This window comes from Papio anubis, chromosome 1 (genome assembly GCF_008728515.1).
Source record: "Papio anubis isolate 15944 chromosome 1, Panubis1.0, whole genome shotgun sequence".
Lineage (NCBI taxonomy): Eukaryota > Metazoa > Chordata > Mammalia > Primates > Cercopithecidae > Papio > Papio anubis.
This window is the reverse complement of record NC_044976.1, coordinates 190,601,825-190,882,301: the sequence shown is the minus strand read 5'-3', so window position 1 is coordinate 190,882,301 and position 280,477 is coordinate 190,601,825. Positions and strand designations below refer to the sequence as shown.

Here is a 280,477-nt window from a genome sequence, read left to right as displayed (position 1 = left end):
TGATGCCATTTGGGGACTTCTTGTGTTGATGATGGCTGAGCATCAGAGACTCTGGGATTGGTGAAGGGGATGATTGACCAGCCTGCTGGCTTTTGGCATGAACTATGAAATGGTATGAAAGTGTCAACAACCCCATTGCTTTCGCCATCTGTTCAGTTTTAGGATATATGCATTTGCTTTGTGTGTACTATTTGGAAATACATTTCTACATATGCATTTATGTAAGAGCGTTAGCAGTAACAGCCACAAAAAGTTCCAAGAAGTAGTGACTGGAAGGGAAGGAGAGGCCACCAAACCATCACTAAAGCCAAGATGCAGGAAGAGGATGAAGTGCTTTTTCAAAATAATGAATAATAACAATAATGGTAATAATAACCAGCTACTACATCAAGAAGCAAAGGGTTAAGTGTTGTTGTTCATTGTCACATGATTCTGGGAAAGAGCTGAGCAGGAACCTCAGGGATCCAGGGATCGGGAGGAGGCACATCTTGCTTGCACATGTGGCCTCTACCACAAACACTTCAAAGTGCCTCCTCAGACCGACATAACATTCTGACGCCGACTGTAAATGCCCTTGACACGCAGAGTGGAAAATATCAAACACTCCAACAGTCCCCCAAATGCAGTGTCTCTGCACTGGGAAAGGCCTTAATGAGCCTGCAGTGACGGGAGGGAGGGGGGTTTGAGGGTAGGGCTCAGAGCCAGAGAGAGGGGAGGAGGTGTAACGGGTGGTTCTGATTTAAAGCTTGTACTGATACATGCCGGCGTGTGCAACTAGGCTCAAGCCGCTGTGAATCTAAATGCCCTAGGACCTTGCAGAACAGCCCAAGCATCAATTCCAGGCCTTGCTGAGTCAAGACCCTACTGAGACTGTTTCCCCTTGCACATTCCAGAGCATATGACTCTTAAGTGGAAGAATTTCCCGGCCCATGGAGCTGTACTTTTTCTGCAAAGGAATCTTTGCACCTAATTTTCTCTAGCATTGTCCCCCTCTATTCTTATTGATAACACTTTGTGATGCTGCCCTCTCTTTGGTAAATTTTAATGACAGAAAACTTAAGAAGCTCTTTCATCTCATGAAGGCCCACTTGCATTTCTGTAAACAGGGAGTCTTTCCATGGGGGTCTCTTTGTATCATCTCCCAGAAAACTCTCTACAAACTGAGTCAGTAGGTTAGTCCAGACAATGTGGAAGCAAAGGGCGGGTCCCTTCTTAATGTCTCATCTTCTTCCCCATCCATCATTGGGCCCTTCTGCTGGGTTGGTTCATTCATTCATTCTTTAATTCACTCACTACTTTTGAAACACTGGGGCACATAACGTTCATAAAACATGTTTCTTATCTTTTGAAGATACCATGATATAATGGGGACAGGGACAAATAAAAATTAATTGCAAACTAGTGTGTACAGTGCTACAGTAGAGGCCTGTTACAAAGTGCCAGGATCACAGGGGAGAAAGTGACTATGTCAGTTTTAGGCACTGGGAATCCTTCCCTTAGGAGACTGTATTTAAGTGGGGCTTTGACAAATGGGTGGGATTTCACCAGGCAAAAGAAGCAGCCAACACAAAGACATTGGAGAGAACAAATCATGGTGAATTTGGGGAAGGATGAGTTTTGCGTGGTTGAGGTGGAGGATATGATAGCAACGGCGATAGACAAAGCTGGAAAGGCACAAAGTTAAGGGCATATGTGCCAGGCTAGTGCCTTCATTACAAAGTCTAAAGAGTGTAATGTAGAGCTCTTATTCAACCATAGCTGTGTTTTAGAAGGGCACATTGAGTTTCTGAGTGAAAGATGATCAGGAAAAGGGAAAGGCAGGAAGCTTGCTGCATGTGACAGGCTCTGTAAGTCTGAAGAACATCATTTGCACACCGGAAGAGGAATTAATTTCTATTTTTTCCCAGGTCTGCTAAACTGTCTTGGTACTGCTGCTCTCAACTCCTTAAAGACGTAGCATCTAAATTAATAGTGTTCTAAAGGCATTCCTTTGGCCTCTGTTTTAGTCTTTCCAGTTCATGCATTCTAGGAGAGAGAACTTCGGGAAGTCATCAAAGCCACTGGTCCATTATAGAGCTACACTCCAAGGGGAGTATGGAGGATGAAGTCCAGCCCCAGGAGAGCGTGAACGCATTTGTACATAAACATAGAGCAAATGGGAAATTTTAGCCAGAAAAATGTACTGACTTAAAATGCATTCTGTTACTAAGCTTATATCAAATAGGCCCAAGGGGACCTGTCAGAAACTTTCTTGCAAATTATGTTTATGTGTTTTTAGATGGTGTGTGAGTGGTTACAGTTCTTCTAGTATAGTAACCTGGGAACAGTAGATAAATGACTAATAAAAAATGGTAATGGAATCCCTTGTGTTAGGTTCTAAAGTTTTTACCTCTTCAGGGAATAAAGAGGAATTAACCCATGATCAGGAAGTGTTCTGGAAGAAAAGAAGCAGTTGTCAGGGTTGTTGTTTAGTTAGTTTGTTTGTTTTCTACAAAATTTTAATTGTCACTGCTGGAGAAAAGACCCCAGAATGAAAGGATTAATTTGCTTGATGAACCCCAGTAGATTTTACATAATTTAAAAATAACTAGTGGGACCTGCTCTAAAAATATCGTATCTTGTTTCTCCCCACAGAAAGACTGTAGATAGTCGAAAGTCATTGCTTCATCTGGAATATTGGCTCTGATTAAAAGTCTTTAGACAGGACTTGGTTATTTGTTACTGGAAACTTACATAGCTTGGCCTCCACGCACTGACCATATTGAACATGCACTTTTGATCTATCCATCTCTCTAACCACGCCTACCATTTATAGAATACCAAGCAGTGTGCTGAGGTCTTCATATGCATTGTGTTGTATTAGCCAGTCTTACAACAACCACATAAGATCAGTACTACTATTAGCCCTATTTTACATGTGATGAAATTGAAGGCTCAGGAGGATTAACTTGCACCAAGTTAACTTGAAGCAACCAAGGAGTAGACATGAGATCCCAATCCAGATCTGACTCCATTAGATAACACACTGATATTTCTAAAGAAGGACACTAAAAGCTGTTACTTGAGTATGAGGGCAGAGAAAGGGGATTGGATTTGGTTTACCAGAATTAAGTAGCTTGGGTGATTGAGGGGTAGAATCAAAAACATCTCCCTTGTCTTTGGTCTGGGCTTTGCTTTTGACCCTCTAGAATGTAGGAAGCAGGAGACTGTTATCCCCGGGCCTGGAGTTGAGTCTCCGGGTCACCCTGCAGAGCTGGACACAATCACCACTGCAGCAAGCTCAAGGTCTGAAAGCAATTATGCTAGGCCTAAAAATAAATGAGCTGCAAGTAAAACAATTTAATAATGTCTAATTTATAAATTCCCCCTGCTTTTACAAAGACACCCAGCTCTTACATGTGGAAGTTCTGTGTTTTAGTGAAGGGAAGTGAATTACAAGGATCTTATTCCTCAAAGAAGCTGCCCCTGCCAGACAACCTTTCTGTGAGCTCATTGCACAGGCAGTCTGCCCTTGTGCACTTGGCACCTTGCTCGTCTCTTAATTTAAATGGTCCAAGTGGGCAAGCAGAGCTCCTTGAGGTCCTCCTTGCTCTCTGCCACTGAGGCAAGAGAACAGCCTTTACTGCAGTTCCCCTCTCTCAGCTCCCACTCCTGACAAGATAAGAGGAAAAAATAAAAGCATAAATTTGGCTTTGGTGAGTGTCTTCATGTGGCAACCAGCCTTGCAAGGAGACTGAGCAAATGTTCTGCTTCCTCCTGCACATGAGCTAACAGGCTTCAAAGCCAGGAAGAAATAATTTCCCAGGTTGCAGGAAAACAGTAGGGTAACAGGTGATCTTGTTCCTCATTTGGTTCCAATGGAGATCCTGAATCCAGCCAAAACATTTGAAGTCTTTGTCACCCTTTGAATGGAAGCCGCAAGTCCCTTGCAATGGCATAATATCAATGTTTCAGGTTGAAATAGAAAATTGAGATGAAAGAGGATATGACTATTTGGATGTGCTAAAGGCACCTCATCATTTCCCTGTAAAAATATTCCCTGCCCACATGTCTTTTATCAGTGAATGGGTCCATCACATACCTAGGCACCCACATTGGACTCCTACATTTTTCTTTTCAACCTCATCTTCCTGTAAGTCCTGTTGTTTTTCTCCTGAATGTCTCTTTTCTCTATCTTCTTTTCACGTTGTCAATTGTCCAAATCCTCTTAATTAATCTCCCCATCCCCACCCATCCTTCACACTGCTACCAGAGTGTAATCAAGGAATAATAATTCTCATTATAGCTAACATTTTGTATGGAAATATACAGAATTTCTACATGGGCCAAGGAACTCACTAGGTGCCGGGTGCTGTGCTAATAACTTTGCCTCTATCCTTTTACTTACTTTGGTAACATCACATCCTGCTCTGCAGTTTTTAATGATTCCTTTTACCAGAAGAATAAAATTGTGTTCTTTAATACAGTGTCATGATCTGGTCCACTCCTTACCATGATTCACTTCCTACCACTGTCACCCTTTCACTTGGCACATGATCAGGCACTACTCACAGCTCACTTCACACACTCTCATTTTCTGTGCTTTTAGACATGCTGGCCCTTGTCCTCTACCTGCACATCCCCATACCCCAACTTTTAACCTCTGGTGCCTCGTTAACAGGATCACTTTCTTAGATGAGACAGTTTCACCATAGCACATCTTGGAGAATAGTAAGATGAATATTCTGGAACTTTACTACTAAACTTCATTGCCACAAATTGGTGCCCTCAACAGACTATGAATTCTATATTCAAACAATCTATGTCAAAAGGAAGGCTTTCGACCACCATTACAAAACCCAAATCACAATGTTTGCCAACAATCAATATTTAACTAGCTAATCTGGTGATTGGGCTTGTGAAAACACAGTCCTTAAGTGGCAAAGTTTGCAACCAGATTCTCTTGAGGACAGGGCTCTTTGCGTGTTTTGTTTCATGCTTTCTTCCCACTTTCTAGGACTAAACCTGGCATATTTTAGGCACTTGAATATTTGTTTTGTTGATACAAAGAGACACTTTTATGACTATAACAAACATTTGGATATGTACACATTTTCCCCATGTTTTATTTTTCATTTTCAATGATGATGAGAGTGTAAACATTTCTTAAAAAAGCAATTTATCAATATGTATCAAGACCCTAAAATAATGTATATCATTTGTGGCAGAGACTGCAAACTGCCTACCAATATCTATTTCCCTCTTCTTTACTAAGAGAAAGAAGTACTACAGAAATCCTTTATTATTGAGATGAAAGGGTGTCCAGCTAGACTTCTACATTTCCCAGCCTCCTTGCACCTAGGTGTGGCCATGTAACTAAGTTTTTATGGCTAGCGAGATGTAAGTGAAATTCCTGTGAGAGGCTTCCAGGAAGTCTCCTTAGAAGGTGGACAGAACACTGATGAAATCCCCTTTGTTTCCTTGTCCTTCCTGAAGTCTAAAACTAAGGTTAGACTGCAGAATCTTCTGCAGCCATCTTAGACTCATTGAGTCAAAAAGGGTTTATTACAGGCTGTTGGAAATACACAGAATTTCTAAATGGGTCAAGGAACTTACCAAGCTGAGGAGTACTGGCCAAGGACAGCATCCCTCTGCCATGACTTGGTTGCTCACCACTTGGCACTTGTGACAGGAGAATGTCAGCTCATCTTAAAGAATCCAGGCTCCTCCTCCTCAATACCATCCTTTCCAGAGGATCTAGCCTTTCTCTACTTAACCACCACCTCCCCGTGCTCCCTTCTGCCTCCAAGTCTTGCAGCAGTGTGTGTGCATGGAGGAAATCAAATCCCTTTAGAACCTGGAGCTACCAGGAGACCTGGAAAGCATCATTCTCCTTTCTTCTTTTCCAGTCTCTGAAGTACAGGCAGACACATGCAAAGAGGACTGGAGCAGGTGTTGAGAGAGCCAGTATAAGGTACTTGCCACTCTCAACTCAGCATCACCTGCAGTTCTTTGTGTCAGGGCTGTCATTGTTCAGAATCAGCAGGGATATCCAGCAGTGGGAATAAATAGTGAGGTTTGTTTCATGCATGTTATGCTGAGGGAGAAAAAGTTATAGAGCCCAGGAAAGAGACGCTATAGAATCACACTTGGCATTTAGAAGACCTCAAAAATGACAGGAAATACCAACTACCAGCTAGGCATACTCAATTCAATAATTCTGATGAATCACAACAGCCTCCTAGGTGGGCTCCTGCTCTGACTACTGTTCCCTTCTCTGCACAATAATCAAAGTGATTGGGATAAAACTCAAGGCACATTAAATTTCTCTTCTGCTCAAAAATCCCCAAAGTCATCCCTTCTCAGGCAGAGAGAAGCCATAATCTGCACTCTCCTCGCTCCCTCCTGGACCTCATCTCCCACTTCCTCCCAATGCGCTTCCTCTTGGCCACTCCAGCCTTTGTTTCTCCACTGTTCCAAGCACATTCCTCCTCCGGCCTTTGCTTTGCCACTTTGCCTGGAATACTCTCCCCAGGTATCTGTGTGGGCTTTTCCTAAGTGATACTTTTTAGAGAGGCCTTCACTGGCTACCCATCCCTTATTTAAGCCTCCCCTATCCACCAACTTTCTACCTCAGTTCCTCTTTAGTTTTCTCTTTGCACTTATTGCCCCCAATGTACCATATTTTTCAGACATTTGTCTTATTTACAGATCATCTCTTCCCATCTCCTAGAATATAAGCCCAATGCAGGTAGAGATCCCTGTCTCCTGTCTTCATCATTTTTTCCAAAGGAACTAGAGCAGTGCCTGGCACATGATAAGTGCTTCATAGATACTTGTTGAATGGATGAATAAATGAATGTACTGGTTAAATTAAAAAGCCATCAGACTGATGAGAAAATAAAAGAAAATTTTTCCATAGAGGGATCTAATGTAAGTGGGGTTTCTAAGGAGACAGAAAAGGAAATTTTCTAACTCTCTGTTCCTTCCAGAGCTCCTTGGGGTCAGGACTGTGGAGGGGCTGTCTGCCAGCCACCTTCTGTAGAGAAACCCTGGAGCCAACATTGTTGTGGCCGGGAAAGAACATTGGCCGAGAAGCCAGGAGAGCAGACTGCAGCCTTGCCTCTACCCTTCCCACTCATGTGGCCCCTGATTTTACTGATGGAGAAACTGAGCTTCTGTGGGCTCCTACCTCCTTCCATGGTGTATTGGCACTGAAGGAATGATTTACTGATAAGGACTTATACTCCACAGGTGTAACTCCAATGCCCAGGGGCTACGTTTTTAGCCTTTGAATTTCCTCCAGAAAGGCTCATGGCAGTAAAATTCCTTCTTTCCACCCCATGGAGTGGGGCCACATCCCCCAGGCTGTGACCTTCTGCAGACTTACACTGACACTCAGGGTCCATGGGGTTGGCCATGGCCTGCCTCTTTAGGATACCCCATCCCATCTGCTGCCGCAATCTTGCTGTCCAGCTTCCATTTCTTCCCTAAATACACAAGCTTTCCCTGCACCTTTCACATGAGTGTCTTGAAGGAATCCAGAATCATTTTTCTTTAACCTGCCTGAAATTTGTTTTGGCAGAAGTTCTGAAGGCTGAAGTCTTGAGAGATTTGGGCTCTGTTAAATTACAGACTTAAGTTCCATGAGGTAAATAAATAGCTCAGGCAAAAATTGGAGTACCCTCACTGTTATTTCTGTGTTTGAAACGAAACTCTACCCATTCTGCAAACCCGACTCTAGAGCTGTCTCATCCACGAAGCCTTCTCAGGTCACCAGAAGGAAGGGCATCCTACTCTCCCAGTGGCTGGGTGGCAGCACAGCATGGACAAGGAGCCAGGCTGATCAGATCCCAGGTCCTGTTAGTGGGTAGCTTCAACCAAGTTCTCCAACTTCCCTGAGCCTCAGATTTCTCAATTTTAAGTAATGATAGTGACAATATATTGCATACTTGAAAATTGCTAAGACTATAGATTTTAAATGTTCTCACCCCCAAAAATAAGTATGTGAGTTCATGGATATGTTAATTAGTTTGATCTAACCATTCTACAATGTGTACATATATCAAAACATCATGTTGTGTGCCATAAATAGACACAAATTTTGTCAATTAAAAACAATTTAAAAATAGTAATAGTGAAAATAATAGCACCTAACATTTATCAAGAGCTTAAGCCAAGCACTGTGCTACATACATTACATTATCTGTTTTAATCAATCATCTTTAACAACCCTGTGAGAAAAGGTATTTTATTATCCCCTCTTTACGTATGAGGAAACTGAATGTAAATGGGATGATAATTTATACCTCACTGGGTGTTTAAAAATACATGCATCCTATCATGCAGAAAGCACTCAATAAATGTAAGTTCCTTCTCCATCATACCCACTAAACCAACTTGTAGGTGTTATTCTCAACACTTACCATATATTGTCTTATATAGTGATGTACAGTACTGTACAGTCCTGGGTAGGGCATATAGGACAGGAGACAAGAGTTAGAGACTCGAGAGTGAGCCAGGCCTGGGCTCCTGCACTCAGACATGTTACTTAATCTTTATGCACCTCAGTCTCTTTCACTGTAAAATGGGAGAAAGATTGTTAACTGTAAGGACTCATTGAAATAATATATGAATATAATCTAGAAGAATGCCTGGCATATAGTAGGTATTATTACCGCTATTATTTTCATTAATGTTAAAGTACATATCACTATTTGTTCAATGTTTTCCGAATAATAAGACAAGTCTGTTCCGTGTTTGTTAATCTGTTTGGGGCTTCATCCTGTGCCTGAGATGCTACAAAATTGTTTCTCAAAGTGCATCCAAAGGGCCATCTGCATCAGAATGTCCTGAAAGTTTGTTAAAAGGAAACATCTTGAGTATCTCCCCAAAGCAAATGAATCATGATCTCTGACAGTGACCCAAAATTTTGTATTTAAACAATCTCTTCAGGTGAGTCCCATGGACACTGAAGTGTGAAGACCATTCTGCTAGGAGCACCAAATATCTGTGAATGAAATAAGCAAATAGGCATATTATTAAGCTAGTGCTAATAACTTTAGGTTACAATGACCCTGGTTTTGCTCCTGTCATAGAATTTTTTACTTCAGTTGCTCATTTGGCTTTTCCTTGTTCCAAATCCTCCTTCAGTCTATTTCCTTGGTTAGGTGGAATAGCTTTCTATTTAGGCACAGGTCTTCCTTAGGCTCTGAAAAATTCCTGAGAGTTGGTATACCCCAGCTGATTCATCAAAAACATGTGCATAGACGTATGCACACTCTGGCTTCTGGCTCTGAGTATCATCATGAAGCTCTATTAAGACAAGTTATATTGATGAAGGCTATAAGAAAGCAAATACCTCAAAACTTTCAAAATACTATAATAATAATTTTAATTGGCATATAAATCTTTTTGACCTGAACATTTTAGCAAAAGGAAGAACAAAAACTTGAGTCACATGAAACATATGAATTAAATACATAGGTATTCTGGATTTATTTTTACACCAACTAGATGTTTTTAAAAGACATTTTTTAAAGCATCACTAAAGTAAACGATTATTGTTCTATAAAGACATGTCATACCAACATTTCAGTAGAACACTACCCCTTTAAAAATAGAAGGGAGGAAAGACAGAATAGTGATGTGGTCAGCAGAGTAATAAATTAAATTCACCTGGCAGAGTTCATGCTTCAGGTCTGAGGAATGTAAAAGAACACATTTCTAGTGAATGAAAAAAAAAATCCACAGAAAAAGAGACCGGTTTCAAAACATGAAAGGAGAGGTTACAGTCTCAAAACCCTGACTCCAGCGCAAACAGCATGTCCAGGTTAAGAGTCATACTCCCTGGGTCATTTCTATACCAAATATGCAACATTTTACACAAGCCAAACAAAAGCTGTCAAGTCCAACAAACCCCAAGCTAGTTTAATTTCTCCCACAAAAGGAAGACAATAACAATCTAGGATTGAACACTGTTTTTTTGTTTTTTTTTTTTTTTTTTTAAATTAATGGTGCCTATATTTGAGGTTTTTAGTTGAGTTGGATGGTAAAAAACCACACACTGACTTCCTCCAGAAGGTAGTAGTTGTCATATGCTAAAAAGCTCAGCCTAAAGTTCTATAGCATTTGCATGGTCTCAGCTCTAGCAAATTTCTCGCCCATTTCTGCTTCAATTTCTTCATCTGCAAAATTAGAAAAAGAATTGTGCCTATTTCAAAGGGTGGTTGTGAGGGTTCTATGTTATAATGCCTGTAGAGCTCTTAACACAGTTCATTGCATTCTGTAAGACCTTAGTCAAAGCTAGTTTTTATAATCATACAAGATTTAGCTTGGAGACAAAGATGTCCACCTGTATTGGAATGAATAATCCATGCTCATGACCCTAATAATAAAAATAATGAGATACGATGTTGTGTAGCCCTAGCAGGGAAGCTAAAGGTCACATGGAAACTGAAGAACATCAGGTAAATCCAATTATCTGAGCACTGAGCAGCAGGAGATGTTTGATGTGCATTAGTTGGACATAGCAAGCTGTAAAGGAGATGGTACTTTTAAACAGGCCTTATGTCATCAAGAAGTTTCTATGCCAACCATAATTCATCATAAATTTAGGAAACAGTGCCAAATGCAACCCCAGATTATCTGAGTTGTAATTTCTACGGATAATGGCTGTTAACTCCTTTTGCTCTGAGATATATAAAACCCTGAATATGAATTTGTATGTTTTCACAAGTTACAGTGTAACAGTGAGGGAGTGGGTAATATTTCTGTTTTCTGTCGGAAAGAAAGAGGTCTAAGAAGATAAAGCTGCTTTCATAAAGTCAGTCAATTGAAATAGAAACTCCATCTCTTAACACCAAATTTCAACTTCAGTTCTGTAAAACTCACCGCCTTCACATGGGCTTAGAGTGCACGGTAGCTCTGATTTCCTTTGGTTTCATTTTCAAGAGTAATAACTTAAAAATTTAAACCAATTCAATGGTTTTTCCTCTCACTGTCTCTCTGGATATGGTTGAGGGTGTTTTTCTTTGCAGCTTCTGAGTAAATGTGATGCAGGTGTGAGTCTCGTGCTGGGAAGGATTAGAAGGCAGTGCAGTCATGGAGGCTCTGGGGACCCACACCTTTGGTTTTTCATTACAAGCAGGTGCACCAAACTGGGATCAAATACGAGATCTGAGAGAGAAGAGTTTGCATTCCAGGAAGCCGCCTTGGCTTCCAAGCAGGATGCAGCAAGGTAGTTGGGTGAAACTTGAGGATCAGAGAGATGGCTGTCCTGAAAGGAGCAGGACTATGAGAAAGTTTTATATACGGAAAATGGGTATCAGAGTTTGAGATAATGACCAGTCAAGATAACAGAGGTGTGGTAGAAGAATCTGCTATAATAGAAGCTGAGAGGTCATTGGCATCATGCCTATTATTTTAAAACAAATGGACAACAAAGACAAATAGAACCTGTAAAGAAATGATGGTTCTATAACTGACAAGAGGAAAGCAAATGAAATAACAGAAAAGTAAGCTTTTTGGCACCAGTGTTGGTTATCATTCGTTATTCTCAGAAATAACAAATACCTATGCCTAGAAATATACACCTTAGGAAAAAACATCAGAAATACAGCAAACACTTCTGCAAGAAGATGTTCATCACTGTGTTGCTCAGATTAATAAAATAATGGAAGCAGATTTCATGTTCAACAATGAGAGGATTCTAAATAATGTAGCACATGTTAATACAAGTAAATATTGGATGCCCATTAAATAAGCTTTTAAAGACTGTTTTATGACATGAAAATGTTTACAATATTGTATTTAGTGAAAAAGCGAGACGTAAAACATGTATGCAATGTGATTTTCTGCAAAAGAAACACAAGAACATAAAAGAAACAAAAACACTGGAGGTAAATGCCATAAAGGAAACAATGATACCCTGTAATTAGGTGATGAATTTGTGAGAGATTTTTGTATTCTTTTTTGTTTGAATTTTTAGAAATACTGAAAAATACAACTAGCTTTCAATGATAAGGAGAAGTACTATTTGAATAAAGATTATGCAATAAACCTATACAGAAAGATGGCCAATGTGCCTGGAAACCATTTTTTTTTTTTTCCTACTAAAAGCTACTGAGCATATTAAACCTGGAGAAAGACAGTTCCAAATTAACCTTACGCAGCACCAACCCCATAGCTACCTTGATTCAAACATACCAGAATTCACCAAGACCACACTACTCAGCTGGCCTCAGGAATGCACATGTCTGAGCCACTTCCCTTCAGCCATGTGGGGAACATCATTCCCATATATTCCCAGAGTTGTAAGCAGTCCAAGTTCTGTCATTTTCAGTGGGTAGAGGGAGGAAGAGGACTACGTGATGGCATGCATAGAATCACATATCATCTCTTGTGCCATTATATCTTACCAGCTTTCTTCAGGCACAAACCCTCCAACATGCTGTTTATTTTTTTCAAGAATTTGTCCAAAATTTGATATGTGTAAAAGATGTCTGTTTAGCCTTCCTTCCTTCAGCGTTTTCACCATTCATTCAAATGTGTGGTAGGAAAAGAAAACTATCTGATTGACTTTAAAACTTTTATCTGTCTGCATTGAATTCTATTTATTTTTTATTTTTTTTAGATGGAGTCTCACTCTGTTGCCAAGGCTGGAGTGCAGTGGCGCAATCTCAGCTCACTGCAACCTCCGCCTCCAGGGTTCAAGCAATTCTCCTGCCTCAGCTTCCCAAGTAGCTGGGACTACAGGCATGTGCCACCACACCCGGCTAATTTTTTGTATTTTTAGTAGGGACAAGGTTTCACCATGTTAGCCAGGATGGTCTCAATCTCCTGACCTCATGATCTGCCCACCTCGGCCTCCCAAAGGTTTATTTGGTTTTTAAATGTTCTCCTCTTCGAAAATGAGCATTTTCATATGCTGCAAGTAGGAATATGAACTGATACAACATTTTTAAAAGATCTTTTAGTGATTAAAAACACATATATAGTATGTTATATAAAAATATATAGTATATATTAAAAACACATATATACGTTAGTAAGTTTACCTACTCGAAAGTATGTATACCCTTTCACCCTAAATGCCACTGCAAGGGGTTTATTCTAGGTAAATAATCAGCAATATTTATAAACAAAGGTTTTGTTTCTGCTGTCTTTCCTAGTTTTATTTGAGTTTCAAGTGGTACATATGCAGGTTTATTACATGGGTAAATTGAGTGTCGCCAGGGTTTGGCGTACAGACAATTTTGTCACCTAGGTAATCCACATAATACCTGATACATAGTTTTTCAATTCTTATCCTCCTCCCACCTTCCACCCTCAAATAGGCCCAGTGTCTATTGTTCCCTTCTTTGTGTCTATGTGTACCTAATGTTTCACTCCCACTTAAAAGTGAGAACATTCAGTATTTGGTTTTCTGTTCCTGCATTAATTTTCTTAGGATAATGGCCTCCAGCTCCATCCATGTTGCTGCAAAGGACATGATTTCATTTTTTTATAGCTGCACAGCATTCCATGGTATATATGTACTACATTTTCTTTATCACTTCACCATTGATGGGCAACTAGATTGCTTCTATGTCTTTGCTATTGTGAATAGTGTTGCAATGAATATACATATGTGTGTCTTTATGGTAGAATGATTTATACTCCTTCGGGTAATATACCCAGTAATGAAATTGCTGGGTCTAGTGGTAGTTCTATTTTAAGTTCTTTGAGAAATATCTAGACTGTTTCCACAGTAGCCAAATTTACATTCCCACCAGCAGTGTATAAATGTTCCCCTTATTCCACAACCTTGCCAGCATCTACCATTTTTGACTTTTTAATAATAGCCATTCTCATTGGTGTGAGACGGTATCTCATTATGGTTTTGATTTGCATTTCTCTAATGATTAGTGATATTGAGCATTTTTTTGTTTGTTGGTCACACGTATGTCTTCTTTTAAGGAGTGTCTTTTAATGTCCTTAGCTCATTTTTTAATGGAATTGTTTGGTTTTTGCTTGTTGATTTTTTTGAGTTCCTTATAGATTCTGGATATTAGACCTTTGTTGGATGCATAGTTTGCAAATGTTTTCTCCCGTTCTGTAGGGTGTCCATTTACTCTGTTGATATCTTCTTTTGCTGTGCAAAAGTTCTTTAGTTTAATTAGGCCCAACTTGGCAATTTTTGTATTTGTTGCAATTGCTTTTGGAGTCTTTGTCATGAAGTCTTTGCTTATATCCAGAATGGTATGTCCTAGATTTTCTTCTAGGGTCTTCATAGTTTTAGGTTTTACTTTTAAGCCTTTAATACATGTTGAGTTGATTTTTGTATATGGTGAAAGGTAGGGGACAGTTTCAATCTTCTGTTTATGGCTAGTCAGTTTTCCCAGCACTATTTGTTGAATAGGGAATCTTTTTCCCATTGTATGTTTTTTGTCAAAAATCAGATGGTTGTACATGCGTGGCTTTATTTCTGGGCTCTCTATTCTTTTCTATTGGTCTATATGTCTGTTTTTGTATCAGTACCATGCTGTTTTAGTTACTGTAGCCTTGTAGTATAGTTTGAAGTCAGACAGTATGATGCCTCCAACTTTGTTCTTTTGTCTTAGGATTGCTTTGGCTATTTGGACTCTATTTGTTTCCATGTGAATTTTAGAATGGTTTTTTCCAATTCTGTGAAAAATGTCATTGGTAGTTTGGTAGGAATAGCATTAAATCTGTAAATTGTTTGGGGCAGTATGGCCATTTTAATGATATTAATTCATCCTATCCATGAGCATGGAATTTTTTTTCATTGTTTGCATCATCTCTGATTTATTTGAGCAGTTTTAGAGATCTTTCACCTCCCTGGCTGACTGTATTCCTAAGTATTTTACTCTTTTTGTGGCTATGGCGAATGGGATTGCATTCTTGATTTGGCTCTCAGATTGGATATTATTGGTGCATAGAAATGTTGCTGGTTTTGGCTGGGCGCTGTGGCTCATGCCTGTAATCCTAGCACTTTGGGAGGCTGAGGCAGGCGGATCACCTGAGGTCAGGGATTCGAGATCAGCCTGGCCAACGTGGTGAAACCCCATCTCTACTAAAAATACCAAAAATTACCCGGGCGTTATGGCGGGCGCCTATAATCCCAGCTACTCAGGAGACTGAGACAGGAGAATCATTTGAACCTGGGAGGCAGAGGTTGCAGTGAGCCGAGATGGCGCCATTGCACTCCAGCCTAGGCAAAAAGAGTGAAACTCCATCTCAAAAAAAAAAAAAAAAAAAAAAAAAAAAAACCGAAAAGAAAAGAAAAATGAAAGAAAGAAATGCCACTGGTTTTTATGTATTGATTTGGTATGCTGAAACTTTGCTGAAGTTGTTTATCAGATTGAGAAGGCTTTGGGCAGAGACTCTGGAGGTTTCCAGATATAGTATCATATCATCTTCAAAGAGAGATTGTTTGACTTCCTGTCTTTCTATTTAGATGTCATTTATGTCTTTCTCTTGCCTGATTGCTCTAGCTAGGACTTCCAGTACTCTGGAACAAAAGTTTCTTATCAGATTTTTATTTATAATTGAGAAAAACTGAGAATAATCCAAATGTTTAAAAATAGGAGATAAGTTAAATGAATATTCACAAAATAGTAAACTATGCCATTGTTAAAAACAATGAGAATATTTAATGGCCTGAAAATATTTATGATACATTGGTAAGCACAAAAAGCACAGTATAGAACATTGTGATGCTAATTTTGTTTTTTTGTTTTTTTTTTGAAGGATGACTAAAAGCCTATACAACACAGTGGCAACTATAGTATCTCTGGGTGATTTTTATGTACTTTTTCTACTTTCCTATGTTTTTCAAACATTATGTATTGAACATACATTATGTTACTTTATTAATAAGACAAAATAAGTTACAGTATTTCAAATTCCTTTGCATTAAAAACCAGTGTTCTCATATGAAATTTGGTTTAAACAACAACATTGACTATCACATGTCATTGGCATCTTTTGGATAAGACACAAAAGCTCTGAGAAAAGGCTAAGCAAACAATATTTGTTGAGAATTTACTATGTGCCAGATATTTTGGCAAGCTGATCTTATTTAATCCTCATATAAACCACCTGAGATAGATGGTGTGCAGCCTTTCTTTAGTTCCTCTTTATATACTGGAATATAATTCATCCAGAAGATTTTCTCACAAGGGTCTTGTTCAATGTCATTGAAACCACCCTGTATTTTTCAAAATGATGATGATGAACTGATTCCTGAGGTTGGAACTGAAAATTGTTCTGTGATTGTGAGACATGGCTCTTTGAAAGCATCACAAGCACCACCACCACAGTGAGGACACACAAAGACTTCTGGGAAGGAACTAGTTATTGGCACCAAGAATCAACGTCTAAGACGGATGTCCATGACTTTCGTCCAGTCTAGCCTTAAAAAGTTGTAAACACATATCTCTATGAAGAACCAGAACCTCTCTGAGGGGAATGTGTATTCATTCTCCTTCCTTTTGGAGCTAATCATTTTACCAAATTGCTTGAGAACATGCACTAAAAAACAAAAAGAAGTGTAACTTTTCCTTTAATGGATTAAATAACCAGAAAGTTTGTAAAGTGGAAAAAGTAAGTATGAATTCTATTTTCCCTAAGATCAGAAGTAAAACAATTTAATCTTTTTGAAGAAATCAGATAATTTGGTTTTGGCCTTTAAAGTTCTTTGTTTCTTTTCTGTGCTATTATTTATAAGGAAAGGATCACTTGATTTTATAAATTATTTCCTCCATCAATTAAAAATACTCTGATTCTTCCTAGTGATTCAGGTTAAAAAAAAAAAAAAGGTTTCATATAGATGTTTTTCTTCTAGTGGCCACAAAAGTAGAGTTTAACATTTAGGGAATGTGTATCTCATCTTTTCTGAAGTTTTATTTATTAGCAACATGTCATTTTTAGATTTTATGAAGAATGCTTCCCAAGACAGTGTGGCTGAATATCTCAACTCCAGTTGGATGGGAGTAAAAAGGCCTTTATAATTACAGGGTGGAAAAGTAATGCAAGCTTCATTTAGTCAAAGAGCTCTTTGCCTTAGACAACTTCAAAAATTAAGTGACTGAAGGAGGGTCTGGAATTTCATTTAAATGAACATGGTGCCTGTCATTATACTTGACGCCTGGGTTTAGTATCGAAATGCTGAATGAAGAAAAAAAAAAAAAAAAAACAGACCGCAATAGGACAAGATAGATTCCCTCTGTATATTGCTCTTCACCCAACACTTTCCTCATTGCCAAGAAGAGTATTGTAAATCACTCCCTGATTATTCTTCATATGTTCCCCAGATTGTAGTTCATTTCCCCAAACCTCAACTTATTGCGCTTTGCTGGACTGTAAGATCGGAGTGTGATATTGAAACCAGGCTCAACTTCTTCAGAACTCTACTAGTCATATTACTCAACCTCTGTGGTGTGCTCAGTGCTAAATCTATGGTCGCTCCACTCCCATTAAAATCTCCCTGGATTTTGTTTAAGCAGGGTGATATCCTTTGTTACCTCTGAGTGGCCTGTGGACAATTTTGGCTAACGCTTGAGAAGTCCACTCACTTTGCCTGGTTTGACATACTTCAGAAGCCATCAAATATATCACATGTAGTGGCTCTGTGACAGGAAGATTCTGAAGCTGGGGACCGGGAATATATGTTGTCCTAATTACTGAGGGATGCTTTTACCTATCAGTATAAGCTCTAAAAGAATATGAATGTGGCTAAGTGTACATGGATCATTAAGCTTTTTTCCTCCTATAACTTGTGATCTTTCCTCCAAGTTTAACTTGAATGTCAGGCAATAGGATCACAGTTCCAAGAAGAAAAAATGTTTAAGGCCTGGAGAAGGGAATGGTGGGGAAAAGAAGTAACATTTTTAAAAGTCTCTTGAGTTTTAAGTGGAGATACTAAAGGAGGCAGGATCAAAGACATCTTTTCATAATACTGGTAATAATTATTACTGATGATAATTTAAATACTTGATTGTCTCCACTATATTCAAAGGAGACTTGTGGTTTAGTTGTGCCTCCAGAAATTACAGAATATAAAACAAAGTTGGAAAGTTGCACATGGATCAGACTTTGTAGAAGAAAGAAATAGCATTTTAGATTTAAATAGAAGTCATAGAAATTATTTTGCAAATATAATTTATTAGGGGAAGCAGAAAGAACTCTAACCAAAAACAGAATAAGGTGTCACATGTGTTTTTTACAAAACAACATAAAAGGGAGCTTTAAGGATGCCTTCCAGAATGCAGTAATAAATATCAGTAATATAATGTAGGGATTGGGCATGATGGGTGGAAACAGGTAAATAATAATATTTACTGGACCAGATTCTAGTGTAGAGGTGAGTAGGGAGAAGCCAAGTTACAATTTTTGCACAGAGAATACCGTGTTCTCAAAACTCCTTGCCTCCTCCAAAACATTATATCCATTTGGAGAAGGGTTCTAGCCAGAACTCAGTTCTTCCATGCCCCTCATGTCTCACAGGAAGTTCTGCAAAAACATGTCTTGCCAACCTGCACATCACTTATGTCCTGAACTTTCTGGAAATTTCAGCCCTTGTTGGGAGAATAGGATGTTTGTTTTAAGTTCCCTCCACCAGGCCCATTGGAGTTTATAACTGCTTGTAACTGGTGCCAGGTTTGCAGACAAGCGTGTAAAGATCAAATATAGATAATTGAGTTAGAGGTTGCTAATAATCACTGATAGTTAACAAATCAACAAAAGAATTTATCAAATATCCTTGATCTATAAGGTCAGAGGAATATAAATAAATTTAAGACACAGCTGCATTCAAGGGACCTACAATCTTGTTGTAGGGAGGACATTAGATATTAGTTATTGCTAGGTATTGTTAGTTAATTTTTCATGAATATCAACATGAATTAGATGATCAATAAAAGCCATCAAGTTCAGATAAAGGAGAAATAGATCACCAGGAACTAGAGTGATGACAAAGTCTTCAGAAAATTTATGAGACCCAAGGAAGGAAGGGAGAGAACAAACACACCTTCATTGATAAACTGTTAGGGGTCAGGCACCTTATATATGTTCTTTTACTTAATCCTCTCACTGAGTATCTGAGGTAGATTTTATTCTTTTTTTTATATATGAGAACACAGAAGCCCAGAGATACTTAGAAACTTGTGAAAGTCACAAAACCAGTAAACAGAAAGGTCAGGATTTGAACCCAGTTTCAACTGCATTCATAATCTTACACTCTTTGTACTTTATTTTGAAGGATGGATGGATGTGATGGGCTGAGAAGAGGTCAGAGAACTGATTTAGAAAACATAGATGCTGATTTAGAAAACACAGCATTTGGCATGTGTTTTCTAGAGCAGCACCTGCCAGATGATTGAAATTAGTCCAGAAGTTAGCAGCTGTCTCAGTGAAGGAAGGAGAAAAGAAACATGGCAGCCCAACACACAGAAGAAGATGCTACAATTGGAGAGTTTTTAGCTAATTATTTTCTTGTTTGGGGTATCTCCAGAAGCAGACCGAGAGACAAAGATTTAAACGCCAGTAGTATGTAAGAGTCAAACTGGAAAAATTGATAGAAAAGTATAGAAGTGAGACGGAGAAGAGAAGGCAGCAAATACAAGGTGAGATATTAAGACAGTGACCACTGTGGATGACAGAAACTTAATCTTACAGGGGAATCTTTGGAAAACAGCGTAGAAAACAAGCCTCAGACTCCTCCACCCAAGTATTCAGAGAGCTAGAGGATTTGTACACCAGCTCCTACCAGCCATTGGTTAAGAACTGCAGGTGGCAGAGGGTACAGTAGTTATTTTTCTGGTACTGCTTGTCTGCCATGTATACAAACAGAGCTTTATCTAAGGCTTGGAGGAAAAGTCCGAGGAGAAGCCATAAGATACTGACAGCTGAAGCTGGCTGCCTGAATGACATGGTTAAGGCTCAGGGATATGCAGAGGGCATTGATAGCACCTGCTACAAACATCAGTGTCTTTGGCACAGGCTTTGTGATATTCTCTACTATTCTACCCCCTTTGAAGTGTATGAGTATGCAGATCATTGTCTCTCAGACTTCAGAGTGCATAAGGAGCACTTGGGAAGCTTGTTAACAAACCAGATTCTGGAAACTTACCCATTGAAATTCTGACTCCTATTTCAGAGATGGAGTCCAGGAATTTGCATCATTAATAGGTATCCCAGATGATTCTGACACATAAGGTCCACATATCACTCAATGAGAAACAATGCCTGAACTCTCCAAGTATTATGCAAAAAATATGTGAACAAGAGGGAGGCTCTGTTATTCAGTAAAGAGGATGGCTTTTGGATCAAGGTATCCTTGGATTTGAAAGCTGGCTCCATTACTTCATGATCTTAGGAAAGTTACATAATCTCTTTGCTTCTGTTTCTTTACTGATAAAATGGGGGGTAAAAGCACCCATCTCAACTGTTTGTATGAGAATTAAATAATGTAACAGAGAACAGTCCAGAGCAGTGTGAGGTACATGGTAAGTGCTCAGTGTTAATTCCCTCCTTTTCTTTTTCTTAGAAGATTAAAATCTGTTGACAAAGAAGAACGAATGGCAATTGATTGTTAGTGCTATTTGACAAATTATACCTGGATAATTTATACAAATTATAGAAGAAAACTCAGTGATAAAACAATACAGGCCTCAGCTCTAAATTTACCCCATACTTTTTCAGTGCACCTAAAAGCTGGGCTATTTTTTGTCTTCCACTTACGATCACATTACCTAATGATTATCCTGGGGCTATCAAAAGAAATGCTCATATGCCAAGGAACAGATCGGGTTGATCTGGCTTCTAGATCTCGCCCAAGGACCTGACTCTAGATTCTCATTCTTAGACACTGACTTTCTATATTGAGAAGCTACTGCATTTGGTTTATTGGCTCTTTGTGTTTCCAGGAATGACATTTCCAAGCATGCATTGGGGAAACAAAGGATGATACCAAGAAAAAGATTAGAGACAACACATAGATTATGATTTTGGCTAAATCATGCCTGTTTATTGTTATCCCATCATACCCAAATTGATTGGCAATCAGAATGAATTTGGGATTATAATAGTATTACCATAATATAGACCTAAAAAGATGAATATTATAGCACAAAGCAAAATGCTTTGCATTTAGTAGATCCACAAATACTTGCTGAATTTAATGACATCATTCAGGGCACACAGTCATCTTTATGCTTCCTCAACATCTCTAGGTATAATCATTTTCTCTCAATGACTCATCTTTCTCTTAGTCTCCTAGTTTGACCTAAGTGTTAACCAAATCCCTTTTGCCTTAGTTTAAGATAATTGACTTCTACTTTGTCCTTGGAATATGGAGAAAAATATAACAAAGAACGAAGCTTTGTTGACTTAATTGCATAAATAACATGTCTAGACTAATAGCAGTGATTTAAAAGGAAAAAAAAAGCTTTCTATAAATGTTGATCCCATTTCCCTGATATGGGTCTTTTGCCATAGCACAGTGCCACCCACAAACATGGAGCAAGGGCATTTGTTTCTTCAAACACAAACATATGAGATATGTATTCCAGCATCTAAACATCACCAGAAAAACAGGCACTGCTGGACATGAAGCCTGAAGCATGAGCCAAGTAGGAAATCACTCTTTTATCTAACCCCATGAAACTGCACCTTCTAAAGCAGTCATTTTCCCTGTGTCTGCCCAGGAAAGCCAGTGTAGTCTAATCATATAAAGATGGACTTGAGGACTCTGTCTGTTCTTAAGGCCTGAGATCACGTCACATCTTGACACCTCATTTTCTCTAATGTAAAATTATGGAGTTGGATGAAATAACTGATAAACTCTCCTGCATCCCTAAAGGTAATTTATTATCTAAGGGAAACATTTAAGATAATCAATAATAACTACAGTTGACTCTCATTATTTGCAGCAAGTATGTTCTATAAAGTAGCCTCAAACACTAAATTAATAGCAAATACTGAACCTTTGCTCCTAGGGGAAATACAGAGTTAGGTTCCTGCAAGCCTCTGAGCCCAGCATTTTTTTATCCACTGATCAATTGATCAATAAATAGCCTTGTTTTATGTACGTTTTTGTTTAAAAATACATTATTTAATATATGTTACCGATTTATTAACATTGAAATCATGGCCGAAAGCTCTGCAAATCATGACTGGATGGAGCTTATCTAACAGGGATACTTTCTCTGCAAGGCACGTTAGAGTCTTCTTGTGCTGTGGATCACTACACAGTACATTATTAGCACTATAATTGGAGGCCATTCCAAATAGCAAAATCACCAACAAAGCACAAAAATGCAGAAAACATGGTAGTAAATAGACCATGGAAAGAATACACAGAACACCACCTTATTCCACTTCAGGTGGGAACCTGTGGATCAGGAGACTCAAATTTTTGCCTGTGTGTGTCTGTGAATGACCACAAAAGAGCCACAAATACGGATTTGGCAGTTACAAATAAGTTTTAGTGAATAGGAACACAAGTACAGAATCTGCCAATAATCAGAATCAACTGTATATTAAAAATATACATTTTGTTATTTTATAGTCTCTTGCTTCTGATAATAGCAAATTTTCTCCAAAACCTTAACTTAAAAGCAGTGTAGTAAGCCCCCGAGCTCCCCTACGTATTCGGTAAAATTACAACCCCATCTCACAGATGGTGAAATGTGGAAATGAAGCAGCTTCCTGCATGTCCCCAAGCAATGTGACAGCCGAGCCAAGATAGCTCAAGAGTGTGAAACTAATCCTGTGTTTGGCCCACTGGGCAGCCTTGTTCCTGCTCAGTTACCCGCTGTACGATATTCTCCCTTCACTGCTTGTTAGCTACATCCTGCACTTAGGCTCTGTGGTGGAAGTCTGCAGATCATTCTGGGACATGCCTTCTGGAATTGAAACAAGTGATTATAACTATCAACCTGTAATTTTGTCCTGTAAGAGTGTTACCTGAGGACTAACTGGCTGTTTTTCTTTAACCACAATTTTTTCTTTCAGAGATGGTGTTGCTGACATTTACTTCTATCCCCTGTGTACAGGCAAAAGTCTCAGCTCCACAGCCTCCTACTCAGGACACTCCAGTCTCATCTATCTTTACATATATGTACCTAGAAACCATACTGGACTATTCACTGTTCCTTTTCTGGAGGGCAAGAATCAGTTTATATTTATTTTTAAAATTCTCTTTTCCTTTTCACCATGTCCGTAGCAGTGCTGGGGGCATAGAACAGACTCTGAACATATTGATGAAATTGAATTCTATTCTGCAGAGCACATTTCCCCAGCCTTTTCAGGACTTGTAGTTGGAGGGAAACAGTACTATGGAGTATTTTCAGACTTGCTAAACACTTTATATAATTTATCTCACTTAATCCTTAACAACCCTGCAAATCATTATTTTTCCCATGTTATAAATGGAGAAACAGGTCTGAAAGAATTTGCATAACTTGTCTAAAGTCACATAGCTAGTAAATGCAGCTGTGATTGAAACTTAGAACCTGTTTTTCCTATGGGTTATGACTTAATTTATTGGTCGCAGTAATGCCTTCTATTTCACCAGCTGCAGTTTTAACCAAACAGGTAATTTGAAAAAAGAAATAATTTTATTCTACTACTCATTGCCTAGACCTTCACAGGCAGACAAAAAGAGTTTTAGAAGAAAATAAGGATTGGAGTATTTGGGTTAAAACCACCCACCATTTACCAGTTGCCCTATAAGAATTACATAAAAGTTTCTCTGCCCAGAAATAAGAATGTAGTCATACACTGGGAGGACCATTTTATGATGTTTATCTTTCAAAGAAACAGAGATTAATGGAAGTAATACATCACAAGTTGAATACAAACAACAGTATTGGAAATCTCTAAACATAGTATACAAAATGGCTTTTATTTTACAGCTACTCATCTTTCACCTAATTACACAGCTTCTGTATTATCTCATAAGAAGATAAGTAACTAACATTCTTTTCTCTCCATTAGTAGCTGTTGGACATTGTTGGTCTGTCTAGAATTCAGCAGATATTACAATTCTCATTATATAGATGAGGTTCAGAAAGCTTAATTGTTCCAAAAGATTCTTTTGCATCAATTATGTGCCAAGCATTGCATCTAACAATAAACCCTGGATTTGATAACATCCTAAGATCCCTTTCAGTCAATAGTCTATTCTTTTCTGTGGCTACTCTAAAGATTATCAAATTCTTTAAATAACTGTGAACCCATTAAAAGTCTTTGGAAGAATGTGTAAACCCGGAAAGAGATTTTTTCTTTTTCTTTCTCTTTTTTTTTTTTTTTTTTGCATTTGCTGAAATCATTCCAAGATTCTCAGGGCTATGATTCTACACCTTTAAGATCTGTCTATAACAATACATTGATCAAAAATCATGAAACCTTTAGAAAGATCCTTGGCATTTACCTTGCCCAGCTGTCATTCTCTCCATAACATCCATGTTCAGATTTAATATTTCCAGTGGTGATTTTTCCACTGTTTATGCCATTTTGAGAAACTCTTCATGATAGTTATTTAAAATTCATCTCTCAATGACCTTTTTCTGTAAGTCATAACTCTTCTTGAACCATAGAGAACAAATCCAGATAGTTTTAAAAGGACTCTATGTGGTGTGATCATAAGTCCCTGACAATACTAGTTTCTGAGTGTTGCCCTGGGTTCCTGTCTATTTTAGTATCTATCTCAGACTTTTCATTGTATAATGAAATTTTAGTGTAATCAATCATTGCTTTAGAACAAGCTGTAAAGAGATGGGTAGGCCTCCCCTTTCCTCTTGCAACTTCTGCCGTGGTCTCATCTAGTAGCACGTGTGACATGCATGCACTGCACAGCATCCTTATCCTCATAAATGGCCGAATCTAAAAGATCACCAGTGGTAATTCATCCCTCTTTCCCTGCCCCTTTCCTCATCACTAATATTTCTTCTTCAAAAAGAGCTTGCTGATAAAATGAAGTGTGCTCAAACATAAGTTGCTAAGGACAGCTAACTCTTTCCAGTTTCAGGTAGTTCTGGGAGATGTATTTGATAATCTTTCACTGCTGGCCACTTGGTATACCAATCAGTTATACTGTGATCAGTGGCAAGGCCTGCAAGATACATGAAGTTACCAACTGGCAGTCAGCCAGGAGACTGTGAATGACAAATGTAATAAATTATAGTTCAGGTACATGTGAAATAAGTGGAAGAAATAAAGAGAGTCATCCTATCTGTGGAGCAAAAAGAGAAGAGTTTAAACAGTTTTTGTATTGTTTTGTCATTTATTGTACTGTGTAAAATTTACAACTATTCACTTATTTCTTTGACAAAGCTTTTCAGTTTTGCCATATATACTTCTAGCAACAATAAGTTAAAAGAAAAAAATTAGATATGTGTGGTATGGTTTGACTGTGTTTAGGTTGGTGCAAAAGTAATTGCGATTTTTGCCATTGGAGGTAATGACAAAGACCACAATCACTTTTGCACCAACGTAATATGTCCCCATCCAAATCTCATGGTGAATCGTAATCCTCAGTGTTGGAGGTGAGGCCTCATGGGAGGTGTTTGGATCGTGGGGACATATCCATCATGAGTGGTTTTAGCCCATCCTCTTAGTGATATGTGAGTTCTCTGAGTTCTCAGGAGATCTGGTCTTCTAAGTGTGTGATATCTCCCATCTCACTCTCTTTCTTGCTCCTGCTTTTGCCATATGAAGGGCCTGCTCCCGCTTCAGCTTCCACCATAAGTAAATGCTCCCTGAGGCCTCCTCAGAAGCAGATGCTGGTGTCATGCTTCCTGTACAGTCTGCAGAACTATGAGCCAATTAAACCTCTTTTCATATAAATTGCCCAGTCTCAGATATTTCTTTATATTATATAATAGCTATGCTAGAATGGCCTAATACAGTGTATTGAGTTGAAAAATAAGAAGCAAATTTTGTTTGCTCAAGAAAGTTAATAATAAGCATGTAACATATATAAAATGTTTGTTGGCGTTTACCATTCATCATGTTATAGTGATATACTGACCACATAAAAACCAGAAGATACAAATGTGCTGGAGAAGCACCAGACATTACTGTAAAAGTAAGTAACTAGTTTGTAAAGATTGTGTCCCATTTGTAACCACAGAACATACCCTTCATAGGCTTCTTTCTGTGAGATATGACTTTTCGTTTAGATCAAATAGCTATTTTAAATTACTTTCAGTCATTTTTCACTCTACGGGTTTTTTTTTTTTTTTTTTTGTAAATGAATTAAGAGTAAAGCAATAGCTGTTAGCATATGGCTCAATGAGCAGAAGAAATTAACAGTCAAATAAGGACAGTTTTGTTTTTGTTTTTCTTTTTTTAGAGACAGATTTTCTCTGTATTGCCCAGACTGGACTCCGACTACTGGGCTCAAGAGATCCTCCTGCCTCAGCCACCTGAGTAGCTGGTGCTACAGGCATGTGCCACTTCTCCTGGCTTGACAGTTTTATGTCAATGCCGTCAAAACATCTCAAGTGAAAAATCAGTTCATTCCAATCTATGCATTTTTTTCATCAAATTTATGGAATCAAAGTCAGTCTTTTGGAAATTCATTCTCTTAACAGTGTAAAACACCTGACATTATTATGAATGCCATAGTAAATTCAATTAAAACATTTAACATTCAAGATAAAATTATATGTTTTTGCAATGACAATACAGCACAAATTTTTGTGAAACAATGTTCTTAATACCATCAGAAGCTTATGGAGCAGAGATGAACTTAGAATTGGATATGGTCATATATACTTCGTAATTATGTACAAATAAGCTATGATATTCAACCAATTGATATGGAAACCATAGTGGTCAAATTGTACAACTATGTTAATTAATATACAGAGTAACTAAACTCCGAAATTTTATGACAAAGCTGATATTAAATTTTAGGAAATTACTTCGGCATGCAGTATGTACATTTTCTTTTTTTTTTTTTTAATTAATTTATTATTATTATACTTTAAGTTGTAGGGTACATGTGCATAACGTGCAGGTTTGTTACATATGTATACTTGTGCCATGTTGGTGTGCTGCACCCATCAACTCGTCATTTACATCAGGTATAACTCCCAATGCAATCCCTCCCCCCTCCCCCCTTCCCATGATAGGCCCCGGTGTGTGATGTTCCCCTTCCTGAGTCCAAGTGATCTCATTGTTCAGTTCCCACCTATGAGTGAGAACATGCGGTGTTTGGTTTTCTGTTCTTGTGATAGTTTGCTAAGAATGATGGTTTCCAGCTGCATCCATGTCCCTACAAATTTTCTGTTTGCTACTTGAAATCAGCTTTTAAAAATGTTTGTGCTTTTGAGGAGCTGCTTTGTAAAGCAACCCAAGTGTCCTACAACAAAAATAAACATTTTCGTAAGAGGTTTCTCTCAACTGGATTTAAATTCTTAAAAAACTCCATTGGAAATATGTAGTAAAAATATTTGATAAATGGAATAGTAAAAGTTCTTTAGCCTTTGAAGTTTGTAGATATTGTATATACTGAACTATATTGAATATCTATGTGTGTGTCTTGATGTGCACATACACACACAATATATTAAAAACAAACTTGCAAAAAGAAAGACGTTGAAATGTATCCCTAAAAAAGCAATGAAGAAACTGAACAAATTAAATCATGGGGGTTCAAATGACATACCTGCTAAACTTTTAGCTCTAGCAGGCCCTAGTAATATTAACACTAATCAGTAAGGGTTAGTTTTGTGCCAGCAGCTAAGTAAACAGAGCACTTCAGGACTTCTCTTTCATGGTCTCAACTATAAAGGAGATACAGTTATCCCTGTGATTTTTTGTTTTGCTTTGTATTTTTGTTTTTTAGTTTAGTTTGTTTGTTTATATTAAGAATCTGTAGCTGAAAACAGTGAGGCGGTTTACCAAGGTCACTGAGCAGGAGGGAGAGCCAAGGTGTGCTGGTGGTCATGACACTCAGTGCAGCATGGCTATCTGTCCTGTAACTGCTCAACCTTGAAAACCTATGCCTTGCCACCACAACGATGGTACCAAGCTTTATTTTGCATTAGACTTTTTTTTTTTTCAAATTAAAAGTACTAGCCCCTTCTGGGTAAGATAATAATTCACCCTTTAGGAGAGATGAAACTTTCTGATAACTTGAACTCCTTCATTTTATAAATGAAGACTCTAAAATTCCAAAGTGTACTCAATGGTATCTTCACAGATACAGTGCAAGTGAAAGCAAAGCTGGTCCCAAAAGCCCTGAGGCTTAGCTCTCTCCTCTAATGCATGCCCCTACCTCAGATAAACCTTTAAATCTCCACATACATGTTAGTGTAAATCTGAATCTTCACTCTTAACACCCAGAGAGCTTGATAGTGATTCTGTACAGGTAGAAAGGCCCTATGGCCTCAGGATGTTCAGCCAGGAAATTACAATGACATTAAGAAGAGTTGGCCTGGTAAGAAAGAAAGATCTTGAGAGAGCATGGACTGAGGGAAAACATGCATCTCGAAGTTGCTTGTATTTGTATTAAGGCTCATTGTTTCTGTGAGAACACTTTATCTGCAAGATGAAAGGAGCATGTGTCTGAAAGTCCTGCCTTCCTTGACTCACTTCCAAAGAAATGAAGGACAGGACCAGTGTGGCTCCTAGCCATCCATGCTCCTGAGGGTCCCCAAAAAGGCCTTTCCCTGGGTATTCAGATGATGCCATCAGCTTAAAATGTCTTTGTGTAGGACTGGCTGCACCCAGAAATCTGGCAGCTGAGTGTTGGGAAGAAACTAAGAAATCCTTGAAAAATATGAAAGGATCAAAGGTGCTTATTCACATATTTTCAAAAGAGTTCTGGTTTTACTAAGAATCAAACGAGATCGGATAGAGAAGAATCCAGAGACTGATTCTGGTGTGGAAAACTCCTTGCTGCAAAGACCAGAAGAAAGGAGGATACCGATGGGAACATTGCTTATTTGGAAGCAAAGCATTAAACAGTGTGCAATTGAATTGCTCTGCCCTTGAACCTGGAGGAGTGCACAGGAGTAAGCAATTACTTAAACAGACACATCTTTCCTAAGAGATATGATCCAAGAAAAATAATGAATTACAACAACCAAAAAACTAAGGAAAAGAGAAGAAACTCTCAGCCTTCCCTCTTACCAGAAAAGCAGTTTTATGTTTCAGGAAGACTTTCAACATAGCGTACTGACTTTATTCATGCATTAGTCAGTCATCAGCACTTTAGCAGTTTGGATGAAGGAACGTTCTAGAGAAATTTTGGATATTCTTCTCTTACCAACCAACCAACCAAACCAACCAAAACTACCCTCTACACACTTTTCTTTAGAGTAAAATATAATTTAAGTGTGTGTTATTACATGGAATAATTGTTCATAACAAAGAAGATCCATTCACTTAGCAAACTCCTAATCTTTAAATAGACCAGAAATAGTCAGTGTTCAGATCCACACACATATTGAGGCTTCAAACCTGGCACAGAAGGGTCTCTTTTATAGAACCCCATGAGACTTACCTGTGTATTCTCCGTGAAACTTTAAAAGAGGCTAATTTATATTTATCCCTAAGGGGTCAATGAAACTGATGGCAGCAATCTTCTCTTATAAATTGCAGATGAATAATTAATGAAATATAATAAATTATAATACTAGAAATGAAAAACAAAGAGAGAAGCATAATACCTGGTGTTCACAGGGTATGAAGAAAGAGACACTTCATACACAGGATGTATGAGTTTAAATTGGCATAACTGTTTCTGTAAAATTGTAGTATTTGTTAGTAACTTTGGTAAAAGCTCATCCTCTTTGACCCAGCAATTCCAGTTGGAGAAATGTATCCTAAAGAAATCATGTATGTCTACAAAGACTTAGCTACAAAGTTGTTCAGGATTTATTTGTTTAAAAATGAAAAATACGTATTGTAAAAATTTTTAAAGGCAATGGAATAAAGTATGGTGTGTTCATTTGATCACCATTTCATAGCCATTAATAACAGTATTTTAGTAAATATTTAGTGATGTGCAAACATATATAGAATTACACTATGCAAAATTAGTGAAAAATATTCAGCGTATATATGCGTATGTTGAAATTGGAATGAAATGTATTCAATTATTCATGACAGTTATCTTTAGGTGGTGGGATTTTAAAATTACAGGGATTTTAAAATTACTTTCCTTTATACTTATATTTTCTAAGTATTTATATTTATGGTTGACATATCTGATGCAGTATCCAAACTTCCCTTCAAAATTAAATTGCCCTACTCATAGCCTTGTTCAGCAGACAGCTGCTCTTTGGGCATGGGGCTTCTGATTGGTCCAGGGAAACTTGCCTGGTCCCAAATGACCTCATCCCTTAGGTTGGTGAATCTTGCGATGGCACCACCTTTCACGGGTTATGAGAAAGGGATAAAGAGAGGTAGACAGGGAAGGAGGGTGAGGTGGTTGGTCCCTAAAGCTGCCTCCATTTGCTAGTTTCCTAGTGGCAATTGCCACTCCATTTCCTAGTGGCAATTAAAGTAGATATGTACCTTGCAATAACTACCCCACTTCTCGTCTGTTTCTTGTAAACAACTACAAAAGCACAATACCAGGAAGCCTAATCTGTTATAATCAGGAAATAATGCTAAATTTTGTTTTCACATAAGGCTGTAGCAGGGTAATAACTTTTTATGCTTTCTGAATTATAAAAAGAGAATTGGGCATATTTTATATTCTTGACATTCTGTTGAGCAGCATGTGCTTTTCTCAAGAGAGTAAAGTTGTCTGCTCTGCTTCTCTATTTTTATAATTGTGAGCAAATAACAATATTGTTTTATTTGAAGCTTGTATAAGACCTTCCCCCTACATGTGAGTCTTAATCTTACAGAAATTCATTTATCATACCTCCTCCAATGCAGTTTTCTTCATTTATTAGTGCATAGTTTCCAAATGCATTTCTGAGAGTGGCGTTTTAGTAACATCATTGATCTCCAGCCCGGTGTGCTTTGTAAACTCTGAGAATCTACATGTGGTCTGCGAGCAGGAAATATTGTGGTTAGAAGAAATAATTATTGAAGGGATGGATGAACAGAAGGAAGAGATCTTAATATCAGTTAAGTATGTTTTTTTCCTGTCTGTCATATGCTTAGCACTGTGCCAGCCTCTGAGAAGCCGTGATGATAAGGATGATTTCTATTCTTAGGGAGCTTAAAATAATGTTATCTTGGACTGGAAGTCATCAGATTTGGATCCTCCCTAGGAGAAATCTATTTTTATGGGTGATCCTCTCCTGAAGCCTGGCCTGACCACCCTAGAATATGTGAAGCTCTGGAAAAATGCATGGAGCCTTTGTCTATATAAACAGTTTTAGTCACCTCAAATCACTATTTCGGTCCCATTCTGGAGGCCCAACCTCATGCAGTCCTTCAAAAGACATTCCACACCAGTCAGTAAGAGTAATCAGCTTGCCGGGTCAGCACCCTGCAGCCTTGGAATAACTCCACAGATGGGAATATTAGAGCTCCTCAGGGCATCTAATTGGTTCTACACATGGGATAGAGGTTTGACTGAGATCCATGAGGATCCCTGTATAGGCATGGAAAGCCCTGCCTGGATGACATTGGGGGCCTCACCTGTCTCAGGCACTGGAAGGGGACTAGAAAATTTGGAGGAAGATCCTCCAAAGCACAGTCCCCATAAGGTATGGGGCTTGTGGCAGGAGTTCTTGCTCACCTAGGTCTAATGGCAATACTAAAGGTAGACGTTTCTCTTCATCTTCCATTTTGCAAATGCCCTTCCCTCTGACTCACTTTGTCACATATATACTCACAGCATCCAAGGCACTAAACATAATAAGTAATGACCTTGGTAATGGAAAATTCCACCTCCCTCCCTAGAGTCTGACATGCCATCACTACATTTCCAGACAGCTTATCATTAATGACAGCAGTATGAGCACATACACATTTAAATTTACATTCCAAAGCTCCAGACAGATAAGGGAACATGGATAAAAGCTCTTGCTCCTATATTCGGACCATATGACTCCAATATATATAGACATATTTTATTCCTCAGCCACTTAGCTGTGAGGTCATGATGCTGATGAGCCACATGGATTTCTTCTTGTAAACCACGAGCCGTCCAGCAAATCAGGATCACTGAGCTATTACTACCTGGACAGCACATGAACTTTCAGACAAGTGCTAGAGACCATAGGCAGAAGTTCTGGCAGCTGGAGCCCCAGAGGATGAAAGTGGAACACTGAAAGGAGATGGAGTCTAGTGCATCGTTTGTCCCAGACACAAAGATCCAAATATGAGCCCTGCGGAAAAAAAGATCGCTAGTGACAGCTGAAGGAACCTCTCTTCTTAGACATTCAGCGGCATAAGGCAACTCAGTGTAGCTTGAGAGCACGGGAGATGAGATGTGGTATATACTACATTAAAAGGTCACAGTTTTCCTTTTTGTGGTGCTTTTTCACACAGTGGACCCCTGACCTACAGTTGCATCTTGAGGTTTGGTGACTTAGGAGGCACTAGGAGATGGTACTCCCGACTCAGTTACCAGTGTCCTCATAATGAACGATGGCAGAGATGACAGTTGTCAGGTGTTCAGGAGTTCTGAGGATGTGTGAATATCAACTATTTATAAATGGGCACCAGAAAGGGAGAATAGAAGAGGTGCAGCATTGAACTGTGGCTGACAGACATCAAATCTTTTATTCATACTCCACATTGACATAATATTTAATAGAGATCAAATTTCTTCTGCTGCTTCCCAGAAAAATATTTCTTAGAAAAATGAAAAGAACTTAGGATTTAGCCATAGAACTGAATTCAAATCCTGGCTTTTTAGATTATGAATTGTCTTTTTTTTTTTTTTTTTAGATTAAAACCCACCTCCTACACAAGAATTAATAGTCTTTGAACAAGCCATTTGATTCTTTGGAGACTTAGTTTCCTCATCTGTAACATGTGGAAAATATTGACTTCATAGAGGTAGTACAAGGATTAAATATGCCTTATAAGTCTGTTACAAAATCTTTTGTGTTACTAATCATGTGGTCACTGTTTTCTAAGAGCCTACAGTTATTGTGTTCTTCAAAGGGTACATGAGGATATACTATCCTTGTTCTTCAAAAACATGGACTTCTTTGCTGGATCTGTCCCTTGGTTGCCAGTTGCAGTGGTAAATAATTGGGTGCAAATGCTTGTTTTCTACAAACAGTTGTTGGAGGCAGAAAACTCATTTCTTCAAACCCTTTAAAAGCTACAAGACATTAATGCATGTCTGTGTGCCAGCAGTTTAGAAATGAGAGTTCCCACATTCCTTGTGCCTGGTTTCATTAGTTCACCCCGCCTTGTTGGTGTTAAGGTTTTATAAATAATCAAGACAGGATTGATTTGTTCCATTTCAGCAAACTGTAAAAGAAAACAGTCAAGAAATCACTTCCATCATCATTTCCCCACCAATCACATCACTCTTTAAAATTGGGCATAAGCCTGTGTAGCCTTTCTCAATTAGGTGAACGTTGATTTCATTTCAGTAATCTTCAGGGAAGTTATTTCTGGTTTTGTACAAACATGCCAAAATAATGCAGCAGACTTCATAAAGAGTTCAGTTTGATTTCTCTCTGGCTGAAGGGATACTTAAGATGCAGAAAGACCTGACCACCAGTATTATTAGGATTTATGGTGTTTAGTCAGACCTACCTGGATGTGGCCTAGAGTAATGGAAGGAACATCGAGGCAAGAATCAGAATACACAGGATGCTTAAAGATCTCTGGTACTGGGGTTTAAAAGCCTGTTAGGCAGAATCCTGGAAATTCCAGACGAGGGCTGCCTTTTAGATGTGAATAGAGAAAGGGGCAAGAAACTTCAACAAGAGTAGACCTACTTTTGTAGGTTCTACATACTAGATATCCACATACAATCAACCTCATCCACCAGTATAGTCTATAAAACCTTCTGTTGTCCAGATTTTCTCTATAACTTCCCAACTGATCCTTGTACCTATGCCTGAACAGCTTCAGTGGCAGTTTTCCCAAGGCAGCTGTCTTTGGACTGATATTCCCTATATTCTCTTCTAGTTCTATTAATCTATGCCAATGTATGAACATAAACAGGAAATACAATGGTGTGAAGACATAGATTAAAGGCACTTGCCTACAATCTATAGCATCCCACAAAGTTGTTTTTTTGTCTGTAGCCAATGCACATACAAACAATTTTAAATTTGTTTTTGTAATGTATTTTTTAAACATGTGAAACTACCCCCTTTCTTTGACACAGAGTGTTGCTTTTTCTCTTCAAGAGAGAAAACATTCACATCAGGATTGATTTAATTTTTCCCCTTTTAAATCATAAACAGTCCTGGTACAAGAAACAGTAGCTGTTATTGATTAAAAGTTCATTTGCCTTGCCTGGGCTGATGATTGATACTTGGAGTGCAGGAGGGGTGTTGGATTTGGGCTGGGGGATTGGAAGTGGGGCAATTTTGTCACATTACCTGTTCTTTATAAGAGTGTTAGTGTTGGAGGAAATTTGGGTTTGGGGTGAGAGCTTTTTTCTCTGTGTAAATTTTAGTAGATGCTGGTCCACATTTTTGTTTTGTTTTGTTTCTTACTACGCTGGGTTCACCAGCTTTAAGTGCCTGTAGTGCACATAAGCTTGTGAGAGGTCCTCTAAGTGGGCTTTTAATGGTCTGTTGAATAAAGCAGCTACCAGTTCAGGAAATGCATGCATTTTATAGGTGCATATTTTCAAAGCCTCTATTTGTGAGTGCCAGTTGAGAAGTGCCTTTGTATGTGTTCTTCACAGACCCAGTATAGCAATAAAGACTGCCTCTGGAAGTATTAAAAAGCAAAGAAGAAATTTCCATGTTCCATTTATGCTTCTAATATAAAAAATAATAATTTTCTGGTTAAAAAAATCTTACCTTTGGAAAAGTTATTTGAGCCCATCAGAAAATTACAATTTCACAAGTGTGGCAGTCAGATTCATTGAATATATTTGTCAGTGATATTTGTAATCAAGGCATGGGATCTTAAAGAAGCTAAGAAGTAATCAGTAGTTACAACAGAACTCTTAGTCTTCAGTTTTCTCATTTTTCTGTGTTGTAAACATTACCTCCCTTTTAGTTTTTAACTGTAGCAAACATGTACCAAGTACTAGAAATCCTTGAACTTGTCAGTTAGCAGAACATCTGGAAGTAATAGCAACTTTTGCACAACACCATTTAATATTGACATATTAAATTTAAAATAACAGAATATATAATATGATGCCAGGTTTTATTAGATATTAATAAAGGCAATGGGTAGCAGCACCAAATGTTTAAGAAAAACTGTGGTGGGAAACCTTAGATTTGAAAGATATTTTATTAAATTTATTTTTCTGAAAAATTAAAAAGACTGCTATTATTCATATTTAATGGCACAGCACCATGACTAAAATTATGGGAAAATGGTCTTCCATAGCAGGCATAGTTTGATAAGTATCATGAGTACAAACGCATGAAAATTTTGAATAAGTTTGTAGAGAGCTTATGTATCATAAGTTTGACTTTTTCAGAGTTGCTCTGAAGTTCCTGGAATTGTCTAAGCCAAAAACCAAAGGGAAAATGCAAATAAGCAAATGCTGATGGATTTGACTATATACAGCGTAAAACCAGTTTGTTGCATAAAACACTGTAAGTAATATTAAAAGGGAAAAAAAGACAAATTGGAAAAAAAATGCAACATTTATTATAAAGCATTACTATAAAATGAGAATTTTTATAAATCAGTAAGAAAAAGACTAATACTCAGGTAAAAATTAGTGGGCAAAAAAGATAATAAGCTATTTATAAAAGAAGAAATGCAAGCAGCCAATGTACATAGTAAAAATTATTCAACATTATTGCAACGAAATGCAATGAAATGACATTTATTTCTATCAGCCTGCAGGTTTAGGGAAATGGATGCAGCCATACACTGCTACATATGTTGGCACAATTTTCAGAAAAATAATTTGGGATCATTTATCAAAAGCCTTTAAAATGTTTACACCTTTAATATAATAAATAGTTTCATTTCCAGACCTGTTGCTATCTATCTCTCATTGTTTCCCTTACACCAACGGTTTTGTTGGCATTCATGGTGTCACTATTGGCAATTGAAAAATTGTAACCAAGTCTCATTGTCTAATCCTAAAGAACAGATTGAGTAAATTATGATGTAGCACATGGTATCATACTATGAGCTGTGTAATTATTATGGTATAGATCTTTCCTTATTGATATTAATTTGTATTCATAATATCAAATTAAAAACAAGCTTCAAATATGTATTATGCTATGATTCGATTTCTGTTAAATTATATATGCAGATTAAAAAGGTGGAAGCTTGTATATCAAGTGTTTATGCCATTATATCTGGGTGGGTTGAATTACGTATGTTTATTTTGTTTGTTTTTCAGCCTAAACCTTTTTTTCTGTATTATTTGTGTTAGACTGAGAAAAAAAAAAAACCTTATTTTAAGTTCGATCCTGAAGAAGCTATCTAAGGAGATCAAATGACTTATCTAGCCCAAGATATATCATTACCACTAACAAACTTTCTTTTTCTCTAAAAACAACTTCTCTTACAGATTTTTCCTTTGTAGAATGTTTTTCACCCATTTTACTCATGGGTCATCTCAGCCAGTGATGACTTTCATATTCCTCCAAGGGATCATAAGATTTGTTTCTATGCAATAAACTCTCCCAATCACTAGTAATGAAATCAAGCCCCTCTAAATTAAGGTCTTTGTTAGAGAAAAGCCAAGTCGATGAATAGTTTTGTAGGATTTGAATGAATTGATGAATAAATAAGTCAGACTCTTGGCTTTCATCATACTTCCAACCTCTGGAATAAGAATGTTAACTCAGCCAATTTAATGTTTAGGAAAATCAAAAAAAGCAAAAGAGAACAACATTTTAAAACTTCCATATCCAAGCATTAAGATATTCACTGATCTTATTTTTGAGCACCTATCCAAAGGAGATTAGAATGCCCAAAATCTGTTTAAAGTGAATAAACTTGAAAGAAAAACAACAGAAACAATATACAGGTTTTGGAACTGATGAGACCTTGGGTGCTCCTACATCAGCCCTGCATCTTGCAAGGCTCTGAGCCCTGTGGTCTTCCATCCTTGCATCTTGTAAGCTGTGAGAAGAGATAAGGCATTTAATCCTTCTGAGGTGAAATAATGCCAAAGTAAGGTTGTTACAAATATTAAATAAAATTAAATACATCTTGCATTAGACAATTGATAAATATCAGTTTCCTTCATCCCAGAAGATAAATATGAGGACAGAGGAGGAGAATGCAGGAAATCTCCCTCTTCTCTAACCCCCATGTTCAGAATTTCAGGAACAGTCCTTGCAGTGTGGTGGGGGAAATAGATATGTGTTTGGAGGGAGAGAAATGAGTATATGTTTGGAAGGAGAGAACATTTTTAAATAATTTTACATCTATCTGAGAATAAGAACTAAGAAAAATCCATGATCATAAAGTGCAATACCACTAAGACACTGTAGAGCCCAGGAAAGCTTTGGGCCTGCAACACATAGATCATTATTTCTGAGAGTCAGCAGGTTCTCGGCTTGCCCTGCCTGCCAGATGGTGCTGAGCAATCTTAGCTATGCCACTGAATGCCTATTTCAGTTTTGCTCTTTGCCAGATGAGAACACAATATTTTTTATCTTGTAGAATACACCAACAAAATATAATGATTTTTAAAAATGCTTTGAGTGCTAGAGAAGGTAGTACTTCCATCCAAATTATTGTAGTTTTTGTCATTTTTGGTGTGGCGGAAGGTGTGTGTTTTATCTTGGAAGTCCAAAGCTGGAGAAAATTCCATCTCAGTTCCAGTTGAAGTAAGAAGTGCTTTGGAGGAGACCTGAAATTTTAGGAGCTCTTGAAACATGATGAATAAGTAGGAAGTTTAATGAAAAACAAACATTTTGTGATGGTGGGGGCTAGGGCTGAGGGTTGGGAAAATGGGAATGGACACGTGGTGTGAACCTCATACTGAATGTGGTTTGAGAGCGTTGCTGTGAATTAGGCATATCACAAATGTGAAACACATCTACCACAAGGTCTACTATTGTGGATTTGAGTTTGAAATACTGAAGTGTTTCTTTAGGATCAAAGCTTTGGCAAGGGAAGGTGGGCACGGGGACAGGTTCCAAACTGGCCCGAAGCAAAAACTTCAAATTTTCCTCAGGAGACACGTGGTCTGAGAAAATGCTTTTGGTTGCTCAAGTATATGTGTTCACATTTACTTTGGAGCATTTTTTTTTTTATATTTCTTAAGTAAAAACGCCTCTTCTTTAGAAATGAGCAATAGCTGGTAGCTGTTGATCTTCTGTCTTGCTGTCTCTTCTCCCCCGTCCTTTTGAGGCCTGTTAGCACTTCCTGCCTGAACCCTCTGGAGGAAAGTGAGAGAATACCCCTAATGAGTCGCAGTCTTTTTCTTCTCCCATAAGCCCGGTTAGCTTTATTTGAAGTCAACATGGCAAACAAAATATGAATGCTCATGTATTTAGAGAAGGGGAAGAGGACCTGGATGGATGAATCCCTTATCTGGGCCCTGGGCCTCACTGTATCTCAAAGCAAAGAGAACAAGACCACTCAATTCCATCACATCAGGAGCACCCAGCTGGCAAGGACAGCCCTCAGCATTCACACCAGATGTCTACTGCATCTTACAACCTTCTTGGGAAGTTAATTTTAAAAATAAAGGCAAAGCACACAACTGGCAAAGGTCCTCTGATGGAAATTGGAAATGGCAGGGAACAAACAACACAGGAAATAGGAATTCCCTTTAGGTGCAGCTCCCTGAGCTACATCGAAGAAGAGTAAGGCAAAATCCCATTCCCTGCCACAAACCCACCACTCATCCTGAAGGACTGAAACCTGGAAAGTAAGTTGGCCTTATTTTCTCTACACCTCTTGACAATTCCCCATTCCTGCTCTTACAGCTTTCTTTTATTCCCTCCAAATGGAGGACTTTATAGTCCCTTCTCCCATTAAGTGCAATAGAAGACTAACTCCTTGAGGCAGGGATTAGATGTTATTTATATTTGTGTTCCTACTGCCCAGCAAAGAGACCTTCATATAGTAGGTGCTCAATAAATGTTTGTTTATTGTATGCATGAACAGATGCATTCAATAATAATTCAATGTGTGTGTGTATGTGTGTGCATGTGCTTTGGGTGGCAGTGGGGGGAAGGCGTGTTTGAAGACTCTCCCCTAGGTCAGGGTACCTGGTACAAGACTGTCCGTTTTATATGAGCTATCTCACTCACTCCTTCCAATCCTACAAGGTAGGTCATCAGAACTTCTCAGGAAATGGAGGCATGTAGAGATTAATGTCACATGTGAGATACTGAGGGTTGATATTTAGATTAAGCACGCGCTCCCTCCCTACTATGATGATTGAGACTCTTCCCTACTATGATGATTGAGAGTCTCATTGATTACACTCTCTCAGACAATGATCCAGGCTGTGCCGTGCTTACAAGATATGAGACTGGGTAAACCCCTTTATTGTGTAATTTTAAGGAAGGACTCCCAGAACTCAAATTGTTCCCACCTGATGCCTGAGAGACCAAATTCATCCTACGTTCCTTTCTGAAGGAATCTCTGGACTCCAGAATTAGGGTGGAGTAATGCAAATATTACTGGCATTGAATCTTGGGTGTATTTCCAGCATTTCCTCTAACTGGATATAATACTATGTGAATCAGTTTGCCTTTCTGAGCATCAGTTTATTCAACTCTCCAAAAGGAGTATATAACATTGCCTATTCTCTCACCTCAAAGGAATGATGTTGAATAAAAAATCCAATTAGATGAACTTCATAAAAAGATTTGATATTTGCTAGATTGTTAAGAGCAGAGACCAGTCTTTTATTTTGGTAAACTTTACAACACCTGGGAAAGTGCTCAATAAATTTGTGAAATGGAGGAGTTAAGATAACTTCATATTCAAATACAAAATTTTCATTTCTCTGGTTCAATTTAGAAAGTTGTTAGTACAATTAGAAATAACAAAGATAGAAACAAAAATAGCCAGTCAATTTTATACTCTATTTCTCTTTCTACTAGATCAGGTGTCATCAACCTAATATAAGAATAAGCAAAAGATTTATTCAGTTGTTCTCAGTGCTAGAACAAGATCGACAAGCTTAAGTGCAGGTGCCTGGCCTATCCAGTACAAGTTTACTAGTCCTGGTTTGTGTTTTACCATATTCTCCTGTATGTAGTCCTTCTCTTGTGATCAGTGCCATCCCAGATGAAGTCTTTGGTTCTTAGAAACAAGAATTCTTTGTTAAAACGAAATTGCCAACATCAGCCTATGTGAATAACCACCCCACAAGTGAAGAATAAAGAAAGTCTTCAGAGCCACGGTCCTGTCCTTCAAACAATAACCAGTTTTTAGGAGACCATTTTTCTTCATTATGTCTTAACAATTGCCACTCTTCTTACCTAATTCAAGCTGTTTTCTTAGGCTTTTTCTTCAACATTCCCTATGTAACATAGTACAAGGCTTGTCATATAAACTGAAAATAGAAAGGAGAAAAAGATGATAATCACCTTGATGGCAGTAGAGCAGAATAAATACATAAGTTAATTTTACCAGGTTTTTGAAACCCTTCGTAGTTTTTGAAACCCTTGGTAGTTTTCCCTTCCCATTCCAAGATAGCTAAGCTATTTTGTTTTCTTGGTTGAGGGCTTTAGAATTTCAAGGAAGCAAGCATAACCCAACAGATGCTCATAAGACAACCATTGAGTTGAGTGAGTTTTGGAGCTGAGCTTCGAGGGACATAATAATAGATTGTTTCAAAGGCATAGAAGTGAGTTCTGGGAGGATTTGAAAGTATCTGGTAGGGGAGAGATTTAGGGAGAGTCTCTCAGAAAGAAAATGGGAGTCCTGCAGGTCTAGGGAGCTTGGGAAAACAGTAGCCTGCCTGCTCTCTTTCAACGGCATCTTCCTTTCCAATGAACTGGGGAGGTGGCAATAACTTAGAGGACATTGGTTTCCTGGTATATGTAAGGGGACAGTTTGAGATATGTGGAAGTTCCTAGCTTCAGCAAAAACACTAGAACCCAAGGCTGATATGGAAGTAGCAGGGCTGCCCACCTTCAAGGGCACAGGTGTGCTTGGACGACACACATATCAATGGTGACCAATGTTGACCAAAGACGAAAAGGTTACTCTTAATGTTCTGAGCTGCCTAAGACTCTCACAGTTCTTAAATGATACCAGAGAGGTGAGATATTTCCTCTCTCACTATTCTCCAGGAATATCCTCTACCAATGTTACAAATGTCTGGGTGTTTATCTTCCAAAATCCTAAGTAAATTAGGTTTTGAAAAATAAATGTATTTGCCATTTATTGCACCCTGGAATTATAAATTAAAGTTCATACTTGTTACAAAACCAACGTATAAGTTTAGGTCTAAGAATAGGTTATACAGCCCATGTAAAAATATGTGTAAGCAATTTACTAACATAAAAAAGCCTCCTAATTCATAAATGTGGCTATAAAAAGTCCTTTGAGAAATCCTGGCAGGGACTTCCTTTAGGACTCAGCATTCAACATCTTATTTAATTCCTGCTCGTATTGATTTTTTTTACTAAAATTGTTTATTTCCTAAGTGCTTTATACTCATTAACTAACTTAGCCACATAATAACCCCATGCAGTAGCTAATATTATTATCATTTTATAGATCATGGAACATGAGTGGCAAAGACAAGATGAGACAAGATAAGTCAAAAGATCCAGCACTTTTGAGTCCTCAACTGTAAGAGACCCCGCTGTCTTTAAAATAGTCCAGAAAAGTTGTGTGTGTTCTCACAGACTAGCAATTATTGATTCTAGCTCGTATGACAGGTGTCTTGGCAAACAGGAAATGGATGACAGAGCCTTATAACAACTGTAATTTTAAGAGACATATCAAGAAGGCATGAGTATTGGATGAGGAACAGATGGTTTTCATCTTCCTTTACCACAGCACATAGGAGAATGCAGCAAGTCCACGTGGGTATCAGAAAACAAAAATCTCCTTGTGTATCTAGCACTTAACACTCTCTATTCTGCGTCAGGAAAAAAAGTAAACATGCCACAATAATTGAACCTGCACACTTAAGGTTCTAATAATCAGATTCTCCTGAAGAGGAGAGGGGAGAGAAAGAAAAAGAGAAAGAAAAAAGGAGGAGGAGGGAAGAAAGACAGACAGACATAAAGAAAGACCAACAACATTATTTTGTTCTTTGTTTCCATTGCCTCTTCATGGCTGAATCAGCAAGTGGAACACAAATATTAACTCTGAAAGATATGTGGAAATGTGAAGCATAATCTTTATGATTCTGACAGCTGCTGATAAGCAGCAGCTGAGTTCATGAATTCCAAAGACTTTCTGGGTATATTGTTAAAACATTTCGATGGAGGAGAATTAAAAAATTAACTCTCCCTTCAAGCCTTGACTACCCTGAAATATTTGTTAATAAATTGAGTAATGCATTCATTAAGTCTTGTGCATTTATGTGCTTTTCAATCAGATCCTCATTCCTCCTAGCCATTCCGTACACTTTTCTTTTTCTTTCCTTGGTTGTCGCCAAAGCATCAGAACCACCCTACCTCTCCAATTCCTAAGCTGCTCTGCATACACAGCATCCCTTAGATCAGCCACTACTGGGCCTATGTATTTTGATTCCAACAATAATTGACTGAGCTCCCATACTACCATTTTCCTTCCAGTGATTCCTGTGGTTTAAGCCAAATACTATGTAGCTCTAACTACTTAAAACAGAGCCTTTGATTAGGACACAGAAAGTTATAACAATTGGATGCAAAGCTCCTGTTCTGAGAGTGACCAACATCCTGGCCTCTGACAAACAGCCAGTCCAAACATACTGGAGACCAAATGGAGCTTTAGTGGAAGGGTGGTTAATTGTGTGTTGGTTCCCATGGACAGAGTCCATGTTTCCATGTGTCATTTGCAGAATATCCAAGAGGAATTATAGGAGAGGCTAGATGAAAGGCTTGGTATGAGTGATAAATAGGGATGAGAGAAGCAGAGAGTGGTTGGGTTAGATGAACTTGTCAGAAGGTTACTTGTGGACATTAAAGCTGGGCGATGTGCCTTGCGTGGCCTGAATATAGGCCCTTGCTTGGATTCTAAATGCCCTATTTTCTTAGGCTCAACATTAGGATCCAATTACCTGCAACAAAGCTTTATTTGATCCACTTGAATTTCTATTTGTCTACAGATATTTGTTGAGTAGCTTCCATGTGCCAAGCACCAAGTGCCAGAAATAAGCAATGAAAAAGTCAGGCAAAGGTTTTTTTCCTCCAACTTGGTTTGATTCCAGTTGGAAAAAACAGAAAACTGATAATTAAACAAGGTTACTTTGGGTCATAATAAGTGTTATGAAGAAAAATAAAGCCGAGTTAAATGGAGGAGATGCTAGAGAGTACTGGGATGCTAGAAAGCCACTTTAAATTGGATGTTCAAGTGAAGCCTCCAGTACCGAAGGGAAATGTACTTAAGACTTTAAAGATGCAATGGAGCCAGACATAGTACAGGAAGACATGGGTGGGTGTGTAGGGGGATCACGGGGAGTATTTCAAAGGAAAAGAAGTACTACACAAGACAGAATTAAGGCATGACCTTGAGGATCTGTATGTTCAAAAGGAGGCCCTGTGGCTGGAGCCTCATGAAAAAGGTAGAGAGGAGAACTAGATAAGGTTGGGGAAGCCAGCAAAAGCCATATCATATAGGTCTGTAGGCCATGGTAGAGTTAAGATTTTATTCTAAATGCAATGAGAAGCTTCTGAGCAGTGTGGCCACAAAAACCACATTCTCCTCTCTTCACTACAACCCAGTAATCCATTCTCATAAGTTTGCATTTGACAATCTGATAGCTACATTAAGGATATCAAATCCTAATCTTTGGCCAGTAGTGAATTGTTCATTTCTGCTTTGCTTTGCGTAGTTCTCACAATCTCTTAATGCTCATTCCAGATTCTACTTTGCTTCTGTTCTATATTAGTTTCTGTCCAATTAGCCACGGGGCGTGTCACCTATGGGTGAAATCATGTTTTGCCCATATACCCTGGTTAGAATTATAGTGAGTGTTTATTGTTCAAAATAGTACTGCACATTTTGATAAGAATCTATGTGACTGCATCAGGAACTCTAAGAATATAGGATTACTGACTATTCACTCATGTCTCTTTACATCAAGTCCTTTATAATAAGGATTAGTTGTCCTCTCATTTGGCATACCCAGCCTCATAACTTCTTATAATTTATTATTCTCTTGCCATTAATGCAAGAATATAGACATTAATTCAAATGAATGGCGTCTGGAGATTGATTTTACCTTTGATAGTTATCGATGATCAGAAGGCTATGAAGGATGTCTTGCTAAGAAAGGGCCACATGATACAATTCTTTGTCTGCTGCTAGATTTAGATAAACAGTTTTATGTGAAAGGAACAAATTGGGATTTTAACCGAAACCTTCCAGTGTTAATAAGGAACTGTATATTAAGTTTCTTATTAACTGTGAGTTAAAACAATGGGCCTTCAGCTAAATACTGAGTAAAATCAGAGACTCAAGCCTGGAACTAGTTTTCCCAAAAACATACATTGAACAGTTTCCGCTACATAATTTCACAGAAGTATTGGCAATCTGACATTTCCTAGGCATCTGGGCTCATGAATATTTAGATAGATAGGGTGCTGAATACTTTATTGAATGATGACATCTGGCACTCCTATTTTAAATGATACTTCTAGTTCTCAGAGAAATAACATAGATTACTATGACGGGTATTAACTTTTATATAGGATTCACTTGTTAATGAGAAAAATTTATTCTCTATCAATCCAACAAGTTTTTTTAAGGTACTAACCTTGTGCAAGATAATGTGCTAAGGTCTAGGAAAACAGTATGAAGTTCCATACTTACAACTTTGTACCTGATATTTGCTGGTTTCTTAAGAGGTTGTTTTTAAAGCCATAGGTATCATTCAAAATGTATCTACTGAGAAATTTCATGATCTTATTTGATACATTGCAAAAAATATATTTTAATTAAAATCAAAAGCCCAAGGATCTAAGAGTTAAATTGACCCTAAGGAAATTTCTGGAAACGTACGGGGCCAAGGTGAACTCACAGATCCCAGTTTAAGATTGTTTAGTTAAGGACCCTCAAGGATTATTAATATGTGTGGAAAATTTTTATACGTCTTGTCTTTCCATTTCTAAGGCACACGGTATAGATGTCAATTATAGGTAAAGCATATTTGCATTTCCTAAACCCTTGTTTCCTTCTCATTACAAACTATGTGTTTATGCCAGGTTGTTAGTGCAATACAGAATGCTTAGACTTTGACATTCCATACTTTAAAGTGTGAGTTATTGTATATTTCCCTGATATTTATATCTGGTTTTTTTTTTTTTTTTTTTTTTTGAAATACAAATTCTCTGCCTTGATGCTTCATTTCTTCACTAGCACCTCCACACCCCTATCCTGCATCCAAGAACCACAACAGTTCAGGTCTTAATGATCACAGTACCTACTATACATGTCTTTTCTGTAAAAAAAAATAAATCATCCAGAACTGATAGCTGCTCATGGAAAGTCCATTACTTTGTTACTTCTGGCAGGCACATGTATTTTTCTTTGGTTGGCTAGCCTAGTGGTGTTTCCAGCAGCTCGGATAACTGGCAACCCTACATAATTCCTTCTGTTAGGCCTGTCAAAGTCTTGTCTGACACAAGTAAACTGGACATGACTATACAAATCCATCAGGGCATACAGTGCCACTCTGAACTGTCACAACCTGCCAGATAGTCTCCCTAGTGTGTCAGTGACTGGTTAGAGCTTTCTGGGCCCAGCATAGTTCTTCTCCATGAGATAAGATTTCTGCAAGCAGAACTTTGCCCTCAAGGTTTACTTTTTATTTAAAACTTAAGGCTCCAAAAACTTCGGGTCAAATTCCATTGCCATTTATTTCCCCTTGCCACTTTGGATTGAACTGTCCCCCAGGGTCCCTTTCTTGAGACTTGGACCTATCACTCCCCGGTTATGTTTCTGACCTTTTTACTCCTCAACCCTAAATGTGTTTTTTGATCCATATACTGGCATTCCCTCTTTCCCTTCCAGGACAATTTTGAATACACTTGTAAATAGAGATCCAAGTTATTTTTTCACTTTTATTTAATGGTATTAGTGACTTCTATGGTGCCAGAATCCCCTCCTTACCCTTGCGTCGGACTGCCCTCAGAGAAATCACTGGCTTTCCCACATTCTTTTGAAGTTGATTGATCAAGCATGGGAAATCCGGAATGAAATATTCCTACAGTTATGTGTTGTGCTCTCTCTAGTTTTTATCGTGCTAAATGGCCCTTTAATACATCTTTGTTTTCTCCTAGACAAAAACTCTCTTAAAGAAGTAGTGCCTATAGTTTTTATTCAGTACTGTGCTTCATGCATACAATAGACTCAACAAGTTATTTATTATATTGAATTTAAAAATCAGCATCATAAACTCATTGGCTCTAATTTGAGTTTTTAACATAACCTGGTTCATGGATAGCTTTCTTTTTAAAGTTTCTATTTTAGAGAATTTGTATTTTTTCAAGCCTGAAACCTTTAAAAATAGGAGGCTGAAGAATTCCATTGTTAGCCAAAGTGATTGGTGTGTTTTAATTTCAAGGTAAAAATGTACATTGCTTCATCTGTAGCCTGAGTGTAGATTTTGTTTGGCTCTTCAGGATAAATTTACCTTATAAAAGATCACCTAAGATAGCAGAGAAAAGCTGCCATTCATCCTTACTAAAAATAAAACCTCTAGGCTTAATGGAACACAAGATGTCTCCCTTGCACGGAATGTAATGTAGCTGGGATAGAATTCTCTGTTGGGTTTTTATCAAAAAATGGCCTAGTCTCCTTCTCTTTCTCTGAAGCACTGGGTAGCTGCCAATTCATTCAAATTCTGCAAGCATCTGGTAAAGCTCTGACTTGATTGCCTTGGTCAGATTGGATAGAAGCAGACCCAGGTGTTGCTCTTCTAGGTATGGTTTCCATATTATTACCTTGAAGTTGATCTACTCTGTAAGTTCAATCACCTTGAAAATTACCCTCTAGTTTTCCATCAATCACATTGCCTCAGTTAGTCAGTTTTTTAGCTACTTGGATTTTGTGTGAAATATTTATTAAATTAAATTACACCAATGGACTCTGGGATTCACAAATATGTTTTAGATACACTTACAGTTACTCATCTGACTGAATATTTTCCTGAGGAAAAAAATAGTCAAAGGACTACCTTCTATGAGTGGTCTTCTAGACTGCAAAAATCCTGATCTTGTCAGGATTCCATAATTTAATTAACAGAGTTCTGACTGACTTTGATTGGAGTGAAGAGCCTTAAAGAGAAGTATTAGTTCTTGGTTGCCAAAATGTCAAGTGTAACTTGAGCATCTTTTTATTGTTAAGACTAAGCATAAACAGAGGTGTTTTGGGAGTTAATCAGATTTCAAACCATGTAGAGTTTTCAAGTCTATGTTTGTATTTACCATGGCAATGCTTTGAAGCAATTCTTGACCGTACCAATTATTATTTAACGTTTCTACATGGATAAGTGGACTGCCTCAAGTAGAAGAAAGATTTATTTGAACCATTTTGTTTATTCACAAGAGAAAGATTTCAAGTTTTCATATGTTTTATCTGTGAACAACTTTCAAATGTGTAAAATGGCCTGTGAACATGTCCAGCATAACACCCTTTGACTCAAAAACTCCCAAAAACGTGAGAATTCACTGATGGTAGCAAAGCCCAATAAGGAGTTTTAAAGTAAGCAAAGGGGCATAAAATTATGAAATCTTACCAATAGTTTACAAGCAGAAGTATGGTTACCTAAATATCATCCATCTACACACACTCCTCATAGAAATTCCTACAGGCTCTTGAAAAGGAAAAGAACAAGTTTTATGCTGTAGAAACATAAGAGATGGAGGGGGTAGTAATGCTATAGGACATCAGGTAGAGGTCTAACAGGTGTACAGGCCTCAAAACTTTCTTGAAACAGAAGGCTTTCAGAAAAATAGAAACCTATGCAGTTTCTTTCTACCTCTACTGGCTCATATTGGATTGATTCTCACTTTCACATTGCCTGATACTGGTTGCATGGGTAGGAACCCTAGCCTAGGAAGGAATGTGGTAGAGGTAGAAAAGTATCAGTTATCAGTATGTTATATTCTGTTTTGTTTACTGTTTCCTGTGTTATTATGGTCTCACCAACTAGAATGTGTATCAGTGGGCAAGGATAGATGGAATATATTAATACTACCCTCTCTACAGCAAAAAGCAGAATACATTGTTCTATGTAACCAAATTCTGGAGCCAGGGGTTTGAATTCTATCAGCCTGTGCTGCCTCTACTTTTTATTATCTCCCCTATATTTGTCTCTTTTTAACTGTCCCTTTATTTGCATGCCTGTCCCATTCTCTCAGACCAGCTTTAAACATGGCTGTCAACAGAATTCAGGTTCGCATCTCAGCTTTGACACAAAAATGAACAGAGTCAAACAGTACTTTTTGAATTGTAGTAAAAATGCACCACCATGTTCCATAGTCTCCCTAAGAGTGATTGCATCTTGAAGGCCTTTCATCCGCAAGTGAAATGTCAACATAGAAATCTTAAGTATTTTAGAATATTGAAGAAAGAGACTTTTTCAGTTAACATTATTAAATACAATATACATTTTAGGAAAAATACAGTAAGATGGCAAATGTAATGTTCATACACTGCTGATGGGAACATAAAGTGAATAACCACTTTGAATAATGGTTTTTCAGTATCTTAAAAAATTATGGCTGGGCGTGGTGGCTCATGCCTGTAATAGCAGCACTTTGGAAGGCCTAGGCGAGCAGATCACTTGATGTCAGGAGTTCGAGACCAGCCTGGCCAACATGGTGAAACCCCATCTCTACTAAAAATACAAAAATTAACTGGGCATGGTGGTGCACACCTGTAATCCCAGCTATTCAGTAGGCTGAGGCAGAAGAATCACTTGAACCTGAGAGGTGGAGTTTGCAGTGAGCTGAAATAGAGCCACTGCATTTCAGCCTGGGCAACAGAGCAAGATCCTGTCTCAAAAAAAAAATTATACATTTATAGTGTAAGTCAACCTTTCCACTCCTAGGTATTTATCCAAGAGAAATAAAAGCATATATTCAGAAAAAGCAAATACACAAATACTCATACTATGTTTATATGCAATGGCCTAACTCCAGTGACAAACCAAATGTCAAACAACTGGTGAATGGATAAAATTTGTGGTATATTTATACAATGAAGTAGTAATTAGGCAATAAAAAGGAATGCACTATTGATATATACTACAATGTGGGTGAACCTCAAAATAATTATGCTTTTGTACAGGTGGAACTATACAATATGCACTAATATGTATAAAAGCATAAAAAAGTATAAATAGTATGAAAAAGCAAAGTAATCTTTAGTGACAGAAAGTAAATCAATGATTGACTGGGGGAATGGAGGCACATGAGAAAGGGTAGGTGAGAGAGATTATAACAGGACATAAGGTAACATGAGTTGATGAATATGTTGAGGACATAAGGAAACATTTGAGTTGATGAATATGTTCATTATCTTAGCTGCACTGATAGTATATATAGCCATATATATATACACACACACACACACCATATATATACACATACATATATACATATATTTATTTATATACACACACAGAAATTTGTCAAATTGTATGCTTAAAACATATACTTTTTATTGTATGCAACTAAATCAAATAAAACAGTTAAAAATTATGTGGGGTTCAGCTAAAGCAATGCTTAGGGAAAAGATTATATTATTGAATACTTATATTAGAAATGAAGGAAGGCTTGGTGCAGTGGCTTATGCCTGTAATCCCAGCACTTTGGGAGGCTGAGTTGGGAGGATTGCTTGAGGCCAGGAGTTTGAGACCAGCTTAGGCAACAGAGTGAGATCCTGTCTCTACAAAAAATAATTTTAAAAATTAACTGGGTGTAGTGGCTCACACCTGTGGTCCTAGTTACTTGGGAGGTCGAGGCAAGAGGATTGCTTGAACCCAGAAATTTGAGGCTACAGTGAACTATGATTGTGCCTGGGCAAAATAGTGAGACCCTGTTTCCAGAAAAAAGAGAAAAAAAAGAAAGAAAGGAAGGAAGGAAGGAAGGAAGGAAGGAAGGAAGGAAGGAAGGAAGGAAGGAAAGAAAGAAAGAAAGAAAGAAAGAAAGAAAGAAAAGTGAGAAGAATGAAGATACTGATGAGCAAATAAAACACAAAGCAAACAGAAGAATGGAAGAAATAGATAAGAACAAAACTACTACAATTTAAAAGATAAAATCAATAAAGTCAATGAAACCAAAGGTTTGTTACTTGAAGAGATCAAAAAACTTAACGAACTTTTTTATTAGACTGATTAAGAAATAAAGAAGATACAAATTACCAACATTAGGATTGAAAGAGGAACATCATGTGACCTACAAAAATTAGGAGGACAATAAAAGCATATTATGAACAACTTTATGCCTATACATATGATAGCACATGTGGAAATGGACAAATTTCGTAAAGGTACAAACTAATAAAACTTATTCAAGAAGAAATAATGTAAATAAATAGCTCATTAATTATGAAAGTAATTGAACTAGAACCTAAAAGCATGCACCCTAAAAATTCCAGGACCAGTGGTCTCCACTGTTTAATTCTACCAAAAATTGATGAAAGACATAAATTTTACAAGAATTCTGCCAAAAAATAAAAAGGAAGGAACACTTTCCAATTCATTTGATGATTCAACATAGCCTTGACATCAAAACCAGACAAAGACATTACAATGTAAGAATACTATAGCCTAATACCCCTCATGAACATAGATGCAAAAGACTTTGACAAAATTTTAACTAACTGAATCCATCACTATATAAAATTAATAATATATTATTATCAAGGTGCTTCTCAGGAATTCAAGGTTGGCTCAATATTCAAAAATCAATCCAATTAATAATTCAACAGACTAAAAATGCATAAAATTATCTTCCTTGATGGAGAAAAGCTTTTTTCAAATTCAAAACCCTTATTGATAAAAATTCTCAGCAAATCAGGAGTGGAAGAGAGTGTTCTTAATATAATTAAGGACCTCTATGGAAAAATCACAGCTAACAAACTTAATGGTAAAAGCCTGAAGCCTTTCTCCCTGAGATCAGGAACAGCACAAAACTGTCTGCTCTCATCATTTCTATTTAACACTACTAGAGTTTTTAGACCATAGTTTCTCAAATCAGTATATTGACATTTTGGGCCTGATAAATTTTTGTTGGCTGGCACATGCATTGTTATATGTTAGCAGTATCCCTGGCTTCTCCGCACTAGATTCCAGTAGTACTTATATCAACCAAAACTTTTTTCAGGTGTTGCCAAATGACTCTTGAGGAGAGACAAAATGATCACCAATAGAGAATCACAGTTCTAGAAAGTGTATAGTGAGAAAAACAGGAAAAGAAAAGAAAGGAAGGGAAAAGAAACAAATCAGAGAGGAAGAAATAAAATTGTCTATTTTCAGTGCATTATTGTCAATGAAGAAAATTCTAAGAAATCTCAAAGAAAAGGCATAAGATCTAATACGTGAGTTTAGTAAAGTTGAAAGATACAAAGAAATATACAGAAATCAGTAGTATTTCTATATCTGACAATAAACAATGAAAAGTTGAAATTTAAAATTACAAAAAAATATAGAAGTACTTAGGATACATTTAACAAAATATTTGAAATATCTATACATTGAAAACTACAATATATTGAGAAGGGAAATTTTAAAAAATCTTTTTTTTTTGAGATGGAGTGTCACTCTGTCGCCCGGGCTGGAGTGCAGTGGCCGGATCTCAGCTCACTGCAAGCTCCGCCTCCCGGGTTCGCGCCATTCTCCTGCCTCAGCCTCCCGAGAAGCTGGGACTGCAGGCACCCGCCACCTCGCCCGGCTAGTTTTTTGTATTTTTTAGTAGAGACGGGGTTTCACCATGTTAGCCAGGATGGTCTTGATCTTGTGACCTCATGATCCGCCCATCTCGGCCTCCCAAAGTGCTGGGATTACAGGCTTGAGCCACCGCGCCTGGCCCTGTCTAACTCTTAAAGTGGAGTGTTGAAGTCCTCCACTATTATTGCATTGGAGTCTATGTTTCTCTTTAGATCTAGCTATATTTGCTTTGTAAATCTGGGTACACCGGTGTTGAGTGCATATTTATTTAGAATTGTTATTTCTTCCTGTTGGATTGATCTCTTTGACATTATATAGTGCCTTTTTTTATTTTTTTAACTGTTTTTGTCTTAAGGTCTGTTTTATCTGATATAAGTATGGTTATTCCTGCTTGCTTTTGTCTTCCATTTGTGTGAAATACCTTTTCCTTCTTTTTACTTGAGTCTATATGTGTTCTGCAGGTAAAGTATGTTTCTTGTAGGAAGCATATAACTGGATCATGTTTCTTTATCCATTTAGCCAGTCAACATATTTTTAAGTGGAGAATTTAATCATTTACATTCAGAGTTATGGCTGATACGTAAGACTTTGTTCTTGTCATACTGTTAATTGTTTTCTGGTTGTTTTCTATATTCTTATTTCCTTTCCTTTTTTTCTATTGTCTTTGTGGTTTCGTGATTATGTGTAGTGGTACCATTTGAGTTATTTCTCTTTCTCATTTGTGTGTTTGCTTTACTGTTGAATTTATACTTTTATGTGTTTTCATGATGGCAAATGTCCTTTTAGCTTCAGATTCCCCTGAGCATTTCCTGTAGACTAGTCTAGTGGTGATGAATTCCCTTAGCATTTGCTTGTGTGGGAAAGAGTTTATTTTTCTTTCATTTATGAAGGGTGATTTTGTTGACATAGTGTCATGGCATATTTTTCTTTCAGTGCTTTGAATATGTCATTCCATTATCTCCTGTCCTGTAAGGTTTCTGCTGAGAAATTCACTATTAGTCTGATGGGTGTTCTTTAAAAGGTGTAGATGTGGGCCGGGTGTGGTGGCGCTCATGCCTATAATGCCAGCACTTTGGGAGGCCGAGGCAGGTGGATCACAGGGTCAGGAGTTTGAGATCAGCCTGGCCAGCACAATGAAACCCCATCTCTACTAAAAATACAATAAATTAGCCAGGTGTGGTGGTGTGCACCTGTAATCCCAGCTACTTGGGAGGCTGAGGCAAGAGAATTGCATGAGCCTGGGAGGTGGAGGTTGCAGTGAGCTGAGATCACCCCATTGCACTCCAGCCCAGGCGATAGTGCGAGACTCCATCTCAAAAAAAAAAAAAAAGGTATAGAGGCCTTTCTCTAACATTTTAAAGACTCGTCTCTTTGTCTTTGGCTGTACACAGTTTGCCCACAATGTGCTGTCAAGAAGAACTTTTTGCATTATATTCATTTGGGGATCTTTGAGCTTCCTGTATCTGGGTATCTATGTCTCTTGCTAGACTTGGGAAGTTTTTATCTAGCATTTTGTTAAATAGGTTTTCTAATCTTTTCTTTCTCTCTTTGCCCTCAGGGACACTGGTAATTCAAATATTCCATTACTTTATGTTGTCCCAAATGTTACAAAAGCTTTGCTCATTCTTTTTTATTTTATCTTTATCTTTTTCTGACTGGATTATCTCAAAAGACCAGTGTTCAAGTTCTAAGAGTTTTTCTTCTGCTTGGTTTTACCTATTTTTGAAGCTTTCAAATGTATTTTGCATTTTAGTAAATGAATTATTCAGTTTCAGAATTTCTGTTTGATTCTTTTTTAAAATAGTTATCTTTCTGGCAACTTTTTAAATTTATGACCTGAATCATTTTTCTGATTCCTCTAAATTTTTTTTCAGAATTCTCTTGTGTCTCATTGAGCTTCTTTAAAATCGGTAGTGTGTATCTTTATTTGGGATTTTGTGAATTTCTTTAATTGGGATCTGCTGCTGGAAAATTATTGAGTTCCTTTGGAGGTGTTGTATTTCCTTGCTTGTTCATGTTTCCTGCATCCTTACATTGATATCTGCACATCTAGTGTAACAGATACTTCTTTCAAGGTTTGAATTTGATTTCATGGGGTAGAACTTATTCCTGAAGATGTATATTTGTTTGCAGTTGAGTAGGTCACTCTGGCTTTGATATTGGGTGTATGCAGTAAGGTAGTCTCTGTATGATTTCTTCAGCTATGAACAGTGTCAGTGGTATTTGTGATTTTCTTAGTGGCTTAGGATGTAGCTGTTAATGGAGGCTATGATTAAGTTTTTATGGGTACTAAGATGCCTGGTGGGTCAGTCTTCAGGCCCCGGTGGTGGTAGCAGTGGGCTGAGCATACTTGTCCTTGAGCCCCAGAGTGATGTATGCTGCCACTGGTATTAGCGGGTCCAGGTAGGCCAGTAGTGGAAGCTGTGGGCAAGGTATGTGGGTGGGTTCTTAGGTCTCCAGGCAGTGGTATGATGTGGGTGATGGCAGAAGCAGTGGTGGAGCAACCCACTGGAGCCCAGGTGGTCCATTCTGGTGTTGATGGTGGTTGTGATAAGTTGGGTGGGCCAGTCTGCTGATCTGCAGGTGGCTCATGTGGGTGACTGCCAGCTGTGGTGGTATCAACAGGTTGGGTCAGCCCAACTTCAGACCCCAGGAGGATGTTCATGTACCATTGGTGGTGAACTGGGCTGAGAGACCCCCAGGCCCCTAAATGGCATGCTAGAGTAGTAGGGAGATGGGACTGAGTTGATAAACTTGTCCTCAGGTTCCCTGGAAGTGCTTTCAGGCACTGGCTGTGATAGGCAGGGGCAGATGGTCCCTAGGCTGCTGGCAGAATTATCAGGTTTGGGCAGCAGTGGCTGCACTGCAGGCTGCCTCCAGGGAGAGCAAGGCCACTCTCAGCAGGAGCAGCTTAAGCAGTAAGCTGTGGAGCTTGCCGTTTGCTCGCACCTTGGTCTCTTAGCAGCCTACAGCAGTGGCAGTGGTATTTGTCCTTAGGGATTGTTAAAGTGCCCAGCTTTCCCTCTTCTTCTTTGACCTGGTGGCCCCAGGGAAGATCATAGTGCTTTGGAGACTGGGCTGTTAGAATGGCACTGGCTGTGGCCTGCTACCAGGGAGGGCAGTGCCACTCTCAGTGGGAGCAGTATGGGCAGACAGCTGTGGCGTGTACAGTTTCTTCACATCTTGGCCCTACAGTAGCCTGCAGTAGTGGTGGGATTTGTCCTCGGAAGTATGTGAAAGTGCCTGTTCTCCTTGGCCCAGTGGCAGCTATGGCAGTGATGGTCCCAGGGTAGGACAAAGTCCTCTGGGGGCTGAGCTCTCAGAATGACACAATGTTACAGTTGCACAGGGCTCAGAAGCCTGTGGGACTCAGCCTAAGTTTCCTTTCTGAAACGATACCTCTGTACAATCTCTACGCAGCTCCCTTTGTTAGTCTTGACGCTCATGAGGGTTGAGGGGCTCTCCAGTGCCTAGAATTGAAGTTCATGACAAGAATTTGGAGCCCTGAAGGTCTCACTGACGATTTCCCTGCATCTGGGAGCTTCTCCCAGCTCCCGGGCAATCTTGGCTGAGCAAGCTGCCTCAATTCCCTCTCCTTCTTTGCTTTCTGTGTTTCTCATCACTCCTCTGTTGAATTCCAGTGTTCTCTCTTAGTTTTGTGATTATCTACTTGCTATTTTGGTCCTTCTCTGTGGAAGGGGGTCATATTAGCTGCATCTGGTCAGCTATCTTGCCTCTGTCTCTCCCAGTGATTTTTGACAAAGGTGCCAAGGTATTTCAATGGGGAATGAATTCATTAATCAACAAATGGCATAATCAAAAAGTGAACATTGAACCTTACTTTCACCCTACAGAAAAAATTAACTCAAAATGCATCATGGACCTAAATGTAAGTGTGAAAATCAAAAAATTTCTGGAAGAATATACAAGAAAAATCTTCGGAACCTTGAGCTAGACAAAGATATCTTAGACTGGACACATGCTCACATACAAATAAAAGATATAGAAATAATAGACACATTGAACTTTACCAAATATAAAACATTTGCCTTTTAAAAAACACCATTTAGAAAAAAAGGTAGGCCATGGACTGAAAGAAAATATTTTCAAAAGCTATATCTGATACTGAACTTGTATAAAATACATAAAGAATGCTTAATTTCAATTATCAAGACATTTTAAAAATAAGCAAAACATTTTTTAAGATACAATATCATAACTTTATTCAGGAGATAATAAAATACGATACAGGGCTGACACTGACAAACAGCCATGCATAAAAATTATATAAATCTGCTTGCTAGATTTTCCAGAAGAGGCCCAGTCATTACAAACAAGAAAGAAAAACCAGGAGGGTGCCTAAATGCACTCTTTCAAGCAAATGCAAACGTTTCCACACTCCCTTGTAGCAAAGGCAGCCCCAGGTGAAGGTGGTCCTACTAGCAGGAAGATTAGGAGGCAGCAGCTGTGCAGAAGCCATGCTTCCTGGCCCTGCCAGAGCTCAACGGTAGGCCTTGTTGAACTCCTGGAGGACCTATCGCTTCTCAGTTGCCTGCTTGAGTAGCGTGGACTCTCTTCACCAGCCTGTCAAACTCCTCCCCAAGTATTTCATAGGAGTTCAGGACCTGTCTTGACTTCTCCATGTGCTGCTCCTGTAGGTGAATGGCTCCTTCCAAACGGTCCCTAATCAGACAATGAACTTCCACTTTCTCATCAGTGTGTCGGACAAAATCTTTATCTCCTCCATCCTCAGCTTAAGGATCATAGCAGCGCACTTGACTTCCAGGTACTGGGCATTGATGTGGTCTAACTCTGAGTGAGTCTTCAGCCAGCATTCCTGAGGAAGCCTCTGCAGCAAAGTGAGGCAGCGGAGAAGCACTTGGGAGTAGGTGGACTCTTCTTCTCCAGCAGCACCATCTGCTCCTTTTGCTGGCTGTTGGCATCCTGGCACTGCTGCTCCCTACCCACTAGGACCTCTGCAAGTTTCCACACCTTTGCTGTCTTCATGGTTTCACTGTCAGCATCTGAATTGGGATCATAGTACCAGAGCAGAGTGAAACATTTCTTCTTGAGCTGCTCCTCCACTTCTTGCTGTAGCAGAGCCTTCATCCAAACAAAATCCTCTGAGAGTGGCATGGATTCCAGAAGGTCTGCCTTCTCCAGCTCTAGCAGTGAAGGTATCTCCCTCTCCTGGCTAGGACCTAAGAGCCACGCCAGTTCCGTTATGAGTAGCCGCTGTTCAAGGGTCTCAGGAAACTTTTTGTTCTCAGAAGTTAAATTTGTGTCTTGTATCTTCACACAGGAATCCACAAGCAGCTCTTGAATAACTCCATGTAAAATCTCAGACCTCAACCATGTTGTCTTATGCAGTCAAACTTCCTTCCATGCCTTGTTGAAGTATTTCCATCCTTTTTCCAGGTGAGTGGAAATCCCTGAATGCCTTTTGATTTTCTTGGGATTCTAATACTGGGGTAGCTGAAGCTCTTAAGAGGGTGCCAAGAACCTCGGCTGGGGCGGGCTGGCCAGCAGTGTCTGTCTACACCCAGTACCCATCCCGCACCGGGGCTCCAGAACGCACTCTGGAACCTCTCATTCGGACCCACCGCAGGGGTTAGGGGAAGCGAGGCTCAGGAGGACCGCACTGGAAGGCCCTCAGGGAAGGGGAAGGGGCAGCAAAACATTTTAATAGACAACTCACCAAAGTAGATATGCAGATAGCAAATAAGCACATTTTAAAATATTCAAGATCATTAGTCATTAGAAAAAATGCAAATACTCACCCAACTAGAATGGTAAAATTTCTAAACGCTCACCATTCCAAGTTTTGGCAAGTTATATGGAGGAATGGGAGCTCATATACGTTGCTGGTGGGAATGCAAAATTGTATGGTCATTTCTGGATGTTTAAACATATAAATAGACTATAGAGTTAAACATATTCATACTTACAGCCTAGAAAATCTGCTGTTTGTTTTTACTCAAGAGAAATAAAAACATAAGTCAACTCAAAGACACATACTTAACTGTTTATAGAAGTTTTACTTATAGCTCCAAACTTGAAACAATTCAAATTTCTACCAATCAGGAATATTTTTAATTAGACATAATTTTAAAGAAAAAAGTTTAGACCTGACTAGAAAGCCTGAAATCACATGTTTTTCTCTGACTTTATAGTCATACCTAAATGTCATAATGGCCCATTAAAAAGTTTTAAATTTAGGCCGGGCGCGGTGGCTCAAGCCTGTAATCCCAGCACTTTGGGAGGCCGAGACGGGCGGATCACGAGGTCAGGAGATCGAGACCATCCTGGCTAACACGGTGAAACCCCGTCTCTACTAAAAAATAAAAAAAAATTAGCCGGGTGAGGTGGCGGGCGCCTGTAGTCCCAGCTACTCGGGAGGCTGAGGCAGGAGAATGGCGGGAACCCGGGAGGCGGAGCTTGCAGTGAGCTGAGATCCGGCCACTGCACTCCAGCCTGGGCGACAGAGCGAGACGGAGTCTCGCTCAAAAAAAAAAAAAAAAAAAAAAAAAAAAGTTTTAAATTTAAAAGGTACCTGTCTAGGGCCAATTATTACCATTATCTCAAACGGAGGATAATGAGGCTGGAACCATGAGATTTACTCCTTCTGCTCCTCCTCCTCAGTAATTACTGTACACAAGGCACAGAGTTAAAATCAATTTTAAGTTTATGGCCTCCAAACAGATGCAAACTCCGTATCATTTTTAGAGCAAGGCTTTCCTATGTTTCTCTCACATGTCTTGATAGGAAGAAATGTTTTCAAGCAGACATCCATTTCTAGGTCTCTGTAGGAAAGTCCTGGCTTATTCAACAAGGTTTGAATAACCAAGTGCCCCGGTCAGAGCTGCTTTCCTTATTTGTGCACAACAGTTAGGCAGCATCTTCTGAATTATCTTGCAAAATCATGTATTAGGCTATTCTAGAATTGCTATAAAGAAATACATGAGACTGGATAATTCATAAAGAAAATAGATTAATTGGTTCATCATTCTGCAGGCTGTACAGGAAGCATGGTGCTATAATCTGCTTGGCTTCTAGTGAAGCCTCGGGGAGCTCACAATCATGATAGAAGGCAAAGGGAGAAAAGGCATGTCACACAGTGAAAGCAAGAACAAGCAAGAGAGAATGTGGTGTGTGTCGGGGGGTGCCACACACTTTTAAACAACCATATCTCATGTGAACTCAGAGCAAAAGCTCGCTTATCACCAAGGGAATAACCCAAACCATTCATGAGGGATCCACCTCCACGATCCAAATACTTCCCACCAGGCTCCATGTCCAACACTGGAAATTACAATTCAACGTGAGATTTGGGTGGGAACAAATACCCAAACCATATTATTCCACCCTTGGCCCCACCCAAACCCCATGTTCTTCTCACATTGCAGAGTATAATTATGCCTTCCCAATAGTCCCCCAAAGCCTTTCCCCCCGCAAAGTCTTAACTCATTCCAGCATTAACTCAAAAGTCCCAAGTCCCAAGTTCAAAGTCTCATCTAGAGCTGAGCTGAGTTCCTTACCATCTATAGAGCCTGTAAAATAAAAAAAAACAAGTTATTTACTCCCAAGATACAATGGGAGTATAGATCTTGTAAACATACCCTTCCAAAAGGGAGAAATTGGCCAGAAGAAAGGAGCTACAGGCCTCACACAAGTTCGAAATGCAGAAGGGCAGTAATTAAATCTTAAAGCTCCAAAATAATCTTCTTTGACTCCATATCCCACATTCAAGGCACACTGGTGCAAGGCGCGGGCTTCCAAAGCCCCTATTTCCAGAAGATATTTCCGCCTCAGTGTCTTTGAAGGTTTCAGAACTCCAGGCTGCTCTTACAGGTTGTTGAGTGCCTGTGGCTTTTCCAGGTGCTGGGTGCAAGCTGCTGGTAGATCTACCATTCTAGGGTATGGAGGGCCATGGCCCCTTTCTCACAGCTGTGGAGATTTTGTGTGGGTGCTCCAACCCCATATTTCCTCTTGGCACTGTCCAGTAGAAGTTCTTCTATGGGGGCTCTGCCCCTGAGGGAGGCTTCTACCTGGGCATCCAGACTTTTCCACACATTCTCTGAAATCTGATGGAGGGTGCCAAGCCTCATTCACTCTTGCACACTGTGCACCCACAGACTTAACACCAGATGGAAGCTGCTGAGGCTTACAGCTTGCAACCTCTAAAGCCATGGCCCAAGCTGTACCTGGGCCCCTTTGAGCCAGAGCTTGAGCTGGAGTGGTCAGAATGTGGGGAGCAGAGTTCTGATGCTGCACAGGACAGCAGAGCCCTGGGCCTGACCCATGAAACCATTTTTCCCTCCTAGGCCTCTGGGTTTGTGATGTAAAGGCCTCCTGTGAAGGTCTCTGAAATGCCTTTGAGGCCTTTTCCCCATTGTCTTGGAAATTAGCACTTGGTTCTTTTTTAATTACACAAACATCTCTAGCAAGTGGTTGCTCCACTGCCTGCTTGAATTCCTTTTCTGAAAAAGCTTCCTTTCTCTGTCACATGGCTAGGCTGCAAATTTTTCAAATGTTTATGCTCTGCTTCCTGTTTAAATATAAATTCCAACTTTAAGTCTTTTTTTTTGTTTTTTTTTTTTTTTCTCCCACATCTGAGCACAGGTTGTTAGAAACAGCCAGGCCATTTCTTGAATGCTTTGCTGCTTAGAAATTTTTACCCCCAGATATCCTAAATCATCACTCTGAAGTTCAAACTTCCACATTTTCAGGTATCTTTATAGCAATGCCCCACTCCTCAGTACCAATTTTCTGTACTAGGCCATTCTTGCATCACTATTAAAAAATATGTGAGACTTGGGTAATTGTTAAAGAAAAGAGGTCTAATTGGCTCATGGTTCTGCAGCTTTGCAGGAAGCCTGGTGCTGGCATCTGGTTGACTTGTGGTGAAGCTTCAGGGAGATCACAATCATGGCATAAGATGAAGGAGGAGCAGGCACATCACATGGCAAAAGCAGGAATGAGAGAGAGAGGGAGTGTGTGGGGGGGAGGGGGGTGCCACACCCTTTTAAACAACCAGATCTCATGTAAACTCAGAGCAAGAGCTTGATTATCACCAAGGAGGTGGCCCAAGCCATTCTTGAGAGATCTGCCCCATGCCCCATGATTCACCTCCCACCAGGTCCCACCTTCAACATTGGATATTACAATTCAACATGAAATTTAGGCAAGAACAAATATCCAGACCATAACAAACCAAGCAGCAGACAACATGAGAACAAGTTAGGAAGCAGGGCTTTCTTTTGATGTGTTAACATAAAAACCTGGTGTCTAAAGTGGAGAAATCTCTTATTTTCTGCCAAACACACCCCCACACACCATGCGTGGGAATATGCACAAATACACACACACTTGCAGTGCCTTTAATACAAAGTTCTCCCTTGAGGCAAAAACTTTTGTCATTAGCTGATCCAATGATGAAAAGCTATTTGGTATTGACCTAATAAAACCTTCAAATGAAACCAGCAGAATAACTGTCAGAGTTTCTATATTGAATGTAACTTGAGGAGTTGCTCTGATCCTAGCATAGTCAACCTGCTTACATACAGAAGGCAAGTAAAATTTAATGAATTGAAATGGCCAATGCATTTTTTGTTGAAGCATAGGATAAAAAAATGATTTACTGTTTCTGTTTCTATGGCTACATCCTATATCTCATCATTTCAGGGTTAGAAAATGGTTAGCAAAAATCTAATTTGTGGATTTCTGTACTTCCTTGAGTCTAAAAAACTCTTGCTAGCTAGACTTTGGAGCATAAGAAAAATATAATGTGTGTTTTATACCAATTTTTCCAATTTTTTTACTGTGATAAAATACACATAACATAAAATGTATGTAAAATACACATAACATAAAATGTATGTGTATTTTAACCATTTCTAAGTGTCAGTTTAGTGACATTAAATACATTCATATTAGTGCAAAACCATCTCCGAAACTCTTATCATCTTGCAAAACTGAAACTCTATACCCATTAAACAATAACTTTCCATTTCCCCTTTCCCCAGCCCCTGGCAAGAGCCATCTACTCTGTCTCTATAATTTTGATGACTCTAAGTACTTTATCATATAATTGGAATCATACAGTGTTTGTCCTTTTGTGATTGGCTTATTTTACTTAGCATAATGTCTTCAAGTTTCATCTATGTTATAACATGTGTCAGAATTTCCTTCCTTTCTAAGGCTGAAAATATTTCACTGTATGTGTGTACCATTAATTTTTTTATCTGTTCATCCATCCATAGAATTCTGGGTTGCTTCCACATTTTAGCAACTGCAAATACTGCTGCTGTGAACATTAATGTACAAATACCTCTTTGAGACTCTGTTTTCAATTTGGGAGCGGCATACGTCCAAAAGTGAAATTGTTCGATCACATGGTAATTCTATTTTTTATTTTTTGAGGTACGGCCATGTTATTGTTTTTCACAACAGCTGTGCCATTTCACATTCCTACCAACAGTTCACAAGGGTTCCGATTTCTCCACAACCTTACCAATGCTTATTTTCTGTATGTTTGGCTGAGTGTGTGTTTGTGTGTGTGTGTGTGTGTGTGTTTACAGTAGCTGTCCTAAAGGGTGTGTGATGGTATCTCATTAGAGTTTTGATGTGCATTTTCCTAATAATTAGATGTTGAGCATTTTTTAAGTGCTTATTGGCCAATTGTGTATCTTATTTGGAGAAATGTATATTCTGATCCTTTGCCCATTTTTGAATTGAGTTGCTTATCTTCTTGTTCCTGTCTTTTAGGAGTTCTCTATATATTCCTGATATTAATCTCTTATCAGGTATATACTTTGCAAATGTTTTTCTATTCTGGGCTGCCTTTTTACTCAATAGTGTCTTTTTTATTTTTTGTGGGTACATAGTAAGTGAGTGTATATATTTATTGGGCACATAAGTTATTTTTATACAGTCATGTGATGTGAAATAAGCACGTCATGGAGAATGAGGTATCTGTCCCCTCAAGCATTTATCCTTTGAGTTACAAACATTCCAATGACACTGTTTATTTTAAAATATACAATTATTATTGATTATAGTCACTCTGTTGTGCTGTCAAATAGTATAGATCTTATTCATTCTATTTTTTGTAACCTATTAACCATCCCCAGCTTCCCCCAGGCCCCCACTACCCTTTCTACTCTCTCTGTTCATGAGTTCAATTGTTTTGATTTTTAGATCCCATAAATGAAAGAGAACTTATTTATCTTTCTGTGCCAGGCTTATTTCACTTAACGTAATGATCTCCAGTTCCATCCATGTTGTTGCAAATGACAGAATCTGATTCTTTTGTATGGCTAAATAGTACTCCATTGTGTATATGTACCACATTTTATCCATTCATCTGTTGATGGACACTTAGGTTGCTTCCAAATCTTGGCTATTGTAAACAGAGCTGCAACAAACATAGGAGTTCTGATATCTCTGTGATATACTGATTTCCTTTCTTTGGGGTATATACCCAGCAGAGAATTTGCTGAATCGTATGGTAGCTCAATTTATTTTTTTGCATTTTTTGAGGAACCTCCATACTGTTCTCCATAATGGTTGCACTAATTTACATTCCCACCAATGGTGTACAAGGGTTCCCTTTTCTCCACATGCTCGCCAGCATTTGTTCTTGCCTGTAATTTGGATATAAGCCACTTTAACTGGGGTGAGATGATATCTCATTGTAGTTTGATTTGCTTTTCTCTGATGATGAATGAGACTGAGCACTGTTTCATATGCCTGTCTGACATTTGTATGTCTTCTTTTTAAAAATGTCTATTCAAATCTTTAGCCCATTAATTAGATTGTTAGATTTCTTCCTATAGAGTTGTTTCAGCTCCTTATATATTCAGCATGTTAATCCCTTGTCAGATAGGTAGTTTGTAATATATTTGTAAATATATTACATTTTGTGGGTTGTCTCTTCACTTTGTTGATTGTATCCTTTGCTGTGCAGAAGCTTTTTAACTTGATGTGATCTCATTTGTTCATGTTTGACAAGGGTCCAATTTCATTCTTCTGCATATGGATATCCAGTTTTCCCAGCACCATTTATTGAAGAGCTCATAGGTTAACTCAATTTGTATGCAAATATCCTTTTCTATTCTGGGTTGCCTTTTTACTCTGTTGATAGTGTCATTTTTATTTTTATTTTTATGAGTATTTTTAGTGTATATATTTATGGGGTACATGGAATGTTTTGATACAGGCATACAATGTGAAATAAGCACATCATGGAGAATGGGGTATCCATTCTCTCAAGCACTGTCTCTGCCCCAGTGTATGTTCTTGGCACCTTTGTGAAAAATGAGTTCACTCTAGGTATGTGGATTTGGTTCTGAGTTCTCTAGTCTGCTCCAATTATGTATGTATCTGTTTTTATGCCAATACCATGCTGTTATGGTTACAACAGCTCTGTAGTATACTTTGAAGTCTGGTAATGTGATTCCTCCAGTTTTGTTCCTTCTGCTCGGGATAGCTTTGGGTATTCTGGGTCTTTTGTGGTTCCATATAAATTTTATAATAGGATTGTTTATTCATTTCTGTGAAGAAGGTCACTGGTATCTTGATAGGGATTGCATGAAATCTGTAGATTGCTTTGGGTAGTATGGACATTTTAACAATATTGATTCTTCCAATCCAGGAACATGGAATACTTTTCCATTTTTTGGTGTTCTCTTCAATTTCTTTCATCAATGTTTTATAGTTTTCATTATAGAGATATTTCACTTCTTTGGTTATGTTAGTGTGGCTATTGTAAATGAGATTACCTTTTTTCATTTCTTTTTTACATTGTTCACTGTTGGCAAATAGATATGTTACTATTTTTGTATGTTGATTTTGTTAATCTGCAAACAAGGATAATTTTATTTCTTCCTTTCCAATTTGGATGCCCTTTTTATCTTTATCTTGTCTAATTGATCTATCTATGAATTCAATTATTATATTGAATAACACTGGTGAAAGTGGACATCCTTGTCTTGTTCAGGATAGAGGAAAGGCATTCCAATTTTCCCCATTCACTATAATACTAGCTGTAAGTATGTCATATATGGCTTTTATTGTATTGAGGTATGTTCCTTCTAGTCCCAGTTTTTTGAGGGTTTTTATTATGAAGGGGTGTTGAATTTTATCAAATGCTTTTTCAACATCAATTGAAATGATTATATGGTTTTTGTCCTTAATTCTGTTAATATGATGTATCACATTGATTGATTTACGTATGTTGAATCATCCTTACATCCCAGGGATAAATCTCACTTGGTCATGATGAATAATCTTTCTCATGTATTGTTGAATTTACGTGTTTTTTGCTAGTATTTCATTGAGTATTTTTGCATTAATATTCATCAGAGATATTGGCCTGTAGTTTTCTTTGTCTGGTTTTGTTATCAGGGCAATACTGGCTTCTAGCCACATAGAGTAAGTTTGAAAGTATTCCCTCATTCTCTATTTTTTTAAATAGTTTGAGTAGGATTAGTATTAGATTTTCTTTAAATATTTGGTAGAATTCAGCAGAAAGGCCATCAGGTCCCAGGCTTTCCTTTATTGGGATGCTTTTTATTATGGCTTTGATCTCATTACATGTTATTGGTCTGTTCAGGTTTTATATTTCTTCATGGTTCAAACTTAGTAGGTTGTATCTATCTAGGAATTTGTCCATTTCTAGATTTTCCAGTGTATTGCTATATAGTTGCTCATAGTAGTCACTAACAATCCTTTGAATTTCTGTGCTATCAATTATAATGTCTCCATTTGCATTTTTGATTTATGTGGATCTCCTTTTTTTCTTAGTCTGGCTAAAGTTTTGTCAATTTTGTTTAACTTTTCAAAAAACCAACTTTTGTTTCATTGATTTGTTCTATCCTTTTATTTCAATTTCATTTATTTCTGTGCTGATCTTTATTATTTCTTCTCTTCTATTAATTTTGTGTCTGGTTTGCTCTTGCTTTTCTAGTTTTTGCAATGCATCATTAGGTTGTTTATTTAAAGGTTTTCCTTTTTATGATGTAGGTACTTATAGCTATAAACTTCCCTTTTAGTACTGTTTTTGCTGTATCCCATAGGTTTTGGCATGTTGTGTCTCCATTTTCATTTGCTTCAGAATATTTTTCAACTTTCTTCTTAATTTCTTCATTGAACCACTGATCATTCAGGAGTGTATTGTTAAATTGCCATGTATTGGTAAAGTTTCCAAAATTCCTCCTGTTATTCATTTCTAGTTTGATTCCATTGTGTTCAGAGAAGATGCTTGATATTATTTCAGTTTTTTTGAATGTCTTAAGACTTGCTTTGTGACCTAACATATGGTCTATCCTCGAGAATGATCCATGTGCTGAGAAAAAGAATGTATATTCTGCAGTTCTTGGATTAGATATTCTGTAAATAGCTATTAGATCCATTATGTTTATATTACAGATTAAGTCTGATGTTTCTTTGTTGATTTCCTGTTTGAAATATCTGTCCATTGCTGAAAGTGAGGTTATAAAATCTCCAACTGTATTAATATAGGGGCCTATCTCTCTGTATATTTCTAATGTTTCCTTTGTATATCTAGGTGCTCCAGTGTTAGGTGCATATATATTTAAAATTGTTATATTCTCTTGCTGAATTGAACTCTTTATCATTATATATTATTATAGATCTTCTTTGTCTGTTCTTATAGTTTTTGTCTTAAAATCTATTTTTTACAAGTATGGTGACTCTTTCTCTGTTTTGGGTTCCACTGGTATGGAATATCATTTTCCATCCCTTTATTTTCAGTCTATGTGAAATGTGCTTCTTGTAGTCAACAGATCAATGGGTCTTATTTTTTTCATCCATCCCTAGTTTATATCTTTTGATTGGAGAGTTTAGTCAAGTTATGTTTAATATTATTATTAACAAATAATGACTTATTTCAGACTGCCATTTTGTTATTTGTTTTCTGGTTCTTTTGTGGTCTTCTCTCCCTTCTTTCTTTCATTTATATTTTCCTCTAGTGAAGATGATTTTCTCTGATAATATAATTTAGTTTCTTGCTTTTTATTATTTTGTGTATCCATTGTATAATTTTTTGTTTCGGGTTACCATAAGGCTTGCAAATACTGGCCTGCAAATAACCCATTATTTTAACCTGGTAATAATTTAACACTATTTTCATAAATAACCAAAAAGAAAATGAATAAAAACTCAATGCCTTACCTTTGTCCCCTGCTTTTTAACTTTTTCTTGTTTCTATTTATATCTTATTATACTGACTATGTCTTGGAAAGTTGTAGTTATTATTTTTGATTGGTTCGTCACTTAATCTTTCCACATAGGATAAGAGTAGTTTATACATCACAGCTATGGTGTTATAATATTTTGTGTTTTTCGGTCTACTTATTATTACCAGTGAGTTTTGTACCTTCAGGTGATTATTTATTGCTCATGAATGTTCTTTACTTTCTGCCTGAAGTACTCTCTTTAGCATTTCTTGTAGGACAGGTCTGGTATTGATGAAATCCCTCAGCTTTTGTTTGTCTGGGAAAAATATTTATTTGTCCTTCATGTTTGAAGGATATTTTTGCTGGCCATCCTATCTTAGGGTAAAAGTTTTTTTCTTCCCTCAGCATTTTAAATATGTCATGCCACTTTCTCCTGGCCTGTAAGATTTCTACTGAAAAGTCTGCTGCCAGATGTATTGGAGCTCCATTGTATGTTGTTATTTTTTTTTTTTCCTCTTGCTGCTTTTAGGATTCTTTTATTTAATCCTTAACCTTTGGGAGTTTGATTATTAAATGCCTTCAGGGGAGTCTTTTTTGGATTAAATCTGTTTGGCATTTTATAACCTTTTTGTACTTGGATATTATTATCCCACTGAATTAATGTTCTATCCCTATCTCTTTCTCTACCTCCTCTTTAAAGTTAATAACTCTTAGATTACCCTTCTGAGGATGTTTTCTAGATCCTGTAATTGTGCTTCATTATTTTTTTTCTTTTGTCTCTTCTGACTGTATATTTTCAAATAGCCTGTCTTCAAGCTCAACTATTCTTTCTTCTGCTTCATCAATTCTGCTATTAAAAGACTCTGATGCATTCTTCAGTATGCCGATTGGATTTTTCAGCTCCAGAATTTCTGCTTGATTCTTTTCAATTATTTCATTGTCTTTGGTAAGTTTATTTGATAGCATTCTGAATTCCTTTTCCACGTGATCTTGAAATTTTTTGTTTTCTCAAAACAGCTATTTTGAATTCTCTGTCTTAAACATCACATATCTCTGTTTCTACAGGTTTAGTCCCTCATGCCTTATTTAGTTCATTTGGTGGGGTCACGTTTTCCCAGATGGTGTTAATGCTAGTTGATGTTCTTTGGTGTCTGGACATTGAAGAGTTAGGTGTTTATGGTAGTGTTCACTGTCTGGGCTTATTTGTAGCTGTCCTTCTTGGGAAGTTTTTCCAGATATTTGAAGGGACTTGTGATCTAAGAGGTATCTGCTTTAAAGTGCACCCCAAGCCCAATAATACTGTGGGTCTTGCAGATGTATAGAGGCACTGCCTTGATGGTCTTGGACAAAATCAAGGATAATTTTCTGGGTTACCAGAGACCCTTGTACTCTTACTCTACTTTCTCCCAAACATATAGAGTTTCTCTCTCCCTGTTCTGAGTCACCTAAAGCTTGGGGTGGAGTGACACAAGTACCCCTCTGGCCACCACTGTTATGACTGCACTGGGTCAGACCTGAAGCCAGCACAGCACTGGGTCTCACCCAAGGCCTGCTATAACCACTCCCTGGCTGCTGCCTATGTTTGCTTAAGGCCCTGGGGCTCTACAATTAGCAGGTGGCAAAGCCAGCCAGGCCTGTGTTTTTCTCTTCAGGGCGGTGAGGTCCCCAGGCCTCAGGTGGGTCCAGAGGTGCCATCTTGGAGTCAGGCACTACAGTCAAAAACCTTAGAAGTCTCCCTGTTGTTCTATTGTATTGTGGCTGAGCTGGCACTCAAACCACAAGATGCAGTTCTTCCCACTCTTCCCTTCCCTTTCCAAAAGCAGGGGAGCCTCATCCCATGGCCACTGACACCCCAGGCCATGAGGAGTACTGCCAGACTACTTCCAATGTTCTCTTAAGGCCTAAGGGCTCTTAAGTCAGCTTGTTGTGAATGCTGCCTGGACTGGGATTCACTCTTCAGGGTGATTGGCTCCCCTCTGGTCCAGGGGAGGTCCAGGCATACCATCAAAGTGTCAAGTTCTAGAATCGGGACCCCAAGAGCCTATTTGGTGCTCTACCACCCTGTGGCTGTGCTGGTATTTAAGGTGCAAGACAAAGTCCCCATTCCTTTTTCCTCTGCTTTTCTCAAGCAGAAGGAGTTTTGTCCCATAACCACTGGAGCTGGTAAGATACTGAGTCTCACTTGAACCCAGCAAGTCTCAGAAGCTCACCCAAGGCCCTTGATGTGGTACCTGGGTATTGCCGCTGGTTATTCAGGGCCCAAGGGCTTTTGAATGAGCAGGTGATGAATCCTGGCAGGACTGGGTTCTTTTCTTCAAGGCAGTGGGTTCGCTCTGACCCCAGGTGTACCTAGAAATGTCATCTGAGAGCTAAGGCCCGTAACAGGGTCCTCATGACTGACTGATGCTCCATCCTGCTGTGGCAGAGCTTTGTATCCTAGGTGCAAGACAAAGTGCTCCCAACTCTTAAAGAAGGGGTGTCTTTTGCAGCCAGGAGTTGTGCAGCCTGGAGTTAGGGAAGGGGTGATGCCAACACTCCCTGCTGGCTTAGCTGATGTCTCAGCATGTCACATGACCCCCCAGTCCACTGTCTCTGGGCCTAGCTCAGCACTAGGACTCACCTAAGAGTTGCAGTTCTTATGTTCTAGACTGCCTTCCAAGTTTATTTAAAGGCCAGGTGCACTGTAGTCCTCAGTGGTGAGGTTTACAGGCACTCAAGTTTGGACTGCTGGGATTGGCAATTACCCTCTGGCTCAGGCTGGTTTAAATGCTCCCTCCGTGTGTGGGCATCAGCTGAGTTTGGTCTGGTTTTCCTTTCTGCTCTAACAGAACAGCACTGAGTTAAATGCCTCAAAATTGCTGTGTTCCCCCTCCCACAGCACCCAGAGATGCTCTCGGCACCACACTGCCACTGCCAGGGAGTGGGGGAGTGGTGGCGTCAGCGATTCAAGGTGTTTTTTCTGTCTCTTCCATGCCTCTTTCAGCAATGTGAACTTAAAACCAGGTGCTATGAATGCTCACCTGAATTTTGTTTCTTATGAAGGTGTTTTCTCTGCATATAGTTGTTAACTGGGTGTCCTTATGGGGAGAATGATTGGGAGAGCCTTCTATTCCACCATCTCACTCTGCCTCCTGCCCCCTGTTCATAGTGTCTTTTCATGCATAAAATGTTTAAATTTTCAGGAAATCCAATTTATCTATCATTTCTTTTATTCATTCATTCATTTATTCATCTTTTAACTTTTATTTTAGGTTCAAGTATATATGTGCAGGTTTCTTATACAGGGAAACTGCATATCACAGGGGATTTGGTGTATAGATTATTTTGTCACCCAGGTAGTAAGTATAGTACCCAGCAGGTAGTTTTTGATCCCCCTCCTACACCTGTCAACCCTCAAGTAGGCCCTAGTGTCTGTTGTTTTCCTCTTTGTGTCTATGTGTTCTGTTGTTTAGCTTCCACTTGTAAGTGGGAATATGTGGTATTCTATTTTCTGTCCCTGCACTGGACTTGAGATAATGGCCTTCAACTCCATCCACATTTCTGCAAAGGGCATAATCTCATCCTTTTTTTTTTTTTTTTTTTTTTTTCCCTGGCTGTGTAGTGTTCCTTAGTGTATATGTAACATATTTTCTTTATCCAGTCTACCGTTGATGGGCATTTAGGTTGGTTTCATGTCTGCTATTGTGAATAGTGCATGTGCCTTTATGGTAGAATGATTTATATTTCTTTGGATATATACCCCAACAATGAGATTGCTGGGTCAAATGATAATTCTGTTTTAAGTTTTTTGAGGAATTGCCACTCTGCTTTCCACAATGATTGAAAAAATTTACATTCCTACCAGCAGCAGGTAAGCATTCCCTTTTCTTCACAACTTCACCAGCATCTGTTGTTCAAGTGGTGAGGAAAAGAGAATGATTATACACTGCTGTTGTTTTTGATTTTATAATAAGCCATTCTGACTAGTGTGAGATGGTATCTTATTGTGGATTTGATTTGCATTTCTCTAATGATTACTGATATTACTGAGATTTTTTTATATGCTTTTTGGTCGTATGTATGTCCTCTTTTGAAACGTATCTGATCATGTCCTTTATCCACTCTTTAATGGGGTTGATTTTTTTCTTGTTGATTTCTTTAAATTATTTATAGATTCTGGATATTAGATCTTTGTTGGATGCATAGTTTGCAAATATTTTCTTCCATTCTGTAGGGTGTCTGTTTACTCTGTTCACAGTTTGTTTTGCTGTACAAAAGATCTTTAGTTTAGTTATGTCCTATTTGTCAGTTTTTGTTTTTGTTGCAATTGCTTTTGGCATCTTTGTCATGAAATCTTTGTGCCAGGACCTATCTCCAGAATGGTAATTCTGAGGTTACCTTCCAGAGTTTTCTTAGTTTTAGGTTTTACATTTAAGTCAGCCTTTTTAGCCCAGTTAAGAACTCTTGCTGGGTTGGGCATGGTGGCTCACACCTATTATCCCAGCGCTTTGGGAGGCTGAGGTAGGAGGATCACTTGAGCCCAAGAGTTCAAGACCAGCCTGGGCAACATGGCCAAACCCCTTCTCCACAAAAAATACAAAGATTAGCTGGGTGTGGTGGTATATGCCTGTAGTCCCAGCTGCTCAAGAGACTGAGGTGGGAGAATTACCTGAGCCAGGAGGTTGAGGCTGCAGTGAGGCGAGATTGCACCACTGCATTCCAGCCTAGGTGCAGAGTGAGACCCTGTCTCAAAAAAAGGAAAAAAAGAAAAAGAAAAAGAAAAGAAAAGAAAGCCTCGCTGGGGAAATATTGCAGTAGTTGGGAGGAAGGAAGACACCCTGGCTTTGTGAGTTGCCAGAGTTCTTACATTGGTTCTTTCTCATCTGTGAGGGCCAATGTTCCTTTAACTACAGTGTATTATAATTTGAATACAGTCAGTAGAATTTTTTCTGGATGTTTTCAGAAGGCTGGGGCTTTGTGCAGGGTCTTTATTTGTAGCTGAATTCTTGTCCTTGATTTCATGGGAGGTTATATGAGCAAAATATTTTTGGCATTGAAATTTGGGATCCAGTAGGTAGGCTCTTGCTCAGACATGCAGCTCCTCTCTATTTCCTAATGATTGTAGCTGTGCTCCCTCTCAGTGCTCTAAAAGTGTGCACTCCTGTCCCACTGAAATAATGGCTGTAGATCTTGGTTTGGCACTCCTGGGCTGCACACCACAGCTCTGTGGTGAGCTCGGGCTTTATGTTCCCTCCTCAGCCTGAAGGCAGCAGGGGAAGGGAACTTGGCAGTGGGTGTCGCAGAGGACCTTTCACTTGTCTCTTGGGGCCCCACCCCAAAGAGATGCAGAGCTGCTATCAATCTGTGCGATTGGCCCAGGGTAGGAAGCTGCACTGTGGGCCCAAGCAGGGTCTTGGGGTTCTGCCTAGTGATGAGGAGGGGAAGTAAGGAGGTCACCGTGTGGGATGGGAAGATAGACTGGTCTTTTCTTAGGGCAACTGCAGCTTGCTGGAGGTGTGGTTAAAGAACTTAGGGTCTTTGCTCCTTCCTTAATCCAAGGGCAGCAAGGGCAGTATCACTGCAGTTGTTACCTCTGGGAGCTTCATCTCAGAGAAACACAGAACCACTGTTAAGGGAATCTTCAGTTAGGGGGTAAGGTGGCTGCACTGCTGGGCCAAGCTAGGGCTCCACTTGATGATGAGCAGAGGATCAAGGGCTTACAAATTGGAGAGACTGGGCTCCTTTCCATATGGTTACATGGCATGCTAGAAGCACAAGTGAAGCTCTCAGACTCTGCTTCTTCTCCAGACTCTGCTTCTTCTCCAGACCAAGGGCAGCAGGGGAGGAACTGGTGCCATGGCAATGGCAGAGGGGCTGTCGGTTGCCTTTGGGAGCTCCCCACCAGGAAAGCACAGAGCCATTACCAATGGGTATTCTCACCAGGCAGGGCTCCCAGATAGGGACTGCAGAATAGCCTCCCCACACAATTGGTTTTGGTGTCATATCCAATAAATCATTGCCAAATCCAGTGTTACAAAGATTTTTCTATGTTTTCTTCTAAGAGTTTTATAGTTTTAGGTCTTACATTTAGGTCTTTGATCTACTTTGAGTTAATTTTTATATAATGTTAGATAATAATCCAGTTTTTTTTTTGTTTGTTTTTTTTTTTTTTGCATGTTGATATCCTGTTTTCCTAGCAACATGAAAAAACTGTCCTTTTTCCGTTGAATGGCCTTGGTACCTTTGTAAAAAAAAAAAAAATCACTTGACCACATATGTAAGGGCTTATTTTTGGGTTCTCTCTTTTATTCCATTGGTCTGTATTCTGTCTTTGTGCTGGTACCACATTGTTCTGATTACTGTAGCTTTGAAGTAAGTTTTGAAATCGGGAAATGTGAGCTTTGCTTTTCTTTTTCAAGACTGTTTCAGCTATCTTTAGTCCCTTGAGATGCCATATAAATTTTAGGATTGGTATTTCTAATTCTATAAAAGACATCATTGAGGTTTTGATAGGGATCACTAAATCTAGGTACTTTGGAAAGTATTGACATCTTAACAATATTAAGTCTTCCAATACATGAATATGTAATCTTTTCATTTATTTATGTCTTTAATTTCTGTCAGTAATGTTTTATAGTTTTCATAGTGCAAGTCTTTCACCTCTTTAAATTAATTTTAAGTATGTATATATTTTTCTTTTTGATGTTGTTGGAATTGAAATTTTTTTTCATTTCCTCTTTGGACTGTTCATTGTTAATGTACAGTCACAATGCAACTGATTGTGTGTTTTGTATTCTGCTGCTACTTTGCTGAATTCATTTATCAGTTCTAATAATTTGTTTTTGTGGAATCTTTAGGATTTTCTAAATATAGGATCACATTATCTGTGAGCAGAGATAATTTTACTTCTTCCTTTACAATCTAGTTGTATTTTTAAAAAAATTTTTGCCCAATTTCTCTGGCTAGAACTTCTAGTACTATGTTGAATAGAATGGCAAAAGTAGACTTCTTTGATTTTTTCCTGATCTTAGAAGAGCTTTCAGTCCTTCACCATTGAGAATAATGTTTACTGTGGGGTTTTTCTATGGCTTTAACTATGTTGAGGTAGTTTCCTTCTATTTCTAGGTTGTTGAGTGTTTTTATCATGTATGTCAAATTTTGAAAATTATTTTTTCTGGGTTCCAAGATGACTGAATAGGAACAGCTCCAGTCTACAGCTCCCAGTGTGAACAATGCAGAAGATGGCGATTTTTGCATTTCCAACTGAGCAAAGAGCACACCAGGAGATTATATCCTGCGCCTGGCTCAGAGGGTCCCACGCCCACGTAGCCCCGCTCATTGCTAGCACAGCAGTCTGAGATCAAACTGCAAGGCAGCAGCGAGGCTGGGGGAGGGGTGCCCACCATTGCTGAGGCTTGAGTAGATAAACAAAGTGGCCCAGAAGCTCGAACTGTGTGGAACCCACCACAGCTCAAGGAGGCCTGCCTGCCTCTGTAGACTCCACCTCTGGGGGCAGGGCATAGCTGAACAAAAGGCAGCAGAAACTTCTGCAGACTTAAGTGTCCCTGTCTGACAGCTTTAAAGAGGGTAGTGGTTCTCCAAGCATGGAGTTTGAGATCTGAGAATGGACAGACTGCCTCCTCAAGTGAGTCCCTAAAACCTAGTAGCCTAACTGGGAAGCACCTTCCAGTAGGGGCTGACTCACACCTCATATGGCCAGGTGCCCCTCTGAGACAAAGCTTCCAGAGGAAGGATCAGGCAGCAGCATTTGCCGTTCTGCAATATTTGTGGTTCTGCAGTCTCCGCTGGTGATACCTAGGCAAACAGGGTCTGGAGTGGACCTCCAGCAAACTCCAGCATACCTGCAGCTGAGGGTCCTGACTGTTAGAAAGAAAACTAACAAAGAGAAAGGACATCCACACCAAAACCCCATTTGTACATCACCATCATCAAAGACCACAGGCAGATAAAACCACAAACATCAGGAGAAACCAGAGCAGAAAAGCTGAAAATCCTAAAAATCAGAGTGCCTCTTCTCCTCCAAAGGAACATAGCTCCTCGCCAGCAATGGAACAAAGCTGGATGGAGAATGACTTTGACGAGTTTAGAGAAGATGGCTTCAGAAGATCAGTAATAACAAAATTCTCCAAACTAAAGGAGGAAGTTCGAACACATCGCAAAGAAACTAAAACCTTGAAAAAAGATTGGATGAATGGCTATATAGAATAAACACATAGAGAAGACCTTAAATGACCTGATGGAGCTGAAAACCATGGCCCGAGAACTATGTGACACATGCCGAAGCTTCAGTAGCTGATTCGATCAACTGGAAGAAAGGGTATCAATGATTGAAGATCAAATGAATGAAATGAAGCGAGAAGAGAAGTTTAGAGAAAAAAGAGTAAAAAGAAATGAACAAAGCCTCCAAGAAATATGGGACTCCAAGAAATATGAAAATACCAAATCTATGTCTGATTGGTGTACCTGAAAGTGATGGGGAGAATGGAACCAAGTTGGAAAACACTGCAGGATATTATCCAGGAGGACTTCCCCAACCTAGCAAGGCAGGCCAACATTCAAATTCAGGAAACACAGAGAACACCACAAAGCTACTCCTCGAGAAGAGCAACTCCAAGACACATAATTGTCAGATTCACCAAAGTTGAAATGAAGGAAAAAATGTTAAAGGCAGCCAGAGAGAAAGGTCGGGTTACCCACAAAGGGAAGTCCATCAGACTAACAGCAGATCTCTCAGCAGAAGCTCTACAAGCCAGAAGGGAGTGGGGGCCAATATTCAACATTTTTAAAGAAAAGAATTTTCAACCCAGAATTTCATATCCAGCCACACTAAGCTTCATAAGTGAAGGAGACATAAAATCCTTTACAGACAAGCAAATTCTGAGAGATTTTTGTGACCACCAGGCCTGCCATACAAGACCTCCTGAAGGAAGCACTAAACATGGAAAGGAACAACTGGTACCAGCCACTGCAAAAACATGCCAAAATGTAAAGACTATCGATGCTAGGAAGAAACTGCATCAACTAACGAACAAAATAACCAGCTAACATCATAATGACAGGATCAAATTCACACATAACAAAGTTAACCTTAAATGTAAATGTGCTAAATGCTCCAATTAAGAGACACAGACTGGCAAACTGGATAAAAAGTCAAGACCCCTCAGTGTGCTGTATTCAGGAGACCCATCTCACATGCAGAGACACACATAGGCTCAAAATAAAGGGATGGAGGAAGATCTATCAAGCAAATGGAAAACAAAAAAAGGCAGGGGTTGCAATCCTAGTCTCTGATAAAACAGACTTTAAACCAACGAAGATCAAAAGGGACAAAGAAGGCCATTACATAATAGTAAAGGGATCAATTCAACAAGAAGAGCTAACTATCCTAGATATATATGCACCTAATACAGGAGCACCCAGATTCATCAAGCAAGTCCTTAGAGACCTACAAAGAGACTTAGACTCCCACACAATAATAATGGGAGACTTTAACACCCGACTGTCAACATTAGACAGATCCACGAGACAGAGTTAACAAGGATATCCAGGAATTGAACTCAGCTCTGCACCAAGCAGACCTAATAGACATCTACAGAACTCTCCACCCCAAATCAACAGAATATACATTCTTCTCAGCACCACATCACACTTATTCCAAAATTGACCACATAGTTGGAAGTAAAGCACTCCTCAGCAAATATAAAAGAACAGAAATTATAACAAACTGTCTCTCAGACCACAGTGCAATCAAACTAGAACTCAGGATTAAGAAACTCACTCAAAACCACTCAACTACATGGAAACTGAACAACCTGCTCCTGAATGACTACTGGGTACATAATGAAATGAAGGCAGAAATAAAGAGGTTCTTTGAAATGAATGAGAACAAAGAGACAACATACCAGAATCTCTGGGACGCATTTAAAGCAGCGTGTAGAGGGAAATTTATAGCACTAAATGCCCACAAGAGAAAGCAGGAAAGATCTAAAATTCACACCCTAACATCATAATTAGAAGAACTAGAGAAGCAAGAGCAAACACATTCAAAAACTAGCAGAAGGCAAGAAATAACTAAGATCAGAGGAGAACTGAAGGAGATAGAGACACAAAAAACCCTCCAAAAAATCAATGAATCCAGGAGCTGATTTTTTGAAAAGATCAAGAAAATTGATAGACCGCTACTAAGACACATAAAGAAGAAAAGAGAGAAGAATCAAATAGACACAATAAAAAATGATAAAGGGGATATCACCACCGATCCCACAGAGATACAAACTACCATCAGAGAATACTATAAACACCTCTATGTGAATAAACTAGAAAATCTAGAAGAAATGGATAAATTCCTGGACAGATACACCTTCCCAAGACTAAACCAGGAAGAAGTTGAATCCCTGAAGAGACCAATAACAGGCTCTGAAATTGAGGCAATAATTAAGAGCCTACCAACCAAAAACAGTCCAGGACCAGACGGATTCACAGCTAAATTCTACCAGAGGTACAAAGAGGAGCTAGTACCATTCCTTCTGAAACTATTCCAATCAATAGAAAAAGAGGGACTCCTCCCTAACTCATTTTACGAGGCCAGCATCATCTTGATACCAAAACCTGGCAGAGACACAACAAAAAAAGAGAATTTTAGACCAATATCCCTGATGAACATCGATGCAAAAATCCTCAATAAAATACTGGCAAACCAAATCCAGCAGCACATCAAAAAGCTTATCCACCATGATCAAGTGGGCTTCTTCCCTGAGATGCAAGGCTTGTTCAACATATGCAGATCACTAAACGTAATCCAGCATATAAACAGAACCAAAGACAAGAACCACATGATTATCTCAATAGATGCAGAAAAGGCCTTTGACAAAATTCAACAACCCTTCATGCTAAAAACTCTCAATAAACTAGGTATTGATGGGACCTATCTCAAAATAATAAGAGCTATTTATGACAAACCCACAGCCAATATCATACTGAATGAGCAAAAACTGGAAGCATTCCCTTTGAAAACTGGCACAAGACAGGGATGCCCTTTCTTACGACTCCTATTCAACATAGTGTTGGAAGTTCTGGCCATGGCAGTCAGGCTGTTGGGGTCCGCGTGTTTCCTAAACAAAGGAATGAACACACAAGACAACACAAGACAAGACAAACATGGCGGCCGCCTCGAATGGCACACTCCGCTTTATTTTAGACAGTCGTTTGTGGAATGTTGCCAAGTCACAAGACACATTGTTGTTTTTCTGACCTTTCCCTGACTTTCTGGATTTTCAAGATGTTTACATATAAACAGGCCCCCAATGCCCTGCTTCGTTTGCAAGAGCAGGACTTATTGGGAACGCCCTGCATGGTTTGCAAGAGCAGGAGTTGTCAGGAACGCCCTGCTTCGTTTGCGAGAGCAGGACTTATGGGGAACGCCCTGCTTCATTTGCGAGAGCAGGACTTATCGGGAACACCCTGTTTGTGAGCACGTAGTCCTCTACACAGGCAGGAGAAAGAAATAAAGGGTATTCAAATAGGATAAAAGGAAGTCAAATTTTCCCTGTTTGCAGATGACATGATTGTATATTTAGAAAACCCCAAATCTCCTTAAGCTGATAAGCAACTTCAGCAAAGTCTCAGGATACAAAATCAATGTGCAAAAGTCACTAGCATTCTTATACACCAATAACAGACACACAGAGAGCCAAATCAAGAGTGAATTCCCATTCACAATTGCTTCAAAGAAAATAAAATACCTAGGAATCCAACTTACAAGGGATGCGAAGGACCCCTTCAAGGAGAATTACAAGCCACTGCTCAACGAAATAAAAGAGGACATAAACAATTGGAAGAACATTCCATGCTCATGGATAAGAAGAATCAGTATTGCAAAAATGGCCATACTGCCCAAGGTAATTTATAGATTCAATGCCATCCCCATCAAGACACCAATGACTTTCTTCACAGAATTGGAAAAATCCACTTTAAAGTTCATATGGAACCAAAAAAAACCCTGCATTTCCGAAACAATCCTAAGCCACAATAACAAAGCTGGAGGCATCACGCTACCTGACTTTAAACTATACTACAAGGCTACAGTATCCAAAACAGCATGGTACTGGTCCCAAAACAGAGATATAGACCAATGGAACACAACAGAGCCCTCAGAAATGATACCATACATCTACAATCATCTGATCTTTGACAAACCTGACAAAAACAAGAAATGGGGAAAGGATTCCCTATTTAATAAATGGTGCTGGGAAAACTGACTACCCATAAGTAGAAAGCTGAAACTGGATCCCTTCCTTACACGTTATACAAAAATTAATTCAAGATGGATTAAAAACTTCAACGTCAGACCTAAAACCATAAAAACCCTGGAAGAAAACCTAGGCAATACCATTCAGGACATAGGCATGGGCAAGAACTTCATATCTAAAACACCAAAAGCAATGGCAACAAAAGCCAAAGTTGAGAAATCGGATCTAATTAAACTAAAGAGCTTCTGCACAGCAGAATAAACTACCATCAGAGTGAACTGGCAACCTACAGAATGGGAGAAAATGTTTGCAGTCTACCCATCTGACAAAGGGCTAATATCCAGAATCAACAAAGAATTTAAACAAATTTACAAGAAAAAATCAAACAACCCCATCAAAAAGTGGGCAAAGGATATGAACAGACACTTCTGAAAAGAAGACATTTATGCAACCAACAGACACATGAAAAAATGCTCATCATCACTCGTCATCAGAGAAATGCAAATCAAAACCACATTGAGATACCATCTCACACCAGTTAGCATGGCAATCATTAAAAAGTCAGGAAACAACAGGTGCTGGAGGGGATGTGCAGAAATAGGAACACTTTTTACACTGTTGGTGGGACTGTAAACTAGTTTTCAAACATTGTGGAAGACAGTGTGGCGATTCCTCAAGGATCTAGAACTAGAAATACGATTTGACCCAGCCATCCCATTACTGGGTATATACCCAAAGGATTATAAATCATGCTGCTATAAAGACACATGCACACGTATATTTATTGTGGCACTATTCACAATAGCAAAGATTTGGAACCAATCCAAATGTCCATCAGTGATAGACTGGATTAAGAAAATGTGGCACATATACACCATGGAATACTATGCAGCCATAAAAATGGATGAGTTCATGTCCTTTGTAGGGACATGGATGAAGCTGGAATCCATCATTCTGAGCAAACTATCACAAGGACAGAAAACCAAACACCACATGTTCTCGCTCTTAGGTGGGAATTGAACAATGAGAACTTGGACACAGGGTGGGGAACACCACACACTGGGGCCCGTCATGGGGTGGGGGGATGCGGGAGAGATAGCATGAAGAGATATACCTAATGTAAATGACAAGTTAGTGGGTGCACATATATACATATTGAACAAACCTGCACATTGTGCATGTGTACCCTAGAACTTAAAGTATAATTTTAAAAAAGAAAATATTTGTTCTGCATATATGGAGATGACTATGTGTGTTTTAACCCCTTTATTCTATTCATGTAGTGCATTACATTGATCAATTTTTATACATGAAATCACTTTCCATTTCAGGACTAAATCCCACTTGCTTATGGAGTATAACACTTTAATATGCTGCTGAATTTGGTTTGCTAGTATTTCATTGAGGATTTTTGCATCAATGTTCATGAAAGATATTGATCTGTAGTTTTCTTTTCTTGTGATGTCATTGTCCAGTTTCAGTATGAGGTTGATTCTGGCCTTTTAAGATGAGTTGGAAAGTGTTCCTTCCTCTTCCAGTTCTTAAAAAGTTTTAGAAATATTGGTGGTGTTTAAAATGCATAGTAAAATTCACCAGAGAAACTGTCAAGTCCAGGGCTTTTCCTTGTCAGGAGTTTTTTGATTGCTGATTTAATTTCCTTACCAATTATATGTGCATTCATATTTTTTATTTCTTCATTATTTCATCTTGGTATATCTTGTTTCTAGGAAATCCTCAATTTCATCTAGGTTATCCAGTTTTTTAGTTTATAATTGTTCATAGTACTTTCTTATAATCCAGTTAATTCCTATAGAGTTGGTAATCACCATACTTTCATTTCTGCTTTTAGTAATTTGAATCTTCTCTCTTTTTTTCCTTAGTTCATCTAGCTAAAGATTTGTCAACTTTGTTGATCTTTACAAAGAACAAGCTTTTGGTTTTGTTGATTTTCTCTATTTTTTTGTACTATATTTTGTTTATCTGGCTGTAATCTTTAATATTTCCTTTCTTCTGCTAGATTTAGGTCTAGTTTGTTCTTTTTTTCTGGTTCCTTAAGTTGTATAGTTAATTGTTGATTTGAGATTCCTGTTGTTTTTAAATGTAAGTATGGTTATAAATTTTCCCCTTAGCACTGCTTTTGCTGTATCCCATACATTTTGCTATGCTGTGTTTTCATTTTTATTTATCTCTACTTACTTATTTCCCCTTTTATTCTTCTTTGATTCACTGACGGTTTAATTTTTACAAATTATCCCGTTTTGGTTGGGGTAGTTACTTAGCACAATGTCTACCTTTTAAAATCTATTGAGACTTAATTTCTGACCTATTATGTGGTCTGATATTGTTTGGATGTTTGTCTCCTTCAAATCTCATGTTAAAATATGATTCTCAATGTTGGATGAGGGGCCTGGTGGGAGATGATTGGATTATGGGGGTAGACCTCCATGATTGGTTTAGCACCAACCCCTTGGTGATAGATAAGCTATTGCTTAGTTAGCTCACACATTATCTGATTATTTAAAAGAATCTGACACATCCTCCTTTTCTCTCTCTTGCTTTCACCCTCTCCATGTGATGCACCTACTCCTTCTTTGCCTTCCATCATGATTATAAACTTCCTGAGGCTTGCACCAGGAGCAGATGTTGGAGGAAGAGATACATGTACAATCTGCAGAATCATGAGCCAATGAAAACCTCTTTTCTTTATAAATTACCCAGCCTCAGGTATTTATAGGAATGCAAGAATCGACTAACACATGTTCTAAACTGGAAAACGTCCTGTGCCCTTGAGAAGAATGTGCATTTTGTTGGTGTTGAATACAGTGTTCTATGTATATCTGTTAAATATAGTTGGTCCAATGTTCTGTTGACGTCCCGTTTCCTTACTTATCTTGTGTTGGTTGCTCTAGCCATTATTGAGAGTGGGGTATTTAAGTCTCCAACTATTATTGTAGAACTGTTTACTTCTCCTTTCAATTCTGTCAATTTCTGCTTCATCTATTTTGATGGTCTATTATTAGATGTGTACATGTTTCTAATTATTTTATTGTCATACTCTATTGAACTTTGAATTGAAACATAATGTTCTTTGTCTCTTGTTACGTCTTTTTGATTTAAAATATGTTTTTTGTCATTAGAATAGCAACCTGTGTTGTCTTTTGGTTAGTATTTTCATGGAATTATTTGCAGTTCATTCATTTTCAATCATTTGTGTCTTTAGAGCTAATGTGAGTCTCTCACAGACAGAATATAGTTGGATCATGTTTTTGTTTCTTAATTCTGACAATCTCTGCCTTTTGATTGGAGAGATTAATACATTAACATTTAAAGTAACTACAGTTCTCTGTTGATATCTCTGGATAATTAGCTCCAAGACTTCCTGTGTATACCAAAAGTCACAGATGCTCAAATCCTTTACATAAAATGGCATAGCATTTGCATATAATCTATACTTATTCTCCTGTATACTTTAAATCATTTCTAAATTACTTATAATACCTAATAAAATGTCAGTGCTATCTAAGTAGTATTACATAGCATTTTTACACTGTATTTTTACTTATATTGTATTGGTTTTCATTGCTGTATTTTTTTCAAACGTTTTTGGTCTGTAGTTAATTGAATCTGGGAATGCAGAGCCCACAGATACAGAGGGACGATTGTATTTTAAAGAAGAGAGTTACTTCTGTAATTTTTTTCTATTTGTTTTCTATTTGCCTTATAGCTTTTTGTCCCTCATTTCCTGCATTACTGTCTTCTTTTGTGCTTAGCTAATTTTTTGTGAACATTTTAATTTTTTCTCATTTCCTCTTGTTTATATTCTACAACTGTTTTTGTGGTTATTATGGCTGTTACATTTAACAGCCTAAATTTATAACACTCTAGTTTGAATTTATACCAGCTTAACTTTAATAACATACAACACCCATACTCCTTGATAGCTCTATCTCCACTTTTTTCAGTAGTTAATATCACAAAATTACATCTTACATTGTGTGTTCAAAACATAAACTCTTTTTATTCTATTAGTCTTTCAACTATTTAGAAAACAAAATATAGAGTTGCAAACCAAAGTTCCAGTAATACTGGTTTTTAAAATATGTTAGTTTCACATCATGTAGGAAATAATTGCCCATGTAATAATTCATCTTTATTTCTTTATATGGCTTCTAGTTACTGTCTAGTGTCCTTTCATTTCAATCTGGAGAATTCCCTTTAGCATTTTTTGGAGAGAAGTTCTAGTAGTCATAAATATCGTTAGCTTTTTTTGCAACCTGGGAATGTGTTGATTTCTTTCTTAATTTTGAAGGACAATTTTACTGGATATAGAATTCTTGATTAACTGTTTTTTGTTTTGTTTTGTTTTTTGCTTTCAGCAATTTGGATATAGCTGCCCACTGCCTTTTGGCTTCCAAAATTTCTGATGAGAAATTTGCTGATAAACTTATTGAGGATACCTTGTATGTAATAAGTTGCTTGTCTCTTGTGGCTTTCAAAATTCTTTTTTTCTTTGGCTTTTAACAGTTTGATCATAATGTGTTTTGATGTGAGTTTCTTTGAGTTCATCCAATTTAAAGTTTATTTGGCTTCTTGAATGTTTGGGAGGCTTTCCAACTATTTATTTACATATTCTATCCTCCACTTTTTCTCTCTTCTCTCCTTCTGGGTTCCCACAGTGCATATCTTGGTCTACTTGGTGGTGTACTAGAAGTCCTTTAGGCTTTGTTCAGTTTTCTTCTATCTTTTTTTCTTTCTAAGACTCAATAATTTCCATTTTCTTATCATCATGTCCACTGGTTCTTTCTTCTGCTTGTTAAAAATCTGCCTTTGAATCCTTCTAATGAATTTTTAATTTCAGATATAGTAATTTTCAGCTTCAGAAATTTTTTTTGGTTTCTTTTAAGTGTTTTATTTTTTATTGATATTTCCATTTTGTTTATACATATTTCTCTTGACTTTCTCTGTGTCTTCTTTTAGTTCTTTGAAGATCTTTAAAACAGTTGTTTTAAAGTCTTTGTTTAGTAGATCCATCATAAGACATTTTTTTCCAGGGACAGTTTCTGTGTATTTATTTTTCTTTTAAATGGGTTATACCTGTTTTTTGTACAATTTGTGGATTTTTTAATTGAAGCTCTAGATTTCAATCTAGTAACACTGTAACTGTGGAAATCAGATTCTCCTTCTTCCCCAAGATTCACTGATTTTTTTTCTTTTTGTTTTTTCTTTTATTGTTGTATGCTGTCTTTGTGCTAAGAATCTATCTGAGGTATAAATTTAAGGTCTCCTCAGGTCTTTTCTGAGCCTGTGCCTTTGCTTAGGCATGCACATTCACTTTCTAATTTTCCCCATTTATGCAATTACTTTGAATGTTATAGTCTTTAATATCTTGCTTCTAAAAAGGGGGAGAAATGAAGGTGGCAGGGATAGTCACTGGTTCTTTAAATCTCTTGGAAATCACTTCAACTAGAGGGAGAGAGACTTGTTACAAATCGGGAGAGGTGCAACAATAATGGCTGCCTGCCTCTTTGTCTGCACCTCTATAGTCATAAGCAGTAACCAGCAACCGAAGCACCGATCTCTGATATTTGAAGGATAGGATTCTTGTTGCTCAGCCTGGTTCCTTTGAGGTCTGTGTAAACTGTTTCAGAAACATATGCATGGCCCTCTGCCACAGAGATGGAGGACGGATAGCTGCTGCTGTGCTAAAAGCTGAAATTGACTGAAATCAACCACAATTTACTGTTCCTGCCTTCCCCTGGAAACTTCAAGTCTTTAATAGACTTCAAAATTCCAAAATAGCTACATCAGAAAGATTTTGCCAGTGCAGTTATTGCCTAGGTGAGGAAACAGATTCCTGGTGCTTCCTAAACTGCCATTTTCCAAGAGTCTTCTCCTGTTCCAGTTTTAATATGCAAAGGAAAATAACATTGGCTCATCTTGGTAGGAAAGCATCTCTGAATTAGTAAAATATATGAATTAAGTCTTTTTAATGTGGAGTTTGATTATTTTTATACTTAAAATAATTGGAGGCTAACAATATGTTGTTTGCTAAAGTGGCACTCGGGGACCTCTTTAGTGAGTGCAGAAAATTATTTTAATTATACATACCAAATGTTTTTATTTACATGTATCTGTAAATTTTTTGGAAAATGTTTTTTCTCTTAAGTTGTTTTAAAATCCTATTTACAATCATTTTAAAAGCAAAATTTATTTAACAATCTCTTCTTTCTCACCCCATTGAACTTACGCTATATAAGTTCCTATCCAATGAATCATCATTATTAAATTAAGGCATTCTAAACGTTCATAAAATACTAGCTATCATGATTATGTTCCACGTCTTCTACATTAACTGTATAAAGCTGGGATCTACATTAGATATCTCCTCAGTGAAGCCGTCCCCAGTCACTGCACATAAAATTTAAAAACCTCCTTAGTCTCAACACTCCTAATCCCCCTTCCCAATTGTTGCTTTTCTTCTTAAAATTTATTGTTATCTAACACATCATGATATAGCTTCGTTTTTCTTATTTATTTTTTGTCTCTCACATTTGACTATACACTTCATAAAGGCAGAATTCTCTGTTTGTTCACTGCTGTATCCCTGTCACCTATCACCTAGGAAGTTGGTGCTACCAATATATGTTTCTTCAAAGCCAATAACTTGCTTAACACCTAGTGAGAAGTTGTTTGGCATGTGATGTGATACTTGGAGATGGCCATAGTAGATTGAATTATTTCCAAATATTCTAGCATTAAAAAAAATTGTGATAGTGAGAATTACCCAATTTAAATAACAGTATTTCACCCTTGTCTGAAGCCACTTGGAGAGGAGACAGTTTACCAAACATCTTATTTTTGGACCCAGCATTCATGTAACCCTCTTTGTACACAGTATTTGGACACACAGTGACTCTTTTGTTAGAATTTGAGAGAAAGAGTGAGGAGGAGAAAAACGACATTTTCTTTTCTGCTGGATGTAAGTAAACCTGGAATCAAGTGAGCCTGGGGCTCTAAGCAACCACTTTGGCATTTCATGGAAACCTAAAAATAAAGCCACTGCCCAAGAGGCAGAACTAAAACATGAGAATAATTAGTTCTAGAGGCATTCGTTGAGTGTCTGGATACAGCTAATGGTTTTGCCCCAACATTTTTTAGTTAGGAGAGCCAATGAATCCACTTACTACAACCCCTGGCAATTTTGTTTTTCGAGGATTTTGTTTATTTGTTTGTTTTTGGCTTAAGTCAAATTTAGTTAGGTTTTCCATCATTGCACAAGAAGGAACTGATAAAGATACTGAATAACTAAATCTATAAAATGTACTCCAAAATTAGAGTATTGGGGTTACATTAAAAACTGGGTATAGTGTGTCTCACAAGTAAAATTGACTCTGAAAGAAAAATAATATAACACATCAGCTACATTGGAAGATAATTTTTTAATTCTACAATATTCTACTGTTAGAAGTATTTTTAAGATAGATGGAAGGGTGGATGGATGGGTGGATGGAGAGAGAAAGAGAAAGTTTTACTTGGAGGTCTATGGTGACCTTTCAGGGACAGTGTTGAAATCTGGTTCATGATTAAAGCAGGGTGTGGTTAAAAGGGGCAGGGATGGAAAATGGTTTTTTGGCAACTTGTTAGAGATGTGGGGTTAAACTGTTGAAACAGCCACAAAAGTCTATTGCCAGAAGAGAAAAATAAAAACCTTACAGCAGCTTTATGCTGGGCCCAGTACCGTGTTAACTGCTTTAGGCATGGTCTCATTGAGTTCTAAAACTGATGTAGATTTCATATTGTTATGAACATGTTAGAGATGGGGAAGTTAGACTGGAGAAGTTAAATAATTCGTCCAAATTTTCACAATAACCTTTGAAGACTGGGTTTGAACCCAGGTCTGTCAAATTCCTAGCCTCATGCTTTTACCAACTAAACAGTAGTTCAGCCCTGTTGCCGCTTCTAATCTAGAAAAGATTTTATTGATGCTTCTTTGCTCCCTCTCATGTTGAGGACTTTTTTTTCTCTAATGATTCTCATATCAAAATCCTCTTGATTGAAAATCATCATGCATGAAATACTGACTCATAACCATGGAAAAGTGTTTTATTTTTCTGGGAAATTTTCTTATTCTCTGTCCCTCAGTCTGGATTATCATAAGGAAAATGTTTTTTTCTCACCTGTCTTTGAATTAAAGAAAAACATATTATTTAATTTTTTAAAGCATGAAATCTCAATGTTCTTTTTTAACTGTATCAAGGAGGGTTTTGTTTGTTTGTTTGGCTTGTGTCTGTTTGTTCATTTTTCTGCAGCGAAGATGCTCAAAGCCTTTAAAATATAAAGGAGGTAAAAATGGGATCTGTTCTGGCTTAGCATGCATCTTTAGATGTGTCTTAGAAATCACTGGTCTATTGGTCAAAGTTGCCTGACAGAAGCACTATTTTTGGGAAGTAGCTTCCTAGAAGAAATTCACTTTCTTAGCTTCTCCAGGATGGGTTAAGCTTGATCCTGGCTGATGAATGGCAAATACGTATGTTTGCGAGAGTCTCATACAGGATATTCTGGGGTCTGCTTTTACCTTTAACAGGAACACATTCTCAGTCTAGGCAAATGATGGTTAATATTGAGGTGTCTACAGAGAGGTGAGGATCTTGGCCAATTAGAATTGATCTGATTAAGATTTCCTACTAGCTGAGACAGACTAATTTTTTTCCATTTGTTACATTTTAAAGCATCTTTAAAACTAATTTTTACATTAAAGTGTGAGGACCTGAAAGTTTACATTCATCAGAAGTAAAAAGAAATTTAACAAAACTTATTAAGTTTGAAAAAGACACAGATTTTTTATTGCTGACCACCCAGGTATCACACACAAGTTATTTTTCCTTCCATACATATACCTTCTCAGTTTAGGCCAATAAGAATTTTCCTAAAACTAGTAGAGTGTATGCTTTGAACATAAGACTTTTGGAAATAAACTTCTTCAGGCATCCAAATATCCTGGAAGGAGAGTAAGAGGCAGCTTTTAAAAACTTGAAAATGAAGGCGATTAGAAAGAACTTTGAGGAAGGGCAGCTCTTCTGTTGGGAAGGGGAAAATTAGGTTTTACTATGGGAGCAGAATTCTCCTGGAACAGAGAAGAGAGGAGCCACTGCATGTAGTTCTAAGGCCAGCCATGTATCCTGAAGAGGGAACACGAAGTTGGAAAGCATCTTTCTGGTGATTTCCTACCAGGTCAATAACATGCAGGCTGCTTCTGAGAATGTGTAACTAGAGAACATTCCCTCTTAACTGCATAGCTGTGACATTGGTAAGCAAGAGTACTTGCTTTATCATTCAACTGAGGTCATATTATGTAAAATGATAACTATCTCCATGCCCTGCATCAGAGTATTGGGAACTTTGGCATAGTTGCCATGGCATCCTCCTGGCAGAACAATTGGAATCCTGTCACTATTGTTAAATAATGCTGGGCCCTGGCTAGTCTCTACCCTCAGAAGTTATTCTCATGCTTATTTATAAAGGTTACATTAAAACTTATTTTTTAAAGTTGTTAGATTAAAGAAAGGAAATATGTGATAAGAGTATATTTAATGTGAGATTCATACTTTGATACATGACACAAAATTCAGTCTTTGAGGGAAAGGTATCACTAGAAATGCATGGCATGGAAGAATCAAACACCACCTGAAAATGTTTTAAGTGCAGATAAAACAAGGACCAAACATTATTAGGCTTATCACTCTATTTCTCTTAAAAAATTAAAAGAGAGAAAGAGGGATAGGGAAATGTGATGCACATTAAGGCAGCCAGCTATATGCCATGAAATGGCCAGCTTTACAGTTATAGATTATTTTATTCTAGGCGGCCTTCTCAGACACTAAGAACAACAGTATATGATTCATGGTAGGCACTCAAATCACTGACCATCTATCTAAAGTGATTCATCTAGTTTTCAGTCAACAATGAATGAATTAGATAAATAATTCTATAATAATAGTATTTCAATAAATATTCAATAGATATTATTTATTGGTAGATCATTAATTACTATGCAAATATAATTTCCAGATGAAAAGTACAGACCTAAGTCATTAATTGAGACTCTCATTAGGGGGAGGAATGATGAAAAAACAACAACAGAGAAATCAGAAATCCTGCTAGATGATTTAAACATACTGATACATGTGGTAGTCAATGCATTTAACAAGAAAAGAAATAACAAAAGAAGAATCCACTTTAAAATTCTGTTCTTAGAAGTTCTAGCCAGAGCAATCAGGTAAGAGAGATAAATAAAAGGCATACTTAATAGGGAGAAAAAGGCTAATTATCTCTCTTTGCTGATATGATTCTATACCTAGAAAATCCTAAAGACTCTGCCAAAAGGATTTCTAGAACTGATAAACATCTCCAGTAAGGTTTCAGGATACAAAATCAACATACAAAAATCAGTAGCATTCTTATACACCAATAGCATTCAAACTGAGAGTCAAATCAAGAACACAATCCCATTTATAATGGCCACAGAAACAAAAAACAAAAAACATAAAATGCCTAGGAATACATTGAACCAAGGAGGTGAAAGATATCTACCAGGAGAACTACAAAACGCTGTGAAAAAAAATCAAAGATGACACACCCACATGCAAACATATTCCATGCTCATGGATTGGAAGGATTAATATCACTAAAATGGCCACACTGCCCAAAGAAATCTACAGATTCAATGCTATTACTATCAAACTACCAATGCCATTTTTTACAGAATTGGAAAAATCTATTTCAAAATTTATATGAAACCCAAAAAGAGCTAAATAGTCAAAGCAATCCTAAGCAAAAAATAACAAAGCCAGAGACATCATGTCTCCTGACTCCAAACTATAGTATAAGGCTACAGTAATCAACACAACATGGTACTACCACAAAAACAGACACATAGACCAATGAAACAGGTTAGAAAACCCAGAAATAAAGCAGCACATTTACAACCATCTGTGACAAAGTTAGTAAAAATAAGCAATTAAGAAAAGACTCTCTAATTAATAATTGGCACTGGGATAACTGGCCAGCCATATGCAGAAGAGTGAAACTGGATCCCTGTCTTCCACCATGTAGTTTTATAGTTCGGGGTCTTATATTTAAATCTTTAATTAAAGATTCAATATTTAAAGATTTAAATGTAAGACCCTGAATATAAAAATCCTAGAAGAAAACCTAGGAAATACCACTGTCGATATCAGCCTTAGCGAAGAATTTATGACTAAGTCCTCAAAAATAATTGAAACAAAAACAAAATTTGGTAAGTGGGACTTAATTAAACTTAAAGAATTTTTGTGGAGCAAAAGGAACTATTAACAGAATAAATAGACAACTTATAGAATGGGAGGAAATATTTGCAAACTATATATCTGACAAAAGTCTAATATCCAGAATCTATAAGGAACTTAATTCAACAAGCAGAAAACAAAGAAACCTGTTTAAAAGTGGGCAAAGGACCTTAACAGATAATTCTCAAAGAAAACATACAAACAGCTAACAAACAGAAAAAAATGCTCAACACTACAAATTAGCAGAGAAATGCAAACCAAAACCACAATGAAATATCATCTCACACCTGTCAGAATAATGGCTATTACTAAAAAGATTTTTTAAAAATAGCAGATTCAGGAAGGACTGCAGAGAAAAAGGAATGCTTACACAGTGTTGGTGGGAATGTAAATTAGTTCAGCCACTGTGAAAAGCAGTTTGGAGATTTCTCAAAAGAACTTAAAACAGAGCTACTATTCAACCCAGCAATCTTATTACTGGATATATATCCAAAGGAAAATAAATCGTTCCAAAAAAAAAAAAGATACATGTACCTGTATATTCATAACAGCACTATTTACAATAGCAAAGACATGGAATTAACCAACGTGCTCATCAGCAGTGGACTGGAAAAAGAAAATGTGGTGCATACACACTATGGAATACTGTGCAACCATAAAAAAGAATGAGATTATAGCCTTTGCAGAAACATGGATGCAACTGTAGGTCATCATTCTAGCTGAATTAATGCAAGAACAGACAACCAAATGCAACAAACATGTTCTTGCTTGTAAGTGTGAGCTAAATACTGGGTACATATAGACATAAAGATAGGAACAATAGACACTGGAGACTACTGGGGGAGAAGGAGAAGGAGTCAAAGGCTGAAAAACTACCTATTGGGTACTATGGTCACTACCTGGATGATGGGATCATTCATATCTGAAACCTCAGTGTCACCTAATATACTCATGTAACAAATCGGCACATGTACCCTCTGAATTTAACATAAAAGTTAAAATTATAAAAAATAAATAATTAAAATGTTAAATTTTTTTTTTTAAAGAATCCTGCTTTTGCATTCTAGAACTTTTCAGAAACCGCAGCAGAGGTTCATTTTGTCCAGGCTTGGTGTAAATTAGCATCAAATTGATGGACTGAATTGCTCCATTTTGGTGTGGACAGTTATCAAAAGCTTGGAAAAGAAGTCTGTGCACGAGAGCCTTCAATACACCAAGAGTCAATCAGCTGAGGAGATCTTTTGTAAATATATACTTTGCTATGCAGAATATCTTTTAGAGATACTGGACTACTTGGAATAAAGGAGAAATATCTGGGCCTCCACTTCAAACTCAAAACAAGATCTCATTCAAACGCTAAAAATAGTTGGCCAAACTTGTTCCTAATAATGCCTCTGGATTTTGAGATTTGGGCCTGTCAGATCATAAACAACAGTGATTAAGTATCCACTAGGTACAGTGCATAAGTGAGATTAGGGTTCTGGGCGAAGGGGTACAGGAAAAGCGTATGATATGGTCCTTTGCCTCCGAGAGCTTATGACCCAATGGAAAAAGGACTACCACATAATTGCTGACAAGAAATGCTGGACTAGAGCATGGTTTTAGCCAAATTGCTAAAAAAAAAATAAAAAATAATAAAAAACATTTTCCAAAGTTGTTTAATCATCATGCTTTTGGCAGTCTTTCGTTTCAGGAGTCCCTCCCTGCTTGCTTTGTATCTTACACAAAATCTCATGTGGCCTACTCGGGAGCCATGTATTCCAGAACAACACCCACAGAACATACCCAGGTACCTGCAGCCAAAAACTGATATGTTCCCTATTTAATATTTATGATCTTCTATACTGGTAAAAGACATTATTGTATTGTCATTAGAAAACTTTGCTGGCTAAACAAAGCTGAGGGAAGTTGCTATTAACTTCTGAGACTAGAAACAAATACAATATTGCTGATGGTTGTGCTTTCTAATTATTTGCAGATGACCTCAGCCATGTGAATGTACAGAGGGAATGCCAGACTTGAGCACTAGTTTTTCAGCATTAGGACTTTTTTTTCTTTTCTCAAACCATCAAATTTGTTTACTAATCACTTTAATCAAGATAACTAGGACAAAAGAGAATAGAAACAGCAGTGACTGTGCAAAAAAAGAAAACTGACTCACACATGAAGTGTCATAATCTTAAGTTTGGGTGGGACACAGTAATCATTTGAAACATCCCTTTACCTTCAAGTAGGTCCATTCTTAGAACATCAAGACTTTCTCCTTCACTGTATATGTACATATCTTTATATATTTTATGTGTAAATATATGTGTATGTTCATTTCCACCATGGTACAGTAGTCCATCGCATGAATTCACATACCAGTTTATCTATTCCACTTTAAATGGACACTTGGGTTGTTTCTAAGAACGACTACTATATGGACATGCTGCCATAAACATTTTTATACTTGCATTCTGGTGCATGCGTTTCTCTCTAGCAGGGTTCTTAAAGGGTGATCCTTGGGAGGACGTCAAGACACTTTCATTGGGTCTGTGAGTGCAAAACAATTTTCACGATAATACTAAGACTTTTTATTTTACCTTTCCACTTTCAGTCTCTCATGAATGTAGAGAGGAATTTTCCAGAGGCTACATCACGTGCAGTACTGTGCCAGACCAAAAGCAGAAGCAGATAGGAAAATCCAGCTTTCTTCTAGTAAGTCAGACATTAAAGAGATTTGCAAAACTGTAAAATTATGCTGCTTTTCCCCTAAAATTTGTCTTGCTGTGGAAATAATTATTTTGATTAAAATGTTATTTAGGTTAGCATCTAATTTTAATACTCTTGTAACAACATTGCTATTTTAAATAAGTAAATATTTTAACTTTTTCTTATTTTTAGTTTCAAATACAGTAAATATCTATGGATATAACCAACATAAACACAGCTTGTAATAATTTTTGAGAAAAGTATTACATTTGAGGACCACTGCACTGGATCATAAGGTATATGTCTCTTAAAATTTCATAGCTAATGCCATTCTGTTTTCTAAAGATGTTGGATGTTTCTTTCTCCCACCAGCAGCATATGAGAGTTTCCACTGCTTCATACACTCGTCATCACTTGCTTTTGTCAGATTTCTGTCTTCAAATCTGATAGAATATTAACATATATCATTACAGATTGGCTTTACATTTTTCTGATTACTAATAAGATTGCATCCCTTTGGCTTTCTTTTTATAAATTGCCTGTTGAAGTTTTTTATGCATTGTTTTCTATTCAAGTGTCTGTCTTATTTGTGGACATGTAAAAACTTGATATATTCTGAAATATAAATTTTTGGTCAATTATACGTGCCACAGGTATGTGTTAAAACACAATGCTGATTATTTTATAGTGTTTCTATGATTTTCTTGATGAACGGGAGTATTTAATTTTACATAGTCAATTTATCAGTCTTTCACTTTATGGTTATTTGAAGAAATACTACCCTATCCTGCAGTTATTCTTGTTTATTACTTCCTATAAGCTTTATATTTTTATTCTCAAATTTTGGCTTTAACCTTATCTGGAATTTACTTTTGTGTGTGGTTTCATTTATAAGTCCATTTTTATTTATTTCCCACATGTATTCTCAATTGTCCTATTATCATTTGTTGAAAATTTCCCCACTAATTTCTCATGCCGCCTTTGTCGTACATCAGGTGTCAATCTATGATTTGTCCTGTTTCTGGGCCTTTTTATTGTGTCTCATTGGTCTATTTGTTTGTCCCTGTGCAAAACCACATTGTCTTAATTACTATGTCTTTATAATAAACCTGAATATATGATAAAGCAAGTTCTCACATTCTTCTTCTTTAAAACTATCTTGTGTTCCTGACCCCCTCTTGTATTTTGATCTTATGCTACTTCCCTCAACTAGTAATCACACAAAGTGCTGGATGAGTGCATTAAGCACAACAGTAGGAGAACATTTGTTGGTAGCAGATGAGTGGAGAAGTGAGCATTTAGGGCCCACAAATGTTTTGTCTATTTCTAGTTTAAATGAAGAAACATGTCCATGTCTTAATTCTTAAGAATTAATTTTACCTATTAATAAATGGGAAATTCCATTTGTTAGTCTTACTTGATTTATTGAGTTGAGTCTGATAAGCTAATGAAATGGAAGCAAAGAAAGAGACAAGTATGACTTTCATTTTTCTAAATCTGTGGCGAAATCCTTTATTTCCTCCAAGTTTTCATTACCATAGGAGGGTCCAACTCAGCCAAAATGGCTGTACCTTGAGGCATTTCTTCCTGGAGTGATTTGAGAAGAGAGAAGAAGTAAATCACTTTTACATACCAGAACCTGCATCAGAGCTGGTGCACAGTAGGTCCCAATAAATAATGATTGTAATATTGTCTTAATTACTGAATGACTTTATCATGACTTAATTAGTGAATGACTTTGTCATTGTCTTGAGTCAGGACCTTGCATTTCAAAAAAAGCCTCTAAATATGTGCTATGATCTGATGTTGGTGCCCCCCAAAATGCATATGTTGGAACCTAGTAGCCAATGTGATAGTCCTAAGAGGTGGGGCCTTTGAGAAGTGATTAAGTAGAGGGCTCCACCCTCAGGAAGCAAATTAGTGCCCATATAAAAGAGGCTCAAGAACGCTCCCTTACCCCTTCTGTCATGTGAGGACACAGCAACAAGGTGCCATCTGTGAAGTAGAGAGTGTTCACCAGACATTTTAACTGCTGGCACCTTGATCTTGGACTTCCCAGCCTCCAGAGCTATAAGTAATACATTTCTGTTGTTTTTAAATTACCCACGCTAAAGTATTTTGTTATAGCAGCAGAAACAGACTCATAACACGCTTCTAAAAATATATTCATTAAGATAAAATGTTCAGGCCTCTCCCCATTTAAAAAAAATGGCTTTCCAACTCTACTGTTAACCATACCAGGTTAGCATCTTCTTTTACAAATCATCACTTAGGAACTATTTCCTCACTAACTCTTTGTTCTTAATTCTGTGAAATTTGGCTTCCACCGCTCTATTTCTCCAGTCACTGCTGGCTCAAAATTTAATCTCCAAATTGTCAAATTCAAAACTTTTGTTTTTTAATCTGAGGATAGGATCCTTTTTCAAGGATAGCTACTTATAATTCTATTGTTAACCCCCCTTTTCCATGAATATTTTGTCTTTGGTGAACAAACATTGTAAGTAGTCATTGAGTATAGCTCAAATGACAACGTCTACTTGAGACTTTCTCTAATCACCCTGTTGAGGAATTATCTCATCTTCCTTAGAAAACCTATGCATTTGCCTGAACATATTTACCAAGTGTGATGGTTAATACTGTGTCAACTTGATTGGATTGAAGGATGCAATGTTGATCCTGGGTGTGTCTGTGAGGATGTTACCAAAGGAGATTAACATTTCAGTCAGTGGGCTGGGGAAGACAGATCCACCCTTAATCTGGTGGCACAATCAAATCAGCTGCCAGTGAATAAAAAGCAGGCAGAAAAACCTGAAAAGGCGAGACGGGCCTAGCCTCCCAGCCTACATCTTTCTCCCATGCAGGATGTTTTGGGCCCTAGAACATCGGACTCCGGGTTCTTCAGTTTTGGGACTTGGACTGGCTGTCCTTGTTCCTCAGCTCGCAGACAGCCTATTGCGGGACCTTTTAATCATGGAAGTTAATAAACGCCCATATAGATACATAGATATATAGATAGTCTGTTAGTTCTGTTCCTCTAAGAGAACCCTGACTAATACACCAAGTGTGATGCATATTATACTGGTGTACTGTTAAATTAGTCAGTTTGTGAAAATCTCTAGCACCAAGTGAGATAATGTACTATAATCCCTCATAATAATGCATATTCGCATGTTAAAGGTTTTAATAACTCTCAAAAATAAAATTATTTAAGTTTGGTTCAGCATTTACAAAATCTTTGACATCAAATCCTTTTTCATTTGTAACACCTATTAGCATCTCAGGGATCATAAATAGTGTATGAAGCATGATTTAGGAAATGCTACTCTACTATTCATTTGACTTTCATGATTTGTGCAATTTTAGTTACTTGCGCACACACCTTTTCTCCCTCTCTAGAAGTGCCCTCGAAGTGGGGACCATGTCATACATACTTGTTATCCCCATGAAACCATGCTTTTCTCCCAAGAGCTACTTAAAAAGCAATTCAGGCACAGACAAAGCTGTAAGCCTGTAGTCCTGGACATTACAGAGGGATTACAATTCTGAATCTGAGGAATTTTATTTGTAATCCAGTAAGAATTAGTGGCTTAAAGTCGCAGTGAAAAGGTTAACTATTGTACTTGAGTTGAAACTGGAAATAACCGAGAGAGCCCAAACATGGTTTTAAGCTATGTCAAGATGGTTTAAGGAAAGAAAACATGAAATAGTAAAGTTACATTCCTGGGTGTATAGGACGTGGCTGTTAGTAATGTATCCAGATTAGTGTGTTGCAGAGAATTGCCTGGTGATCACATGCATCAGAATTCCTTGGGGAAGCTTGTTGCAATACAGGTTCCTGAACCTCATTGCAGACCCACTGAATTATTTGAGATTTGGATCCCACGGTACCTGCAAATTTGTTTTAATATAATTCCTAAATGATTCTATAGCCATTGAAGTTTGAGAACGACTGTTCTAAATGTATAAGTCTTGGCATTTTCAAAGGAAATACTTTTCCCTTTACATTTTAGGAAAGCCATTGCCTTAAGAGACAACATATTTATTTTAATGACATTGCTATTTCTCAATTCAAATTTTTTTGGGGAATACTCCTTTTGTGTTGCCATAACAGCTTCTAAAGCATTTTTTTGGTATCTACTCACTAGTGCAAATCTGCACTTTTAAAGAGTGGATTTGAATGTTAGCAACTGCCACAGTCATGTAGGAGCATGTCTAGTGAGTGAGGCAAATGACCAAGCATATGCACATTTTCACAATCACTATATTTGTAATGAAAATTGTTAAAATGTTACATATGGCTTGTCAAAACAAATATTTTAAATGTTATGTTTCTAAACAATCCTGAAAATACATTTATGCATTGCTGTTATACCAGAAACATGCACACATAGACATTAATTCAACATGAAGCCTCGAATTTCCATCCATGTTGATGACTTTTAAGCACAGATGTTTTCAGATCAAGTTTGCGTATAAAATAAAGCCAGAAGCCACGGTGAAGGGGGTTCATGGGGATTGTATCGTCAATTTTTAAATAACACTTTCACTTGGCTATTGTTGCTTGATCTGACGAAAATCTATTGTTTTAAATATCTACCTTTTGTGCACTAATTTCTGTTTTGACCCCAGGTTCTCTACTGGGTTCTTGGTTTCTGAGTCCTGGTGCCTCAAAGAAGCTCAGTTATTTGAACAACTCACTACAGATTCATATTCTCCTGGCACCAAGGAGAGAATAGCAGTGACAAGTCAGGAGCAAATCAGCATATAATTTGTTAGGTGTATGAATTAAATGCCATTGCAACTTTCAAGGCCTTCTAAGTTCTAAACAAGTTCACAAAAATAATTTCAACATTACAAAAACTATCAAAAAATCTCAAAACAGCTTTCCTTCAGTTAAATTAAATTTCCCTCAGTTAAATTGTCAAACATCTTACAGAGTTACTTAAGTTTTCTAAGCCTTAGTCTTGTCATACTTCAAATATACATAATAGTGAAATTGACTTTAAGGAGTTTTTGAAAGAATTAAATAAAATAATGCAAGTAAACAGCTTAGCATAATGAATAACACATTAACTGATCAAATGTTAGCAATTGTTACTATCAGCATGTAAAGCAATTGGCACAGTACTTGGCTTATGTGGTTGAATAAATTATACCTATTAATAGTGTTTTTTTTAAAAAAAAATGATGAAAAGTCAGATTCTTGCTTTATTGATACATATTAGATATACATATTTTGGGGGCACATGTGATAATCTGACACATTCATATAATCAAATCAGAGTAATTGGGATATTTATCACCCTAAATATTTATCTTTTCTTTATGCTAAGATATTCTAATTATTCTCTTCGATCTCTTTGAAATGTACAATCAATTAATGTTAACTAAAGTCATCCTACTGTTGTACTGAACACAAGATCTTATTTCTTCTGGGTGCATATTTATGCTCATTAACCAATCTCTTTTCATACCGCCTTCCCACTACCCTTCCCAGCCTCTGATAATCACCAATCTACTCTCTATTTTCATGAGATCCACTTTTATAAGTCACACATATGAGTGAGAACATGTGATATTTGTCTTTCTGTGCTTGGCTTGTTTCACTGAACATAATGACTTCCAGTTCCATCCATGTTGCTGCAAATGACAAAATTTCTTTCTTTTTTATGGCTGAATAATATTTCCTTGTAGATAGATAGATAGATAGATAGATAGATAGATAGATAGATAGATCACATTGTATGTCACATCTATATATCTCACATTTTCTTTATCCATTCATCCATTGATGACCACATAGGTTGATTCCATATTTTGGCTCTGGTGAAGAGTGATGCAATAAACATGGAAGTGCAGATATCTCTTTGATTTGATTTTCTTTCTTTTGGAGATATATGCAATATTGGAATTGCTGGATCATATGGTAGTCCTATTTTTAGTTTTCTGAGAAACCTCCATACTGTTCTCCATAGTGGCTGCACTAATGTACATTCCCAACAACAGTGGGAGGGTTCCCCTTTCTTTACATTGTTGCCAGTGTCTGTTATTCTGTTTTTGATAAACCCCTTCTAACTGGGGTGAGATAATATCTCATTGTAGTTTTGATTGAATTTCCCTGATGATTAGTGATGTTGAGGATTTTTCATATACCTGTTGGTCATTTATATGTCTTCATTTGAGAAATGTCTATTCAGATCTTGTGCCCATTTTTACATCAGATTGTTTGTTTTTGTGCTATTGAGTTGTTTTAGCTCCTTATATATTCTGGTTTTGAATACTTTGACAGATGGATAGTCTGCAAATATTTTCTTCCATTCTGTGGTTCTCTTCATTTTGTCGATTGTTTCCTTTGATGTGCAGAAGTGTTTTAGCTTGATATAATCTAATTTGTCTACTTTTGCTTTTGTTGCCTGTGCTTTTGAGGCCTTACACAAAAAAATCTTTGCTTGGACCAACGTCCTGGAGCATTTCCCCAACATTTTCTTCTAGTGGTTTCATAGTGTTAGGTCTTAGATTTAAATATTTAATCCCTTTTTATTTGATTTTTGTATATCGTGAGAGATAGGGTCCTAGTTTTATTCTTCTGCGTATGGATATACAGTTTTCCCAGCATCATTTATGTAAGAGGCTGTCCTTTCACCATTGTATGTTCTTGGCTCCTTCTTTGTTGAAAATGAGTTAGTTGTAAGGAAGATTCTTTAATCGATAATTAACTCAGCGATACACCCCCCTAAAGTAGGCACAATACCAAATTATTAAGTTTTTGGACACTCTCTAATGTATTTTCTATCCTAAATAAATATTATTAAAAGCATGGATTCCTATATGGAGGCTTAGTTTTTGGTTAGGGTTTGTGCATACATTTAAAAAAAAAAAGTCACTACATTCTGAAATTAGCTAAGACTTTAGTTGAGTACTTTCCCACCAGGGAAAAGACAGGAATTAAACTGAGGTCTTACGCATTCAAATAAATGTTTGCAAGAGCTAAGGAATGCTTGGTGTATTCACAACTAGTAAAAATAACCCAGGGTGAAGAAAGATGACTGAGTCATCTCATATTCCAAACCCACTTTTTAAAAATCCTAACTTGAAGGTCAAAAAAGTTTAGTAAACCTCTCATTTCTATTTTTTCTCTTCTCCTTTCTTCCTTCCTTTCTTTCATTCTTTGTTGCTTTCTTTCTTTTCTTTTTTTTTTTTCTGTATTGTGCCCTCTGCCCTCTGCAATTCTTGGCTCTTACCAGAGTAGGGAAAAACTGCCTAAATATCATGAGATAGGTGGCCCTCAGGGGTACTTCTTGTCAAGCAGGAAGTGCCAAAGATCTTGTAAAATGTCCAATACAAATTTTATTTTGTAGACTCTAGGGGTTTGCATCTGGATACACATCTGCATTTTCTGGGTGCTGGGCCAAACTGAAACATTCAGTTTATCCATTGCTAATAAACATGTCAGCAGTTTCTTTGCTCTCACATCTGTTGTGAAAAATGTTATCTTTCCTGAAGTATATTTATTTTGTCTTTAATACCAGCTTTCATGGATTACAAACTCAAGATATGCCTTCACTTAACAAATTCAAAAGCATATGCTGGAAAGTGCCTCACTAGAGTGATGAGATAAATTAAAGATGTATATTATATCTTAGATTCTGAAGAGGAAATCAGTGTAAGGAACAACGATGACTCTCAGGAAGGTTATGTCAATTGAAATAAGTTGCCTCTTAATCAAGTTCATCTCAAAATCTATTCAAGGTACCCTATGCATCACAGCAATTCAACAAAAAGTTTAAAAAATTGATCAGTTGTTTCATTATTAAGGCTGTCTTCAGTCAAGCAGATGACTTCCTTTCCTAAGGAAACCGCCCCCAGGCACTTGCTTCTCCTATATTCTCCAGAATACCTGCTTTACCCAATTTACTGATATTGGTGCTATTAGAGAATCAAATGAGGTTTTGGCTATTAAGATGTCTTAAAAAGAAAACTAAGTTATTATGTGAAAGAAAAATAATTGCCGATATTTCTTCCTATTTTTATTCTTTCATTTTATCTCATAGTCAAGTATATTTATTTCAAGAATTCATTCCATCCTCAGCAATTCTATCTCATTGTCTTCCCTTAGTAATTCCTCACCCTGTCAAAATATTTAATCAGTGGGAAATTGTTATCTCTCTCACATAGGTAAAAATTGCATATTTCACAAGTATGTAGTTTAAACAAAGCAAGTAAGAAAATGTTAGTATCAAATGTATGTTAATGTGATTAGGACTGTCAAAGGTATATGTGTGTCCTCTTCAGACTGTGATGTTACGGATATTCCTAATACCATATACCACCCTATCAAACCCAAAGCTACTTTCTGCCCAACTGGGCAATAGCCAATCTCTGCTAAAGTCAGGGAGGTAGTGGCATGAAATTCCTTAACCTGTCATCTGTTCCTTCAGCCCCGTAAGATAAACCAGCAAACTTTGAACTCATGTATGAAGTTATTTGCTAAAGGATTAGAGCAATATCAGAAAGAAATGTACCATTGAAGGAATGGTGATTCGTTAATAAAAGAAAAATCAAAGATACAACAGAGGGGATCAAAAAAGCCAAAAATTTATCTTCTAAAAGTCTAATAAAATTGATCCACTTTTGGTAAGATTAAAGAAAAAAAAAAGAAGGCACAGATGAATAATATTATGAATACTAAAGAGGATACAACTAGAGAAGCAACTCTGTTTAAAAAGATAGCAAGAGAATATCATTAAAGGCTCTGTGTCAATAAATTTGAGGAATTAGGTGAGCTGCACACATTATAGAAAAATATAACTTAACAAAATAACAGAAGAAATAAAAATCCTGAAGAACTTTTTATTATTAAAGAAATTCAATCCAATTAAATCTTCTTACAAATAGAGCACCTGGTAAAGACATTTTACAAATAAATTATATCAAATATTTAAGAAGCAGGTCATTTCAATCTTACACAAAACGTTTTCAAATAAGAGAAACAGAGGAAAACTGCCCAACTCATTTTGTGAAGCTCGTTGTAGCCAAGATATTCTTAAAGAGTTATATTGAAAGGACTCACCACACCAGAAATCCTTCCTTAATATAAAATTAATCTAATAAGTAAATCTGCTATTGGTGCAGAGATAAACACATAGGCCAGTGGAATGAAATACAGAGTCCCAAATAAACTCAGCCAAATATGGAAACCTGATCTATAACAGAGCTTTTGTTACAGATTAGTGAGGAAAGATTAGACTTTTCAATAAATAGTACTGGTCCATTTGCCTACTCATAAGAAAAAGAAGATTGTATCTCATACTACACAATCATACAAAATCCATGTAGCTCTAGAGCAAAATGTTATAGTTTTAGAAAGAACTAGCAGAATAATTCATGAACCCAAGGCAGAGAAAGATTTCTTAAACAAAATTTTAAAAATGCTAATTATAAAGAAAAGTAAAGAAATTTGACTATATTAAAACTAGGAACTTTTGAATATCAAAAGGAAACACCAAAAAAGTAAAGAAGTCACTAATTCATAGACAATATTTGCAATACAATATGAACAAAAAGCTAGAATCTAGAATATAAAAAGAACTCATATAAATTAACAAGAGAAAGACAGACCATTCATTTCTTAGAAGAAGGCAAAATGCATGAATATGCATTTTCATATATTAGAAGAGGAAACACGAATGGCCTGTCTGAACGTAAAAATGTTCAATTGCATTAATAACTAGGGAAATGCATATTAATATCATGAATGAGATAAAATTTCACACACCCAAATTAGCAAAAAACAAAACCAAAACAAGTTGGATAAATCCAAGTGTTGGAGAGATTGTAGAGTAATGGGAATATAAATGGTACAGCCACTTCAGGAAATAGTTTTACATTACCTAGTAATGTTGAAAATACTTATAGCCTATAATGTAAAAATAAATTTACTCTTTTATACTCTAGAGAAATTTTTAAGGAATAAGCCAGGAGACATGAATAAACATGTTCATAACAGCAATTTTTGTAAAAACAAATAACTGAGAATACCCAAATATCTATCAATCAAAAGTAGAAAGTATGAATAAGTTGTGAAATAGTCATATAATGGAATTCCTTACTGCAATAAAAACTAATTAAGTAACACGTATTGATAAGTATTAATTTAACAAAATAGTAAGCAGGAAAAGCAAGTCACAAAAGGCTCTGTGTGTGTGTGTGTGTGTGTGTGTGTGTATATATATATATATATATGATGCTATGTTTTGAAACCTCAACAAAAGCAAAACTAAACATCTCTCAGGGACATATGCATAAATAGTAAAATTATAAAGAAAAGCAATGGAATAATAAATATTTGGAAGGGAGGCAGATACTATCAGGAGGAGCCTATAATGACCTCAACAATATCAACAATATTCTCTTTCTTAAACTTGATGGTGTACACACAGTGTTTGTATTGTTAAAACTGCACACATGCATATATGCAAGAGTTATAGGGATGAAGTCAATTGATGTATTATTTTGTGTGTATTTATTTCAAACGTAATAAATATAGAAAGTAAGAGAGAAGAAAAAAGTGTCAAGAATTTAGGATGTATTAATAAAAAGAAGATGTTAAGCTCAGGAGAACTTAGCAGGGCACTTTGCACCAGGACCTGGATAAACAAAAACATACCAATCAGTGACTAAGGGCAGTAAAGAGGTGACAATGAGCGTCAAGGTTATTTAGTCCTCTTGGAGAGCAATTTTGATCTGAAGCCAAAAAGGTGTTGAAAAAGGAGCTAAGACAGAAGTACAGAGAGGCTGAAGTTGGCCAGATGCGGTGGCTCATGCCTGTAATCCCAGCACTTTGGGAGGCCGAGGTGGGCGGATCACAAGGTCAGGAGTTCAAGACCAGCCTGACCAACATGATGAAACCCCATCTCTACTAAAAATACAAAAAAAATTTAGCTGGGCATAGTGGTGTGCACTTGTAATCCCAGCTACTCAGGAAGCTGAGGCAGGAGAATCACTTGAACCCGAGAGGCGGAAATTGCAGTGAGCCAAAATTGTGCCACTGCACTCCAGCAGCCTGGGTGACACAGCGAGACTCCATCTCAAAAAAAAAAAAAAGAGGCTGAACTTAAACTGGAGGTATGGTGAATGGGTAAAAATGACAGTAAGGGTGAAATAAACAAAGTCTTAATTTTGAGAAAAATTGGCATCATCAACTGGAATTTGGGAATTCGGGAATTCTTTCCTGTGGGAAAGCTGCATCAGAACACTGTTGCCTTTTAAGAATCCACCACAAACATTTCTATTCATAAGGGATCAAATTTTATGTTTATGTGGACCTGGAATGTATAAAACACATTCTTAAGATGGTCTTTTATAGAAATGAAGTAAATACACTAAACATGATATGTGAGTTTTCTCCTCCAGAAGTAGTAAAATAATCTTTCTGTAAGGTTTTAGAGGACAGCACAAGAACACTTATTAGACGACCACAGAGGGAAAATGAGTAAGTCACAATCAGAATACTTTCATTTAATGTTTACTTTCAGACAACTATGTGAGTGAGTTTGAAGCTTGGCCCGGATGCTGAATAGACTCATGACCTTGGCAAAGTCACAGCATTTCTGTGTGCTCCAATTTTCTCAACTGCAAAATACAGAGTTAGGCCTTTGCTTTCTTCAGTATTTTCTAGTTCTAACACTTCACAATGCTAAGATTCATAAATTTAATAATTCAATTCCAATTGTGGTTTTCCTATTCATATAGAGAAGCTGAAGGAGAAAGATGCCCACAAAAACTTTTACTTCCCCAAATTTCTCATCTTTCAGTTTGGCGTAAAGAGACCTCCTCTCTAGAGGAGAGGCATGTGCTGGCAGCCCAAAGGGCAATCATCTGCTAGCCTTGAAGTCCTATCCACCTCTACAACATCACTGGAAACTGGGTACTTTATTCCTAGAAAACATTTCTGGGACTGGTGCGCTGCTGGCTCAGCCTACAGCAACCCTCCATCTAGAAAGTGCCCTTCCAAGTTAGCAATAGAGGGCTGTTTGGTTTCAGTAAGGAATGCTGGAAGGTGAGGGTGACAGTAACATATTTTTTTCTCTTTTACCACATGAATTTTTGTTTTTATGGCCTTCAGAAATGAAGCAATTTTTAACTTAAAAGCAAATATTTTTACTGCTCTTAAAATGCTAGCATTTGAAAACCAATATATACTGGCTGGCAAATAACGTGGGAAATAGACATGCAGAACCTTAATAATGATTGAATATATAAAGTATTTTTCTTTTGTTTTTATGTGACAGCTGGATGAGTTTCAACTTTCTGCTCACAGCACAGGCTCTGAGCTTCCAAATCTGGGGGTTTTCCTTTTCCTACCCCCCGCCCCTCCCCATCTCCCCATCTCCTTCTTGCCTCCTCCTTCCTTTTTGGGAAAACACAAATGTTTTTGATTACATAATAGCTGCAAACTTTATATCTCCCACTTCAGTTGTTACACATCATAAACAGGGGAGTGAACTTCAGACTCCATTAAGACAAAGGTTGGTCTGGATTGTTGGGAAGCCTTTTATGTTGGTATAGTGGGGGGAAAAACGTTTCTTTAGAAAAAGGAAATATAATAGGCCTGGCTAGAGACTGCACTGACTACCAACCACTAACCACTCAGCCTAGAGAATGACAAAAACCTCAGTTATGGTCAAGGCAAAAGTGAAGCCCAGAGTTCAGAACCAATACAGCTCCTGCAGGATTCACTTAACCCAATTGGAACTTAATATGTGAGGACCAATAAACATCGAAATGTTAAGCAAGGATAGAAGGAACCTGTATAAAAACACCGAGCAATGTGCACACCATATTGATTCGAATTCTCTCTTCTTTAATCTGGAATTTTCTTTTACATATTCATTTGCAAATAAGCTTCTGTTATTGCCATAGTGCCCAAGTAAACAATTTGGAACCTGCAAGGCAACACTTCTCATTCAGTCATCTACAAGTAGTTATTGAGCACCTACTAGGTACCAGGCACTGTTCTAAATTCTTTTGCTACTTCAATGAAAAAAACTGACAAATGGTTTTACTGGAGAAGACAAAGGCAATTTTAAAAAGCAGCATATGAATATGTTTATTATAGAGTATTTTAGAAGTGATAAATGTTGTGGAACAATAGAACAAAGAAGAATTGTGTGGGAATACTGGCTCAGGTAGGGAGATGTGATTTTAAATAGGGTGGTCAGTGGAGGCTATGTTAAAAAAAAAGTGACATGTGATCCAAGGCAATGTTGAGTCATGGAAGAAGGGAGGATAGTGGTGTTTCCATATTTGAAAAAAATAACTATTGGATAACGTCCTCATTTTTCCTATTTCCTTGGTAACTTTTCATGCTATCTGTTTATCTGACTGCAAATGATTGTCTTTATACCTTACTTGTGAGTACATTTAATTCAATGTAACACAATCATTCTTTACTGAGCCTCTACTACATACCCGATACTGTTTTAGGTGTTGCAGGTGCATCATTAAGAAGAAAGGTGAGATCTTTGGTGGTCCTGGAACCTCCATTCTAGATACGAGAGGCAAACACATAGAAGAACAAGATGATTTCAGGGAGTGGTAAGGGTTATACAGAAATAAATAGACTAATAGCAGGTGGCCGGAGGGACATCCCTTGATAGAGTGGTCAGGGCCGGACTCTCTGGCTTTGCCCTCAGATCTAAAGAAGATTATAGTGGACAGGTAAAGAGTTTTCCAAGTTTATAGAATAGGAAGTACCAAATACATGAGAGTGAGAAGGTCAATTCATTGATCTGCTCTAGGAACAGAAGAAGGCCAGTGTAACCAGGGGAAGGAAAGTGGCAAGAGATCACAGTGGACACTTATTATGAGTTGAGTTTTGTCGTTCAAAAAGATGTTGAAGCCCTATCCCCTGTGAATGTGATTTCATTTGGAAATAGAGTCTTTGCAGATGATCCAGCAAAGATGAGTTCATTAGGATGGTCCCTAACCCAGTATGATTGCTATCCTTATAAAAGGAAAAAAGTTGGACTCAGACACATACACAGGGAGAATGCAGCATGAAGATGAAGGAGGATATTGGGGTGATGCATCTATAAGCCAAGGAACTCCAAAGATTGCCAGCAACCATCAGAAGCTGGAGAGAGGCATGGAACAGATTCTTCCTTACAGACCTCAGAAGAAACTAAACCTGCTGAAACCGTGATTTAGAACTTCTAGTCTCCAGAACTGTAAGCCAATGCATTTATTTTGTTGAAGTCACTCAGTTTGTGGTACTGTGTTACAGCAGCCTTAGCAAACGAATGTGAACGAGGACAGATCTCTAGACATTTAGATTTTAGTATATGTTTAAATAGATCATAGTGATGTTGCCATGTTGTCATGGCAGTGCAATCAAGGAGAGCCTGATGATTTCTCCCCGAAACGTCAATAGAGCTTTATTCTTTAGTCATTAAGGACCAACCATGATACATAGGAGAGCTGACTTGATTTTTGAGGGTTGTTAACATTTAGTATTTTTTAAAGTACCTTTTTGGATAGAGGTTTTAAAAAAACTAACATGCGAATTTTTGAATACTCAAGTCAATTATGTAATATATAATTTACCCCCTTCTATGATTCAGAAGTATCCATTTCAGCTCACAAAAAATTTAAATTTGAGTGTGATGGGATGTAGAAGGCATTGGAAGTATAAAAATAAATGAAGCTGTGCTCTTGATTATCTTAGAGTCTGATGGAGAAGACAGATACCTAAAGAAATAGTATCAATCTTTGGCAGGGAATCGTAAGTAGAGGTATATATGGGCTCTACAGGAGCACAAATGAAGGACTCGGTGGTGCTTTTGTGGTGGAGCTGATATCTGAGCCAAGGATTGAAAGTGAATAACCATCTGCCAAAGAAAGGAGAAGCATCATTCCAGAAAAAAGGGAGAGCCTAGCAAACCCACAGATGCAGCCAGTATCTGTGACTGGCTGCCCTAGAAACAAGAGTGGTGACAGAGACTTGATGGCGAGAAGAGGGGCCTGGTCCTGAAGGTCCTCGGATGGCCAGCCAAGGCCCTTGACTGCTCTGTAGGCAGTGGGGATCCACTGGAGAGAAGTAAGATGAGACGCATGTTTGTCCATGTATATCAATCAGAGCTCTTTGGTTGCAAACAACTGAAATTAACCTCAACTAAAAAGGAATTGTTAGAATTGAAGGAAAAGCTGAAGAAACAGGACTTGGGAAGGATAATTTAAAGCAGCCCCAAGACTAAGATGGCAAGATGGTAGTGGATAGCCTCATCAGAGATGCAGCAGTTACAACTTTGTTCCTTGAAAAAAAAAAAAGTTATTTTGCCAAAATAACACATGTATAATACATGTGTACAAAACATCAAATGATATTACAGCAATTATATTGTAATAATTAGGAAAAAATCTCATCCTGATTTCAACTCCAAAGAACTACTTTTAACCATTTTATCTGTTTTTCTTTCTAAAATTTATCTCTGTATTTGTAAGTTTAAAAAATGCGTATTCTGCTAACCAGAATTAAGCATAAAAACATCATTTTCTCAGCCATATGGAGAATAAGTTGGGGGAATTGGTGGAAATAGAAGCAGGAAGATTAGTTGGGAGGTTACTAGGGTAGTAGAGAAGCAATTGTGTCTTGCTTCTATGGCCCTGAATAACTAACATTTACACTATTTCCAAATAATTTACACTGTTTATTTTGAATATAAGCAAGATGGTTATGACAGGATAAAATGTTTATAAATCAGGAAATTAGGTCTATATCCAAAATAGTTGTAATGCAGGCAAAGCATGAATATATATTTTAGGGTTGAAAGAAATCCCTTTAACAGCAAAAGAGGTTTGGAATATATGGGTTTCTATCTTGTTTACCAGCAGAAATGTGGACTCAGTCAAAGCTTTCATTTATTGACTGGGTAAACTTTTCAAGAAAAATGAAAACAAGCCTTTAATTCATATATTTAAACATGTTTAAAACATACGCATATATATATGCATGAAATACAAATAAGTGTATATATTTGTATATACACATGTGTATTTCATGCATATGTATATATATTTGTATATACACATATTTGTATTTCATGCAAATATATATATATATATATATTTGAGACTGGGTAATTTATAAAGGAAAGAGGTTTAATTGACTCAGTTTCACATGACTGGAGAAAACTCAGGAAACTTACAATCATGGTAGAAGGTGATTGCCATGCCTTCTTCACATGGTAACAGAAGAGAGAAGTGAAGTGTAAGCACAGGAAAAACTGCCACGTTTAACACCATCAGATCTTGTGAGACTCACTCACTTTCAGGAGAACAGCATGAGGGAAACCAGGTTCCTCATGGGGATCACAATTCAAGATGAGATTTGGATGGGGACACAGAGCCAAATCATATCATCCATATATATATATATAATTTTCATAATCTACACCTTTGCCTTGATATATTCCTGAATTTTGAGTCCCCAAACAATGTTAACCATTTAGATTTTGAAAATCAGCACCAATTTGGATGACCACTGAAATGAATAAGCCGTCTGTTTTTATAGGGTTTTCCTAGTGACAAGAAGGGGGAAGAAAAGGACAACTGTGGTCCTAAGTTAGCCATTTCCTTAATCTATTCTGCTAGACTTTTTCATCTGAAGGCTTGATTATTTAAAACCTTACAAAGTTTTTGGACAAAATCCAGAATGTGAAAAATTCCATAGGACAAAACACCAGATTTCTTCAGTGAATAAATGGCAAAGAAAGAGCACAAGGAGGAACCCACAGTTTACAAGAGATATGAAACAATTGCTACATTCAATGTGTGAACCTTGTTTGGATCCTGATTCAGACAAAACAACTGATCAACTATTAAAAAATACATAAGATAATCAGAAAAACATAAAGAGATTTGATTATATTAAGGAAATATTTTTTACTCTTCATGGATGTAAAAATATTTCACTTATTAATTTTGTTAATGATCCTTACATTTTAAAGATACTTAAGGAAACGAGTTTTTTTGTTGTTGTTGTTGTTGTTTTTTCGAGACTCATTCTGTCTCCCAGGCTGGAGTACAATGGTATAATCTCGGCTCACTGCAACCTCCGCCCCCCGGGTTCAAGTGATTCTCCTGCCTTAGCCTCCTGAGTAGCTGGGATTACAGGTGCCCACTACCACGCCCAGCTAATTTTTGTATTTTTAGTAGAGACGGGGTTTTACCAGGTTGGCCAGGCTGGTCTCAAGCTCCTGACCTCAAGTGATCACCCACCTTGGCCTCCCAAAGTGCTGGGATTACAGGTGTAAACCACCACACCCAGCCAAGAACACTTCTTTTAATGAGATGACATGATGTCTGGTTTGCTTCATGATAATTGAATGACAGGAGGTAAGAATACAGATGAAACAAAAGTAACTTGAGTTGATGATTAGTGAAGCTGGGGTAGGAGCGGGGAAGCTCATTGTGTTGGCCTCTCTACTTTTGTACATGTTAAAATTATTCATACTAAAATGTTAAAAATGTTTTTTCATATACAAAATACAGTAATCTCCCTTATCCATGGTTTCGCTTCCTGTGGTTTCATTTACCTGCAGTCAACCATGGTCAGAAAATACGAAATGAAAAATTCCAGGAATAAACAATACACAAGTTTTAAATAGCGTCCATTCTGACTAGCATGATGAAATAACGCAGCATCTCACTTCATCCCTTCTTCATCACAAGAAAAAAGATGAGTATAGTACAATAAGATATTTTGAAAGAGACCACATTCATGTAACTTTTATTATAGTTTATTGTTTTAATTTAGTATTTTGTCATCAGTTACTGTTATTAATTTTTTACTGTGCCTAATTTATAAATTATACTTTATGATAGTTACGTATGCCCAGGAAGGAACACAGTATATATAGGGTTTGATGATATCCATGGGTTCAGGCATCCATTAGGGGTCTTGGGACGCAATCCTCACAGATAAGGGGTGATTACTTCCAATACTATGTTGAATAGGAGTAGTGAGAGAGGTCATCCTGGTCTTGATCCGTTTTTCAAAGAGAATGCTTCCAGTTTTTGCCCATTCAGTATGATATTGGCTGTGGGTTTGTCATCAATAGCTCTTATTATTTTGAGATATGTTCCATCAGTACCTAGTTTATTGAGAGTTTTTAGCATGAAGAGGTGCTGAATTTTGTCAAAGGCCTTTTCTGCATCTATTGAGATAATTATGTGGTTTTTGTCATTGGTTCTGTTTATGTGATGGATTCTGTTTATTGATTTGTGTATGTTGAACCAGCCTTGCATCCCAGGGATGACGCTGACTTGATCGTGGTAGATAAACATTTTGATATGCTGCTGGATTCGGTTTGCCAGTATTTTATTAAGGATTTTCACATCAATGTTCATCAGGGATATTGGTCTAAAATTCTCTTTTTTTGTTGTGCCTGCCAGGCTTTGGTATCAGGATAATGTTGGCCTCATAAAATGAGTTAGGGAGGATTCCCTCTTTTTCTATTGTTTGAAATAGTTTCAGAAGGAATGGAAATAGTTTCAGAAGGAATTTGTACCTCTGGTAGAATTTGGCTGTGAGTCCGTCTGGAACTGGACTTTTTTTTTGTTTGTAGGCTATTAATTACTGCCTCAATTTCAGAGCTTGTTATTGGTCTATTCAGGGATTCGACTTCTTCCTGGTTTAGACTTGGGAGGGTGTATGTATCCAGGAATGTATCCATTTCTTCTAGATTTTCTAGTTTATTTGCTTAGAGGTGTTTAAAGTAATCTCTAATGGTAGCTTGTATTTCTGTGGGATCGGTGGATATCCCCTTTATCAATATTTATTGTGTCTATTTTATTCTTGTCTTTTCTTCTTTATTAGTCTGGCTAGCAAGGGGTGATAACTTATCTGAACATAGTGCAAAGCTTTTGGAAAATAATTTAAAACATTAAATTCTATAACCTACATTGCTATAGGGCATTGTTATAAATATATCTTCAGCTAAAGTGGTTATTTAAAAATCATGATGGTATTATTATTTATCTAATACTTCCTGCCCAGTTAATTCCAATGTACACATTATTTTGATATACCACTTAGTAATTGATGTGTATTACAATTGTAATCTTATTAAATTAGAACCTGCGATGTCTGTTGTTTTCCACCTCACATCTTTACAGCCTCACCCCAGATTCAAGCCCAGGAAGCTTCCAATTACTTGGGCTGACAGTGTCTCAACTCAGGTGTGCTCTCCTTTTTCTCTCTGCCTTGGGGCTTCTCTGATGTCCCAGCATCGGATGCCAGCATGATACAGTCAGAAGGCGTCCACAGACAGCTGATCTTTAAACAATGGTGGATGAGAAACCATATGTAAACACTTCTTCAGTTGGCCTTTGAGTGAACAATTCTGAGGGACATTCTATGTGCTTCTCAAAACATCCTGGTGACATCAAGCCTTATTTACCCATAGAGTGACCAGCTTGGTGTGCACTTTTGTTTTGACTTTGTGTCTTTTTTTGTTTTACTTCCTTGGTTCTCACCCTTCTCCCTAAGACTGTCTGCCAAATAAAATGTTTTACAGAAATTATTACACACTCTGCCTTTGGAGGGGACATAGCCTAAAATAAGACAGTTTTTGAAAGTTGTATTACACTTGAAGTACAAATTTTTCTCAAAGACAATGTTATAAATTCTAAAACTTATAGCTAAGACACTCGTGTTTATCACTATTCATTTGTATTCCTGTACCTTAGGTATAAAATAGGCTTCTATTTAAAACTTCAGACAACTATATTCAAGACAGTGTTTTCCAAATCTGAGTGCACATTATAATGATCTAAGGTGATTTCACCATACTTCCCAAAGCAATTTACAGATTCAATGCTATTTCTCTCAAATTACCAATGACCTTCTTCACAGAACTAGAAAAAAACTATTTCAAAATTTATGTGGAACTGAAAAAGAGCCCAAATAGCCAATCCTAAGCAAAAAGAACAAAGCAGGAGGCATCATGCTACATAACTTATACTACAGGGCTACAGTAGCTAAAACAGCATAGAACTGGTACAAAAACAGAAACATAGTCTCAATGCAGTGGCTCATGCCTATAATCGCAGCATTTTAGGAGGTCAAGGAAGGTGAGTTCAGGAGTTCAAGACCAGCCTGAACAATCTGGCAAGACTCTGTACTACAAAAAAATAGCAGGGCATGGTGGCATGTGCCTGTGGTCCCAGCTACTTGGGAGACTGAGGTGCAGGGATCACTTGAGCCTGGCGGGGCAGAGGTGGCAGTAAACCCAGATCACGCCACTGCATTCCAGGCTGGGTGACAGAGGGAAACCCTGGCTCAAAATAAAATAAAATCAAAAGCAAGAACAAAAAAATCCAGACACATAGACCCATGGAAATGAATAGAGAGCCCAGACATAAGGCTGCACACCTACAACCATCTGATCTTCGACAAAGCCAACAAAAACAAACAATGGGAAAAGAACTCCCTGTTCAATAAGTGTTACTGGGATAACTGTTTAGCTACATGCAGAAGATTGAAACTGGATCCCTTCCTTACACCATATACAAAAATCAACTCAAGATGGATTAAAGACCTAAATGTAAAACCTAAAACTATAAAAACCCTGGAAGACAACCTAGGAAATACCATTCTGGACATAGGAGTGGCAAAAATTTCATGACCAAGATGCCAAAAGCAATTGCAACAAAACTGAAAATTGACATATGGGCTCTAGTTAAACTAAAGAGCTTCTGCACAGCAAAAGAAACTATCAACAGAGTAAAAAGACAACAGAATGGGAGAAAACATTTGCAAACTATGCATCTGGTAAAGGTCTGATATCCACCATCTATAAGGAACTCAAATTTCCAAGAAAAACAAAATAATCCCATTAAAAAGTAGGCAAAAAAGGAGAAGAGGGGCCAAGATGGCCGAATAGGAACAGCTCTAGTCTGCAGCTCCCAGTGAGACCAACGCAGAAGGCAGGTGATTTCTGCATTTCCAACTGAGGTACCAAGTTCATCTCATTGAGACTCGTTAGGCAATGGGTCTAACCCACAGAGGGTGAGCAGAAGCAGGGTGGGGCATCGCTTCACCCTGGAAGTGCAAGGAGCTGGGGGACAGCCCTCCTCCAGCCAAGAGAAGCATGGAGGGACTGTGCTACTCAGCCGGGTTACTATGCTTTTCTCATGGATTTTGCAGTCTGCAGATCAGGAGATTCCCTCATGTGCCTACATCACCAGGACCCTGGGTTTAAAGCATAAAACTGGGCAGCTATTTGGGCAGACACCAAGCTAGCTGCAGGAGTTTTTTCCCATACCCCAGTGGAGCCTGGAACCCCAGCGAGACAGAACCATTCAATCCCCTGGAAAAGGGGCTGAAGCAAGGGAGCCAAGTGGTCTCACTCAGCAGGTCCCACTCCCACAGAGGCCAGCAAGGTAAGAACCACTGGCTTGAAATTCTCACTGTCAGCACAGTAGTCTGAAGTCGACCTGGGACAATCAGGTTTGGTGGGGGGAGGGGCGTCCACCATTACTGAGGCTTTAGTAGGCAGTTTGACAGTGCTAAGGAGGCTGGGAGGTCTGGACTGGGCGGAATTCACCACAGAACAGCAAATTGGCTGTGGCCAGACTGCTTCTCCAGATTCCTCCTCACTGGGCAGGGCATATCTGAAGGAAAGGTAACAGCACCAGTCAGGGGCTTACAGACAAAACCCCCATCTTCCTGGGACAGAGCACCTGGGGGAAGGGGGATTTAATCTTTCCTGCCTGCCAGCTCTGAAGAGAGCAGCTGATCCTGACAAGAGGGGTTCTCCCAGCACAGGGTAGCAGCTCTGCTAAAGGACAGATTGCCTCCTCAAGTGTGTCCCCGACCCCCATGCCTCCTGACTGGGAGAGACCCCCCAGCAGGGGTCGACAGACGCCTCATACAGGAGAGCTCCAGCTGGGGCCAGTGCTCCTCTGGGATGAAGCTTCCAGAGGAAGGAGTGGGCAGCAATATTTGCTGTTCTGCAGCTTGCACTGGTGATACCCAGGTGAACAGGGTCTGGAGTGGACCTCCAGCAAATTGCAGCAGACCTGCAGAAAAGGAGCCTGACTGTTAGAAGAAAAACTAACAAACAGAAAGCAACAACATCAACATCAACATAAAGGACCCCCACAAAAAAACCCCATTAAAAAGTCATCAGCCTCAAAGATCAAAGGTAGATAAACCCATGAAGATGAGGAAAAACCAGTGCAAAAATGCAGCAAATTCCAAAAACAGGAATGAGTATTGTCTTCTAAATGATCACAACTCCTCTCCAGCATAGGCATAAAACTAGACAGAGAATGAGATTGATGAATTGACAAAAGTAGGCTTCAGAAGGTGGGTAATAACAAACTTCTCCGAGCTAAAGGATCATGTTCTAACCTGATGCAAGGAAGCTAAGAACTTTGGTAAAAGGTACACGAACTGCTAACTAGAATAACCAGTTTAGAGATGAACAAAAATGACCTGATGGAGCTGAAAAACATAGCATGAAAACTTTGTGAAGCTTAATCAAGTATCAATAGCAGAATTGATCAAGCAGAAGAAAGGATATCAGAGATTGAAGGTCAACTTACTGAAAGAAGGCAAGATTAGAGAAAAAAGAATGAAAAGGAATGAACAAAGCCTCCAAGAAATACGGGACTATGTATAAAGACTGAAACTATGAATGATTGGTGTACCTGAAAATGATGGGGAGAATGTAACCAAGCTGGAAAACACACTTCAGGATATTATGTAGGAGAACTTCCCCAACCTAGCAAGACAGATCAACATTCAAATTCAGGAAATACAGAGAACACCACTAAGATACTCCTCAAGAAGAGCAATGCCAAGACACCTAATCATCAGATACTCCAAGGTTGAAATGAAGGAAAAAATATTAAGGGCAGCCAGAGAGAAAGGTCAGGCTACCCATAAGGGGAAGCCTATCAGAATAACAGCACATCTCTCTGCAGAAATGCTACAAGCAAGAAGAGAGTGGGGACCAATATTCAACATAATTAAAGAAAATAATCTTCAACCCAGAATTTTATATCCAGCCAAACTAAGCTTCAAAAATGAAGGAGAAATAAAATCCTTCACAGACAAGCAAATGCTGAGGGATTTTGTCACCACCAGGCCTGCCTTGCAAGAGCTCCTGAAGGAAGCAGTAAATATGAAAAGGAAAAACCGGGACCAGCCACTCAAAAACACACAAAAATATAAAAACCAATGACACTATGAAAAAACTGCATCAACTAATGTGCAAAATAACCAGCTAGTATCATGATGAAGGATCAAAATCACACATAACATTAACCTTAAATGTAAAAGGGCTAAGTGACCCCAATTAAAAGACACAGACTGGAAAATTGGATAGAGTCAACACTCATAGGTGTGCTGTATTCAGGAGACCCATCTCATGTGCAAAGACACATATAGGCTCAAAATAAAGGGATGGAGGAATATTTGCCAAGCAAATGGAAAGCAAAAAAAAAAAAAAAAAAAAATCAGAGATTGCAATGCTAGTCTCAGATAAAACAGACTCTAAACCAACAAAGATCAAAAAAGACAAAGAAGGGCATTATATAATGGTAAAGGGATCAGTGCAACAAGAAGAGCTAACTATCCTAAATATATATATGCTCCCAAATACAGGAGCACCCAGATTCATAAAACAAGTTCTTAGAGACCTACAAAGATACTTAGACTCCCACACCATAATAATGGGGGCTTTAACACTCCACTATCAATATTAGCTCAACAAGACAGAAAATTAACAAGGTTATTCAGGATTTGAACTCAGCTGTGGAATAAGTGGACCTAATAGACATCTACAGAACTCTCCACCTCAAATCAACAGAATATACATTCTTTTCAGCACCATATTGCACTTGTTGTAAAATTGACCACATAATTGGAAGTAAAACACCCTGCAGAAAATGCACAAGAATGGAAATCATAACAAACAGTCTCTCAGACAACAGTGCAATCAAATTAGAACTCAGGATTAAGAAACTCACTCAAAACCACACAACTACATGGAAACTGAACAACCTGGTCCTGAATGAGTACTGGGTAAATAATGAAATTAAGGGAAAAACAAAGAAGTTCTTTGAAACCAATGATAACAAGGAGGCAACATACCAGAATATCTGGGACACAGCTAAAGCAGTGTTAAGAGGTAAATTTATAGCACTAAATGCCTACATCAGAAAGCTGGAAAGATCTAAAATCAACACCATAACATCACAATTAAAAGAACTAGAGAAACAAGAGCAAACAAATTCAAAAGCTAGCAGAAGACAAGAAATAACTAAGATCAGAGAAGAAGGAAAGAGATAGAGACATGAAAACCCTTTCAAAAAATCAATTAATCCAGGAGCTGGTTTTTTGAAAAGATTAACAAAATAGAAAGACTGCTACCTAGACTAATAAAGAAGAAAAAAGAGAAGAATCAAACAGACACAATAAAAAATGATAAAGGGGATATCACCACTGATCCCACAGTAATACAAACTACCATCAGAGAATACTATAAACACCTCTACATAAATACACTAGAAAATCTAGGAGAAATTGATAAATTCCTGGACACATCCACCCTCCCATGACAAAACCAGGAAGAAGTCGAATGCCTGAATACATCAATAACAAGCATTGAAAATGAGGCAGTAATTAATAGCCTACCAACCAAAAAAAGCCCAAGACCAGATGGATTCACAGCCAAATTCTACCAGAGGTGCACAGAGAAGCTGGTACCATTCCTTCTGAAAATATTCCAAACAGTAGAAAAAGAGGACTCCTCCCTAACTCATTTTATGAGGCCAGCATCATCCTGATACTAAAACACGGCAGAGACACAACAAAAAAAGAAAATTTCAGGCCAATATCCCTAATGAACATTGATGCAAAAGTCCACAATAAAATACTGGCAAATCAAACCCAGCAGCACATCAAAAACGTATCCACCATGATCAAGTCAGCTTCATCCCTGGGATGCAAGACAGATTCAACCTACAGGAATCAATAAGCAGAATCCATCAGATAAACAGAACCCATGACAAAAACCACACAATTATCTCAATAGATACAGAAAAGGCCTTGGATACAATTCAAAATCCCTTCATGCTAAAAATTCTCAATAAACTAGATATTGATGGAACATATCTCAAAATAATACAAGCTATTTATGACAAACCATAGCCAATATCATATGAAATGGGCAAAAGCTGGAAGCATTCCCCTTCAAAACTGGCACAAAGCAAGAATGCCCTCTCTCACCACTCCTATTCAACATAGTATTGGAAGTTCTGGCCAGGGCAATCAGGCAAGAGAAAGAAATAAAGGATATTCAGATAGCAAGACAGGAAGTCAAATTGTCTCTGTTTGCAGATGACATGATTGTATATTTAGAAAACCTCATTGTCTCAGCCCAAAAACTCCTTAAGCTGATAAGCAGCTTCAGCAAAATCTCAGGACACAAAACCAATGTGCAAAAATCACAAGCATTCTTATACACCAATAACAAAAAAACAGAGAGCCAATTCATGAGTGAACTGCCATTCATAATCACTACAAAGAAAATAAAACACCTAGGAATACAACTTACAAGGGATGTGAAAGACCTCTTCAAGGAGCACTACAAACCACTGCTCAAGGAAATAAGAAAGGACACAAACAAATGGAAAAACATTCCATGCTTATGGATAGGAAGAATCAATATTGTGAAAATGGCCATACTGCCCAAAGTAATTTATAGACTCAATGCTATTCCCATCAAGCTACCATTGACTTTCTTCACAGAATTAGAAAAAACTGATTTAAATTTCATATGCAGCCAAAGAAAAGCCAATATAGTCAAGACAATCCTAAGCAAAAGAACAAAGATGGAGGAATGAGACTACCTGACTTCAAACTATACTAGAAGATTACAGTAACCAAAACAGCATGGTACTGATACTAAAACAAATATGTAGACCAATGGAACAGAACAGAGACCTCAGAAATAACAGCACACATCTACAATCATCTGATCTTTGACAAACCTGACAAAAACAAGCAATAGGGAAAGTATTCCCTATTTAATAAATGGTGCTGAGAAAACTGGCTAGCCATACACAGAAAACAGAAACTGGATCCCTTCCTTATGCCTTATACAAAAATTAACTCAAGATGGATTAAAGTCTTAAATGTAAAACTCCAAACCATGAAAACTCTAAAAGAACACCTAGGCAGTACCATTCAGGACATAGGCATGGGCAAAGACTTCATGACTAAAACACCAAAAGCAATGGCAACGAAATCCAAAATTAACAAGTGGAATCTAATCAAACTAAAGAGCTTCTGCACAGCAAAAGAAACTATCATCAGAGCGATCAGGCAACCTACAAAATGGGAGAAAATTTTTGCAATCTACCCATCTGACAAAAGTCTAACATCCAGAATCTACAAGGAACTTCAAGAAATTTACAAGAAAAAAATAAACAGCCCCATCAAAAACTAGGCCAAGAATATGAACAGACATTTCTCAAAAGAAGACATTTATGTGGCCGACAAACATAAAAAAAAAAAAAAAGCTCATCATCACTGGTCATTAGAGAAATGCAAGTCAAAATTGCAATGAGGTACCATCTCACACCAGTTAGAATGGCAGTTATTTAAAAGTCAGGAAACAGATGCTGGAGAGGATGTGGTGAAATAGGGGCACTTTTACACTGTTCATGGAAGCGTAAATTATTTCAACCATTGTGGAAGACAGTGTGGCAATTCCTCAAGAATCTAGAACCAGAAATACCATTAGACCCAGCAATCCCATTACTAGGTATACACCCAAAGGATTATAAATCATTCTACTGTAAAGACATGTGTGCACATACGTTTATTGCAGCACTATTTATAGTAGCAAAGACTTGGGGAACCAATCCAAATGCCCATCAATGATAGACTGGAAAAGAATATGTGACACATATATACCATGGAATACTATGCAGCCATAAAAAAGAATAAGTTCATGTCCTTTGCAGGGACATGGATGAAGCTGGAAGCCATTATTCTCAGCAAACTAACACAGGAAGAGAGAACCAAACACCACATGTTCTCACTTGTAAGTGGGAGTTGAACAATGAGAATACATGGACACAGGGAGGGGAACATCGCACACTGGGGCCTGTTGGGGGGCGGGAGACAAGAGGAGGGAGAGCATTAAGACAAATACCTAATGCATGTGGGGCTTAAAACGAAGATGACGGTTTAATGGGTGCAGCAAACCACCATGGCACATGTATACCTATGCAACACACCTGCACATTCTGCCCATATATCCCAAAACTTAAAATAAGATTTTTTAAAAGTGGGCAAAAGACATGAAAAGACACTTTTTAAAAGAAGACTTATATGCAGCCAGCAAGCATATGAAAAAAAGCTCAATATTACTGATTATTAGAGAAATGCACATCAAAACCACAATGAGATACCATCTCACACCAGTCAGAATGGCTATTAAAAAGTCAAGGCCGGGCGCAATGGCTCATACCTGTAATCCAAGCACTTTGGGAGGCCAAGGCAAGTGGATCATGAGGTCAAGAGATCAAGACCATCCTGGCCAACATGGTAAAATGCTCTACTAAAAATGCAAAAATTAGCTGGGCCTGGTGGCGCACGCATGTAGTCCCAGCTACTCAGGAGGGTGAGGCAGAATAATCACTTGAACGCGAGATGCGGAGGTTGCAGTGAGCCAAGATCACACCACTGCACTCCAGCCTGGTGACAGAATGAGGCTCTGTCAAAAAAACAAAAAAAAAAACAAAAAAAAACAAAGTCCAAAATAACACATGCTGGCAAGGTTTTGGAGAAAAACCTTGGAGAAAAGGGAATCTTTATACACTGTTGGTAGGAGTGTAAATTAATTCAACCATTGTGGAAGGCACTGTGGCAATTTCTCAAAGACCTAAAAACAGAACCACCATTCAATCCAGCAATCCCATTACTGGGCATATACCCAAAGGAATATAAATCATTCTGCTATAAAGACACATGCACGTCTATGTTCACTGCAGCACTATTCACAATAGCAAAGACATGGAGTTAACCTGAATGTCCATCAGTGGTGGACTGGACAAAGAAAACGTACTGCATATACACCATGAAATACTACACAGCCATAAAAAATGAATGAGATCACGTCTTTTGCAGCAACACAAATAGAGCTGGAGAGCATTAGTCTAACTAAACTTACACAGTCACAGAAAACCACATACCATGTGTTCTCACTTGTAAGTGGGAGCTAAACATTGAGTGTATATGATCACAAAGAAGAGAACAGACACCAGAACCTACTTGAGGATGGAGGGTGAGAGGAGGGTAAGGATTGAAAAAGTACCTATCAAGTATTATGCCTCTTTCCTGCATGATGGAATAATCTGTACTAATTAATCTGTAATAATCTGGAATAATCTGTAATAATAATAAACTCATGACATGAGTTTACCTATATAACAAACCTGCACATGTACCCCTGAACCTAAATTATAAGTTTAAAAAAAAACCACAAATTCTTTTTGAAAGTATTATATTAATAATAATGATAATAATAATAATAATCCAGGTGATTCTGATGCTCAGGCAAATTTGAGAATCACCCATCTAGAAGACTATATACTAGGGAAGAATATCTCCTGAGATTCACAGGAAAAATTATCTTGCCTTCAAGTGAGATTATAATCCATTTTTTTCTGGGTTGGTTTAGATATTAAGGACACAGAATCTACTACATCTTTTAAACATAGAAGGTTCTTCTTTATAGCTATTTTGAATCCTTTATGTCACAGTTTAAGATTTTTCTTCTGTTTCATCCTGAAGGAAAGTGAAAAACAGTTTGGATATTTCGTATCAAAATATAAAGTCTGTATGCTGTTAAATCTCCTTTGATTATTTTTCTAGGTTAGAAAGTCCCTTTCCCTTTCATCTTTCCTCATGTCTCATTTTGCAGCTCTTTACATCATCCTTATAGGTCCAAACCCCTCTTCATGTACTTACAAAATTGAACCCATTTTTCAAACCCTGAAAAAGGTCTGAACAATACTTTTAAAAACTTTTCTAGTAAAATTTCAGGGTTAAGAGTCATGAACAGAAATAGTTATATGTCTTGAAACTGAACAATTCCATTCCATTTATCCAGGATGATCAAGGGGTAACTAAGGCACTTGGAACCAGATCCCTGCTCTGTGAGATACTTGTGATAGGACACAGCAGTAGTTCTCAAACTTTAGCATGCATCAGAATTGCCTGGGAGGACTTGTTATATATGGATTGCTGGGACTGATCAACCTTCAGAATTCCTAATTCAGCATATCTGACTGGAGCCTGAGAATTTATATTTCTAACCTGTTTCTAGGTGATGCTGCTGCTGGTCCAGAGACCACACATGAGAACCACTGGACTAGGGAGATTTGTACATCATAGACACATTGGTTTCCCTTGACACAGAATGGATCTCAGAAGTCAAGTGTAATTTTGCAGATTTGGACACTGGGGTTTAAGGAAGCCAAGTGACATTGCTTGAGGCTATGAAGCAGAACTAAAAGCTCTCTGCTCCCATCTCAGAGCTTGCTGATTCTACATTACTCTGCTGAACCAGTCCCTGTGCCCATGACTCCCATCGTCCCAATAATGTTTGAGGTCTATTAATGTTTCCAAAAGTTAAAGATAGGTCTTTGACTTATCAAAAAATGATATTAACCATTCTGCATAAAAATCTTTCTAAACTGTATTATATTCTTCTGGACCTCACATAGAGTATGTAGGACATACTTGAACCCATTTTTTTTTTCAGTGAGTGGTCACTACTATGGTGGGAAGAGTAGGTTTGGTAGGGGAAGGGCAGATACCAAGAGCTCATTCTGGACATATTAAGTTTGAGATGTATATTAGGTGTCTAAGTTAAAATACAAGTAGGAGCTAGAAAATATTGATCTGGAGCTCAGGGGAAAAGTCTAGAATAGAGATATTAATTTGTAAGTTATTAGGACATAAATACATTTTAAAGACCTTTGTTGTACTACATTATCTAAACTCTGAGAAGAGGTAGAGAGGAGAAGAAATACAAGGACCAAGTCCTTAGGGTACTCCAGCACTTAAAGACTGGAAAAATGAGGAATTAACAAAGACCAAGAAGGTAAAACCAGAGAAACCAATATAACCAAACCAATATGAGAGCAGGTTGGATTTATAGTACAGCTGCAGATAGTGTATAAATACAAAATTGCCAGACGTTGGGGCTTCAATTCAGATTACATCTATTTCCTCAATGAAATAGGAAGCAAGTCAATGAACATGAATATAAATCTGAAATGAGACTAATCAGTATGGCTGTGTGTTTTTCTCCAGCCGTATTCAGTTGTATGGGGGCAGGCAGGGACTAGACAGTTATGTTCAACTTTCTAAGTTAAATCTAGGAAAATATAGGAAAGTAGTTGATAGACAAGGGCATTAAGGATGTTTGCCAGGGAATTATTAAAATTTAATGGTGTAACTAAAGCTGGTTTAAGAGTGAAGTAAAGACAGGAGAGGTTAGGGGAAATGAAAAGGTGGTAGAATCAATGATTCTCCCCTCTGAGCCTCAGTTTTCTCATTTGCAAAATGAAGTTTCCTAAAACTACTTCTTCCTCTAGACCATAAGCCTCCTAAAGGTTATGGCCATGTTTTATGTATTTTGGCACATCTATTGCCTAATGTAGTATTTGGATTATAAAAGATGTTCAATACTTTCAAAAAGTCACTGAGTGAGAATCTTAGAAAAAAAAGTAAGCATTTTAATAAACAGCAAAACTACATGCAAAGGAAGTAAACAGTAAACAATGTCAAGCAACAAATGGTACTCCAAGCTCTATTTTTAGAGAGGGAATACAATTGATTCTGTGAGGCATTTAATATAAGGTAAAAGAATGAGGTCATGTGGGAAAAGGCTAGAGTGCTACATGAAGGTACATATGGAACCAGCACACTCCTGAGTATATTTCCCATTTCTCCAAATATCATGTGTGGTAAACTGAACCATGACCCCTCAAGAGGCCTTCATCCTAATCCCTGGTGCCTGTGAATATTACCTTATATGGCAAAAGAGATTTTGCAGGTGTGATTAAATTAAATATCTTGAGATAAAGATGTTATGCTGGATTATCCAAGTGGGCCCAATGTTATCATAGGGATTCTTTTAAGAGGGAGGCAGGAGATGAGGGAGACCAAAAGTGATGTGGTAACAGATGAAGAAGGATAGAGAGAAAGGGATTTGAAGATACTGTGCAGCTGGCTTTGAAGATATAGGAACATGGCCATGAACCCAAGGATGTAAATGGCCTCTAGAAGGTGGAAGAGACCAAGAAATGAATTCTCCTCTAGAGCCTCCAGAAAGAACCAATCCTCCTGGCACCTTGACTTTAACTCAATTAAAATTTATTTCAAACTTCTGGTCTCCAGAACGATAAGATAATAAATCTTCATTGTCTTTGTGGTAATTTGTTATAATGGCAATAGGAAACTAACATACATGTTTTCATGTAGAATTTAAAAGAGAATTAATGAAAATTTAATTAAAAATAAAGATCAATATATGTGACTTTCTTGCCAGTGTACTACAAATGCCAGCTGGTTTTAGCAAATGCAGTTATTTGACTGAGGATAATTTTGAGGTAGAAGACACTTTGGGAGTGGAATAAAAATTATTCTTCATATTTTAGGGTAGAGGAAACATGATTAGGTAGTTGATAAAACTCTCCAGGGCCACTCAAATATAAAGTTTCTTGCCTTTTTTCACTACTTCCTCATGGGATCAGGTGATTTTCTCCTACAGTGCACTTTGGGACAACAACCCTTTTCCTTTATCCTTCACGCATTCTCTTATTCTCTAACAGGCCATCACAAAACTGTTTAGGTGGCAAGGACATTAATGACCATTTTGTTATACAAATTACACCTTTGTAAGTAGATAGCATTTCACAACTTAGCATATTAATCAGGTTCTCCCAGCCCCCTCTAATTCAGTTCCACTCTGCTGGACTGTGCCATTTTTAATCCTATTGCTCTGTACTGGACACTAGACAAATCCTTGAGTTGGTGGAAGATGAATGAAAGAAAACATGATGAACCAACTGAACCGGAAAAAGTGATCAAAGAAAAGAGCACCCCAGGCCTAAAAAATCACAGTCCTCTCTATAGACCTAATTGAAAGTATGTGATTCAAAATTGCTGTTGCTCAAAATGACCAAGCTAGTCTCAGGAGCTTTGCTAATGACTTTGCCATCTGGGAAGGCAGAGAACTTAAAAGATAATTATTTTGGGGGTGAAGGGGCTAGCACAAGATTACAAGAATATTAAATGTAAACGAAAAGCTTTGGCCATAGCAAACACTGAAAAACTGTCCACAGGAATAGCTTACCTAAAATCCAATTAAAACAGTAAGGCCCCTTATTTAATTGCCCTTAAATAGGAAGTCCAGCCCCTAAAATGTATGCCTAAGGGTGACAGAACTCTTCACTGAAACTTCTCCTGTAAGGAACCGTAAGTCACTCTGTGGATCCCAGAGCAAGGAGATCACCTAATATATGAGCTCCCCTCTAGAACTCACTTATACTGGGAAATGGATTAGGATGGTGATGTAGCTTTGAAATCCCCTGCTTACTGTGAGAAACACTTAAGCTGGTTAGGATACAGTCAGGACTACCTACCACTCACAAGGAGACAACCAGAGAAATTTAAATAAATGCTTTCAAATGCATTAAGGACCCACAAGCCTCAATAGAAAGTAAAAAAGACAACATGTAGAATTTTTGCTATACGTTCCTTGAAATGATAAAGTGATAGTTACTCCTTTTATAATAATTTAGATTCAGGTCAACTCCGTAGTATCAAGTCATGAATATTCTGTAACTCTGTAGAAACTACAAAAACTGAAGGAATGGTGGCCTGAATTTTTTTGGTGGGGAGCAGTGTTTCTTAGTTCTTCCTAGCACCTCTGTAACAAATTTTCCTTCTCTATTCAATCTGTTTCAGGGGTAAGGGTGGTAAGTAAGAATCATTTGCTTCATTGCTCTAGTAAGCCTGTGTTTAAGGAATGATGTCAAATCTGGCATATATGCTAGAGTAGGACAAATATTTGGAGTCATTATAAGTTGTTCAAACCCTCTCAGCATCTGCTATATTGCTTTTAAATAAAATGTGTCACAAGACTTGCACTTCCTACCTAGGCAGAATAATAAGGACAATATTTACCATTTTCTATGGAAAAACAATATAACCAGTCAAAATATATGAAACAATAATTTTTAAGATACTGGATATTAAGGAACAGAGAAAAATGGTCCCACAAAAACAGAAAATGAATAAGGTAAGCCCTACAATTACCTCAGATTTCTGCCTTGTGAGAGTTGCCAGTCCATAGCACATGAAGAGAGAATCCAGGTAGAGTTCAGGGGACTCCCTGAGTTGAAGAGACAAAGCTAAAAGTCCAGGGAGACCAACGTAGCTACAGTTCACAAGACAGAACCAGAAAGTACATAGCTGCACAAAGGAAGAAGTCCAAGGACTAGCAAAGTGTCCCCCTTGAGTATTCATTAGAGTACTGATCAATGCATGCACATAAAGAAACCAACCAAGCGAGGGAAGTAAGTACCTGAAAAGTTTAATGATAACAGTATGTGGCAATCACACAGGACTTGGAAGAGTATCTGCCCTTATCACCCATAGGAAAATGTCAAAATTTACAATGAATTAAAAAGAGTACATGGGAGGGTCTTGCCTTTGTGGTATGCAATAATTAGCAATAGATCAAATAATACTCTGGTCCCATGTAACAAATCTTAAAAGTTGTATACAAAAAGATAAACTGTTTCTAAGTAACCTAACTGCATCCCAAAAGAAAGCTCAAATATACTTAGAGGAATACAATAAAATATCCAGTACCCAGAAAAGTAAAATTCACAATGTCTGGCACCCAATCAAAAATTATCAGGAATGCAAAGAAGCAGGAAAATTCAATCCATGATGAGGAAAGAAAACAGTATATTGAAATTGACACAGAACTGGCACACATGTTTGAATTAGCAGACGAGGATATAAAAACATTTACTGTAACTGCATTCCATATGTTCAGAGAATTATGTAAAAACATAAAAGAAATTTTTAAAAACCTAATCAAACTTCTAGTGATGAAAACAAAAATGTCTGCTAATAAATACACTGGATGAAATTAGAAGCAGATAGGACCTTACAGAAAGAAATATAAGTGAATTTGAATATGCATCAGTGAGCTATGGAGCAACTTCAGTCATCATTTATAGATGTATCTGAAAGAGAGAAAAGGAAATGCAAAAGAGATACTTGAAGAAATAATGGTCATTTAAAAAATTGATGAAAAATGTAAAGCCAGATATCCAAGAAGCTCAATTAATTCCAAGTACAAAAAATACAAGGAAAAAAACTATACCTACCAAGGCAAATCATAATCTTTGTGAAGATTTTTAACTACTAATTCAGTGTTCTTATATCTTATAATAAAGACTAGAACTATTCAAATTGTTTGTTTCTTCTGGAGGGAGTTTTAGTAATTTGTGTCTATCAAAAAAATTGGTTCATTTTATTTAAGTTGTTGATCTGTTGGATTCTACCAAACATGAAAGGAAGAAGTGTTGCGGGAAGTCAGGGGCCCCAAACAGAGGGACCGGCTGGAGCCATGGCAGAGGAACATAAATTGTGAAGATTTCATTTTAATATGGACACATATCAGTTCCCAAAATTAATACTTTTATAATTTCTTATGCCTGTCTTTACTGCAGTCTCTGAACATAAATTGTGAAGATTTCATGGACATTTATCAGTTCCCAAATAATACTCATAATTTCTTATGCCTGTCTTATTTTAAACTCTTAATCCTGTTATCTTCATAAGCTGAGGATGTACATCACCTCAGGACCACCATAATTGTGTTAACTATAAAAATTGATTGTAAAACGTGTGTTTGAACAATATGAAATGAGTGCACCTTAAAAAAGAACAGAATAGCAGCGATTTTCAGGGAAGAAGGGAAGATAACCATAGGGTCTGACTGCCTGTGGGGTTGGGCAGAATAGAGCCATATTTTTCTTCTTGAAGAGAGCCTATAAACAGATGTGCAAGTAGGGAAGATATTGCTAAACTCTTTCCCAGCAAGGAATACTAATAATTAATACCCTGGGGAAGGAATGCATTCCTTGGGGGAGGTCTATAAACGGCCACTCTGGGAGTGTCTGTCTTATGCAGTTGAGATAAGGACTGAAATATGCCTTGGTCTCCTGTAGTACCCTCAGACTTATTAGGGTGGGGAAAAAAACCCACCCTGGTGAATTTGAGGTCAGACCGGTTCTCTGCCCTCAAACCCTGTTTTCTGTTGTTTAAGATGTTTATCAAGACAATATGTGCACAGCTGAACATAGGCACTTATCAGGAGTTTTTGATTTCACCCTTTGCTTTGTGATCTTTGCTTTGCTCTTTGCCTTGTGATCTTTATTGGCCTCAGAAGCATGTGATCTTTGTTCTCCTTTTTGCCCTTTGAAGGATATGATCTTTGTGACCTACTGCCTGTTCATACACCCCCTCCCCTTTTGAAGTCCTTAATAAAAACCTGCTGGTTTTGCAGATCAGGTGGGCATCATGGACCTACCGATATGTGATGTCACTCCCAGTGGCCCAGCTGTAAAATTTGTACTCTTTCTCCTTATTTCTCAGACCAGCTGACACTTAGGGAAAATTAAAAGGACCTACATTGAAATATTGGGGGTGGGTTCCCCCAAAAAAGAAGTAATACCAATTCTGTACAAGCTCTTTTAGAAAAATTAAAGAGAAAAGAATATTTCCCAATTTATTATTTGGTTTTGGTATTATTAGGATTTCAATCCACAAAAAAGACATAAAGAAAGATAATGATAAATCTAATATTTATAAACAAAGATGCAAAAATTCTAAACAACACTTTATTCAAGCAAATGCAACAATACAAAACAAAAAAATATATACCATGAACAAGTGGGGTTTGCTCCATGAATGCAAGGTTGGTTTAACATAAAAAATCAATTTGTGTAGTTCACCATATTAAACTATAAAAACTAAACCATGTATCACCTGAATAGATTCAGGAAAAGCACATGTCAATATCCACATCCATTAATAATCAAAACTCTCAATAAACTAGGAACAGAAGGAAACTGCCTTTACTTGAAAAAGGGAATCTATGAAAGATACATTGCTAATATCATCCTTAATGGTGAAAAATTAGATGTCTTCCCCTTAAGTAACAGAAGATAATAAAAATGCCCACTCTACCACTTCTCTCTATCATTATACTGGAGGCTGTACCTAGTCAGTGAAACCTAGTAAGGACAATAAATGAAAGTTATCTAGATGGAAAGGAAAAAATAAAACTGTATTTGTTCACAGATAATATGGCAATCTATGAAGAGAGTCATATGGAATTTATGAAAATGCTACTAGAACTAATAAGTGAGTTTAGCAAGATTATAGTATACAAGATTAATAAACAAAAATAAATGGTATTTCTATATACTAGAAACAAGAAATAAATTGAAATAAAAATATCATTTACAATAGCATCAGAAAATATGAACTACTGGGGGATAAAGCTGACAAAAGATTTACAAAATCTATACACTAAAAGCTATAAAATATTGCTGAAATTAAAGAAGACCCAAGGAAATGGAGAGAGATATTGTATCTGTGAGTAAAGAAAATCAAATAGTTAAGACATCAAATCTCCCCAAATTGATCTATAGATTCAATAGATTCAAACTCCCAGCAGGTCTTTTTAAAACAATAGAGAAGCCAAGTATAAAATTCATATGAAATTGCAAAGAACATAAAATAAACAAAACATCTTTAGAATAGAATAAAGTTTTAAAGTCAGGACTTATTTACAGCTACATAAATCATGACATTGTGGTATTTGCATAAAGATATAAAAATAAATCAATGAAAAATAATATAGTTCAAAAATAGATACACACATATATAGACAACTGATTTTCTACAAAGATTTCCAAGGCAATTCTGCGGAGAAGGGATACTGTTCAACAACTGGTTCAGGAGCAGTTGAATATTCAAATACAAAGTATGACTATTATCATACTTTTTATCATATGTATAAACTAAAAAATGATCACAGAACTAAATATAAATCCTAAAACTATAGAACTTTCTGAAGAAAAAAATAGGTGAAAATCTTTGTGACCTTAGATTATGCTAAGATTTCTTAGATAGGAAACCAAAAGCATGATCCGTAAAACAGGCCCCCAAAACTGATAGATTCATGAGAATTAAATATTTCTGCTCTTTGAAAGATGCTGTTAAGAACATGAAAAGACAAGCCACAGAATGAGAGAAAATATTTGCAAATAATACATCTAAAAAAGAATTTGTATCCAAAATCTATAAAGAACACATAAAAGTTAGCAATAAGAAAACAAACAACCTAATTTTAAAAATGAGAAAAGATTTGAACACACACTTCATCAAAGATATCTGCGTGGCAAATAAGAACACAAAAAGATGCTCAGTATCATTAGTCATTAAGGAAATCCAAATTAAAACCACATCACTAGACATCTATTAGAATGTGTAACATTAAATAGACTGACCACACCCAATATTGGTGAGGAAGTGGAGGAACTGGAATAGCTGATGGAAATGCAAAATGATGCAATCATTTTAGAAAACAGTCTGGCAGTTCCTTAAAAAGTTAAATATACACCAACCATGTTATTTCTACTCTTTCATAGAAATGAAAGCCTATATGCATACAGAGACTTGTACACAAATATTCATAGCAGGTTTATTTGTAATAACCAAAAACCAGGAAACAATTCAAACATCCATCAACAGGAGAATGGACAAGCAATGTGTGTTATAGCCATACAATGGGCTACTACTCAGAAGTAAAAAGAAATGAACTCTTGATAAATGCAAAAATAAGGATGTATTTCAAAATAATTATAATGAATGAAAGAAGCCAACAATAAGAGAACATGTATTGTATAATTATATTTATATGAAACTCAAGAAAATCCAAACTAATCTATAGTAAGAGTAAAAGATCAGTGGTTGCAAGGGGAAAAGGAAGAGGGAGGAGGGACTGCATGGGCGAGAGAACACTTGTGGGTGACTGACATACTGCACTCTCTTGATTATGTTGGTGGTTTCAAACATATATACATTTATCAAAGTGTATTAAATTGTGTACTTTAAATACTTGAAATTTGTGTCAATTAAACTTCAATAAAGCTTTAAAAAGATCCATTTTTCTCAATTGTTTACCTGCCTTTTTCAGTGCTTAAAATTGAACCTTAATTAAATATTTGCTTTCTGTCCCCTATTTCTCCCAGAAACTTACCTTTTGCTTAAAATTCTAAAAAAAAGAATGACTCCAGCTCACAAAGATCTCGGGGATGTTACCAGTGCCACTTAACTGTTGATTAAGAGTATTTCCAACTCTCAGTTTTATATTTCACTAACTTTGCATATCAAGCTAAGCAAAGAACTATAAGTTGATTATTACAGAAATTATCATAGATATATATCTTCCTGGGGCATAAAAGCCACCAAATTACACTCATTTTTCGTGGAAGACAAAAACTTTCTGTATATTATTTCCATTCACCCATTATTCATTAATTCAAACAAGGGATAATTATTGAATGCCTGCTACATGCTAGGCACTATGATATTGTTGAGTGCCTGCTACATACTAGATAGGTACTATGCTCAGTATTTAGTCCTTAAAACTCTGGTGTGTAGGTATTTATTATTACCAATTTATAGATTAGCAAAGTGAGAATCATAAAGGTTAAACACATGCCAAATTTTATGCTACCTAGGACACAGGAAATCTTGGAATCGTGATTTTTTTAACAAAAAATATATAATTAAAAAATCTCTTCCTCCTAGTCATCCACAGGTCTTTCTCTGGTTCTCTGGTTTCGTAGAGATGAGTATTTGTCAATTACATATTCTCACACACACACACACTCAGAGTTTTTTAAGGCATTTGAAATATTTTTAGTTTTGTTACTTTATTCCCATTCACCAGGACTATTTTCATTCATTTGAGACTCTGTAGTTTTAAGGTTGTGTCTAGCTTCCAACCTTCCCTGTGAAGTGAAGGTCCCAAAAACATAAAGGAGCTTGGTTAGCAAGTGTCAATAATGTACTTAAAAGGAATTGGGATATAAAAGGAAATTGAAAGCTGTTATTCTTCCTGTAATAGAAGAATTGATTGAAATATTGAATTTTCATTAGAACCTTTCTTGGTAAAATGGGTTACTGCCAAAGGGTCTAAACAACTAGTGGTTTAGTGTATGGTAAATAACACTATACACTAACATAACACCTGAACAGCATGAGGTGGAGGTATTTTTCAAAGTGAAATAAGATTGGAAGCAAAGGGGTCAAGCACCTTGCAGTAAGGTGAGACATCAGTTTTGCCTCATGGGCTGTTCAAAGGGACACCGCAGCTGTGAAGAAGGGGAAACTGGACTGAAGCCACATAATATATGCCCTAATTTCATTCATGGAACAGACTGAGCACAGAGCAGATGGCCCTTTACTTTGATGAATGATCAGAAAGGAAGTCCATAGAAAACAGGAATATACAAAATGTTTTTAGGGGACCATGTGTCAACAAGAATTCTAGATGAGACGAGATGGTTAATTCCTTCTTCTCACCCTTAAATCAAAATTCATCAAGACATTGCAATTGGAATGAGTGGTCAGTAAAGAGACAAATAAACAATGTTAATGGTATGGAGTGAATGTCCTCTTCTTCATCAGCTTTCCTTCCTTGGCACCTAAACCTACATTCTCTCTTTTTAGAGCCTTTGTCCCTACAATTTCTACTCTCTGAAAGCCTGTGCCTGCTTCTTCTACACAATCTGAGCTTACCTGTCCTTCAGGACTCTGCTCAAATTCCATATTTCTTTGGTTTTCTTAGCCTGTAACGATTGTCCCTTCTTTATTCCCAATTTACTCATAGCTTCTATCAACCATTGTTTTTTAACTAACAATAAATGCAGTAAATGATGTTATTTTTGTATATTCCTAGCAATCAGTAACTTGAAGTCTGAGCTATCATTACTAAACACAATAAAGTTATCCTGCCTCACACAATAGTTAGAATACAGCAGATGTGTGACTGTCTTCTTTGTGCCAATTAAGGACATAATGTAGATATCTTGTCATATTTGAGACTTTTTTTTAAAAAAACAGGAAATCCTTAACCCCAGAGAACACACTGAAGTTTGAGAAGCACAGCTCTCAGAGAAAAGCTTTATGGTATGCCCCAGCTATTTGGAAATTACCACAAAATTGATGCCAGTATTTAATATCCAGTTACCAAAGGCATACAGAAGGAGGCCATTTGGATTCAATGGTGGAAATAAATACAGCAGTACCCCCTTATCCACTGTGGCCCTTTTCACAGTTTCAGTACCCATGGTCAACTGAGGTCTGAACATAGTGAAGGGAAAATTCCAGAAATAAACAATTCATAAGGTTTAAATCACATGTCATTCTGTGTAACATGATGAAATCTCAAATTGTTCCACTTTGTCCCACTCAGGATGTGAATCATCCTTTTGCTCAGCATATCCACACCTACCCACCCGTTAGTCACTTAGTAACCATCTCAGTCAGCAGATGGAAAAAACAGTATCTACAATTAGCCCTGCATATCCACAGGTTCTGCATCCGTGGATTTAACCAACAGCAGATTGAAAATACATTTTTAAATAAAGCAATAAAAAATACAGTATGACAACTATTTATATAGCATTTACATTGTATCAGGTATTACAAGTAATCTAGAGAGGATTTAAAGTACATGGGAGGATGAGCATAGGCTATATGCAAACACTACACCATTTTACATAAGAAACTTGAGCATCTGTGGATTTTGTTATCCACAGGGGTCCTGAAACCAATACCCTGCAGATACTGAGGGATGACCGTACAGGGTTTGATACCATCCCTGGCTTCAGACACCCATTGGAGTTCTTGGAATATCCTCCACAGAGTAGAAGGCACTACTGTATCTCCAAACTAGAAGCAACTGACTTTTTGGCTTTCCTATTATTCTTGATAATGTTCTTTTATTCATTAGGACTTTCTTCAGTTGCTAGCAACAGAAATAAACTCTAACTGGCTTGTGGAAAATGAAAATTCTTTCATTCACAAAGCTCTGGAGCATACATGAGCAATTCACACAACTGAAATGAGAGATACAAGCATCAGAGCCTCAGGACCTTTAGCCAGAGACTCAAAGCCACAAGATTTCTTCTGTCTCTGTCTGACAATTGTCTCCAGTTGGCTTCACTCTGCAAGCAAATTCTCTCCACACTTCTGCTAGCAGCCCCATGTTCCTATCCTCCTGTCTTGGAAATCTTAAAGAATACATTTAGTTCCAGGCAAGGATTACGAGTGATTTTTCTTGGGTCACGTACCCATCCTACATCCATTCACTGTAACTAATGAAATGGAATACTATAGGTAGACCTGAGCTACCCACCTTTCCACCCTTTAGCCAGGGAACAATATTTGTAACAGGAAAGGAGGAAAAGAAAGTTTATTATTCCAAGAAAAATAATAATTTTCATGGTTCACTGTGAGTGTGGCATGCATTGTTGGATGATAGGTAAGAGAGTTAAAATTGAGAGGGATTTGTGAAATTGTTGAAATGAAGGAAGCACTTTTACTTATACAAGCCTTTATCAAAATGTTCTCCTTTGAGCCAGGCTGGGGACATTGCACTGCTGTCTTCCTGGATGTCACCTCCATGTGGAGGACAATAAAATTTCCCAAGATTCTGTGAGCGATGTGAGTATCTAAGTTATCCTGAAACCCCTAGAATCCAAACCTGTTAAGGAACAAGGTGAAGTAATATTGTTAGTGATGCCTGACGACAGCTTATCAGGATGATCCCAGAAAGAAATGTGTGTCACTACCTTGAAGGTGCTGTAAGTCCTACAGAACTGACACACAGGTCACATGAAGAGCACTAAGGAAACAAGTATCATGGGACACCATTCCCTTTGATTTGACACACTGATTTCATATCTACTGAAGAAAGTATAAAGGTAAATCCAGGGAACAGTCTTATTTTTCTTTGTTCTCATTTCCTGTAAAACTTGTTGCCACCATCGCATTAAAAGATGGCAGAAATTCTAGAGAAAGTATAAATTTCTTCACAAAATACTAAGATACTTCTGTTTTTCAAATTTCTTTTTGCAAAGATAAAAATCATTCCAACTGATTGAATATCATTGCTGAGAACATTAACACATCTGTAGGTACATCACCGTAATTTGTATCTGAAAAATGGGCATTTGATTATGTTTGTTTATAAGTATATACAAGAAAAAACAACTAGGAAATTCTGTCTTGCATTTCATTGGGGACCAACTCTCTGCTTTGAAGAAGCACCTTAACTATACTATAGAGCCCCTGTATTGTCTGTTACTCTGCTTCTTGGGTTTCCTGGATAGAATCTGTAGCTCACGCTAAACTATTACATTTTTAACTGTGCTATAAGCATCAGTTTGTCAGTTGAGATAGTTTTCCAGCCTCTAGACACATGTTCAAAGTAAACACAGGCTGGGGGGAATTATCTGTTATGGGTTTACTCTTACCTGAATGGGTCTCCCAGGAATGGATTACTTTGCTGTTTAGCATTCCTCTTTGGGGTCTATTTTCAGAGGGTTCTCAATCTGGCTCCCTTTATTCTCTCAGTAACCCAGAGTTTTCCAAGGTTTCTATACAGAGATTTCAACTTTGTTAAGTTTCTAAGAAAGTTTAATCCCTACCCACCGCCTGCATCTTTTCCCGCTGGGTCTTTGCACCAGGAGACAGATGCAGTGTTAAATAACTACTCCATATATCAAACAATGACCCATCCTTGGGACTCTCCACTGCTCTAAATCACAGACTACACTGAGCAACAGGTAAATGGCCACATTTTTCTTCATTAGCCAATATGAATAACAGGAATGTCTCATTTAGGGAAAGTATTCAAGCCTAAAAGCCTGAAGAATCAGAAATCATGATTGGAAACTAATTCTAGAAAGATTGAAAAGGGAAATAACCCTTAGACATTGGTTTTTAAAAATCTCCAATTTCCATGGAGTAGCCTCCAAATTATTAAAAATTCCTTTAAAAGGAGTCAAGCTCAAATGAACTATTTCCAAGCTCAAATGAACTATTTCCAAACTCCTTTCTCATCTCTTCACAGGAAAAAAAGTAATTTTTCCATAATGTCAACAGAAGCCCCTTCAGAGTATTTTCCCCCTTCCTTTACTGAAGTATACATGTGCTTTCATAGATCTTCTCATAAAAAGGAAAGAAGTATACATGAATCATGATTGTACAACTGAAATGTTCTCAAAGTAAATGCATCCATGTCAATGGGGAAACTATAACAATGAGAACTCATCACAACTTCCAGAAGCTCCCTTGCAAGTCTTTCTAGTTATTATGCTATACCCCACCTCCCAACAAAGGGTAACAACAGTTCTGACCAAAGATAATTTAGGCTTGTTTTTGAAATGTGTACTTCTGTTCAATATATACCCTTTTGTGACTTGTGTCTTTCGCTCAACATTTCGTTGAGTGAGATGCATCTATGTTGATGCATGCAACTGTCGTTTGATTGTCATTGCTATTTAGTACTTCATTTTAGTACATCATTGGCACAGCCTATTTAGAAAACTGATACTATGTATTAAAGATGAACATATGTATTCCCTATGACCTAGCAATTCTGTTCTTATATATCAACAAGTGAATAACTAATTATGTATCTGTTGATATATATCTGTTTTTAAAAAGTATATCCCTATTCAATATGTACCATTTTGTGTCTTGCTTCTTTTACTCAACATTACATTGAGTGATTTTTATCCATGGTGATTCATCTAACTGCAGTTTGATTATTGTCATTGTTATTTAGTACTCCATTATATATGTGAAGGACTATTTATTTATTCATTCTGTTATTATGAACATTTGGCTTATTTTTTGTTAGACTGTTAAGTGTTGTCACAACAAAGGATTCATCTGAACTCAGTGGCGGCTCTGAAACCAAATGTTCCTTCAGAGTTTTACAAGTTGGAGCTAAGAGCAGGGCTTTTATAACCTCCATTCATTAGACAAAGGCTTCCTTGGAAAGGTGGTGTGACATCAGTGGAGGAATTCCAAGAGAAGGCAGACAAATAAATGCTTTTATCTAGCAGCACTCCTAGCAGCTAGAGAAATAATTATCCTTTCCACCTCAAAGCAGGGTGTGAAAGTGAAGGCTGGCCACGTAGCACAGTATGCACTAAAAATCCTTTCCACACGCACAAAGATTTCCAAGAAAATTCTTAAGTCAACATTTGCCAAAATTATGAGGTCACATGTCTCCATCATATTATGGTGAAAAAAAACTTATCAAAGGGACGACTAGAAACCTTTACAGAACAAGTTTCTAATTGTAACCCAAATGATAGTAGGCATAAATGAAGTCACGGACATTTAAAAACTCAATTTTTGACTGGGCGAGCTGGCTCATGCCTGTAATCCCAGCACTTTGGGAGGCCGAGGTGGGCAGATCACCTGAAGTCAGCAGTTTGAGACCAGCCTGGCCAACATAGCGAGACCTCATCTCTACTAAAAATACAAAAATTAGCCGGGCATGGAGGTGAGTGCCCATAATCCCAGCTACTCGGGAGGCTGAGATAGGAGAATCACTTGAACCCGGAAGGTGGAGGTTTCAGTGAGCCGAGATCACGCCATTGCACTCCAGCCTGGGCAACAAGAGTGAAACTCCATCTCAAAGAAAACACACACACACACACTCAATTTTTAAAGAACTTTTCTTTTTCTGCTCCTGGATACTTTAAACCTCACAATTTCTCTCAGTGATTTCTGCAAGATCCCAAGAGAGGTTTTTCTGTGTGTGAGAAATCAGTAGGCTCATCCATCTCTTTGACAGTCTCCTTGTCAAGGCACTCCACATTTGCGTGTTCTGACAGTGCTCTGCCCTGCCGGGAAAAGCAGTCGGTGCTGATGGACATTTTGCCCCTCAGACTGCTAGACCTGCATTGTAGTATGAAGCACAGAGGGCTTCTTTCCTATTCTACGCTGCATTTTGTCACTGGGCCTCACAGCAGCTCTGCTTGTGTGCAGATTCCTCTAAAGCCTTTCTTGGAAATAGATCCTAAAGTTTGGTCTATAGTATCTCTCTACAAAAAGGCTAAAAACAGTTAATTAGACCAGATGGGAAAAAAAATAATAATGCCATTGTCCTGGCCATTGTTGTTTACCCTGATTTTTGCTCTCACTCCTAACTCTTCTCTCTGCCTCCTACACAAAAGCCTATACATATGGGCCCTCCATATTCATGGGTTCTGCATACCTGGATTCAAATAACTGCAGATAAAATATATTGAGGAAAAACAATAAAAAATAACTACAATAATAAAAATAATACAAATTTTAAAATATAGTATGAAAACTTTTATATAGCACTTACCTTTTATTGGGTATAAGTAATCTAGAAATGATTTAAAGTATAGAAGAGGATGTGCATAGGCTATATGTAAATACTATTCCATTTTATATAAGGGACTTGAGCATCTATGATTTTGGTATCTATAAGGGGTCCTGGAACCAATTCCCCACAAATACTGAGGGACGACTATACTCATATCAGTTCATGCAAACAGTTACTTGCAGAGATCACAGGTCTATCACCTCCACAGACCACCAGACTATGAGTCTTAGCTTGCACTCACCAGAGAGCCCTGCCACACTATTAGCAGAATCTTTCAAAATGCTTATTGTTGAAACATTTGAGACATATATTTTTTAATTCCTCTATTTTAAAAATTTTATTTGTATAAATATGTAGTGGACAAGAATAATTCTTTTACATGGATATATATTGTGTAGTGGTGAAGTCAGTGCTCTTGTGTGTCTATCACCCGGTTAATGCACATTGTATCCATTAAGTAATTTCTCATCATCCAACCTGCTTCTATTCCCTACCCTTCCAGGTCTGCAGTGTCTGTCATTCTACTCGACACCCATGTGTACACATAATTTAGATCCCACTTATAAAATTGGTAAATGCATAGAATCATAAAAATCACACTTTTACATGGTTATAGGCAGAATTGTGCCCTGCCTCCTCCCACCCCCAAATTCACATGTTGAAGTCCTGATCCCCAGTACCTCAGAATATGATTATTTAGAGACACAAGTCTTTAAGAAATAATTATGTTAAAAGGAGGCCATGAGGGTGGGTCCTAATTCAATATAACTAGTGTTCTTATAAGATAGTAGAATATAGACACACATAGAAGGAAGAGGACATGGAGACACAAGAAGGAGCAGATAGCCACTACAAATTAAGACAGAAGCTTAAAAAAAAAAAAAAAAAAAAAAGACAAACCTTGCTGAAACTTTGATCTGGAACTTCTAGTCTCCAGAATTCTGAGAAAATAAATTTCTGTTGTTCAAGCTTCCAGGTCTGTGATACTTTGGTATAACAGTACTAGCAAACTAATACATACTTTTTTATTTTTTGTTGTTGTTATTTTTCTTTTTTTAATGGAAGTACGTGTATTTTAGAGAGCTCTATATTGCTTGATAAATAACTTGTATTTAAATATGGGGTTTGATCATATTTCTTTAAAAGGCAGGCATTAGTGGGAGGCTGAGGCAGGACAATCACTTGAACCCGGGAGGTGGAGGTTGCAGTGAGCCGAGATCGTGCCACTGCACTCCAACATGGGCAAAAAGAGTGAAACTGCATCTCAAAAAAAACATCAACAACAAAAATGGGCATTATGACCTTGATCAATATTGTAACCCATCTTTTTCTTTTTCTTTTCTTTTTTTTTTTTTGCTTTTTACACTTTAAATTCTGAGATACATGTGCAGAATGTGCAGCTTTGTTACATAGGTATACACGTGCCATGGTGGTTTGCTACACCCATCAACCTGTCATATACATTAAGTATTTCTTCTAATGCTATCCTTCCCCTAGCCCCCCCCACCCCCAACAGGCCCCAGTGTGTGATGCTCCCCTCCCTGTGTCCATATGTTCTCATTGTTCACCTCCCACTTATGAGTGAGAACATATGGTGTTTGGTTCTCTCTTCCTGTGTTAGTTTGCTGAGAATTATGGTTTCCAGCTTCATCCATGTCCCTGCAAAGGACATGAACTCATACTTTTATATGGCTGCATAGTATTCCATGGTGTATATGTGTCACATTTTCTTTATCCAGTCTATCATTGATGGGTATTTGGTTGGTTCTAAGTCTTTGCTATTGTGAACAGTGCTGCAATAAATATATGTGTGCTTGTGTCTTCATAGTAGAATGATTTATAATCCTTTGGGTATATACCCAGAAAAGGGATTACTGGGTCAAATGAAATTTCTAGTTCTAGATCCTTGAGGAATCACCACACTGTCTTCCACAATGGCTGAAAAAATTTACACTCCCAGCAACAGTGTAAAACTGTTCCTATTTCACCACATCCTCTCCAGCATCTGTTATTTCCTGACTTTTTAATGATCGCCATTCTAACTGGTGTAAGATGGTATCTTGCTGTGATTTTGATTTGCATTTCTCTAATGACAAGTGATGATGAGCTTTTGTTCATATGTTTGTTGGCTGCATGAATGTCTTCTTTTGAGAAGTGTCTGTTCATATCCTTTGCACACTTTTTCATGGGGTTGCTTTTTTCTTGTAAATTTGTTGAAGTTCCTTGTAGATTCTGGATGTTAGCCCTTTGTCAGGTGGATAGATTGCAAACATTTTCTCCTATTCTGTAGGTTGCCTATTCACTCTGATGATAGTTTCTTTTGCTGTGCAGAAGGCCTTTAATTTAATTAGATCCCATTTGTCAATTTTGGCTTTTGTTGCCATTGCTTTAGCTGTTTCAGTCATGAAGTCCTTGCCTATGCCTATGTCCTGAATGGTGTTGCCAAGGTTTTCTTCTAGGGTTTTTATGGTTTTAGGTCTTACGTTTAAGTATTTAATCCATCTTGAGTTAATTTTTGTATAAGGTGTAAGGAAGGGGTCCAGATTCAGTTTTCTGCACATGACTAGCCAGTTTTCCCAACACCATTTATTAAATAGGGAATCCTTTCCCTATGGCTTGTTTTGTTCAGGTTTTTCAAAGATCAGATGGTTGTAGATGTTTAGTGTTATTTCTGAGGCCTCTGTTCTGTTCCGTTGGTCTATATATCTGTTTTGGTACCAGTACCATGCTGTTTTGGTTACTGTAGCCATGTAGTATAGTTTGAAGTTAAGTAGTGTGATGCCTCCATCTTTGTTCTTTTTGTTTAGGATTATCTTGGCTATATGAGCTCTTTTTTGATTCCGTATGAAATTTAAGGTAGTTTTCTTCTAATTCTGTGAAGAAAGTCAATAGTAGCTTGATGTGAATAGCATTGAATCTATAAATTACATTGGGCTGCAGTATGGCCATCTTCACGACATTGATTCTTCCTATCCATGAGCATGGAATGCTTTTCCATTTGTTTATGTCCTCTCTTATTTCCTTGAGCAGTGGTTTGTAGTTCTCCTTGAAGAGGTCTTTCACATCCTTTGTAAGTCGTATTCCTAGATATTTTCTTTTTGTAGCAATTGTGAATGGGAGTTCATACATGATTTGGCTCTCTATTATTGGTGTATGCCTGTGGTTTTTGCACATCAATTTTGTATCTTGAGACTTTGCTGAAGTTGCTTATCAACTTAAGGAGATTTTGGGCTGAAACGATGGAGTTTTCTAAATACACAGTCATGTCATCTGCAAACAGAGACAATTTGATTTTCTCTCTTCCTATAGGAATACCCTTTATTTATTTCTCTTTCCTGATTGTCCAGGCCAGAACTTCCAATACTATGTTGAATAGGAGTGGTGAGAGAGAGCATCCTTGTCTTGTGCCAATTTTCAAAGGGAATGCTTCCAGCTTTTGCCCATTCAGTATGATGTTGGCTGTGGGTTTGTCATAAATAGCGCTTATTATTTTGAGATACATTTTATCAATACCTAGTTTGTCGAGATTTTTTAGCATGAAGGGATGTTGAATTTTGTCAAAGGCCTTTTCTGCATTTATTGAGATAATTATGTGGTTTTTGTCATTGGTTCTGCTTATGTGATGAATTACATTTATTGATTTACATATGTTGAACCAGCCTTGCATCCCAGGGATGAAGCCAACTTGATCGTGGTGGATAAGCTTTTTGATGTGCTTCTGGGTTTGGTTTGCCAGTATTATATTGAGGATTTTTGCATCGATGTTCATCAGGTGTATTGGCCTGAAATTTTCTTTTCTTGTTGTATCTCTGCCAGGTTGTGGTATCAGGATGATGCTGGCCTCATAAGATGAGTTAGGGAGGAGTCCCCTCTTTTTCTATTGTTTTGAATAGTTTTAGAAGGAATGGTACCAGCTCCTCTTTGTACCTCTGGTAGAATTCGGCTGTGAATCTCTCTGGTCTTGGGCTTTCTTTGGTTGGTAGGCTATTAATTATTGCCTCAAATTCAGAACTTATTATTAGTCTATTCATGCATTCAGCTTCTTCTTGGTTTAGTCTTCAGGGGGTGTATGTGTCCAGGAATTTATCCATTTCTTCTAGATTTTCTAGTTTATTTGCTCAGAGGTGTTTATAGTATTCTCTGATGGTAGTTTGTATTTCTGTGGGATCAGTGGCTATATCCTCTTTATCATTTTTTATTGTATCTATTTGATTCTTCTCTCTTTTCTTCTTTATTATTTTGGCTAGCAGTCTATTTTGTTAATCTTTTCAAAAATATAGCTCCTGGATTCAATGATTTTTGAAGAGTTTTTCATGTCTCTATCTCCTTCAGTTCTGCTCTGATCTTAGTTATTTCTTGAGCAGTGGTTTGTAGTTTTTTAGTTTGTTTGCTCTTGCTTCTCTAGTTCTTTTAATGGTGATGTTAGGGTGTTGATTTTAGATTTCCCACTTTCTCCTGTGAATATTTAGTGCTATAAATTTACCTCTAAACACTGCTTTAGCTGGGTCCCAGAGATTCTGGTATGATGTGTCTTTGTTTTCATTGGTCAAAGAACTTATTTTTTTTCTGTCTTAATTTCGTTATTTACCCAGTAGTCATTCAGGAGCAAGTTGTTCAGTTTCCATGTTGTTGTGTGATTTTGAGTGAGTTTCTTAATCCTGAGTTCTAATTTGATTGCACTGTTGTCTGAGAGACTGTTTGTTATGATTTCCATTCTTTTGTATTTGCTGAGGAGTGTTTTACTTCCAGTTATGTGGTCAATTTTGGAATAAGGGCTATGTGGTGCTGAGAAGAATGTATATTCTGTTGATTTGGGGTAGAGAGTTCTGCAGATGTCTATTAGGTTTGCTTGGTCGAGAGCTATGTTCAACTCCTGAATATCCATGTTAATTTTCTCTCATTGATCTGTCTAATATTGACAGTGGGGTGTTAAAGTCTCCCATTATTATTGAGTGGGAGTCTAAGTCTCTTTGTAGGTCTCTAAGAACTTGCTTTATGAATCTGGGTGCTCCTGTATTGGGTGCATATATATTTAGGGTAGTTAACTCTTCTTGTTTCATTGGTCCCTTTACCATTATGTAATGCCCTTCTTTGTCTTTTTTGATCTTTACTGGTTTAATGTCTGTTTTATCAGAGACTAGGATTGCAACCCTGCTTTTTTTTTTTTTTTTTCTTTCCATTTGCTTGGTAAATATTCCTCCATCCCTTTATTTTGAGCCTATGTGTGTCTTTGCACATGAGATGGGTCTCCTGAATACAGCACACTGATGGGTCTTGACTCTTTATCCAATTTTCCAGTCTGGGTCTTTTAATTGAAGGGCATTTAGCCCATTTACATTTAAGGTTAATATTGTTATGTGTGAATTTTATCCTGTCATTATCATGCTGGCTGGTTATTTTGCCCATTAGTTGATGCAGTTTCTTCATAGTGTCAATGGTCTTTCTAATTTGGTATGTTTTTGCAGTGGCTGGTACCAGATTTTCCTCTCCATAGTTTGTGCTTCCTGCAGGAGCTCTTGTAAGTCAGGCATGACTGTTACAAAATCTCTCAGCATTTGCTTGTTTGTAAAGGATTTTATTTCTCCTTTGCTTATGAAGCTTAGTTTGGATGGATATGAAATTCTGGGTTGAAAATTCTTTTCTTTAAGAATGTTGAATATTGGCCCCCACTCTCTTCTGGCTTGTAGGGTTTCTGCTGAGAGATCTGCTGTTAGTCAGACCACAGTGCAATCAAATTAAAACTCAGGATTAAGAAACTCACTCATTTTTTCCCTTCATTTGAACCTTGGTGAATCTGATGATTATGTGTCCTGTGGTTGCTCTTCTCAAGGAGTATCTTAGTGGTGTTCTTTGTATTTCCTAAATTTGGATGTTGGTCTGTCTTGCTAGGTTGAAGAAGTTCTCCTGAATAATATCCTGAAGGGTGTTTTCCAACTTGGTTCCATTCTCCTGATCACTTTCAGGTACAACAATCATATGTAGGTTTGGTCTTTTTACATAACCCCATATTTCCTGGAGGCTTTGTTCATTCCTTTTCATTCTTTTTTCTCTGATCTTGTCTTCGTGTTTTATTTCATTAAGTTGATCTTCAATCTCTGATATTCTTTCTTCTGTTTGATCAATTCAGCTATTGATACTTGTGTATGCTTCACGAAGTTCTCATGCTGAGTTTTTCAGCTCCATCAGGTCATTTATGTTCTTCTCTAAACTGGTTATTCTAGTTAACAATTCCTCTAACCTTTTTTCAAGGTCCTTAGCTTCCTTGCATTTAGTTAGAACATGCTTCTTTAGCTTGGAGGAGTTTGTTATTACCCACCTTCTGAAGCCCACTTCTGTCAGTTCGTCAAACTCATTCTCCATCCAGCTTTGTTCTCTTGCTGGCGAGGAGTTGTGATCCTTTGGAGGAGAAGAGGCATTCTGGTTTTTGGAATTTTCAACCTTTTTACACTGGTTTTTCTTCATCTTTGTGGATTTATCTAGCTTTGGTCTTTGATGTTGGTGACCTTCGGATGGGGTTTTTGTGTGGATGTCCTTTTTGTTGATGTTCATGCTATTCCTTTCTGTTTGTTGGTTTTCCTTCTAACAGTCAGGCCCCTCTGCTGCAGGTCTGCTGGAGTTTGCTGGAGGTCCACTCCATACCCTGTTTGCATGGGTATCGCCAGCAGAGGCTGCAGAACAGCAAAGACTGCTGCCTGTTCCTTCCTCTGGAAACTTCATCCCAGAAGGGCACCTGCCAGATGCCAGCCAGAGCTCTCCTGTATGAGATGTCCATTGACCCCTGCTGGGAGGTGTCTCCCAGTTAGGAGGCATGGGGATCAGGGTCCCACTTAAGGAGGCAGTCTGTCTTTTAGCAGAGCTTGAGCACTGTGCTATGAAATCCGCTGCTCTCTCCAGAGCTTGCAGGCAGGAATGTTTAAGTCTGCTGAAGCTGTGCCCACAGCTGCCCCTTCCCCTAGGTGCTCTGTCCCAGGGAGATGGGAGTTTAACTGTAAGCCCCTGAGTGGGGCTGCTGCCTTTCTTTCAGAGATGCTCTGTCCAGAGAGGAGGAATCTAGAGAGGCAGTCTGGCTATAGCAGCTTTGACGAGCTGCTGAAATTTATTCAGCATTTCAAGTTGTTTGCAGTTATAACTTCCAGGCAGCTTTGTTTACACTGTGAGGGGTAAACCGCCTACTCAAGCCTCAGTAATGTCAGCCACCCCTTCCCCCACCAAGCTTGAGCATCCCAGGTCTACTTCGGACTGCTGTGCTGGCAGTAAGAATTTCAAGCCAGTGGATCTTAGCTTGTTGGGCTCCATTGGGGTGGGATCCACTGAGCTAGACCACCCATCTCCCTGGCTTCATCCTCCTTTCCAGGGGAGTGAACAGTTCTGTCTTGCTGCTGTTCCAGGCACCAGTGGGGCATGAAAAAACAAAAAAACAAAACAAACAAACAAAAAACTCTTGCAGCTAGCTCGGTGTCTGCCCAAACAGCTGCACAGTTTTGTGCTTGAAACCCAGAGCCCTGGTAGCATAAGCACCCGAGGGAATCTCCTGGTCTGCTGGTAACAAAGACCATGGGAAAGCATAGTATCTGGGCCATAGTGCACCGTTCCTCATGGCACAGTCCCTCAGGGCTCCCTTGGCTAGGGGAGGGAGTTCCCCACTGTCTAACCAGTACTAATGAGATAAGCTGGGTGCCTCAGTTGGAAATGCAGAAATCACCTACCTTCTGCGTTTATCTCGCTGGGGGCTGCAGACTGGAGCTGTTCCTATTCGGCCATCTTGCCAGCCACACTCTCTCTTTGTTTTTTAGGAGCTTTATTATGATGTTCCTTTATTATGGTGTGGTTTACTTCATAGTTTTCTATGTGGAATTCACAACTCTTCTTGAATCTATGTCTTGATGTTTTTCAGCAGTTTTGGAAAATTATCAGCCATGTCTCTTCCAATATTGCTTCTTCCCCATTGTCTCTTTTTTTCTTCTTCTAAGATTGTGATTACACATTTGATTGATAGATATTTTCATCATTTCTTACATGTCTGTTATCCTCTGTGCTTTCCTTTGCTTTGTTTCTCTATACTTTTTTCTGAATATTTTCACTGACTCATCTTATAATTTACTAATTCTATTTTTGGCTATGTCTAATTGGCTCTTAAACCCACACATTGATTTTTAAATTGACTTTTAAATTCATTTATTGCATTTCTACCCTAGAATTCCAATTTCATTATTTTTCTAGATTCCAGTTCTATACCAATTCTCTTTACATTGTCCTTTTAGTTAGAATATTTATCATAGTTACTTAAAGGTCCATGTCTGATAATTCTAATAAATGTCTCTCCTATAGGTCTGTTTTATCTTATTTTTTCCTGTTTTTTTTTTTTTTTTTTTTTTTTTCTTCTCTTCAGTTTTTATCATTTGCCATTGCCTCCTGGAAGGTGTGGTAATATTTTATTAAATGCTAACATTGTATATGAAATATTTAAGCAATACCTTTATGCTTTTGATGATGTTATCTCCCTCCATATAGTATTTATTTTGCTTTCAGTGTACTATTAGCCTAGGAAAACTGCTTTAATATAACAAGGGATCCAACTGACATGACAGTTTGTTTCAGTAACTGGAAGGACTTATTGTGTTCATTATTGATTTCAATTTGTATCCCTTTAGGGATTCCAACTGAAAGCCTGGTTGTTTACCAGGTCCCTGACACATTCACAGATTCTAATACCTAATTTTTGTCCCCCCGGTCCCATGGAACTGCCAAAAGCAGCCCTCAGTTTCTCAATTTTGTTGACCTGGATAGGAAAGGCAGCACCAAATTTCAGGCTCCTCTCCTGGTTCTTTTATCATCTTGACAATCTTGAACTCTCAATTTTTGACTGGCTTATAGCTCTCCAATGTCATCAAAATGATTTTTAAAATTTATTCAGCATTTCAAGTTGTATTTCCTGAGTAGACTTCTAAAAGCATAATTTCTTGGTCAAAGTTACAAACATTTTAAAACTCTAAAACATTTTTGCCCTATTGCCTCCAGAAATATTTGGCTATCTATAGTCTAATAATTAGGCTTGGTTTTAAGTGACTATCAATAACTTTACTTCTTTAATTTGAGAAAAACATGAAAATATTTTTATCCTGGAAAATATTTTTCTCCATCCATCCAGCCATAAAATTTTATTAATGGAATTTTTACTTTATTCTTCACACACAGCAAAAGATCTCTTTGGGCCTGATTCAAAATATATTAAACTTCACTCATAAAGATATTTTATTCCTAGGAACATGTTTCCATTTATATCAAACAGGGAGTTCCCATGAAATTCATGTTGTAAACTTAAATGCAATTGCTTCAATAATTGCTGAAATAAAGGTCTGGTGGGCAAAGCCTAGGAAGCAGAAAAGTAACTTAAAGTTTTGCACATGGTCCGACATTTCAAACATATATGGGTGGCATGACACTTTCCATGCATCTTCTGTTGCCACCCATTAGGAATACACCTAATTGAACATGTTAATAAGAGTCCGTACGTGGCTTGATTCAGCTCAGGAGAGGTAGAAAAACTCAAGTTCTGAGCTTTGTAATGACAGAAACAAATGCTGTATGGCCTCTTAAGAAAGCTACAAGAATATGAGGTGGTTTAGGGTACCTCAACCAGAGAGGCTAACTTCAAATTACCAGACACATCTATTATGAAGTGTTGAAAGGAAAAAGAAAAACAAATAATAAAGTTACAAAATAAAGTTTATTTTATCAAAATTAAAACGGCTTCCTTCCCTCCACTTCAGAGTAACCTTGAGATGGAACAGTCTGAGGATTACATTGCTATAATCCCTTAGCAGTTAGTTCCACAGCAGGAGGTGCCTGCTACAGACAAAATTATAGGGTTAGGAATGTTCACAATTCAGTGACCCGATTGGCTGACTATTCCTTAGAGCTTTAGAATCAAATATTTATACATCTAAATGGGAGCAAAGAAAGGAAAATGGTTCATAAAGAGAGTCCCAGAGCATGTATTATTGAAATAACAGATGGAAATATTATATTTTTGAAACATTCTTTCTATAAAGAAGTCTTTTGAAGTGTGTTTTGGTAGGATAAGCTGAGCCAAAAGTGGAGCAGAGTGAGAGAAAAAAATAAGGTTTTATATTCAAATGTTTGGTGTCAGCAGAGTATAAAGTTAGCACTTCCCAAAAAAGGCATGTCCCAAAAAGCACTGCAGCACAATGTGTTTGCTCTACTTCACATAACAGTCCCAGAGGAGAAATATTTCAAAAACATTTTACCATCACTGCTCAGTTTGTGTGTGGACTCTCCCAAAACTTGACCTCTGACATCTTTGCAGAGGGTGTATGATCTCCCACCACTGAATTTTTTATGTTTCCTAAAATGACTGAAACCTAAGCTAAGACTCAGTCATTATCTTGAAAAAGCTGTTGGCTACCTCATACTTGCTGAGAGTTGGGTAAGAAGTATATTTAAATTGTAGGTTTTATGCCACATGGACAATAGTGATTGGTCATCTAGGCAGGGCTTACAGACTAAAAATGGAGACATGCAGAAAGCAAGAAAGTAGGCAGAAGGCCAGATGAAAAATTCATCACACTTTCTTTATTTTCCTGTACATGAGAGCTGTACCCATGACAGAACCAACAATTCAGAATTATTCTGTTGTCTTTCCAGGAAAAATATCCCATTACTAAGCAATCAATTTGAAGTGCTCCATGGCCAGTCCAATTTCTCCATCATTTAGCTCTGAGGACATGGTTCACTTATCCTGCTAGTCTCAGCTATTAGCTGGATCTGCCATATGATGATGTGATTTATTTCATGGCAACTGGTAGTCACTCTGGTTGAAAAAAGAAAAAGAATCCACAGGAACACAATGATTTTGATCTTGTATCCAGACAAGATTTATATCTGTGACAGAGATCTGAATACAATTCCTACTTGAGTCATTCTTAGGGGAAACAAAAGGAAGACTAGCCTGGGAGAAGGGCTACTGGCTGGGATGTAAGAAATGAAGGAATTGCTGGTTCTCTTTCCTTCAGTACCCTGTTAAGTCCAGGGTATTGATAGATTCACGTCAGGTGATCTAGGTATTGATAAGAGTTTGGGGATGTGGTGTTTGTATACAGGCCCTCAGCACCAAACAATAGTCAGTTGGCAAAGGGCATAAATCCAGTAACCTATGGCCTCTGAAAATTCAGAATTGAGTAACCATATGGCAACTTCTAACTTCTGCCAAAAGAAAGAAACAAGAAAGAGAAAAAGAGACAGTAACTCACTTGCACCCACCAGTGAGGCCACCTCAGAGCAAAGCAAAAAAATGCTTTAGTGATGGCTTCTTGGGTGACAGCATCTGTTCAGGGAGTTGACTCAGAGAGCCTCAGAAGCTCAGGGTTCCAGCCAGGAGCAGAAAGGACTCTTGGCAGAGCTATTTCCTGTACCTCTTTTGATCATAAAGCTCAGTTTTGGAAAGGTTCTCACCAGTCTTGTGGTTTCCTGGTCGTGCGTCAGTACATTCTGGCTGAAACACTTCCCTTCCTTCAGGCCAGCCCCTCCGCCAATGGCTCCCAGTTCTATGGTTCACTCTCTTCAGCTTTGAACTAGACTCCAAGGACACTGCTGGCTGCAACATAAACCTTGAATGAGAGTTTGCAGCTGGGATGGTAGCCCTCCCCTCCTTGTGTTGGGGATCCTAAAAAGAAAAAAATAAGGGTAAAACCAAAAGTCATAGAAGCATAGAATTTTAGAATCAATGAGTAGTTAGCATACAATCTCTTTTCCAATATAGTATGCAATAGAGTCACCTGGGCAACTGGTTAAAATACAGAGATTCTTACTCCAACCTCAGACCTTCTAAATGAGAATCTTTAAGTAGAAAGTGGGAATCTGTGTTTTCAAGAATCTCCTTGGCAATTCTTACATAGTCACTGTATAGTATAATTTACCAAGTTTTGTAAATTAGGAAACCTAGGTACAGAAACATTAATTAACTTTGTCATGGTAAAACAGGTGGCCTAAATCTCACGTTGTGCTCTTTCTATTGTACCACATTGTTCTCTACTCTTCTTTCTTGTGATTCTGTAATCGGGCTTGGGTCTCGTGGTTCTTAATCATGCACTCTTCCTGTGATGTATTTCTCTAAAAAATAACTCAGTCTGTTTATATAAGGTCACTTTCAAATCCCACTACCCTCAAACACAGGCCGTATTAGACAAATGTGTAAGCTCAGAACAGCTATTAGAAATGGTAATGTTCTTATTCATCTGTTCCTGGTGAGAAGGTATATATGATGTGACCAGGGACACTGGCAGTTTGGATAACTCACATATGCCCTCCCCCACAAACCAAAATAAAAAGGAATTCTTCAGACACTTTAGTAAGTGATAATTATATACAGTCATTCAAAGTTTTCGGGGTTATTTATAGAACAAAGTTTCTGCTGGATGGCTTGGGTATGCTACAAAGTAGAAATGGTTAAGCGGAAGACCAAAAGATTCTCCAGTGAAAATGGGTTATTTTTCTTTAGAAACTTAATGGTATTAGAAACTGTAAATTTTGCAATGGATCAGAACCATCATAAGCTGAAAGGAGCCCTAAGGATGATATATGTTTCATCATTCCCATGCTTATAGACCAGAGTGTGAACTGTGCCAGGACTCACAGACTAGCTCAGAGAAGTCATAATACCATGTGATTAAGTACTTCATGGTATATGCATAGAGGAAACTTTTAAAATAATGCAAGAATAAAATTGTGGTTGACACTGCAACTTTTGGAGTCAGATAGATCTGAATCAAAATCCCAGATCTACTACTCACCAGCTGTGTAGACTTGAGGAAGTTTTTAAATTTCTTTTTTTTTTTTTTTTTTTTTGAGACTGAGTCTGGCTCTGTCGCCCAGGCTGGAGTGCAGTGGCCGGATCTCAGCTCACTGCAAGCTCCGCCTCCCGGGTTTACGCCATTCTCCTGCCTCAGCCTCCGGAGTCGCTGGGACCACAGGCGCCCGCCACCTCGCCCGGCTAGTTTTTTGTATTTTTTAGTAGAGACAGGGTTTCACCGTGTTAGCCAGGATGGTCTCGATCTCCTGACCTTGTGATCCGCCCGTCTCAGCCTCCCAAAGTGCTGGGATTACAGGCTTGAGCCACCGCGCCCGGCTTAAATTTCTTTAAGTCTTAATTTCGTCCTCTATAAAATGAAACCTGAGAGGGCTCTCAAGAACATTAAAGCATGAGAGTGGGAAGAATGTATTGGGGAGGGGGTGATGGGTTTTGGAAGAAAACAACAGACAAAGCGAGAAATATAGGTAAACCAAAGTTATCCAAGGAGAAATACAAAGCTATCCAAGGAGTAACAAACTAAAAATATTTGTATGATAATTAACCTAAAATATCAATGTGAGTTTTGACACCAAATCCCATGAGTCCTGTGCCCACATTAGGATATGTAAAGATTGTCAAATATGGATAACATACACGTATTGTATAAGCCCCATGAAATTAGGGAGTTTTAGATGTTTGTTCACTCCCATGCTTTCTGCTCAGTTATGGAATGAATGAATAGGTTGGTAGGATCTAAAAAGAGCCAAAGTCTTGATACCTCGACAAGAGAGGAGGTCAATTAATATGTAATGAATATATAAATACCTCTGAGCCTTCTGGGTGACTGCCTATCCTGTGTGCAGTTATGTGTGCCAAGTCTCTGCCATACAGCCAAGAAATGAAGGTTAGGTTCTGTTGTAAGAACAAAGTAGATTCCCTGTTGTGATGCTAAAATGTCTTAAACTCTGCTTCAATACCAATGAACTTCGGGAACACCTGCTTAGATAAAAGTTCTAATATTAGTAACAAATTGCTTAATACTTGATATTATCTCAAATCAGATGCCACATCAAGAAAGCCATAAGTTTTCCTGAACATTTCCAAAACATTGCTACAATATAATGGAGACTTGGTGAAAAGCTGTTGGAAGTAAACCATAATTTAATAAATCCTTCTTGTATTACAGATGAAGTCCAAAGCCATTAAACTGGCAGAAAAAAAGTGAGGAGAGAAGAAGGGGGAGGTTAGTAGAAAGAAGGAAGGAATGAAAGAAGGGAAAAGGAAGGTAGACCAGCAAAGAGAGTATAGGATCATATACTTAAACAAAAATATAAGTAAACTAAAACTTGTAGTTATTTTTTAATGTATATTCTCTTAACATATCATTACCTTAAGTTAAATTAGTCACTATAAAATGAGTCAAAGTGTTGCGAAGAACAGGAGTAGTTCCCTCTTCACAGCTCATTGATATGTACCTAGTGCCTTGGTAGTGGAAGTGGTGCAGCATGCTGGTTATGAGCTCAAACTTGGGGTCATGGAGATGAAGATTGGCTCTGCTTCTCACTAGTTCTGTGACTTCAAAGAAGCCACTTATGCTGACTGAGCCTCAGTTGTTTTTGTTTTTTTGTATAAGGGATATAAGAATATATACCTCACAGATTTGTATAAAGACAGTTTTGATAATAAATCCCAAAACATGGTACACAAGGCTCAACAAATGGTAACTACCATTTTCATCATCATCACTAATATTCTTGACATCTTGAAACATCTCAATATCTGAGATCCTGAAATCTCTGTTTTATTATTTAAAAATGTATTATGTGTGTTGGTATGGAAAATGGGGCTGCGAAATGTATTTATTGCTGGAGCTCTTGGGAGAAGGATCTAAAACGCTGTACCCCTGTGGCAGTTGAGATGACTATACTTAGCTTTTATATGTATCCTGTGCTCACTAACTGCATGCAAGTTTTTCTATCCTTTGTATTCGACCTTCTGGTTACACACAATAGATTTTACCTTTTGCTGATGAAGCAACTAAAGCAAAGAAAAATGAAATACTTGGCCTGGGATCATAAGATGAGCCATAATTATCTTAATTCCCCAAATCCCAGTCCTGCGTTTAGCCAAACAAACTGGAGTTACCATGGGGTAAAACAATGAGTCAACCACAGAGATATTTGGGACAATTTTAAGACAATCCAAATACACTTTGCATTTCTTAGTTTGTGTTATACAAAAAAAAAGTAAACTGAAACAGAGGAATGGAGAATACAAGGCTGTGTAGTAAAAATAGTAAGGAGTCTTTTAGGTTCTACTGTAAAAACAAAGTAGATTTGATTCATGAGCTACAGGAAGATTATTCTGCCAAAAGAGAACCAAAAGAATGAGGTAAGTTTTAGAGAAAAAATGATTAACATAGTCTGTGTGGTTACTAAGGTTGTTGCATGGAGACTTAAAATATTTAAATGAAAGAAGAAATTCTGAGAGGCCAGAGAGTAGAATAGAAGAACACAGAAATAAGACTAAGGAGGCCTGGCTCTGTTCATCATGAATTGAACTGCTTTTTGGAGATCATATATTTGCTAAAATGGGGATATCTATCCTAACCCTAAAGAATGGTTATGAAGATATAAAAACAAAATACTAGTTTTTTAAAAACTAAAAATAATATGCACACTAGGTATTATTGAAACTTACTTATTAGGAAACATTGCTTATTTCATATGACCACCCCTGTCTCCACCAGAGGAAACCCTGGAAAAAAATGTAGCCTTGAATCCCATTCTCCTTTACCCATAAGTAGACATGTATTAAATACTAATTCTGGATATTGTAAAGGATTCAAAGACCTACAAAACATGAATTCTGCCCTTCAAAAATTTAGTTGGAGTATAAAACATAAAAGGTATATAATTACAGAAAGATAAATTATTTGATAAAGATAAATCATAGTTTGATAAATTGCTAAAAGATTTCCACAAAAGACTACCATAAAAATTTTTTCATGTTGATGAAAACTAAAATGGTTAAAGGGAGAAAAATAAAAGGAAGTTGAGTTTGTGATAAGACACGGAGGAATTAAATTGTTAAAATGAAAGTGTGTTTTTTTAATATCATAATGAAAAGTTAAACATTCATCCGATAGAAATTGAGGAAAGTCTAAAAAATATTTTAGTAAGAATGAATCTTTTGGAAGACTCATCTAGCACTGGTGGTTTGGATAAGGAATAAAAGCAAGGAGGCTCATTAGGAGACATTTGTGATCATTCGAATACAGGAACAAGTGCCTGAAATACAGTTATGGCTGTAGGAATTAAAATGAAACAAGTATATGAGAAATTTTTAGAGAGATTTCTTACGGAAACAGTCTACAACATCTGACATTTGATTCAGTGAATAAAGTAAAAATCAGGATACAAATCAGACAAAAGAGACTATGGTTTTAAGCCTCAGTTCAGAAAAACATGGTCCTACCTATAGATATAGAATGTCACAAGGAGAATGTTTTGCTTTATTAAAACATTTAAGAATAAAATTTTCAGTACAATACTTGGGGAGTAGTAATAGCTCTAAAAATTACTACTGTCAGATATACTTAGAGATGTCTCAGTAAATCAAGGGTAGGTTAGAGAAAATCAGAGACCTGGAAACACAAATTCCAATAGTCTGCAAATATGCTATCTACCTTGTGGACTGGGCATTATCCACTGTGACATAAGCAGACATATCAAGTTTACATGGCCTTAGAAAAGTGAATAGTTAAATTTGCTTAGGTGTTATCAAAGCCTAAGTGTTGTAGTGTCTTTCAGAGCATGTGGGATGTGTATCAATAGATTATCTCTTCTTACAGTACATTCTAAGAATGATGATGTATTCTCCCAATAATTCACAACAAAAACTTGAATAATTGTGGTCAGCAGAACAATAGTTCCCCAAAGATGTCTATTTCCTAACCCCTGGGACCTTGAATATGCTACTTTACATTGTAAAAGGGTCTGCAAAGATGATAAATGTAAGGATCTTGTGATGGAAGATGACACTGGATTATCCAGTTGAGCTTACTATAATCACAGGTCCTTTTAAGTGAAAGAAGACAAGAAAGTCAGAGTTAGAGAGAGATTTGAAAATCTTAATTTGACAATTAAAAAAGTGGCTATGAGCCAAGGAATGCAGGCAACCTGTAAAAGCAAATAAACAGATTCTCTCTCCCTAGAACCCCTAAAAGATAGGCAGCCCTTTCAACACCTTAATATGAGTCCAGTAGGACTTTGCAGGACTTCTGACCTACAGAATTCTAAGGTAATAAATTTGTATTCTTCAAAGCCTCACTTGCTACAGAAAAAATAGGAAATTCACACAATAATATTACGTATATTTGTTGAATAATACATGTTAATTGTTGAAAATTAAAAGTCTATAAAAATAATATTTTTAACAATACGATGACCAAATTTACTTATCTGGCACTGACAGAATAACATGTACCTGATTTGTCTTCTTATAAACAACTAGAAACTCGACAAAATGTGAGAAACAACTCTTTTGAGATATATGACTATATTCTCTACAAGAGAGTAGGAAAATGAAGTGAGCTCTACAATCCCCCAGCTGTCTCCCTGAAAACACTTTTGAGACCACATTTGAAATTCCAGCCATCCAGAGGGAAGAGACTTTTTAGAACATCTGTACCATACAACAGAGACTCAAGAAATATTGTACCTTAGTTGTAGGACTAAACTAGCTCCAGAAGACAGGCAACTCTAGACCTGCACTGAGAAAGTTTAAAAATAAGCCTGAAAAAATTAAATGAAATCTCGATTTATCTAGCTGGCACTCAAAACAAGAGTTAACACTCTTCAAATGGAAGGAAACAAAATACACAGACTCTTCAATGTCATATTCACAGTGTTTCAGCAACCAATCAAAAAATACTAAATATGCAATAGGCCAGGAATTATGACCATAACCAAAATAAAAATGAACGATAGAAACAGATGCAGAAATGATAGAGATGGTAGAATCAGTATACAAGGATATTCAAACATCTATAATAAATAGGGTCATGAAGTTAGTAAAGCACGAACATAAGAACAAGAGAAATCAAAACTAAAGAGTGAAACTGAACTTCTAAAACTGAAGTTCATGTCAACTTCACTAGACGGGAATAGCAGCCAATTAGACATTACAGAAGAAAAGATCAATGAATTTGAAGACATAGCAAGAGAAACTATCCAAACTATAGCACACAGAGGAAAAAAAAGGTAAAGAAAAAGATAAGACTCAGTGACTATGGAGCAATATCATATAGTTTAACATACATGTAAATGGATGCCCAGGAGAAAAACTATTTGAAGACGTAAAATCAGAAGTTTCCCAATTTGATAAAAACTATAACCCATGTATCCAAAATGCTCATGCATTCAAGAAGCAAAATAAAAGCAAAAAGAACCATAGGAAGTCCTATCATTATTAAATTACTGAAAATCTGTAATAAAAAGAAAATATTGAAAGCAGCCAGAAATAAAAAGACACATTAAATTCAGGGAAACAAATATAAGAATGATTAGGCTGGGCGCGGTGGCTCAAGCCTGTAATCCCAGCACTTTGGGAGGCCGAGACGGGCGGATCACGAGGTCAGGAGATCGAGACCATCCTGGCTAACACGGTGAAACCCTGTCTCTACTAAAAAATACAAAAAACTAGCCGGGGGAGGTGTCGGGCACCTGTAGTCCCAGCTACCAGGGAGGCTGAGGCAGGAGAATGGCGTGAACCCGGGAGGCGGAGCTTGCAGTGAGCTGAGATCCGGCCACTGCACTCCAGCCTGGGCGACAGAGCGAGATTCCGTCTCAAAACAAAAAACAAAAAACAAACAAAAAGAATGATTAATGACTTCTCAGAAATAAAAAAGCAAGAATACAATGAAATAGCGCCTTTAAAGTGCTGGATACAAAAAGTGTCAACCTAGAAGCTAATATACAGAAAAAATAACCTTCAAACATGGAGATGACCTAAAAGTATTTAAATACAAACAAGAACTGAGATAATCTGTCACTAGAAAACATGCATTAAGAGAAATGTCATGGAAGTTCTTCAGGGCCAAAGGAATATCAGATGGAAACTTGGATTTATAACAAAAATGAAAAGCCCTGAAAATGGCATATGTGGATAAATAGGATAAATTTTTATTTAACTGTAATTTACTTTACTTTTTAAAATCTACTGTTTAGAACAGTAACAACAATGTATTGAAGGCTAATTTGTGTAAAATATAATCTATGACAATATTAGCACAATTATGACATAATTTTATGCAAATAAAATTATATGGTAGTAAAAGTCTTACATTTTACATGAAGTAGTATATTATTTGAAGGCAGACTTAAGGTAAAGGTGCTTATTATAAAACTTGAGTAGTCACTACAAAAAAAGACCACATTGACAATAAACAAAAAAAGGAAATAGAATATTTAAATATACTCTATTAAGACCAAAAAAGCCATGAAAATGGTAAACATATATAAGCAGGAAAAATGAAGAAATATTTAGGATAGTAAACAAACATGATGAAAGGATTAAACTTAACTGTACTGATAATTACACTCAATGTAGATGACCTAAACATCTCAATTAAAAAGCAGAGATTGTCACATTGGATAAAAAAGCAAAACATAACTCTATGTTGTCTAAAAGAAATACACTTTAAACCTAAGAACATACAGAGGTTAAAAGTGAAAGAATAGAAAAAGATACCACAGAAACACTAAAGAGAAATCTTATATGGCTATATTAACATTGGGCAAAATATAGTTCAGAACAAGGAATACTATCAGGAATAACAAGGCCATTTCATAATGATAAAAGAGCCAATTCATCAAAAAGATGTAACAATCCTAAATGTGTATGCACTTTATAATACAGCTTCAAAAATACATAAAATAAAAACTAATAAAAATGAAAGGAGAAACAGAAAAGCCCACAATTATAGTTGGATGTAAAAACACATCTCTCCTAGTAATAAAACAGGTTGACAGAAAATCAGTCTAGAAAACTTGAACACTATCAACCAATGTGACACCTAACTGACATATACCAACAATGGCAGGATAGACTTTTTCACATGCAAATTGGACATTTACCAAGATAGATCATATGCTGAGACATAAAACAAGTCTAAATAAGTTGAATGGATTGAAATCATATGTCGTATGCCCTCTGACCTCAACAAATTTAAATAAGAAACTAATAACACAAAGATGTATGAAAAATCTCCATATTCTTAGAAATTAAACATACTTCTCAATAACCCATGAATGAAAGAAAAACATTTAAAGGCAAATAAGATAATTCAAGTTGTTTGAAAATGAAAACACAACATATCAAAATTTATGGGATACAGCTAAGTGATTGCCTGAAGATATGTACAGTTTTAATGCTTATGTTAGAAAATAATATGTAATGTCAGTGATCTAAGTTTTCCTTCAAAGAAGCTAGAAATCAATTAGACTATTAAGCATAAAATAGAAAAAAGAAAATAATAAAGGCAAGAGCAAAACTCAATGGAATAGAGAAGAAAAAAGGAGAGAAAAACCAAGTATCTAAAAGATACTTATTTTTAAAAGATCAATAAAATATAGACATCTGGCTAGATTGACCAAGAAGACAAACTTTTTATTTTTATTTTTATTTTTTTATTTTTATTTTTATTTTTATTTTTTTTTTGAGACGGAGTCTCGCTCTGTCACCCAGGCTGGAGTGCTGTGGCCCGATCTCAGCTCACTGCAAGCTCCGCCTATAACAGAGAAAAAACAATACATCTGACTTTATCAAAAAAAATTTTTTAAACTCGCCAAAAGAGAAAATTAGGATATTAAAATGCAATCCATAGACAGGGATGTGGAGGGATATCTGTAATATATACATTTGATAAAAGGCTTGTATCCAAAATATATACATATAAAATTTTGGCAACTCTTTAATGAGAAAAGAAGCAACCCAATTTTTTGAAAATGGGCAAAAGATTTGACCAATTTCTTGCAAAAGAAAATGTATAAATGGTAAATTAATGGGCGGAAAGATGATCCACATAATCTGCAATCAAGGAAATACAAAAAGCAAGTCCACAGTGAGATATTACTAGACAGGCATTTAGAATGGCTAAAAATACTTAAACTGTCAATATTCATTGTTGTTATGAATAAAAAGTAAGGGAAATTTTTATATATTGATAATGAAAGTGTAAAAGGTATACACCATTTTGGAAAAGAGTTTAGCAATTTGTGTCACAATACGCTTACTGTTTGGCTCAGTGATTTCATTTATTGGTATTTACCCATGAAAACTGAAAACATATATTCACAAAAAAAATCTGTATACAAATGCTCATAACGGCTTTGTTCATGATGGTCCCAAACTGGAAACAACCTAAAGTTCCATTAACAGATAAATGGCTAAACAAATTACAAATGCTGCTTAGCCAAATGAAACAAACAAACAAACAAAACAAAACAAAACAAAAGAGAAAGAAAGAAAGCAATGAACTGCTGACATATGCAACAGCAAAGATAAGTTTCAACAATATTAGGTTGACTGAAGAAAGTTAAAAACAAAACAGTACATACTGTTTTATTGTATGTGCATTCCATTATACTGTTACACATTGCATTATATGACATCTAGAATAGGCAAGACTGATACAGTGACAGAAAGAAGGTCAGTAGGTACTTTGCTGAGTAAAGGGAGGGATGCTGACAGCAAATGGGCATAAGGGAAATTTTGGGGGTGATGAAAATATTCTATATCAATTCAAGTGATTGTTATATGAGTTTATATGTTTGCCAATACTTATTAATTGTTCACCTAATATATATGCATTTTATTGTAGGTAATTTACATTTCAATAATGTTGATTTTAAAGAAAAATCTATTTAAAAATCTATAAATCTGTCATCCAATTTTGTTATAATTATTTCTAATTTTTTCAAACTTCATATTCAAGATTCTATTATATGTACCATTTGATACCTGTTTCTCTACCTGTACCATTTATAAGCACTTCATGCATATCATCCATAATTATTTACAGACGTTTGCTAACTTAATGATCCCTATGATCCTTTATTATTTTAATAAAAATTTGTCTTATAGTTTGGTATTTAGATATTCAGTTTCTCATTTTTAGAAATAATACTCCAGTCATCACCTCTACACATAAAGCTTTGTCCACATTTCTATCAGTTCCTTGTGAAAGATTTCTAGAAAAGCAATACTGGCTTAGGTTGAAGGATCCAGGAAGAAGATATTTATATGTGGCCCCTACTTTTCTGGAATTTTACTTATAAAAATTCTGCTTACAAGGTGAACCACAATGACAAACCAAGACTATGATTCTTATTTCAAGATGATTTGCTTGGAAGATACATTTTAATTAATTAGCCCATTAAAAATTGGGGCAAGATGGCTGGGCACAGTGGCTCACACCTGTAATCCAAGCACTTTGCATCACTGTGAGATGCAAAGTTTGCAAACATTTTCTACTATTCTGTAGGCTGTCTGTTTAGTCTGTTGATAGTATCTTTTGCTATACAGAAACTCTTTAGCTTAGTTAGGTCCCACTGTCAATTTTTGTTTTTGTTATAATTGTTTTTGTAGTTTTCATCATGAAATCTCTGCCAGGGCCTGTGTCTAGAATAGTATTTCCTACATTTTCTTCCAGGGATTATGGGTTTTAGGTTTTACTTTTAAGTCTTTAATTTATCTTGAGTGAGTTCTGTACTTAGTAAAAGAAGGGTGTCCAGTTTCAATCTCCTGCATATGGCTAGCCAGTTATCCCAACACCCATAATTGAATGAGGAGTCCTTTCCCATTTCTTGTTATTGTCACCTTTGTCAAAGATCAGATGGCTGTATTATAGATGTGCAGCTTTATTTCTGGGTTCTCTAAGCTGTTCCACTTGTCTATGTGTCTGTTTTTGTACCAGTACCATGCTGTTTTGGTTACCATAGTCTTGCAGTTTAGTTTGAAGTCAGGCAATGTGATGCCTCCAGCTTTATTCTTTTCACTTAGGGTTGCTTTGGCTATTCAGGCTTCATTTTGATTCCATATGAATTTTTGAATAGTTTTTTCTAATTCTGTGGCAAATGTTTTTGGTAGCTGGATAAGAATAGCATTAAATGTGTAGATTGCTTTGGGCAGTATGCCCATTTTAACATTATTGACTCTTCCTATCCATGAGCATGGAATGTTTTTCCATTTGTTTGTGTCATCTCTGATTTCTTTCAGCAGGTTTTTTTTTTTTTTTTTTTTTTTGAGACGGAGTCACACTCTATCACCCAGGCTGGAGTGCAGTGATGCCATTTCGGCTCACTGCAAGCTCTACCTCCCAGGGTCACGCCATTCTCCTGCCTCAGCCTCCTGAGTAACTGGGACTACAGGCACCCACCACCACGCCTGGCTCATTTTTTTTGTATTTTTCGTAGAGATGGGGTTTCACTGTGTGAGCCAGGATGATCTCAATCTCCTAACCTCATGATCCGCCCGCCTTGGCTTCCCAAAGTGCTGGGATTACAGGCGTGAGCCACCATGCCCAGCCTCAGCAGTTTTAAAATTCTCATTATGGAGATCTTTCACTTCCCTTGTTAACTGTATTCCAAGGTATTTTATTACTTTTGTGGCCACTGGAATGGGATTGCATTCTTGATTTGGTTCTCAGCTTGGACACTGTTGATGTATAGAAATGCTAATGATTTTTGTACATTGATTTTGTATTCTGAAACTTTGCTAAAGTTGTTTATCAGATCTAGAAGGTTTTGGGCAGAAATTATCAAGTTTCCTAGGTATAAAATCATATCATCTGCAAAGACAGTTTGACTTCTCTTCCTGTTTGGTTGCCTTTTATTTGTATCTCTTGCCTGATTGCTCTGGTTAGGATTTCCAGAACTATGTCAAGTAAGAGTGGGCATCTTTGTCTTCTTCAGATTCTCAAAGGGAATGCTTCTAGCTTTTGCCCTATCAGTATGATGTTGGTTGTAGGCTTGTCATAGATGGCTGTTACTATTTTGACATATGTATCTTCAATGCTTAGTTTGTTGAGGGTTTTGAACATAAAGGGATGTTGAATTTTATTTAAATTCAACATTCTATTGAGATGATCATGTGGTTTTTCTTTTTAGCTGTTTATGTGATGAATCACATTTATTAATTTACATATGTTGACCCAACCTTGCATCCCAGGAATGAAGTCTACTTGATCATGGTGGATTAGCTTTTTGATATGCTGCTGGATGTGGTTTGCTAGTATTTTGTTGAGAATTTTTGCATCTATATTCATCAGGGATATGGGCCTGAAGTTTTTTTGTGTGTGTGTTGTGTCTCTGCCAGGTTGTGGTGTCAGCAGGGAGGAGTCTATCCTACTCCAATTTTTGAAATAGTTTCAGTGGGATTGGTATCAGCTCTTCTTTATACATCTAATAGAATTCATCTATGAATCTATCTGGTCAGGGACTCTTTCTGGTTGGTAGGTTTTTTATCATGATTTAATTTCTGAACTCTATTGATCTGTCCAGGGTTTCAATTTCTTCCTGGTTCAATCTTGGGAGGTTGTATGTGTCCAGGAATTTATCCGTTTCTTCTAGGTTTTCTAGTTTGTGTGCACAGAGATGTTCACAGTAGTCTCTGAGGGTTTTTTTTTGTATTTCTGTAGGATCAGTGGGATTGTCCCCTTTGTCGTTTCTGATTGTGTTTCTCTGTATCTTCTTTTCTTCTCTATTTGTCTACTTAGAGATCTGTCAATCTTATTTATTCTTTCAAATAATCAGTTTTTTGTTTCATTATCTTTTGTACGTCTTCTTACATCTCAATTTTATTCAGCTCTGATTTTGGTTATTTCTTGTCTTCTGCTAGTTTGGGAGTTGGTTTGCTCTTGTTTCTCTAGTTCTTTTAGGTGTGGTGTTAGGTTGTTAACTTGAGATCTTTCCAACTTTTTGATATGGGTATTTAGTGGTATAAACTTTCCTCTTAACACTGCATTAGCTGTGTCCCAGAGATTCTAACTAATGTTGAATCTTTGTTTTTATTAGTTTCATATAATTTATTGATTTCTGCCTGTCTCCTTATTTATTCAAAAGTCATTCAGGAGCAGATGTTTAACTTCCATATGATTTTGAGAGATCTTCTTGGTATTGATTTTAATTGTTATTATGATTTAATAATAATCATAATAAAATGTGATTTTATTATGTGGTTTTACACATATTATTTTATATTATTTTACACTGTGGTCTGAGAGTATGGCTGGTATGATCTGGGTTTTTAAAAAGTTTTTTGAGAATGGCTTTATGGCTGACCATGTGGTCAATTTTAGAGTATGTGTCATATACAGATGAGAAGAATGTATGTTCTGTTGTTTTGGTCTGGAGAGTTCCGTAGATGTCTATTAGGTCCATGTGGTTAAGTGTCAAGTACAGATCTCAAATATTTTTGTTCATTTTCTGCATCAGTGATCTGTCTAATACTGTCAGTGGAGTGTTGAAGTTCCCCCACCATTATTGGGTGGTTATGTAAGTCTCTTCGTGGGTCTCTAAAAGTTTTTTTTTTATGAATCTGGCTGCTCCAGTATTGGGTTCATATATATTTAGGAAACTTAAGTCTTCTTGTTGAATTTAATCCGTTAGGTAATCCCCTTCTTTGTCCTTTTTGATCATTATTCATTTACTGTGTGTTTTGACTAAAATAATAATAGCAACCTTTGCATTTTTTTGTTTTCTGTATGCTTGGTAGATCTTTCTCCATCCCTTTACTTTGAGCCTATGGGGGTCATAGCTTGTGAGATGGGTCTCTCGAAGACAGCATACAGTTTATCTTGCTTCTTTATCCAATTTGCCACTCTGTGCCTTTTAAGTGGTGTTTAACCTGTTAATGTTCAAGATTAATATGGATATGTGTACATTTGATTCTGTCATCACATTGTTAGCTGGTTGTTATATAGACTTGATTGTGTAATTGCTTTATAGTGTCAATGGTCAATGTGCTTATGCGTGTTTTTGTGGTGGTCACTAACAGTCTTTTGTTTCCATGTTTAGCAGTCCCTTAAGGACATCTTGTAAGGCTGGTCTGGTGGTAATAAATTCCCTTTGCATTTGCTTGTCTGAACAGGATTTTATTTATCCTTTGATTATGAAGCTTAGTTTGGCTGCATATTAAATTCTCAGTTGGAATTTGTTTTATTTAATGAGGCTGAATATAGGCCTCCAATGTCTTCTGACTTCCACAGTTTCTGCTAAAAGGTCCACTGTTAGCCTAATGGTGTTCTCTTTGTAGGTGACCTGTCCGTTCTCTCTAGCTGTGTTTAATATTTTTTCTTTCATGTTGATCTTGGAGAATCTGATGACTATGTGTCTTGAGGATGGTCATCTTCTACAGTATCTCACAGGAATTCTCTACATTTCTTGAATTTGAATATCATTCTCTCTAGCGAGGCTGGGAAAGTTTTCATGGAAAATATCCTCAAACATGCTTTCTAAGTTGCTTCCTCTGTATCCCTCTCTTTCAGGGATACCAATGACTCATAGGTGTAGTCTCTTTATATAATTCCATATTTCTCTGAGGTTTTGTTCATTTTTTAAATTATTTTTTCTTTCTTTATTTTATTTATTTATTTTTGAGACGGCATCTCGCTGTCTCCCAGGCTGGAGTGCAGTGGCTGGATTTCAGCTCACTGCAAGCTCTGCCTCCCAGGTTCACACCATTCTCCTGCCTCAGCCTCCTGAGTAGCTGGGACTACAGGCACCCACCACCATGCCCGGCTAATTTTTTGTATTTTTAGTAGAGACAGGGTTTCACCATGTTAGCCAGGATGGTCTCGATCACCTGACCGCATGATCTGCCCAGCTTGGACTCCCAAAGTGCTGGGATTATAGGCTTGAGCCACCACGCCCGGCCTTTTTTCATTTTTATATGACTGAGTTGATTGGAGGACCCAGTCTTCAAGCTCTGAGATTCTTTCCTCAGCTTGTTGTATTCTACTATTAATATTTCAGAATGTATTATAAAATACTTGTGTGAGTTTTTCAGCTCTATTCAATTAGTTTGGTTCTTTCTTAAAATTGCTATTTTGTCTTTCAGTTCTTGAATAGTTTTACTGGATTCCTTAGATTCCTTGGATTGGGTTTCAACTTTCTCCTGAATCTCAACAAGCTTCAATGCCATCCAGACTTTGAATTCTATATAAGCCTATTCAGCTATTTAAATCAGGTTAAGAACCATTGCTGGGGAGCTAGTGCAGTCATGTGGAGGTTAGAAGACATTCTGACTTTTAGAGTTACCAGAGTTTTTACGTTGATTCTTTCTTATCTCCGTGGGCTGACATTCCTTTAATCTTTGTGTTGCTTTCTTTTCAATAGGGCTTTTTGCTTTTGTATTCTCTGATGCCCTTGAGGGTTTGACTGTGGTTTTAAGCTGGGTTTAGTCAACTGGCTTCATTTCTGAATGATTTCAAGGGGCCAAGGCTCAACTCAGCACTTCTGGGCTGCATGCTCTATACCAGGGGGCCTGGGATCAGGCCCACAGCTTTTTTTCTCAGACTCCTCAAAGTTAAACACCTGCTGTGCTGGAGGGGCTGAGGTGTTCCCTGTCCACTGGCAATAGCACTCCAATGGGGAGTGTCAGACAAAGCACTTAAGGCAGTGGCACTGGGGTCCATGCCAGCAAAGCATCATGGGAGGCTACAGGCAAGCGTGTTATGGCAAATCAGTGGAGTACAGCTGCAAGCAGGTGCATGCTGGCAGGGGCCCATCTTCAAGAGCTCTGAAGATTAGGCAGGGTCGTTTCACTATGGCAGTGGCCACCAGGAAACACCCTGTTTGGGAATCTGAAGCTTCATTGCAAACAAGTTCAGCCAGGCAGGAAGTCTGGGAAAGGCTGGTGGCAGACAGGAGAATCCTCAGATCAGATTGGCCTTGTCCCACAGGCAAAATATCCCTGTTCTATACAGGTCCAACAGTCAACAAAGACCAAAGCCTCCTAGAGGAACATGGCAAGCCTTGAGGAGTAGGCATCTCTGGCCATGCTCCATTGCAGCCATTCCCATGCCAAACCCTGTGGGTTCCATGCAGGCTGTAATCCCGTCCCTGCTAACTCTCCAAGCCATTCTCTCTGCCAGCTTAAATGTCCATGGGGGTTGCCGGCAGGTCTCCTGCAGCCAGGATTCTGGAAGTCCATGGAAAGAGTGGTCCACTGCATACCTATTTAATTCACCCTCCCTCAGGAGCCATTTGGGGGCAGGAACAAATACTGGAGCTCACTATTTTTTATTTACATATGTTATAGGTATATTTATTATACTCTCCAAAGTCACCCCAAGAGACATAAGGAAATAATGAAGAGTATCATGGCGAACAATAGAACAGAACAAATAACCAAAGAAATTGAAGGAGAGTGAAAACTTAAGGTCTTACAATTCATAAACCATTTAGATATTAAGTTCACAAATTCTTGAAAGGCATATTGTAAATAGTAGGCTAAATTCATGATTAATAAAAACTATTTAACGTGATTATATTTTCTATGCTAAAGTTTTATATTAAAATCATCTTAGTGCCTCCTTCATCCTGAATAGGTAAGGCTGAGAACACCATAACATGAGTATCTCCAAAGCAGGGCATTTTCTGATCAGGATAACACTTTTCACAGATTCCCTGATTATGATAGTAGTAAAAATTCTAGATGATTCTTTATTATTTTTTGTTTAATGAAATCAAAAGTTAACATACTTTCTTATTCTAAGATGCCATTGACTGTCATGTGCACTATTAATAACAACTTTGGGTACAATAAATAAACAAACATTAAACATTCACATTGAATTTAAGACTCATTCCAGTTATGGAAAAATAAACTATGGGCAAAGTACATTTTATCGTTGAGGACACTGTACTTTTAAAATAGCTAATCTGATTTCAATGAGTTTGCTATTTAGTAGTTTTGAGGCAGTAAATATCAAAGTATTGGATCTTTTTTGCTCTCATTTGCTTGACTTCAAAATGAGACTATACTCTGCCTCTCTGAAAGCAGAGAAAGAAAAGGGCTAAAGCAGGACAGGGCAGAACAGATAATATTTGAGGAACAATTCTAGCTCTAAAGCTCTTAGGTTACAGTTCCATGTTTCTCAATAACAATAAAATTATTGAAAGGGAACAGATGCTCATTTGATTAATTCATACAAACACTTGTTTTAACTTTCATTCTCATCTGAATCTATTTGCAGTTATCAGAGAATTTCTACCTCTGTAACCCATGATTTTGAAAGGGACTTTAAAAGTTGATGATTTTAGGAGTTGATGAGTCATTCTTTCTTCATAAAATCTTTGACGACAAGCTCCAATAGCTAAAGTAGACACAGCTTCCAATGAGCAGGACAGCAGCTCTACTTCTAATAAGTTAATCCAATGGTTTTTGTCATGAGCAAAACAAGAAATCATGTTTTTAATAATACTAAAAGGTCGCTGCATCTTGTTAACATCTGGAGTTCAATCACTTCTGTGCTAAAAACCGGGGAATGCTTCAGCAGGGCATAAATCTTGCCCCTTATTGTACATACGATCCAGATGCCGGAGGAGAATTAACGTTTGTTTGTAACACATCTGGTGTCGGCAGCTTTGAGTAAGCTCTAATAGAAAGAGTGTGGAACTAACGCAGCATTACACCTTCACTCAGGCCAGGGGTTCTAGACTGAAGGTAAAAGCCTTCAGGTGTCCCTTGGGGTTTAGCAATAAACTGCACTAATCAGCACTGGCATTGTGTTAAGTGCAGGGTGTTTTGAATTTTCCACATCAGTTTTGCAGCCCTGTAATTCTACATTCCAACTATCTGCTTTTGACAACTTTGTAGATTTGCCACCATCTTAAGCTCCAAATGAAAGAAAGGCCCAGATTCACTGTCAGAGTTCAGACTATCCCATAAAATGGGGGAGGACACATGATCACTACCAGAGCAGTAGTGAGCAAATAATAACAAGACTGGCCTTATCTGTAGATATAAAAAGTGACTTGGTATCCTATCCATGAAAAGCAATAGAATGAAGTAGAAAGAGTGCAGAATTTCAACTGGGACATCTAAGCTCAAGTCCTATCTCTGGTACGTGTGCAGAAGTCCAAAATTAACTGGGTCATGTTTTCTCACAAGGGATGTGTAAGAACCAAATCAGATGATGACTTTTGTAACAAAAGGATCAGGTCCAAATTTCCTGGAATAGTATTTTAATTAACTTTGTAATATAACCCTCCTTCCCAATCTTTGTTATCATCAGCATATTCTGGGTTTTAAACTATAACAAATACCTTGCACCTTAAAAACCTGCCACATAATTTGATGTTTTACAGTCTTTGTCCATGTTGTTCCTATTGGTTATAATGTTTTCTTCAATCCATTATTAATTTCTGGACACTTTGCACTAAGATCCCTTCTTTATAAAGCACTTGTGTATGTCTCTAGCATAGTAGTACTTTTTATGGAGTATTATATATCGCCCATTGTTTTCTATGCCTTTCTCCTTGGCTGGACTGTGATCCTACTTCATGATATCTGTGAAAGAAAAGGTGGTAACCATTAGAGGCACTTAATAATAAAGTCTTTTTTTTTTTTTTTTGAGCTAGTGTCTCGCTCTGTCACCCAGGCTGGAGTGCAGTGGCATCATCTCAGCTCGCTGCAATCTCCCCTTCTTACGTTCAAGTGATTCTCCTGTCTGAGCCTCCTGAATAACTGGGATTACAGGTGTGTGCCACAATGCCTGGCTAATTTATTTATTTATTTATTAGTAGAGATGAGGGTTTACCATGTTGGCCAAGCTGGTCTTGAACTCCTGACCTCAAGTGAGCCACCCGCCCCAGCCTCCAAAAGTGCTGGGATTACAAGCATGAGCCACCACGCCCAGCCCATTTAATAATAAAGTCTTAAGGATACATTTCATGTTGTTGCAGATAGCCTCCAATTAAATCACACTTCTATGAGAAACTTATTTGTGATGGTCAAATGATATGGCAGCAAATGCTACTGGGTAATTGGGGGATTTTATAGTAGCATTTAAAAGAGCACCTAGCTAACTGTAAATGTGTTTTTATGATGGTGTTATGCTCTGTCAGGGGTCAGGCTCTGAAATCAGAGAAGTAAGATACTCCCACCAGCAGAGGCATATAGGAACCAAGATCATCTGAACCAAGGACAGATTCATGTGTCCTAATTCACACTGTCTGGCTCATGTGTTCATTGAGGAAAACGGTGGGTAAAATCTTCCGCCCTGTTCAAAGTGTTCTTCATTTTAAGTTCGCACAGCATGTATGGTTGGCTGAGTTAAATATGCATATGACGTGGTTCCACTAATCACATGTTTTAAATTTGGTTTTTGTAACTGTAACTGGAAACCCAGAAGAGGCTACTTTCCAATTTAGACTTGAAAACTGCCACAGCACCAAATGAATCATATAGAATAAAATTATAAGACATGAACATTGGAAGAAAAAATGCAAAGTACAAAAGTAAGATTTAAAAAGGTATTAATGTCTCAAAGAGACTGATTTCTAATACTAACATGATTCTAATAACTTCACTTTGTTTTTGGAGAACGCTTGTATATTTCTCAGTACTTTCATATGTTTTTCATTCATTTGTCTTCCCTGCCTACCTGTGGAATAATGGGCAAGACCACACTTAGGGTGGAAGGAAAAGCAAAGAATGGATACATCGGTCTAAAAATAGCCACATAAGTTATATCAGTTTTCCAGTAGAAAGTTTTCTAGCTTATAAAGACATTATGGAAAAGAGCTTGGATTGAAGAAGACATGTTTAATTCAGGTATGAAGAATAAATAACTAGTAGAAGATAAAACTAATGAAGTGGTGAAACACACACACACCCAAGGCTGACAGAATTCACAACCAACAGATCTTCACTGTAAGAAATATAAAAGAACATGTTCTAGACTGAAAGAAAATAATAAAAGTTGAAAGTGCAAGAAGCAATGGACATCTTTGTGAAAGGTAAATATGTAGATAAATATAAAGTACTGACTGTTTAAAGCAAGAACAATTGCAGTATTTTATGGGGATTATCACATGCAGAAGCATACGACAATAGCAAAAATGGCAAAGGTGGAGTAGAGGGTAATAGATGTGTACTGTTCTAGATGTTTTACATTGTTGGAAAAGCCAAAAAGGTATTAAGATAGACCATCATAAGTTAGCATGTGTCTTATAATTTTTAGTGTATCCACTAAAACAATTATATTAAAAAGCATAACAAAAGCCTACCAGAGGAGAAAAAATGAAATATAAAAAGCAAGTAGAATTATTACAAAGCAAGTATAATAAAGAAACAAAAACAAGGAAAAATAGAAAACAAATAGCAATATGGGAGACTAAACCCAACTACATCAGTAATTGCATTTTACGTAAATGGATGAAACACTTCAGTTAACAAGATTTTCAGCTCACATTTTTTAAAAAATACAATTATGGCTGCTTATAAAAAGCACACCATAAATATAAAAATACATAGTATTTTAAAGAATGTAAAAACGACATACTAAGTGAACATTAGCCAAAGGAGAACTGGTATGACTAAAGTGATATCAAAGTAGACTTTAAGATGAGAAAAATAGGCCGGGCGTGGTGACTCATGCCTGTAATCCCAGCACTTTGGGAGGCCGAGGCAGGTGGATCACAAGATCAGGAGTTCAAGACCAGCCTGGCCAAGATGGTGAAACCCCATCTCTACCAAAAATACAAAAAATTAGCTGGGCATGGTGGCACGCGCCTGTAATCCCAGCTACACAGGAGGCTGAGGCAGAGAATTGCTTAAACCTGGAGGGGCGGAGGTTGCAGTGAGCCGAGATTACGCTACTGCACTCCAGCCTGGGCGAAAGAGTGAGACTCTGTCTCACCAAAAAAAAAAAAAAAAAAAAATTATAACTTCTCCAACTTCTCCTACAGATAACATCATTATTGTCAAAACTAAAAAACTGGTCTTTGAGATATTTTTCAGATTTAGCATTTTGACAGACCAAGAGACAAAACTTGGTCCTGAGGCCAGTTTTTGGAAGTGACTCAGCCACACAAAGACAGTTTAGACACCCCTGTGATTTCATCCCTAGCCAATCATTGTTTCAATTCCCCAGCCCCCTGCTTGCTAAAATATCCTAAAAAACCCTAGCCTCTGAAGTTTTAGGGAGATGGATTTAAGAAATACCTCTCCTCCTCTGGCTTGGCTGGCCCTGTGATTATTAAACTCTTTCCTTGCTGCAATATTGCTGTTCTCAGTGAATTGGCTTTTCCGGGCAGTAGGCAAGAACCCATCAGACTGCTACACAACCAGATGATTGAGGCTAATGTCCCATCTTAGGCTAACCAAAACAAAAGGTGTTTGGGGCTCTGTGCGGGGAAAGTAAGAGGAGGATATTATGGTAAATAAGACTTGTCTTATTATGCAGATAAGATCTCTCTGGTGATAATAGTTGTCTCCAGGATTAGCTTTCTTCCCAGTAGGGAGACATCTTTACAAATGGAAACTTATTTTATAAACATAAACATCCTTTACAAAAGGGGAGATTTATATTCTATTGTTAGGCATTTAGGGGAAGGTAAGAGCTCTTCCTGCACCTGCAGGTTCTCAACTGTCTTTATCTCAGAATATTCTATGTAACAGAGTCATATACTTTGAGGTGGGCATATTCTGGTATCTTTCAACAACATCTTTAAATAGGTTCTCACTCAACTCACCTAATAAAATGGCTTTGTAGGGGTTCTAGCCAAGATGGCCAACAAGATGCAGCCAGTAAGAGCATCTACCACAGAAAGACCAGACCATCAAGAAGACTGGCACACCCCAAGCAGATCTTTGGAAGGAAGGCTTTTGGAGTTGACAGAAGGAGGACACAGACTCTGGGTTGAAATGGGAAGAAGCTGGGAACCCTGCACGGGGCTGCTGAGCACCATGACTCCTTCCTGGCCCCCAGCAGCTTCTGGGGCAGGAGTGAGTTGAAAAGGTGAGGAGTGACCTAATCTTGCCACAGACCTCTGGAATCCTAGCTGCAGGAGACCTTGTGACCCCTATGGACATTTGAGCTGACAGGGAGAGCTGTTTGGAGAGATGGCAGGGACAGGAACTCCAGCCTACATGGAACTCAGAGGGTTTGGTGTGGGAATAGCTGCAGTGGGACGTAGTCAGGGAGGCCCATCCCCTAAAGCTCATCACACTCCTCTAGGTGGCTTTGGTCTTTGTTGACTGTCGGACTTGGAGAGAAAAAGGCTTTCTTGCCTGTGGGATGGAACCAGTCTGATCTGAGCACCCTCCTGTCTGTCAGCCTCTCCCAGAGTCCCTGCCTGGCCATGCCTACTTTTGGCACAGTCTCAAATGCCCAACCAGGGTGCTTCCTGGTGTTTGCCACCATAGTTCCTTTGTGTGATGGCTCATGCCTGTAATCCCAGCACTTTGGGAGGCCTAGGCAGGCAGATCACTTGAGGTCAGGAGTTCAAGACCAGCCTGGCCAACATGGTGAAACCCCATCTCTACAAAAAAAAAAAAAAAATTAGCTGGGTGTGGTGGTGTGTGCCTTTAATTCCAGCTACTCAGGAGGGTGAGGGAAGAGAATTGCTTGAACCTGGGAGGTGGAGGTTGCAGTAAGCCAAGATCACGCCACTGCACTCCAGCCTGGGTGACAGAGGGAGACTGTCTCAAAAAAGGAAAAAGAAAAAAATAAAAGGCAGGGAGAATAAAGGAGTGAAGGACATGAACAGATGCTTCTAAACTTCTAAAAAGAAGACATACAACTGAGCACGGTGGCTCACGCCTGTAATCCCAGCACTTTGGGAGGCCAAGACAGGTGGATCACCTGAGGTCAGGAGCTCAAGACCAGCCTGGTCAACATGGTGAAACCCTATCACTACTAAAAACACAAAAAAGTAGCCGGGCATGGTGGTAGGCACCTGTAATCCCAGCTACTCAGGAGGCTAGGCAGGAGAATCGCTTGAACCCAGGAGGCAGAGGATGCAGTGAGCTGAGATTGCGCCATTGCACTCCAGCCTGGGTGACAACAGTGAAACTCTGTCTCAAAGAAACAAACAAACAAAAAAAGAAGACATACACATGTCCAACAAGTATATGAAAAAATGTTCAACATCACTAATCATTAGAGAAATAAATATCAAAACCAAATGAGATGCCATCTCATACCAGTCAGAATAATGCCTATTACTAAACAGACAACAAAAAATAGATGCTGGCGAGGTTGCAGAGAAAAGGGAAAATTTATACACCATTGGTGGGAATGTAAATTAGCTCAGCCACTGTGGAAAGCAGTCTGGAGATTTCTCAAAGAACTAAAAACAGAACAACCATTTGACCCAGCCATCTCATTACTGGGTATATGCCCAAAAGAATATAAATCATTCTACCATAAAGACACATGCACATATATGTTCAACACTACACTATTCACAATAGCAAAGACATGGAATCAACCTAGATGCCCATCAACAGAGAACTGGAAAAAGAAAATGTAGTACATATACACTATCAAATACTATATAACCATAAAAAAAGAAGGAGATCATGTCCTTTGCAGCAACATGGATGGAGCTAGAGGCCATTATAATAAGCAAATTAATGCAGGAACAGAAAACCAAATACTGCATGTTATCACTTATAAGTGGAAGGTAAACCTTGAGTAGACATGGATGTAAAGATTGGAACCTACCTGATTGTGGAGGGTGAGGATCCAAAAACTACCTCTCAGGTACTATGCTTATTATCTGAGTGACAAAATAACCTGTATACCAAACCCCCACAACACTCAATTTACCCATATAACAAACTAGTACATGTACCCCCTGAACCTAAGATAAAAGTTGAAAAAAATGCTTTGTAATTTTTATTTGTCATCAATAATAATGTATCCTTCGTATTAATTCAAAATATTAAAAGCAGCTCACCCTTTACCCCTACATACATGTATTTTTTAATGGAATTTTGTGTTAATATTCCCAGGTACCTAAAGCTACTCTTAACCCACTATCTGCATCCTCTACCTTTCCTAAAAAGCCTTCTTCCAGGATTTCCTAAATGTAAATATAAACAGCTTACATAAATGTAAGCATACTTTTATGCAGCACCCAGTCATTCTTGTATTTACTCAGCAAAGAGAAAGTAATGGTAAAAGCCCAATATTCCCATTTTGCTACAGGTTACATTTTAGAAAATAAAGTTAAAAAGCAGCAACACCAGCACAGACCATTCTCATTTCAATTTTCTTTACAGTTTTTTCCTACTGCTGTTTATTTGACAGAAAGTCAATTGCTTACTGCGGGGTGACTGCATGAGAAGAAAATTTTAAAACATTAATAAAAATAATAGCTTAAAGTATGTGGCCCTTAATGCAACAGTAGCTTTCTTTTTATTAAACAAGTGTAAGACAGGGAAGGAGGACTTGAGACTTGATTTAAGCCTCTAAGCATTAGGCCATTTAAACTCAAAGAGTTGTAGGGAAGAAAAATAATTTTTTTCTTCACCCCTCTAAGGTTCTCAGTTGAAACAGACCCCTTAACAAAAGACAGATTTACAAGAGAAAAATAAACAGAAGTTTATTAACATGTATACCTCATGTATAAATGGGAGCCACCCAGGGAATGAATAATTTTCCTAAGAAGTAGCTTTAAGTTCACGCATCATCTTCAACTGAAACAAAGAAAGAAGGGTATGGGGGAAGGCCTATTATGGGGAGATGCACAGAAAAAAAACATGGTAAAACAAGGGTAAGGTTACTGTTTTAAATTAGTGCCTTCTCCACTGATGAGGGTTTCTAGTTATTTCATCCATCTCTTCCTGGTACAGAGAGGAGATGCTTTTACCAACGGGTATTTCCTTTATAGATGTCAATTTCCCTAACAAAAGGGTAAAGGTAAACTTCTACTCTGTTTACAGAGCTCCTCCTGTGTGTACGATTTCTTTAAAAAGCTAGGTGTGGTGGTTTACGCCTATAGTTCCTGCTACTTGAGAGGCTGAGGTGGAAGGATCCCTTGAGCCCGGGAGTTCAAGGCCGCAGTGAACTGCCATGCCACTGCAGTTTAGCCTGGGGAACAGAGTGAGACACCATCTAATTCTTAAACATTTTTTTAGGTGGCATATTCTGGTCTCCTGCAGTAGCTATGACCACATTGCCCGCCAATAAAGTTTAACAACGTACCCACCTACTAATTATGTATAAGAATGCCCGTCACTTATCCTCATCGGCACAGTATGCTATTAAACTTAATGATCTTTGCCAATCTAGTGGGTGACCAGGGGTATTTTAGTATTACCCCTTTCCATGAGGATTGAATGTAATTTTTGTGTTTCTCTTGTATGGGTTTGGTTAAGTATCTTTCTACCTGTTTAAACTAGATTTGTTTCCTTCCTTTATTATAAACTATTCATTTCAACTCTTCCAAGACACCTGTTTTATATATAATTCCTAGGCATGAAGCTGTGTTCTTATTAGATCAAATCTGAAAACAACAAAAACTTAGGAATACATTTAACCAGAAATAAATAAGGAGTGAGGAAAATTTTTAAATGCTCCTAAGAGTCACAAAATATACAAATATATTCACATACACACATAGCATAAACACACATGAACACATACACACTTAAACAACTGGGAAGGAATACCATGTATTTGAAAAAAAATACCCGCAAAATATGAAAGTATCAATTTTACTTAATTTATAAATTTGATATATTTGTTTTAGAGGGTTGATAAGACTAAGCTAATCTCTAAAGATCATCAGAAAAATAAGCAAGTAAAAATTGCCAAAAATTTCTGAAAAACTAAATCAAGAAAGGAAGCTATTTCTATCATATTTTAATATAGATTATAAATATATTAAAAATTTAACAGAATTTTTAAAAAAATTGATACTTGTACATGAATACACAGATAAGCTTATGAGAGAGAAAAGAAAATCCAGAAATAGATTCAAATACATATAGTTACATAGTAAAAACACAGGAACATTTCAAAGTAGCATTGAAAATATGGATTATATATTAACCTTATGGGAAATCTGGGTAGCTACCTGAAAAAAAAAATAAATTTAGATTTATATCGTTTACCAGAATATATCTGAAATTGATCAAATATTTAAGTATAAGAAATACAATTGTAAAAGTAGTAGAAAAAAAGCCATGAAAACATTTTAGTCTTTCAAGTGAGAAAATTTAAGTAGAAACAAAATCCAGAGGTCATTAAAAAATTGATAAACTTGATACAAAAAATTTAAAGAAAACATTCTACATGGCAACAATCACAATAAAGTTAAAATCAGGCAAAAATGGTGAGAAAATATTTGCATAAGAAATAAAGAGATAATTTCTCTAATACATAAAGAACTCCTATTTATCAACAAGAAAAAACCCAACCATTCAGTAAATTAATGAGCAGAGAATGTGAGCAAACTGATCATAGAAAAGAAAATATAAACAGCTCTGAAATATATTAAAATAAGTTCAGAGTTGAAGGAAACACTCTCATACATAGATTGTGAACATTTCAACCAATAAAATCTGTTTGCAGGGCATTCTGAGCATGCCTATCAAAATTATAAGTGCACATACCCTTTAACCTAGCAATTCCACATTTAGAATATACTCTACAGATTTACTCATACATATAAAAAATGAAATGTATACAAGATTATTTATTGCAACTTTGTTTATAAAAGCAAAATATAGTAGTCTTCTAAATATCCATCAATAGAATATTGTTTATAGAAATTATAAGGTATACATATAATTGTATATTATGAATAGTAAATAAGGAATAAAAGATTTTCATATATAGATATGAGATGATCACCAAAATGTTTTTAAAAGAGAAAATTATGTAGAACATTGTGTATAATATATAAACATTTGAGTAAAAATTAATTGATAGATAGATAAAATACATATTTTAACCCCAGCCACTACATTTCAATATCAACAGACCATGTACTATTCCCCATATACACCTTTTTGTTACCACTATTATACTTTTGATTACATTATTCCCTACATAGATAGACTTTCATCTTGATTTTTGCTTGCTAAAATTCAACCCATCTTTGGATCCTGTAAATTAACCTTTCTCTTCTGTTCTTTCAATACAACTTTCTGAATATAGGTTCTTTTTTCTAATAAAAACTAGTAAAATCTATTAATTCCAATAACACTAAAGGAAGAGAAGGGAGGGAAAAGGAACAACTACTAAATACATGTCTGCCAGACACTTTAATGTCCTATGACATTTAATTCTAGACAACTTTTTAATTCAGGTTTTATTCCAGTAACAAATGTTGTTACCAGTTTGAGAAGATTAGAGAATGTTTGCAATGACACAAATCTGATAATAGGAGGTACAGAGGTTTAAACTCAAGTATCTAGGATTACAAATCCTTTTCTGACTATACAACCTTGTACTTGATGGAATTTCTGCCACGTTTCTTTAGAATCCGAACCTTTGAGATCATCTAGTTTGACGCTCTCAATTGACAAATGAGGGAAAGAAAGCAGGAGAGGTTAAGAGCTTTGCAAACTAGTTTGTTAGTGTCAGTGGGGTTGGATAGGGGTCTATAAAAACATATGTATGTAATTAGGACTAGGATGTAAGGTCAACTTGGTACTTTACACTTTTATAATAGAATTTAGGATTAACAGGATAATTGATAGTCTTTAAAATTAAAAAATTGGCACATACCACAGACGGGAGTTGTTTCAGGAATGGAAAGCATAAACATCTGAGAATGAATGTCTATCTGTGAAAATTAACACCCATCCATAACGTTCATAAGAATTCTTTAGTGTCATTAACTGTTTGCCAAGCATCTTCCTGTGCTAAAGACAAAATGAGTTTTTGACATTCTCATACGAAGTCCATGTGCCCTACAATAAAATCCTGAGGTCTCCAGCACTTACTTGCCTCCTCCCTCCAATATCTGGCTCCCATCCCATAGCCTCTACCACACTGGCTCAGGAAGTAGGCAATTTCCTGCCTTGGCTGAGCCGGATATTAAGACTTCTTTGTTCCCTTATCTCTGAGAAATAACACCCCTCTGAAATACTCCAATGGCTGACTGATTCATGCTCAGACTTACCTAAAGGACTCTCTGCTGTTCTTTAATGTTAGTGTTGGCTGAGGCAGAGCAATTCACCCACATTCTAATCGTAAAATGTCATGGGGTGATATGGAGCACTCTGGATAATTATAGTTCGTAGACTGTCTAATATTAGAATAAAGAAGATATTTTTAAAGAACTATTGAGCTAGGGGATCTTCCTCTCTGCTCCCACCTCCCCTCACTGACCCATCCACAAACAAACCCATTTTATGTCCGTTTGCATTTATAAAAGCATCCTTTCTCATACAAGACATCTTAAATAGATTCATTCATATTGGTACAGACTAAACTGAAATTTCTAGGCTATGTAACACAGGCAATTTGGCTATTCTCCTTGGAGGCAATACATACAGAAATAACAACTGCTGACATCTTCTTGGTACCTCCCAATGTATACAGACACTTGACATATCGATCTATACACATAGCCTGTGTTCTCTATTTGACTGATGGTTAGTAATACCATCTGCACATCCACAGCTTGTCCAGTTTCCAGGTTTCTTCCATTTAGTGGAATGTTCTTAATACAATATTCCTATTCAACACTTCAAAGCCCTTTCAAAACATTTCACTTTTCATGTAATGCATGCCCTACATTCCAGCTTCTTTTGTTTGGAGTTCTGATACGAGGAAAAGCTAAAAACAATACATCATGATGACCAAGCCCAGAAAATGCAATTTAAAAGTAAAAATGATGAGAACACAATCTTCCCTCTTCCTTCACTGGCAAGGTTAAGTGAACCAAAATATTCTAGAACTAAGAAATTTTAAAGACCATTTAGTCTCACCAGCTCATTTTACAAGTGGGGGAACTAGGCTCTGGGTGATGAACAACATTTTAGGTTGTGTAATGGAGTAAGTTCCAGGTAAAAGAAACAACATCTGCATAGACACAGGGATGCTGATTGTGCCACCAGAGGAAGACTTTGACTCAATGGGCTATCAGGAAGAACAGAACAGAAGATTAAATAAGTAGAGTTGAACAAATTTACAAGGGACCTTGGAATTTCCATTTGCAATTTGTGGGTCAATTTTCTACTTTCATGAAAATGTAGACATTGTATCATATAGGTTAGATTTGGAAAAGAACTTAGGATCTCAGCTCTTATTTTTTCCTTCATAATACTTTAATATAGTTATAATTTTATATTTAACTTTAAAATCTTTGTCATTCACTAGTTTGTAATCTTCATAGCATCTGGCACAGTTGACAGGCATACAGTAAGTACTCCAAAACTATCTGTTGAATGAATAAGATCATCTGAATTAACTTTCTACATAGAGATGGCGTCTTTTCTTAGAGTTTCCTGAACAGTTGACTCTCTGTGGTCTCTCTGAAAATACTCAGTGATGAAGTCTGGCTATCACCAAGGCCCCTGTCAAGGCCATCCTTACTGAGAAGGTGGTAACTTCTTTTGGAAGAAGGAGGACAGACTTTAGGTTACCAGGATAGTCTAGGTCCAAGAACATTAGAATATTGAATATTTCTATGTTTCTAGTAGGCACTAGTGTTTAGTTAAGATGCAAGGAAACGAAGTATGTGAGGACGTTTTTGTACTTTTTCAAAAAGCTCTATAGAATTAGGCATTACTGGCTGGGCTCAGTGGCTCACACCTGTAATCCCAGCACTTTTAGAGGCCAAGGCAGGCAGATAACCTGAAGGTCAGGAGTTTGAGACCAGACTGCCCGACATGGTGAAACCCCGTCTCTACTAAAAATACAAAAATAGCCAGGTATGGTGGCACACACTTGTAATCCAAGCTACTTGGGAGGCTAAGGCAGGAGAATCGCTTGAACCCAGGAGGCAGAGGTTACAGTGAACTGAGATTGATTACGCCACTACATTCCAGCCTGAGTGACAGAGCAACACTCCATTAAAAAAAAAAAAATAGGCATTACTAGACACATTTCACATATGAGGTAATTGAGGCTAAGCTTTGAGTACTTTATTCAAGGCAACACAACACACAGTAGTGAAATTAATTTGAAATTAGGTCTGGGCTTTGAAGATCAGGTTCTTCCTAACCTGCTACACTGCCTCTATTAAAAAATATAAAACAGAATTGCTACCCTCAATGATACACAATCTAGCTGGAGAGACAGATTTGGAAACATCCATTATCATACTTATCGCCAGTATGTAAAATGCACTAAGCACAGAGATGCAAGCTGTTCATTCTTCCTGGAGTTTGAAAATGTCATGAAAGGTTTTACCAAAGAGGTGCCTCCTGACCTGAGTTGTGAAGGTGATTGTCAAGTGGAATCAAGCAGACTCAACCAAAAAAGTTTCTCAGAGGAAGAAGTCCAAGAACTCAATGCTGCCAGATTTTCTCATTGGGGCATAATATGTCCCAGCCAGGCGGGAGGCACACCTAAGTCAAAATGCAATAATTTCAGTGGGATTTTTATCAGATTTTGCTTGCTTGCTATGTAAGTACCCCTTCAACTTCACCCTGTCACCCTACATGCACACGCACACATACACACACACACACACTCACATGGAAAGAGAGAGAGAGCAACTACCAGCAGCATATATGTCCTATTGCCATGACTAGATAAATTGCCTCAATGCCTTTTCTACTGCACTCGCTGTCTCTGACCATTAATAAATAAGGTACTCAGTTTATGTAAATATAAGAGCGTAGCTAAAGGAATTTTAAATGCCAGACATGGTCAATTTAGCTGTTTTAAATGCTGCAGTGACTAGCCTGCACCAAACTTTTAGAATAGGGAGTAAATACAGACTAGGCAACAGTAGGGAAATTTCCTGGACTTCTCAAGTTCGTGATGGAAATTGGTGAATGTCTTGGACAATTTGCTCTTAATGCAGATGGAATCAGTTTCTCATGGAAACAGATACCTTCCTTTACATTTATTGCATGTGAAAAAACTGTGTCTGGCTTTAAGCAGTCATGGACCACCTTACTCTCTTCCTTAGTAGAAACTCAACAGAGAATTTAAAATTAAAACTCCAGCTTGTTCATCACACAGATAACCATACAATACTAACAAGCTAAAAATAAATCAAATTTGCTGTATTATAGTATTCAAATTTGAATATAATATTTGAATATAGTATTCAAATACTACATGTCCTTGGAAGAAAACATTACATTTTAGGTTTCTTCCATGCAACACAAAATGATACAGCAGCTGATAAAGCGAAAAGTAAATGCGTACCCAGGATGCACTGGATGTAACACCCACTTTTATAGCTCATCAAGGATACTGAGGCTGAGGGTGGAATGTGTTAGGGATCTTGGTACAATCCCCTGCCACCAGGTTAAGAAAAATATTGAAAAATGATGGTGGGAAGTGACATAAACGGTGTGTCAAAGAAGTCTAATGTGAGAAAGGACATGATTTCCTTAGTCTTGAACTCGATAGGCCTCAAATTCCCAACACTCCATGGTTTGTACAACTGGATAGTCTTAATGAGGTCATGGAAGATGATGTGGAAGTGGCATTAAATCTTTACAGTGAGTCCCTACAGAGCAAGTGTTGCTGCTACTGAGGAAAGTCCAAAGAGTTTGCTAATACATGGAACTCTAACATGTTCAAAGGGACCAAATATAGTTTTGAAAAAGAGACCCTAAAAATGGGAACCCTAAAAAATGGGAACCATAGCAGTGAAGTGTTAAAGAAGATGCCAAAAGCACTGACCTACATAATTAAGTGATATCAAGAAAGAGGATAAAGCAGATGCTTTCAGAAAAAAAATTAAAAAAAATTTAAAAAAATCATTATTTCTGGATTCAACGAAAGAAGCAGAAGGGGATTAGCCCAGGATGAGAAAGTTGAGAAGACTGCCTTAACAGCATGGTGTCTCTTTCAGGTTGTCACACTTCCTCTCTCAGGGAAAACAGTCTTGGAACATTAGAACCATATTGAATATTAGAGATAATCTATCCCAATCCCATTATAATATAGCTGGGAAACTGAGACACTGCACGTAGTGATTAACTCAAGGTTACGCAGCTAGTAACAGGTCACCCAGAACTGGAGCCCACCTTTCAGACTTCCTGTGTTCTCTGGTTTAGAAATTAGAAGACTGGATCTAGCTCTTGTTCCTAAACCAACGAGCTATCATACATTTAAAAGACTATAATCTCTCTATGCCCAGTTTTCTCATCTGCTCTGTTTCATGGTTAGAATAACATGAAGATGTGGCATGTAGCATTCATTATAAAAGACAAATAGTACTATTCAAAAATAAAATATTTTTATCAGATGGTATCTTCTTGAAGTTTAAGGATGGGTATTAACTTTGTATCTTTCCCAGGTTCTAGCACAGACATTACATACATTTCAGTGAAATGAACTGAACTATCTTCAATTTTTATGAACTCAAAATAACCCAATTGTGTACAACAGGGAAACCGTCCAGCAGAACTATTTCCAAGAAGGCTATATTGAATTCTCAAAACAATAAATGTACTCTTTGGGGAAAAGCAATACCCATCTGCAACATAGTCTTAGATCTGGTGATCGCATCTAGTAGGAATTCAGTGATATAGAGCTGGGTGGGAAAAAAAATTTATTACATTTCCAGACGTTGGAACCCAACAAATAATTTCTAATTATTATGCAACTTATTTTCCTTATATCTCTATTTCAGTAGCAGAAACTTCTACTGAAACTAATCTTTCCTATATGAGCAAACCAAATAAAGTTAAAAATACAGGACCACTAAATCAGGTAATGATTCAGTATAATTGACATCTACTTAAAAATACTATCAGTCTTTATGAACCAACTCATTCATTAAATATCTCAAATAATAATTCAGTTTAAGCTAAGCATTTGAACTTTCTAAAAACAGAATCTACTCTGTTGATACGAACTGACATTATTTCATTTGCTACCTTGTTTTAAGTGGAAGAACATACAAATTATTTTAAATTCATAAAATGTTGGTCTTTTGTTTGTTTGTCTCTGTATCTTTTAAAATGTCTTTCCTGTAAATCAGGACATCAAATGTCTTATGCTAATGTCTCTTCTGTTGCATCTTCTCAGAGAACATTTATCATTCAGCACATAAGAATGACACTTTCCTTCATTTTGAAATTGGCTGAATCTCAATATATTAATATTTTGTGAAATCCAACCAACTTGCCACTAGTACTATCAGGAAATAAATTGGTCCAAATTAACAAACTTGATTTTACCACTCAGCTCTGGAGCATAGCAACATTAGTTAATTTCATCAATGGAAAGTTCCAGAACCAAATTCTACCAGATAAAATGGTACTAGTGCAAAGGAAATAAGATACCTGAGAGAAACCAGATGATCTTCAAATTTGGTTTCCCTCACTGAAGAAATTCCTGATAGCGCATTTTAATATACACAGCATCCCCTACCATGATCAAGACTTTCTTAGGGTCTTATATTTCTGTCAACTGACATTTTTCGATTCTCAAAGGTGGAAAAATGCTCCCAGAGACATGGTCATCATTCCCATATCTTGTGACAGCAATGCTCTCTCTAGGTTGTTCTCACCCAAGAATTTTGATGTGTTAATTATGGTCATGGGTAAACTTTGTTTACTCAAAACAGATAACAATATTTTAATGTCTATTAGCAGCTCCCTGAATATTTAAGTTTAGGGAAATCTTATTTTACTCACAGAAGTTCCAGAGGAGAGAAACTGCTTCTACAGGATCAAAGAACACATCCCACATAGTTTGGCCTGAGAAAACTATAACAGGGATTTGCCTAGCATAGTCTCCACATCAGGGTGATAAGAGGAAACGAGACGAATGAGAGCATCAACATGTGACCTGTGTATTGTTCAAGGGGGTGTGAACTATTTATTTATCAAAAGTAGGACAAGACAGGTGAAGTAAATTGATTGACTCTAGAAGTAGTTCAGTGAGGATCCTCAGGATCCTGTAAGAGAAAGGGTCCAATATTACTGCTGAAGGCTATATAGAGTCACATTGCAGACCAGAGGCTTCGGAGTCAGACAGATCTCAGTTTGAATTCTGGCTGCATCACTCATGAATTGAGTCACCTTGGACAAGTCCCTCAACCTTTCTGAACCTGTTTCTGCACCTGGAAAGTGGGGATAACATGATTACCTCAGTGGGCTGCTATGGGAATTAAGTGGCAGGCGAATGTGAATGCTTAACCCAGTGCCTGGCACACAGCAAGAGTTGAGAAAACATCTCATTGAGGGAATTGGAGATGTGACCAAAAGGTTTTACAAAAGGTTACATGTACTAATCAGAGAGGAGTCGTGTGCTATCATTATAAGTGAGAGGGCATGACAAGTCCAGAAACTCCATTTAAATCTTCTGTTTTTCTAAGTAAAATGATTATTAGTAACCATGTAAATGAAGTTAAGACTAGAATTTAAAAAACAGATTTAAGTAATAACTGGGGACGATTTTAAGAACAATATGGGTAGAGGATATCAAACTATATTATCTTCTGACAATGAATAAGTTTATCAGCTAAAGAAGACAAAAAGAACACTGCACGACATAAACACTCAAGTGATTCCATTGATGTAAGCTCAAGTGTCAGCTGATCATTTTTAATATATGAATTGTTACTTGCAATCATGGTCTTCCATCAATAAACTTTCCTGAAGCATTCAGAAATTTGGTAGCAAATGAGATACCAGGACTTTCCATTTATATAGTTGCTGTGCAAATCATCTCAAACCAGTTGTTTTTGCCCAAAGTCTGTCTTTTGGCAATAAAGGTGAAAGTACAATAGCCTTCAGAATATTTCTAACTAATAGTTTCAATATACCCCTTAGGAATTCCTTCATGTGTACTTGGCTGGATAAGTAGAGAATGATACGATAGTCTTTTCATTGTCTTCTGAAGTCAGTTGTTGCCCATCTATCTGAAAACTATTTGTTCAATAGATAAGAAACTAGGTTATAATTTTCACATATACATAAGCCAAATCCATATTTTTATCCCTGAAAGGGCTAAAAAACATATCCTGGCCTCCCAAAATTTAGTTTATTCTAAACATTTGAGAAACTGCTCTTCCCATTTTTCAGGACAAGCTGCATGTTTAGAGGGAGGCAATAGAACCTAAGAAGGGAATGTATATAGTTTGAATAAAACATGTTCAACATTCTATTTTTTTAATATTTAGAAACAAAAAAATGATAAAGGATTTTCCAAAAGCTACAGAAAGAAAAAGGCTCAGTTAACTTTCTCGACTGGTAAAGGAACCCAGAAAACAAATAGAGCAATGATCACTCCCTATCTCTTCACCTATTTGGTTTTCTCTTTTTGCAGGCAGAGCATAAAATAATTTCCAGAGAAATAGGAGATTTTTCTTTTTCCAAAAAGGGCAGAGGAAAAACACCTATAGAAACATATCAGCTGGATAACTATGTAAACATCACTAGGGACAACATATTCCCCCCATGAGGCATGTTGCAGGAAGGAGATGAATTGTAGTCTTTAATCTCCTCTGTGTTTAGTGGAGCCCCCCACAATCAGATTGTAAACATTGGAATACTTGCTTGAGTGGTTCCACCAAAGACTTTATTGCGGTAACTGTATTAGACCTTTGTTGCTATCGGTTCTCTTAGGAGCAATCACTTTAGTTTGGATGAACGAGATCCCTGAAAGGAGATTCACTGCTTTACAGAACTGCTAATCCTCCATTCATTTTAAAAGGAAAAATAAATATTGCCCTGATGATTGTCAATTTTATGTAAACTTAATACATATTACTATTTTAAAAATGACCTTTCATTTAAATGAGACTTGTATTGATATGCTCAGTTTTATTACAAAAGCAATTTTTTTATTATATTAAAAGTATGGTTTACTTGTGTTATGAAGTATATGACTTCAGCACCTTCTATTAGATATTTTTTTCTTTGCATCATTGTGACATCTGCTCAGGGTGTTTTCAATCTCATTTCTTGGATGTGTTTCTTCATCAATGTTAGATTTTTAAATTAAAATAATACTTTATACAAAAGAAAAAGTCATCTTTCTTTGCACAAAATGACTGGTCCAAGATCATTTGCACAGATCTGAACAACGATATAATGGCAAGTCTTGATATTTCATCTGCTATGAAATTTCTGAATGACTCTGGAAAGTTTTTAGGTAGATCATGGTTATAAGTGAAAATTCAAATTGTCAAAATTATCAGCTGATACTCGAGCTTACATCAATAGAACCACTGTGGTGTTTACATTATTATTATTATTTTATGTATTTACTTATTTTTGAGACGGAGTCTCACTCTATCACCAGGCTGGAGTGCAGTGGCACGATCTTGGCTCACTGCAACCTCTGCCTCCTGTGTTCAAGTGATTTTCCTGCCTCAGTCTCCTGAGTATCTGGGACTACAAGCACACGCCACCATGCCCAGCTTATTTTTGTATTTTTAGTAGAGATGGGGTTTCACCATGTTGGCCAGGATGGTCTCGATCTCCTGACCTTGTGATCCGCCCACCTCAGCCTCACAAAGTGCTGAGATTACAGGCATGAGCCACCATGCACGGCCTATATTATTAATATAATGGTAATGTAGAATGATTCAAATGAAACAACTGAATTGCATCGATGTTAGGCTCTGGATTATTGTTGAGTGGGTTGTTACAAAAATTTTAGGTTTTGCTATTCCTGGGTCTTGGTTGATAAAATAGTTCAAATCAGGATGACCTCGAGGTCAAGTGGGTGGTAAATAAACAGTTCAAAATCTCAAACAGCAGTGGAGGTTGTTTATAGAGTTGTGCAGCAGAAATGCTTATGCAGCCCAGCTCAGTAAACATTTTACATCACTTTGCATGAGGGATATATAAAGACAGTGTTTACTGCCGTTGATAAAGCCTCAATGTATATGTGCCAAAGCTAGGACTGACTGGCTGAAACTGCAAAGCAGGGCTGCTCTGCAGATAAAGTATTGAACAAGACAGCTGAGCTCATCCAGAGATAGGCTAAAACAAGACTATAAAATCAGTCATGGAAAACAGAGAGCTTTTGGATCATGTGTAGCAGCTGGGACAGTCTTCTCCTTATGTCCAGCTGGGCAACTCTAAACTCCTTTTCTGTATGCAGATGTTTTATCCCGTGAACAGCTCATGACTAGACAACAACTGCATGAGGTGTACTTAACTCTTGAGATGCTTCATTGGCACCAGGTCCCTACATCAAACTCAGAAGACCTCTTTAAAAATCAGCTGCATAACTTGCCTATTTAAATAAGTCATTGCATTTGTAAGACTGACCACTGGATGTTTTTGTCATTTCAATTGCCTTGCAAGCCAGGACAGGTTCTCATGTGCTTTTCTAGTAAATGAAGGAAGGAAAAAGACATTGAATAAGAGATGTCATTAGAGATTGGATACAGATTAAGGAAGAAATTATAATATGGATCCATACCACTAGAACTACTCTTGAATGGAGAAATAATTTGAAAGGACTCATGGTTAGCTTGGTGAAGAAAATGTAATAAGAGTAGAATCTTCTAAGACTTTAGTCCAGACTTAATTATTTGCTTCAGGAGAGTGAATTCAGGGACTCACTCTTGAATTTAATGATAATTTCTAGATTTTCTTTTGAATCTAATGAATTGTATCTGGCATTTAAGTCTTCACATAACAAAAAAGGGACCCAGTGCTTTTTGAGATAGGGAGAAACAAACAATCTAGATATTAGTTTGCTCTCAATCAATACAGGCTAGAAAATTGTGAGACTATTTTCAGGATTTGACGTCAATTTCTATACCTATCAGCATAAAAGACTAATATCCCATTTTCTCATTTTGTGTAATGTTTTGATTTCAGGAATGCAAGTTCTATTTAACATTTAAGTATCTACAATACTCAAAATACTGATATTTAGATATATTAGGAATGGTCTTTGTCCAAAAGACAGGCATCTCAAAAAAATGTAACTTAACCTCAAAAAGAAATTGAGCTTGTCTCCCGGGGTACAGTTTCTTTTTTTTTTTTTTAAGATTTTTTTTAATACTTTAATTTCTGGGATACATGTGCAGAAACGTGCAGATTTGTTACATAGGTATACACATGCCATGGTGGTTTGCTACACCCATCAACCTGCCATATACATTAGGTGTTTTTCCTAATGCTATCCCTCCCCTAGCCCACCACCCCCTGACAAACCCCAGTGTGATGTTCCCCTCCTTGTATCCATGTGTTCTCATTGTTCAGCTCCCACTTATGAGTGAGAACATGCAGTGTTTAGTTTTCCGTTCTTGTGTTAGCTTGCAGAGAATGATGGTTTCCAGCTTCATCCATGTCCCTGCAAAGGATATAAGCTCATCCTTTTTTATGGCTGCATAGTATTCCATGGTATATATGTGTCACATTTTCTTTATCCAGTCTATCATTGATGTGCATTTGGGTTGGTTCCAAGTCTTTGCTATTGTGAACAGTGCCGCAATAAACATACATGTGCACATGTCTTTATAGTAGAATGATTTATAATCCTTTGGGTATATACCCAGTAAAGGGATTGCTGGGTCAAATGGTATTTCTAGTTCTAGATCCTTGAGGAATCACCACACTGTCTTCCACAATGGTTGAAATAATTTACACTCCCACCAACAGTGTAAAAGCATTCCTATTTCTCCACATCCTCTCCAGCATTTGTTGTTTCTGACTTTTTAATGATTGCCATTCCAACTGGCATGAATGGTATCTCACTGTGGTTTTGATTTGCATTTCTCTAACGACCAGTGATGACAAGCTTTGATTCATATGTTTTTTGGCCGCATAAATGTTGTCTTTTGAGACATGTCTGTTAATATATTTGCACACTTTTTGATGGGGTTTTTTTTTCTTCTAAATTTGTTTAAGTTGTTCGTAAATTCTGGATATTAGCCCTTTGTCAGATGGGTAGATTGTAAAAATTTCTCTCATTCTATAGGTTGCCTGTTCACTCTGATCATAGTTTCTTCTGCTGTGTAGAAGCTCTTTAGTTTAATTAGATCCCATTTGTCAATTTCAGCTTTTGTTGTCATTGCTTTTGGTGTTTTAGTCATGAAGTCTTTGCCCATGCCTATGTCCTGAATGGTATTGCCTAGATTTTCTTCTAGGGTTTTTATGGTTTTAGGTCTTACATTTAAGTCTTTAGTCCATCTTGAGCTCATTTTTGCATACAGTGTGAGGAAGGGATCCAGTTTCACCTTTCTGCATATGGCTAGTCAGTTTTCCCAACAACATTTATTAAATAGGGAATCCTTTCCCTATTGCTTGTTTTTGTCAGGTTTGTCAAAGATCAGATGACTGAAGATGTGTGGCATTATTTCTGAGGCGTCTGTTCTGTTCCATTGGTCTATATATCTGTTTTGGTATCAGTACCATGCTGTTTTTGTTACTGTAGTGTTGCAGTATAGTTTGAAGTCAGGTAGTGTGATGCCTCCAGCTTTGTTCTTTTTGCTTAGGATTTTCTTGGCTATGCAGGCTCGTTTTTGATTCCACATGAAATGTAAAGTATTTTTTTCCAATTCTGTGAAGAAAGTCAACGGTAGCTTGATGGGTACAGCATTGAATCAATACATTACTTTAGGCAGTATGGCCATTTTCATGATACTGATTCTTCCTATCCATGAGCATGGAATGTTTTTCCATTTGTTTATGTCCTCTCTTATTTCCTTGAGCAGTGGTTTGTAGTTCTCCTTCAAGAAGTCCTTAACATCCCTTGTAAGTTGTATTCCTAGATATTTTATTCTGTTTGTAGCAATTGTGAATGGGAGTTCATTCATGATTTGGCTGTTAGTCTGTTATTGGTGTATTGGAATGTTTGTGAATTTTGCATATTGATTTTGTATCCTGAGACTGCTGAAGTTGCTTATCAGCTTAAGGAGATTTTGGGCTGAGACAATGGGGTTTTCTAAATATACAATCATGTCATTTGCAAACAGAGACAATTTGACTTCCTCTTTTCCTATCTGAATACCCTTTATTTCTTTCTCTTGCCTGATTGCCCTGGCCAGAACTTCCAATACTATGTTGAATAGGAGTGGTGAAAGAGGGCATGCTTGTCTTGTGCCAGTTTTCAAAGGGAATGCTTCCAGTTTCTGCCCATTCAGTATGATATTGGCTGTGGGTTTATCATAAATAGCTCTTATTATTTTGAGATACATTCCATCAATACCTAGTTTATTGAGAGTTTTTAGCATGAAGGCTGTTGAATTCTGTCAAAGGCCTTTTCTGCATCTATTGAGATAATTATGTGGTTTCTGTCTTTGGTTCTGTTTATATGATGAATTATGTTTATTGATTTGTGTATGTTGAACCAGCCTTGCATCCCAGGGATGATGCCAACTTGATCATGGTGGATAAGCTGTTTGATGTGCTGCCAGATTCAGTTTGCCAGTATTTTATTGGGGATTTTCACATCAATGTTCATCAGGGAGGTTGGCCTGAAATTTTCTTTGTTTGTTGTGTCTCTGCCAGGTTTTGGTATCAGGATGATGCTGGCCTCATAAAATGAGTTAGGGAGGAGTCCCTCTTTTTCTGTTGTTTGGAATAGTTTCAGAAGGAATGGTACCAGCTCCTCTTTGTACCTCTCGTAGAATTTGACATGAATCCATCTGGTCCTGGGTGTTTTTTTGTTGGTAGGTTATTAATTACTGCCTCAATTTCAGACCTTGATATTGGTCTATCCGGGGATTAGACTTCTTCCTGGTTTAGTCTTGGGAGGGTGTATGTTTCCAGGAATTTATCCATTTCTTCTAGATTTTCTAGTTTATTTGCTTAGAGGTGTTTATAGTATTCTCTGATGGTAGTTTGTATATCTGGGGGATTGGTGGTGATATCCCCTTTATCATTTTTTATTGTGTCTATTTTATTCTTCTCTCTTTTCTTCTTTATTAGTCTGGCTAGCAGTCTATCTACTTTGTTGATCTTTTCAAAATACCAGCTCCTGGATTCATGGTATTTTTGAAGGGTGTTTCATGTCTCTATGCCTTTCAGTTCTGCTCTGATCTTAGTTATTTCTTGCCTTCTGCTAGCTTTTGAATTTGTTTGCTTTTGCTTCTCTAGTCCTTTTCATTTTGATGTTAGGTGTCAGTTTTAGATCTTTCCTGATTTTTCTGTGGGCATTTAGTGCTATAAATTTCCCTCTACACACTGCTTTAAATATGTCCCAGAGATTCTGGTACATTGTGCCTTTGTTCTCATTGGTTTCAAAGAACATCTTTATTTCTGCCTTCATTTCGTTATTTGCCCAGTAGTCATTCAGGAGTAGGTTGTTCAGTTTCCGTGCAGTTGTGTGGTTTTGAGTGAGTTTCTCAATCCTGAGTTTTCATTTGATTGCACTGTGTTCTGAGAGACTAACACATACATAGTTTTTTGAGGATGGAGGTAAAAGTTGGCTTTAATGTGTACTTTTTTCCTGCAAAAAAGGAATCATCGCTTTTATCAGCCTAAAAATTGGTCAAGATCATTATTTTGGTGTTTGAGTTGTAGACTCTATTTCTATATAGTATCAGATGTCTATTACTTCTGAAATAAGGAGGCTGATAGTTTGTTATAATTACAGACTGTATACAGAGAATACTTGATAAGATCTTAAGAAATATTCAACTATTTTAGTTTGAAAAACTGCTTTTCTTGGAGTAACTGACCATAACTTTGTCATTCAGATAGATCTCGTTTACTGCTTGGGGAAAGAGGGAAGGGGAAAGAGGGAAAGGAAAATGGAAAGTCTTTGAACAATTTAAAAGTAAAAAAAGGTCTTAATATATTAAAAAATAATAATTGGGAATGTGAAAGTACTAGTGGGAAAATGTAATTTTTTTCTTTTAAAAAATTATTATTATTTTAATTGACGGATAATTGTATACATTTATGGGGTACAGTGTGATACTTCAACATATGTATACAATGTATAATGACCAAATTGAGGTAATTAGCTTATCCATCATCTCAAACATGTATCATTTGTGTTGGGAACATCCAAAATCTTCTCTCCTACTACTTGAAAATACAGAATAAATTGTTGTTATGTCACCCTATAGTGCTGTGAACTATATTTCTCCTATCTAGTATTTGTATGTTAACCAACCTTTATCTCCCCACCCCCTTACCCTTCTCCACCTCTAAGTAATGACTATTCTACTCCATACTTCTTGAGATCAACTTTTGTAGCCTCTACATATAAGTGAGAATGTACAGTATTTATCTTTCCATGCCTGGCTTACTTCACTTAACATTATGTCCTCCAAGCTCATTCATGTTGCTGCAAATGGCACAATTTTGTTCATTTTTATGGCTAAATAGGATTCCATTGTGCATATGCCACATTTTCTTTATCCATTTATCTACTGATGGACACATAAGTTCATTTCATATTTTGGCTATTGTGAATAGTGCTGCAATAAATATGGGATAGCGGATCTTTATTAAACATTCAGATTTATTTTCCTTTGGATATATACCCGGTAGTGGGATTACTGGATCAGAAGACATACAAATGGCCAACAGGTATATGAAAAAATGTTCAGCGTCACTAATCATCAGGGAAATGCATATCAAAACCATTGGGAAATATCAACTCACCCCAGTTAGAATGGCTATTATCAAAAAGACAAAAAGAACAAACACTGGTGAGGATGCAGAGAAAGGAGAACTGTTACACACAGTTGGCAGGAATGTAACTTAGTATAGCCATTATGAAAAAGTAAAATTAAAAAGTAAAAATAAAACTATCATATGATCTAGCAAAATGTAATTCTTAACATAAACAGTTGAAATAAATTCTGAACTTAGGACCAATATTAATTGTAAAATTGATTTTGGACCACATATACACACGCACACATATATATACACACCCACACAATCAGGAGTTGCTTAACATGGGGATACATTCTGAGAAATATGTCATTAGATGGCTTTGTTGTTTTGTGAACATCATAGAGTAGACTTAAACATAGTGGTATAGCCTACTACACACCTAGGCTATATGGTATAGCCTATCGCTTTTAGGCTATAAACCTGTACAACATGTGACTTATTGAATACTGTAGGCAACTGTAATGCAATGGTAATTATTTGTATATCTAAATATATCTAAACATAGAAAAAGGACCACAAAAATATGGTATTATAATCTCATGAGAGTACTATCATACATGTGGTCTGTATTTGACTGAAATGTCATTGCGTGATGCATGACTATATATGTATCATGGATACCAAAGCACCTAAAATTCAAAGCCCTAAGGTAACCTTATCATTTTACTAACAGTTTTGAACAGCAGAATCAACAATCTTAATAACGTAAGTTTTAAAATATTATGAACAATCTGAAGTAGTCAGAGTCACTATAAAATAAAATGCATCAGAGCAATAAAGGAAATTTAATGACAAAAAGGCTGCCTACTGATTTTCAAACAACCCAGAATCCACTATTTGAAATATTAAGTATAATATCTGGGGCTCCTGGTACTGAAAAGCAAAGACTATCTTGCAGAATTTCATGTCCCTGAAGTTCATGACACAGTAGGCGCTTAAGTATTTGTTGAATGAATTAAGTGAGTCTAAAGATTCCACAGGCTAGGAATACTTGGGTCAGTTGGTACTGACTCCACTGCCATCACAATCCTGTATCAGTTTCAAGTGTTAATATCTGTTGTCTTAGATGAATCCACAGAGAAGGGAGCTCTCGGCAGCATTAAAAATGTGGAGCTAGTTTTTCAGAGCTCAGTCAGAAGGTAAGCAATGAGCTGGGAGGAAAGGGAAGAAGTAAGGAAAGATACTATAAATGAAATATGTACATCATGTTTATGAGAACATATAGGCTAGCTTATAGCCACAATCATTATCTGAGTAAAGGGAGTACTAGTTAATTCATTCTTATAAAGAACTACAGTGGTTCCTATCATGTATCAGCATTGGTATGATTTGAAAAATGTCTAAAGATGGATTTTTCTTACATATACATGGATACTGAGTAAGGTAAGGCATACATAAATCAGAATCTGATACAAAATCCTACTCATAAATGACAAATTTCCAACAGTCTGACCTTAAGCTTCAGTTAATAAGAGCACTTTTGTGTTTGAAGTATACCTATTCAAAACATGCCATCTTGTTTATATGAATGGAATTGGCAATAGGGGAAACAATGTCAAATCTATGTCGACTGAAAATAGAATCCTCTGTCCTCCCCAATCCGTCTTCTGTTCCCTTGGCTTCCAACAAACAGGCTCTAGGAGAAGCAGCAGCATTAGGATGCCACTGGTGGTGGTGACTGCTGTTGCCTGCATCTTCACCCTGAGATGCATGTCTGTCTAGTGGTGGAAATAAGGGTCTCTGCAACCCAACCAGCCAGTTCTATGCTGCCACTCAGTCTCCAGTGTTCATTATCGAGGCCACGTGAGGGCAAAACCTTCCATTCCTCTCCTTATTCCCCTCCCACAGCTGAGCATGGAATAGACATTAAGTAAGGCCTCCTTCACGGAGAGCATTTCCCCCACTCGAACATTCTCTCACAGGCCCCCTTTGTTCCCTGCCCTCCGCCCCATCTACATGCTGCAGCAGCAGTTGCCCAGATGTTCTCTATCAAAGCCTGAGACATGCCAGCAAACTTTGGCACGCATGAAAGTGCACTGAGTACTGGCCCTCCAGAAATACCTTTTCCCCCCTCTGATTTCTGCAAATATTTTTAAATGTTAATAGGTTCCACTCACCCACAACCTAGGGGGAGGTTGCAGAACAGGACTCTGTGTGTCCAGCAAATTAGCAGCCTGAGGATACTGCTTGGCGCCTGGGTTCTGTCCCACCCTCGGGGCATTGGCTGGGGTTCTCCAACCTTGAACTGTAGAGGCCAGTTTGCCAGCACATAGCTTTCTAGTGACAGAGGTTAGATAGGTCATTGACAGGAAAGTTTCTTCAGGCTACCAAATAAATAAATAAATAAATAAATAAGACCTAAGCTCCCTCAAAAGTTTCTGAGAGTAAGAGAGATCCTTTAAGTACCTCTGAAATAAGATTCTGAAATGTTTATTTTCTCCTCTTAACTCATCCTCTCTCCTCCTCCTCTTCTTTTTTCTTCTTTTTAAAAATATACAGTTTTCCTGATTTGGTACATAGGCAGAAAATAATTTGACCCATGCTTTGGTACTTTGTATATCACATCCCTTTTATAGCCCCTTAATAATAGAAAATGGTTCATTAACAAAAGCCTTGGTACAAATTTCAATAAAATGTAAATTAGAGTATTTTAGATGGAGGTGGGGAAATGGTATGTATTTGGAGAGAAAAGGAAAAGGGTGGATGACATGTTTTTCCGGGAGAGAGTTATTCATCTTACTTGCATTGTGACAGTTGTTTTAGGGCCTGGCTAGAAGCCATCCAAAAGATAATGTAAGGCCAACCTGCTATGGGCTGAATGTTTGTGCCCCCCACCCACTCCCCTGCCACCAAAACTCGTATGTTGTAACCCTAGTCCTTGGTGTGATAGGATTTGGAGAGGGGGCCTTTGGGAGTAATAGGTCATGAAATTAGTGCCCTTATAAGAAGAGACAGGAGACAGGAGATTCTCTCTCTTTCTCTCTGACATGTGAGTACACTAGGAGAAGAAAGCCATCTGTAAACCAGGAAGAGTGCCCTTATTAAGATCCCAACCATACAGGCACCCTGATCTCAGTCTTCCAACCTTCAGAACTATAAGAATAAAAGTTAGTTATTTAAGCCACCCATGCTATAGTATTTTGTTTCAGTAGCCCGAAGAGAATAAGATACTACCCTTACAGAATTCTTTGTTTTTAAGTCTGTCCTAATAGCCTCACTCTGGAAACAAACTGCTTAGGTGTTATTGATCTCTCAGATATCTGAGGGTTTCTCCATAGCTAAAGCTCCATCTGTGCTTACAAAGTTATAATGCTTGAGGTAGGTAACCCATATGCCTTGCCCCTGCCCATGCTTTGAACTTTGTTCAAAGAAGGACGGTCAGTAACTTTTTTGTGAAGGAAAACTGAGCCCTCAAAACTCAATAATAAGAAAATACACAGTCCAGCATAAAAATGGACAAAAAGATTTGAATAGACAGGTCACCAAAGAAATCATACAGATGGCAAATAAGCACATGAAAAGATGCTCAACATTAGATGCCAGGGAAGTGCAAATTAAAATCCCAGTGAGATACCACTATACACCTATTAAATGCCTACGTTTCTTTTTAATGATAATACCAAGTGCTGAGAAAGATGTAGAGCAACTAGAACTCTCATATATTCCTGGTGGGAGTTCAAAATTACAGCAACAATAATCAAATTAGTGGTTGTCAGAGACTAGGATTGGGGGAAAATGTTAATAGTTGTTTATATTCTGTGTGCTACAATACAGGTTTATGTTTTATTTCCTGTACTTCTGGTTATTTTTTTAAATTTTGTCCAAATAAATTTTTTTAAGAAAAATGAAGAAATATATACATTGTGCTAGGTAATCTCCATTTGCCTTTCCAGATAAATTCTCTTTCTTTTTTCTGTTTTGTGCCCTGAGAGACTGACTTCTATGAGCTACGTCAGCCAGGCGCTTTGCCCTCTGACTTCCTGTTGGATTAGGCTAGTGGGAGGCACCAGCAGGAGTAAGTGGGTAGGAAGAGAAAAAGGATGGGGTATTTATTCCTCTGGCTCCCTCCCTGGCAGGCCACAGGATGGCAGTGGCTGACTTTCTCTACAGAGGGCCACAGCTCCTGTCAAGGTACCTTCTACAACTACAACTTTAGCAAGCAACAGCCATCAAGTTCTTGAATTCTGGTTACTACTTCCTTTCCTCGTTCCTGTGGCCTTGGTGGTCATGGTTCCTAGCAGTTGCTATCATTCCTTGTTAATTTCCTTTAACATAGCTCACACTTTTGTAAATGGTCCCTTCATTAAATTTTTCTCAAATTATCCAATTTGAGTTTGTTTCTTTTTCTATTACATGCTAATACCTTGCTAACTCTAGGTGTTCCACAATTTTAATCAAAAAGATCTTTCTTTTGGAATCTTTAACAAAAGCCCATCAGATTAAAAAGTAGAAATTAATTCCCAGACTAAAAGTATATGCCATCAACTGTAGCACATAATTATCTGTCTATCCATCCATTTTAGCATTAGATAGCCAGACAAAGCCATTGCTACGTACATACCTGGACTACAGTATTTGACCATTCTGTTTGGCCATAGAATTATGCTAATCAATCAGTGCTATGTATATTTTTTTAAAGGCAAAACATGCATTGTACTCTAAATATGTTGAGGACATTGCTTACTAAATTTCATAATATGACCTTTATTATAACTTATGGGAGAAACTTCTCCTATGCTTCAAGTACTTAAAATATATATATATATATATGAATGACACTGCATATCAATTCCCCCCTCTGTTTTGGTTCTGAAAAGATTCAGAGCAAAAATTATGATCCAGCTCTAGAAAGTATATAATACCTAGAAACATAGTGTTTGTGTACTACCCTCATTCTCTGCTATATTTTCTTTTTCCGAGTCTTACTTTCCCTTAAATTACATTTCTTTGTTTTCATATATATAATATAGTTGCACACATACACATATATATTTATATGTGTGTATGTGTACAAATACGTATGTGCCTGTGTATTTTTAAGGCACCTTAAATTCTTTCTGGCCTAAGCAGCAATACAAAGAGTACAAATTTACAGTCTCTTGACAGATGATTTCTATTAACTAAAGGCAAGAGTATAGTTTAGCCACATTACTATTTAATCTCCATTTTATTAATGTAATCTAAAGATCATCTGGCCCAGAACTATTCTAACCTTAAAATGTGTGCCCTTTACAAACTGTCTACCCCTCTGAATATGTCTCTTATCCACGTATGTTGAAAGAATCTTACATAATTTCAGTTACGGTAAAGAACATTAAAATATATATATGAAATGATTGGCTAACTATAGTAATGACTAGGCTTCTTTAAAAAAATATATTTGAGGCATAAGAGTGTATTGACTAACAGCACAAACCCTTGAGTCAGACTGTCTGGGTTAACCCAATTACTAGATGTAGTAATTTGGACAAGTTACTTAAATTCTTTATTCCTCAGTTTCCTCATCTGAAAAATGGGAAAATAGTAAGAAAGTTTTTGTGAGGATTCAATGAGATAATACAGAAGAACAGAAACTGTCAAAATAAATATTAGCTACAATTATTTTAATAAAATGGTTTTCCTGGAAAACATCTTTCCCAGAACTATCATACAAATAATGACGATTTTCAAAGATCCAACTCAAACCAGAGCAAGGCAATGGTAAAAATTCTTTATGAATAACAAGCAACATAAATAAAAAGTCACCACTTTAATTTTTTCTATTTCTATTCATTTTGTCAAGCCACTGATTCTACAGCTACATAAGTTTATGACTAGGCATTTGTTCAAAATGCTCCATTTGATAAGGTGACTAAATCTTGTCAAAATTGTCCCAGGAGGTCTATGCCCAAAGTAATGGTATTAGTCCATCTTACCCAGTTAAACATTTTTTCCTGTTAAACTTGGGCCTTTATAACTGATTGCTTCCATATTGCATGTTTAACAAATATAAAGTCATTCCTCTTCAGTAGTCTCCTGGAACTGGTTGATGCCATTGGCATCAGCTGGTAAAGGGTGATTGTACATATCTCTTCTTAACTCCACAATTCATGTTTACACTATGGAAAGCAACAATCAGGTTTTTTGTTTTCTTTCTGGAGAGGCTTTTATTAAACATTACCAGCACATCACTGCCCCTAGTCTAAAAGAACCAGCCTTCGCAAAGTCTCAGAGTTGGAATGCCCACTATATCTTTTATAATTGTAGCCTATATCAACAGCTAGTATTAGAGGCTATCCTGATTTGCATATGTCAAATAAATGTGGTGTTTAAAAAAACAACAAAACAATTGGGTTTCTATCTGGGATATTCATATTTGTAAATCCAGCTTTTTGTTCTGGTTTAAAATGTGAGCATAAGTCTTTTCAGTTGCAACAGTAACTACTGTAATGATGCTGTTTGATGATTCCTTACATCAAATTAACTTGAAAATATTGATACATGATGTAAGTACCCTTAGAAATTCAGTCTGATTTATTCAAAGAAGTTTGACTACAGAACATTTTATTTTGTTCTGGAAATTTTATAAAGGCATTTTGCCAAAAGCATTAAATATTTGATTTTACTTGTTAAGATTTGTAGGAACTCCTTTAAATTTATTATAAAAAATAACAGCTACAGCAACACATTTTCCCCTTTCATTAAGGTAGTGAAAAAAAGAACTTTAAGAGCTTTTCCATAAAAATACTCTAAAATATTCCATTAAAATTAAAAGGCAACTGCCATATCACACGTGGTCATATTTAACTATTCGAAGTTATTTTAGGTATATCAGCCCCCAAAGACCAAACTACCTGAGAGTCCAGCTGTGTTCAAAGTAGATAGGGATCTACAGAACTCAACCTCTACAGTGGGGTAGGGCTGGCACAAAGAGTTGTTAGACCAGAGAAGAAAAGAAGTATTCTGAGTTCAATATTAGCATTTGACTCCCTGAAAAGCCTCGCTTGATTACAGGATTATGTTAAGGAAACAGTCATCCCGTGATGATCAGGGAGAAATCTGTGATAGAGCAAGGAGCTTAGAACAAAAGCCCAATTCCAATAGTACTAGCCATGAGATCCCATGCCAGCAATGGTGAATTGAGAATCTTACTATCAAGTAGTTTTCTAGGTTGTGGGAAATAATTGCATTTCAGTTGAAATCTTAAACTCTCATAATTACAAAAAGTATGTTTAAAACACTACAACCATATGCATATTTGTTGTTAACTATTATACTCCTTCTGGTATGGTTCTTCTTGCCCAGTTTTGTTTTATAACAATATTTATGCATTTTAAATATGGTTTAAACATCAGTGGCCACAAAGATATGTAGCTGCATGCATAAGTAACTTATTAATGTGTCTCTTAGGGTGGTCCATTATACATATATTTAATTAGCTTTGGAATCAGATTGTTAAATATTTGTTTTTTGTTTTTTTTTTTTTTGAGACGGAGTCTCGCTCTGTCGCCCAGGCTGGAGTGCAGTGGCCGGATCTCAGCTCACTGCAAGCTCCGCCTCCCGGGTTCACGCCATTCTCCTGCCTCAGCCTCCCAAGTAGCTGGGACTACAGGCGCCCGCCACCGCGCCCGGCTCATTTTTTATGTTTTTAGTAGAGATGGGGTTTCACCGTGTTAGCCAGGATGGTCTCGATCTCCTGACCTCGTGATCCGCCCATCTCGGCCTCCCAAAGTGCTGGGATTACAGGCTTGAGCCACCGCGCCCGGCCTAAATATTTGTTTTAATGTTCCAAATATCAACGAATAAAAGTCCCCTATATTTTTCAAGAATTTATTATTGATTTTGAACTTAAATCTTAATCTTTTACCAGTATCCTTGTTAGGGTCACCCAGAACCCCAACAAACTGACATAACGTACTTTCACCTGAGTATCAGATGCTGATGTCTTTGGAATCTTATTTTTTTTTGGTATAAAAGAGAGTTATCAAAAAAAAAAGAGGTAAGCTAATGACCACAATTTTTAAAAAAAATATGGACACAATAAGACAGTAACTAAGTTAACCAAAAAAACAAAATAAAAGATTTGCAATAGTAACACTGGATTAGGCCATTGCCTTTCCTTGGAATATCCCTGTTAAGAACCTCTCAACCTTTGCTTTACAATGATTTCTTACTGTTAAGTACATCTATAATGTTAATCCTAAAAGTGAAGAATTTCTTCAAATTTACACACACCTTGTTTGCAGGCCAGTGGTCATTGGCTTTTCTTCCACCTAAACGAAGGAAGGAGCCATTTGCCATTTCCAGTCTACTCGCCTACACATTTACTGTGAGCTCAACTCTGTTATTTGGAAAACTGCCATACATTTATGAGAGCCTAAGGGATATTAGATGATTGTCATCTTTCTCTTGTTCCCTCCCACCCCACCAAATGCCCTGGCAAGGTTGCCGCACCTGGACACTGAATTCCCTGCAGAGTCCCTTGTTACCAGAATTGTGGAAAACTTGGACCGAGTTTAGAGAAAAGCTACTAAAATGGTTAAATGACTGAGGGGGCCAATTTATAAGGAACTCAGAAATGTTTGGTTAAGTGGTAATTATCCTAAAAAAGGTGTGGTGACTGGCCTTAAGTTTAAATTCCAAGCCTTACTTGGCAAGAGGCCTCCTTTCAGGCAGCCTCCACGTTCAGAAATACTCTGAAGAAGGAGTAGAATCTTACTTTTGCTTGAGCCTCCAACTCCTGCAAAGACCGCTTGGGTGGTATTCACACTCAAGTGTAGTAACCTCTATAAACAAGCACAGAAGGCAACACCACTAACGCAGAAAGCTCATGTAAGACCACTGAAGAATGCTTAAAGGAAAGTCTTCCCAGGAATCAGGAAGAACAAGCCTGGGCTGTGAAAAGCCAGTCCCCACATCCCAGTTAAGCACCTATCACACCCCACACAGTCAATATCTGTCTGATGGGTGGTGTCATTTAATAAGAACTGCCGGCTGAGTCCAAAGTATACAGGTCTGTCTGAAATACACTGCTGGGAATATTGATTCCATTACCTGACAAGAGTTTCTACTTGACCAAAGAGGAAAACCTAAGAACAACAACTATAATAGTGAAGAAAGCACAATGAGAAAATTTCTTATAACAGCATTTTCCCAAATGTCTTCTAGGTGATGTCAGTATGTGTTATACAGATTCAAAAAGAAAAGAACCTAACAACTGGAATAAATGAAGTTAAACCTTGTGTGTTTATGATGTGTTTGTTATTATTGACAGTAAAACCCCTCAGAGCCATTAATATGCTGAAGCCTATTGTGTCTCACTAAGGAGGGTAGAGTGTACACTATTTCCTAAATTCAGTGTGGGCATGGAGTGCTTTATTCCATAAGCATGGACCTTTGTATTCACAGCCACTTCCATAATACCTTTTACAATGCTACATTCAGTAAATGAGCAATGAAAATGAATGAGTCAACCTAGGCTAGAACACAGGTCTGAAATCCCAATCTACTCCTCTTTCCACCACATTCATATTCGAGTTACTCTTTACTTACAATGAATCTTTTCACTCTATATAAATGAAATTAAATTTGTTAACCGGAAGCAGACTGACCTGAAGTTACTAAAGCTCAAGCTTGCGGGCCTCTCATTGGGCTTCCTAGTCCCAATAACTAAGTGTGTATTTATAGTGTTGCATTTACTTTTTACTTAAGGAGGCCTCACAAAACTGTAGAGCCTTCATGTCCTGTACAACCTGCTGCTACCATATAAAATGAAAATGAGTTTTCACCAAATGTCTAAGTTGTCACTGAGATGACTGAACTGGAATTATTGATATCATGGATGAAAATATACTCTGGATTACTCAGGCTCATCTTTAAGAGATTTCATACTCCTGTGTAGCTGAAATGTAGATTCAAATAAGAAATAAATCTGAGTTCATTCTTTCTATACTCTTCATAATTATATTAGCTTCAACCTTCTCTTTTTTTTTTTTTTTTTTAGACCAAGTCTCGCTCTGCCGCCCAGGCTAGAATGCAGTGACACGATCTGGGCTCACTGCAACCTCAACCTCCCACATTCAAGCGATTCTCCTGCCTCAGCCTCCCAATTAGCTGGTACTACAGGCATGCGCTACCATGCCCAGCTAATTTTAGTAGAGATGGGGTTTTGCCATGTTGGCCAGGCTAGTATCGAACTCCTGACCTCAGGTGATTGCCTGCCTCAACTGCCCAAAGTGCTGGGATTACAGTCATGAGCCACCATGCCTGGCCCATCTCACTTCTTACGTGCCTCTTAAGGTGTTTATCACTTCCACTATTCTGTTGTTTTCTTAAATGAGCACCTTACCCAAAATAGTCTTTCTTCCAATCTCCCCCTTCAATATTTTAAGACTATAAATCGTCACTATGAAACATCACATTGTAAATATTACTACAGTTGGAATTCCTTCTGAAGACCACCAGAAGCTTCTGAATCATTTTTTTCTATGTAGTAGGGACTGACACTTATAAACCTGAATCTATAGTGCTGCAATTTGGTGTTCTACTTCAATTCTTTAAAAACTTCACTTATTTTTGAAATTTCCTGTGGGCTGCCTGAGATAAAATAATTTCCAGCCTAATCTTCATCTTACCTCCTATCCATTTGACATTATGCCTTCAAAATGATATTTTATTATTTAATCTAAATGAAGAACACTTGATTCCAGAACATTAAATCAATAAAATTAACAGACTAACCTTTGTAATTCATTTTTATCATGATTGATAAGCCAGTTTAAGCTTTCACCATAGATACTCACAGCTTTGCAGATTCCTTCTAGACTATTCATAATTTAACAAGATATTCTAACCACCACACACAAAAACATCACTTCCAACCTCTTCATGTCTTAGAGCAAATCAGGGTTTTACTCCCTCATTTTTCACATCAAACATTACAAAATTAGAAAACTGAGCACAAAGGCCAAAAGTTTTACCTGCCTCTCTTTCCTTCCCATCATCTTACTGAGTTGGTGACTATGAAAATATTCTGAGCCCAAATTAGCAGTTGTATACTGCCAGGTCTGCCTTAGTCATTTCCAAGCCAAAGGGGACTTGACAGATACCCCCTTTACAAGTCTAGTGTTTGTAAATATCAAATGAAATGACTTCATTCAGTCAATTATTTCTGGAGAAAGCTGGCAGAATAATGTGGTAATTAAACTGAGGACTGATGGAAACTATTAAACAGGAGGGCTATTTTGCCTGGCAGTACTAGTTAATGCTTTTTATGTGTTTTTGTTTTTTAAAAATGCTTGAAATACTAGTTCATTTAAATAGAATTGCCTCTTCATTGAGATACATATTTAAAATGTTCCAGTGAAGACAGTATAAATAAAAGACAGGAGAAACTCAATTTTCTCGTATCTTCTGAGTTGTCAGTATGATTTCCTTATTTTAGATGAATTCTGAAATCAAAACTCAACCATATTCAAATGTAAGTAGAACATACCCATATCCTAAAGCCAGAACATAATACAGTCAAGACTCAATTGCCTGGGTGCTGGGTATTCACTTCAATCTGAATAAGCTGTCTACAGCATGTTTGCCCAGTCTAGTCTAGTCTTCTTTAGGCTCCTCCAGCTGGCCACCAGCTTGATTAATCCATCCATCCACTCATTCATTCAACAATATTCAGCCAGCATCTCAGGCACTGTTTCTAGTTACCTGTAATGAAGTAGTAAAAAAACCAAAAAAATCCTTTCCTACATATCTCTCCTGGTTACCTAATAGTTATGCACTCAGGGACAGACAAAAGCTCTAACAAAAAAGAACAAATTGGAATCTGAAAGCTAATGGAAAGACTTCTGAATGCTTCCCAAAGGAAAATGCAAGCTGCTAAATTACTTGTAGCTCTTCATTTTTAAGTGATTTACATACAAATAACCACCATTTTCCCAGTCTTTGATGAATGGATACAAAGGTTTAAAAAAGGGAAACTTTAATCCATTGGTAATAGTCTGAGAATGTTAGATTAAGAGAAGTTGGCAAAAATTAAGAATAACTTAGGAAAACCAAGCCAGAAAATTCCAAGGTAGAGGGAAACTGGGTGAGTTAATAACTACAAACAGCTTCCGCTATACTTCATAAATATTTCTCATTTTTCTTTGTTAGAATACATGATACTTCTATTACATATTTAATAGTATATGAGAGATAAATAAACATACTGAATAAATAAGCATATTCTTTTGAAAATGCAAATATCATGGTGATGTGGAGTTAAGGACCATCAATCATCCACATTCTGCTCATATGAGCTACGTAAACATTTAATTAAATGTTTGCCACAGTTCTTAGCAAGCTTAGAAGTAATTGAAAGTAGATAGTAGTAGTTGAAATCGTAGATTCTGAAGTTATACTGTTCAAGTATTCAAGAGCTAGTATTTGAATTCTAGCTCTACGACTACCAAGCTGTGAAAGCTTGGACAACTAACTCAATCTCTTGGTGCCTCAGTTTTCTCATCTACGAAATGGAATAATAGTTGAAACTTATGCTGGGACTTGCCCTTTTGACAAAAACAGAGTAACTAACAGGGACTTGATTTATGTTTTCTTCTAAACTCAAAATGAACAAATAGAATAACAATAGTTTTCAAGACACAGGATATCAGGCAACCAAGGACAGTGATCTCTAAGAGATAAGAAAAAAAAAAAAATGAGGCAAGACCTGTGATTTCCCCAGTTGACTGCCTTGAGAGTCCTCAGGCCACAGCATGTGGCAGGGGAGGGACTGGACAAATCCTAAAGGACTCCTACTTGAGGAGGTGAAGCTCAGACTGCAAGAAGAACAAGGAAATTAGAATTTGTATGACGAGGTATCAGAAAGGAGTGAGCTGCATAGAAGAATCATGGAGACTAGTAGAAAGTCTCCCTCAAAGTGATCAGCACATGTAAGTGAGGAAACTACACGAGCCAGATGTTATGATTGGAATGTTTGTCCCCTCCAAAACACATGGTAAAATTTAATTGCCAACATAATGGTATTGGAAGGTACAGCCTTTAAGAGGTGATTACGTCACGAGGGCTCCATCTGCATGGGCAGGTTTAATGCCTTTATAAAAGGGCTTCCAGGAGTGGGTTCTCCCTTGCTTGGCCCTTGCACTCTTCTGTCATGTGAGGAACAGTGTTCCTCCCCTTCAAAGGATGTCATGTTTAACAGCCATCTTGGAAGTGAACACCAGACCATTACCAACACCAAACCTGTTGGCACCTTGACCTTATACTTCCCAGCCTCCAGAACTGTGAAATAAATTTCTATTATTTATAAATTACTCAGTCCGTAGTATTCTGATATGGCAGCCCAAAATGGGATAAAACACCAGGGAAAGAACTAAGCAAAAACACCAGACCAGGTATAGTGCCTGTTCCCATCAATCACACTGGAAACCTTCACAATTCCCAGAGCATTTGGTAGAATATTCAGAAGATTCTTGCATTAGTAGCAGGAAATAATTAGTCCTTGACTAATCATTGAATAGTTAGTCCTTGACTAACCATTGCTCTGGTTATGTCACAAATTCCAAAATCAAGACTCAAAAAGATAAGCCTATTTTCAAGGAACTTAAATATATCTCAGAGCAAAGCTCAAAAATATTTATAGGAAAACAAAAATAGCTAGCACCCAACAAGGTAAAACTGACAATGTCTTGAACTAAACAAAAGATTACCAGTCATGCAAAGTAGTAGGAAAATATAAATAATGAGTAAAAAGATTAATCAATTGAAACTTACCTAGAACTAACAGAGTTATTAGAATCAGCAGACATGAATATTAATATTTGTCATTCCTGTATTCCATATGTTGAAAAGATATAAAAAATACCTTAAATAATAAAAGATACAAAAACTATCTAAATTGAGGATCTTGAGATGAGATGAAAACTACAATGTCTGTAATAAAAAATATACTAGATGCAATTAATAAAAGATTAGATATTAGAGAAAAAAATCATTAAAAATATTAGTGAACTTAAAGACGTAACAATAGAAACTATACAAAATGAAGCAAAGAGAGAAAAAAAGATGTTAAAAATGAAATGACCATCAGTGAGCTACAGAAAAATTTCAAGTTGCTAACATGTAATGGAATCCCCAAAAGAAGAGGAAAAAAGAAGGGAGAATAAATAATATATTTAAGGAAATAATGGTCAGAAAACTTTCAAATTTGATGAAAACTATAAACCCAGACATTCAGGTATCTCAAAGAAAAGAAAAGAAAAGAAAAGAAAAGAAAAGAAAAGAAAGAAGAAAGAGGAGAGAAAAAAAGGAAGAGAGAAAGAAAGAGAAAGAAAAAGAAGAAAAGAAAGAAAAAAAAGAGAAAGTAAGCAAGCTACACACTATACCATGGTACATCATATTCAAATTGATCAAAAACAGTGATAAAGTAAAAATCTTAAAAGACAGAAAAAAAACACCCATTATGTAAGAAGGAGCAAAGATGAGGATGATACAAATTTCTCATCAGAAACAAGGCAAACTAGAAGAGTGGAAGAGTATAAAGTAATTTAAAAAAAAGTTAAACTAGAATTTTATATCTAGTGAAATATCTTTCGAAAACTAAGGCAAAATGAAGACTTTTCCTTCAGACAAAAGCTGAAATAATTAATAAGCAGCAGACCTACACTGTAAGAAATACTAAAAAATAAAGAAAAAAACCCATAAGTAGAAGGAAAATGATGCCTGATGGAAATATGAATCTACACAAAGAAGTGAAGAACACAGGAAGTTTTATCTACATATGTAAATATATATTTTTATTTAAATCTGTTTAAAAGTTAACTTACTATTTTAGCAAAAATGATAACATTGCAGTGTGGATTTGAAGACATATGTATAAATGAAAGGTATGAAACAATAGCAAAAGGCCAGGAGAGAAAAAGTAGAAGTGTATATTTATAAGGTTCTTATAGTACATGTCGTATGACATTACCTGAAGATGGACTATGATGAGTTAAAAATTCATGCCAAAACCCTAGGGCAATCACTAAAATAACAAAACAAAGAATATAGCTAATAAGTTTATAAAGGAAATGGATACAATCATTAGAAAAAGGAAAAGGCAAAAGATATACCAAGGCTAATATTTAGCAAAAGAAAGTTACAGTTGCTATATTAATATCAGACAAAGCAGATTTCAGACCAAAATTAGAGGGAAGAAAAAGATCATTTCATTATGATAAGTGAGTCAAAGAATCAAGAAGACATACAAACACAAATATTTATTCACCTGTTATTTTTATAACAGAGTTTCAAGATACATGAAACAAAACTGAGATAATTGCAAGGATTAATGAACAAATCTACAGTTATAATAGAGTATTTATGGTCTCTCAATAAATAAAAGTACAAGGAGTCAGAAAATGAGTAAGGATATAGAGGACTTAAAAACCTAATTTTGGGAGGCCGAGGCAGGCAGATCACCTAAGGTTGGGAGTTCGAGACAAGCCTGACCAACATGGAGAAACCCCGTCTCTACTAAAAATACAAAAATTAGCTGGGCGTGGTGGTGCATGCCTGTAATCCCAGCTACTCAGGAGACTGAGGCAAGAGAATCACTTGAAACTGGGAGGCGGAGGTTGTGGTGAGCTGAGATCACGCCATTGCACTCCAGCCTGGGCAACAAGAGCAAAACTCTAAATCAAAAAAAAATTTAAAGGGAAATTATATTATGAGACATTTAAGAAGTCTTTTTTTTTTTTTTTGAGGAAAGAGTCTCTCTCTGTCACCCAGGTCGAAGTCCAGTGGCTTACTGCAAGCTCCGCCTCCGGGTTCATGACATTCTCCTGCCTCAGCCTCTCCAGTAGCTGGGACTACAGGTGCCCACCACCACGCCCGGCTAATTTTTTGTATTTTTAGCAGAGACAGGGTTTCATCATGTTAGCCAGGATGGTCTTGATCTCCTGACCTCGTGATCCACCTGCCTCGGCCTCCCGAAGTGCTGGGATTACAGGCATGAGCCACCGCGTCCAGCCAAGACATTTAAGAAGTCTTAATAAATTTAAAAGGATTTAAATTATACAAATTAAATTTTGATGACATGGAACTAAAAATAGGAATCAATAAGAGAAAGGTCTCCAGAAAATCTCCAAAACATTTGGAAACTAAATAACAAAATCTCAAATAATCCATGAATCAAAAAATCAAGAGGAAATAAAAATGAATTTTGAATTGAATGAAAATAAAAACACAGCATATCAAAATTCATGGGATACTGCTACAGTGATACTTAGGGAAAATTTTATTGCATGAAGCACTTATTTAGAAAAGAAGAAAAGTTTTAAATTAATGAACTCAGTTTCCACCCTAAGAAACTAGGAAAAGAAGAGCAAATGAAATCCAAAGAAAGCAGAAGAAATACAACAGTAAAGATTAGAACAGAAATCAACAAAATAGAAAACCAATAAACAATAGAAAAGTTCAACAAAACCAAAAGTTTATTGAAGAAAAATTAATAAAACTGATAAACCTCTAATGACAGTGACAAAAAAAATTTTAAAGAGAGAAGACACAAATTACCAATATCAGTAGAGAAGTGAAATCACTACAAAGTCTACAGATATTAAAGAGGTCTCCATGCCACTCTCAGGTTTGATGATTTGCCAGAAAGACTCATAGAACTGAGAAAAGCAGTCATACTCACATTCACAGTTTATTGCAATGAAAGGATTCAGATTAAAATCAGCAAAGGCAAAAGACACATAGGGAAATCAAGTGTAAGCTTATAGCTGTCTATGAGAAATCAAGTGTGAGCTTATAGCTGTCCTTTCCTAGTATATTTGTGTGGACAGCACTTAATTCTCCCAGCAATTATGTGTGACAATGCATACGAAGTGTTGATTGCTAACCAGGAAGCTCACTTCGACGTGCAGTGTTCTTATTGGGGGTCAATCACATAGGCAGAGAGCACTCATATAACTGACTTTAGCTACCCAATCTCCAGCCCTTCCAGACATCAAACTGATACAGCATGGCTCAGGAAGACAAACAAACAAAAACATTCATTTACTAAATCACGCTGTTAGCATAAACTATCTGGTAAGGCCAAAAGCCCCATGTATATAAAGATGATCTTATTAGGTGGGATATTCTAAATGCTTGGAGCTTATCTCCTAGGAGCCAGGCAAAGGCTAATCTTTGGCAAGTGCAGGGTTTGAGCATCCCAAGCCCACTAAGTTAACTCTTTACTGCACAATAAAAGAGTATTATAAACAACTTTATGCCAATACATTGAAAAGCTTAGATAAAATGGACAAGTATCTTGAGAGAAAAAACACCAAAGTCATGAAGATTATGTGAATAGCCCTGTATCTATTAAAGTCATTAAATTTGAAGTTAAAAACTTTCCCACAAAGGAAACTCCAAATGACTTCACTGGTAAATTCTATCAAGTATATAATGAATATTAGTGGCACACAGTTGGCCAAAAAACTTGAAAGACTATTTCTGAACTCATTTTGTCAGAATATTACCCTGATCCCAAATCAGACAAAGACTTTACAAAAAACAGAACTACAGACAGATATCCCTCATGAACATATGTAGAATTTCTAAATAAAATATATTAACAATTAAACCCAACATATAAAAAGGATAATATATCATGTCTAAATGGAGTTTATCCCAGAAATACAAGATTAGTGTAACACTGGCCACTCAATGCAATTGACCATATTAACAATCTGAAAGAGAAAAATCATATGATCATCTCAACAGACTCTGAAAAAGCATGCATCAAAATCCACTATCCATTCTGAGAAAGGTTCTCAGAAAACTAGCAACAGAAAGGAAATTCACAAGCTGTTAAAGGGCATTAATGAAAAACCTAAAGTTGACATCATGCTTAATGGTGAAAGGCTTCATGTTTTTTCCCTTGTGATCAGAATCAAGTCAGGTATACAATCTCTTTTTTTAATTCCACATTTTACTGGTGGGTCTAGCCAGCGCAATAAGGCAAAAAGGAAATAAAAAGCAAAGCAACCAGATTAGAAAACAAGATGTAAAACTGTTTATTTGCAGACATGACTGTCTATGTAGACAATCCAATGAAATCCACCAAAAAATGCTATTACAACTAATAAATGTGTTTATTGTGCTTAGATGATACAAGATCAATGAGTCCATTTTATTTCTATATTGTCTTAGCTCATTTGACTACTATAACAAAATACCTTAGACTAGATAATTTAAAAACAACAGAAATTTATTGTTCGGTTCTAGAGGCTGGGGAGTCCAAGACCGAGGTGTCGGCAGATTTGGTGTCTGGTAACGGTTTACTCTCTGCTTTATAGATGGAATCTTGTTGCTGCATATTCACATAGAAGGGGCAAGCCGACCCCCTCAAACTTCTTTTATAAGGACACTAATCCCATATATGACAGCCCTGACCTCATGATCAAATTACTTCCTAAAGGCCCCACCTCTTAATACTGTTATATGAAGATTAAGTTCCAGAATATGAATCTTGTGAGGCATACCAAAATTAAGACTGTAGCAGGTATAAATAATTAAAAATTGAAAGTAAAAATAACACTATAATAGCATTGTGTTATTAACTATGTAAAATAAATCTGACAGGTGTGCAAGACTTACTGAGAGCCCAGAGCTAAACTGGGGTTGTAGTACCATAGCAACCCTAATCTTACAGGAAATGAAGGGGAACTAGATATGGGTGTTTCCAGAGTGCCTTTCATGGGATACTTCTTTTACCTGGTGGTCATCCTAGTTGTCTGACCCACAACCAGGGGGTTCCTCACAGGGGGATCTTGTTTATACTGGCAGACACCCCTGTGGCTCTTGTCTGACCCACATCCACTCTATGCCTTTCTGACCATTGCTCTGGCACTGGGAGTCCAACCTGTGTTTCTCCAGGGCAAAACTTGGTCTGGGGTAGCCCCATGTTCTCCAGATGGAAGGCACAAATTCAATACACAACCACAATAGGAAGTTCAAAGATTTTTATTTACAGATCCTGGGTAAGGAGGGCATAAGGGTCAGAAAGGCAGTCCTATATCCCCAAGACGTAGGTAGAAATGAAGAGTCAGGCAAAGGAGCGGGGACAGGAAAGGAAGAGAGGCAACTGGCAGTATATAAAAGGGAATTGGATGGGTCACTTTACACTCGAGGATAAATGCTGGTTAAGCAGGGAGCTCAGTGTGTAGACGGAAGAGATGAGAAACTTTAATTAGTGCTGTAAAAGTTACAAAGAACATAGAAGTGGGCGGGTGCTACTTAGATAGGGTGGTCATAGAATGTCTATGTGAATATTTTAGGCCAAAACGTAAAGAAGCAGGAAGAATCAGCCAGACAAGGGAAAGATAATAATTAAAGGACAACATCTGGGAAAGCCCTGGGTAGGTAGTAGAGGGTAGTAGAAAAGAAAGTCTGGTGTATTCCAAAACCCCAACGAATGCCAATTTGGCTGGATTATAGGGAGTGCAGAGTAAAGGGAAAGACAGCCTAATGATCACATAAGAGAGGTAGACAGGGGTGAGATCATGTAGGATCATGCAGAAACAGATTTTATTCAAAGTGTGCTGGGAAGACATTTTACCAGCTTTGACCAGGCTACAGACACAATTAGTCTTCATTTTTACTCTAGTCGCTCTGATGCAGAATCAGCTGGAGATTATTGTCTAAATTGTCATAGGTGGTCCCCTTCCATAAACACATAAAGATGCTAAATACTGTATAACATGTTCTTATTTATGTAAACAAAAAGTATATATCACAGAACCTAAAAGAAAGCAAAGAAGATGTAGAAAGGGGGAGTCTCTACCTAGATACAGGTCCTGGGGATTGGGATTCCTACACATAATTTGAAGACAAGATTGCTGAAATAAAGCTGAGAGTCTAGAAAAGATAGACCATGTGATCAGAGAGGATTAGAAAAACTCCAGGCACAGTGGGTCATGCCTGTGATCCCAGCAAGTGGGAGGCCCAGCTGGGCAGACCGCTTGAGCTTGGGAGTTGGAGACCAGCCTGAGCAACATGGCAAAACCTCATCTCTACAAAAAAATAAAAATATAAAAGTTATCCAGTTGATGGGTGCTGACAAGTTGATGGGTGCAGCACACCAGCATGGCACAAGTATACATATGTAACAAACCTGCACGTTATGCACATGTACCCTAGAACTTAAAGTATAATAATAATAATAATAATTTAAAAAAAGTTATCCATGCGTGGTAGTGGGCCCCTATAGCCCCAGCTACTCTGGAGACAAAGAAATGGGAGGATCGCTTGAGTCCTGGAGACAGAGGTTGCAGTGAGCCAAGATCACACCATTGCACTCCAGCCTAGGTAACAGGGTGAGATCCTGTCTTTAAAACAAAACAAACAAACAAACAAAAAAAACACAAAACCTTAAGACTGTTGCTTTGGAAAAGCAGTAAGGAAGCTTGCTATCTGTGAGTAATATTACTATTATTATTTTTTGTTTACATAAAAACATATAACATGTTTTTATTTACATAATCAAAAAATACATCATAGATCTTAAAAGAAAGCTACAGAGATGTAGAAAGGGGGATTCTAACTAAATATAGATCCTAGGGATTGGGTCTCCTTCACTTATTTGAAGACAAGATTGTTGAAAATAAAGTTGTGTATAATTTGTATATAAATAAAGACAATTACAAAACACTGAGACCTGAGTCCTGTATCATATATGGGGGTGGAACCCAAGAACCAAATTTACAGTAGAAGCTGAAAAAATTACCTTAAATCTGGTTTAAAACAACTGAAACTTTAGGATCAATAAAACCAATCTGTAGAGACACTTCCTCAACCCAGGGAAGAGAAGACGTCTGCAGAACAAAGAATTTTGAAGATAAATTCCCACTTAAATATTACACATCATTTGAAGAAACTAGCCACCATGAGGGAGAGCCAACAGAAACAACAAACAGGAGATTTAGAACCTAGCAAACTGGAAATTATAACTTTGTACAGACGGATTTTATTATCTTTTACTACATGTCACTTTTGCTTTGGTTCTCATTGACGGCCAATGCAAAACCTTTTAAAATATCCTAATTTACATCTCTATTAAGATTATGGATAATTTTTGAAATTCCCCCAGAGTGAACTAAAGAACATTTATGTGTAAAATTCAACATGGGGCACACAAGGTGGTTTATTGTTATTAGATGAACTAGATGGTGGTTGCCTGCAAATGGGAAACTGAATTAACTACCAGATTGCCACTGATCCCCGTCTACTACTTTGGAGCTAGACAATCTATAACTTGAATATACTTAGTCTTATGTTCAGAAACTGGAGGCAACTGTCTCCTCCAGTCCTCTTGGATGGCATTTTAATTGTTTAATGTTATGAAAACTGAGTACACATTTAAAATGACGCATCTGCAGCATCCCCAAATTTCAGAAACCACTTTAAGTTTAAAAGCTCAGATTTACATGGGAAATTCCAAACATCCTTCACTTTCTGATCACTTACTAAATCTGAAGTACTCCTTTCAACTTTTCTTGACGTGTTTTATTTTGTACTTTACTCCTTTCTTTCATTTTGCTTAAAAATATCAACACACTAAAGCCAAAGTATTTTAAAATGTAAGCCAAGATGAAGTGTTTTGTTGTTCTCACTGCAAAAATAGTGAAAGAGAAGCATGAAAAATAGTATAACTAGGTATCTCTTAAATCATCCTTATCTATGTGTATTTTGACAACGCTTGCATCTTTTAATCTTTGCAACCCTACTTCAAATGAGGAAATGGGATCTCAGGTTAGTGTTCAAGGCAGAACCCGAACTACGGTATTAGGACTCCAGGCAGGATCCTAAGAAATGCCTTCTCATCCCCCAGTGCCGACATTTTATAATGTCTTCTCTGAAAAATAGATTTAAAGGGGAGATATTTAAGAAATCCTGGCTGGGCGCGGTGGCTCACGCCTGTAATCCCAACACTTTGGAAGGCCGAGGCGGGCGGATCGCCTAAGGTCAAGAGTTCGAGATCAGCCTGGCTAACATGGTGAAACCCCGTGTCTACTAAAAATACAAAAAATTAGCCGGGTGTGGTGGCGGGCGCCAGTAATCCCAGCTACTCGGGAGGCAGAGGTTGCAGTGAGTCGAGATCGTCCCATTGCATTCCAGCTTGTGCAACAAGAGCGAAACTCCGTCTCAAAAAAAAAAAAAAGAGAAGGAAAAAAAGAAAAAGCAATCCTTTAGGAGGAAAGTTATATATTATAATTATTCACAAAGGAAACAACCCAAAGCAAAAGAAATCTGGGAGACGCTCCGGCCTGCGAGAGACCTGGTTATGCCTGTTCCCTTTTCGTTAATTATACCCCACCCCTTTTAAATGTTTCTTCATCATCAAAATCCTAAATTTGATCATTTCCTGAGTCAATCTGAAGGATTCCTCCAGCGCTGTGCACACTCCCAGCAAAACACAACGATTTCAGGGCAAACTAAGAGCCACAGAGAGCACCGCTCCCGCCCTACAGGTACAGGACCCAAAAGGCACTCTGATCTCCCGTTTCCGCCACCGACTCGTAGCTCCTTCCCAAATACCTGTTTATCTCCACTCTCATCCCCATCGCCATTTCCCCCCTTAGCTCCTGAAGCGATTAACCAGCAACAGTGAGAAACGAGAGAGAGAGCGAGCGCAGAGGCAAGCCTGGGGGAAACGAATGTCTGCGTGGCAAGGTTTCCTTAGGCAGTTTGTCAGGCACTGCTGAAGGCAGCCTGGAAGAAAGCCGGACCCTGAGGCCGCCGAGAGAGGGCCTTGTGTTTGGAGCCCGACGCACTGATTGGCCGCGGCCGAGGAAAAACCCGGATGCGCTGGACAGCAGTGTTGGCAGTCGCGGCTCCGAGATTTGGGCACTTTTGGGGGTGCCGGTGGCTCGGGCCAATGGCGCAAGGTTGGGCAGGCTTCTCTGAAGAGGAACTGAGGAGACTAAAGCAGACTAAAGGTAACAAGATGGGTTTACAGTGTTTTAATTCTTGGTCCTTAAAGGGAAGGGGCGGGGATGCAGCTTTGGCTGGGGAAGGGGGCGTGGAAGTGGCTACGTTTGTGTTAGCGGAAGGCGCTGTAAGTACGTGGACTGGTTTGAGGGGGTTTGAGAGGTGGACTTACTGGAAGTCACGACGGGAGGGGCAAGCCAGAGGACTGGGATCTTCTTTTAGGAAAGACGGTCCAGGAATCCACTGTAGGGATTTGACTCTTGTGAAAGGAATGGGACTTGGGAGAGGAAGTGAGCCTACAGCCTGTGTGTCTTCCTTAGGGAGGATTGCTGCAGGAATCGACAGTTGGAGGGTTAGGGTCAGGGTAAGGGAAGGAGGAGGGGCACACATCATATTAGAATTGTGGTGAATTTACAGAAGCAGAAGATTGGAAAAAATGAGCACAGGCGTCTGAATAAAGGCAAAAATTTGGTACTTTTCACAATTCATCTGGAGTGTTGCATTCACTTCTGGTTGCCAGATGATTTTTGCAGTTCTTTCCAATTTTTGAGAATCAGCAAACCAAAAGGGTCTTTGAGAGGGTAGATGTGAAGACTTTATATGTTTATATACATACAGTCTTACTTTGGAGTAAGCTAATCTTGTTCTTCTCTCTCTGGCTTTTTTAGAGTAAGCATTGAATGGGCTTGTACTATATATATATATATATATATATATTTTTTTTTTTTTTTTTAATGAAGGAATTAAGTTTGCTGATTGTTGGTGGAAAACTTAGTAATACTGATTGCACTGCACTTGTGGTTGAAATTTCGCAGTGATCTGTGTGGTTATCCTGGTAGTACACACAATTTCTGTAAGAAGTGTATACCGCTCTTGGTACCTTAATTCAAATACTTTATTTTGGTAGAAAATGAAGTAAACCTTTTATTAGCGTTTGTGGGGAAGTTAGATGTTGCTCTGGTAGCTTGTGCATTTTTAGCATAAACGTGAGAATAATCTAGGGCGGACAAGTGGGAAAAGAAGTAAATTAGTAAGATAGCACCAATGTAGATTATATCGATTGGGGACATTTTGACTGGTCCAGGGGACTTTAAAAACTCTATCAAAAAGGTTATGCTACGTTGTGTGGTTAACTGACTCTGTGTTGCTTTATATGCTCGAATTCTTTTGCTCTGTGTTTTCAACATCTATTCACATACTCTGATATACAGGGTACAAGTGCCCTGGCCTCTGGTCTGACTCCAGTAGACTCATGAGGAGACAAATCACAAAGTTATGTGATAGTAGATATTGCAAAAGCTTGCTTCAGAGACAAGAGGAACCTCACTCTGCCGGAGATTGGATGGAGCTTGGGAAGATTTCACAAAGATTGTGTGTTAGCAGAGGCGCATTTTCCAGGGTAAAGACGACTTAATCTAAAAATCAAAATTACACATTATATTAATTATGTAGAAGTATATTTTGAAATATCTTTGCAACTGGGGGTAGATAGAGGATGGTAAGGACCTGAACTTCAAGGCCCACTGTAGAGTATGGAAACCAAATCACTAGTCCGTGACCACCTGGAGGACGGAAAATATCTTAACATCCTTGTATACCCCTAGCTAAACACAGTGATTGGCATATAGAACTTTCAGCTCTTCCTCTAAATCTTTTCCCCTTCGATTCCTTATTTGTAAAATTAGAGAATTTGGCCCTTTAATTTTAAAGCCATTTCTAGCTGTTCTCTATCCTTAAACATTTATTGAATAATCTAAGAAGATGGAGTTGGTTGCCAGCAAAAATAAGGACAGTAGTACTCTGGAGACCCCTGTATGTGCATTGAGGAACATGGTCAAGAACGTTGTTAATAGTCTTGTTTGTAATATTAAGAAGTTGGAAACAACCAAAGTGTTCATTAACAAGGGAATGGGTAAATAAATTGTGGTATACTCATCTAGTGGGCTACTACTGTACAGCTGGTGGGAATATATTAGTATTAACTGTAACTACATGCATTAACATGTTTGTTAATACAGTATATGTGATTACACTTGGCCCTTGAACAACACAGGTTTGAACTGTGATGGTTCACTTATACACAAATGTGCATTTTAAAAATACAGTGTTTGGGGGATGCGAAACCTGAGTATATGGAGGGCCAGCTTTTGGTATATGTGGTTTTCACAGCGCCAACTGTGGGACTTGAGTATGCACAGATTTTGGTATACATGGGGATCCTGGAACCAGTTATCCTCATATATCAAGGATCAGCTAGCTGTATGTATAATATATACAGTCACACACTCAATAACAGTATTTCAGTTATCAGTGGACCACATATACAGTGGTGGCCTGGTAATATTATTATAATACCCTGTTTTTACGGCACTTTTTCTGTGTTTTCTTCAGTATAGTGACATACTGTACAGGTTTGGAGCTTAGGAGCAAAAGGCTCTACCATATAGCCTAAGTATGTAGTAGGCTGTACCATCTAGGTTTGTGTAAATACACTCTCTGATGTTTGCACAAGGACAAAATTGCCTGACAACACATTTCTCAGAATGTAGCCCATTGTTAAGTGACGTATGATTGTATATAGTGGGGAGGCATGGGAATGTGATCAGGGAGAAGAAAATTCAGAGGTATTGGTAATTTATCAAATCAGGGTAAGGCAAGTTAAGCTAAAGTAACAAATAGCCCTAATATGTCAATTGTTTAAAATAAAGATTTGGTTTTCACTCTAGTTTCATGTTTAATGTGGGTTTGGCAGGTGACTGTGTTTCACAGTCACTCCATCTTTTGGTGCTGTCTTGTAGGAGTTTACCATGGTAGGAAGAAAAGAAGATTGAAAATTGAACATTGGCAATTAAATCTTTTCACCAGTAAATGACATGTGACACTCCTACTTATATTTTATTTACCAAAAGCAAGTCATACAACTTGGGGGACAGGACATAAATTCTCTCTTACCTTCTAGAAGGAGGGTTATGTCTATCGTTAAATAGTAGTTACTTCTACTGCAGTCATATTTTATTTCTTAAACTTTTTTTTAATCATATAGGTTGGAAGACTGTGTTTGAGTGTAACACATGCATATATTTGATGTATGTATGATCTATTTCATAATGAAAAATTGGAAGAAAACAGTACAGCCACATGCTGTCAATTTTTAGTTAAATAAATTGTTTATTCAGAAGAGTTATTCTTCATACTGATTATTTGCAAGTTACATTATGAATATCTTCTCCCAGTTTTTAAGTTGTCTTTTCACTTTTATCTTTATGATGAACAAAATATTTTATTTTTTGAGACTGGCTCTCTGTTGCCCAGGCTGGAGTGCAGTAGCGTGATCATAACTCACTATAACCTTGAACTCCTGGGATCAAGCGATCCTCCTGCCTCAGCCTCCCAAGTAGCTGGGATTACAGCTATGTGCCATCACACCACACTAGTTTTCTTTCTTTCTCTCTGTCTCTTTCTTTCTTCTTCCTTCCTTCTTCTTTTTTTTTTTTTTTTTTTTTTCTGTTTGTAGCGATAGAATCTTGCTATTTTGCCTAGGTTGGTCTCAAACTCCTGGGTTCAAGCAGTTCTCCTCCCTCAGCCTCCCAAAGTGCTGGGATTACAGGCATGAGCCACCATGCTGGGCCTTAATTTTAATATATTCAAACATGTGAACCTTTTTTTAATAGTGAACATTTCCGTGTCTTAAGAAATTGGTTTCTTACTATAATTAGTATAGTAGTTACAGGTGTGAGCCACTGCACCTGGCCACTATTCCTGACCTTCTATCTTTTCATATAAAAATTTTAATAATTTTACCAAATTTAACGGAAAACCCATTAGGAATTTTGATTGTAATTGCATTGACTCTTTAGATCAATTTCATCTTCATATTATTAACATTACCACTAACATGGTATATGTCTCCATTTATTTAGTACTTGTTTAAATTCTCAGTAAATTTTATAGTTTTCCCTATAGAGGTATTAAACATCTTTTTGTTAGATTTGTTCCTAGATAACTGATAATTTCTGGTATTGAAATATATTCTCTTTAATTGTATTTTCTAATTGTTTTCTGCTGATATATAAAAAAGTGCAAGCCAAAAGAAAAGTCAACAAAAGACATGAATAGATATTTCCTAGAAAAGGAACTATGAAGAGATGCTCATCACCACCAAGGAGCAGAGAATTACAAATCAAGAACACAGTGAGGTACTATTTTACACCCATTTGATTGACAAAAATTAAAACATCTGACAGTATTGTATATTGAAGAGAAAGTACATCCACAGGATCTTACACATTACTAGAGGGAGTACACTTTGGAAAGCATTTTCACGTTTCTTCTAAAGTTATACTTTGTGACTCAATAGTTCTGAGATAATATCCAAAGCAAATTCTTGTACATGTAAAATAAGAGAGACAGTATTGAAAATTTACAAAAGCAAAAACCTGTAACCAACCTAAATGTCTATCAGTGGAAGAAGATCAGTAGACTCTGGTTTACTCACACAATGAAATGTTATACAACAAAATTAATGACTGCTGCAACGTAGACAATATGAATGACTATTGACAGTGTGATATTAAGTAAAACAGATGTACAGCACAAAACCCTTTTTATAAAGTTGGACAACTAAGTAAATACTTTTTAGAAATATTCATAGATGCAACATGTCTATTAGAGAAGGAAGAGAATAATCAACATACGATTCAAATGATAGTTTTCTGGGGTTGGGGGAGCAGGGCTTAAATAAGGGATATGGAGCATATATCACAAACTGGTAGTCCATTGGCTTAATTTAACCCAAAAATGTATGCGGCTTTTCGGCTTTGCCTGCGTCCTTCCCCCTTCTTTCCTTTTTTCCTCCTTTCTTCCTGCCTGCCTGCCTTTCTTTCCCTTCTTCCCTCCCTCCCTCTTTCATTCCTTCCTTTCTTCCTTCTCTATCTCTTTCATTTATCCAATCTTTACATTTATTTTAAGTTAATAATGGTGATAATCATTGTGTTATTTGGTAAGCCAGCTATAACTGTTGCCTTTGTTTGGGGGTAGGTCCATGTACTAGGTGAGCCATTGAATTGTGAGCAGAAGTGTTACGTCACTATTGGGTCAGAGCACTTAATTGCTGTAGCAAGACCTTCCTGACCTCTCTTTTCTCCCCGTGTTGTGGTGGCCAGCAACACTGAATACTGACTGTACAGTCAGCCTAGAGCCCTGAGAGACTAATCAGCAGAACCACTCTGTTAGCCTTTAGTTGGCACATGTCATTAATGAAAAATAAACCTTTGTGGTTTAAAACCACTAAGATTTGCCCCTACAGCATAATCTAGATTTTCCTGATTGAGACAGTTCCCTACATTTAAAAATCAAGATATTTTACATAAAAGTCTAAATTGTAATCATAAAAATCAAAATATCTGGCTATGCTGACCTAAATTTTTTAATGATAGCAATTGACTAAAGGTGACTGTGAGTTGCCCCCTTACCACCAGACTTATGCTTCTCAGTTCACCAGTCTCCTTGATATTTGCAGCCCCTAATACACAGTGTGGGAAACAGTATGTTCTGTGTTTAAGTGGCCTGATTTGCTTACTGTTTATTGTTTAAAATTAGCATTTTCAGTCTTATAGGTAGGTTCTGTAAAAATGCGAAATAAAATAGAAGTGACTACCTGAATTTCAGAGGAACTATTAATAATTCAGCTAATGAGTTCAACAGGGAGGTAAGCAGGCTAAGTGACATTTTTTGATGGTATGAATAAAGATCAGAGCCAAGAATGTGTTCCTGTTGCAAGGTACAGGAGGATACTTTGGGTTTCTGGCTAAAGTCAACAATAGCATTTGCTTTTGATAGTACCTCAGTCTTTTAAAAAATGTTTTCTGTACGTATCTCATTTATTCTTAGACCAGTTTCATGCATCAGAGCAGGTTAATTTTCAACCAGCTTGATAGATGAGGAAACTAAGATATTGAATAAATAATTGACTTACCTGAGGTCAGTGAACTGGGCAGAAGCAAAGCTGGAATTGTGACTCTAGAGCTTTTAACTATACTTTGGGAAATTCGAATAATAAGCTTGTTTTGCTTCAAAAGTCAATATGCCAAATCTGAATGTCCCATTTGAGTTGTTCGTTTACAAAAACTCATAATTTCACTTCCCAGGCATTTAAGAGAGAATGCTATTTATAGATCTTATTAAATATAGTATGAATGTGAGTCAGATTCTCCAGTTGTCTGCCCTAAAATGTTTACACTGGCATGGACAGTCCAAAAAGTGTAATAGAAGTATTATTATTTATAACTTTAAAGATATTTCCCCCCAGTTGTTTTATCTTCTATCGCTTTGCTCAGGCTACTATTAAAAGTAGTTTGAATGCATTGATTAGAGCGTGACTAGGCTCTGGGGAGTACAACCTTGGATTGTTTTGTAGGATGAAAGAAAACAGTTTAAGGTTAACTAGCATTCCTAGAAATAAGAGACTTCACTCAACTACATTTGTTATAGCATCTGAATATGTATCACATATGTACCAAATTGCCCTAAAAGCTGTTAAAATGTAAGAGAGGGTAATCCCATTTGAAAATGCAACCACCATTTTGTTCAGGAGAGCAGACAGAACCATAAATCAAATTTAAAACCAGATAATTCAGTCATCTCCCTGATTTGGTCAAAATTAGTTGATTTCTTTTGACAATTAGGAAATCAAGTTGAAAAAGAAACCTCACTTTGTGAACTAAGGCCTAATTCACTGATGGACTTCTCTGAAGATAAATTAAGAGATGGGGCAGTTTCTGTTAAATATTAATATTATGATCTAAAAACTGTTGAAACTCTACAGGAAGATGGCTGTTTTTCCCCTAGACTTTCAAGATAGAGAATGGGGTAGGAGAACCACTAGAATTATCAAACTGTAATGTTATTTTTTTATTTTCTTAGAGGAATTATAATTATTTGCTGCTCACACAAAGGAATTTTCCTCTCTTTTCTTTTACATAGATCCATTTGAACCACAGCGACGTCTCCCGGCGAAGAAAAGTCGACAACAACTTCAGCGAGAAAAAGCCCTTATAGAGCAAAGCCAAAAACTTGGACTTCAAGATGGATCAACCTCATTACTTCCAGAGCAGCTGCTTTCAGCACCAAAACAGAGAGTTAACGTTCAAAAACCACCTTTTTCTTCCCCTGCTCTTCCGAGTCATTTCCCTCTCACCTCTCCTGTTGGTGATGGACAACCACAGGGCCTTGAAAGTCAGCCAAAGGAACTGGGACTTGAGAATTCCCATGATGGTCACAACAATATTGAGATTCTACCTCCAAAGCCAGACTGCAAACTGGAGAAAAAGAAAGTGGAATTGTTAGTAAGTCTATATGAAAAGTCCATGAGACTTTTCATCTAAACCGTTTTTTCCCAGTGGGCTTTAAGGAAATGTAACTTGTTTATTTTAACATTTTCTCTCTTTTATATTCAATCCTAGAAATGTGATGTATAAACTATTGAAAAACAGCTACCACCTAAATATAAGCTGGATGCTGTTAGTCATTCTGTATGTTTTATGTTATTGAGTCTTCATAACAGCCTTAAAATGCATGTTTATTATTTAAACTTTATAGATGAGGTATCTGGGACTCAGAAAAGATGATACCTTCCTAAAGCTAATACACTGCTAGTAAATAGTAGAGCTGAGATTTACATATGAGTCTGTCTGGATCCGAAGTTTATGCCTTTTACACTCAGCAGAAGCAGTTCTTTTTTTTTTTTTCTGTTCTTTTTTTTCTTTTGAGACAGTCTCGCTCAGTTGCCCAGGCTGGAGTGCAATGGCGCGATCTTGGCTCAGAAGCAGTTATTATATGCATAGTGCCTCTCCCCAAATTGACCCCTTTCTTCATCTTCCAGACTATTTCTATTGGCCCAGAAATTGGAACTTGTGGAGAGACATAAAGGGATGGTCAAAGGAAAGAGTGTAGGAAATTTAGGGGACTAATGATAAAACTCAGTTCATCATTAGGTTTCTTTTTATTTATTCTTTACTGTCTTTGTATTAGAAACAACCTTCATAATTTAGCTACACTGCTCTTGTGGAAGGTGCCATTTTTTGATTTGCAAATTCTTAGAATTTTTTATTTGATAGCTTGTGTTTTAATATATACTCTTATTTCTTTGTTTCCTGCTGATTTATCACTCACAGAGGAGAAGGAATGACTTTTATCTCTGTTTTCTCTTTTCTGAGTTCTTTTCAAAGTATCTTTTTTTTTTTCTAATCTCTGACATCTTTTTAATCTCTGCTGATCCAGATTCTATCCTGTGAATTTAAAATGTTTCCTGTCCACTAGGGGTTTACAACTAAGAAATCATTTTGACAAGAGTTATAAAACCACATGAATTTATGAAATCTACATTGAACAAGTGCATACATTAAAGTGTCTCTAAGTGTAGTTTACCAACAAAGGCCTGAGACAAATAGGAGGTAAGTTTACATTGAGCTGGACAATTCAGATTAGATGTCATAGGGAAACTTATTCTTTTTTTAGATACTTGGAAGAATTTTCATAAAAGACATGTAACCTAAACCATTCACGTAAAGGAGAAATTTTGAGGTTTTGAGGAGGAGGAAGGAAAGCTGTGTCCTAGAGAATGTTCGGAGATGCTGTCTCATTTCTCTCGGAGAGATGGCAAAGGATGAGCCAGAGAACAGTAGAGAATTAAATAAATGAGAAAGGAGGACAGACGCGGTGGCCCACACCTATAATTCTAGCACTTTGGGAGGCTGAGGCAGGCGCATCTTGGCCAACATGGGGAAACCCCATCTCTACCAAAAATACAAAAAAAATTAGCTGGGCGTGGTCGTGCGTGCCTATAGTCCCAGCTACTTGGGAGACTGAGGCACAAGAATTGCTTGAACCTGGGAGGTGGAGGTTGCAGTGAGCCGAGATCGTGCCACTGCACTCCAGCCTGGGCAACAGAGCGAGACTGTCTCAAAAAAAAAAAAAAAGAAAACAGAAATGAGGAAGGATCAGAAGCAGAAGCAGAAGCAGGGGATGAATAAGTAGAGAATTAAAGAAATGAGAAAGGATCAGAGATCCCTGCCTAGCAAATTCACTAATGCGGCAAGATACCATGAAGCTCTCCTGAGGGCTAAAGGCCTCAATCAAAATAATGGTTAGAGAAATTCCAGGTGTCAGTGTTGTAGATCATATGGGAGAGAGTGCAGGGTGAGCTGTGGAACTAAGGTGCCTAGTGAAGAGATGCCTGCAATAGTAAAAGTGAGAAATGACCAGTCCCAACACTAAGGTGTAGGAATGGAGAGATAGGGACAATTTTGAAAGTGGTTACTAGATTTGGGAATAGATACGTGTGATATAATGGCTGTAAGAAGTGACAGTAATAGGAATAAATAGTTTTGCCAGTACCTTGTTTAATTTGAGTTGGCATCAAGCTCATGACTTTATGGGAAATTTTAATATATTTATTTTAGAATTGGACAGATTGTAAGACAATACATGTTTTCAGATCTTTGCATTTTTTTTCTTTAGCCCAGCATTCCAGTCTTAGTTCTTAGTGTTTTACTTCGTTTAAAAATGTCTGAGTTGGGCTGGGACAGTGGCTTACACCTGTAATCCCAGCACTTAGGGAGGCAGAGGCAGGAGGATAGCTTGAGCCTAGAGTTCGAGACCTACCTGGGTAATACAGCAAGACCCCGTTCTCCACAAAAAGGAAAAAAAAAACAGACAAAAATAAAATCTAAGAGTTGGGAAAAAGTGAACAAATTGGAAGAAAATATTAACGTATGAAATAAACATTGGTTATTGTCTGAAGCATGTTAACGTGGTGGAGACTTTATAGAAAACTCTAAAAGGTGTAAGTAATATGACATCAGCTACAGACCAATTTTTATTAATCTCTATTCTGCATATAATACATAATTAACTTACACAAATTTCTTTGTACTCCTAAACACATGCACAGTATTCTGTCTTCTAGTTTGTGGGTTCCTAGATTATATACATATTACGGATTTCAGAGGTCCAATTTATGTAAGCCTCTTTACTTTAGATCGTAGTCTTTGTTCCCATTAGAACAAAATAATGAACTGCAGGTGGGTTTCTTTTAAGAGGACTTTTGAAAGAACATATACATAAATCTTCTTGATTAAATTTTATACTTAGGGGACTGAGACTGGTAAGGTGTAGGATAGGGTAGCAGTTTCTTTTTCTTTCATAAACTCATTTTTATGCTTTTTTTGCCCCCTAGGCAAGAAAAATCTCGTTGGGAAGTCCTCCAACAAGAACAACGGCTAATGGAAGAGAAAAATAAACGTAAAAAAGCTCTTTTGGCTAAAGCTATTGCAGAAAGGTGAGGCACCTGAACCAGGAGAGGCTGTTTGTAACCTGTAACCTGTTCTGTCATGTGTTATATTTATTTTCCCACGTCTCTTTTAATAAACTGATATTTTTTCTTCGACCATTACTTTTAAGTAAACAAATTATGCTTTATAAGTGATACTGAAATTCCAATTATAATTTATTAAGGAGAACTTTTTAAGCATAGAGCATATTAAATTTGTAAATATAGTTGCAGTTAAAACTTAAAAGACCTTCATTAGTGCTTCCAGTTTTAGCCATCTACACAATCATAAGGGAAGCAGTAAATAGCTATCAGTATATGTAAATTAGCAACAAATGCAAGTTTTAATTTTTATGTAGGGAGGCCTTAATCATTTGATGTGTAGAGGAATAAGGTTTTCTACATAAGTGACATACTCCCATGAATCTTAATTGTATTTCCTATGGGCGTTTTCTTAAATAATGCGTCCCGCCTCCACAAGTAGAAGATACATGATATGGTTTAACTTTTTATTGATGACTCAGGGTCGTTATTCTGAGCACTGTGTGAGATTCAATTTTTCTTTCACCTTCCAGTGTCTATCAGCAGCCCCTTCACATTTACTGCATTGTACCAGCCCTATACAACAACATTCCCATTGGAATCATTCTTCCCATCCCCCACCACTCTTGCTGAGTTTGTAGTTTCTGTCTAATCTCCTGTGGCCTTAGGAAACTAAACTTAGTCAATAAATCAATGGTTGTGAATAGTGAAAAATAAATGCAAGGAAATATTTAGTGACAATTTCTTTTTAGACTTCCAGAAAAGTCTGTCAAACTGTTACTGCTTGAAGCTAGAATATGTGTAGGGGCAGGAGAAGAGGGAAGAGGGTGATAGGTATAAGAGTAGTTTAGAATTTTGTCTACCAGAGGAGTGAGTGTATTTGAGAAATCTTGATTTTTCTTTTTCTACTACTGGTACACCTTTATCTTTCTTGAAGCACGGGAAATATGCAACTCACTGAGTTACTATGTTTCAAGGGAAAAAACCAGCAGATAAAAGAGTAGTGCCTTCTTTTTTTTTTTGTAAGTGATTATTTAAAAATAAAGCATTTTAGTAGTCTTTGATTTCTAAGAGATGGGAAGGCTGTTTTCTGTGGTTTTACAAAAACATGTACAGGCTCGGCAGTTCTTCTTATAAGTGTTTTTGATTTTAGACAGAAAGCACCAGTATAAACAGAAGTGTAGGGAAATGCATCATGTTTGAACTATTAATAAAAGGACAGTGAAGTACTTGACATTAAGTGAACTTTTGTAGGCAGAAAGGAAGGGTAAATGCCTAAGAGTAGAAATCTAGAGAATGTGCTGTGTAACATAGTGGACTTATGTGGGGATTTTTCTTCTTCATTCACAGTGTGTGTGAAAATTTGAAATGAGTGAAATCATGATTAAAGGGTTGCTTTTTTATTTGCTTGTTCCATTTCTTAAGTATATATTGTACTTGGGAGAGGGGATTAAGAAATGATGAGGTTGGATGTGCTTTTAAATAAGGAAAATGAGTGTTTTGGTGTTCAACTCCATAAAGAATTTGGGGAACTAGTAGTTTTCCTAGAGAACAAGAATCAAAGCAATAAAAGTTTGGGGAAATGGGTCCCAAGAAAGTTAAAACTAAATGGATGTTCTCAGATGTATAAAGAGGTGTGGTTTAGTATAGGCATCTGTCTGTTCTTAATGGCAGGTAAGTATCAGACAAATGAAAATGGGCTTAGGAAGAGGAAGAATTAAAGACTAGAAATTTGGAAAGCTCTGTTGAATGTTTCAATGTAAAGGGAATACAGATATATTCTTTTAGTGTTTGTTCTCTTTACAGAATGAGTATCTATAAATGAACTATTTGCTGAGTTTTTTTTAGTGTTGTTACTTTGTTTATGCAACATGCAAATATAAAATTTCAAAAACTCAAATGTTAACCAGCATTTATTTTATTTCAATTTTCCTGAGTTTTTTCTAACTTTTAAAACATAAATTATAAACATATATACAGTATCTTGCTTTTTCGCTTACATTGTATATGAACCCATGGTTTTAAAATGTTCTTACTTTCCCACTCACATACCTGGTTTTCTAGATCCAAAAGAACCCAGGCAGAAACCATGAAACTAAAGCGGATCCAGAAGGAGTTGCAGGCTTTAGATGACATGGTGTCAGCTGACATTGGAATTCTCAGGAACCGAATTGATCAGGCCAGCTTAGACTATTCATATGCTCGGTGAGTTGGGGAAATTGAACAAGGAGTATGATTTAATTAATGTTTATTGCCAGCTATTCCAGGGGCTTTTATGTATATATCATAATTTAAGCCTCAAAACAACCCCATTCAGTGCTGTATTTATTCCTCTTTTGTGCTAATTCAGGTGTCTGCTCTTCAGTGACGTCTTCCTTAACTCAGCCCTACTAGTTAACCTTGTTCGTGTGCCATTAGAGCAGATCTTGCATTATTTATTTACATTTTAGTCTTTGCTGCTAAACCCTCAGCTATTTGATGTTTGGAAGTTTTTTATTCATCTTTCAGGATCCAGCAAAGTGAATATCTGAATGATTTGCCCAAAACTGTTATTCTAACACCATGTCTGTGTTCTTTCCATTAAAGTTTTTGATATCTGACACAGTCCTATAGGATTGAAGTCTAGTTCTCACTTTAGCTTTCATCAGAGTAAGAGGATCTAGTTTAGTTTTTAAAAGCTTATGAATATTTTAAGCAGATCCACTGTCTTGGAAATTTGAAATATTTTCTCTTTTCTTTTTTTTCAATTATATTCTTATGAGATGGTTTAATATATGTTTCCTTGGTTTCAACCATTGGCATTTTTTAAAAGAGAAAAAAATACCATGGAGTATTTTTAAAATGAACTAACACATGTAATGAATTACATGGACTTTGCAGACAGATAAAAGGGCAAAAAATTATATCCAACTTCAGGGTTTTCAGCCCTTTCAACATTGCTTTAATCATACTGGTTTGTCTTTTTTTGCAAGGGAATGCTGTGTTAATGAGTCGATTTTGTATCTTTCTCTGTTACACTAGAAATCAATCAAAATGCCTCATTAGGCCAGGGTAAACCACAACATCAGAATGTTTATATAACAGTTTATTAAAGCGGAAATGCTTGATTGTGGTTTTTAATTAACTGTTGAGTGTTTAAGAAAGAGACTTGTGGTTGTTCTTGTGATTCTTGTAATTGTTGTTGGACCATATGCTGTTAGACTTAAAGGGTTGTCTTTATTAATTAACTACCTAAATGAATGCCATCAGTAGCTGATAACCAGAACTTCCAGGTTTCCATTAATAAGGTCATTAAGGGAGGTAACAGAGATTTTATTTAAGATTAAACTAAGCCTTGATTTGTAGCATATTTTATTCTCTGTAACATAAGTTTGCCAGAGGAACATTTTTATGCCTTTGTAGCCTTTTATATGAATAATTCATATTATAAGGTACAAGTACTAGGTACCTCAATAGAAATTTGAGGCCGGGCACGGTGGCTCACGCCTGTAATCTCAGCGTTTTGGGAGGCCAAGGCAGGCGGATTACGAGGTCAGGAGATCACGACCATCCTGGCTAACACAGTGAAACCCTGTCTCTACTAAAAATACAAAAAATTAGCCAGGCGTAGTGGTGGGCGCCTGTAGTCCCAGCTACTCGGGAGACTGAGGCAGGAGAATGGCGTGAACCTGGGAGGCAGATCTTGCAGTGAGCCAAGATTGCGCCACTGCACTCCAGCCCCGGCGACAGAGCGAGACTCCGTCTCAAAAAAAAAAAAAAAGAAAAAGAAAAGTAATTTGATTTTGTTTTAATTCTGTTCTAGTGGAAACTGGAGAAAAATGCCTTTTCATATTCAGTATTATATAAGAAATGTCATAGTTTTAGCCTTCTAAGAACCACAAAGAAGGTGGGGTTACTAAAGGAAAAAACATCCTATAGTCTCTAAGTATCCTAAATGAAATTTTAGTAAATTTTTACATCTTTAATAAGTTACAGATGACAGTTTCTCATGTTACTAATATTGATTTAGTTGAATGTAAGTAGATGTTGTGTGCCGCTGTTTTTATTTTTATTTGTGAGATGGAGTATCACTCTTATTGCCCAGGCTGGAGTGCAGTGGCGTGATTTCTGCTCATTGCAACCTCCGCCTCCCAGATTCAAGCGATTCTCCTGCCTCAGTCTCCTAAGTAGCCCAACTACAGGCACGCACCACCACACCTGGCTAATTTTTTTTATTTTTAGTAGAGATGAGGTTTCACCATGTTGGCCAGGCTGGTCTTGAACTCTTGACCTCAGGTGATCCGCCTGCCTCGGCCTCCAAAGTTCTGGGATTACAGGTGTGAGCCACCACACCTGGCCGTGTGCTGCTATTTTCAAAAGCCGAAGCTCTTGCGTTCAGTCAAAGGAAAATATAGGCAATGGTGATTAGAACCATATAGTGTGTCTTGTTCATGTGTAAGATTAAGGTATCATTTTCTAAATTTGCATTTGTGGTTACTGAGAAATTACAGATTGGTAAAATAATAATATGGTCCAGATTTCGAGTGAAAGATAATCCCTAGGACAGTCAGTTTTTATGGGAGATTTCCTTGTTTTTTCTTTTTTAAATAAAAATAATATCTTAGTTCTGTAGTATTTGGTACAGTGCTATGTCCACAGAAGGTTCTTGGATAGTGAATAGGCCAGAACTTGCTTTAAAATTGGCTTCTGTAGAGCAGTGTTTGGAGAGACACCTCTGAGAAGACTGGCACTTTGAGTGAACCAATTTGAGAGAGTTGCGGCTGCTCCTGCTGCTACTGCTACTGTTCACCACTGGGATTACAGTGTTGCCATATGCTGTGCAGACCAGCTTACAAAATCAAGAGTGGCTGCATGTAGAACATTTTTTTGAATCACTGTTGACCATCTAGGTTTCATAGACACCTTCATACACACAAACATACACCCACAGACAAATATTTTTAAATCACTTTATGAATAATTTTTAAAAGTAAGATTAAAAGGGATTGTGTAAAACAAAGATTTTAATAAGAATATAAGCCTGGTAACCATCTTTGTATCAAGTAATGTTTGACTCACAGACATGAAAAGCTGAGAGAATATAATTACATTACATCCTTGTAGCAACAAGGGATAGTCTAGATACTTGTAAAATATTGGGGGTAAGTTCTCCCTGCTGAAATGATTAACTCTATGATAATATCATTTTTCCTTTCTATGTTAGAAATATATTTTTCATTCACTGATTCTCAAGTTTGAGAAAATTCACCTAGGATATGTTTTGCTGAAGACTCATCTGAGATTTCACATATGATCGATTTTTATCATCTGGACTCTAGAATGTGTCTCTGCATTTCTATTAGTTTCCTAGGACTGCCATGACAAGTAATCAAAAACTGAGTGACCTAAAACAACATAAATTCCTTCTCTTGCATTTCTGGAGGCCACATACCCAAAATCAAGATGTCAGGTTTGTAATGTCTTCAGAGACTCTAGCTATCCATTTCTTGCCTCTTCCAGCTTCTAGTGGCTGTGGGCATCCCTTGGCTTGTGGCCACGCCACTCCATTCTGTGCCTCCATAGTTATATTGCCTTTTCTTCTCTCTCAAAACTTCCTCTGCCTTTCTCTTAAAAAGATGCATGTGATTACACTTAGGGTCCAACAGTATAATCTGAAATAAACTCCTTTCAAATCCTTTACCTTAATCACATATTTTTCCATATAAGGTAATTTTCACTCATTTGTCATAGAAAGTAATATTCACAGGTCCCAGGAATTAGGAATTCTCTTTGGGAGGCCATTTTTTAGCCTACCACAGGATTCATCTTTTGATTTCTGTAACAGTGGCAAAATGTCTTCCTCTGTCAGTTGTCTCTACTTTGCTAATACTGGATAGGCAGAAATGAAAACTAAAAACAGTTTTCAAAAATGGTGTTTTCAGTCTTCTTTTATACCTTCTGGAGGTGACATAGTACTTTGTACAGCACAGTAAAGAAGGTCAACAATGATAACTTATTGCATCCTTTTAGATCATTATTTTCTTATTTTAATTTTTTATTGCAAAAGAGAATAATTGATAAGTAATGATGAAATAATTCCTAGGATGATGAAATGGCAGAATGTTTCAAGATACAGGAAATATAAAACTACTGCAATAATCCTCTATCTTAGATTTATGAAAGGGTTCATTGGACCTCTCTAGTAATTGCAAAATATAATTTATTTTGTTTTTTTAAATAAGTAAATTTTCTCATTGTTTGAAAGGCTTAAGAAAAGGTAAAAATTATGAAATGCTAATTTATACAAATAGTGAGAACTGCTCAGAAAAGGAACTGAAAAACTAAAAGTGGACCCATGGAACCCAGTGCTATACAGAGGGTTAATGGTTGAGTTTTTAAACATTTCAGGGGATACCAAAACAAAGAGATACTTTCTAAAATCCTTTAAAAATAACTTTCATTGATCCATTCCATCCCCCTTTAAAATAACAAAACAATTGTATAATTACATTTCCAGTTCACTCTGTCTTACTATGTTATGTATAATGCTCTCATTATTTTGTTCCAGAATGTCATCATACACTACTTTGGTATTACCCACCTGACTGTAGGCTGGTAGTGCAGTTTGTGAAACTAATCAATATTTTAAATGTTAAATCACTCTGTAGGAGAGTATATATTCATATTTCTGACCAGAAAGACTTTGAATAAATAAACAAAATACAAAATCTTCAGTGATTTATCCAGGGTGATAGATCAGTGGAAACCAAGGGACCTATTTGCAGATGTTAATTTCAATTCAGTATTCATGAGTCCATACTGTAAATCTCTACTGATTGATTTTGACTGGCTAAAGGAGACCACAGACTTGCAGAGAAGGGAGGTTTGAGTCACGGTCAGGTCAGGGCATTCATACACCTATTGAGAATGTCAGAACCCCTGTCTTGTTGCAAGAATATTACATGAACAGGGTATGTTATAAAGGATGGAAATAAGGGAACTAGGTATCCAGTAGAGTTCCTTTAGAACAATTCTTTTAACATAGAGGGTTATTGAAAGATAATGGGCACTCTCATTCTTACATTTACTATATTTAATTTAAAAAAAGGAAATATGATAGATTAACATTATGTAAATGAGTTTTCAAGTATAAATACCAGGTCCCTAAATTTTGTGTAATCTTAATTTTAGATTCATGCTTACTAATACATTAACAGTACTTTTTGATTCTGGTGTTCTAAAGGAGAAGTTCTGTTTCTTGAGCACCTACCATACACGAGACTGGAAGCTTGCCCCGTTTATACTGTTTAATACTCAAAACTCCTATGAGGTATTTTATCGTCATTGTTTTACAGATAGACCAAGACTCAGCTTAAGTAACTGCCCAGAGTCTCTGTACTGGAATTTTCAATTATTGCATGCCTCTTCCCCAACCCCTTCCAGAGGAACCTGACTGTGTTTTGGACTCAGGATGCTGACCCTGGGGCATATCTAATTAGAACAAAGATGGGCTACCGACTCCAGTACATTTAATCCATAGGCTAAGTAGTGGTTCATGGCATGGCCTGACACTAAGAGTTCTGTTTAAGCTGAGATGAGCTGGGCAAACCTAGGTTCTTCTCTGAGACTATGGAATTGGATCACTGAGAGATTGAGTGGAGTGAATTTGTTACAGATTGCAGGTGGTGGCCATACTGGGCTGTGAGTATGATAGGAGAGCTGAAATGAGAGAAAATGTGTTGCTTCTAAGCATTGAAGAGAATAGCCTTTGATTCTGATGACATGACTATGAAATTGCCTCTTGCAGCCTACAATAAAACCCAATTTTTACCTGAGCTAGTTTGACTGGATATCTGTTCTTTGCATCCACGAAAAGCCTTAACCAAAACGGGCACACACGGTAATTGTCAGGAACGTTTTGAACCCTGAGTTGTCTAAAATGAAAGCCATTTATTATTTTCACTGTATTTTTTTTCCAAGACAGAGAATCCTAAATTAGGAGATACACCTGTTTCTTTTTGCCATAACTCTTATACTAGAAGCTATACATTACACTAAGTTGATGTAGGCACTCATAACAGGTAAAGCAGCGTGGCCTTCACAACTGCTAATGGCAATGAAATTGAAGAACTAGTTGGAAATCAACCTTTTTTCTGACAAAGAGGAAGGACCCTCTTGTTGCAAAAAGAAAAGCAACAAATTGTATAGGAAAGACAAAAGACAATAAATTAAGATACGATAACTCTTCTTTTTGTACTGACCTAATGCAGAAGAAAAAAAGTGAGATTGCATGGTGACTTCTCCGGTAGAATTGCTCTGCTTCACATACGACTTTACATAAGATTACCTATCAACAGAGTTTATACATGTGTAAATATGTAAAATTTCCTACTAAGTGTAAATGGAGTAGTGGAGAGAGTGAGAACAACTTAACCCAAGGATTCTCAAGTGGGAGCATTTTTGTCCAATAAAGGGACATTTGGCAATGCCTGCAGACACTTTTGCTTGTTACAACTTTTGAGAATTACTGGCTACTAATGGGTAGAAGCCAGTGATGCGCTTTAGCATCCTGCAGTGTGCAGGACAGCTTCTCACAACAAATAATTATATGGCCCAAATTGTCAGTAGCGCCAAGATTGAGAAATCCTGCATATAGCTCTCATGAGGTTTTCTACTTGATGTGTATGTCTTGCTGTCACCCAGTATCATTTTGCTGGGTGTGCTCTGTCCCATTTATATTCATCTCCCAACCACTGTCCGTATCTTTCTCCATCAGAATTTGTCTCTTTTTTTCTAATTTATTAATCAAGAGATACGATTTTCCACTTTCTCCATCTCTTGTCTTACTTCTTATAAATTTAACCAGCTGTGTGCTAAAGCTAGCTTACCCTGGCTCATGTGGATTTTGTGTATCTCTTCCCAGTTCTGCATTCAGTAATATCACCTTGGTGGCTTGAAATTGGACAGGGTGGTAGTAGTTATCCCATGGAAATGTAAACGCTACAAATCAGGGCTCCCCATCCTCCCACCCCGGAAGTAGCCTACCACTGAATTAACCTTTTAGACTGCCTTCTCTCAAAAACAGCTTTGGAAAGAAAACATTCGTGCAGAATGATGTGTTTTATTAGGTGAATTCAAGTAAGGATATTGTGAAAGTTTCAGCAGCCATGGCCTAGTTTGTCTAACATGTAGACAAGTGTTTGTAAAGCAGTAATACCCATATCTTCATTATCTATTTTTTCCCAATTTTGGAGTTTAATTATTGTTTCTAGATCCTCTTTTGAATATCTTCTTCAATGGAAAACTGATGGACCTATCTTTATACACATCCTTACAGGAAGCGGTTTGACAGGGCTGAAGCAGAGTATATTGCAGCAAAGCTAGATCTGCAGCGCAAGACTGAGATAAAAGAGCAACTCACTGAACACCTTTGTACAATCATACAGCAAAATGAGCTCCGAAAGGCCAAGAAGTTGGAGGAGTTGATGCAACAACTAGATGTACAAGCTGATGAAGAGACTCTGGAGCTTGAGGTGGAGGTAGAGAGATTGCTACGTGAACAAGAAGTAGAAGCAAGGAAACCAGTGGTTCGTTTAGAGAGGCCGTTTCAGCCTGCTGAGGAGAGTGTGACTTTCCAATTTGCAAAAGAGAACAAAAAGTGTCAAGAACAAGCTGTTTCCCCAAAGGTAGATGAACAGTGTGGAAATTCCAATAGCATCCCCTTTCATAGTCCAAACTGCCCAAATCAAGAAGGTAATGACATTTCAGCTGCTTTGGCCACATGAAGTTCTGGTATTCTTTTGAACTAATATGGTATTCAGTAAAGTATACTTTTTGCAGTAGATTATGCCCTCACCTCCAATAAAAACCTCTTTAAAACAATGCTGATTTTTGAATTCATGATTAGTTTTAGTAAATTAATATGTTTGGCCATTCTAAAATCCAAAATTATGATAAGTTTATTTCTGGGGGTATATTTCACCTTGATTTTGGCCCAGTTCTTTCAGTGTTCCATTACCCTTTTTACTGAATTAAAGTTAAGTGACTTAAAAGGATGGAAGAAAAACTACATGGTTGGAGTGTTTTTAGACCAGATAAATATAGAAAAGTAGAATGGAAAATGATACTCAATACCTAGTTGAACGCATTTCACTTCTCCTGGGAGATGTATTAAGACTGGAAGTCCTATTTTATTTAATCAGTAAAAAGACAAAAATTACAGTGTGAAAAAGAGAAAGACAGGAATCGAAGAAAAAAGTTGCAGGTTGAATTATCTATCTGGATATTACTAGAGTTGTAAAACTTGGAAATTGGAATTTATGTGAAGAACCAGACAGCTGAAGCCAGGATCACTTTTGTCTTCAATTTACCTTCAAATGGTTTTAGTTTACAACCTGCGTTTTGTTATTTGACACACACACACGTATATATAAACATACATGTAATTTTACTATTATATTGTCTTTCCTTTAATGGATGAATTGATTAAATTTAGACAATTAAAACATTTCTAAAGTGAGGCTGAAAATAATATAGAAAATCTCATTGCTACTTGTGATGATCAAAAAAGGATGTATTTTCTTTCTAAAGTTATCTATAAATATGTGTTTGATATGTTGGACATGAATTACCCTGTCATGAAGCATTTAAAAGCTGATTTTCTTGTTAGTTTGTTAATTACCTGTTACTAGTATTTGACCAATACATTGTGCTGTATGTAAATGTGTAAATAAATATTGTAATTTTCTCACAAAGTCTGTGAGTATCACATTAAATTATGATTTATTTACCAGAAATTCCAAAAAGTCAAAATATTACCTTTGAGGACTTAAAAAAAAAAACAATTATTATCAGAGAACATAAGCACAAATATAAGATTGTATCCATAAAAGTTTCTGAAAAACTTAGGGACGTCCTGTTTTTAAATGGGTTTGTTTGAGGGTATTATCTTCTGGTAATAATAATATAGATGAGCTTTATATTTTTATATTATGTAATTTGAGTTGAAAGTATAACATTTCATTACTGACTTCTCTAAAGCATTTCTATAGATAGTTTTGCTTTTATTTATGAATGACATACATAAAAGCCAAAAGTTTCATTGTCTAACACACTTCTTTTTCTAAGGAATAGACAAGTCTGATGTACTCACAGTGTCTTTCATTTACCTTAAAAAAATTTCTAACAGTTTAGTATGTGTTAAGCATTGTGTGACAATAATGCATCTTGGATCTCCTTGTGGTACATACAGTTACTTACTTTTGTTAAGCCTCTGTTAAGGAAAACTGATTATCAATGAGGTTTTATAATATTGGTTAAATGCAGATATGTGCAATCTTAATTCTCAGTCTGAACACTTCAAAGATACATGAAGAAATGAGAACCATGAAAAAAAAATAAGTTAGATGAGACCTCAGAGATAATCTAATTTAATCTTGTTTTTTTTGTTTTTTGTTTTGAGACGGACTCTCACTCTGCTGCCCAGGTTGGAGTGCAGTGGCACGATCTCAGCTCACTGCAACCTCCGCTTCCCGGGTTCAAGCAGTTCTTCCTCAGCCCCCTGAGTAGCTGGGATTACAGGCGCCTGCCACCACGCCTGGCTAATTTTTGTATTTTTAGTAGGGACAAAGCTTCACCGTGTTGGCCAGGCTGGTCTCAAACTCCTGACCTTAGGTGATCCACCTCAGCCTCCCAAAGTGCTGGGATTACAGGCGTGAGCCCCTGCTCCCAGCCTCATTTTATTTTATAGTGAGGAATTTGAGAGCCCAAGATTTCAGTAGCAGCTTATTGGCCAGCTGGCTCATTTGAAATTTAAAGTGCTAGTAAAGTTGCTGTTCCGTATTCCAGATGTGTCACTTACATATTTCAGGCTGTGAAGTTCACTGCGCTGCATCCTTCTACTTGCAAATTTTGCTTTATAACCTGTTGAGGAGGAGTGTGTGTGTGTGCATGTGTGTGTGAGAGAGAGAAGTGCTTTCAAATGTGGCTATAAAAGGTCGACTGAACCCATTATTTTGAAAAAATGTTACCTTGCTTGGCTTTCCTAGGGTGGTATGAGAGTACTCAGGTGATGATATAAGTGACAAAGTCATATTGCATCAGTTTTATACAAAGGCAGCTGTATCCCATCTGTGGGAGGAAGAAGAGCAAATGAATGAGAAGTGAGGGTTCATTGGTATGAAGACCATATGCACTGGCTTTTCTGGGATCACCCTGACATAGACATGTTTAAAATAAAATACAGTACGTTTGAAAGGGTTTGATATATAAATTCACAAATACACAATAATTGTTAATTTCTGTGAAGGAAATTACTGGTTCAAAATTACTGCCATGAGTTTATTGCAGCACTTTATAGAGCTGTCCCTCCCGGGGTTAAACTTTTCTCCTTGCTTCCACTTCTCAAATTCTTAGAGCTAAGGTGTGGATTCTTAATGATATGAAAAGTAATCTAGGGGCCACCTCTTTGTGTTATCTCACTTGTTCTATATAAAAGATAATCTTTACCAAATTGTAGTAATTCTCACTTAAAGTATACGTTTACTTGGGTAAACTTAAATTCCTGAATTGAAGGGTTTTTATACTTTGATTTTCTATTCCTTTCTTTAGGGCCATTTTGGGGGGGTTTCAGAGAAGCAAAATTTGTTAAAGCACAGTCTTCATTGCACTTAAATAAAAACTTGAGTTTTTCACCTCTGCATAGTTCTGCTGAATTACAGCACTTGCAGGTGGTAAATCTTTGTATTCACTGAGGACAGCTGGTTTCCAAGTCAGATGATAATCTCTTACTGGAATTCCTACAGCGTATTTCATTGCTGGATTGGCATTTGAATTACAGAGTAAAAATTCAGCTATAAACTTCTCATTCTGGGTTTGCATTTAGCAACATAGTACTCTCAAGGAACTTATCTAAGTATTCAGCAACTTCCTCTTTGTGGCATTGGCCCAAAATGGACTCAAGTTATTCTGACCCCGGCCATTCCCAGTGACCTTTATAAATGATGTTTTGAGTTTATTTATATTTCTAAGGAGCCAAGTAAGCCTTTTAAAAGGCCCTGATAGATGTAACTCAGTCTGCCAGGCAAGACCTGGGGCCACTCTGGATCAGGGTAATTATACCCTTTCTCAACATAGATCTATCCTAGGCCTGATCTGAACTATTCTCTGGCGGGATGAAGCAGGACACTGTTCTCCAATCTGGCTTTATCTTAATGTCAGGCTATTTTTGCAAGCTCCTAATCCCAAACAGCTGTCTTGAAAATACAATATCATTTATTTATGCAATTGATCAAACAACTGAGTAGAGCTATCTATAGGGACAGAGCTATGTAAGAGGCATATGATCTCTGCCTTTTGTTCTTGAGAAGCTCATACTCTAATTGAAGCAATAGGATTCACATTCATAAAACAGGCTGATATGAAACAATGTCTTAATGGAAAGCAAAATAAGTGATTGGAACACTGAACATGGATGTATCCTCCAGAAGTCCCAAATTTGTAGAACACTCAACTTTATTCTATCCAGTTTTGCAGTCTATGCATGTGCCTAGGACCTGCCATATCTTTCAGTTCGCCTTTAGTACTACGAAGCAACACATATACAACCAAGCGCTTTGGGAGGCCGAAGTGGGCAAATGACTTGAGCTCAGGAGTTCAAGACCAGCCTGGACAATGTGGCAAAACCCCATCTCTACCAAAAATACAAAAAATTAGCCAAATATGATGGTGTGCGCTTGTGGTCCCAGCTACTTGGGAGGCTGGGGTGGGAGGATCAATTGAGCCTGGAAGGCAGAGGTTGCAGTGAGCCAAAATCATGCCGCTGCACTCCAGCCTGGGCAACACAGTGAGACCATGTCAAAAAAAGAAAAGAAAAAAAAGAGACAATATGTGCAGATTTTGAGTTTTTAAAGCACAGTCCCCAGGACAAGAGTGAATCGGAAAGAGGGAAGCTTTTTCCCTGTCACTGGTTTAAAATAGGGGACCCATTGGAATTCATCAGTGCAAAACTCCATCAGGCATTGGGAAAAACTACTTTAAGAACAGACCTTTCTGACTGAGGGTTGATGGTATCTCTTTAGATGAAAAATAGCTTAAATGTTAGAGCTCATTACAATTACTCAAGGTGTTGTGGAACCAAGGGGCAGTTAAGTATTGCCTAAGTCAGAACAAGATGTAAATGGAACAGACAATGTGAGCTCAAGGATAACTCAACATGGAGGCTTGTTCAAAGATCACACATAAGGGAGGTCTTTCCAAGCCAAATAATTCCAGGAGCCTAAAATAGAACCATAATTAAGCAATAAGAAGTGACAGGGATAACATTTCTTAGTGATTATAGCATGCCTCAAGGGATAAGTCACTAGGCCAAAGGTTCAGATGAGGAGTGAAGTAAACCTGCAATGTCTAGTGTCACTGCTGTTAGAGGGAGAATGAGAAGGAAATGAATAATTGGAGTTAGAAGAGTCATTTCATGAGCCATTATTTCAGTTGTTGGGTAATATTACCATGTGTATAGTACATGTGGCCATTAGTTGTATCCAGCATTCTGAAGCTGTGTATTTATACCACAGCTTTCACTAAATTTAAAACTGTAGAATTAACTATTTCATATCTGTAACCAAGCAAAAACCAGGCAGTTCAGACACAAACTTGAAAATCAGTAGCCTTAAATATGGAAGTACAGTCTGGTAGAATTATGATTACAGTCGCTTAGCCCTGAAGCATGTTGGGTCATTTCCCAACATTTCCCATACTGTGGTTCATTCACCTCATGTGCATTTCCCTCAGAAATTACCAGTAGGCTTGGCTCCAGTGTCAGAGCCAGAAGCATCTTGAACTTTCTAGTCTGAGCTTTTCCTCCCCTACCACTATGCTGTTGGTAGAAGAGAGGGAGCACCCTAGAACTAGTGATCAACTAAACCGCACACTATGGTGGTGACAAGTCTTTCACCAGGATGAGAGATGAGATGCCCAGTAGCCATAAGATGGGGCGAGAAGTACCCAGCTCTGACAGAGACCCTGGAAAGCCCTGCAGATAGAAGCAGGTGTCTTATTGCTGTATTCCTCTCCATGTTTCTGTCTGATCACTTCAGAAGATACGAAACAAAGAGGGCAAGGTCTCCTGTGGTCCTACTAGTCTCCCATGGCACAAGACAGGTCTGTATTCTTAACAAAAGTCTAGGCAAACAATGGCTTCTCTTAGCCTAAGCCCTCTTTCAGGGGACCAGTGCTCTTTCTTTCAAAATACGCTCTTTGGAGAAGATCTGAAGACAGTTACTTGAATCTTGGGGAAATGTTAAGTTAGTAGATTACTTCTCAAGAGTGTTTGCATTTTAATACAATGGAATATTTTAAAGTAATGTATTTTAATTTGTGTAGTATAACTCTTAGCCCCCAACTAAAGAAATGCCAAGCATCAGAGAGCAGGTGAGAGAACTGGGGAATGGTAGTGTACCTGGAGAGGACTTGAGGACATCCTGAAATCATATCCTACTGCATGGGCTGAGAAATGAGTTCCTGAAGCCTTTGCCTGTGCTATGATAATCTCCATTTGAGGAAAATGACCCCAACCTGTCCTTTTCCTATTGCTGGTGCAACATGCTAGTAGAGAAGGGAAACTAACTCTGCCATTCTAGGCACATATATCTGTTGTTTATGGCTGCATAACAAACCACTGCATAACTTAGTGTCTTGAAACAATAACCACTTTTATTTGCTCAGAGTTCTATGGGTCAGCAATTTGGTCTAGGTTCAGCTGGAAAATTCTGCTGATCTTGCTGGGGATCACTCATGTGATTGCAGTAGGCAGGTGACTTTCCTAGGGCTGGATGATCCAAGACAGCCTCATTCACATTCTGGCAGTTGGTGATGCCTTTCACCTAGACCTTTTTTTCCATTTAGTCTCTCAGTCTCAGGAGCTTGCTCGGGCTTCTATTCATGGAGGTCCCAGGGTTCCAAGATGGCAGCAGTAGAAGGTGCAGGGCTTCTTGAAGTCATATCACATTACTTGCTGCAGTCCACTGATGAAAGCAAGTCACGAGACTGGCTAAGATTCAAGTGGTGAACAAACAGTCTTGATAACTTGATGGGAGGGGTAGGAAAGTCACATTCATATAGGAATAAGAGGGATTGTTGTGATCTTTGTAAATAATTTACCACAGTCGGCTGCCTTGTTACAATAATTACATCCTTTACAGGTACAAAAATGTATTCACCACCTCCCCAAAAAGTCTCATCCATCCCATTCTGGTTTCAGATGTGGAGTCCAAGGTTTCATCATCTAATCAAGTCCAGATGGGAATGAGGCACCTCAGGTTTTGAACTTCCAACATGACTCCTCTTAATCTAAAAACTTGTGAACTAAAATGAAAATTTACCTGTCCTCACCACACTTCAATACACAGTGGTGAGGGGAATAGGATAGCTTTAGGAGACATTCCCTTTTTAAAAGAAAAGGTGGTTGGGCATGGTGGCTCACACTTATATTACTTGCACTTTGGGAGGCTGAGGCAGAAGAATTACTTGAGGCCATAAGTTTGCCTGGGCAACATAGTGAGAGCTTATCTCTACAGAAAGTTTTTAAAATAATAAAACTATCCAGGCATAGTGGCACACACATGTAGTCCTAGATATTCAAGAGGCTGAAGCAAGAGTATTGCTTGAGCCCATAATTTAAAGTTGCAGTGAGCTATGATTGCACCACTGCACTCTGATTGCACCACTGCACTCCAGCCTGGGCAGCAGACTAAGATCCAGTCTGGAAAAATAAAATAGCAAAAACAAAAAGAAGAAGAGGAACAGGAAGCAAGTGGGAAGCATCCTGAAATCTAGCCTGGGACATATTGTCAGGAATCTCTTTTCTGGAGACACTGAGTATAATTTGGGTTTAATTCTGCTTTCTGGGAGTGGTTACCTAGTTCTATGTTTTCCACAATTCTTGGCTCTGCACTCTGAAATATCTGTATTTTGTTTTTGTTTTTGTTTTTCCTGAAGGAATGATCCATGTTTGCAACTTAGTAGCTTTCTCTGCCAGCTTCCTGACCATAAAAACTTTTGATGGTCCTGAGGCTTCTTTACATTTTGTAAAGTCTCCTCTTTTAGTTCAAGCAGGTGATGCTTTTGTCAATACAACTCTTTTAAAATTTTTTAGGTTTTCTTTGAATCTGATATGGTTAAGCATTATGTCTCCATCCAAATCTTATCTTAAATTATAACCCTTATTTTCCCCATGTGTCAAAGGAGAGAGCAGGTGGAGGTAATTGGACCATGGGGGCAGTTCCTCCCATGCTGTTCTTGTGACAGTGAGTGAGTTCTCATGAGATCTGATGATTTTATAAGGGGCTCTTCCCCTTTCGCTCGGCACTTCTCCTTCCTGCTGCCTTGTGAAGAAGGTGCCTTGCTTCCCCTTTATCTTCTGCCATGATTGTCAGTTTCCTGAGACTTCCCCAACCATGCTGAATTGTGAGTCAATTAAACCTCTTTCCTTTATAAATTACCCAGTCTAGGTCAGTTCTTTATAGTAGTATGAGAACAGACTATGGCTGGGCACAGTGGCTCACACCTGTAATCCCAGCACTTTGGGAGGCTGAGGTAGGCGGATCACGAGGTCAGGAGTTTGAGACTAGCCTGATCAACATGATGAAACCCCGTCTCTACTAAAAATACAAAAATTAGCTGGGCATGGTGGCACATGCCTGTAATCCCAGCTACTCAGGAGGCTGAGGCAAGGGAATCACTTGAACCCAGGAGACAGAGGTTGCTGGGAGCCAAGAGCACCACTGCACTCCAGCCTGGGCGACAAAGTAAGACTTTGTCTTTAAAAAAAAAAAAAGAAAAGGACTAATACAGAGTCTTAGTGGGGTTCATTCATAACCCCAAAGACATATTTATTTTAGGCAGCTATGAAACAATACCTCTGCTGTGGACTGAGATGTGTTCCACCAAAATTCACATGTTGAATCCCTAATCCCCAGTGTGACTATATTTGGAGATAGGGCCTGTAAGGAGGTAATTAAGTTTAAATGCAGTCATAAGGGCTGGGCCTTGATCTATAGGATTAGTGTCCTTATAAAAAGAGACACCAGAGAGCTAACACACACCTCCCCACACGAGGACACAGTGAAAGGGTGGCCATCTGCAAGCCAGGAAGGGGGCCCTCAACAGAAAACAAATTGGCCAGAACCTTGATCTTAGATTTTTCTAGCCTCCAGCACTGTGAGAAATAAATTTTTGTTGTTTAAGCCACCCAGCCTGTGGTATTTTATTATGGTAGCCTAAGCTGACTAATATAGGCACTAAGCTTCTTAAAAGCCCTTTTGTCTTGCTGAGAAGTTCAAGGCATCACCACCTTAAATATTTCTGAGGTTTTAACAAAAGGTCTTATAGTCACACCCTTGGTATAATTTACCCTGAACCTGTTTCTTACTTTCACAATCTTCTAGCAGCTGGCAATGCTAAGGATGAGAAACAGTTTTATTTTCCAACCCAATAAGCCTTAGCCCTCTCTGTTTTCTTTAAATTCTGCTTGCAAACTGAAACATTTTTGTCTGTTTTTGTAGTATCTCTCTCATAGTACCTTATGATACGCATCTAGAAACACTCAAATGATCAATATTCTGTCTAGAAATCTCCTTTGCCAGAAATTCATTAGGCACATTTTCTGTTTTCTGAGTTATCGTGGGTGTTATTTTTTGCCAGTTGTTTCCACCACTGGATAATATGGGCTGCCCTCTTTCCATCTTTCCATATGCAGTTTCTCCCCTGCTTTTGCAGCCTCTATCTGCTACCTGGTCCCAAAGCCAAAGACATATGTTTTAGATTTTTGTTACAACAGCATCTCAGTTCTAGGTACCAATTCTTCCCCAAAACTCAATGGCTTACATAAAACGATACACCTAAAAGGCATGACTTCACTCTGTAAAAACCATGTCTCAGCATGACTTTGAGGAAAAAGAGTTGCTTAAAACAACAACCATCTTATTTTCTCACCATTCTGTGTGTCAGCGAATTGGGCTAGGATCAAATGGGCAGTTCTTCTGTTCTGTCCCCAGAATCAGAAGCAAATAAAATGGTTGTTGTTTAAAGACATTAAGTGTTGGGTGTTTTTTAATGCAGCAATAAATAACTGACATGCTGGGCGGTCATGGTGGTTCATGCATATAATCCCAGCACTTTGGGGGGCCGAGGCGGGCAGATCACCTGAGGTCAGGAGTTCAAGACCAGCCTGGCCAACATGGTGAAACCCTGTCTCTACTAAAAACACAAAAAATGTAGCCGAGTGTGGTGGTGTGCCTCTGTAATCCCAGCTACTTGGAAGGCTGAAGCACAAGAATCACTTGAACCCTAGAGGCGGAGGTTGCAGTAAACACAGATTGTGCCACTGCACCCCAGCCTGGATGACAGAGCAAGACTCTGTCTCAAAAAAAAAAAAAAATTAAAAGAAAATAAAAAAAACCTAATATGCCATAGTGGGTTGAATCAGGAACTCCGGCAAGTTCTTTGAGGCAGTGAAATATAGGCTGACCCAAAAGGGAGGCCCGCCATCCTTAGTGTGATTAGCAGGAACTCTGCCCCATAGAAGTATGTGCCACATCTATATGATGTCTAAACTATCTAATCAGAGTTTTTGTTTGGGGAAGTATTCAGTGCAAAGAGTAGAGAATTGTGGGTCTAACGTGCTCAGATTGCTACTCGGAGGGTATAAGAGCTACTTTCCCAGAATGACTCAAGGTCCTTGGTGTGTCTCAGGTTTGGTTGTTGGTTGTTATCTTTCCAGGCTAGCATCCTCTAAGCTGTAGATGGGACCAATGGTGCCCAGTACTCAGTCCATGTGGACTACATCTTCATTATCCCTTAGACAAGACTGCAGGATTCCACTAGGTCTGGGTCTCTCTCAGCCACTTCTACACCCATCTCAAGGTCCCAGAAAATAATAGGTTCACCTCCCTTACCACTCTGAGATTATAGAAAACTCTCTGAGGAAACCCTACACTCTTCTGCTCTAGATGTGCCATGCAGCTCCTCTGATCCAATGCTGAGTATAGAGGATCTCTCTGAGGTTTGCCATCTCCTAGATTCCAACAAGGAAATAAGCCACAGGTCTCCAGATTCTCAGAACCTGAAAAACCCACACACAGGCCAGCGCTCAGCAAGAGGAGGACAGGAGAAGAGTGCAGGGGCCCCTTCCCAGGAACTCAGCGGCATCGAACCGTCTTGCTTTGCCTTAGAATCGCCTCTTGTATCCCAGCCAGGGGAATTTTTATCATACGAGCGCAGGGAAAAAAATTTGGCTCAAATTAATCAAATCTTCTTCTTCCAAATCTTTCTTGTCTGAAGCCTGAAGCTCAGCTTTTAAAACTTGAAAGCCAAGAATTTGTCTCTTTTGTTCTCTGGTTCTGCTGTGACAACCCTCCCTTGAGGCAAGGAATGACTCATGGTCTAGCTGGCGGGATGGGGGAGGGTCAAGGGTAACAGGAAATCACGGGAAAAACACATTGGTTAATACATCAAAATATCCTGCTACAATAGAATTTCTATTCTCTTTTTTATTCTCTGTTAAATTGAGATGAACTCGTCTTCCTTCTTTCTTAACAAAGCCTTCCACATTAGATAGGGTTCTTTGGGATGTAAGTAATAGAAATCAACTCATTTTTGCCTACCACTTCCCTCAGAGAAAATATAATGCAGGTGCTAGGAGAAGGAGCAGGAAGGACTGGAGTCTAAGACAGAAATGTGATCACGCTTCATGAAAGCACCAAAGCTGTGGGTTTCTATCAGAACCATGCTTCCTCTGGTTTCTGTTCTTTGCATGTTGGCTTTGTTCATTCTTTTCATGGCTTTTCTCTTCCGCTCTGTAGACAGGGCCTAAATTTGTGCTCCTCTTCCTGCCATGCTGAGACTGAAATCTCTTGCTCTAATATTTGGATTCGAATGGATCTTCTGATTGGGCCAACTGGGTCAATAATAAATTAACTGTAGATGAGAGACCCCTTGTAGGGAAGGATAGGATCCCATTTTATAAAATGGCAAAGAAGCACCCACCACTGATGGAGGAAAGAAAAAGTGGAGGCTGGGCAGACAATCCCTTCAATATTCAGCTTACCATTGCCTGGGTAGAAGTGATTTCATATTTATTGAACTACCCTGGCAGCTTATCTATACATACCACATTTTATACTGCTTTTTATACTGCTCATTTTATGGCCATTTATGGATATATCTCTACCTTGTAGCAGGCCACCAGTAAACAGTTTGCAAGGGTTTAGTTCCCTTTCTCCATAAAGGCAAATACAGTGCCCTGCACACAGTAGGCATTCAAAAGTGTGCATTTAATGATCAAATGAATCAATGAATGGGAAGGAAGAGTTAACAAACCCAAACAACTGATGGGCACTATAAAAGGAGAAATACAAGGCATTTTCATGACGGGTGTAATTTTGAAAAAAAAAAAAATCCAAATAACTTCAATTATGCAGCGTACTAAGGCTTTTCTCTCGGCAAGGAAACAGTTAAGAGGTTTTGCACTGTGTTCATGGACTTCTGACATGATATAAAACACTACAATTTTGGCTTTCCCATTTTAGCTGACATAGTTTAAGTTGATGAATATTTTGATTTGTGCCAGTCTCAGGCAGTTTTAAATGCTATCCCTGCAGGAGTCAAGAAGTCCAGTCATAATCATAACAATATGCTTGTCAGTCAAAGGCACCGGAAGACTGTTTAGGTGCAAAGAGAGCATTTTCCCCTGAAAGGAAACAGGGCAATTGAAATCACCTACTTTTCAAGGTATTGAAGTCAGAACTGTTACCAGCTTCATGGTGTGAAAATCCAGGTCTGGGCACCCCCTTGGTCAGATTCCAGTATGTCCTTAGGCTATCCAGTCAAAAAAAGTTACAGTCTAAAGTTCAGAAGAAATTAGACTAAAGGAAAAGCACAGCCATCAAGGTTGATTTCCCCATCATTATTTGCAGGTCACTATTTCAGCAAGGAATGTATAATGAATTCTCTTCCATCTTTGCAGTCAAAGCACCTTGGGATAAATTTGCAGAGCCAACTAAATCAGAGTATTCATGCAATTACACAGGATCTGGGCAGAAGAAAGTGATTTTATTTTTCCTGAACAGACCAAGCAAATAATACCCGAAGAATTGACCTAAAGGTTATACCACAGGAACTGTTTGCACTATAGCAGGCAAAATTTAAAAATCCACATAGTATTGGATTCATTAGAAAAAGGAGAAAAACCAGAAACCAAACCAGTGTGGGAGAAAGAAAGAAGAAAGAAAGAGAGAGAGGGAAGGAAGGAAGGAAAGGAAGGAAGGAAGGGAGGGAGGGAGGGAGGGAAAGGAAGGAAGGAAGAAAGGGAAAGAAAAAAGAAAGAAAAAGAAGGAAGGAAGGAAGGAAGAAAGGAAAGAAAGAAAAAGAGAAAGAAAGAAAGAAAGAAAGAAAGAAAGAAAGAAAGAAAGAAAGAAAGAAAGAAAGAAAGAAAGAGAAAGAAAGAGAAAGAAAGAAAGAAAAGAAAGAAGGAAAGAGCATAGGAGTCTGATCAAAATTATTCAGATATTCAAGTATGTTGATGTCAGGACCTTCTTTTTTCAATGTTAATGTGACTTTAACAATTCCAACTGCTCAACAAATTTACTCAGGAACTGTACGCCACCAGAGAAAATTAAAACACAGATCCGGTGTGTCCCTTCAAATTGTATTGCATTGATAGCAGTTTTTTTTTTTTTTGGTTTTTTTTTTTTATGCGCATGGAAATGAACTAGTTAAATTGAAAGTTACTATAATAGAAAGTACACCTTTCACCCCCAAAGAATTCCATACACCCCATGCTGATATCAAAAGAATCTCCTCATGGGAAAGTACAATGTGGAAAGCAGAGAGTAACAAAAATCTGGTGTTCAGAGTCCACTGGGAGCCTCAGAAACATATGAAACAATGACTTCATGTAGTAGATAAATTTCTCACATTCTTCAACCCGTTTTATTGGCTTAATACTCATGTATCCAGTTGTATGAACAGTAAGCCTGCCCAAAAAAGAATCTGATGGGTATTAAAAAATATATCCAGGGTGAAAATTTAATAATATGCTAGTCCTTTGTCCATCAATTTACAAACATTTTTATTAGTTATTCTTGAAGTCGTCTAAAAATATGTCCAAGATTATCCTCTCTTTTACAAATAAGTAAATGATTACTTTGAAAGAAGAACATCTTTTAGTAGTAATAGAGCAGTAGGACATTTACTGTCATAATGTCTAAGTCCCATCTTCCACATTCTCTACTGCCCCAGGATGCAGTACAAACCCTAGTGTTTAAAACACACCACAATTTGTCCCGGACCCTTCTCTTTGGCTCTGTCTCCCAATTCTCCCTTGTGAGACCATGTCTTTTCATTTAAGCTATTTCTACTTATTGTTCCTAAATAAGCCATGGATATATCTGTCTGTGCACCTTTGTATGCCCTGTTTTATCTCTTCTCTTGCCAAAGCTCCATCTATCCTTCAGACTCAGGGCCTCCAAGAAATTCTCCTGGGCCGCCTCAGCCCTTTGCCAGGCATCACTCATCTGGATTCTTCTCAACTGGCAATTACCCTAGTCTGTCTTGCCCTATAGGTATCTCTTAGGATTTCATTAATCTCTAAAGACCATGTGGTATAACAGAAAGTACACAGGCTTTAAAGTCAGGCAGATTTAGTTTGAAATCCAGGCTCTTCCCCTAACAAACTGGTAATTTAACCTGTTTGCAGTTTTGTTTTCTCATGTGTAAACTGGAATAATAATATCTGGTTTAGAGAGTTCTTGGGAGTATCAAATAAAGTTACATGCACAAATGCCTAGGGTTTATACTACAAAGTATGTCAGTCGGGTTTTGTCTGTTGTGTTCACTGCTGTATCTTTGGCACCTAGAAGAGTTCCTAGCACATAGTAGATATTTAGTGTATGCTTACTGAAAGGATTAATGACTATTTGATACTCAATAAACATTGGTTCTCTTCTCTTTTTCCCCCCTCCACTAGCTTGTAATTATTTGCAGGACAGGCCTTATGCATACATCTCTTGGCATTTCACTGTGAGAAGATTTGATAAATGGGTTTTTCATGAGTCCTTGGTCTTCCTACTTACTAGATAACTCTGAATGGCATGGAAAGATCCATTTATCATACATAGCCGTTGACCCATTTGTCCATGAACCTCAATTGCTACTGCCCACTGATATAAGCAGTAGCAGAGTAAAAATAATAATAATCTTAGGAAAAACAAGGAGTGAAATAAGGTATTTTAAAAATATGAAATATTTATTAACCTTTCCACCTGCCTAGTGTGCTGAATATACCGTAAAACTCAAAAAGAGAAGTCGAACTATCAATAATAAAGGTCCTGAAGAAGAAGAAAAAGAAGAAGATAAGGAGGGAAGAATAGAAGAAGGAATGAAGGAAGAGGGAGGCAGAGAGGGAAGGACAGGAAAAGGGAAAGAGAGAAAAAAATAAGAAAAAAAGAGAAGGAAACAAAGTCATAAACATATTGCTGTTGCCTCAGGTTGCGTGTCATGTTTGTTCCCAGGCCTCTCGTGACCATTCTGGCTCAGGCTGTGAACAGCCTCAGAGAAGTCTGAAATCCCAAAAGGATAGTGATATTTAAAGTCAGTAATCTCCTAACAGAATCTCTCTCAGAGACTATGCCAAGCCCCCATACCATCAGCATTTTCTCTCTGTGTATATACAAACAAGAAACTAGATCTGAGAGCCTAAAAGATCCCTTTTTGATTTGAATCCAAGAACTTCTCCAGATTTTTAAAAATCGAGTTCTCTAGAGAAGAGGCTGCGATGTCGTACACCAGAGAGACAGTCGAGAGCAGCTAGGACAGGCTTTATGTTGGCATAATGGAAACCATGTGTCCTGTACCATTATGGATTTCTAATGCTTCGTTGAGGTGGGTACCTGTTGCTTTGAAGAAAAAAAAAGCCATTTCCACCCCCATTTCTCCTGATTTATGCTCCAGCCACAGAAGGCCCAGACAAGTTGGAAAAGATTTGGTAACTGGAGAAGTGACAGGGGGTGAGAAAGTATATTTTGTCAAAGACTGCACACTTGACTCTCACTTTAAATCCTTGCCTTGGGCAATGTGTGAGTTACAGAGTTTAAATTAGGTTATTAGTTTAAGTCAGATTGAGGGTGAAAGACTACACAGCTCTATGAATTAGGACTGGATTGTTTTGGTAAAAACATTTTCTAGGTTGGTCAAACATAAATCAGTCCTAATGAGGCACCTGTGATTATAGGCAGGTCTAATGCTCCTCCCTGCTCTCCGCCCATTCTCATTCCTCTCCTATTTGTGTTGTTTTTTTTGTTTTTGTTTTTCTAACCAGAAAATCAGAAAGCAATGAGAATTTAAAAAAAAAAAAAAAAAAAAAAAAAGCATGTTATGCTTAGCCCAAAAGAGATTAGAAGAGTTCAGAATGACGTAAGTACAGAGCACAGGACACAGGTGACTGAATGAGTCTTAACAAAGAAGCCAGGTCTGGGAAGAATCAGATGGTGGACACAGGAGAGCTTTTCATCAAACAACAGGGAATGGAATTTCTAGATTTCAGTGTAATGTCCAAGAATTTGCGTCATCTGTCACCTGGCAGCTGGCATTTCACCCCTCCCTCCAGGGGGCCTCCATGACTACACACACAGGCTGCTTACCTGAAGACTCTCATCTTTCTTACTCTTTGGCCTACAAATCTTTGTTCAAGAGGTTCTAGTCTCTTATTTTTCAGGTGACTCTTGTCTATCTGTGGAAAAACTTCATAGCTGTTTTCTTATTAAACCTCGGGTTTTAATGTTATTTCTTCAGCGTTGTATTATTCTTTATTACTATATCATGAAAAATGGTTTTAACTTTGAATCACTGCTCTATTTCCGTTAGCAAATGCCTTTCTTCTTCAAGTCCTATTAGAAACAGAACAACAACACTGAAAAAGACACCAGGGTTATTTTGCCCCTTTGCATACCTTGTTAACTGCTCACATAGACTTGAAACCTTTTGTCCACCAAATCCAGTGGTCTTGGGAAAAAGTAGTATGTGTGGCTCTTTCTAGTCTTTTATCTACATTTTAAAACTAGATTGGTAGGGACAAGATGGCTGAATAGGAACAGCTCTGGTCTGCAGCTCCCAGTGAGACCAATGCAGAAGGTGGGTGATTTCTGCATTTCCAACTGAGGTACCTGGTTCATCTCACGGGGACTGGTTAGACAGAGGGTGCAGCCCACGGAGGGCGAGCTGAAGCAGGGTGGGGCATCACCTCACCTAGGAAGTGCAATGGGTCGGGGAACTCCCTCCCCTGGCCAAGGGAAGCCACGAGGGACTGTGCTATCCCGCCCAGATACTATGCTTTTCCCAAGGTCTTTGCAACCCAAGGACCAGGAGATTCCCTCAGGTGCCTACACCACAAGGGCCCTGGGTTTCAAGCACAAAACTGGACAGCTGTTTGGGCAGACACCGAGTTAGCTGCAGGAGTTTGTTTTTCATACCCCAGTAGTGCCTAGAACACCAGTGACGTAGAAACATTCACTCCCCTGGAAAGGGGGCTGAAACCAGGGAGCCAACTGGTCTTGCCCAGCAGATACCAACACCATGGAGCCCAGCAAGCTAAGATCCACTGGCTTGAAATTGTCACTGCCAACACAGCAGTCTAAAGTTGACCTGGGATGCTTGAGCTTGGTGGGGGGAGGGGCATCCACCATTACTGAGGCTTGAGTATGAGGGTTTTCCACTCACAGTGCAAACAAAGCTGCCAGGAAGTTAGGAGCGGGTAGAGTCCACCACAGCGCCACAAAGCTGCTGTAGCCAGACTGCCTCTCTAGATTCCTCCTCTCTGGGCAGGGTATCTCTGAAAGGCAGCAGCCCCAGTCAGAGGCATATAGATAAAACTCCCATTTCCTTGGGACAGAGCACCTGGGGGAAGGGGTGGCTATGGGCGAAGCTTCAGCAGACTTAAATGTTCCCGACTGCTGGCTCTGAAGAGAGCATCGCAGATCTCCCAGCACAGTGCTCAAGCTCTGATAAGGTACAGACTGCCTCCTCAAGTGGGTCCCTGACCTCCATGCCTCCTGACAGGGAGACATCTCCCAGAAGGGGTTCACAGACACTTCATACAGGAGAGCTCCAGCTGGCATTTGGCAGGTGCCCCTCTGGGATGAAGCTTCTAGAGGAAGGAGCAGGCAGCAGTATTTGCTGCTCTGCAGCCTCCAATGGTGATACTCAGGCAAACAGGGTCAGGAGTGGACCCCCAGCAAACTCCAGCAGACCTGCAGAAGAGGGGCCTCACTGTTAGAAAGAAAACTAACAAACAGAAAGCAACAGTATCAACATCAACAAAAAGGATGACCAAGCAAAAACTCTTATCCGAAGGTAACCAACAGCAAAGACCAAAGGTAGATAAATCTGCAAAGAGGAGAACAAAACAGCACAAAAAGGCTGAAAATCCCCAAAACCAGTGCCTCTTCTCCAAAGGATCAAAACTCCTCACCAGCAAGGGAACAAAACTGGATGGAAAATGAATTTGACAAATTGACAGAAGTAGTCCTGAGAAGGTGGGTAATAACAAATTCCACCGAGCTAAAGGAGCATGTTCTAATCCAATGCAAGGAAGCTAAGAACCTTGATAAAAGGGTAAAGGAATTATTAACTAGAATAACCAGTTTAAAGAAGAACGTAAATGACCTGAAGGACTTGGAAAACACAGCATGAGAACTTCACGAAGCATACACAAGTATCAATAGCTGAACTGATCAGGTGGAAGAAAGAATATCAGAGATTGAAGATCAATTTAATAAATAAAGCATGAAGGCAAGGTTAGAGAAAAAAGAAATAAAGGAACAAGCAAAACCTGAAAGAAATATGGAACTATTTGAAAAGACCAAACCTACATTTGATTGGTATAACTGAAAGAAAAAGGGAGAATGGAACCAAGTTGGAAAACTCTCTCCAGGATATTATCCAGGAGAACTTCCCCGGTATAACAAGACAGGCCAACATTCAAATTCAGGAAATACAGAGAATACCACAAGATACTCCTTGAGAAGAGCAACATAATCGTCAGATTCACCAAGGTGGAAATGAAAAAAAAAAATGTTAAGGACAGCCAGATACAAAGATTGGGTTGCCCACAAAGGGAACCCCATCAGACTAACAGCAGATCTCTCTGCAGAAACCCTGCAAGCCAGATGAGATTGGAGGCCAATATTCAACATTCTTAAAGAAAAAAATTTTCAACCAAGAATTTCATATTCTGCCAAACTAAGCTTCATAAGGGAAGGAGAAATAAAATCCTTTACAGACAAACAAATGCAAATGCTGAGGGATTTTCTCATCACCAGGCCTACCTTACAAGAGCTCCTGAAGGAACCACTAAATATGGAAAGGAAAAACTGGTACCAGCCACTGCAAAAACAAACCAAAATATGAAGACCATCGACACTATGAAGAAACTGGATCAACTAATGGGCAAAATAACCAGCTAGCATCATAATGACAGGACCAAATTCACACATAACAATATTAACCTTAAATGTAAATGAGCTAAAAGCCCCAATTAAAAGACACAGACTGGCAAATTGGATAAACACTCAAGACCCATTGGTGTGCTGTATTCAGAAGACCAATCTCACATGCAAAGACACACATAGGCTCAAAATAAAGAGATGGAAGAATATTTACCAAACAAATGGAAAAAAAAAAAAAAGCAAGGGTTGCAATCCTAGTCTCTAATAAACAGACTTTAAACCAACAAAGATAGCAAAAACATAAAGAAAGGCATTACATAACGGTAAAGGGTTCAGTGCAATAAGAAGAGCTAACTATCCTAAATATATATGCACTCAATACAGGAGCATTCATAAAGCAAGTTCTTAAAGACCTACAAAGAGACTTAGACTCCCACAAAATAATAGTGGGAGACTTTAACACCTCACTGTCAATATTAGACAGATCAATAAGACAAAAAATTAACAAGGATATTCAGGAGTTGAACTCAGCTCTTGAACAAGTGGACCTAATAGACATCTGCAGAACTCTCTACCCCAAATCAACAAAATATACATTCTTCTCAGCATAACATACCACTTAGTCCAACATTGACCACATAATTGGAAGTAAAACACTCCTCAGCAAAAGCAAAAAACACACAAACACACACACACAAAAAAACAACAGAAAACAGAAATCATAACAAACAGTCTCTCAGACCACAATGCCATCAAATTAGAACTCAGGATTAAGAAATTCACTCAAAACCGCACAACTACATGGAAACTGAACAACTTTCTCCTGAATGACTACTGGGTGAATAACAAAATTAAGGCAGAAAGAAATAAGTTCTTTGAAACCAATGAAAACAAAGACACAACATACCAGAATCTCTGAAACACAGCTAAAGCAGTGTTTAGAGGGAAATTTATAGCATTAAATGCCCACAGGAGAAAGTGAGAAAGATATAAAATGGACACCCTAACATTACAATTACAAGAACTAGAGAAGCAAGAGCAAACAAATTCAAAAGCTAACAGAAGACAAGAAATAACTAAGATCAGAGCAGAATTGAAGGAGATAGAGACAGGAAAAACTCTTCCAAAAATCAATGAATCCAGAAGCTGGTTTTTTGAAAAGATTAACAAAATAGATAGACCACTTGCCAGACTAATAGAGAGAAAAGAAAAGAAAGAGGAATCACCACTGATCCCACAGAAATACAAACTACCCTCAGAGAATACCATAAACACCTCTATGCAAATAAACTAGAAAATCTAGAAGAAATGGATAAATTCCTGGACACATACACCATCCCAAGGCTAAACCAGGAAGAAGTCGAATCCCTGAATAGACCAAAAACAAGTTCTGAAATTGAGGCAGTAATTATTTTTGGTTGGTTGGCCTACCAACCAAAAAAGCCCAGGACCAGATGGATTCACAACCAAATTCTCAGAGGTACAAAGAGGAGCTAATACCATTCCTTCTGAAACTATTGCAAGCAACAGAAAAAGAGGGAATCCTCCCTAACTCATTTTATAAGGCCAGCATCATAAACCTGGCAGAGACACAACAAAAAAAGAAAACTTCAGGCCAATATCCCTGATGAAAATCGATGTGAAAATCCTCAATAAAATACTGGCAAAACAAATCCAGCAACACATTATAAAGCTTATCCACCATGAGCAAGTCGGCTTCATCCCTGGGACCCAAGGCTGGTTCAACATATGCAAATCAATAAATGTAATCCATCACATAAATAGAACCAATGACAAAAACCACATGATTATCTCAATAAGTGCAGAAAAGGCCTTCGATAAAATTCAACACTCCTTCGTGCTAAAAACACGCCATAAACTAGGTATTGATGGAACATATCTCAAAATAATAAGAGCTATTTATGACAAACCCACAACCAATATTATACTGAATGGGCAAAAGCTGGAAGCATTCCCTTTGACAACTGGCACAAGACAAGGATGCCCTGTCTCATCACTCCTATTCAACATAGTATTGGAAGTTCTGGCCAGGGCAATCAGGCAAGAGAAAGAAATAAAGAGTATTCAGATAGGAAGAGAGGAAGTCAAATTATCTCCGTTTGCAGATGACATGATTATATATTTAGAAAACCCCATCTTCTCAGCCCAAAAACTCCTTAAGCTGATAAGCAACTTCAGCAAAGTCTCAGGATACAAAACCAATGTGCAAAAATCACAAACATTCCTATACACCAGCAATAGACAAACAGACAGCCAAATAATAAGCAAACTCCTATTCATAATTGCTACAAAGAGAATAACATACCTAGAAATACAACTTACAAGGGATGTGAAGGACTTCTTTGAGGAGAACTCCAAACCACTGCTGAAATAAATAAGAGAGGACACAAACAAATGGAAAAACATTCCATGCTCATGGATAGGAAGAATCAATATCGTGAAAATGGCCATACTGCCCAAAGTAATTTATAGATTCAATGCTATCCACATCAAGCTACCATTGACTTTCTTCACAGAATTAGAAAAAACTACTTTAAACTTTATATGGAACAAAAAACCAGCTCATATAGCCAAGGCAATCCTAAGCAAAAAGAACAAAACTGGGGGCATCATGCTATCTGACTTCAAACTATGCTACAAGGCTACAGTAACAAAAACAGCATGTTACTGGCACCAAAACAGATATACAGACCAATGGAACAGAACAGAAGCCTCAGAAATAGCACCACACATCTACAGCCATCTGATCTTTGACAAACCTGACAAAAAACAAGCAATGGGGAAAGGATTCGCTATTTAATAAATGGTGTTGGGAAAACTGGCTAGCGCTAAATATGCAGAAAACTGAAACTGCATACACCTTATACAAAAATTAACTCAAAAAGGATTAAAGATTTAAGCATAAGACCTAAAAGCATAAAGACCCTAGAAGAAAATCTAGGCAATACCATTCAGGACATAGGCATGGGCAAAGACTTCATGACTAAAACACCAAAAGCAATGGCAACAAAAGCCAAAATTGACAAATGGGATCAAATTAAACTAAAGAGCTTCTGCACAGCAAAAGAAACTATCATCAGAGTGAACAGGCAACCTACAGAATGGGAGAAAATTTTTGCAATCTATCCATCTGACAAAGGGCTAGTATCCAGATCTGCAAGGAACTTCAACAAATTTACAGGAAAAAAACAAACAACCTCATCAAAAAGTGGGTGAAGGATATGAACAGACAATTTTCAAAAGAAGACATTTATGCAGCCAACAAACATATGAAAAAACACTCATCACTTTTCATTAAAGAAATGTAAATCAAAACTGCAATGAGATACCATCTCATGCCAGTTAGAGTGGTGATCATTAAAAAGTCAGGAAACTACAGATGCTGGAGAGGATGTGGAGTAACAGGAATGCTTTTACACTGTTGGTAGGATTGTAAATTAGTTCAACCATTGTGGAAGACAGTGTGGCAATTCCTCAAGGATCTAGAACCAGAAATACCATTTGAACCAGCAATCCCATTACTGGGTGTATACCAAAAGGATGATAAATCATTCTACCATAAAGACACATGCACACATATGTTTATTGCAGTGCTATTCCCAATAGCAAAGACTTGGAACCAACCCAAATGCACATCAGTGTTAGACTGAATAAAGAAAATGTGGCACATATACACCATGGAATACTATGCAGCCATAAAAAAGGATGAGCTTATATCCTTTGCAGGGACATGGATGAAGCTGGAAACAATGATTCTCAGCAAATTAACACAGGAACAGAAAACCAAACACTGCATATTCTCACTGATAAGTGGGAGTTGAACAATGAGAACATATGGGCACAGGGAGGGGAACATCATACACTGGGACCTGTTGGGGGTGGGGGGCAAGGGGAGGGATAGCATTAGGAGAAATACCTAATGTAGATGATGGGTTGATGGGTGCAGCAAACCACCATGGCAATGTATATCTGTGTAACAAACCTGCATGTTCTCCACATATATCCCATAACTTAAAGTACAATAATAATAAAAAAACTAGATTTAAATTGTCTGCTCTTATTATGTTCTCTGCCATTTGTAAACATGCTTTTTCTTTCTTTTTTTTTTAACCAGTATAACCTTCTTACTTTTATTGTTTATCACTCACCACAGGTAATTCTCTTCTTCAGTTGACTTACACTATTTTGATATCCCATATCAAATACTGCTCGGGTTAGTTACTGAATTCCACGATCTGATGGAAAACAATGATCTTGTTTGGGAGCATCATGTGATCAAGGTACTGCTAATTGTTTGAAAATGTTTGGGTTCTTCTGGGTCTCATCACCAGTTGGAAAACACATTACGTCCTCATCTTTAGGGAGTTGATTGAGTTTGCATTGTGTATTTTATATAATGCATCAAAGTTTCCATTTGTTTTAGTAAATAAATGACAACATTTGAGCTGAAATCTTTCACAAATATCTATTTAAAATAACATTTAAAAACCAAATTTGTATAAGCTATTCAAATGCTATATCTGGCAACACTGTGACATCAAACCTAACAGACAGAATTGGCTATATTTTAAAATGAAGAACAGAGGTTCAGAAAGATGAAGTAACCTGTCCAAGCTCATATAAGTCTTATGTTGGGTACTCAGGAATTGGGCTATTGTTTGTCTGGTTCTAATGTCTAGTTACCTCCTAAATAGATTGTTAAGTGAATAATAATAAAAACACAGGCCCAGTGCAGTGGCTCAGGCCTCTAAATCTCAATGCTTTGAGAGCCCAAGTCAGAAGGATTGCTTGAGCCCAGGAGTTCAAGGCTGCAGTGACCTATGATCACACCACTGCACCCCAGCCTCAGCAACAGAGCAAGACCCCATCTCTAAAATAACAACAACAACAATAACAACAACAACAGATTACCATATCAAACTGCCAAGTTCTCAAGTTCTGATTTCACTGGATATTCCTGACCACCAGTCAAGTCTGGCAAAGAATTATTATTATTTCCATTTTATAGTTGAAGAGATGGAAGATCAAAAGGTTCAGAAATTTGTCAAAGACTCTAGTCTTCTGATTCCTACTTCAGCGCTTTTCTTCTAGTACATCCTACCATCTCCTGAGGCTTTCTTCTCAGCACTACCTTTGCATCTTTCCCTACTTCTGACTCTGGTGTTTGTTAGCCACCCAGAATGGAAGATGAAGATGGTTCTGGAATAATCACATTGATGATGACAGAAATAATGCCCCGTTATACACACAAAAAGGCTGTGCATATTTGTAAAATTCAAACTAAATTTTAGTTTTTCAATGACAAAAATTATATACATCTATTGTGTACACCATTTGTTTTGAAATAGGCATACATTGTGGAATGGCTAAATAGAGCTAATGAACATGTGTAATACTTCACATACTTTTTGTGTGATAAAAACACTTAAAATCTACTCTGTTAGTAATTTTCAAGGATATACTTGTTATTTAGTCATCATGTAATACAATAGATCTCTCGAACTTATTTCTCCTATTTAACAAAAATTTTGTATCCTCTAATCAACAGCAAAAACTCCATCATACCAACTCAACCCCAGCCCCTAGTAATCGCTATCTATTCTCTGTTTCTATGAGTTCAACTTTTTAAAATTCCACAAATAAATGAGCTCATATGGCATTTGTCTTTCTGTGCCTAGCTTGTCACTTAACATAATGTCCTCTAGGTTAATCCATGTTGTTGCAAATCACAGGATTTCCTTCTGTTTTTAAAGGTTTTCTATTATGTATAAATACCACATATTTACATCCATCCATCCACTGATAGACACTTAGGTTGATTCCCCATCTTGGCTATTTTGAATAATGCTGAGTACAGATATTTCATCAACATACTGATTTCATTTTCTTTGGCTAAATACCTAGTAGTGGGATTGGTGGAGCATACAGTAGTTCTATTTTTAATTTTTGAGAAACCTCTGTACTGTTTTCCATAATAGCTATACTAATTTACATTCCCATCAACAATGATCAAGGGTTCCCTTTTCTCCACATCCTCACTAGCACTTGTTATCTTTCATCTTTTTTATAATAGCTATTCTAACAGGAGTGAGATATCTTATTGTGGTTTTAATTTGCATTTCCCTGATGATTAGTGATGTTGAGCATTTATTTATTTTTATTTTATTTTATTTATTTATTTTTTTTTAAGACGGAGTCTCGCGCTGTCGCCCAGGCTGGAGTGCAGTGGCCGGATCTCAGCTCACTGCAAGCTCCGCCTCCCGGGTTCACGCTATTCTCCGGCCTCAGCCTCCCGAGTAGCTGGGACTACAGGCGCTGCCACCTCGCCCGGCTATTTTTTGTATTTCTTAGTAGAGACGGGGTTTCACCATGTTAGCCAGGATGGTCTCGATCTCCTGACCTTGTGATCCGCCCATCTCGGCCTCCCAAAGTGCTGGGATTACAGGCTTGAGCCACCGCGCCCGGCCGATGTTGAGCATTTAAAAAAATATATCTGTTGGCCATTTTATGTCTTCTTTTGAGAAATGTCTATTCAGTTCATTTACCCATTTTTTAAATCAGGTTATTTGTTTTCTTGCTTTTAGGTTGTTGAATTCCTTATATATACTGGATGTTCACCCCTTATGAATGTATGATTTTCAAATATTTTCTTCCATTCCTCATTACTTTCGTGATGATGAATTGTGTTCACATGATGATACATTGTTTCTACTGTATTATAATACACATGGCCTCTATTTTGCCTGATTAACTGAGACATACTCTTTGAGGTAAACAACAATAAATAAACATTAGGCCTCAAAATTATGTGCTTCATATAGCTTAGTGTATAACCCTAGAATAAAGCCTATTTAGGATTTTTCATAATAGGAGATTGTTTCAAGAGATTTAATCCTCTAGAGTGAACTCTTTTGACAAATTTCATTCTTCAAACAATCATTTCTTGAATATCTACCATGTGTCAAGTACTATGATATTGGAGATACATCAATGAAAATCAACAAATTGTGATCCTTTGGTTGAATTAAAAGAAGGTATATTGACAGGTGGGAAGAGTGTTGGTGAAGGGAGAGGCAGTAAATGAACAGCAATGCACAATATCCATGTGCCACTTTTATGTATGCATAATATATATATGAACATGCATCACAGTTGAATACTAACTAGCATAAAACAGTGGTAATACATTTACTGACCATGGGATTGATGATGAACTTTAAATCATGTGTCATGCAAGGGCATGCAGCAAATAGTTACTAGCTCATATATAATGTTGTTAGTCATTCTAACAACAACTGCATGATAAAAGTCGGCTTTTTGTTTAAATTGTATTTCAGAATGTCTAACCTTTCTCAATCCTCTCCTTTCCCAAATTTCCAATTAGTTCTAAAACTCCTAAGAGATGCCTTACTAATTCTTCTGAATAAGTTCTCAAACTACCATGTACCATCTGTCATACTCCCTTCTCTGTTTCCCTTTAGAGATTTTCCTGTGAATACAAGTGAAGGTTCTTTATTGCAGCCACTAAGGCTGGACTACTTCCTGCTGCTGGTGTTGCCACCCAGTGGTCCCTCTGGGCCACCTGTGTTCCTATTGTCCTGCAGAGGAGCTGTATCGCTCTAAGAAAGTAGAGACACCCCTTCCCCCTTTTCCCGGAAAGAAGTGTATTTGTGCCACTCTCTGCTACCAGGATCTTAAAGGAGGGCTGTCTTGCATTCCTAACTCCTCAGGGTGATTTCTTAACCTGTACGCCACTTTTGTAAGATTCAGATAGTAGTTTATGCAGGTTGTTGAAAATACCAGTCTTTCAGAAGACTTCATGCTGTCCTCCTGTCTTACTTGTCCCGAGTAAGACATTACATATGAGCTAGCCACAATGTGATAACTATTTGATGTATAGTTATCAGCAGGCAAGGATTAACTACTGATGCTTTACTTGGGGAATAGGTTGGGGTGAGGAAGAAGGAAGGGAAGAAGGGAAGAAATAGGAAGCAATGTTGTGCTGGCTACGGCTTTGCAGTGGTGGTAAAGAGACATGGCTGGGTATGCAGTAGTTATACCCAGTGGGGAGTTCTACAGATAGGCAGAAGTTTCATATTAAAAATTTCATATTAATAAATGATGCTTCAGAGCAGCCTGTGGGTGTGAGGAAGAAGAAGGAATTTATCTGGCCAGCTCTCACCCATTTCCTCTTCTCCACTGCCTTGTAGGGTGTTAACTCCTCCCCCTTCTGGATTACATTAACAGGATAGCTGCTGGGGTGTCAGATATTTGTATGTATCCTATGCCTGTGATGTACTGTTTATCCAAGTCTAAAAGTGGTGGGAAGAGATGGAAACTCTGGGCACATGAAAATCAGCTGACAGGGAGAACTTGGCATTTGCAAATAAAGAGGCTGCTTATCCCAGCAGGTGAGCCACAGGCCAAGTGGAGTTGGTAGGCTGTGGCAAAGCAAGGCAAAACAAAGAGTGAGGGCCTGGAAAGTGAGGACTCCAGGGTAATCTTGGGAGATGCTTAGGATTTGTCAATTCACATTCAAGTCCCACCCCTCACCTTTCCATCCCACTCTTTCCCCACAGTCTTGTGATCATTCAGAGTCCCCCAATACTCTATAACTCAGCACAAGACTTGGTTTACTTTGAGATTTGTGCTACATAAATATGTCCCATTTAATTTTGATGAAGTGTCAGGTCTGAATCAGTTATGAAGCCATTGATCATAACTTTTTTGTAAAACTGGAGTGCTAAAGTGAACAGAATAATATTTTTCAGGGACTTGTTATATATTTTCTTTAAAGATTGAAAAATGAATTATTTGACATCTCATATAATAATCAAGATGGTATAATAAAAGCTGGTGATATAAATAACCTGGAAAAACTCATTTTCATTCCTAAACACCTCAGACTCCTTTAAAGAGAGGCAAAATGGATGGCTAAATGTAAATAAACTAAAATAAAAACCACACATTTAGGGGGATGGGATTGTTTAGCTCACACAGTGGAATGGAAAGTGGTTTTTGTTTGTTTGGGTCATTTTAGTCTGTTTTATTGTTATGGTTTTAAGTTCTCCATGGTTAGAGCTCAAGTAATTTTCTTCTTTTCTATTATAAGTTGTTGACAGGCTGGTAAAGATTTGGTTTCATTCTAACATTTGGAGAAAAAGATCTTCTTGTTCCATATTCAAAGATAAAAATATCTTCCCACTAAAGAGATTGTCAATGCCAGGGCCAGGTTCCTTTTCAAGAATTTCCTTCCTGGACTTGGCCCTTCAACTTCCAAAATAACAATTGTTTTCAAAAATCAAAATATTTACCAAGAGTATTTGGTTTTATGATATTGCACCCCCTTCTTTGGCCTGTTGTAGTAGTTAACATCAGACTGGCTGACACTGAGCTTGGGAAAAGCCAGAAGAAAACCTCAGTGGGCAAAGGAGAGAAGGAGAGAATAAGCAAGAATGAGGAATAAGTCTTGACCATTTGCACATCAGAATTTCAAAAGAGGCTGCAAACCCTGAGTATCCAAACAGAGAGGAAATGTTATCAGTTGAAACACCCACACTTAGGTCTTTCTTAGAATCTACTTCCTTTTAGCAAAAACTTTGTCATTGCCTATTATGAAAAGTAACTTCTTGTTGCCATTGATAAGGAGAAAACAACAATAAACACCTTCCAGTGGGAAAGCAGCTGATTGGGAACAGTGCATACTATTTGCTTTTGGCTAGGGTTCACTTTAAAAAAACCCCAACAGGGTTTGATTTTTGAAACCCATTATTGTTGGCTGCTAATGGTTGACTGGTGATTCTCTCTCCAGGAGACTCTCTCTCTAGGCTAAAGAGAGTGGCCTTGCCAAAGGCTGTTCCCCTTGGGAGGGTGGAAGGCAGCATGCAGCAAAAGATGAATAATTGTGTGGGTAGAAAGGACTGACCCCCTTGCCTCAGTTGGGATGAGCTGGGGGGCCAGAACTCCCCATGGGATCTGCTGAGGTCTTTGTTATGACTGCATCACATCTGAATCTCTTGCTGTGCCCAGTCCTGCTTTCTTGGTTCTCTTACAGTTGTTTGTTCTCAAACATATTCCCCAATAAACTATTATATACATCTCCATTTTAGAGTTTTTTTCCTGGTAAACCTGACCTATGAAAGCCTTCTGGGTCTGGAATGCACATTAAAACAAACACAATCCAACCAACCAACCAAAAACAAGAAAACAACAAACAAACAAACAAACAACATGAGCAACAACAACAACCACCACAACAAAAACCCAACAATCTAAAAGCCAGGACACAGAAAAAAATTAAAAACTAAAAAAACCCCATTAATCTGCCCCATCATTTTAACACAGTAGCCCTAGTATTCTACAGAGAGATATCCAAAAGTGATACTCATTACAAAGTGGAACCCCATACATTATAGGATTTTACTTTTACAACCAAAATGAATGTTAAAGAATCTTTTCACCGGCCAGGCACAGTGGTTCACGCCTGTAATTCCAACACTTTGGGAGACCAAGGCAGGCAGATCACAAGGTCGAGAGATTGAAACCATCCTAGCCAAAATGGTGAAACCCCATTTCTACTAAAAATACAAAAATTAGCTGGGCCTGTAGTCCCAGCTGCTTGGGAGACTGACAGGAGAATCACTTGAACCCGGGAGGTAGAGGTTGCAGTGAGCCGAGATCGCACCATTGCACTCCAGTCTGGTGACAGAGTGAGACTCCGTCTCAAAAAAAAAAAAAAAAAAAAAATCTTTTCACCAATCCCACCTTCATCCACCTCCATGTTACAGTTTAAAAGATAAATGAAGCTTAGAAAAAGCAACTAACTTGGCCATAGTCACCCAGCTGTTTGAAAGATTAGGACTGAGTGCTGAATCCAAGACATCACTATAAAACATAGCACAGGTCATATCAAACTTCTAATTTTGTTAAATTAAAAATGCTTTTATGATGCATACTATGTGCAATACAGTACTTAAGCCAGAAATGCTAGGATCTCCCATCCCAATTTTAGAGTTAGTAATATATAACTACTACCTTTAAAAATATAATAAAAGAAATCTTGGCTGGGTGCAGCCAGCACTTTTGGAGGCCGAGGCAGTGGATCACCTGAAGTCAGGAGTTCGAGACCAGACTGGCCAACATTGCAAAACCCCATCTCTACTAAAAAATACAAAAATTAGCCAGGCATGGTGGCACTCACCTGTAGTCCCAGCTGCTCGGGAGGCTGAAGCAGGAGAATCGCTTGAACCCGGAAGGTGGAGGTGCAGTGAGCCGAGAACACATCACTGCACTCCAGCCTGGGTGACAGAGCAAGACTCTGTCTCACAAGAAAAAAAACAAAAAGAACCCTTAAATATCGTACATAGAAACAAATATTATCCTCTGCTTGAACTGAATCATGCTTGACTTCACTTATTTTAACCAAGCAGTGGTTTATATACATTCACTTGAAACTGTTCACACAGTTTTAAGCAACATATCTTCTCTCTCTCTGCCATCCTGTCCTAATTTTAATTTTAATTTCACCACATTACATAATAAATTGTTTATTTTCCTTAAAAGAAACCATTTCAAGTATGCCTTAGAGAGCCCTGAGAGCTCCTTTTCCCTCCAATCCAATTAGCTTGGTTTAGAAATGGGGATCTCCAAAACTGAAAGACGATTCAGTCACAAAAGGGAAAACCTTCCCCTCTATGATTCTGATCCACTACTCCCCGCCCCCCAACCCCCCCACCAAAACTTCTGTCCTCCATCAAGAGGTTAAAGGACCATGGCCTTCTGTTTCATGAGATGGATTAACATGGCTGGGCTGCTCGGAAGGAGAAAGGACTTTCCAAGCTGTAACACGCTGGACGTGTTGAGAGTGCATAGTAATGTAACACCATATTTTTTAATACAACTGACAGTCTGTCTTGAGATTTAAGTGTTTTTTGACAGTTTTTATGCACCTGTTAATTCAAAGCTCTTAACATATGCCAGTTAAAAAGAGCCAGGCACTAAAACATCTAGCTTTAGAGGCTAAATATGGCTCAGCTGCAATCCCAGTCAGGCAGGCAGGTGGAGGCAGGCAGGCAGAGGCAGGCAGGCTGACGGAAACAATTCCTTCCTCCAAGATGGAAATCAGTTGTAGCTGCCTCTCTGCAACCTGAACAAACCATTTCTAGGTGGGGTGGTTGGAAACACCATTGTATTTCTCAAGGAAGAGTTATCAGGATCAACTCAGGTCTTCAATGTGTTTGGTTACTCTGGATAGTGTTCTGTTGTGTTCAGACGGAGAATCTGGATTTGGAAAGATATTTATGTTCGTCATGGATGCTCAAGGTGGTACTTGAGCCTCCTTGGGCCTTAAGTCTGTTTAGTATAGCTCTCTATCTGTCCTCTGCTCCACATCACTCCTCCACACCCACCCACACCCAGAAAAAGGGAGGGCAAATGCCTAAATTTTTCCAATTCTGACTCCATGGTTTTTAAGGAATAAGTCCATGCATTTGCCTATAACATAGAGCAATATTTCTGGTATAAAAGAAATAATTCTTATGAACCTTAAATTAGGATGATTAAGGGATATTCATTTTAGCACTAGCCTCTGGCCAAAAGATAAATATCTCTCCATGCGTTCTAAGGACCTTGTAGTCAAAGCTTTATTTTATTTATTTATTTTTTTTGAGACAGAGTCTCGCTGTGTCGCCCAGGCTGGAGTGCAGTGGCGTGATCTCGGCTCACTGCAAGCTCCGCCTCCCGGGTTCACGTAATTCTCCCGCCTCAGCCTCCAGAGTAGCTGAGATTACAGGTGCACGCCACCACGCCTAGCTAGTTTTTTGTATTTTTAGTAGAGACGGGGTTTCACCATGTTAGCCAGGATGGTCTCGATCTCCTGACCTCGTGATCCACCCGTCTCGGCCTCCCAAAGTGCTGGGATTACAGGCTTGAGCCACCGCGCCCGGCCTGTAGTCAAAGTTTTAAAGCAGGATAGGATGGAAGCTGAATAAGCATTTGCTTTTATTGTTCTCTGAGACTATCTGGAGCAAGGTGTGGATTTGATAGATTTCAAACATCTGGTGCATTCCACTTTTGAGGTTCCAGAACAATGCTGTTCAACAGAAATACAATGCAAGTTGCAAATGTAAACCATATATATAATTTAAAAATTTCTAGTAGCCACATTTTAAAAAGTAAAAAGAAACAGGTGAAGATAATTTTAACATGTATTTGTTTAACTCATATCCAAATACTATCATTTCAATGTGTAATCAACTAATGAGGTATCTTACATTTTGAATGTGTGTGTGTGCTAAGTCTTTGAAATCCAAGGTCTATTTTGCACTTACAGCACATCTCAGTGTGAACTAGCTACATTTCAAGTTCTTGATAGCCACATATGGCAAGGGCAGTTCTAAAATGTCAGCCATGAAAACATTCAAACAAATGAAAAATAATACTTAATGACCCTGAGGAATATTACTAGAAACCAGATAATTGCTAGGAGACTTGCAGAGAATTCAGCAGCTTTTTCTTTTCTTTTACCCCATATGACAGCACATTTTTGCCCCTTGTTTAAATGTTCTTCCTGGCTTTACAGTGATGATCATCAGATTCAAAGTAAAGAACTACAGAAAAACAGAGTTATCAAAAAGTGACATGAGTCACCTCACAGATGGAAAAATGAGTATTTGAGCAGAGTCCAAATGATGATCTGTAGAGATGTTATGATGGATTCTGTACTATGTGATTCAGTAGCATAAGGTAGTATACACATAGCAGTTAAGAGCTTGAGATTTAGCCAAGAGGACCCGAGTTTGAGTCTCATCTCCATTATTTGTGTAGTGGAAATTATTTTTTACCATTTTGAAACTTCATTCCCTCATTTGTAGAACAGAAGTAACTACTTCATAACATTGTAATAAGAAATAAATAATTTTTCTATGGCTCACACTGCAGTGCTAAAAAAAAATCATGGTATGATGATGATTATTACAGCACAGAAACCTGTCTATGAATATTTGGTACTAAAGGTAAATTTCAGAGTAAGACATTGTTCATCATGTCTCCTATAACTTCTACAGTTACACGACTCTCTCGTGATCTAATAAAACTAGTTACACATAACGAAACCATCAATTATCAAAGACAGCTGAGAACTAGACATTAGAATGATTTGCAACAAAATTGTTCACAGCAAAAACTGTTGTTTTGTTTTTAGAGTGGAAGAAACAACTAGCTTTTATTGAGTGTCAAGTTTTGTTTTAATATTACCAAGCACTTTCCCTATCTTATCTTAAAACTTCCTTGAAATGGTGCTCCTTTTAAAGGTAAGAAAATTGAAGTTCAGGGAAGTCAAGGAACACACAGCTAATATATCATGTAGTTAATTTGTGAATCCAGATCCGTCTGACTTTAATGCCCCTGCTATTTCCAATACATAGGAGGGACCAGATTTGACTTTCCCTTATCCAGAACTTTCAATCAGTAGTAGAAATGGATAGAAATGGTATTTCAGTCAATACTACACTGCAAGCATTATGGTGAACTGTGTTTAAGATGCATGTCCTTCAGCCATCACTGTCTACCCTGGAAAAGGGATTAGTACTGTACCCCCGGATCATCGCTGTTGTCCACATCACATCTGCTTTGGCTTTGTCTTCTAACTGCACCACTCAGAGTTTTAGCCCTTTGAGGCGCTCACTTCTGATGTAAAAAACAACTGGAAATGGGAACACAAATAGAACATGTATTTCAAGAGACTTCTCTCAAAGGCACAGAGAACTCAGTCACTACACAAACGTTCTCAGGGGAAGAATGGCAGTTACCCTAGAGGTGGGAGCCATCAACTTTCCAGGTGTGTCTATTCTAACATGACTTGGTTAAGGTTGACACATGGAGACAGGAGAAGGAGTGGAGTGGCAAGGGAGAAGCACAGAAAATAGATGCTAGTATGCTGCCCTTTTGTATATTCATTACTGTCATGATTAAACAGTTATCAATGCCTTTACAACACATCTATCACAGAAGAAAACAAAAGTCTCTGGCAACCGTTCCGAGGATCTTTGCTTCATCAAATCTAGTTTCTGTAGAGTTGCAGGAAGGGATCTATTCAAGAATATTCACACTGTTGCCCCAACTTTCAGAGCAGTTAAAATCTCCCAGTGCTTTAATAATAGGGCAGAGGAAAATAACTCAGTTCAGACTACCTTTGTATTTCTTACCCTGAAAGTATTCAATGTAGTTTAAGCAAGCTTCCCTGTTTCCCTTGTGTTTACTCATTCCAGAAGAACTGTTCCTACAAATTATATGTAATTACCCACTCCTGGTCAAAGGTGAGAGGGAAATTAGCATCACAATGGCAAGTTTCCTCTCCGGGTGTCGCCAGCTCACTCAGTTCCATGGATGATTGGAGTGTGTTAAGCCCCTGCTTACTAGCAGGAAAGTTCAGCAGAGCCCATGAGGACAGCATTAACAATTCCTAATCATAGACAAGCATTTCAGACATTCATTACCACACAAGCCATCAGTGGATTAGATCTAATAAGCCAAATGCTTGCAGACCTCAGCCTGGAGGCTGCTTAGACTACTCAAAGTAATGCAGAATCAAAATTGGCCCGCATTGCACTCCGCCTTCTTTTGAAACAACTGCCCTGCTTTTGTTAAAGTGGACTGAATGAAACAAGCACAATGGTCCCTATCTCCATATAAGGGGGTGTTAGGAACCGAGTTGAACAACAATAGACCCACACATTTGGGGTTTCATATTCTTTTTGGTTAGAGACCATAGGAAATGATGTAGTGTTTCAATTTAATAAAACATCTTAAAACTGAAAACTGCGTTGTTAGAGGAGGCAGACTTTGCGGGGGGGTGTGGGGTGGGGGGAAGTGGGGGAATAGGGATGGTTTCTTCATGATTTAAAAGAAGGAAAAGAACTCATCTTTTTCAGTAAGAAGGATTTGCAAAATATTCTTCCAAAAAAAAAAAAAAAAACTAAACACACACACACACACACACACACGAATCTCTGAGATAGTTGCCAAGTACTTCTCTGAAACCATGTGAATTTTTCTCTCGTGCATTTGTCAGCCTGACTCCAAACCATTTTATTCTTTCCTCATTTCTCGTCTCTGTTCAGTCTGTTTTTGGTTAGTTGCTTCTTGGCATAGCTTCCGTTGGAGCTGAGAGTGCCTGTTCTGTTTTCTTCTTCTTTTTTTTTTTTTTTCCTTTTCTTTCTTTTCTTTTTAAAAAACTTCTCTTTTGGTGTTCTTTCTTCTGGGCTCTATAGTGACTCTGCAAAAATTGCCAAGACCAGAGCAAATAGAGTCTCTGGAGCCCACAGTGTCTTACTCCATCAAACCTGTATACAGCGTAGAAGGAGCAGGCTCCAAAGAGTGGAACCGAGACATGTTTGGGAATAGAAATGCATGCCACCTTTGACCACTTCTCTGTGAGAGTCTGCAGCTCCCCCAAAACCTTCTTTGTGAACAGACTTACTCAATACTATCATGTTGTGTGGAGGACTTCCCTCAGAAGACTCTTTTGAGTTACTTTTTAGGAGTTAGTTTTTAGACACCCCAAAAGTAGAAGTTTCTATATTCATTTATTTACGGAACTATGTTATGTTTTATTGGAACTCTTTTTAACTGGCCTTGTCACAGTATGTTTTGACTCGTGGAAAAATGAAAAGTATAGTCACACTAGCTATGTAACCGCATAGAGCCCTGAAAAAAAATGCTTGCTTTTTCTAAATTTAAGCAAATAATTTTGCATGTATGCTTTTGTATGTATACGGAGTAAGTTTTAAAGGGCATCGTGAATATTATTCTGTACTATAAAGTGAAACACACTGTCAGGGTACATCTTTGTCCTCATCCTTCTTGTTTGGGGAACTTGAATGGATTTAAGGTGATGTTATTATTTTCACCAATGTGTGATTAGACTTCAGAATGACTAACATCAGAAAATACTCGTAAGTGTGCTTCAAATTAGCATGTAAGAAAAATAAGGCAAAGTCAATTTCTCTAACAAATTGAGAGTTAGTTAAACTTGAATTAGCCCTGTAGTCTAATGGGACAGTAGCAACTGAACTATTTCTTCCTGTCTAGACCTGCTCAAGTTCATGGACAGTCTGTATTTTCGAAAAACTTACCCGTGCAGCAGGAAGCTCACTCTATCTCCAGGTCGCACTTACAACGAAGAGATTCTTTTCCAGTATCAGAAAATTATTTTCAGAGATGTGAAACACAGGGCTATTTGCCGATGATGTGCATAGGATTTATGAACAAAATCAAAATTCTGTAGAATTGTGTATAGAATTTTTAAAAATAGCATGTTGGTTTCAGGAACCAAAAATAAAGAAATTAACACACTCAAGTGCAAAGACTGATGTGGGAGAAAATTACCTCAAGATATAAGAAAAGAGATGTGAACTGGAATGACTTGGCTTGGCTACCTGCAAGAAAAAATGTCCAAACTTTCCCCTCTTTAGTTATGCAGCCTGGAGAATGTCATTTCAATCACTTCTGCAGTTGCTCCACTAAAGACTTTTGAAATGCTCCTTGTCTACAGATGACAGGCCCCCTCAGCAGAGAGGGAACAGAGCTCGTGGCTGTATCTACATGATTCCAGACATCTGGATTAAAAGCTGAAAACGTGAAGCCAGTGCCTCAATGATTTTCAAACACCTTGCTTTTAGCATTGTAAAGGGAAACAATCCAGATTGCTGGCTGGATGTTTCAGTTTTCATTCTGATATTTGTCATTGTGAAGTTGTAGTCAATGGCTAGATAAATACGTTTTCTCTCCACCAAAAGAAGAAAAAAGTTATACATGTACATGAGAACTTGTCCAAGAGAAGTAAATTTAAAAAAAAAAAAGACTTACAGCTAAATCACGGTGCCATGGTCACCTATGTGTCCTTATTATACGCAAATACCTAAACACACATGTATGTACACACATGCTTAAACACCGACAAAATTCCAGCTAGACCAGACTTCCTACTCTACCTTATTCAGTTATTTGATATTTCAACCTGACACATTTACAAAGAGAAATCATGTATTTCTGCGGTTTTATTCTCATAGGAGCTTCAACCAGATAGCTCCTATGAGAATAAAGCGGCAAATACATGATTTCTCTTTGTAAATCAGCAAACCATTTTTCCTTCTATTACTTGTATAGCTGTGGTTTTAGTTATGTGCAGAATATATTTTAAAGGCACTGCTCAAGTTCATAATGCTCTGAATCTCTGTTATCTTAGTGATTGTGTGGATGCTAAAATACAGTAAATCAATGTGGAAAAAAAATTCTACCTTTAGTTTCTAAAATATACTTAACATTTTACAGTTAAGTAAAAATACAGATCTAAAACTATGTGATTCATAATCTTAAATTAATGGATCCAAAATCAAGATGATGAGAATATCTTTTGTTTTGGTAGCATGATATATTTGCCAAGGGACTTACCTTGATTTTTATTAATTAGGAAATGGAGAAATGAGGGAATGCATTGAAAGTGAAGAACTACATTACACTTAACTTTTTTAAACTGGATTTTAATGATTTCTAAAATAAATGGAAAAGGAAATATTTAAACTGTTTGAGAAAAGCTGCTTTCAAGAGGAACGTAGTATATACTACGGACTTTTTCCATGAGACCGGCATTCTCAGAAATTCTCCTGACTATAAGCATATTCATAAAGGCCAGACCACTAGAGACGTGTTTGTCACATCCTATCTTGTTATCATCTCAGTCGTTCATTTTTCAGTAATAATTCCACCTCCTATTTCCTCAGCTTTCAAGGGCAACTGTCTCTAGATTATACCTATATAAATGGCATTCATTTCCAAGATATTTAATGTCATAACTAAAGCCATTTTAAGATTAGAAAGAATCGGCATTTTCAAGACAATGCCCTTGAATTATCAATGCAAAGACATATATGTGCTTAAGTAAAATTGTAATTGTATGGGGTTATCTATGAAGTTATAAATTATAGTGTTTGAGAAAACATTTGAAATGAGCACTGAGAAACTATAATGAAATACAAATGGAAAGCCTTTGAACATGTTCAGATTAGTGTAAATGGTTTCACAGAGAGAGATTTCATGTTTTTGTTTTAATAGCAATAAAATATTTTGTTTGTGTACATTCATTTTAAAACAGTTTAAAAAGCATAGCATACATAACATTTATACACATGTTTACCATATATTTAAAGAGAGATTTTAATGAGACATGGCTGGAAATCCATAAAGGTTTGCATGTCGACACTAGTTCCATTATAGAAAATATTTTCCTTCCCCTATTTCATTTCTAAAAATATAAAATGTCTGGGAGTATGGAGGGCAAGAGGGAAAAAGTGCTTTGCATAAATATATACAGATTTTGAAGGTGGGTTGACTTTCTTTCTCTCCTTTTTCCTTCTTCTTTCTTTCTACTAAGAACAAGAATAAATGCATTTGTGGTAAAATTACACAGAAAAGAAGATGTAGGATGCAACGTCCCAACAGTGGTAATGTAGGGATGCTGTTAGCAGCTCAGTATTCCTCAAACACTTGGGGACCTTTAGCACATCTTCCGCATATTTGCTGAGTTGGATAAATTTTTGAAAATCTACTTGTTGAAACTTCAGAATGTAGAGTTTTGTAATTTTTGCACAAGAAAAGTTAAATTGGTTGCAAACTAAATATTGTTATAGAAAACAAATGTATAAAAACCAAAAGCCAGGAAGGTGGGAAGGGGGAAGGAAGGAAGGAAGGAAGGAAGGAAGGAAGGAAGGAAGGGGAGAAGGGAGATGGGGAGGGAAGGGGGGAAGGAAGAATATATACAATGGGAATAGTATGGAAATGGGAGAAATAACTTGGGGGAAGGGCAAAGAGGACAAAGTGAAAATCAGGATCAAAAGGGTCTGATAAAAGAATCAAACACAAACTTTAAAATATGGAAACTGAGTAAACATCACAAATATGCCCTTAACAAACTCCAGTTCTGCAGGCTTTTCTGCTGCCGCACAAAAGTGTATTTTTCAAGAAAATTGGTTACAGCAGTTACCGAGCCTTCCAACAGCAGCGTGTAGAAATAAGGCAGTGAGTTTGAAGGGGCTCTCCGCAGAGCTACATTCTATACCTTTTCAGTTCCTGCCCCTTTCTCCTGACCATATGGAATCCATCTCATTCAAGGACTTAGACTGAGAGAGGGGCTTGAGGAAACTAGGGCTGCTGCTGGCTCTTTTAACGGCATGCCACAGGAAAGTTTTATTTCCAATTGATTGGTTACAAATCAGATAAATATCGCGTCTAATGAAAGCAGCTTTGAACTGCTGGAAATGTTATCTATAGGAGTCTGGGGTTTATCAAAAGTCAAATGTAGCTTTAATCACATCAACATGCTAATTACAGGCAAACAATAAAAGCTTTAAGAAATGATTGTGTGGGTTTTATTACTATTGACAGTCACTGAGGCATATTTATTTCGGGAGGTAATTGTCAGAAGACTTTCTCCAGAAAGACTTGTTTGTATAATTAAGTGCGTGTTATGCAAGCTTATCTGCTGATCGGCTCCTGCTAGTTATATAGTTCCCCCAATGCCTCAGAACACAGAAGCAATTAAAAGAGAAAGGCTCAGGAAGATGGTTTTTCAGTAGTTCATTTGTAAGGGATAAAAAATAAATAAATAAATAAATAAATGAGTGAATATGCCTTGAAAAACAGAGTATACTAGAATGGGAAATACACTAAAAATTAATGAATAAAAACAGTAAAGAAAAAGAAAACTCTTCATAAAATCAGTGATGTAAAAATGGAAAAAAAATTAGAATGGAGCTATACAGTTTCATTTAGAGTGCATATTGGGGGATGGGAGGGCAGGAATTTTCTATTTTGTGTACAAAAGATCATTCGATGGGATGGGGCAATCCAATCTAAAAATATATATGATGAGAATGAGGCAAAGTGGAAAATAACAATAAATGGCTACATATGCCCCAGTACCACTGATTTTATTATTTTATTGTGGATTTATGACATAACTCTCCAAAGTACCTAATTTAAAAATAAGAGTCTTTAGTTCTAAAAGCTTGGTAACATAATTCCAAATCTATACAGCCACAGATGCTTTTCTATCCAAATAAAAAACAAAGGCAAATTTACTGTTGCTGCCCTGAACGGTTTTTTTTTTTTTTTTTTTTCCAGGCCAAGATGCCTGAAACATACATTTAAAATTTTTTTCCATCTTATTTTTAATGACAGACTGACTGCATTGTGACTGAACTAGAGAGGGAAAACTAAACTTTTCTGACTATAAACTATTTTTGTGCCATAAAGAATCATTCAACTCTAAAAGGGAAAAACCCCAATTTAAAAAATATCATTATTATTTTGAAAGTGTGGGACTGGATTTAATTCTTTTCATTCCCAAATATTGGCCTCACTTCAGTTTTCATTTCGCTGAATGCAATTAAAAATGTGGCAAATCCTTGATCAATTTTTTCCCCTTAAACAGGGTCAGTTCTGAAGTTGTTGTCACATTTTAATGGGTTCAGACTCAGTTTATGCAAGAGACAATCAAATGTTTGCTTTTAAAAGCCCTATAAAAGCTAAGAGCTTTTAACCTTTTGAATGCGTTAATAAAATGCTAATGACATCATGGCCAAGACCACATTTGGAGGTCCCAAAAAATTCCAAATGACTGTTGTGAAAAGAAAACAGAATTTTAATCAAATGATCTGTTATTTTAATGGCCACTTACAAAACAGGAGATTTATTGTGAAGCATAAAGTTTGTTTGCATGAGTGAAGGCAAAGCTTTTAAGAATTACCTTCTGGTTTTCCCCTTCAGTTTCTTGCAACATAATACTACCAAATATTTGTGAATTGTGACTCAAGTCTGCAGTCTTATTTCTCACAGAAAATAAAAGGGAGGCTGGAGAAAAAAAAAAAAAAAAAAGTGGTGCCAATTTGTCTGCCCAGGCTCTGATTATTGGATGCAGAATTTTTTTTTTTTTTTTTTCTTTCAGGAGAGAAGGATTTGGTGGGAATGTTTCTCCCTTCAGGGTGAGATATCTGATATCCATCCCGAGACCAGTCATAAGGCCAAACTTTCATGCAAAACTGCACGAGGGAAAAAAAATGAAGCTTTCTGTAAAATTCTCATCTGAATTTGCAGCAGATCTTGAGTTTCCGCTGGGCAATTATGGCTCCTTTTACCATTTCTGATTGCAAAACACATTGATTATTTTTAAAAGTTATTTCTGATAACTTGAGAACCTTCTATTCCTATCCCCTTCCCCCAACTCTTCTTCCTCCTCTTTGAATCTCTGTTCCTCATTTCTTTCTCTCCTGTCTAGAAGTGCTATCCAGTGACCCCTGGTGCTGATTAAAGTTTCTCGGATGACCCCTGAATGCATTTTATTACACTGGCTGGTCATAAAACCTGCTTAAACTGCTGGCTTATCCAAACCCCTTCTTCTGTGGAAAGCCCCATAGTCAGTCTAACCTCAGACTGGGAAAACGCAAACAAGCAAACCAAGGAAGGGCAGAGAAAGCTTGGAGACAGTCTTTGTCAATATCAGGGAGCACCCTGGCAGATGGGAAGAAACAACTTGGACAGACACTTGGCAAATATTCTGGAGGAAGTCAATTTAGTACTAATGTAGGTGTAGGTGGGACATGACATGGAAAAGTAGAAACACAGGGAAATAGGTGTTCTGTTCTTTTCGTAAAATGGGTATCACAACATTGAAATAGCTCGCAAAGTGAAAGCAAGGCATAACTAACACAGATTAGCATAAGGTATCTTTGGAAACAACATACTCCTAAGATGAATACCAGAAAAACATTTCCTTGGCTTCTGGAAGCAACATGAGGTGACTAAAAGCCTTAGTATATTTATGTATTTACTATATCTTGGTTAAAAAATGCATTATTTTACTTCTATGGCTTAAAAGAAATCAACTTTAAGTTAGCTTCAGTTTAGCTGTTTATTTCCTTGGCTGCCAGGTGTTAAAGGGAGACAGAAATCTGTAATATTCACAATCCTCCATGGATGGAATTTCTGTGGCAGGGATAACGCATGGTAATGCTTGTAGGGGAGGCCAAAGAAGTCAGCATTTGGAAGGGGAATGGAGCTACTGGGAACCCCAAGTTCCAAGGCCCTGGAATTTCCCTAGTCCTAAAACTGAATGTATACATGTGTGTCAGATCCCATTTGGCATTTGAACATAAAAACTGTTTTAAATTCCATTCCCACTGGCAAAGTCTTAAAATAAATCAGCAGGATTGGTTCTGATCCCTGAGCCAGAGTAGAATACAGTCTGGTTGTTTGCTGAGAGATGTCCGTCTGGCTGTTAGCAAAGTGCTGCCTGTTGCCTCACAAGCCACAGGATGAAGATCTGAAGCACATCGTTAGCCCCTGGCAGCTGTCTGGCCAACATCAGCAGAGATTCACAGAGGCAAAAGGAAGACACACCTTTCCCACTTTTCCCTGGTCAGGCCCCCACTGAAATGTGACTGGAAGGCTAAAACAGGTTCAAACTCTGCCAGAGCTCCTGGCATCCATCATCCCCACGATGACAGAGTCCCAAAGAACTGGTTATTTTTTCCAGTAGTGCCATGGTCTACAGCCTCAATCATTGTCATACTAGCTAGAATCCTGACTTAGGCAAATTCAAGGGCCCAAAATGAATCACTGACGTTTTCGTTGGCATCTGATAATTAAAAAGTGATTTGGGATAGTTAATCTTGGAATAATTTCCTTTGTTTTTTCAAGTCCTTAGAGAATTTACTGCATCAATCACCCTTTTGTTCAAACAAATAAATACAAAATAATCATGAATTTAACAATTAGAGACTAGGAGTACCCCCCTTTACCTGTTTATCTTTTTCATGTAGTAACTAAGCAAAAGTCAAGCATTCCTTCAAAGACACTGTTAGGAGAAACTGGTGCCTTTGTCAATACCTATAATGAACTGGTGAGTTATGCTTTATTTATTTCAGTCTTGACCTAATTTAATTAATTTAGAGATATTTTCATAGTGGATGATAAATCTGATAGCCAATGATTCAACAAGAATTTTTAGATTTTTCATATGCAACTACTTTCTGTGGTTAGAGTATATTTTATAGACAGGGATGCTAGGAAGAGTCCATGAAACACATTATGCCTGAAGAAGCCTACCTCACACTGGGTACAAGACTTTACTAGGTTGCTGTTGCTGCTGTTGATTAAGATCTACTGAGCTAGGCACTTCACAGATGTGAACAGTTCTTACTATAACCCTATGAAATCTACATACTTATTCTCTATTTATAGATAAGGAAACTAGGGCTTAGAGAAATTAGATAATTGCCCGAGCTTCCATAGCTAGTAAGTGATAGAGTCAGGAATTTAACCGTGGACAGTCTGATCCTGTGCACTGCCTTTGGTTCCAAGTCACTCCATAGTCAACATCCTTAATCAAGTTTGCTGAGTCCCAAACAGAGTTCATATAAGGAAAATATCTCAGGTGATAAACAAATGTACATTTTATTGCTCATGTTGTGGCTTAAAATAGATACTAGACCTAATATGTTGAAAAAATAAAATAAAATGTACATATTTTTTCAAATATTTTTATTTTTTCAACATATTAGGTCTAGTATCTATTTTAAGCCACAACATGAGGTAATTTCCTTTATGAAAACTTCCTGAGTAAACTACTTTATACTCCACTTGATAACTGTATTTATCGCCACTTCTTTTATCAGTGTAATTTTTTTCAACTCTTAAGTTCTGTGTATTTTAGTTGATTATATGTGGAGTGTCTTCTTAAAGGAAATAATACATTTTTCTTTAAATAGGTTTGTTCCACGCCTTTAGACAGAAACTCTAAGATGGAAAAGCAGGTGCCATAAGTTCCAGAACACCAGACAGATTGGAGTTCAAGTAGAAGCAGGGAAACAGAAAGGATGGTAGGCCAGAACCAGTAGTTAGTCTTCTATGCATTTGATCCAAAAA

The 280,477-nt window shown here is 37.6% G+C and overlaps 1 protein-coding gene, 1 long non-coding RNA gene and 1 pseudogene across 10 annotated transcripts; 1 reads left to right on the top strand and 2 right to left on the bottom strand.

Annotated features, from left to right (window-relative positions):
- Positions 1 to 56,275: 56,275 nt before the first annotated feature.
- On the bottom strand, positions 56,276 to 58,361 carry LOC110741883 (annotated as a pseudogene).
- A 35,390-nt stretch (positions 58,362 to 93,751) lies between these two features.
- Positions 93,752 to 237,739, top strand: GORAB (golgin, RAB6 interacting). Of its 7 annotated transcripts, XM_021930614.2 has the most exons (7): positions 93,752 to 93,828; positions 220,716 to 220,833; positions 223,619 to 223,980; positions 224,954 to 225,087; positions 226,872 to 226,973; positions 229,071 to 229,211; positions 236,323 to 237,739. In XM_021930614.2, exons 5-7 carry the CDS (start codon positions 226,918 to 226,920, stop codon positions 236,768 to 236,770), a joined length of 645 nt encoding a protein of 214 aa, XP_021786306.2. In that variant the 5' UTR covers positions 93,752 to 93,828; positions 220,716 to 220,833; positions 223,619 to 223,980; positions 224,954 to 225,087; positions 226,872 to 226,917; the 3' UTR covers positions 236,771 to 237,739. The 7 variants fall into 7 exon arrangements, with proteins under 7 accessions (XP_021786306.2, XP_021786285.2, XP_021786293.2 ...); XM_021930593.2 differs by lacking the exon at positions 224,954 to 225,087 and having other exon boundaries at positions 93,753 to 93,828; positions 223,619 to 223,976; XM_021930601.2 differs by lacking the exon at positions 224,954 to 225,087 and having other exon boundaries at positions 93,753 to 93,828.
- Positions 147,522 to 217,058, bottom strand: LOC103879965. 3 transcript variants are annotated; one of them, XR_002518872.2, is made up of 3 exons: positions 216,810 to 217,058; positions 150,640 to 150,850; positions 147,522 to 149,998 (listed from the first exon to the last, which is right to left on the bottom strand). It is a non-coding gene; the product is annotated as an uncharacterized LOC103879965 (long non-coding RNA). The 3 variants fall into 3 exon arrangements; XR_004180020.1 differs by lacking the exon at positions 216,810 to 217,058 and adding an exon at positions 216,245 to 216,381; XR_640774.4 differs by lacking the exon at positions 216,810 to 217,058 and having other exon boundaries at positions 150,640 to 151,914.
- Positions 237,740 to 280,477: the final 42,738 nt, after the last annotated feature.

Coding starts and splice junctions, on each gene's coding strand:
- GORAB (XM_021930582.2), top strand. CDS start 216,510: ATGCGCTGGACAGCAGTGTTGGCAGTCGCGGCTCCGAGATTTGGGCAC. Junction 223,977..226,871: donor GAGAAAAAGAAAGTGGAATT/GTTAGTAAGTCT, acceptor TTTGCCCCCTAG/GCAAGAAAAATCTCGTTGGG. Junction 229,212..236,322: donor TTAGACTATTCATATGCTCG/GTGAGTTGGGGA, acceptor ACATCCTTACAG/GAAGCGGTTTGACAGGGCTG.